The sequence below is a fragment of the Patella vulgata genome, chromosome 1, assembly GCF_932274485.2.
Source record: "Patella vulgata chromosome 1, xgPatVulg1.2, whole genome shotgun sequence".
Classification (NCBI taxonomy): domain Eukaryota; kingdom Metazoa; phylum Mollusca; class Gastropoda; family Patellidae; genus Patella; species Patella vulgata.
Window position 1 is genome coordinate 49,170,463 of NC_065879.2, and position 267,916 is coordinate 49,438,378.

Genomic DNA, 267,916 nt, shown 5'->3' on the forward strand with positions numbered 1-267,916 from the left:
AAAAAACCCAAATTTGGTTAATTTGCGTTGAAGACTTTTTTTAAGATAGAATTCACATATGATGGACCTCAAATTTTGGGTATTGCTTTATACCGGCAGAATTAATCCAACTTCCTAGACTGCTCCTCGATTTGTAGGTATCTAGGGATCTTTATTTATTGTTCGCCGCTAATCCGTACATACGACCTTGTTTTTCATTCAACTTATCATTGTCAGGTTCTCCGATCCGCAAAACAAAGTGAATTCTGGGGATGGAGCACTGGACATCCCATACTCATCCACATTCTTTTTTCTGGCAACAGGGAGCCACGGTAGCTCAGTGGGTAGGACATTGGCTCATTCAACTTGATGTGCCATGTTCAATTCCTGCATTAGCCGAGCAAGTTCATTGTGTTAAACACACCAGCCTCCCCCCAGATGTTCGATGGTTGACCTAGCAAGTGACAAAATAGTCATTCGGACAGAATAAAAAACTGATGTCCCATGTGCGCATAAAAGAAACCTCGACAGATGGAATTCGAAATAAGAGTAGGCTGTTGCGCCGCTGTTTTGGCAAAGTTTCCCCTCATAGCACACTACAATGGCGTGTTCCCCCCTACCCACGCCCTCTTCATTAGCCCTGTAGGAGTAGAACATTAAACCCCATTTCATATTTTGTATCAGATTCCATATGGCTGTCATTTGATCACCAACAAAAGAGAAAGTAATACAAGAGATAATTTTTAAAAAAAATTAATTTTAGGGAAGTGTTATTAGAATCAATAAAATATTGTAACAATACAATTCAAAAGAATTCAAACCGTGCACCAGACTTTATACCCCTAAAAAGTGCACTTGAAAATCGTGCCTCAGAATCAGCCCACTGTTAGCAAATGGGAAACTTGGTTTGACACGTTCACAATAACACGAAAGCTGCTGTGGTCTGCACCCACATCGTTGGAGTTATCTTTTCTTTTCTTCCACATGATTTGTTTTCCCGAGCTCTAGCACTAGTTCCAACGGTTGGTGAATGAAATACAGGTCAATATAACTAGAAAAGGGGTCATTTTATGAGAAAATATGTTTACTTCCAGTGACGAGCGTCGTTTTTGCTTTTTTCTGATAATTTTATTTTTTCAAAATATAAAAAATCAGTCGTAAATACGTGGGGATCCAATAAGTTGAGGACCAGTGGATGTTGTTATGGAGTCTGCTGTGCTGCTCACCAAGTATGATATTGCACTGTCCTTCAAGGTTTTAAGATGTACATTGCTGTATATTGGCATCTGATACTTGAATTTTTCTGAAAAAGAAAGTATTAAGTTACAAAACAAGCATACTGGTATTTAAAGAAATTCCATGTGACACTCCTTGTATTTTTCCACACTTTTTGGGTCATATTTTTAACTGGACGATCACAATAATTACATCACTCCCGAAGAACATTTTCTTATGGGGTGGTTGCCCATGTCATCTGAACACTTACCTGTTGTCGTTAAAATTTGCCATCACAGGCTTTCTTTTTCTGTTTACATTCCCAGGTCTTGAAATTATAATCTGTGAAACAGGGTCTGGTTAAATTTTCGCCACCCTTGGCTGTTGTGGTAAACTCGTCGATGATGGTTGAGAAGGGCCATTTTCTGTCCTATTCTCCATTCTTCAATCTATATTATTATTGCCAACACATGAGCACACTTTCCTCCCATTCTATAAAATACAATGATTTTGCAAGGTTAAAAAGGCTCATATAAATAGGCCTACTACTAGTACTGGGCTTATATGAATATGAAGATAAAAAAAATAGGGCCTAATAGTCTATTCGCGGTCACTAATGTCAGACATATTTTAGACAGGTGATTTAAAAGTTAATCTTTTGATCTTTCAGTCTGATTGGTTTTATTCAGCTGATTTAACATGCTATTATGAGTAGGCTATGAGATTAAAATACAATTTTTGGCTATTCCTTATTAGTTTATTATTAATAAGTAATATTACTATTATTATTAGTGCAAGAGCAAATTGATTACAGTACTAATACTATATCCTAGACTACATGTAGTTAGATGACACAAGATCTGGGTCTTATTATTGTATCAAAATGAATAAAAATCTGTTGCAAGACAAGATAGCCCAACCATATTAAAGGCTCAATACCACTCTTGTTGTAACTGAATAATATGTCCCAATCTTTATTCTGGTCAACAAATTGTACTATTTTTCAATATTCCAATTAATTGATGATACAAATTTCATCTTAACACACCTAATTTAAAAAATTGGAAAAATTCAACTAAATGATTTGAAAAGCCTGACGTAAAGCTTTTCAAATATTTTTGAACCCTCTGGACAAGTAAAATAGGATTTAATGGGTAATTTACACAACAGGTATATAGGACACTAAGACATATCTAGTACTTAGAATAAGGCTATTTTTTTATTTTCTGGAGCTGTCAAGCCAGCAAGAGTTATTGTCCCTTTAATGGTAGAAATTGTCTACGAAAAATCGCAAATTTCAAAAGCCCGCTTGTACTAGGTAGAATAAAACTGAGTTTCAGAAATCGATGCCATATCACTAATCAGTTTCCCTGGAGTGAATGAATGAAAATATTAGAATATCAACTACCGGTATTCAATAATTCAGTCGATTCCAGGCATTTACCTTCTTCTTTCACATCAGAAACGATCGGTGAAAATATAAAATAGATTCATAACTTGTTAATCTTACCTTTTTCCTGGTACTTGTAGGTTCACAAAGTATGTCATGTAGACCTATCCACGGTAACTGCGTTATTACTCAAAGCCCTTCTCTTTCACCCACCGAACAAACCAATTAACCATTGATTTAGAGTTCTCGCTACTCTATACGTAACATACAGTGACAGTACTTCTTCTTTTCAGGTAGTCAACTATGCGGTCATACTTCTTGCTCGTACTTGTACCAGTAAACTGACGGTCACAAAATTCATTAAAATGACTAATACTAACACAGTGATCCGTGGTGAATACTACTACCTGGTAGATTCGTCGTTCGTTCTTGGTGTTTAACGTCTGCTTCCACATAAGTGATATCGCAGACAAGACATAGAGCCGAAGCTGATTCCTGTTTTTTAGAATATGATTTTGCAATCTTTCCATTTGGCCTTCCGTCTTCATTAGCCCAGGTTAGGAGCAGAACAGTAGGACGTTAAACCCCATTTCATTTCATCCATTTGGCCTTAGGCCATGGATTTGGTTTAGTGGGAAGTTCTTCCCTTTATTTAATATAAAACATATCGATTGGTAGATGATTACATCTGCTTCTGGATTGGTAGATGTCATCGTTTTAGTGTTTAGGTGGAGGCCCGTCTTATCGTGGCCTCCCCTTACTCCACTATCCCACTCTCTGGGTTTGGTATCAAGTTTTATTTACGGAATAGTGTTTAGGTGCCGAGTTCGTCTGACCGTAACTCCCCCTTACTCCACTATCCTGCTTGTTTGGTAGATGTCATCTTTGTGGGTTTTGTGTTTAGATGCCGAGTCCGTCTGATCGTGACTCCCCCTTACTCCACTATCCTGCCAGTTTGGTATAAATCCGCTATGTAGTTTAGTGTTTAGATGCCGGGCCCGTCTAACCGTGACCCCCTCTTACGTCACTATTCTACTTAGTTCAACTGTGTCCATTAGGGCGTGGATTTGTTCGAAGATTTGCAGTTTCAGATCTGGTCTCGGGAAGAGTAGGTTCTTAGTGTTGAATGGTATGTTGTTGGTCTCCATTGTTCTCACTAGTTCCCTTCTCTCCTCCTCGTATACCTCGCAGTCTACCGGGCCCGTATCTACAGGGGGGGGGGGGGCATGGCCCCCCCGCGTGAAATGCTCACCCCCCCGCTCAGAAATTGCTAACAATCATTAAAGTATACACAGTTCCTTATATTAACCTAAAAAAAACTACGCTTCCCTAAGCAGGAGGAGGTATAATTCAGGCGACTATGCGCATAATCCCATGGTATCTCATTACTTTATAAACCATTTTTTTGGTACTAATCTAAAATAGTTTTAAATAAATTTAAAAAATCACGATTTTTTTTTGTTTGAATACTTATTTTAAAATGCTTATTAGACGCCTAGGTAACTACATAGCATGATGATTACAACAGTCTGTTAGAATGACCTTTCCGAAAATTTCCTCAAAATGTTCGCCCCCCCCCCTACCGAAAGGTAATGCCCCCCCCCCCCCCCGCTTAATGGTGTCTAGATACGGGCCCGCAGTCTACCAGGACATGGTTGGTGGTACATTCTTCTCCGCACTCACAGATGATGACTTGGTGTTTGTAGTCTCGCAGCCGCTCTTTCACCCTTAGCTTCGATATAAGTCTACAAATATCTCTTCTAGGGTGATTGAGTGTTGTCTTTGTGTAGATCTTGTCATCCAGCCGGAATCTGTATGTGTCAAGTTCAACGAGATTTAATTCCCAGATTGAATTGACCTGTCTTTTGACCATACTGTAGATTTCCGTGGTGCTGTAGTCAATGGTGCGGAGTGGTGCTGTGTCCTTGAGACCTTCATTGGCGAGTCGATCTGCCTCCTCGTTTCCTCTTATGTTGACATGTGATGGAATCCACAGGAGTTCTACTTTGCTTCCCTTCTCTATAACTTTCTGGTACAGCTGCCTGATTTCCAAAATGACTTCTGGTCTTGAGTCCGAGTTGTCATTTTGGATTGAAATCAGACTGCTCAGAGAGTCGCTTGGAATGATGAACTTACTAGTCTTTTGATGGGAAATCCATGATATAGCGTCACGAATGGCCACAAGCTCTGCAGTGTACACCGAACAGTTATTGGGCAGTTTCCTGCTTATTCCCTGTTTCCCGTTTGGCAGGTATATTCCAAACGAGCTGGTGCCCCTTTCAGGATTGCGTGAGCCATCCGTGTACACATGGTCCCAGTCATCAGACAGCCAGTTGTCTTCCAGGTGTTCTAGAGAGAAAGCACGTGCAGCAGTGGGGTTGTTTTTCTTGTCAATTTTCTGTAGTAGATCTAGATTAACCGGCGGTATAGGGAGCGTCCAAGGGGCGATCACTGGGGGGTCGTGTTCATTTATCACGAGCTCCCTCAGTTGCAGTTCCTTGATTGTTTCACTGATACCCTGGTCGAAGCTTTTCTTTCTAGGATCTCTTACATATCTTGTCTTTTGTAGACTGACAAAAGTAGGGGATCTTTCGCCCAGTTGCGAGATCTTGGCCCAATACCTTGTCGCTAGTTCTTTTCTTCTTAGGGATAGGGGCAACTCCCCGGCTTCCTGTAGTAATGCCTCTCTCCTAGTCCCAAGCCCTACGCCGGTCGCAATACACAGAGCTTTGTATTGGATGGTGTCAAGCTTACTTAAGAGTTTTGGCGCACAGTTCATGAAGGCCAAAGAGCCATAGTCTAATACAGAGCGTATTAGAGCACGATACACCATCATAAATGTAACTCTATTGGCACCCCATGTGCTGCCCGTTATTTTCCTCATTAAGTTTAGGATTTTGGTGCATCTATCTACAGTCTCGTCGATGTGCGGTTTCCAGGTCAGCCTTCGGTCAAAGATTACACCAAGGAACTTGGTTTGGTCTTTAAACTCGATGGTTTTCCCGTTCATACACAGAGTCATTCTGTTTATCCCTCTATCCCTGCTTACAAGCATGCCGACTGTTTTCTTCTCCGAGACTTTGAATCCCCAATCGTTTGCCCATGCCATGAATTTGTCTAAGGCCTTCTGCATGTTCTTTTGTAGTTCACAGAAGTTCCTCCCTTTCCTCCATATGGTACTGTCATCAGCAAATTTAGCTAACTCAGTTTTGGCGTCGAGGTAGGAAGATTTCTGTATGTCGTTGATCATGATATTGAAGAGAGTAGGACTGATAACCGACCCCTGAGGCGTGCCATTTTCTAATGTTTGCCCGGCACTCAGGAATCTGCCTACATTCAACTGTATCCTTCTATCGCTCAGAAAGCTTTTGATCCACCGAAACATTATGCCCGTTATACCAATACGTCCTAACTTGAAGAGCAGCCCGTCTAGCCAGACTAAATCGAAAGCCTTAGTTAAATCTACGAACACGACACATAACAGGTTCCCAGAGAGGAGTGCCTGCGACATGACTTGCTGTAGTCTCACCAAGTGGTCCGTTGTTGAATGCCCTTTCCTGAACCCGCTTTGATTTTCGTCGATCAGTCGGTTGCTCTCCAGATAGAACTGTAGTTGTATGTTAACCATTGTTTCCAAGGTTTTGCACAGTGTGGATGTCAAGCTTACTGGTCGATAGGACTCTGCCTTTGTTCTCTCTTTACCTGGTTTTGGAAGAGGGATGACGTTGGCTTTCCGCCATTCTTTGGGTACCTCTCCTGCCAGCCAGGATGTGTTGAAGAAGTTTAGTAGTATTCTTTTGGCATTTCTAGGCAGATGTTTGAGCATCGAGTACTTTACTTTGTCCTCACCAGCCGCACTATCCTTCTTGAGGGAAAGAGCCTTATTTAACTCCTCCTCAGAGAAAGGTAGATTGATTGGTTTAGCCGCTTCATTAGGTTCAATTTCTTATGAAGGGTGCTGTGAATAAAAGATTTCCTTTCTCTTCAGGAACTCTGGTGATTGGTTTTCGTCCCTGCTTGCGTCAGCGAAAGCTTTTGCAAGTAGATCTGCCTTTTCATTGCCGTTGGTAACGTACTCATCTCCATTCTTTAGGTTTGGTATGTTGAATGATCTGCGCTTCCCGTTCATGGCGTTCAGCTTCTTCCAGACGGCACCTGTTTGCGTGTTTTGATTCAACGCATTACAGAATGTCATCCAGTGTTCGCTTTGTGCCTTCCGGATGGTGTCTCTTGCGGCGTATTTCAACTTCAGGTATTTTGGTGATTGACTTCATTGTAGTGGCGTTTCCGTAGGCGTAGTGCCTTCTTTCTTTCGTTAACCGCCTTCTGACATTCTGGTGACCACCAAGGTTTTCTAATCCTTGATTGCCCTCCAGAAGTCTTGGGAATGGAGTCGTCTGCGGCTCCTATAATAGCACTCGTGATGTTGGCTGCGTACACGTCGATGTTGGCATCGATGATGTCTTCTTCTTTCCACCCAAGGCAGCCTACACGGAAGTTAGCCCAATCAGCCTCTTTTATTTTCCAATTGGGTTTCCCGTTATAGACTTCCCTGGTTATTTCACATTGGATGCAGAGTTCTATCAGTAGATGGTCGCTGCCAAGTGTTTCATCTTCGTGTACTTGCCAGTCGCAGCGGTTTGCCATACCAAGCGTACAGAGCGTGAGATCCAGGTGTGAAGGTGGGGCATTTCCTCCAACAGAAGTAGGGCTCTCGTCATTCAGTACGCATAGGTCGTTCTCTTCTATTATTGAGCATAGGCTAATCCCCCGATTGTCATTCCTCGGTGACCCCCACAGGACGTGTTTTGCGTTGAAATCCCCGGAAAACACAAATTCGCCCTGAGGAAGCTGGTCGAGAAGTGACTGGAAGTCAACTGGTTTTCTCGTGACATCTGGGGGTACATAGACATTCACTATTGTCAATTTTGTATTATTGCTCAATGTGATGGCTATGCCCATTGCTTCTAGAGGGTCCTCTACGTCAAGCGAAACAGAAATATAATTTAAGTTATCACTGACGTAGATGGCAAGACCGCCGCCACGTGTCGTGCTGCCTGGTCTGTCCCTTCTCTGACAAGTGTATCCGGGCAATTGGATGTCATTCTTGCGGGTGATGTATTTTCTCAGCTCAGCACATCTGGGAGCCAGTCCATTAACGTTTAGTTGTAGAACTTTTACCTGGCCCGCCATGATGACTGTCCGGATGGATGCCTCTCTGTCTTGTCTATTTATTGGTCAATTGGCGTTTCACATTCCATAGGAGGTACCTCATTAGTGTTCGTCTATGGTATTAAAACCGGCAAGCAACTGGGCATATCGCCAGTACTGTAGTGACGAACATGAGATATTCTTCTACGGAGTGCGAGGTTTGCCGTTTGATCGCCTTTTGTGGTTTCTTCGTCTTCTTCTCTTGATCTTTTTTTTACCGTGTTGATTGAATTAATCATGACACACAGGACATCGGCGTTGACCATGTGTGTCTTTATTTTGCCCAGTAGGCATGCCATCTTGGTAGTTTGGTCCTCATTGGACACGGCCACCCTGAGGAACTCGATCATGAAGTTCATGAAGCCACTTTCCGTTTTAAATTTAGGAATGAAGTGTTCTTCATGAATCTTCGTTTTCGGTTCCTCTTCTTTCTTCTTGGATGGATTTGTCTTCTGTTTGACCTCTACAGGTTTGGTAGATGTTTTCTTCTCTTTCTTCTTCTTGTCTTTACCTTTAGGGGTGGTAGATTATCGCAGTAATCCATTAAATAGCCCGGACAAAGTTCACTTCGCGCGCGCAGATTACTCATCGGATATTAGACGGAGTTTTGCGCATGCGCAGGGGTAATTTGTCCGAGGAGGGTAATCTGCGCTCAACATCTACATGTAACTACAGCAAATATTTTTGACATTCAGTCACATGGTCAACACCGATTATGAGATACTGCTGACTAGAATTAAAAATCTTATTTTCTAAGCACACACGCTAATTATGCAGTGATTTTGAAAATTATTTCACTACAAAGACAATAAGAGGCAGGTCATATATAATATAATATATATTTGCGTCTGACACACTACAATATCTCTAAAAAAATTGTGGGGTAATCAGTGCAAAGTTGGCAATCTGCATGTCAGCTGCATAAGCGCAGATTGCAATCTGCGCGGACGGGGTCCAATCTGCGCGTGCTGAGTGCAATCTGCGCAGGATGACAGTGCAGATTGCAATCTGCGCGAGGGGTGAAGATTGCGCCTAACAAATATATTACCGTTATACCCTAACAATGGCTGAGTTTTGAATTACACACTAAAATCTTAATTCCCTTTGATAATCACGCATATCCGAACATAACTTCCTGGATTATGGCCCCTGATTGGTCGAAAAATCGCATTTTTAAGCTTGTGGATTCTCTAGGGGTCACAATTTTTTTTTCCGATTTTAAAAACCGTTTAGATATATCACCATTACCTCTAGAGGTAACAATTTTTATCTCCGATTTTGATGAAATTTGAAATGTATGCTCATAACCCAAAGATCTCAGTTTGTTTCGATATTCGCGCATATTGGACCATATCTTCCTGGATTATGGCCCCTGATTGTACAACCAGCGGCTGCCAAGCAGGATACGCCCACATTTTCGAGAGATGGATAGAGAACACGCTAAAAAAAGAAAGTGATTTTTCCTACAATCAAGGGCCATAATTCAGGAAATTACAATTCGATATGCACAAATATCGAAAGGAACCAAGATCTTTGGGTTATAAACTTACATTTCAAGTTTCAACAAAATCGGATAAAAATTGTGACCTCTATAGGGACAACAACCTTGATATACCATATTTTTACGCTATTTGAGAACGAGGGGCGGCAATTTTGTCTGTCGGTTTTGGGCCGATTTGCACCAAATTCGAACTCAGACGTCTTTAGGGTGTAACGGTGATATAATAGTACATTTTTTTTTGCAAATCGGATAAAAATTATGACCTCTATAGGGTCCACAAGCTAAAAACTTGATTTTTCGTACAATCAGGGGCCATAATTCAGGAAATAACGGTCCGAAATGCGCGAACATCGAAAGGAACCGAGATCTTTGGGTTATAAACTTACATTTCAAGTTTCATTGAAATCGGATAAAAATTGTGAACTCTATAGGGTTCACAACCTTGATATACCATATTTTTACGCTATTTGAGAACAAGGGGCGGCCATTTTGTCTGTCAATTTTGGGCCGATTTTCACGAAATTCGAACTCAGCCGTCCTTAGGGTGTAACGGTGATATAATAATACGTATTTTTAAATCGGATAAAAATTATTACCTCTATAGGGTTCACAAGCTGAAAACGCGATTTTTCGTACATTCAGGGGCCATAATTCTGGGAGATACATTCCGATATGCGCGAATATCGAAAGGAACCGAGATCTTTGGGTTATAAACTTACATTTCAAGTTTCAACAAAATCGGATAAAATTTGTGACCTCTATAGCGTCCACAACCTTGATATACCATATTTTTACTCTATTTGAGAAGAACGGCGGCCATTTTGTCTGTCAATTTTGGGCCGATTTTCATGAAATTCTAACTCATTCATCCTTAGGGTCTAACGGTGATATATTAATACGTTTTTTTAAATCGGATAAAAATTATGACCTCTATAGGGTCCACAAGCTAAAAACGCGATTTTTCGTACAATCAGGGACCATAATTCCGGAAGTTACGGTCCGATATGCGCGAATATCGAAAGGAACCGAGATCTTTGGGTTATAAACTTACATTTCAAGTTTCAACAAAATCGGATAAAAATTGTGACCTCTATAGGGTCCACAACCTTGATATACCATATCTTTACGCTATTTGAGAACGAACGGCGGCCATTTTGTCTGTCAATTTTGGGCCGATTTTCACAAAATTCGAACTCGGCCATCCTTAAGGTGTAACAGTGATATAATAAAACGTTTTTTTAAATCAGATAAAAATTATGACCTCTATAGGGTCCACAAGCTAAAAACGCGATTTTTCGTACAATCAGGGACCATAATTCCGGAAGTTACGGTCCGATATGTGCGAATATCGAAAGGAACCGAGATCTTTGGGTTATAAACTTACATTTCAAGTTTCAACAAAATCGGATAAAAATTGTGACCTCTATAGGGTCCACAACCTTGATATACCATATATTTACGCTATTTGAGAACAACCGGCGGCCATTTTGTCTGTCAATTTTGGGCCGATTTTCATGAAATTCGAACTCATTCATCCTTAGGGTGTAACGGTGATATAATAATACAGTTTTTCAAATCGGATAAAAATTATTATCTCTATAGGGTCCACAAGCTAAAAACACGATTTTTCGTACAATCAGGGGCCATAATTCAGGAAGTTACGGTCCAATATGCGCGAATATCGAAAGGAACTGAGATCTTTGGGTTATAAATTAACATTTCAAGTTTCAACAAAATCGGATAAAAATTGTGATCTCTATAGGGTCCACAACCTTGATATACCATATTTTTACGCTATTTGAGAACGAACGGGGGCCATTTTGTCTGTCAATTTTTGGCTGATTTTCACAAAATTCGAACTCGGCCATCCTTAAGGTGTAACAGTGATATAATAAAACGTTTTTTTTAAATCGGATAAAAATTTTGACTTCTATAGGGTCCACAAGCTAAAAACGTGATTTTTTGTATAATCAGGGGCCATAATTCAGGAAGTTACGGTCTGATATGCGCGAATATCGAAAGGAAACGAGATCTTTGGGTTATCAACTAACATTTCAAGTTTCAACAAAATCGGATAAAAATTGTGACCTCTATAGTGTCCACAAGCTAAAAACGTGATTTTTCGTACAAACGGGGGCCATAATCCATGAAGTTTCGATCCGATACATGCCAATATCGAAAGCAGCGGAGATATTTTGGGGATAAACCTATATTTCAAGTTTCGTCAAAATCGGATAAGAATTGTGACCTGTAGAGTGTCCACAAACAATTGTGGACGGATGGACGTCCAGACGTCTGGACGGACAGGGGCGACGGCATAATACGTCCACATGAAAATGTGGGCGTATAAAAATACACCAGGCCCCAGTTTCACAAAGCATTTACTCAACTTTCAATCACTGTTCATTATAAATATCTTTGACCCAGAATCACAAGAATTTGCACATAGTTTCTTATTGATGTATTTGATGCATTAAACATATTGCAGGTCTTTCTTTAGGCCTGAAATGTTATCTAAATTATTAATAAGATATTAATAAACTTATTCAGACCATAATCAACTCTCGATGCCATCGCTAGCCTGTGATATTTAGCGGATTGGAATACATTTTTTGAAAAATAATTAAACGTATAAATGGATAATCGAGACTTTGTTTTTTATGTACTGACTTTAGCAATAATAGGTTAAAATTCAAAAGCTAATATCTTTGTTCAAAGTGGAGCAATTTGACTGAAATTTTGAGCATATTCTATTTACGTTATCTATTTTTATACGCCCACATTTTCATGTGGATGTATTATGCTGTCGCCCCTGTCCATCATCAATTGATCCGATTTTGACGAAACTTAAAATGTAGATCTATCTCCCAAAGATCTGTTCCTTTCGATATTGGCATGTATCGGACCATAACTTCATGGATTATGGCCCTAGAGGTCATAATTTTTTTTATCCAATTTTAAAAACTGTTTAAACATCTCACCATTCCAAAATGAAGGTTGAATTCGAATTTCGTGAAAATCGAAACAAAACTGCCCAACAAAATGGCCTCTCTTTGTATGCAAATTGTGTAAAGTATGTAATACGAAGGTTGTGGACCCTCTAGAGGTCACAATTTTTATCCGATTTTGATGAAACTTAAAATATATCTTTATATCCCAAAGATCTCGGTCTCTTTCAATATTTGTGCATTTCAGACCATAACTTTCTGGATTATGGCCCCAATTGTACAAAAAATCGCTTTTGTTTTTAGCTTGTTCTCTATCCATCTCTTGCAAAATGTGGGCGCATCTTGCCTGGCAACAGCTGGTTTAACTATTATAGCGAGAACTGTCAACTCTTTATCTAATCTCCCATAATGCCCCTTTAAAACAACTAAAATTTATATAAAGGGCTATAATTTAGTTGAAATAAGGCAAATAATTTTTAGTAAATTCTAACCAGGCCAGATGTTTGTCTCAAAATCAATTATAGTGTTGAGTCAAGGTTAAACCTTCTCTCCACCCTAATTGGTTTGATATAGTTGTTAATTCCTTTCAATTTTCATACCATCTGCATAAAGGTTATAGAATTTTCTGGCAGCAAAACCTGGTGCACACTAGGCGATATCTTAAAGCTACAATTTCATATTTTTAAGTTATATTTTAAAATTAATTAAAATAAAGCCTTAAAATAGATGGTATCCATAAACCGTCCTACCTTGTTAAAGAATAATCCTATAATTCACTATTGCCAGCTGAGAAATTGGCAAAAATATCATTTTCAACTTCAAATTCCAACATTTGAAGGTAGCTAATGAATGGAGGCAATAGGAAAACAAGTGAGGTAATTGTGTTATTATTTCCTGTGTCAATGATTTTTAAGGGTGGGAAATAATGCCCATGGTCGTATAATAGTGAGATGATAACCTATTGAGCAAAAGACATAGAAATAATTATGTTTTGACTTTCTTAGAAAATATGAAATCATCGCTTTAAGCGACGAGTTTTGCAACAAATATTTTGCTATTTAAGTGGAGTGAGCACACCCATGACGATTTTGCCGATCACACAAAATAACATTTACAGTTCCCACGTTTAATTAGTGCCTAAATTGCAAGCTTAAATTCAATAAGTCAGGCCTACTTTAAAGTACCCAAGCCACTTATATGCAGCAGAAACAAAATCAAGAGAAACCTGTTGCGTGTTTATGTCACATGATTAGTTTAGTAGGTGATTTGATCGCCTTAATTTAATTATTGCTCATCGATTTGTTGCCGACGAAGCGACGACTTAAGCGATCAATCATATCAAACATGTCAGATCGAAAAATCGCCAGCAATTGGGTGCGTAGACTATGCAATTTTTAGATTTTTCATCTTGGGCAACAGAAATCACCTATAAGAATTCTATGGAAGTTATTTTTGAAACATGAAATGGCAAAAATGTGGGTCTCTTGTAAAAAAATAACCTGTTCTTAAGCAAATAACCTATATGTATCTAGTTGTTGATGTGCAATAGTGGTATAAATAACACTGTAAATATTCAATCATAATAAAATATATTATATTGTCTCAAGTCTGGCAGCTTAATTTCAAGTTCACAAGAGTTAAGGTGACAAAACTATAAACCAAAAGAAACTGCTTCCAATACTTCCATACAAAAGTATATCAATTTATTTTTAGCTGTGTGAATATTTCAAATTGGAAGTGGTGTCAAATGGCCACAAACATTCTCAGTGGTTTAAATAAGATAAACTTCTTTGATTTAGGTCATAATAAAGCATTGAATGGGCTAATCTGATGGAGCGAGCTCTACAATAAACTTTTTGTTTTAAAAGAAGAAGCTGAAGTCAGCTTGTTCGTTAATTTTAGTTTAATTTATGGCTTACGCTGTCGACAGTAGAAAGCAAAATCCATTTTATCTCAACATTGACTTTATCAAAGACAAGTTGTCAATTGACCCACAAAAATCAACATACAAAATTGAATGAAATTGATAATTAAATTTTTGACGCAAATCAGAGAGGTTGACCGTTTTTTGTTGTTTTTTTTTTAAACACACAAAAATGCAACATGGCATACGTGATCAAGATTATTTAGTTTTGATGAAATCTGCATGTGCATTAAAAAGGGGAAAATGCTTTTAAAAACAAAATTGCAGTAAGCTTATCCCTAATATTAATTAATTGCACGTTTATCTTTTTCAAAAGCATCAAGCAATCAAACTGATTATCAACTATACAGTAAGTTTCATCACTCTCTATCAGATAGAATCAACCTAACGAACATCAACATCAAGTTTAAACTTTCTACCTCAGAGTTGTTATGTTCCAAAGTCTTGAACAACCCTCAGGAGAAAATGTTCATTATCGAACTTAGTCAAGGTATTCATGTGATGAAACTATACACCAATTTTCATCACTCTTACTTAATTAGAACTGAAGTTATCGTGTACCAAAGCATCAGCCAATCAAATTGCTTATCTCTGCTTACCCTTAGCAGAAAATGCTCATCTTCGAACTCCACCAAGGCATCAACCTAAAAAAAACTACCTACACCAAGTTTGAAAATTCTAGCTCAATTAGAAGGAGAGTTATTGTGTCCCAAAGTCTCGACCAATCAAATTGCTTATCGCTCTGTTTACCATCAGCAGAAAATGTTCATTACCAAACTTAGTCAAGGTATTCAAAAGCTAATATCTTGGTTCAAAGTGGAGCAATTTGACTGAAATTTTCAGCATATTCTATTTACGTTATCTATTTTTATACGCCCACATTTTCATGTGGATGTATTATGCTGTCGCCCCTGTCCATCATCAATTTATCCGATTTTGACGAAACTTAAAATGTAGATCTATCTCCCAAAGATCTGTTCCTTTCGATATTGGCATGTATCGGACCATAACTTCATGGATTATGGCCCTAGAGGTCATAATTTTTTTTATCCGATTTTAAAAACTGTTTAAACATCTCACCATTCCACCATAATGAAGGTTGAATTCGAATTTCGGGAAAATCGAAACAAAACTGCCCAACAAAATGGCCTCTCTTTGTATGCAAATTGTGTAAAGTATGTAATACGAAGGTTGTGGACCCTCTAGAGGTCACAATTTTTATCCAATTTTGATGAAATTTAAAATATATCTTTATATCCCCAAGATCTCGGTCTCTTTCAATATTTGTGCATTTCAGACCATAACTTTCTGGATTATGGCCCCAATTGTACAAAAAATCGCTTTTGTTTTTAGCTTGTTCTCTATCCATCTCTTGCAAAATGTGGGTGCATCTTGCCTGGCAACAGCTGGTTTAACTATTATAGCGAGAACTGTCAACTCTTTATCTAATCTCCCATAATGCCCCTTTAAAACAACTAAAATTTATATAAAGGGCTATAATTTAGTTGAAATAAGGCAAATAATTTTTAGTAAATTCTAACCGGGCCAGATGTTTGTCTCAAAATCAATTATAGTGTTGAGTCAAGGTTAAACCTTCTCTCCACCCTAACTGGTTTGTTATAGTTGTTAATTCCTTTCAATTTTCATACCATCTGCATAAAGGTTATAGAATTTTCTGGCAGCAAAACCTGGTGCACACTAGGCGATATCTTAAAGCTACAATTTCATATTTTTAAGTTATATTTTAAAATTAATTAAAATAAAGCCTTAAAATAGATGGTATCCATAAACCGTCCTACCTTGTTAAAGAATAATCCTATAATTCACTATTGCCAGCTGAGAAATTGGCAAAAATATCATTTTCAACTTCAAATTCAAATTCCAACATTTGAAGGTAGCTAATGAATGGAAGCAATAGGAAAACAAGTGAGGTAATTGTGTTATTATTTCCTGTGTCAATGATTTTTAAGGGTGGGAAATAATGCCCATGGTCGTATAATAGTGAGATGATAACCTATTGAGCAAAAGACATAGAAATAATTATGTTTTGACTTTCTTAGAAAATATGAAATCATCGCTTTAAGCGACGAGTTTTGCAACAGATATTTTGCTATTTAAGTGGAGTGAGCACACCCATGACGATTTTGCCGATCACACAAAATAACATTTACAGTTCCCACGTTTAATTAGTGCCTAAATTGCAAGCTTAAATTCAATAAGTCAGGCCTAATTTAAAGTACCCAAGCCACTTATATGCAGCAGAAACAAAATCAAGAGAAACCTGTTGCGTGTTTATGTCACATGAGAAAAATTACCAAAAGATTAGTTTAGTAGGTGATTTGATCGCCTTAATTTAATTATTGCTCATCGATTTGTTGCCGACGAAGCGACGACTTAAGCAATCAATCATATCAAACATGTCAGATCAAAAAATCGCCAGCAATTGGGTGCGTAGACTATGCAATTTTTAGATTTTTCATCTTGGGCAACAGAAATCACCTATAAGAATTCTATGAAAGTTATTTTTGAAACATGAAATGGCAAAAATGTGGGTCTCTTGTAAAAAAATAACCTGTTCTTAAGCAAATAACCTATATGTATCTAGTTGTTGATGTGCAATAGTGGTATAAAAAACACTGTAAATATTCAATCATAATAAAATATATTATATTGTCTCAAGTCTGGCAGCTTAATTTCAAGTTCACAAGAGTTAAGGTGACAAAAATATAAACCAAAAGAAACTGCTTCCAATACTTCCATACAAAAGTATATCAATTTATTTTTAGCTGTGTGAATATTTCAAATTGGAAGTGGTGTCAAATGGCCACAAACATTCTCAGTGGTTTAAATAAGATAAACTTCTTTGATTTAGGTCATAATAAAGCATTGAATGGGCTAATCTGATGGAGCGAGCTCTACAATAAACTTTTTGTTTTAAAAGAAGAAGCTGAAGTCAGCTTGTTCGTTAATTTTAGTTTAATTTATGGCTTACTCTGTCGACAGTAGAAAGCAAAATCCATTTTATCTCAACATTGACTTTATCAAAGACAAGTTGTCAATTGACCTACAAAAATCAACATACAAAATTGAATGAAATTGATAATTAAATTTTTGACGCAAATCAGAGAGGTTGACCGTTTTTTGTTGTTTTTTTTTAAACACACAAAAATGCAACATGGCATACGTGATAAAGATTATTTAGTTTTGATGAAATCTGCATGTGCATTAAAAAGGGGAAAATGCTTTTAAAAACAAAATTGCAGTAAGCTTATCCCTAATATTAATTAATTGCACGTTTATCTTTCTCAAAAGCATCGAGCAATCAAACTGATTATTAACTATACAGTAAGTTTCATCACTCTCTATCAGATAGAATCAACCTAATGAACATCAACATCAAGTTTAAACTTTCTACCTCAGAGTTGTTATGTTCCAAAGTCTTGAACAACCCTCAGGAGAAAATGTTCATTATCGAACTAAGTCAAGGTATTCATGTGATGAAACTACACACCAATTTTCATCACTCTTACTTAATTAGAAGTGAAGTTATCGTGTACCAAAGCATCAGCCAATCAAATTGCTTATCTCTGCTTACCCTAAGCAGAAAATGTTCATCTTCGAACTCCACCAAGGCATCGACCTAAAAAAACCACCTACACCAAGTTTGAAAATTCTAGCTCAATTAGGAGAGTTATTGTGTCCCAAAGTCTCGACCAATCAAATTGCTTATCGCTCTGCTTACCATCAGCAGAAAATGTTCATTACCAAACTTAGTCAAGGTATTGATGTGATGAAACTATACACCAAGTTTCATCACTCTCACTTAATTAGAACTAAAGTTATCGTGTTCCAAAGCATTAACCAATCAAATTGCTTATCTCTGCTTACCCTAAGCAGAAAATGCTCATCTTCGAACTCCATCAAGGCATCGACCTAATAAACACCTACACCAAGTTTGAAAATTCTAGCTCAATTAGGAGTGTTATTGTGTCCCAAAGACTCGACCAATCAAATTGCTTATTGCACTGCTTATCCTGAGCAGAAAATGTTCATTATCGAACTTAGTCAACGTATTGAAGTGATGAAACTATACACCAAGTTTCATCATTCTCACTAATTATAATTAAAGTTATCGTGTCCCAAAGCATCAACCAATCAAATTACTTATCTCAGCTTACCCTAAGCAGAAAAATTTTAATGCTCATCTTCGAACTCCATCAAGGCATCGACCTAATAAACACCTACACCAAGTTCGAAAATTCTAGGTCAATTAGGAGAGTTATTGTGTCCCAAAGCCTCGACCAATCAAATTGCTTATTGCACTGCTTATCCTGAGCAGAAATTTTCATTATCGAACTTAGTCAACGTATTGATGTGATGAAATTATACACCAAGTTTGATCACTCTCACTTAATTAGAACTAAAGTTATCGTGTCCCAAAGCATCAACCAGTCAAATTGCTTATCTCTGCTTACCCTAAGCTCAAAATGGTCATCTTCGAACTCCATCAAGGTATCAACCTAATAAACACCTACACCAAGTTTGAACATTCTAGCTCAATTAGAAGGAGAGTTAGTTCATCCAGATTTTCCGGCGTGGTTCTCCCTTGTCAGTGATGCAGGACGGAGGGGCTGACGAAAAACCGAGGTCCCGTGTACACATTGGCATGCACGTAAAAGATCCCTTGGCAGTTGGAATTCGATATAAGAGTAGGCCGTAGTGCCGCTGTCCGGGCAAAATTTCCCTCATAGCACACTGTATGGCGTATGCCCGTCTTCATTAGCCCAGGTTAGGAGCAGAACAGTAGGACGTTAAACTCCATTTCATTTCATTTCATTTCAGAAGGAGAGTTACTGGGTCCCAAAAAGTGTGACGGACAGACATATGGACAATTAGTCAATAGTTGTCCTTTTTTTTTTTCAAATACACATGTATGAATTAATATACAAAACATGCAACACTTCTAGAATAAAGCTTTTATTTCATATCAAAACACTCACATGCCATTGCTGTCTGAGAAATAAACTCTTAATAATATTGCAATGTCATCATGAGCTGACTCTGAAACAGCTTGTAATATTGAAACAGTGATATTGGAAATCCAGGCTGCTGATCTTGTGTATACATCTGCTTAAACAGACTTCTTTCAAAGTTTCGGAATGGTCTTTTGACTTTGTTTTAAACATCAGAGGGTAAATTTTGAAAATAAAAAAAAAAATAATAATGGTCTGGTAGAAGCTGGGCAGACAAGGCCGATTACCTACTAATTTATTTAGAGTGGCCTATTTGTATTTTTATGTTCAATTACTCCATACTCCTAGGTGAAGTATAGCCTAATGATTACCTAAAAATAAATATAGTTATATTAATGTATATCCCATGAAACCAATGCAATATAAATATTAAATAGTGAGACCTCAGTTGACATCTTCAATAACTGTTGGTCCATTGCTTAAAATACATGTATGTGCCTATACATATTTTAAAGTAGCTAAGTCTCTAACTCAGTATCATCCAAAGTCTTCGACATCGAAAACACGAATTATTTGTCAATTTAAATCAACATTGGTGTTGTTATCGCATCTTGAAAAGATGGGCTTCTGATATCCAATATTTAAGACAACATAAACATTTTACCATTGGTACACGATTTGTGTACCATAATGGGTTTCAGTGCCATTTGTAATAGGGAACTCGAAGAACGAGGCTAGACATATAATTCCACAAGTCATGTCAATCGGTGAAGCCATATTCTTATCTGGCGAGCACGCGCAATAAATACTATCGGTGTCGACTGGAACAACCAGGCGCTAGAGATAGCCATTCGATTGACACTTCTGGCGTATATTTCGCCGAACATAACTGATTTGAAATTAAGAGTAAAAACGGAAAAGATTGAATGTAAATCAGTTTATATACATTCATATTACATTATTATATGTGTTGCAACCCATTTGTGTCAATTTCTAGGTCCCTAATATTAGCGATTTAGCTCCTTTAAGCGTTTATTCCATGGATTTTAAATCTCGAATTTTCCAGGCACCTATTAAATATCGTAATCTTATTAATAAAATGTCTAGTCCCATTTCTATCCAACTCAATACAGGCACCATCTTTGATCCTTCAATTTCTTCCCATTTTACAGCTACTTCACCGATTGGCACCCTAAAAAACTGAGCCAGATATAATAAATCAACATCAAATGCCCATCGATTAACATGTAAGTTAGAAAATAAAACATCAGCCGCCTGTCTTGATAAAAGCTTAAAGCCACATTGAGTGTCTCTAACCCCACGAACACATAAAAAAGAGACGAGGAAATGAAAACCATGCATTAGGAATGTACGAATAATTGATCGATGTGCAATAGACTCTTCTTCTAAATGAGCTCTTGATCCACAAACAACTGCCAAACCATTTTCACAAATTTTTTTCAATTCTTCTTCTAATTTTTCTACATCCGAGAATTTACTTGCCCCATCTGCATCTGCGAATAAAAGTATTTTACCCCGTCCAACCAACATGCCCTGACGAACTGCTCCTCCTTTTCCACGATTTTTATTAAGTGTCATAACACGGACTTTGTTGGTTCCATATTTTTGTGAATATTTTAAGCCAACTTTAGATGTTGCGTCCTTGCTACCATCATCAACAATGACTATTTCATAGGTAAATTTTGAGGTTTTCTTTCTATTTTCAAGATATTCTAAAGCTTCGTCTAACATAACTGGCAGTCTCTTCTCTTCATTATAAGCTGGAACGACAATTGTGAGGTCCACTGATGATTCATCTTTTAAACTTGGAAATTTGGTGGATGCCTCCTGGTCTGGGGAGTGATAAAAAGTTTTCTCGGTGCTGTGAAATAATAGACTGGGATACCGTTCAGAGTTGAAATAAATGAAAACAATAGAACCTACAACAACAGTTAGTGCTAACACGACTATATAAAGCATTAATTCACATAAACAACAGAGTGCCATATTGTTTAATTCTTTCACAGAAAATTAACCGGTAGATTCGTGTTAAGATGGACAAACACCTCACTACAACTATTGCAGCAGATTTGTTCGTCTTGATCATCATGCCAAACTACATTTGTGAATTCTTTTCCGTAAGAATTTCAGTCTGGACAAAGGATTCTGAAATATTAACTACGTCCTGTAAATCAAGACTATTGTTATGGACACGGTAGTGGTTTTCTCTTTATAGGAAGTGGCGTCACAATAATGATTGTGGGAATTTTGTCTGCACTTCTATTAATATAACCTCTAATGACCCTATCAATACGCATCAATTGACATCTCATTAATTGTACCCATATACTTTCGCTAAAGCGTTTAATTATTCTCGTAAATTACTCTACATTGAGGGCTTTATTCATTCACTGTCTTAGTAAATAAATAAAAACAGAACGAGAAATATTTCCTCTAGCGCATTTGGAATTACTTCTCCGTGATACGGCTTAAGATTTCATGGCGATGAGTTCGTGTTATTAAAAGTAATAATTTGATAACAAAAGATGCCATAACAAAGCCCAAGGCAACATTAAGATTAATTTATCTTTTAAGTCATTAGAAAGATGGTTAATCTTCCACTGTAGTGCATTCGATTAAAGCTGTGAATTTATAATAATAGATAATTAGCGCTGAAGTTGAAGTAATCAAAAGCCAAAATGTCGAGTGGATTAGCGAGATCGTCTCAAACTCGTAAGGATACTAAAATGCGTATACGAGCATTTCCTGTAAGTATATTGAATATCTATTTCAGCTTTATTAGCGAGAGAAATTAACGTTACTGTTTAAACAATAGGTCGGTTAGCACATTTATCTATGAATATGTTGACACATCACGACACTTTAAAGGAGCTAAATCGCTAATATTTTGGATCTAGAAATTGACACAAATGCCCAAATGCCCAAATGGGTCGCAACGTATATAATGTAATGTGAATGTATATAAACTGATTTACATTCTGTTTTTACTGCAATTTCTAATCAGTTATATTCGGCGAAATACGCCAGAAGTCTCAATCCAATGGCAATCTGTAGCGTCTGGTTATTCCACTCTATACCGATCTAGCCTTTTTCTACGAGACCCTTGTTAAAAATGGCGCTGAAATGCACCATGGTACACGATTTGCGTACCAACGGTAAAACGTTTATTTTGTCTTAATTATTGGATATAGAAGCCCATCTCTTCCCCCGTAAGATCACAACATCAATGTTAATTTAAATTAACAAATAATTTGTGTTTTCAATTTCGAAGACTTGGATGATACTGAGTTAGAGACTTAGCTACTTTAAGTTTAAGTAAAAATTGATATGACCCCAACATTGGACTGGATTTCACCCCAAAACAAACTAAAACTTATTTTTTTCGTATCAGACGTCACTGTGTAGAATATCAAATTTAATTATCTATAAGTAAGTTCAGGGCCTAGATCTATGGTGTACTGTATGATTGAGCCAATTCTTCACGTTTAGATTTACTAACTGAAATTTCTGTTCATTTTCCCATTTGAAAACAGTTGATATTATTATTATATAGAGGATATTTGTCGTCTTAGAGTGAATAACATAAATGTTTTCTTGCTTAGAGATGAAATAAAATATGTTATTCACGACAAAACGACAAATGTTCTATTTATTTTATGATTTTACAATCATTTTAGGTAAAAACAACTAGCCAGTGGAATAACACTTTTATTTCACTGATAAAACGCGGTATTCCACTACTGATCATAAAATAAAATCTCCTATTTATAGAACATAGTAGTAGTAGTCCTACACTGAGGTTGTTGGTAGGATATGGACTAAAAAGCATGATATTACAGATTATGGTTATCTAAACCAATATGCAATAAATGTCACCTGATTCTAATGAGATTTTCTCCAAGAAAAATTTGAGAATGTCTCTATTAGAAGAATCATAAAAGAAAATTATTATCTTCCATGAACAGGAACTTTAGCTTAGGAATATAGCCTAATACAAAATCCTGATTTGTGAATAGTCACTCGGCCTAATATGAATTTATTATAATCTTTATAAATTGTATTTTCTTAATCCATACACATGGAAATTGTGCCATGTTAATCCCAGAACAAATTTTGTAATAGCTTACAGCTAGAAGAATTTAATAAGACCATGAATACTAATTTTAGATTTTATGTTTTCTTTTCAGATGACTATGGATGAAAAATATGTAAACAATATTTGGGCTCTATTAAAAAATGCTATTCAAGAAATCCAGAAGAAAAACAACAGTGGTTTGAGTTTTGAGGAGTTATATAGAAATGCTTATACCATGGTTTTACATAAACATGGAGAAAAGCTGTACACAGGTCTTAGAGAGGTCGTTACTGATCATCTTATTAATAAGGTATATCAATATTACCTGTATTTAATTAGTCTCATTTTCTCCTAAGATGTCAGATAAACTGCACGGTGTTGGGTATGGACAGTTTATTATTTTACTAATTTGTATAAATGTATCCGACTTTGTCTTGAAGATAATTAAGTATTTAATTTGGAATTAAGATATCCTTTAAATATTCTTGTAACGTACAGTAATGTACATTTACAATTAATATATTTACAATATATTTATGATTTGATAATTTAAGCAAGAAAATAGGTCATACATGTACACACTGAAAATACAAAGGTAAATTTTTCCACTACAGGGCCCATGGCATGTGTAGGGCAATGTAGGCTACATGTAGTGCTAGGTAGGGTTGTACGATATTGCAAAAAGGGACGATATCGATATTGGCATTTTTTTCAATGATATAGTTAAATATCGCGACATTTAATAATAATCTCACTTTTCTATTAAATAAATTAAATATAAATGCATTAAAGCTGACTACAGTGTGAGTAAGAATTGTGGGTAAGAATTGCTTTATTCATATACTTTAAACTTTGCTTTTTTTATAATATGTATTTATTAAAATGAACAAAACAACATCCTTTTGGATAAAAATTAAATACAACCGCTGGTGTTTAAAAAGCGTCTGCTTGTGACCTTGTGTAAGAAAATTCTCAAATATCACGTGCAGCGGAAGTATGTAGATCCGGTCTTCAAGTCTTGTATTGTAAGTCCAAACAGTTTAACAAATACTAAATGATCCGGACTATCTTCCATTCAAGCATTCGATTGGCTGTGGTATTCCTGGCCTAACGCAGTAACAGTGACAGTAATCTATTTATAGATCGTTTTATTCTTGCTTTCAGAAATTAAGTTTTGTAAAGTTTTCTAAAATATATTCGTTTTTTAAAAATATGACAACCTATTTATAGCCTGGTAATTAGCTGCGGTAGTGGGAAATTACAGGCGTTTAGTAGGCCTAAGTTTTACATGTAGTAACAACTGACAATTTATTGTCAACTAAAAACAAAGTAAAAGTAACGCATACACGATGCAGTGAAAAACAGCTGCGGACACTGCGCAAGTGTTTTCAACATTTAACGATTCTCAAAACATTATAGTTTATTGTCGTTGGCTAATTTCCACTGCTGTATAGTGTATTAATTATCTATTTTTATGATAATATTTTTCGATATTTGAAGTTTTTGGCGATATTTGATAAACCACTATATCGACGATTTTTGGCCAAATGATATCGTAGTTGGGTCTGAAAATACCATATCGTGATAAATGACTATATCGAGAATATCGTATAGCCCTAGTGCTAGGACAAACTGATCTGGACACATGAAAAATACATTGGTTTACTTTTCAAATAGAAATCATGAAAGTTGAATCAGGTTTTTGTCTTTATCTGTTTTCAGGTTCGAGATGACGTACTTGCTGCTCTAAATAATAACTTTCTTCAAACATTAAACAATGCATGGAACGATCATCAAACGTCAATGGTGATGATCCGTGATATATTAATGTACATGGATCGTGTGTATGTACAACAGAATAGTGTAGACAATGTATATAATTTGGGTTTGATCATATTCCGAGATCAAGTAGTACGTAATCCTATCATCCGAGATCATTTAAGGACTACTTTATTAGAAATGGTGGCAAAAGAAAGAAGAGGAGAAGTTGTAGATAGGTTTGTAACCTCTTTAAATATCTATCTTGATTAAAACGGCATTAGGTAAGATTAGATAAAGACCTGACAGTTCTCGTTATAATAGTTAAAAAATAGATAATGAAAAGAGAATATGCTGAACCTTTCAGTCAAATTACTTCACCCTGAGCCTAGATACCGGCAATATAATTATAGCCTAGGCTTGATTGTCATTACTACCATTATTACGATAATAAACTAAGTCTTGATTATCCATTTTTATGGTAACCGCATCGACCACAAAACTTATTTAAAATAGATGTATGAAGTTGAAACCGTAGTAGGGTCATTCCATATCAACTGGACCAATAGTGGGAGCATGACCTCCTCCCAAAAAATTATAAAGAATATATGTATATGGCATGGATGTCATTAGAAGTCGGCAACCGGCAAATTTCGGGGGGGGGGGGCGGGTTGGATGGCTCAATGGTTAGCATGCACGCGCTGTATCATAAAGTCTGTCATTGAGTCAACTGGCGTGGTTTCGAATCCCCGGTTGTACGTGACAAGGAGTAGGGTCGCCTGTCCAACCTCGTGGGTTTTCTCCGGGTCCCCCGGTTTCCTCCCACTGCTAAAGACCCCTAGGCGCAAGCGAATTATTGAAATAAAATTAAACCATATGTTAGTCCCGAAATGACCTAGTTTGTGTCGAGTGGACGTTAAACCCCATTTCTCTCTCTCTCGGCAAATTTCGCCGTTTACATTAGGCCAATTTCCGGCTACTTTTCAGCTAAAAAAGATCAGCAATTTAATTTTAATAAAATAATTTGGCATTATATTAATTGAAACTAATTTAATTCCTAAACGCAAAGCACACAGACGTATCAACTAACCAGTTTTTCTGTGATACTCAAAGATTTACGACCTTTCTCCCGATCTCCCGCACGGAAGACTATTTCTCACGGGAAATGTTCATAATTATGCCAATGCTAGTTTTACTTTCTAAAAGAGAGGTAACCCCCTTACTTCCGTTGTATAAAACAACCTCATGTCTCATGATTCTTATAAGTATATTGTAATCAATAGGTACATGAGCGTACCTAATAAAATAGAGACCTGTACTGACTGTAATAGGTTCGTTCCCTTACTGTCATTTTTCCTCATGGCTAGTAGTAAACGTTTATACGATTTTGACAGTTCTCCCGTGAACAGAAAACGTTTCACACTACGTGACTTGAGTGTGAAATCGGAAGCCATTGGCATTGAGTGATTGACTGAAATTTAGCTGACTTTCAATCTGCGATTTTAGATTACTTTTTCGTTTAAATATATTACTAGCGGTTGTATTATAATGCTTTGATATCGATCTCAATATACGAAAATAGCCGGACTCAAAAGTTATAGAAATATAAGTGCTATTACTGTTTATCTGGGAGGCACTTGCGGGAAAATAAAACTCTGATGTCACGTTTTCATGGATTTTCATTCACGCGATTACACCCATAATTAGAAAACGGGATTTATCGGTTTTGCAGACTGAGATTTGCTAATTCCGAATAAATGCAGCCTGCCTTTTATCTGGTATCATGAAGATTAAAAATATTTTATATATTTTCTAAATTGTTACGATTTTATAAGTTTTAGCAAAACCTAAACTAATATTCACAGATTTCAGTTTTAAAATTGGTAGACGTGCAATTCTATAAATAAGGCTTATCTTAAGACTTTACTCAGATATGACTGAAAAGCACTTATTTGGATTATTAAAGTTTTTTTTGGATAGATTTTTTATGTATATTTTCACCAAATGTTTTAAAAAAAACTTTCTGTCATTTAAAATATTGACCCGAAATGCACCTAACGCCATAACACACTCCCCACCCTTCGGTTTGCCCGCAGATTCAGGCCTGAGGCCCTAAACATTTGCTGCCCCTTACTTCAGCAAAATTTCCTGTTACTTGAAAAGTTAGTGACATCCCTGGTATATGGCCTTAAACTAACAAATACGAAATTTTACCTCCCTTTGAAATTAGGGTGCTGGAACAGATCATAAATTCAGTTACAGTAAACCTCGCATAAGTCGGATCTTCACCTAACTCGGATAAAATCGTTTGGATCCTTTGCATTGATGGGATTTCAAAATTTTTCTTGTCGGACATTTTACCGAAAATAAAGGGGCATAACTCTTATCGTTACTTAAGCAGCGAATTCGTACCACAATTAAAAGTCACATGTCAAAATATTCAAATCCCGTACGTAATAAAAATAGGTGAACCTCGCTATTTTTCATATTTAATTTCCGTACAGTATTCAATTCATACCACAATTAAAAATCACATGTCAACAAAATATTCAAATCCCGTACGTAATAAAAATTGGTGACCTCGCTATTTTTCACACTTAATTCCCGTACGGCATTCAAATTTATGTCAGTAAATGTCCTACAAAATTAAGCATTTTCGTAATATGTTGAATGAAAGCTTGCCGATCCTGCTTCGGCATCAAATTCACAACCATAATATAGAATTACGTGTCTTCGTTTATACGGCAGCAAATGAATGCAGAACCTCTGAAATAGTTAAATCACTTGTAAACAGGCATAGCTAACTTCAGCGAATAACACTCTTTCATAGTCACGACAAAGTGACAGGCATCATAGGCAACACAGCAGAATGATTGACATGCTTCTTAATTCCCGCCTACAAATACGTTAGAATTTCTGCTCATATAGCTATTGGTAGCTCCTCCCCTTTTTGTTATTTTGCTGGGTGCTGTATAGCATCAACCAACTTCAGCGTACGGCGTACTAGTCTCGGTCACCCAGAAACTCCTAGTCTTCAACATATTCGTAGAATATTTTTCTGGATAATAGAGACTAATAGCCTACGTGACTCACATCACACGACTTCATAGTAAGCACTGCCTAATAATATTATGTTAAGCAATATTCGTGCCGCGCTCGAGATCAAGGGAAAGTGCCACTGTGGATGAGAATTTCTATATGGATTCTTAAAAGACGTAAAAGATATCGAAGACAAAATGACTGTCCATTGATTTAGGGTGTTATTTACTCTTACGATATGGCTCACATCAATGCGATTAAGATGCCCGACATTTGAGAAACCACGAGGTAAACAGGTGGATTGAAATTTTAATCATTCTTATTGAATTGATGAATAGTCAGACAAAAGGAAAACAATGACTTCTGTTTAAGATTAGATTGATGAATTGTCCGACAAAGGATTAAGTCAGTCAATCCAGGCAGATTAAGTAGTTTATTAAGGTAGGTTTATAGACGGTATAACACGATAAATACGTTGATCACTTAATTACCTAATAAACCCAGCGTATTATTGACGATAATCGGGTTGAGTGGTAGTTATACACTCAGTAAACTATATTAATTTCAGAATTTTGAATATTATTCACCATGTCTTGATGTCCGATTAGGCATATTCCCGGTCGGACAATCTTGGGTGTTTGGAAAAAAGATTCGGACAAGTCCGGAATATACGGGCAAAATCCCATCACTGATCCTTTGATCCTGCAAGTTTTTCTTATTAAATATCAGCACGTAAGTTGGATTTCCTAAATCAGATCTTTGCTTAACTTGGATCAAAATGTTTGGTCCATTTGATCTAATTCCGGCTTTTTTCCTTTGCCTAAGTCAGATCAGCAGTATGTTCACAACATGCTGTTAAAAATACGACCTGGCTGATGCCATTGAAATCCAAATACAGGGCAGCGCACAAATTTGCGCAACTCGGCCATATAAGATGAAACGAAATTGGAATTTTTGAAAAAATTTGATAGTAATTAGGCTAGGCAAAGCAATAATTGACTGAAGTTTCTCAGCTTTTCAACGATTCTAATTTTTCCCCACATCTAGACCTCAATTTTTAGCAGAAGGGGACAGATATTTAACAGTATGTTGTGTTGCACATACTGACTCTAGCGAGGTAAGCAAGGCCTTATTTTCTCATTAAAATGTTCCTTTACATTGTTCAGGCATTCACAGAGACTGACACACAACCGTTTAGCAGTAAAAAGTTGCCCAGTAAAATTGACTGGGAACCGATTTTATTTCGACAAGGATTCAATAGAACGGTTCCTGAACGTACAGGGCGATAATGAGACCTACGTTCAGAGCTGAACTAGGTCTTTGGCTAACTCGGATCTTCGTGTAACTCGGATAAAATTGATCAGTTCATTTAGGTCCGACTTATGCAAAGTTTACTGTATTTTTTTCAGGTTTTCAGGCGCTTTAAACTCACATTTCTAATACGAGTAGAACTCTGTAATTTTGTAATCTAAGAAGACAGCTTTTGGTGTAGTCCACAAATTTAGCATCACACTCAATGTCCAATGCATACTTTTCAAGCCACTATGTGGCAAAATGTGGAACAAATGAACTATTCACTTTTATTTTCAGGACTTCCACAGCCTCTGGCAAAGTCACTATTGTATACACAAACTCCAAAATTGGCATAGTTAATGTCAGTTTGTCTTTTATCAATTTACAAAAGATTCTGAGTTGAAGGGATATACTTTTCCAAATACATGTATTCAGTCTCGAAATTCAATACACAATGAAAAGGTACAAAATATACCCATTTTCACCTTCAATTTTGGCCATGTGGGACAGATGTTGAAATTCTGCAAAAGATTGATAATGAAATTTCATTTATCCTACTATAACATACATTAAGGTCCATCTTGTGTATTCGATGGCTTATATTTTTAATCGGCACTTGGCTATTATCAGTATTGTTGACTTTGCACGTTGATTTTAAAATAACTTCTAAATGACCTATACGCCTCAAATGTGTCTATTTAGAGTGACTTATTGCGTAGATTAGAAATATGTAACCATTTTGGATGTACATTGTATTGTTCTAATTTTATTTTTGGGGGTCGGATGGTCGAATGGTTAGCACGTGTGCGCTGTATCATAAGGCCTATCATTGAGTCAATTGGCGTAGTTACGAATCCCCGGTTGTACGTGACAAGGAGTAGGATTGCCTGTCCAACCTAGTGGGTTTATTGAAATAAAATTAAACCATATATGTTAGTCCCAAAATGACCTAGTCTGTGTCAAGTGGGCATAAAACCCCATTTCTCTCTAATTTTATTTTGCCTCCAAAATGAGTACAAAATGGTGAATACGCTTCACGAATTGGAATATTGGGCTTTGGCAATCAGATTAAAATTATTTCTGAAAGACTTAGACCGCTCAAATTTGTCATTTTAGATCAACTCTTAACATAGAAAAAGAATAAAGACTCTTGGGATCCAGGGAGTATTGTTTCAATTTAGTTTTGCTTTAAAAACTTGTTTTGTCTGCTTAGAAAGTAAAGGCCTAACTTAAAGGGATATTCCCGGATGGATTTTGGACAATAAAACTGCTTAATTTTGTGAAAAGCCCTTAATAACCTCTAACTTGGATCCAAGCAACTGCCTCAAGCCATGTGATACGTTTTCAAAAAACTTCAAATCGTCGGTATCGCTCCATGTGTGAAGACTTGTCATGTTTGCATTATACAGTAGTGCCTGGATAACACGCGACTATGTGCAGCGCGTGCGCAGTGACATTTCCATGTTACTTTCAGTTTGTTTATTCTAGTCTGATGACAATGAGTCTTAGCAGTTCATGGCTCTGTGTTGATTACGTTTGATCGTTTTTTTTATACTGTATTCGACATTTATGTGCTAAATATGGATATTATAGACATAACCACAACTTAACACCATTTGTATATGCCGTGGAATTATAGGATGGATTGTTGTTGTTATATTTGCGTGTGATCAAATAGATAGGCCTACTATTACTAAATGGCTTGACTTCACCTGACATATTGTATACTAAAATACAGAATGGATTCTTTGTAATTTGGAAGATAGAATGGCTTATAGTGATAGTAACTGTAGCCCCCTATTTATAAAAGGAATGGCTGGTAATTTTTGTCAATTGAAAAACTGTCATTCAAAATGGTTGAGAAGTGTGTAAACTGTACGTAGAGTAGGGCAGTGAAGAACAACCAACAGCAATGGCATGTAGCAAGAGTGATCAGTGGACACGCAGGACTTGTGATACGAGTATGTCTTCATTCTTTATGAAATTTTTTGACCAAACTAAAAACTACCAAATAATAAAGACTATTTTTTGTTGAAAGTAATTATGTACTGCAATGTGTATATTTGTTTTAAACTCAATGAAATAAATCTATGACTAATTTATAAACCAAATGACAATATCCTTAGAATGTTTTTTGTTGATATTTTCATAAGTTTTGAATGTTTTGTTTTCTTCAGAATTGTCTAGAAAAAGCTATGTAGAGTAGGTGACACATCAAGTGATTCACCATCCACTACTCCCCACTCTATCGATATTTTATGCTTTTTATGGGAAGTAGGTGACACATCAAGTGATTCACCATCCAAAATTCCTACACCACTTTCAAGTTCTGATAATATTAAAAGTTTGCCGGATTTGCCAACACCAGAAAAAGCTACGACTGACCCATCTACAAACACTTCCTCTCCATCAAAACGTAGGAAAACTGTGCACAGATGTGTTGTCTCAAGGCATCCAAGAGATGTCACAGAGACCACAGAAAAAAGGGTGGCAAGGTTGAGATCACAGAGAATTGATGGATTGAAGGTATAAATAACAGTAATTTCTTTACTACAACACTTATGCTGTATTATGCTTATTGTAGATGAAGGGTAGTGTAGCTCCTGTTACAAACCCTGAATGATTTTGTTTAGAGTGCCAATGAAGACAAATAGATAACTGACAAGTCATATCATTTACATTTTTTATGGCATGAAAATATGTATAAAAACAAAATCTTTTAAATTCTTTGGCTGTCATGTGAACTTATTTATTATATAATTACCAAAAAAAAATATATTTCATTACATCAAGATTACATTTAATATTTACAAATGTTAATATCACAGCTAGATGATAAAAAAAGAATGGAATTGCTGGTTGTCATAATAGAGAGACAATTTAACCAGGCTTGAAATTTGCTAGAGACACACAAGTCACGTCTACACCACCAGCGACAAAAAAGCTATGTTATAGACTTTTGCCTAAAAATTGCTTATCTCTAAGACCGGTAAGTAGATATCACTATTTCACTATTTCTTTATGCTTACTTGTTATTTGATAACAACCGAATAATTATCACATCAACAACTGTTTACTCAGAGACTCTTAATATTTACATTCAAGACAAACTCTGTTTACAAAATACCCAAAAAAATATTTGACAATAAACAACTAATAGTTATATAAAACTATTATACATTTTTACATATTTTAACATTTTACTTTCAGGAAATTGATCAGTATTGTTTAGATGAGGGGGTTTAGATCGCATTACAAACAAGAGATGACATTTTGTTAGGGTGCCTGATGACAGCGAACAGAAAAGGTTTCGCCATGCTGTCTACCGTCGGTTTTGGAGGCACGGTTGACTTGGAAGAGATAATCACATAAGTTACATCGAACTGTATAGTCTGCAAATCGGCATAGCCATGAATGAAGGAGCACTGTTCAAAAGACCTACCCAAATTATCAAACAAAACATTCTTTTCTATTAGTTAAAGATACATTATGGAAGATTAGATAAAGAGCTAGCAGTTCTAACTATAATAGTTATAACTAGATGATGTAAATGGAATATGCTGAGAATTTCAGTTAAATTGCTTCACTATAAGCCGAGAAAACCTTAGTTTAAAAATGACTGTAGCCTCGATAATAAACAAAGTCTTGATTATCCATTGTTGCGTTTAATCAACAGTCAGTGAACAGCAGATCAGATTCAAATCCAATGAAAATCGGACACCTTAGGTGACATCAAGAGTTGATTATGATAAATGTCTAATTATACATGTAGTTTATTTAACATTTCAGACGTAAAGAAAGACATGCAATAGGCACATTTACTTCTTGCATAATGCATGTTTAATAAACATTGATGCTATTAAACATATTCCTGTTTTATATTGTGTATTTAATTTTGGTCAGGATATATTATATTCTGTAATATTCTTAAAATTTTGTGGTCTGTCTCTTCACAATATCTTCTAGAGTGGGTGGACTTGTGGGAGCAAGGGATCTTTGTATTCTCGTTGGATCAACTGGGTCTGGATATGATTGCCCCAGATTAAAGGTACCAATGACAACGTTGCCGATTTTTTTGAGTATTTTTCTTTTATATCTGAAAAATAAATAAATTAAAAAGGTTAATGGAAATGGGCATATGTCATGCAGTGTTATATGAGGGAAATTGTCCGAACTGCGAAATTTCAATTGTCAAGAGAACTGTATCATGCTGCTAATGGTATACACATTCCCCCCCCCCCCCCCCCTCTTTTATTGCTGATCTTAGAAAACCAGGATTGATAATGTAGAAAAACTTTCTTGGACCCCAAGGTTCGTGAGCCAGCTCCAAAATCACAGTTTGATTGTACCGAAATGAGACACAATAATTTGACGTTTTCTCATATTTTATAAACAAATTTGATCCATGGTTAAAATTGACCAATTAGTTTCTTACATGACTGTGGGACAGGTCATTTATTAGATATTGTTGAATGTTATTACATAAGTAAGGGGAAAACTAACATAATGTTTCTGTCAGCTCCTTTTAGTGGTTCTTGATTTGTATGCAAATTAAAATCAACTGCTACCAACAAACATTTTGCATGGTAAACCAGTGGACTGCAAAATTGTCAAATAAATTATTATTGTTGGTGGGGAACATCTTTCATTAAATTTAAAAGAGTATTTTTTGAAGAAGGAATGTGAATACTGAATAGTGTCTCCTCTGACCCCAGGGAAGTAACTGCTGGTGTTCCACAGGGCTCTGTTCTCGGACCTTTACTCTTTTTAATATATATAAATAAATTATCGAAAATATAGAATCAAATATAAAACTATTGGCCGACGATACGTCACTTTATGTATCAATCGAAGATCCGACCGTATGCGCGCGTGTTTTAAATTCAGATATTGAGAGAATACATGAATGGTCAAAGAAATGGCTGGTATCCTTTAACCCCCTCACAACTTCAGTTAAGACACGGCACAATTTACCTCACCTTTTTATGGGGTTGGTACAAATTAAAGAAGTAAACTAACATAAACATCTTGGTCTTTTCTTACAGTCTAACGGCAAATGGGATTCGCATGTAAATTCAATCAGTAAAAAAGTGTATAAACTCGTTAACTATTTTCGTTCATTGAAATACTGGTTAAAAAGAAAATCACTCAAAACTATCTACACCTCTTTCATATTACCACATTTTGATTATGGAGATATTATATGGGACGGTTGCACACATCACTTGTCCAATCAGCTTGAACATCTGCAGCTTGACGCACTCCGCACTATCTGCGGGGCTGTAAAAGGAACCAGCCATTCAGATCTGTATAGTGAAACAGGTTTCGTTACCCTTCGTGAGAGACGCAGGCGACATAAGCTAATTTTGATGTACAAAATTTTTAATAATTTAACCCCAGACTATCTCTCTGCTCTTATTCCATCTAGATCTATTTCCTATAATCTTCGTAATAACAACATCCCTGAATTCTATTGCTGAACTTTTCTCTTCTATAACTCTTTCTTTCCCTCTGCAGTCAGACTCTGGAATTCTCTACCTGATACGGTTAAACATTTACCCTCCCTTAGTTCTTTCAAAACATATCTCTCTAAATCTGATACTTTACCTCCAAACTATTTTGATCATGGCTCTAGAAAACATCAAATAATTCATTCCAAACTCCGCCTTAATATGAGCGATTTAAACGGTCACAAATTCCTCAGACATGTTCATCAAAATCCTACTGGTAATTGTGGACATCAATTTGAAGACAGCTATCATTACCTACTAGTTTGCCCCTTGTATTTGGATGAACGACGGATAACAATTGAGACTCTCCCAACACAGCAGAGAAACATAAAAATACTACTTTCTGGATCCTCCGAACTTACCAATGCTACCAACTACTCCATATTTTCAATAGTTCATAATTTCATAGAAATTACAAAACGATTTTAATTTTTAATAGGTTTAATATTATTTCTATGTATGTATGTGTGCATATATATGTATGTATCTGTATATATATATTAAAGTAGATAAAGTACAAGTACTTCTTTGTTTACGGTGGATATATGTATATATGTATATAGAAATACATATGTATGTGTGCGCGTGTATGTATATATAATTATTATTGTTATTATTTAAATACCAATATTATTAGCTAACTTTGAATGCATGTGCAATTGACTGATTGATTGAATATAGTTATATTTATGTATTATATTGTAAATAGTGTACATATTTCCTTTGTTTTATTACTTTACATGTTAAAATTTTTGGGAGAGGGATTATATAGGCTTTGCCTGTTTCCTAATCCTAATATTCAATAAAGAGGGTTTAATGTCCACTCAACACAAACTAGGTCTAACTAGGACTTAAAATACATGGTTCAATTTTATTTCAATAATTCGCTTATGCTTAGGTTTTTAGTGCAATCACACAACTGGACTCAATGACAGTCTAATTCAACGCATAGTGCTGCTGCTCAGGCAAAATTTCCCTTATAGCACACTGTATAGTTTCATTACATCAATACCTTGACTAAGTTCGATAATGAGCATTTTCTGCTCAGGGTAAGCAGAGCGATAAGCAATTTGATTGGCTGAGACTTTGGAACACAATAACTCTCCTTCTAATTGAGCTAAAATGTTCAAACTTGGTGTAGGTGTTTATTAGGCCAATGCCTTGATAGAGTGCGAAGATAAGCATTTTCTGCTGATGGTAAGTAGAGATAAGCAATTTGATTGGTTGATGCTCTGGGACACGATAACTTTAGTTCTAATTAAGTGAGAGTGATGAAACTTGGTGTATAGTTTCATTACATCAATACCTTGACTAAGTTTGATGATGAGAATTATCTGCTTAGGCTAAGGAGCAATAAGCATTTTGATTAGTCAAGACATTGGAACATAACTTCTAATTGAGGTAGAATGTTTAAACTTGATGTAGATGTTCATTAGGTGAATGTCTTTTCTGAGTTCAATGATTAACATTTCGATCTAAAGCTAAGTAGAGATAAGCAATTTCCTTGGTCGATGCTTTGGGACAAGATAACTTTGATTCTATCTGATAGAGAGTGATGAAACTTAGTGTATAGTTGATAATCAGTTTGATTGCTCGATACTTTTGAAAAAAATAGATGTACGATTAATTAATATGTGTCATCTATTTATTTGGGGATTTCGGCGGGATACATCAGCCTCACTGTTGGCTTGTTTTTTGTTTTTTTTCTATCGAACAGAGCCAACATAAACTAACAGAATAAAACTATAGATGGCTTTGTTGAAATCATTCCAATTTCCATCTCGCTACTTCTCCGCATAAATACACACATTCGTCTTTTTCTGTGCTGTGTAACCTCGCATGTACTATTTCTTTCTTCTTTTCTGTGCAGTATCTGTAAGGGTTCGTTCTCTTTGACGCTTTCGAGGGTTATCCATGATGAATTGAACGAAACACCAAACTCCCAACTTTCAGTTTGACCCGAGTGAATCACATTATAGACCGATGTTCCAGTAAACTATAGCGATTGGCTGTGTAAAAATAAACATACCATCAGATTTCTCAAATTATAGCTTACCCCCAACAGGGTGAGTAAATCAAAACTCTCTATTCAATTAAGTTAACAATCGGTATAGAATAGTCGCGATTATCAAGTGGCCAACGAAAAAAACGTCATAAAAATGCTAGTGTCCGGATAAGCGATTTTGACATTCACGACTCAATATTTTGAACTGAACTTTTCAGACAAGGTAAAATACACTATTCCTCTATATTTTGGCGTTTAAATTTCATACGTACACAGAATGTTATATCTTAGGCTCTATGAAATTCGGGAATCGCCCTTTAAGTAGGGCTATGAATGCAAAATTGATTTATTAGTGGATTTATTTACAAATATGCCTATTTGATAAAGCTACATTTAAATAGCATAAAACTGTTTACAGATTGAATATATCTTTATTACAGATCTTTATTAGAAGCCAAGATATGAACATTTATCTTCGGTGAATCGGGGTACTTTTTGTCTAAAATTTTATATAGACTCTTATAGAGAAAGTCTCAAGCAATTTAAAATAGACTGAAAGGTCACAGGGGTCAATGGCACAAAATTCAGGAATTAACAATGGATCAGAAGCACATAATAATGCATAATACCTGGACAAAATATCCGATCTTGCTGAAAATTGGCACAACGCACACCCAACGCACAAAGTATGACAGGAAAAAACAAACATAGGTCGACCACGATGTCGGCCATTTTGAATAAATTAAAAACAAAAAATGCGTAATATTGTTGAAATCGTAACTATTTATATTCAAATTCCTCTTACATTTACAAAATAATAAACAATTAATACAACATCTAACCAAATAAGAATCATGGTGATGCAAATATGCAAATTAGGTGATGTCAGCCATATTTGAATCCAAGATGGCCACCATTATATAATCTAGTATGGAGTTTATATGTGTAACAAAAATAAGTGGTTTATTCATTAAAAATTCTTGAATCAAACCTTACTAAAAAAATAATTGGTTGATATTGGCCATTTTGCAATTCAGGATGGCTGCCACAATTCCAAGATGGCTGCCACCAGCGTCTACAAACTATTTTATCGCAAACCAAAAAAGAAAAAACTGAACAAATGTCATCATCCAACATATCAAACTGAAGCAAATCTAAACAGCAATTCAAAAATAACACTTTTGCACTTCTTAAACCATTATAGTAATAACAGACAAGACAAATATAACTTAGGATTAAAAAGAAATTCAAAAAGTATCATGTTTAAATGTATTTTCTGTGATAGAAAAGTCATGCAATGTTGCATTAGCATTTAGGAATCAAAGGGAGGTAATAGGACAGAGTTCAGTCCCCTTAGACCACAAATGTGATTAATCTGAGAAAAAATCTGTAAGATTCTGAATATTTTATACAAAACTGATCATCTTTGGTGGTTGCTCAGTGAACATGCTAAGTAACATTATAATCATTTAAATTCCATTTTTATACGCCCACATTTTCATGTGGACGTATATTGTCGTCGCCCCTGTCCGTCCGTCCGGACATCCGTCCACAATTGTTTGTGAACAGTTTACAGGTCACAATTTTTATCCGATTTCAATGAAACTTGAAATATAGGTTTATCACCCTAACATCTCGGTTCCTTTCGATATTGGCATCTATCGGACCGTAACTTCATGGATTATGGCCCCTGATTGTACGAAAAATCACGTTTTTGGCTTGTGAACACTGTAGAGGTCACAATTTTTATCCGATTTTGTTGAAACTTGAAATGTAAGTTTATAACCCAAAGATCTCAGTTCCTTTCGATATATTCGCGCATATCGGACCGTAACTTCCTGAATTATGGCCCCTGATTGTACGAAAAATCACGTTTTTGGCTTGTGAACACTGTAGAGGTCACAATTTTTATCCGATTTTGTTGGAACTTGAAATGTAAGTTTATAACCCAAAGATCTCAGTTCCTTTCGATATTCGCGCATATCGGACCGTAACTTCCTGAATTATGGCCCCTGATTGTACGTAAAAACGTGTTTTTTGGCTTGTGGACCCTATAGAGGTCATAATTTTTATCCGATTTAAAAAACCGTGTTAATATATCACCATTACACCATAAGAATGGCTGAGTTCGAATTTCGTGAAAATCGGCCCAAAACTGACCGACAAAATGGCCACCATTCGTTCTCAAATAGCGTAAAAATATGGTATATCAAGGTTGTGGACCCTATAGAGGTCACAATTTTTATCCGATTTTGTTGAAACTTGATCTTGATTCCTTTCGATATTCGCGCATATCGGACCGTAACTTCATGAATTATGGCCCCTGATTGTACGCAAAAACGCGTTTTTTGGCTTGTGGACCCTATAGAGGTCATAATTTTTATCTTATTTAAAAAAACGTGTTAATATATCACTGTTACACCCTAAGGACGACTGAGTTCGAATTTCGTGAAAATCGGCCCAAAACTGACAGACAAAATGGCCGCCGTTCGTTCTCAAATAGCGTAAAAATATGGTATATCAAGGTTGTGGACCCTATAGAGGTCACAATTTTTATCCGATTTTGTTGAAACTTGAAACGTAAGTTTATAACCCAAAGATCTCGGTTCCTTTTGATATTCGCGCATATCGGACCTGAATTCCTGAATTATGGTCCCTGATTGTACGAAAAATTGCGTTTTTAGCTTGTGGACCCTATATAGGTCATAATTTTTATCAGATTTAAAAAAAACGTACTATTATTTCACCGTTACACCCTAAGGACGACGGAGTTCGAATTTCGTGAAAATTGGCCCAAAATTGACAGACAAAATGGCCGCCGTTCGTTTTCAAATAGCGTAAAAAATATGGTATATCAAGGTTGTGGACCCTATAGAGGTCACAATTTTGATCCGATTTTGATGAAACTTGAAATACATATTTATAACCCAAAGATCTTGGTTCCTCTCGATATTTGCACATATTGGATCATAACTTTCTGAATTATGGCCCTTTTCTAAATATTATTAAAAAGCAATTTTTTCCTTCAATTTGGCATATTTTGGCTTCTAATTTAGTTAGAAATCGGGCACAAACGGTATAAATAATTTTAGGATTTCCTCTTTTTGATTGGACAGGTAATTTGGTTCTGCGATGCATCCCCATTAGCTACGAAACGACTAAAAATAGCATACAAAAATCGAAAATCGTAAAAATCTGTGTGCCACAAAATTTTACGGCCAGAAAATCCCTCGATAAGCCATATACGCTTTTCAACGGACGATTGCTCGGCAGATAATTAGCGTACCAAAATATAAAAGGCTAATTCAATTCTGATTCATACCATATAAAAGATTATAATTTAAAGTACAGACATCTGCTTACAAATTAGTGTTTTGTAATGCGTGTCCATGTTTTGATATTTAATTTATTACGGATATTTTAGAATCTATATTTGCACACTTCTCAAAGGCGAGGTCATTAGCCTTTCTATTAAATTTAAAACGTAAGTTTGGTACATAATTGATACTTGGCAGAATTCCTGTGTATTCAGATTAGGCTAGAGAATTGCATGAATCTTCGAGTCGCTGAGCCAAAGCTGATCCGTGAACTTGCGAGAATTTTATAGACCTTCTGATGTCGAAGAAATATTCATATGGATCAATATATATGTAAGGACCAAAACAGTTTAAGACTTTTTGTGTACCTATGGATAGATAATGTGTGACGTGATTGGCATGGATAATTGAGAGTGACAGGTTAGTCACTGAAGCGACAACATTTCGAGGCCTTTACTAGTACTACCATAGACCTGCTGGCTGACTAACTAGATTTGAAAGTTAAATTTATGGTCAGCATGCTCAAAAAGTTTTACATAATATAATTATAAAATACTTGAAGAGAAATATTGCCTAATGCAATTACTGTTAGTGCTGAGGGTGACAAAGGGTAACTTTACAGACGTTTGACAAAAACAAATAACATTCTTTCAACCAAACCTGTTTATTGAAATCATTGCCTGGCTCTTCAAATATTATTCAACAATGTGATCTATATCTTTTCAAAAACAAAATGGGACACACAGACCCAAAATTTTTTCCAATGTGTAAGATCAGAAAATAGATGTTACTTACACAACTTTGCCACAGGGGATCCAAAAGCTGTAAGCATGCCCTGTCTTAAGGCACCACACCCTTTAAAACTTAAAGCTTTGGCCTTAGTTATCAGATCAAAATGGGTTATTGCTTCAATGAACTAGCACAGTAATCAGTATAATTGTAGAACAGGATAGTAAATTTTTCTTTGAAGATAATTATGTCTAATTAAATCATATATGTAAATGGATGGCAGATTGCAAATTAATTTTACCAAGTAATAAATTTTTTAATATATCATTTGTAATTTTTTTTTAAATTTTGTATAGGGGTGCTGTGAAGAATGCCTGTCAAATGTTAATGGTATTAGGTATAGACTCTAGAAGTGTGTATGAAGAAGATTTTGAACGTCCTTTCTTAGAACAGTCAGCAGAATTCTATAGAGTAAGTTTTATCCTCATTTGTATCAAAGGGACTTTGTAGGCATACAAGTTACACTTTATAAGAATATTTTGGATCCTTTTAGTTTATTACAACCAATACAACCATATTTAGTACAGTGTACTTAGTAGGTATGTTGCTTGGGTGCTGCTTATTCAGATTTGTTCATCAACCCCATAATACACTGTAGGTGCTGTAAAGGGGGAAATTTTTTACATTTTCTTATGCAAATATACTATTCAAAAAAAGTAGGGGATATTTGATTTTGGGGGCATAATACTAAAATATGCAAATGACTACGAAAAAAGTCACTATAGAACCTAACAGAAGAAACATTTCCAGTTACATGTGATGCCCAAACGCACCAATAGCTACCGCATGGAATGCAGGTGATGCTTGGGATCATCATGGGGGTCCAACCCAAGATTTGCACGACTCTGACTTTGAATGTTACAGTCATTGTGGCATTGAATTCCAGGGAGGAAACATCAGTTTAATTGTTTTAGTGACCAGAAAACAAATTTTGATATGCGTCGGCTTACCCAAAATGAAAGGTTACGTGCCCTTGGCATGCTACAGATCGGCACAACACAGGCGGTTGTGGCGCGGACGATGAATGTTTCTCAGTCTGTCATAAGCAGGCTATGGTCCAGATACCGTGATACACAATCTGTACAGGACAGACCACGCTCAGGTCGACCAAGGGCGACAACTCAAGCCCAGGATCGATTTATCCGTACCTTGGCCTTGAGAAATCGTGTCATCACAGCAAATCAGATCAGCGCTCGTCTTCAAACAGACACTGGTGTGAGAGTGAGTGGCCAGACGATTCGGAATCGACTGCATAGGGGTCACCTTCGCGCCCGACGTCCTCGCGTGATCCCTTGTTTGAGAGATCATCACATTCAGGCAAGACGTCGTTGGTGTAGGGATCGTCAACACTGGGATAATCGACGCTGGAGCAATGTGATGTTTTCAGATGAGTCAAGGTTCACTGTTGATTTTTTGGACAGACGTAGGAGGGTGTGGCGTCGTCGAAACGAGCGCTTCCAAGACGTTAATGTCATCAGACATGATCGATTTGGGGGTGGTTCTGTTATGGTGTGGGGAGGCATCACTGTTGCTGGAAGAACGGCTTTACATGTTGTTGCAGGGCGTGTTACAGGCCAGTACTACCGGGACAACATGTTGGCAGTCCATGTTGTGCCGTTCGCACGACGTCATGGCCGCCGTTTCATCTTCCAGGATGACAACGCAAGATGTCACAGGGCCAGGATCGTTACAGGTTACCTCCAAAAACAGAACATCACCACATTACCTTGGCCAGCACTGAGTCCCGACCTCTCCCCCATCGAGCATGTCTGGGACATGCTTGGACAGAGGTTACGTCAACGTCAACAACGTCCTGCCAATGTCCAAGAACTTGCTGCTGCGTTGCAACAGGAATGGGACAATCTGGACCAAAATGACCTTAGACGTCTCATTAGGAGTATGCCACGTCGGATCAATGCTTGTTTGGCAAACAGAGGAGGATTTACCCGTTACTGACTTGGTTGTGATGCTGTGGTAACTTTGCTGTTTGACCCCGGGTATCATTTTACCCTTATAATGGTCAGTCTGTGCCTTACTTAGTCTAACGATCATTTGGAATAAATCGATGAATGTGAACTTCATTTCATTTTGTCATTTGTTTCTTCGTCAGTTTCATTAGGTGACTTTAATAACACTTAAAAATCAAATATCCCCTACTTTTTTTGAATAGTATATAAAGTTGGCCAAGTGTAAAAATTATCACCGACATGTAGGCAGAGAAATAATACATACATTGCATAGATTAACCCAGCCCACTGATTGTGAAATTTAAAAACCCAAATAGGTTCTTGTTCATGTTTATATCCTATTTTAATTGTCTCCCGCCTTTCACAGAAAGCAGGGAACTATTAAAAAGGGTCCATCAGTCTGTCTGTCCATCAGGCTGACACAATAACTCACCTTCTAATTGATCTAGAATGTTCAAACTTGGTGTAGGTGTTTATAGGTGAATGCCTTGATGGAGTTTGAAGATGGATTGAGCATTTTCTGCTTAGGCTAAGGCCATGTAAAATTGATGATACCTTGTTTCTTCTCGCCCGCGCACTTAGGAATTGGTACACGAAAATCCACCACACAGCTTCTCAACACAAAATAGAAAAAAAACAAATTTTTTTAACCAAATAAGCGATCTCCAAATGTTTACAAGTTCCTATTATGCTGATTCCAGTCTATAGCCATCAAATATACATAGTTAGTGCTTCGGTTGAAATAGATAAATGTAACAATGCCTTTCATAAGTCAGAGACGTGTGTTTTTGATAATATCCTCCAATGAAAATACGAATCTTAAATCAATGACGTCTAAATCATGAAATAAGAATACTTTTATTGGATGAAAGTGACATGAAACGAGTAATCATATCTATATAAACCAATGAAAAACCGACTTTCAGGCAAGTCCCAGCTTGTGAAAAATCAGCATGGCAGGGTCTGGTGCAGGGTATAGTCTGATAGTTTTGCTCAAAATCTGTCGGAAAGCAACAGTATTTCTTGACTGGACAGTCATTGGTGTGCCGTATGTTTACAAGGGATTTGCCAGCAGCCGATTGTTGCCATAAATTTTTCGTAGGAAAATCAAAGAAAGATCATAATATCACTCTAATTGCGTCAAATTTCAATGTTTACCTATGTCACCAAAACATTTGGTTTCAGATTGAGGTAGTACCGGTAGTAAACGACGACGCTAAACTCAAGTCATTACTACAAATGAAAACCGTCCTGAAAACAAAAAAAAATATATTTGATATGCTTCAAAAAGGGTCACAAATGCATGTCTAAGGGAAAATATATATCCAACAAGTTAATACACATATGTACAGTCTGTGGATATGTAAGTCAAAATAAAAGATATAAATTCAGATGTGTTTTACTTTATTAAGTCTTTTATAAATTGTAATAGTTTGCATGAAAAAAAAACCTCATGTGCATGGCAGGGTCTGGTGCAGGGTATAGTCTGATAGTTTTGCTCAAAATCTGTCGGAAAGCAACAGTATTTCTTGACTGGACAGTCATTGGTGTGCCGTATGTTTACAAGGGATTTGCCAGCAGCCGATTGTTGCCATAAATTTTTCGTAGGAAAATCAAAGAAAGATCATAATATCACTCTAATTGCGTCAAATTTCAATGTTTACCTATGTCACCAAAACATTTGGTTTCAGATTGAGGTAGTACCGGTAGTAAACGACGACGCTAAACTCAAGTCATTACTACAAATGAAAACCGTCCTGAAAACAAAAAAAAATATATTTGATATGCTTCAAAAAGGGTCACAAATGCATGTCTAAGGGAAAATATATATCCAACAAGTTAATACACATATGTACAGTCTGTGGATATGTAAGTCAAAATAAAAGATATAAATTCAGATGTGTTTTACTTTATTAAGTCTTTTATAAATTGTAATAGTTTGCATGAAAAAAAAACCTCATGTGCATGTATATCAGATGAATGAGAAAGCATACCAAATTGTGTTGTGTTTACTGCACATCCTCTTAGCTTTACCCAGAGCATGGGGAGAAGAAACAAGGTACATGTATCAGTTTTACACAACCAAAGCAGAGAAAAGCAATTTGATTGTATGATGCTTTGGGATATGATAACTTTGGTTTTATTTAATTAAGTGAGAGTGATGATACTTGGTGTATAGTTTCATTATATCAATACCTCGACTAAGTTCGATAATGAGCATTTTCTGCTCAGAGTAAGCAGATCGATAAGCAATTTGATTGGTTGAGATTTTGATGCCCAATAAATTTGATTCTAATTGAGTGAGTGTGGTGAAACTTTGTGTATAATTTCAATACATCAATACCTTGACTTAAGTTTGATGATGAGCATTTTCTGCTTAGGCAAGTGTATTAGAGACTTCAATATGATTGAGGTACATGTAGAATGTTCAAACTTGGTGTAGGTGAATGTCTTGACAGTGTTCGATCATGTGTATTTTCGGCTAAGCAGAGATTAGCAATTTGATTGGTTAGACTTTGGAACACGATGATTTGGTTCTAATTGGGTGAGAGCAATACCTTGACTAAGTTTGATGATGAGAATTTTCTGCTTAGGCTAAGTAGCGATAAAAAATTTGATTTGTCAAGACTTTGGAACATAACAGCTCTGCTTTTAATTCAGGTAGAATGTTTAAACTGGGTGTAGATCAGTGATGGGATTTTAAAATTTTTCTTGTCTGACATATTTTCCTAAAAATAAAGGGGCATAACTCTTAAAAAATAGATGCACCTGGTTATTTTTGTACCCCGCCTTTCGAAGAAAGCAGGGGACTATTAAAATGGGTTCGTCTGTCTATCTGTCCGTCCGTCCCTCCGTCCGTCACACTTTATGGGACACAATAACTCTCCTTCTAATTGACCTAGAATGTTCAAACTTGGTGTAGGTGTTTATTAGGTCAATGCCTTGATGGAGTTCGAAGATGAGCATTTTCTGCTTAGGGTAAGCAGAGATAAGCAATTTGATTGGTTGATGCTTTGGGACACGATAACTTTAGTTCTAATTAAGTGAGAGTGATGAAACTTGGAGTATAGTTTCATTACATCAATACCTTGACTAAGTTCAATAATGAGCATTTTCTGCTCAGGGTAAGCAGAGCAATAAGCAATTTGATTGGCCGAGACTTTGAAACACAATAACTCATCAACATTTCTTAGTGTGTTTATTTATTTATTTAAAAACATAAACCCCATTCAAAATATGATCATAAATCTAAGAATATGCCATCAAAATAGAATCTTTAGATGTGTTAGATTCGGCACATTTACATTACTTAATTTCACGTGTCTCGTGAGATTTCTACTTTCATTTCAGTTATTGTACTCGTAATTTCACGTGTCTCGTGAGATTTCTACTTTCATTTCAATTATTGTAATTTTATCACCCAATAATACATTCTACAGTAGATATCGCTTGTGTGATATATTTCATAATCTCCTAAGGAGATATCGCTTTACATGAATTTGATTGGTCAGTTGAAAAGGAACTACTTTTTTTTTATTTTCAGAAAACAGTTCATTTCTTATTAAAAGTTACTTTTTTTTAAATTAAAAATGAACTATTGTTATTCAATTGACCTTGATGGAAACACTGGGTCAATATGAAGGACTTTACAATGGTTGAATTGCTGTCAAAAAATGATGTATCACTACGCTGTAATGTTCAGTAAAAGTTAAATCTACAGCAAATAATAATATTTATCTATTTGTGCATGTAAGAAGGGATTGTGTGATAAATAAAATCTGGTAGGAGATTCTCTATATAACCGCCATGTGCGATCAACAAACAGTCTAGTATTTATCGGATATGAGTGTGTGAAATAGCTTTATTTAACTGCGCCTTCCACCGAAGAAATATCAGACAAGTTATCGGATACAATGTATATTGATTTGGGGTGTTATGTAGTATTAGGATATTAATATATATGACTAATTCCTACGTGTTGTCGGTCGACATCAAGGAGATTGAAATGCCCGACAATGGAGAAATCATGATTTAAACATGTAGATTAAAATTAAAATCACTCTTATTGGATTGATGAATAGTCAAACAAAGGGGAAGCAATGGTTTCTGTTTAAGATTAGATTGATGAATTGTCCGACAAAGGATTAAGTCAGTCAATCAAGGCAGATTAGTAGTTAATCAATGTAGGTGTATAGACGGTATAACACGATAAATAGGTTGATCACTTGATTACCTAATCAATCCAGAATATTATCAGCGATAATCAGGTTGAGTGGTAGTATACACTCAGTAAACTATATTAATTTTGGAATTTTGAATATTATTCACCATGTCTTGATATCCAATTGGGCATATTCCCGGTCGGACAATTTTTGGGGTTTGGAAAATAGCGTCGGACAAGTCCGGAATATGCAGACAAAATCCCATCCCTGGTGTAGATGTTCATTAGGTGAATGTCTTGACTGAGTTCAGTGATTAACATTTTCCTCTAAAGATAAGAAGAGTTAAGCAATTTCATTGGTCGGTCGATACTTTGGTACAAGATATCTTTGATTCTAACTGATGGAGAGTGATGAAACTTAGTGTATACTTACCTTACAGGGTACTTCAAAACCTTGACTGACTTCTGTCTTGAATATTTTCTGCTTAGACTAAGTATAGATAATCAGGTTGATAGCTCGATACTTTTCAAATAGATAAATGTGCAATTAATTAGTATGTGTATTTAATGTTGTCTATTTATTTTGGGATTGCTGCGGGGGACATCAGCCCCACTGTTGGTTATCTCTTGATTTATTCTGTTTTTCTACGCCCACATTTTCATGTGGACTTAAAATGTATGGTATGTTTATGTCCCAAAGATTTCCTTTCGCTATTCACTCATATCAGACCATAACTTCCTGGATTATGTATGGCCTCTGATTGTAAAAATTGGAATGCAACTGCCCGAAAAAATGGCCGCTCCTTGTATGCAAATAGTGTAAAAGTATGTGATAATGAGGTTGTGGACCTTCTAGAAGTCACACTTTTTGTCCGATTTTGATGAAATATATCGGACCATAACTTCCTGGATTATTGCCCCTGATTGTTTGAAAAATTGCTTCTTTTTTTGAGCTTATTCTCTGTCTATCTTTTGCAAAATGTTTGCGTATCTTGCATAGCAACCGCTTGCTTCTATTAATTAATCAATAGAATCCATAACAAAGTTTAATACTATTTTAAGAAGTATTAAATGGATTTTCTTTATTTAGATGGAGAGTCAGAAGTTTTTAGGAGAGAATTCTGCATCTGTTTATATAAAGAAGGTTGAAGCTAGAATAAACGAAGAAGCTGAGAGAGCCAGTCATTATTTAGATAAAACTACAGAAGAACCCATTGTTAAGGTTGGTTTTACTTAATTGTTCATTTCATGTGACCCAAAAACAATCTTTGTACCACTCAGAGCATATTCCAAATAGATTTGCTGTGAATTGTCATTTACTTTAGTGACTACAATGACTTAGAGGGATGAGTCAGCAATATTAACTTTATATTCTGTGAAGATATTGCATTTATTAACCCAGATCAGTTACCAGTAATAATACACCCAAGTAAGCAAATCAGTTTATGTTTTATCAGTTGTTTTGACTTCTGTACACTTGGTTTACAACCCGTCATAACCTAGTTTGTTTTTTGATAGTTTGCTTAATACTGATATTATTTCTACATGTACATGTAGCTTGTTCAATAAAACAAAATTTTAATGACCTCAAGGTCACTTCCTCAGTGTAAAAAAGGTTGATATTCTTGAAGCAAAACTTATTCTTCTAGTTTTCATGTAGTTTAACCGATTGGTAGCAATTGTGTGGGGATGGACAAATCATCTTGTAACCAATATTGTTGTTTCATTACACATGACCAGAAGTAGATTCCCTTCAGTCTGTGATTATCTGTTACTGTTAAAGAAAAATGCCAAGCTAAAGAGCAGACTTTAATTAAAGAGACTAAACCTTTTGCTGAATAATTATTTTCCATAATATTCACAATTGATGTTATCTTGCTGTGAAAATATGGGATCCTAATATCCTATATTTAAGACACAATGAACATTTTAAAATCAGTACTAAAATCAGAAAATATGGAATCCTAATTAATATCCAATATTTAAGACACAATAAACATTTTAAAATCAGTACTACTACTACTAAAATCACAAAATATGGAATTCTAATATCCAATATATTTAAGACTCAATGAACATTTTAAAATCAGTACTACTACAGTACTGTTCAAGCGGAAGTATGAAATTAGTCCTTGTGGGCTTTTTTCTGCTCAAAAATCGTGGTGTTTTTCCCATATACACTCCGTGGAATTAGAGAGGTTCTGGGAGGATAAAAGTCCGTGAAAATATAAAATTCCCAGTGGATTATTGTCCGCAAAAATATGAAATTCCCGGCGGATTATGGTCGGTGGAAACATAAAATTCGCAGCGGATTATGGTCCACAGTGATTCAAAATAATCAGAGTAATTTAGTCCATATTGTCACAAGGTTATTAGAAAGAAACAAATATTTAATGGAACAATATCATGAGTATATTATTCATTTTAGTCCACCGGTAATTCATATATTCTTAACACTCTTTTCAAATTGCGTTTTGAAAAATAACTAAAGTGTACCAATGTATTGCATTCATTTCCTAAAATGTCCGTAATGCTGGATTCATTTATAATGTGCATTGGTATTTAATTCGTGAATCGTACCACAAAGCACATACACATAGCAATTTTCGATGTCATTAGTTAATCCGACAAGCAGACAATGAAACCATGTTTCGTTAATTCTGATAACATTGTCTGAAAATGGTGACAAAAAATGACATTTTCACTGTATGAAAATGAATCAAAACTATAGTTAATTAACTGTATTTTCTTTTAAGTAATTTTAAAAAAATTTTAATCAGTCCAAATAGTTTTTCTATAATATATTGTATAATAACTGGTAAATTATTCAGCATGACTCGAAAACAAAATATATATTAGTTTTAAGTAACCATAAAAGATGAGATACTTGAAGGTCATTGTTTGGTTTGTCACTTGTTACCTTGAGATTAAGATTAAAGTGCAGTAATTTTTAAAAAATTTTAATCAGTCCAAATAGTTTTTCTATAATATATTGTATAATAACTGGTAAATTATTCAGCATGACTCGAAAACAAAATATATATTAGTTTTAAGTAACCATAAAAGATAAGATACTTGAAGGTCATTGTTTGGTTTGTCACTTGTTACCTTGAGATTAAGATTTAAGTGCAGTAAGACTATTTTTTGTCTTTTAATCTAACTGACTGACTGATTGATTGATTGATTGACTGACTAAGTGATTGGCTGCAAATTAGTACTAATCTTTGATTACAATATAAATCTTATCAGAAATCCACTTCTTAGTTTACATGTCTAAAAAGGTTCCTACACAAAAAGTAATAAAAGAAAGTGTTTAATGTCTTCTTATTTTTCTTATAATTTGTTAAAACTGATTTAAATCTTTTTTTTAGAATTATAATGAATTGGAATTGTGTCAGATACACTTAATTACTTCTTTGGTGCTATAAAATTTGAGGCTTGCCGTAATGGAAATATTTATATATGCCATAAAATGCAATTGAAATGTAATTGACCATTACGTGATTTTTGGAATGTAATTAATTACATTTCCATTACTCATTACTTTTGAAATCTTCCATTACTCATTACATGGCCATTACTTAAAAAATGTAATGATTACATTCCATTACCATTACCCCAGCCCTGGTGCCGATTCAAAAATTGAATTATCTGTTATATCCACATTTTTTAAATCCCGAGTTTTATCGTAAATAAAATAGAATCCCTTGTAACTTACTGGTAATACATGATGTATATTGTAGGGGATGGGTGTGTGCTATTCGTAATTTAGCCATGACAACGGCACCTATTTTGTGTGAAAATCCAGATTGGTTGCGTCCCCATTGTAATTGTTCTTTAATAATGAGGTTAACTATTTTGGATAATGATTACTTACTGACAATTCAAACTAAAAGTATTGTCTACAAGAATACGACATGGTAACAATTTATTGTTAAAGGGGCTTCTTTCTATTTTATTCAATTATCAATTCCTTTTGATGGCACGTGTGAATTCACGTAATTAATTAGGAATCTTGACTGACAGTATGCAGACTCTTTGGTGCCGAAATGAAAAGGCCATCAAGGTATTATCCACTGATACGTGTTAAGAATGCGTTTGCGTGAGAACCATGCAGGATCCGGCACATGGTGGGTGACCGATTTTCACCATTTTTTTTTATGTATGATGGGTAACCCCTCCAAACCCCACTGCCACAATTTTAGATCAATCGAACCATTTTTAGAGTGTAGAAAAAAATTTGAAATTTTAAGACCGAAAAAAGCCCAAAAATTTCGTACAACTAAACTACGGCGAGTAGATTAATGAAACTTTATAGCGTAGCAGATATGGTTAGTGAGTATACATTCTGAAAGTTTGATGGATTTTCATGGAGCGTTTTTTTGGTAAAGGGACTTATTGCTGCAAGGTACCAAAATAGCTCAATTTAGGTATGTCATTTTATTCTATGTATATCTCACCCACTGCGGGTTTAAGTATTTTTTTGGAATGCTGAGTGAAAAGGCAATGATCTATAGTATTAAGATCAAGAAAAAAAATTGGGTGGTACTCGACCCGTCAAGTAGTAAATAATTTCCATTTTTATACGCCCACATTTTCATGTGGACGTATTATGCCGTTGCCCCTGTCCGTCCACAATTGTTTGTGGACTCTCTACAGGTCACAATTCTTATCTGATTTTGACGAAACTTGAAATATAGGTTTATCTCCAAAAGATCTCAGCTCCTTTCGATATTGGCCTGTATCGGATCGAAACTTCATGGATTATGACCCCTGTTTGTACGAAAAATCCCGTTTTTAGCTTGTGGACACTATAGAGGTCACAATTTTTATCCAATTTTGTTGAAACTTGAAATGTAAGTTGATAACCCAAAGATCTTGGTTCCTTTCGATATTCGCACATATCGGACCGTAACTTCCTGAATTATGGCCCCTGATTGTACAAAAAATCACGTTTTTAGCTTGTGGACCCTATAGAGGTCATAATTTTTATCCGATTTAAAAAATCGGCCCAAAATTGACAGACAAAATGGACGTCGTTCGTTCTCAAATAGCATAAAAATATGGTATATCAAGGTTGTGGACCCTATAGAGGTCACAATTTTTATCCGATTTTGTTGAAACTTGAAATGTAAGTTTATAACCCAAAGATCTCAGTTCCTTTCGATATTCGCGCATATCGGACCGTAACTTCCTGATATATGGCCCCTGATTGTACGAAAAATCGCTTTCTTTTTAGCTTGTTCTCTATCCATCTCTCGAAAATGAGGGCGTATCCTGCCTGGCAGCCGCTGGTTGTACAAAAATAACGATTTTCAACAAAAATGACGAAAAATAAACCGCTTTATTTACACACTGAAAAGTGTAACATGGCACTTGAAACCAAATTAGCGTGGTTTCCAGTTCCATTAAGAGCAAGCCATAATAAAAATAGAAATTACAAATAAATATAAATGCAGATTATATTCTTTCATCAATAAGTATCTAATCACGAAAACTGAGCTCACAATTACACCGTTAAAATTTTCAAACGATGAAGTTTGAAAAGCTTAATTTACTGTAAATGCCAAAAGAGCTGTGTTGTATTTTGTATGAGTAACTTTAACTTGTTAATTAAGTACAATACAGAGCTTGCATTCACTAATCAAGTGAAGCCACTTCCTGTCATGTGTTACTGCTATGATGTCAGTCACAATAATATGAATGAGAGAGTTGGTCTTTTCTTCATCCATTGGAAACGCTAACAATCTTTACCATCCATGCAGAAGTATAACATGGTGTCAGAAGAAACTGATGAAGGAAGAAGTTAAGATATATATTTAAGAACTTGGAGCACAATAAATTGATCAAATAGATCATTGATTATTGGGTGTTGTCAACCTGTATGAAGGTGAATTAAGATGGCCACCATAGCTCCAATCAACACTCCTAAATTTAATTGTTAAAGCAGTGATAGAGAAACAGAATGGAGAAGATTTAAGTTGATGTGCATGGTTTTATTTAATGGACCTCTCAAGGATGAGGATGACGATGTTAAATGTGGGTATTTGATAAATTGGATGGGTCCAGATGGAGCTGAGGTATACAGCACTTTGCAGCTGAAGAATGAAGAGAAATCAGACGTAAATATATACATTTTGAAAAATTTGAAGCCCATCTTGAAGGGACTATCCCGATTTCAACAGAGTCTCAAAAATAAAAGTCGGAGTACGTATGAAATTTAAGTGCCAAAATACAGAGGAATGGTGTATTTACTGTCTCTCAAAATTCCAGCAATATTGAGTCGTTTGGACGTGAACGTCAAAACTGCTTATCCGAACACGTAACCCTTTTAAGATTTCGGGTCAATTTTTTCGTTGGGTGACCTGATAATCTATTTCCGTTCCTTGGGAGGTCTATATTGTGAATGACCCATGTGCTTTACTTGATAACGAAAGGTAAATTTCACCTACACATTATTTTTATCAAATAAAAGTCTGGTTTTATCAAGACACCACATAATATAGCTTGGGACACCGATCTCCATTTCCAGATGAAGACTGACGGGTTTAAGTTGTTTGAAAACTTATCACAAATATTGAGATAGTTGCTCGGCCCTTAGCTAGAGCATTTTAAGGGATTGTACACAAAATTAAGCAGTTTTATTCTCCTAAAAATATCGGGATTAGCCCTTTAAACCACAGACTAATTTTAGACTTGCACGATTCAGATTTCGTCATATGAAGCAAGGCAAAGATCAGAGCATAGAAGCCTTTGTAGCGGAGTTGAAACTGATTATTAAAGAATGCCGATATGAAGAATAGGAGCAACATATAATAGATGCGCTGATATTTGGCAGTAATAATACTCGTGTGCAGGCAAAATTGTTGGAAGATACAGATCCCAATTTAACATTGCAAAAAGCTATTGAGAAAGCCAAATCGATAGAAGCTACACAAAAACAACTGTCTGGAATCACTGGTATAATCAGAACTGATGAAGAACGAGTTAATAGTATAAAAAATCAAGGCCAGAGATGTTCATATTGCGGTACATTCCACAAAAGAGGAGAGTGTCCGGCATATGGTGGTATTTGTAAAAAATGTCATAAGAAAAATCACTGGGCTAAAGTGTGTATAAGTAAAGAGACAGAAGACAGGGACAAAAAGAAAGGAAAAAGAGAAGAAAATTAATTGTGTGAAGGAGAAAACAAGTACAGATGAAGACACAGAGACAATGTATTATTATTCTGTAGATAATCAGTTAAATTCTACTGAAAGTACTTGTAATATAAAAGAAAGCAATAGATAGCAATTGTTGATAAAACTACCTATTTTCTCTAACTCTAAGCATGCTAGAAGGGATATTCAATTTAAAATAGATTCTGGAGCATTTGGTAATCTGTTGCCAATTGATGTTTATAAAAAATTATATCCTAAAGAAAAACTTGATAAATTTGGGCATCCTTGTGGTTTACTTAGAGAAAATGTTAAATTGGTTGCCTATAATGGAAGTCAGATTGAACAGTATGGGAAATGTTTGTTAACTGTCAAAAATCGTAATAAAAATTTAGAAACATATTTCCATATTGTGCCATCTGGAGTTCCAATATTGGGTTTACCTACTAGTGAGGCTTTAGGTTTAATTGCTGTAAATTGTACCATTGATACTATTCCTTCTTTGGGAACTGAGACTAAGATAAGAAATAAAATAGATTTCTTTAATACTGAAAAAGAATGTAAGAATAGTGCTCTTGAAAAACAGAAAATTTTAAGAGAATAATCAGCTGTTTTTGAAGGTGTCAGATGTTTTCAGGGTGAATGTTCGATTAATGTAGATGAATCTATAGCCCCTGCTGTCATGTTGCCTAGACATGTTCCGCATGCACTTAAGTAAAGATAAATTTAAGGAGGAGTTACATAACTTGGTTGATCAGGATATTATAGCAGCTGATGAACATGCAGACTGGTTAAATTCTTTTGTTTGTGCAGCTAAAAAGAAAGGTATTAGATTATGCTTATACCCTGCCAACTTAAATGAAGCAATAATTAGACCCTTTCATTATACTCCTACATTGGATGATATATTACCTAAGTTAAATGGTGCCAAATACCTATCAATATTAGATGCACGTAGTGGATATTGGAACATAAAATTAGATAAGAAGTCTTCATATTATACTACATTTGGCACAGAGCATGGTCGATTTATATTTTTAAGACTTCCCTTTGGGCTAAGCTGTGCAAGTGACATGTTTCAAAAGAAAATAGATGAAACGTACATGTATAGTGACTTTAGGGGCGTTTGTGGAATTGGTGATGATATTATTGTTATAGGTTATAAAGTTGATGGTAGTGATCATGATGAAAATCTGAGAAAGATGTTAGATAGAACTAGAGAAATTGGAATAAGATAAAATGCAGATAAATGTATTATTAAATGTACTAAAATTCCATTCTTTGGTATGATAGTAGGTAAGGATTGACTACAGCCTGATCCAAAGAAAGTGAGTGCAGTTGCAGATATGCATAGTCCAAACACTAAAGCAGATTTACAATCCTTTTTAGGCATGATCAATTATTTAAGTTGTTTTTCACCGAAGATAAGTGAATTGACCGAACCATTAACTCATTGACCCCTAGAGCTAATTATGTTACTGCTTAATCCCCTGAGCCAATTAACCAGACTATAGCCTCTATCCCTAGAGCTAATTAAAGGATTATCCACTATTCTCACATATTTCAGATAACACAACATAAAACAAAAACTATTACTCTGGTCAAAAAATGTTTATATTACCAAATGTAGATATAAAATCAGACTTGACAACGATTTTATTTTTACAAAAAAATACAAAATGACAACAAAATTATGAAACCGATTGTGTATAAAACCCCAGTAAAATGAAAGGTTTATGAAATATGTAGTTACATTTTTAAGATCCATGCATCACACAAGCACACATAAATATCCATATATTTATCAGAATAATCACAAGCACTAGTTAATAAATGTTTAAGACTATATGCTCTAAAGCACAGAACTAACAAATTATAAAGTTACATTTTAAAGATCCATAGTTAGCACAAATGATTGATGTAATCCACAATAAATTTTATATGATTAGGACTGTCAATGATACCCTTATATTTATCACAATAAATACAAGCACTAGTTTTATTAAAAAAAAGTTTTATCACTCAGATTCGTGGTATGCTCTAAAGCATACAACACACAAATGCACAAAACAATTGTCAAACTGAAAGTACGATTCTGCACGTTTTTTTGATTTACAGCACTGTCTACATCTACCATTTTTCGCCACTTTCATTGGCCAATGTCCTCCCGTTGTTGTGGGTATATCAGCTCCAGCTTCAAAACGTTTTAAATAAGTTCATTTTAAATTCTAGCAATGATAGCGGAATAACATTACCATTTTTAGTTTGTTTTTGGTGGTTTTTAGATTCCTTATATAGAATAAATGCATTTGAAATACTAAGGTCAAATAAAAAATAAACAAATACAGCCACCATTTTCTGGACATTCTATAAGTTGGATACTCCATACGCAATTGATCTGACCGATCAACCCCACCCATGTTGGAATTGTACTCTTTTATGGTTACTGGGCACTTCACAGTTTTTATTGAACCATCTTTTTGTTTCCACTGTACATCTACCGTCTCCAAGGGCAAATCTGCAGTAGACATGAAGTTTACAATTCTTTTATCTTTCCACATCCCTGCCGTTAAATTTCCAGTTTGCACTATCTTGAATTCTCCACTTTGCCATTTTTTTATGTCTTTGTCTTTAGGATTGAGTGCTTTGGGCCAATTTTTACAATTTGTCCTGCATGTGCCACGGGCCATTATGCCAACCTTTTCAATTTCAGTGAATAAATGAGCACTGGTATAGTAATTGTTAGTGTTGTCACGATTACAAAATTCTTGAATCAGTTAATCGGCTAGCCAAAAATCGTATCGGTGCCAATTAATTGGTTGCCGTATAAACTCTATAATAATGTAAAATAAATGTTTCTTTCGTTGGCTAATAATGTCATTTATTGTCTGTACTGCGTTACAGGGGTTTTCCTTTGTGATTGTTGATATGCATGGGCACTGAATAGACCGTATATTATTTTAATACATTTCTTTGGGTTTGAGATAAAGAGAGTTTGGAATACATTTTTTAAATTGGCAATAAACAACATGTACCAAGTCATTAGTTTTGATATTTAGTTACACATTGGACTGAGTAAGAGTAGACAATCTCGCGTTCTGACTTACCCCCAAAGCTTTAACTGCTAATTAAAAATCCAATACTGGCAATAGATTACAATTCACTAGTACAACAATTCCCGTACATAATGTTTTAACATATATAGCGATAATCATATTGACGGAAAACAACAAGAGAACCCGCACAAGACGGTACAAATAAAGACCATGTGTCTTTAAAAAAGGCGGCAACATATATCCCGAGGGAGAAGAAAAGAAGAGCCTCCTGACTGGTCATGTTCGGTATGGGCTCTGTTTATTCGCGTCTCGGACACAGTAACGTCACATTCTGATTGTGAATTAAATAACAAAATACAACTGGATTTAAAATTATTTTATACATGAGGAATTTGTGAGGGAATCTTTCGATTATATTGTTGGATAATTGTCTTCTTTCAAAACTATTACTTTATCAAAATTACATTGGTTGTTTATTGCTTGTAACATCGCCAACTTCCCCGTCTCGTGCGGCATGCATTCAGTCCATGTATTATAAAGTTCCGTGATATTATCATGTCTGTTATTGGCGTACGTGGCTGTTGACAGCTATTTCGCGCCAAAATCAACCATTTTACACATTTCGTAGTAAGCCATTCCTAATATGGAAGGCGAAGAATTCCATGAGACATCGAGTTCGTGTCACTGTAAATGGGAATTTCTGTATTGAGCCTTAAAAGACGTAGTTTCAATACGGTTTTAATATGCAGCAATTCAGTAGTGTGTTAAGCAGGCAGTAAAGGTCAAACATTATATGTAATTGTATCAATATAAATTGGATGAAACGACTACCGATTTTTCAAAATGTGAATCGGTTTGAGCTAGAAACCGAATCGACTACGACTAAACCGATTAATCGTGACAACCCTAGTAATTGTCGACATTCACGATCATGTTCTGAAATTGCACTTTGCGTGTTAAGTCCAAAACCACCCGCGAGGTCAGGCCAATTTCTGCAGTCATGTTTTCTTTTCCAGTATAGACTTGAAAGTCATTCACATAACCATTGTTGGGGTCTGCCCTCACCCACACCTTGATACCATATTTCACTGGCTTGGCCGGCATATATTGTTTGAAGCCGATCCTTCCTCTGAATGCCACCATAGCTTCATCAATGGACATATTTTGATGAGGGTTGTATCTTGTAGCACAATTGTCCAAAACATGGTTTAAAATGGGCCTAACATGATGCAGTTTATCGTGATTTATTTCACCTTTCGGGGGGTTCCTAGAATTTTCATTAGCGTGGAAATTTTCGGAGATTTTATCAAGCCTATCCCTAGTCACGATATCAGCAATTTTGTAATTTCCAAAATAATAATCTCTCGACCAATACATGTTTGTCCTGGTCTGCGTCGTAATACTCATAAAGATTCTTATGGCTAGAAAATCACGAATTTCTTCAGCGGTAACATCTCTCCAGTTTTTATCAAACTTCTGTCTGTATTTTTCATCGTGGTATTTATTCATTTTGTCGGCCAACAAGGCGTACAAATTCAATCCAAAGAATAAACTAAAAAAGTCAAATTCGTTTTTCTCACGATCTAAAATGTCTGTCGGCCCACGCTCAGGCCCTAAAAATGACGGGCATGTAACGGAATTCACTTTATCTTTTCAAATAAAATCGTTGTAGCTCGAACTCGAAGATCGCCCGCCATGTTGGTTAACTTCGGCATTGGCCGTTTCGGAGCACTCGTCTTCTTCACTAGAATTATCAGTTATTTCGTCGTCCAGGAAACTATTATTGTTAATTTCTGTTTCTATTATATCTTCTGGTAAAAATCCTTCGAAGTCCGAGTCTGAATCACTATCCATACCAAAAATTATTATTAAAAAACTGAGCGAAAAAATATTGACTAGCATTCAAAATGGCGACCTCTGAAAAGAATTTTCTCAAGAGTTCACGACCTTATAACCCCGAAAACCTGTGTTGTGACGTAGATTTTATGACTTCAATCATTTGTTCAAACTGTATTTTTATTGGTTAATTACTTCTGTAAAGCGAATCGGCTTTTTTATTACTTTATTCCTCAGTAGAACAGGACATAAAAGAGGCCGGCTGCAGTTGTTGATAGGGAAATTTTCTCGTGAGTTTACGACCTTATAACACCTAACACCTTGTTGTGACCTATACATTTTATGATTCCAATCATTAGTTGAAACTATTGTTTTATGGGATTATAGCTTTTGGAAAGTCAAACGGCTTTTGTTTATAACTTTATTGATCAATAAAACTGTACATAAAAGATGCCGACATCAGGCGTCAAGAGGGAGTCTGACTACACACTAGCTCAGTGACAGGTGGCGTAAGCCGGTGGTATTCAGTAGCTAATTATGTCAACACTAGGCGATAGTTGGACCGAATGAGTTAAGAGCATTACTAAAAAAAGATGTCCATTTTGTATGGTTAGAAAATCTTCAAACTGCATTTGAATTACTTAAAAGAGAAATAAGCTCCGATAAGGTATTAAGATATTACGATCCTTAACTTCCCTTAACTTTGGAAGTTGACTCCTCTAAGAAAGGGTTAGGTGTAGCATTACTTCAAAACGGTCAACCAATTAGTTACGCATCCAAAAGCCAACAGAGTGTGAAAAAGGTTACGAAAATATTGAAAGAGAAATGTTAGCTATTGTATATGGATTAGAAAGATTTCATTATTATACCTATGGTAGACTTGTTAATATAATTACTGATCATAAGCCTTTAGTAGCTATAGTTAATGAAAGCTTACGAAATGTAACTCCAAGATTGGTGAGATTATTATTAAGAACAAAAAAAATATGACTTTAAGTTAAGCTATAACCCTGGTAGTAGTTTAAAACTAGCTGATCCTTTATCTAGAATTGATCCCAAAGAGGATAATACCATTGGAAATTTTGATGTTACGATACATGAACTAAAGTCAGAAATCAGTGCTAGTTTGACAAAACTAAGTCTCATAAAAAATGAAACTGAAAAAGATTATCAATTAAGTGGTCTTAAAAAGCTCATAACTGGGGGATGGCCTGAGTTAAGAAGTAATTGTCCTATTCATTTGTTAGATTTCTGGAATTATAGAGATGAGTTAAGTATTATTGATGGGGTAATTGTTAAGGGTACCAGAATCGTTATTCCCGAGACATTAAGGGCTAACGCACTGAAACAAATCCATTATGCACATTTAGGTATTGAAAAATGTAAATTGAGAGCTAAAAGTAGTGTATTTTGGCCCAAGATTACGAAAGACATAGAAGAATTGGTACAAAATTGTGGTGCTTGTCAAAAATATTCAGATAGCAATAAGTGTAACTACCCCGGCCTTAGGTAGTTATGGGGGCTGCTTACAAAAGTGTAACTGAACCTTCTGTTAACAGCTACAAATTAATATAAACAGTAAGGTTAACTCACTCTTCCAATTGTAAGTTTAATATAAGGTCTGGATACTGTACGGAGGGGGATAGGTCGAAGGGCCTTCTATTTCTTACTAATACTAACTCGTCTACCACAGGAATAAACAACTGGATACAGTAGGCCTATACAGTTTAATTACAACATACACAATTGCGATACAGCATACAAAATCGTTGAATTATCAATGACAGATGTGGCGTTGCAAATAAATGAATACTTTTCAATGTCATCTTTTCTTAGTTCTATCGCTTATAATTACAACCTTTCTGCATGACTATGATTCTATTCTATTCCTTGGCTCTTAAAGTACATCTTACATCTATTCTCTTCCCATTCCTTCCCTTCTTCCTTCCGACGCTCGTAAGATATCAGTGGCTGCTTACAGTCTTAGAAAATGGCCGTCTTCCATGTGCTCTTTGAAAGGGAAATAACCTGTAGACTTTTACTTACATTCCCATGATGCAACGTGACCTACTGTAGAAAAGGATTCTGCAGTCTAAGGGAGACTAATACAATAAACATTGGATACAGCCCACTTAATTTTAAGACATATTAATAAAGGGAGAGTTCAACGACCTTTACATGGCTCCCCTGAAATCATCTAGATTTCATATTAAACCAAAGCACTAATAAAATTAAACTTTGAGACAAAAAAGAAATGATTTACAATTTTACAAATCAACCACTACATGATGTGTAAACCTCATTACTAATACTGTTCTACAAATAATTATATTATTCACTATGAATTGAAACATTAATTGTTCATATTTGACACACTTAAGTCTTCTTCTTCACCATTTGGTTTGAATAATAACCTCCAAATTCCAAAATACTGCCATCACTATATTGTGAGTGTGTGAAAAGTCATAAAAGCACATTATTTAAAACATTTAATTATTACTACTTTAAGAACTGTAGAGAAATATAACTTAAGTTAATAAATTTCAGTAAATAATCTTTTATAATTTCACCCACTCTTTACAATATTTCACTGCAGTTTTATCACATGCTTATATTGCCCATTACACAAGATCATATTCTTATGATCTACTTTAACACATATTTGATCACTACTTTCCAAAATTTGAATTCTAATAACCACGTTTCTCTTCAACTTGACATCTTAGGCTTATGAAGGCTTCTTTCAGGCTCATAATGAAGGCTCCTCGACGGGGATTAACCCGGTCTATCATTCTCCGCTTACTAGAATTACCATGCATCACATCTTAACAGTAGAACTAACTTATGAACGGGTCTTTCAAAATATTTATCTGGATGAATCTTCTTCTCTTTTGAATTTAAATTATTATCAGCTAATAATATTGTTACTTTCCTAACTAGATTGTCTTGGTCTGGATCAGCTTTGGTAATTCGACCAATCTGCCAACAATTCCTGGGTAAATTGTCATCTTTGATAATAACAATGTCATTAATACTTAAATTTCTTACTGGCTGGGTCCATTTCTGACGCTCTTGAAGAGATACCACATATTCTTTCTTCCATCTGGACCAAAACTCATCAGCTAAATGTTGTACTCTTCTCCACCTCTTTCTCAAATATTTATCAGCTGACTGGAAAATACCAGGCGGTGGTAGAATGACTTTAGTTTTCATTGTCAGGATTTGTGATGGAGACAATGAAATTAAAGAATCTGGATCAGACATACTCTCCACTGTCAGAGGGCGAGAATTTACAATAGCCTCTGCTTCACATATAAATGTCTGCAAACTTTCTTCATCTAGTTGGGTTCCATTAGCCTCTAATATACCGGATCGGACGGAGCGAATCTGCCTTTCCCAGATTCCCCCCATATGGCTGGCTGAGGGTGGATTCATTTTAAAGCTGAACCAATCACAGTTATCTTCCAGTGTAATGTAGCTTTAATTTTATTCTGATTTAACTCCTTTAAAGCTGCATTTAATTCAGTCTTTGCTCCAATAAAATTGGAACCCTGGTCACTCCGCAGGACTCTTACAGGCCCCCTTCTACATACAAATCTTCTATATGCATTCAGGAATGAGTCGGTATCCATTTTCTCAGCAACTTCTAAATGAACGCTTCTGGAGGCTAAGCAGGTGAAAAGAACACCATAACGTTTTACTTCCTTTCTTCCAATCTTTATGGTGAATGGACCAAAATAGTCGACAGCACTGTGAGTAAAGGGTGGCACTGGCTCTAGTCTGTCACTTGGTAAATTCGCCATCTTCTGTGTTTGTAGATAACCTCTTAATTTTCTACAGGTAATACATTTATAGATACAGCTTTTAACCATATTTATACCATTTAAAATCCAGTAGCCTGAAGATCTTATTTCATTGATAGTGATGCCTCTACCTTGATGGTTGACCTTTTTATGGAAATAATCAATATGATCTCCAAAATGGGCTCTTCCAATTCTTCCACCAACACAAAGTAGTTTTCGGTGATCCAAAAAGACATCTAAATTGTGTAGTGGGCTTTTCTTACTAATCAGGTTACTATTTTCTTCTTATTCTTCGATTAATTTTATTTCTTCCTTAAAGTGCTTACTTTGAACTTCTTTGATGATTAGTACTTCCGCTTCTATTATTTCTTCTACTGTTAATTCTGTTTGATTCGGTACGATTACTTCACCAGTCTGTCTACTGTGCACCTTGTTTCTTAGAATCTTAATGTATTTTCTACACAAGGCTATAGCTCTCCTTGCTCTATGCCACGATGAAAAGTATTCTAAATGTTTCAATAATGATGGAGTTTCTTGAGCATTTATCATTAAACTGGTTGCTGTTATTTTCTTACATTCAGGATCATTAGGTAGGAGTGGATATTCTTTTGATGAAGGGATTATTTCTTTTTCATATAAGAAATCTGGTCCGGTGATCCACTGTGGTTTCTTTATAAAGTCTTGAACTTTTATTCTTCTGGTACCAATATCTGCAGGATTACTCTTCGTATCTATGTAATACCACTTGCTGACATCTGTGTTTTCTTGGATCTCTTGAACTCTATGAGCTACAAAGACATGAAACCTTCTTGTTTCATTTGCAATATTTCCAAGGACAACTTTACTGTCAGTCCAAAAATATTCTTCATAATTCTTATAATCCAGTTCTCTTCTTAATTGCTGACTTATTCGTACAGAGGTAACTGCAGCGGTGAGTTCAAGTCTAGGTATCGTAAGTTGTTTTATTGTCGTAACCCTTGCTTTACCAATAACAAATGAACAGTTAATTCTTCCTTGAGTGTCAGTTAGTCTTAGAATGGAACATTGACCATATGCTTGTGTACTTGCATCTGAGAAGTAATGGATTTGTACATTAGCTAACTGTCCAAATTCCCCATTCTTATAACATCTGGGAACATCAAAATCTTCTATTAGGTGAAGGTCTGTTCTCCATTTTTCCCATCTGATTTTCAGATCTTATGGTATTGGGTCGTCCCAATCGAACTTATCTCGACAAAGCTCTTGTAAGATGATTTTTCCTTCTATAAGTACAGGCGCTAAGAAACCCAAGGGATCAAAGATTGAGCTAATGGTTGACAGGATGCCCCTTCTGGTATATGGTTTGTCTTGAAGTGTTATCTTGAATTGGAAAGCATCATTTTCTATGTTCCATTGAACTCCCAAGGCTCTTTCTAAAGGTAGAAAATCAAAATCTAAGTTAATGTCTTTTATGCTTTCAGCTCTATCTTCTTTCGGAATTTCTTCTAAAACTTCTCTATTATTTGATGTAAATTTATGCAAATTAAATCCTCCCTTCCGACACATCTCTTTAATATTTCTTATTAATTCTACAGCTTCTTCTGAAGTTTCTACTGATTTTAAGCCATCGTCGACATAAAAATCTCGTCTTAACATATTGGCCGCTTCTGTACCATTTTCGTGTTCAAAATCATTGGCTGTGGTTTTCAAGGCAAAGTTACAGATTCCTGGTGAGGAAGTGGCTCCGAAAAGATGAACATTCATTCTATATTCTTCTGGCTTCTTCGTTGTGTCACCATTATGCCACCATAGATATCTTAAGTAATCTTTACAATGGTTAGAACAGCAAACTTGGTAGTACATCGATTCAATGTCACATATCAAACCTATTTTCTCCTTTCTGAAACGATACAGGACACCAGTTAGGTTGTTTATTAGGTCAGGGCCTTGCAGTAGATATTTGTTCAGGGATTCTCCTCTAAATTCAGCCGAACAATCATATACAACTCTGGTCTTAGCTTTCTTAGGATTGTAAATAGCAAAATGTGGAATATACCATACTTTGGATAAATCATTTTCTGGCCTACAGTAAGGTTCAACTTTCTCTGCATACCCTTTCTCCAGCATGGCATTCATGAACTTGACGTAGTCTTCCTTATAACTATTATCTCTTTCAAATTTCTTCTTCAATGATTCCAATCTGTGATAGGCGTATGTAATATCATTTGGCAGTTGAGTGAATGTATCTTTAAAAGGTAATGGCATTGTGTAGTGACCATCACTTCCATGCTTTATTTCCTCATTGACTATTTTCAAAAATTGTCGATCTTCCTGTGACAATGATGTATTGCTATTCTTCCTTTCTGAGAAATCCAGGTCATACATCCTTTGAAGATGTGGTGTCAATACTTCCTTAGACTTAGTTGGTATTACTAGATTAGATGTTTCTTGACTTAAAATTCTATTACAGGTAACATCCATCATATCTTCTTGTACCTCTCTTACAGGACCAACTATGCCCCATCCTAAGGCTGTGCGTACCGCATATGGATCATCTTCCCTTCCACCAATCACTTCTCTTGGTTTAATTGCTTTCGGACAATTACATCCAATCAAAAGTCCAATTTCAATTTCTTCATGATAAGGGTTGATTTTATTCTTAATTCTTCGTAAATGAGGCCACGATTCAGCGATTTCTTTAGTAGGTATTTGATTTCTCCGTGAGGGTATGGATTCTCTTGAGTAGGCTGTTGGTAATTCTATTTTCCACTCGCCATCATATCTTTCTACTACCAGCCCGTTTATCTTTTGAATAGGAATTACTTCTTTTCCGAACATTGTACTCAGTTGCAGATCTACTTCCTTTCCGCTAATATCTAAATCTTGCAATGTTTTATCTGTGACAATGTTCATCTTGTAGTAAATATTTAAGCACCTTCTTATCAGGCTGACTTTCATGATAAACTCTCACTGGTACAATTAATGATGTAGTTAGACTTCCATGTCGAACAGCTGAATTAGATGTGACTTCCTTAGGTTTGGTTTCATCTGACCTATCTTTATTTTCCCCATTATTTTGAAACTTCTTCTCATAGTGAATGGTACTTGGATGAAATTCCTTACATTTGTCGCAACGTTGTCTCTTCCGACATTGTGTTGATCTATGTCCCTTACATAGACATCCAAAGCAGAGTTGCTGATTCTTCACAAAGGTCATTCTGTCGTCATAGGTCTTCTTCTGAAAATCTTTACAGAAATTTAGATTGTGGTTTCCATGACAGAGAGGACAGTTGTAATTAAATGGCCTATCAGTCGATTGCTGGAATCCAGTTGTCGAGAAACTACTTGATCTTTGGGGTCTGATTTTATTTTTGTTGTCGAAATGTTTCTTCCGTTCATTTCGGATGTATTCAGGAGAGAATACAGGATCAGTTGCTAGGTCTGCTTCGTTGCTCAAAGGTTGCCTTTGTACCATGTTTCTTCTTTAATTCAAAGGCATGACGACACCATCGCATAGCCGAGCTATAAGGTAGTGTTGAGGTGACTTTCTTCAATATTTCACTGGAATTAAAGTTTTCTGGGTGATCTACGGTCTCCATGGCAGTTAAACAGGTATCAAGAAAATCTGAAAATGCGAGTAGTCCTTTTCCATCTCCTTCTGAAATATTGGACCAATTCTTCAATTTTTATATATGTGTTCATTTTATTAATTTCATAAACGTAAGTTGAAAAACGTCAATTTCCCGTGTTTTGACGTTTCGCTGAAATTTTTTGTCACGTTTTGAAATGAGGGTACCCCACTTCAAGTGCTCAAGGTAATTGAACGATCTTTTGATCGGTCGGGGGTGCTTTGTCGGCATTTTGAAACACCATGCCTTATTTGTAAATTGAACGCTTCAATTCACGTAATCTTTTTGTGAGGCGATTTGCCAATATAGCACCCCCGACCGATCGAAAGTTCGTTTTATTGTCGTTTTAATGCTATTAAAATCAACAAAATCAGAGCATTTTAAGAACCGCCGCCGAGCATTTGAAAATTGTATACAATGGGCAATTTTGTCAAAAATAAATCGCGTAGTTTTGCCTTGTTATGACGTCATTTCTACACGAGAAGAAAAATCCATTCCAAATTCCTGTGACTCATATTCGCCGTAAATTTAGCTCGAAATGCAACTCAATGTTTATTTATGAAGAAATCGTTATGTTATATGAATAAATGACTTGCCTGAAAATAAATAACGATAGTAATTCCATTTTATTCACGCCTTTCGCAGGGCCGACTGTGTTTACATCACGTGACTCATCTTCGCGCGCTTTTATAACCATGTGACAGGACATAAAAAAATCGAAGGGAAATTTCATCCCAGCGACCACACGTCTCTACTTTTAACACCAAACATTTTTCAAGAATTGAAAAATTCCGTAACATTGATGAATGTTTCAATGCACTGAAATCATAAATTCGCTGTTCACTGAATTATTCAAGCCCTATTTTAAACCATTTCTGTGCACACGAATGGAAATGAAACCAGAAAATATCCACACGGGTCTCGGTGCCGACCGCAGCCATGAGGAAGATAGTATAGTACTACTGATAATTAGTACATCGATTTCTACCCACTTAAAAAGGGAACTTTACCCAAATAAAGTTGGAATAACAAAAGAATTAACGCTAGCTGAAATAGTTTGAAAAATGGCTCAATTTCTGGATTTGCCGTTGGCGATTTACAACATTTCGTTTGAGATGATGGAACCGACATATTATGAATTTCAATTAGGTCAGTCATGTCGACAATATTAAAACTAATAATTACTATCACTCAGTATCGATACGGATACCCAATTTTCCCAAAACGTTTTATTAAATAATTTAGCATTATATAACAGTTGTCATACTACTTATTATAATTTTAATTCTTTGTTTTTTTAGGAAACTATATTTAACACAACGAGTATCACATATTATTTGTTGGCCAGTTAAACAAGTTGAAAGAACCGACAAACGTAAGGCCTTTAGGCCTTGATTTGATATTTATTTACAATACATTGATTAAAATATACAAAAAAGGAAGTTGCTCAATAGGCTACATACCGATTTGAAGGAATAATAGAAATATTCAAAAGTGAAGTAAAAACAACAATTCTTTGAGTTAAATTGTAGCTTTTAGGCCTAGACCTTTATAATATAAACATGACTAGGCCTACCATAGCCTATCAGTAACTGAGTAACCTACTTTTACTCTTTAGTCTTTAGAGAATAATTTTTTATTGGTCAATGTTATCTTCTGAGTAGAAAATAATATGTAAAAGCAGAATTCTAACAATAATGTAAGAAACGAATGCTGAGAACAATGATAATGAAACAACAGTTGTCCGTTTTTTAAAATTATGTGGTTGCTATGACAACCATCCAAAATCCTTAATAATTCACTAAAATTATACAATTCTTAATATTTTATATTACATGCCATGGGCTATAAATATATGCTAAAATGCTTTCTGCTACTATACTTAAAATGTGGTGATCAATTGGTTTGTCAGGGTAAACACCATTGAAAATGGAATAACATTGCCTTTTTTGGGGTGTCTGTTTTCGTTTTGATTGCTATAACAACCAAATATTAAGTAATATACAAGAGTAAAGATAAGTAATTTTAAAAATTCACAAACATAAATACATGGAAACAAAATTTCTCTTCAAGATCTTAATTCCTTCATATTTCATTATGTCTTAATAATGTCCAAAATAGACAATTAGCTGCTGCAGAATGTTCTTCAAGTTAAAAAGGGAACTCCTTTCCAGCTCTTGGGAGAAGACATATAAATATTCTGATTTTATTTATTTTTTAAAATCTTATCCAATAGCTTCTGTTTTTAAAATAATACAGTTATCAATATTGATGTCATGATTATTGGAAAATAATGGTTTTCTGAAAAAAAATAAATGTGGTTGCTATGGTAACCACTCAAACTCCTTAATATTTTGCTCAAACTTATACAATCCATATCATTTGATATTACATGGGTTTCAAATATTTTAAAATGCTTATTTTTAAAAGTGGTGATCACCTTTTGGGTTATGGTAAATAGCGTTGAAAATGGTCAAAAATTGCATTTTTTCCATTTTGGTTGCTATGACAACCAAAATCGATAATATATGGCAGATTGGAAATATGTAATTTTAAAAATTCACAATTTTTTTGACATATTCCCATAATTTCTCTTCCCTATCTCCATTCCTTCTTATTTTACTAAGGTCACCAAAACGCCCCAAAATAGACAAATGTGTGCCACGGACAATTGTTCAAAATTGAACACATATCCAGCCCTTGAGAGAAGGCATATAGATATTTTTACTATTTTTTTTTCTGTTAATCTTACTTGATAGATACTGATTTTAAAATGCATAACAACCAGGTTCAATATTTCAGATATAACATGCACAAGACCATTTTTGATGAAAAAATTGACCAAAATCGCTCTGAGAAAATGGAATTTTTGAGAAAACTTAGGTATTTTCCAGTTCCTGTGGAATTCGGTGTAATTATTACAAAAATGTAAAAATTGAAACATAATTAGCCTTGAAGTTGTATTTCATGAATTTACATCTACATTGTTGATAGTTTTGATATGAAATGAAATATGGCATCACAAAAAAACCCACCAAAAATGACTTTTTCAAAGTGTTGAAAAACCTTTCTTCCGCGAAAAGTAAAAAATCGCAACTTTGAACCTCAATAAAAAAAAAAATTTTCATCCGATTTTGAATCTGTAAAAAGTTTTGTGAGAAGAATGATGAGATCTACATGAAAAGCTAATAAAAACATATGTATAATCATAATCTCAAAATCACCTTTTCCACCTACATAAAGTTAGATAAGTATATTTGAGCTAAGCCATTCACACACTAATACTGAAGATGATTGGCAGCCAATAGATTGATTTCAAAACAGGAGTAATATGAATGTGTTTTGATGATCTGGTAAGAAATCAAGCTGTGGTATTTTGAACAAATTGATTTTTTTTAATATTGGCACTAGATGTTTCTACTAACAAGCTGTTACAGTAGCCAATCCTTGGGAATACCAAAGAACATATAAGTGTAGCAGCTGCTTCCTGGCTAATAAAGTATTTATATGGCCAATGTTCCTGGACCAAAGATAACAGTTTGGACAAATTTCACTAATGTGACTGTCCATGCTCAAATTGTACCCCAAGAGGACACCTAACCTCTTCACAGTGTCCCATGGTACAAATATTGCATCTCGTACAACCACATCATTTGAACTTGTATTTTTCAGATGTGTATTTTGACCACATAAAATACATTCTGATTTACTTAATTCAATTAAATTTAATGTCATGTGTACACAATTTGATGTCAGAATAATTAGGGAATGAAACAATTTTTGAAAGGGAATAACTTGCTATCAGCTGTGTATCATCTGCATAAGAATGTCGTCCTAGAAACCATGATTATCGATTAGTTAGTCACAAATTCTTAGTATACATTACAGAAAGGACAGGTCCAAGGACAGATTCTTGTGGAACTCCCGAATCATCTGTACCGGCCCTACACAGTATTGCTGGAAGGCGGTTACATGGGGCATTATCAGGCCTAATAATCCAGGCAACGAATGATTTTATTGGAAAAATGATGTCAAAAATGACGTCATTTTCTTCAAGTTTGACCATCGAAGTTAATATGAAAGAAATCCGTGCCAGTCATTTTGTCAAAACCAAATATTAGTATTAGTAGTCCTCAACTTCCATTATTAATAGAATTTTCCTCAGCCCCGTAGTGGGTGAGATATAGCATCATGAAATTTATATGTTTTAGCATATAGACGAAGAATCCTATTGATTTTCAGCAATTTCCGATAATTCTTGCCAGAGTTATGGCCCTTGATCACTATGAAAAATCTTGTGGACACTCTAGAGGCTAAAGTTAATATCCGATTGGCTTTAAATTTATACACAGTGTTTAATGGTCACGAGACAAAGAAGCCTATTGATTTTCATCGATTTCCGATAATTACTGCCAGAGTCTTGTGGACGCTCTAGAGGCTAAAGTTAATATCCAATTAAATTTATACACAGTGTTTGAGGCCATGAGATGAAGAATCATATTGATTTTCAACGATTTTGGATAATTACTGCCAAAGTTATGGCCCTTGATCACTTTGAAAAATCTTGTGATGCTCTGGAGGCTAAAGTTATCATCCGATTGACTTCAGATTGATACACAGAGTTTAAGGTCTTGAGACGAACAAGTATATTGATTTTCAATGAATCTTTATGACTTAAACAGCTAAATCCATGATGTTAAAAGTTTCGTACTAAATGTTAGCATGGGGCAGAACTTTATAAAAACCAAACAAATTCTAATGGTTTTCTGATAATTACTTAATGAGTTGTTACTCTTAATCAGATTTTAATGTATTATAAATGTTTCATTCCCGAAAAAAGTAAAAATATGCGACAACTTGTTGACTGCCCGGACGATATAGCTGCTGTGGGCGTAAGTTACGTTGCCTGGCAACCTATCTGTTTTAAATTTTGCATGATTCTCTCGCGAACTCATTTCATATCTACATGTGTTCAGCAAGGTTGACGGTGACTTCTGCCTATGTGTGCTTAAAAACAGGACATGAAGGCATTTAATTCATTTGTGATTTAAACCCGAAGATATATTACTTGTTCAGGTGTGTTTTATCAATTTAAAATGCATTGTGTAACTTATTTGTCAGAATGGAAATGGCTATTTCAATGGACAAAACTTTCGCCCACGGTAAGACCAGCATCTATGTGTGTAAATTTTGAAATTTTCATAATTTGAATGAGTTTGAAATAGTTGATCGATGTAAGTCTTAAAAATGTCGAACATATTGATGAAATAATGTATCGGTACAGTGATAATTCTGTTTATTTTATTATTTAAAAGCCTGTTTGATATTTGTTATTTTTCAATATAAGCCAGTAAAATCTGAGTGTCTAACCGTGTTAAATTAACAATATTTTTTTTTTGCATGCTGTATTAGCTGATATTCGACTACGATATCACTGCCGTGGAATCGCACGATAAATAAATTTTGAGCTTGGCCAGAGCGGATTGATTAAACATGCATTATGCAAGAGCAAGATCTGCTTATTACAAGTCTTTCTTTAGGCCTGAAATGTTATCTAAATTATCAATTAGACATTAATTAACTTATCCAGACCATAATAAACTCTCGATGTCAAGGCTAGCCTTCGATGTTGGCTGGATTAGATTCCTATATGCCGCTAACGGCCGTTGATAATTAAATCAGAAAAAGTGGATAATCGAGACTATGCTGTTTATAAAATGATTTTAGTAATGATGACCGAGACTATGCAAAAATTTCACCTGCTTCTTTCTCAGCTCATAGTGGATCAATTTGACTGAAATTTCAGCAAATTACCGTTACACTATCATGTGGACGTATATTGTCGTCGCCCCTGTCCGTCCGGACGTCCACAATTTGTTTGTGGACACTCTACAGGTCACAATTCTTATCTGATTTTGACGAAACTTGAAATATAGGTTTATCTCCAAAAGATCTCGGCTGCTTTCGATATTGGCATGTATCGGATCGAAACTTCATGGATTATGGCCCCTGTTTGTACGAAAAATCATGTTTTAAGCTTGTGGACACTATAGAGGTCACAATTTTTATCCGATTTTGTTGAAACTTGAAATGTAAGTTGATAACCCAAAGATCTCGGTTCCTTTCGATATTCGCGCATATTGGACTGTAACTTCCTGAATTATGGCCCCTGATTGTACGAAAAATCACGTTTTTAGCTTGTGGACCCTATAGAGGTCATAATTTTTATCCGATTAAAAAAAACCGTATTATTATATCACCGTTACACCCTAAGGACGGCTGAGTTCCAATTTCGTGAAAATCGGCCCAAAATTGACAGACAAAATGGCCGCCGTTCGTTCTCAAATAGCGTAAAAATATGATATATCAAGGTTGTGGACCCTGTAGAGGTCACAATTTTTATCCGATTTTGTTGAAACTTGCAATGTAAGTTTATAACACAAAGATCTTGATTCCTTTCGATATTTGCGCATATAGGACCGTAACTTTATGAATTATGGCCCCTGATTGTACGCAAAAACGCGTTTTTTGGCTTGTGTACCCTATAGAGGTCATAATTTTTATCTGATTTAAATAAACGTGTTAATATATCACTGTTACACCCTAAGGACGGTTGAGTTCGAATTTCGTGCAAATCGGCCCAAAATTGACAGATCTCGGCTGCTTTCGATATTGGCATGTATCGGATCGAAACTTCATGGATTATGGCCCCTGTTTGTACGAAAAATCACGTTTTAAATTTGTGGACACTATAGAGGTCACAATTTTTATCCGATTTTTTTGAAACTTGAAATTTAAGTTGATAACCCAAAGATCTCGGTTCCTTTCGATATTCGCGCATATTGGACCGTAACTTTTTGAATTATGGCCCCTGATTGTACGCAAAAACGCGTTTTTTGGCTTGTGGACCCTATAGAGGTCATAATTTTTATCCGATTTATAAAAACGTGTTAATATATCAATGTTACACCCTAAGGACGGCTGAGTTCAAATTTCGTGAAAATCGGCCCAAAACTGACCGACAAAATGGCCGCCGTTCGTTCTCAAATTGCGTAAAAATATGGTATATCAAGGTTGTGGACCCTATAGAGGTCACAATTTTTATCCAATTTTGTTGAAACTTGAAATGTAAGTTTATAACCCAAAGATCTTGGTTTCCTTTCGATATTCGCGCATATCATCAGACCATAACTTCCTGAATTATGGCCCCTGATTGTACGAAAAATCGCGTTTTTTAGCTTGTGGACCCTATAGAGGTCATAATTTTTATCTGATTTAAAAAAAACGTATTATTATATCACCGATAACACCCTAAGGACGGCGGAGTTCAAATTTCGTGAAAATCGGCCCAAAATTGACAGACAAAATGGCCGCCGTTCGTTCTCAAATAGCGTAAAAATATGGTATATCAAGGTTGTGGACCCTATAGAGGTCACAATTTTTATCCGATTTTGTTGAAACTTGAAATGTAAGTTTATAACCCAAAGATCTCGGTTCCTTTCGATATTTGCGCATATCGGACCGTAACTTCCAGAATTATGGCCTCTGATTGTACGAAAAATCACGTTTTTAGCTTGTGGACCCTATAGAGGTCATAATTTTTATCCGATTTAAAAAAACGTATTATTATATCACTGTTACACCCTATGGACGGCTGAATTCGAATTTCGTGAAAATTGGCCCAAAATTGACAGACAAAATGGCCGCCGTTCGTTCTCAAATAGCGTAAAAATATGGTATATCAAGATTGTGGACCCTATAGAGGTCACAATTTTTATCCGATTTTGTTGAAACTTGAAATGTAAGTTTATAACCCAAAGATCTCGGTTCTTTTCGATATTCGCGCATATCGGACCTTAACTTCCGGAATTATGGCCCCTGATTGTACAAAAAATCGCTTTCTTTTTAGCTTGTTCTCTATCCATGGGCGTATTCTGCCTGGCAGCCGCTGGTTAACTATTATAGCGAGAACTGCCATCTCTTTATCTTGTCTCCCATAATGTATCTTTAACTGACGTCCGCGATTTTTCATTTCCGGCCAGGTCGGACCTCGGTAAAATTTAGTACTTCCGCTAGAATAGTACAGTAGTACTAAAATCAGGAAATCTGGGATCCTAATATCCAATATTTAAGACACACTGAACATTTTAAAATCAGCACCATTTGTAACGAAAAAAGAAAAAACAGACAATGCAGAAGTAATTAGTAATGGCGATACACAAATGACAGATTGATAATTAAAAAAAAAGTGTAGAATGGACAAAGCAGTAGTAAACGACTGCTTTTTAGTTTGAACTGTTCGCAAATATATATATTTCACTGCACATGGTTAATTAAAAATGACAATAAAACTGAATTTAAATTCATTATGTACATTCATATTACGTTATTAATATGTGCTTTTAGACCCATTTTCTTCTATAAATTCAATGTTCCCAAAGAATAGAGCCAAATGCCCTTTAAGCCCACACCTAGGGTGGTTTAAATGTTAGGTATTATTTTGTTTTCATGTTTGTATATTAACAGGTTTTAGAAGAAGAATTAATAAGTAAACATATGAAGACAATTGTTGAGGTAAATAAATGTCTTATTCTTTCATCTATCACTACAAATATGGTATCGTTTAATATGGGTTTTAGCATTGGTTACTATTCATACTGTTTAATTTCAAAACCCCGTTCGATAATTGATAAAAATCGTTGAAGAATAACAAAAATGGTTTAATTAGTACTATGGTTTAGATTTATGGCAATGGCTTTAGTTTCTCTGAGATGCGGTTAAAAATGGACTACCCGTGCACTTATCTATGGCGTTCATTTATTGGACGAGTCGTTGAATTTCCCGAGATGCGTTTAACACACATGCCAACTATTCCGATTTTGTCGGATTCATTCCGATTTTCTGAGTCTAATTCTGAATTCTGATTTTACTCTTTATAATTCCTTTTTTAAAATTTATTGGAAGAAATTTATTATATTTCATTCCTGACCTTTTTGATTGATAAAATCCCTCTCCTTTTATTTTTACATTGACGACTGTCAATTGAAAATTGTGTTTGTTTTAATATGCATATGTTTTCTTTGATTTGAAATAATAAAGTGTTATGTACTTACCTATGGTATTGTTTCATCATAAAGCACATCAAAGAAAAACAATTAACTTGATGTAATAAAGACAAATATTTGCTAATATGTACTTGAGGATATTCTTAAGTTATATATATACTCACCTATAAATTGTTCGCCTCTTTGTATTGTGATTTAATCATTAATAACATATTGTCTGTATTATATTTTTAAAATGAATAAGTCAAGACTTATAATTTAATTTAATTGGTCCGTGTGGTCCTTTGGGTTGGTTCGAATAGCAAAGATAAATATGGGTCCGATATTATGCAATATTGATGCAGGTTTTTTTTTTTTTTTTTTTTTTTCTAACAATATTTATTCAATATTTTCATATTATAAAGATACAATATTTGATTATGGGATCTGAAAACAAGCCGTACAGATATATAAATGCATTGTTTATAATTATAATCACGATTTACATACAATTATAATTACAAAAGCAAATGCAGGTTCAATCAAGAAACTTGCGTGTTCACCGTCTAGTATAACTTTCGAGCTTCTGATATCTAGATTTTAAAGCTTATAGATTGCAGTTACACAGGGTACATGTATATGCAGTAGGAAATCGGGAAGTTGGACGTACAAAAGAATGGAATCATTCAAAAAGTGTACTCAAAATAAGAAAATTATAACAGAGTTTAGGCGAGAATTACATGTAACACATTCCTGGACATTGTATTAATATATGACATGCACATGTAATGTAAACGTATGTGTGTGTGAAATGGCTTTATTCAATATCCGCTTTCACCGAAATGAATTGGGCGACATTTAAAGTAGATGTATATTGTCACAGCGAAGATTTGTCACCGAGTAACACAGAGTAAGAATATAGTCCCAATCTTCTGACCACGTGACTTACCGTGGAGTGATTTGCGGCACTGTGCTCTATGAATGATCGATTTAGATTAACTGAAGCTGCAAGTAATGTGTAAAAGCTCATCGTATGACGTATATAATTTAAAGTTTGGGTTTTATAGCAGCCAATAATTGATGGATTACATCTAAGTTATAGACGAAGATGTAATGATACAATTTAAAAAATTGTAAGTTGTTCATTGTTGCATACATTTTGGCTGACGTTATATGAATGTACAGTGCATTAGAAAAAAATCCTAACCGATACAGAATGCCGATAAATGTTTTCCCGAGATTACCTAACTCATTTTGTTGTTATTCAAACCGGCCTGTACATTATACATGTACACGTTTCCGCGGCAGCATTACTGTATTACAACTCCTTCAATTAATTATAGACAATATTATTTCGACCCTAGCCTCTCGCGAATTACTTGCGGGAAGCATGGCAAAACACGATGTAACGTATCTCGGGAAATTCAACGGCTCGTCTAATAAATGAACGCCCTAGATAATTGAACGGGAAGTCAATTTTTAAACACATCTCGGGAAATTCAACGGCTCGTCCAGTAAATGAACGCCATAGATAAGTGCCTAGGTAGTCCATTTTTAAATGCATCTCGGAGAAACTAAAGCCGTTGCCATTAATCTAAACCATAGTAATAATTAAACCATTTCTGTTATTTTTCAACGATTTTTATCAATTATCGAACGGGGTTTTGAAATTAAACGGTATGAATAGTAACCAACGCTAAAAACCCCATATTAAACGATACCATATTTGTAGTGTATACCTCTGTGCTTTATATGTATTGGAGTCAAAGTTTAGTTTATGTAAAATATACCAATGTACAGGAATGTACAAATGAAAATAAATATTACTCTAAAGTCTTTTCTACCAACATTACATCAAATATTTTTATACGCCCACATTTTCATGTGGAAGTATTTTGTCGTCGCCCCTGTCTGTCCCTCCGTGTGTCCACTCGTCCGTTCACAATTGTTTGTGGACACTCTACAGCAGTGGTGGGATTTCAAAAATTTTCTTGTCGAACATTTTACGGAAAATAAAGGGGCATAACTCTTATCATTATTTAAGCAGAAGAATTCATACCACAATTAAAAATCACACGTCGACAAAATAATCAAATCCCGTACGTAATAAAAATTCATATTTAATTCCCCTACCGGTACGAATTCAATTCATACCACAATTAAAAATCACATGTCAACAAAATATTCAAATCCTGTACGTAATAAAAATAAGTGAACCTCGCTATTTTTCATATTTAATCCCCATACGGCATTCAAATTTATGTCAGTAACATTTCTACAAAATTAAGTATTTTCGTAACACATTGAATGGAAGCTTGCCGATCCTGCTTCGGCATCAAATTCAAAACCATAATATTACTTCAAAATTAGATGTCTTCGTTTATACGGTAGCAAATGAATGCACAAGTTTGCGATGTCAGAATATCATTTTTTATACGCCTACATTTTCATGTGGACGTATTATGCCGTCGCCCCTGTCAGTTTGTTTGTGGACACTCTAGAGGTCACAATTCTTATCCAATTTTGACGAAACTTGAAATATAGGTTTATCTCTAAAAGATCTCGACTACTTTCGATATTGGCATGTATCGGATCGAAACTTCAGGGATTATGGCCCCTGTTTGTACGAAAAATCACGTTTTTAGCTTGTGGACCCTAGAGAGGTCACAATTTTTATCAGATTTTGTTGAAACTTGAAATGTAAGTTTATAACCCACAGATCTCGGTTCCTTTCGATATTCGCGCATATCGGACCGTAACTTCCTGAATTATGGCCCCTGATTGTACAAAAAATCGCGTTTTTAGCTTGTGGACCCTATAGAAGTCATGATTTTTATCTGATTTAAAAACACGTATTATGATATCACTGTTACACCCTAAGGACGACTGAGATCGAATTTCGTGAAAATCGGCCCAAAATTGACAGACAAAATGGCCGCCGTTCGTTCTCAAATAGCGTAAAAATATGGTATATCAAGGTTCTGGACCCTATAGAGGTCACAATTTTTATCTGATTTTGTTGAAACTTGAAATGTAAGTTTATAACCCAAAGATTTCGGTTCCTTTCGATATTCACGCATATCGGACCATAACTTCATGGATTATGGCCCCTGTTTGTACGAAAAATGACCTTTTTAGCTTGTGGACCCTATAGAGGTCATAATTTTTATCCGATTTAAAAAACCATAGTATTATATCACTGTTACACCCTAATGACGGCTGAGTTTGAATTTCGTGAAAATCAGCTCAAAATTGACAGACAAAATGGCCGCTGTTCGTTCTCAAATAACGTAAAAATATGGTATATCAAGGTTGTGGACCCTATAGAGGTCACAATTTTTATCCGATTTTGTTGAAACTTGAAATGTAAGTTTATAACCCAAAGATCTTGGTTCTTTTTGATATTCGCGCATATCGGACTGTAACTTCCTGAATTATGGCCCCTGATTGTACGAAAAATTGCGTTTTTAGCTTGTGGACCCTATAGAGGTCATAATTTTTATCCGATTTAAAAAAAACGTATTATTATATCACCGTTACACCCTAAGGATTGCTGAGTTCGAATTTGGTGAAAATTGGCCCAAAATTGACAGACAAAATGGCCGCCGTTGGTTATCAAATAGTGTAAAAATATGGTATATCAAGGTCGTGGACCCTATAGACGTCACAGTTTTTATCCGATTTTGTTGAAACTTGGAATGTAAGTTTATAACTCAAAGATCTCGGTTCCTTTCGATATTCGCGCATATCGAACCGTAACTTCCTGCATTATGGCCCCTGATTGTACGAAAAATCACGTTTTTAGCTTGTGGACCCTATAGAGGTCATAATTTTTATCCGATTTAAAAAACTGTATTATTATATCACTTACACCCTAAGGACGACTGAATTTGAATTTCATGAAAATCAACCCAAAATTGACAGACAAAATGGCCGTCGTTTGTTCTCAAATAGCGTAAAAATATGGTATATCAAGGTTGTGGACCCTATAGAGGTCACAATTTTTATCCAATTTTGTTGAAACTTGAAATGTAAGTTTATAACACAAAGATCTCAGTTCCTTTCGATATTCGCGCATATTGAATTGTAATTTCCTGAATTATGGCCCTTGATACTAGGAAAAATCACTTTCTTGTTAGCTTGTTCTCTATCCATCTCTCGAAAATGTGGGCGTATCCTGCCTGGCAGCCGCTGGTTCTTTATAAAATGTCAACAAAATATTCCAATCCTTGCATAATAGAATTAGGAACACCTCACTATTTTTCATATTTAATTCCCATATGGTTGTGGTATTAAAATGTATGTCCGTAATATTTCCCTACAAAATTACGTGTTTTCATAATACGATAGAATGAAACTTTGCCAATCCGTACCTGCTACAACCTCAGGCAGTAATATTCCTCCAGAATTACATGTCTTGGTTTATACGGCAGCAAATGAAAGGAAGGGGTCCGAAATAATAATATTTGTGGTGATGACAAAACACCATTACCTTCTTCAGAAGTCAGTAGTTTAAAATTACATTGATGGTTAAATCACTCGTGAAAAGGAATAGCTAACTTCAGGGTATGGCGTACTTGACTCATAGCACATAGCTTTATATAGTAAGCACTGCCTTATATGTTAAGCATTTTTGGTATGGCAATCGAGATCACGTGAAAGTGCCACTCTGGATGAGAATTTCTATATGGAGTCTTAAAAGACGTAAAAGATATCTCAAACAAAATGACTGTCCATTGATTTAGGGTGTTATATACTCTTACGATATGTTACATCTATGACTAGATTATAGATGCTGTCAGCCGACATCAAGGAGATTGAAACGCCCGACAATGGAGAAATCATGAGGTAAAACATGTAGATTAAAATTATAATCACTCTTATTGGATTGATGAAAAGTCGTGACAAAGGGGAAGCAATGACTTCTGTTTAAGATTAGATTGATGAATTGTCCGACAAAGGATTAAGTCAGTCAAACATGGCAGATTAAGTAGTTAATCAAGGTAGGTGTATAGACAATATAACACGCTAAATACGTTGATCACTTAATTACCTAATCTAACCAGCCTATTATCAACGATAATCGGGTTGAGTGGTAATTATACATTCAGTACCAGTGATGGGATTTTACCTGTATATTCCCGACTTGTCCGAATCTTTTTTCGAAACGCCCAAAATTGTCCGACCGGGAATATGCCCAATCGGACATCAAGACATGGTGAATAATATTCAAATTCCAAAATTAATATAGTGTACTGAGTGTATAACTACCGTGCAACCCAATTATCGTTGATAATAGGCTGGATTGATTAGGTAATTAAGTGATTGACTATTTATCGTGTTATATCGTCTACACACCTACCTTGATTAACTAATTATTCTGCCTTGATTGGCTGACTTAATATTTCATCGGACAATTCATCAAATCAATCCTGAACAGAAGTCATTGCTTCTCCTTTGTCAGACGATATATCAATCCAATAAGAGTGATTATAAACTTAATCTAATTAACCCGTGATTTCTCCATTGAATATTGTCTCACGTTTTAATCTCCTTTGTGTCGGACAATAACACGTAGAAATTAGTCATATATGTCACATATCCTGATAGTATATAACACCTCAAATCAACATACATTGTATCCGATAACTTGTCTGTGATATATTTTCGGTGGAAGCCGAAGTTAAATAAAGATATTTCACACACACGCATATGGCGCTTATAAGTTATATAGTTCAGTAATTAAAATGAAAGTACAAATCTCGCGAGACACGTGAAATTAAGAGATGTATACGTGCCGAATGCAATACGCCTGATGTCCAAGAAAAGACTCTATTTTGATGGCATATTGTCGGATTTATGATCATATTTTGAATGGGGTTTATGTCTTTAAATAAAAAAATAAACACGCTAAGAAATGTTGACGAAAATTTCGATTGGAATGACGTAAGTAGTTAATTGTTTTAGACGATAGCACGTGCTACAGTCGAATGCAATTATTTAGCAGTTGGTGTCACTCGCTCGTTGTATTAGAGCGTCGTTAACTACAGTTTATGGCCAAATAAATTTCGGGATGTCATATAAATCGAAACTGAGTATCAGACAAATGTCGGACTTTGCTGAAAAATGTACCGACATATGACTCGAAAAATACGGTAATTTTGGGGGAGTTTGCAGCAGTCGGCACGCTGCCATTCTATAGTGAGAGAGAGAGAGAAATGAGGGTTTAACGTCCACTTGACACAACTAGGTCATTTCGGGACTAAAATATGGTTTAATTTTATTTCAATAATTCGCTTGCGCATAGGGGTCTTTAGCAGTGGGAGGAAACTGGAGGACCCGGAGAAAACCCACGAGGTTGGACAGGCGACCCTACTCCTTGTCACGTACAACCGGGGCCATTCTATAGTATTACGATGTCATGTAATTTTGTTGGAATATTATTGACATAAATTTGAATACCGTACACAGGTTTTAAACATGAAATATAACGAGGTGCACCTATTTTTTTTTTACATATGAATTTTTTATATTTTGTTGACACGTGATTCTTAATTGTGTTTTGAAAACGTCTGCTTAAATTATGATAAGACTTATGCCCCTTTATTTTCGGGAAAAAATGTCCGACAAAATTTTGTTTGAAATCCCATCACTGCTCAGTACACTATATTAATTTTGGAATTTTGAATATTATTCACCATGTCTTGATGTCCGATTGGGCATGTTGCCGGTTGGACAATTAAGGATGTTTGGAAAATAGCGTCGGACAAGTCCGGAATATACGTGCGAAATCCCATCCCTACTGTACAGGTCTCGGTTTTTAACCGATTTTGACAAAAATGGAAATATAGGCCTATCTCCCAAAGATCTTGGGTCCTTTTGATATTGGCATGTATCAGACCATAAGTTCATGGATTATGGCTTGTGAACACTATAGAGGTCAAAATTTTTATCCAATTTGGTTTATCCAATCTTGGTTCCTTTCGACATTCGCGCATATCGGACCATAACTTCCTAAATTATGGCCCCTGATTGTACGAAAAATCACGTTTTTATACGCCCACATGGAAATGTGGTCGTATATATTGCCGTCGCCTCCGTCCATCGTCCACAATTTCTTGTGAACACTCTACAGACTACATTTATCATCTGATTTTTTGGAATTGATATATGTTGTTTGCGTTAGTGAGATGAAGAAACCTATTTAATTTCAATAACTTCCATTAATTTCTTCTGGAGGTATGGCCCTTGTTTCACTTTGTTGCACCTTGTGAACGCTATAACGACAAAAGTTATTATCCGATCTGTATGAAATTTATATGCATCATTTAAATTAGTAAAACAAAGAAGCCTATTGAATTTCAGTAATTTCCGTTAATTACATCTAGAGTTATGGCCCTTGTTTCACTTTGTTGAATCTTGTGAACGCTCTAATGACAACAGTTACCATCCGATCTGTTTGAAATTGATATGCATCATTTAAATTAGTGAAAGGAAGAAGCCTATTGAATTCCAGCAATTTCCATTAATTACTCCGTGAGTTATGGCCCTTGTTACACTTTGTTGTACCTTGTGAATGCTGTAACGGCAAAAGTTATTATCCGATCTGTATGAAATTTATATGCATCATGTAAATTAGTAAAACAAAGAAGCCAATTGAATTTCAGTAATTTCCGTTAATTACATCTAGAGTTATGGCGTTTGTTTCACTTTGTTGAATCTTGTGAACGCTCTAATGACAACAGTTATCATCCGATCTGTTTGAAATTGACATCCGGCATTTAAATAAGTGCAACGAAGAAGCCTATTAAATTTCAGCAATTTCCGTTAATTACACTGTGAGTTATGGCCCTTGTTTCACTTTGTTGTACCTTGTGAATGCTCTAACGACAAAAGTTATTATCCGATCTGTATGAAATTTATATGTATTGTTTAAGTTAGTAAAAGGAACAAGCCTGTTGAGTTTCAGCAAATTTCTATTAATTACATTTAGAGTTATGGCCCTTGTTTAACTTTGTTGAATCTTGAGAATGCTTGAACAACAAAAGTTATCACCTAATCTGTATGAAATTCATATGCATCATTTGAATTAGTAAAATGAAGACGCCTATTGAATGTCAGCAATTTCGGTCAATTTTTTTAGAGTTATGACCCTTGTTTTACTTTGTTGAACGTTCGAACGACAAAAGTTATCATCTGATCTGTATGAAATTTATATGCATTATTTTAATTAGTAAAACGAAAAAGCCTGTCGAATTTCAACAATTTCTGTAGATTACTTCCAGAGTTACGGCCCTTGTTTTAGTTTTTAGAACCTTGTGAACCCTCAAACGACAAAAATTATGATGTCATATGTATGAAATTGTCTATTAAATTCCCCTAATCACCTACAAAAGAATAATTATGCGACAACCCTTGTCGACTGCTCGGACGATTTAGCTGCTGTGGGCGAAGGTTTTGTTGCCTGGCAACCTATCTTTAGCTTATGGACCCTATAGAGGTCATAATTTTTATCCGATTTAAAAACTAACGTATTATTATATCACCGTTACACCCTAAGGATGGCTGAGTTCAAATTTCGTGAAAATCGGTCCAAAACTGACAGACAAAATGGCTGCCCTTCGTTCTCAAATAGCGTAAAAATATGGTATATCAAGGTTGTGGACCATATAGAGATCACAATTTTAATCCTATTTTGATGAAACTTGAAATGTAAGTTTATATGCCAAAGATCTCGGTTCCTTTCAATATTTGCGCATATCGGACGGTAACTTCCTGAATTATGGCCCCTGACTGTACAAAAAATCACGTTTTTAGCTTGTGTACCCTATAGAGGTCAGAATTTTTATCCGATTTGAAAAACTGTATTATTATATCACCGTTACACCCTAACGACGGAGTTCGGAATTTGTGAAAATCGGCTCAAAACTGACCGACAAATGGCCGCCCCTCGTTCTCAAATAGCATAAAAATATGGTATATCAAGGTTGTGGACCCTATAGAGATCACAATTTTAATCCTATTTTGATGAAACTTGAAATGTAAGTTTATATGCCAATGATCTCGGTTCCTTTCAATATTTGCGCATATCGGACGGTAACTTCCTGAATTATGGCCCCTGACTGTACAAAAAATCACGTTTTTAGCTTGTGTACCCTATAGAGGTCAGAATTTTTATCCGATTTGAAAAACTGTATTATTATATCACCGTTACACCCTAACGACTGAGTTCGGAATTTGTGAAAATCGGCCCAAAACTGACCGACAAATGGCCGCCCCTCGTTCTCAAATAGCATAAAAATATGGTATATCAAGGTTGTGGACCCTATAGAAGTCGCAATTTTTTTCCGATTTTTTTTCCTTTCGATATTCTTGCATATCGGACCGTAACTTCCTGAATTATGGCTCCTGATTGTACGAAAAATCTCATTTTTAGCTTGTGGGCCTTGTAGAGGTCACAATTTTTATCTGATTTTAAAAAAATGTGTGAATATATCACCATTACACACTAAGATCATGGATCCTTTTGATAATCGCGGATACCTGAACTTAACTTCCTGGATTATGGCCCCTGCTTGTTCGAAAAATGGCATTTTTAGTTTGCGAATTCTCTAGAGGTCACATTTTTTTTTCCGATTTTAAAAACCGTTTAAATATTGCACCATTCCACCATAATGAAGGTTGAATTCGAATTTCAGAAAAATCGAAATGAAACCGCCCAACAAAATGGTCGCTCTTTGTATGCAAATTGTGTAAAAGTATGGAATACGAAGGCTGTCGACCCTGTAGAGGTCACAATTTTTGTCCGATTCTGATGAAACTTAAATCATACTTTTATATATCCCAAAAATCTCGGTCCCTTTTGATATTTGCGCATTTCAGACCATAACTTTCTGGTTTAATGCCCCTGATTGTACAAAAAATCCTGTTTGTTTTTAGCTTGTTCTCTATCCATCTCTTGCAAAATGTGGGCGTATCCTGTCTGGCAGCCGCTGGTTAATGTATTACCGTTACACCCTAATGATGGTTGAGTTCCAATTTTGTGAAAATCGGACCAAAACCGCCTGACGAAATGGCGTCTCCTTGTACGCAACTAGTGTAAAAGTATGTCATACCAAGGTTGTGGACCCTCTTAGAAGTCATAATTATTGTCAGATTCGGATGAAACTTAAAATATATGTTTATGTCCCATTTGTGCATATCAGTCCGTAACTTCCTGGGTTTTTTTTATGGTCTCTGATTGTACAAAAAATCGTGTTTTTGTCCCCCACCTTTCGAAGAAAGCAGGAGACTATTAAAATGGGTTCATCTGTCTGTCTATCTCTGTCCGTCCGTCTGTTTGTCCGTCACACTTTTTGGGACACAATAACTCTCTTTCTAATTGAGCTATAATGTTCAAAGTTGGTGTAGGTGTTTATTTGGTCAATGCCTTGATAGAGTTCGAAGATGAGCATTTTCTGCTTAGGGTAAGCAGAGATCAGCAATTTGATTGGTTAATGCTTTGGGACACGATAACTTTAATTCTAATTAAGTGAAAGTGATAAAACTTGGTGTATAGTTTCACTACATCATTACCTTGACTAAGTTCGATAATGAGTTTTTTCTGCTCAGGGTAAGCAGAGCGATAAGCAATTTGATTGGTCGAGACTTTGGAACACAAAAACAATAACTCTCATTCTAATTGAGCTAGAATGTCCACACTTGGCGTAGGTGTTTATAAGATGAATTCGAAGATGAGCATTTTTTAATCTTGTGAACGCTCTAATGACAGTTATCATCCGATCTGTTTGAAATTGATATGCATCATTTAAATTAGTGAAATGAAGAAGCCTATTGAATTTCAGCAATTTCTGTTAATTTCTTCTGGAGTGATGGCCCTTGTTTCACTTTGATGCACCCTGTGAACACTCTAACGACAAAAGTTATCAACCAATCTGTATGAAATTTATATGCATCATTTAAATTAGTAAAACAAAGAAGCCTATTGAATTTCAGCAATTTCCGTTTATTACATCTAGAGTTATGGCCCTTGTTTCACTTTTTTTTAATCTTGTGAACGCTCTAATGATAACAGTTATCATCCGATCTGTTTGAAATTGATATGCATCATTTAAATTAGTGAAATGAAGAAACCTATTGAATTTCAGCAATTTCTGTTAATTTCTTCTGGAGTGATGGCCCTTGTTTCACTTTGTTGCACCTTGTGAACACTCTAATGACAAAAGTTATCAACCGATCTGTATGAAATTTATATGCATCATTTAAATTAGTAAAACAAAGAAGCCTATTGAATTTCAGCAATTTCCGTTAATTACATCTTGTTTCGCTTTGTTGAATCTTGTGAACGCTCTAATAACAACAGTTATCATCCGATCTGTTTGAAATTGATAAGATGGATTCGAAGATGAGCATTTTTGAATCTTGTGAACACTCTAATGACAACAGTTATCATCCGATCTGTTTGAAATTGATATGCATCATTTAAATTAATGAAATGAAGAACCCTATTGAATTTCAGCAATTTCTGTTAATTTCTTCTGGAGTGATGGCCCTTGTTTCACTTTGATGCACCCTGTGAACGCTCTAACGACAAAAGTTATCAACCGATCTGTATGAAATTTATATGCATTATTTAAATTAGTAAAACAAAGAAGCCTATTGAATTGCAGCAATTTCTGTTAATTACATCTATAGTTATGGCCCTTGTTTCACTTTTTTGAATCTTGTGAACGCTCTAATAACAACAGTTATCATCCGATCTATTTGAAATTTATATGCATCATTAAAATTAGTGAAACGAAGAAGCCTATTGAATTTCAGCAATTTCCATTAATTACGCCGTGAGTTATGGCCCTTGTTTCACTTTGTTGTACACTATGCTGCTGGAGTTTGGGACTAGAATCGCCGAACACGGCGGAAAAACTCCCTGTTCCGCGGCGGAATCTTGGAGAATCGCTAGCAGACGCGGTGTATTACAGTGTTTCGCAGTGGAACACGGTGAATCACTTCAGTGCCGATATTATCCCGATTTAAGCATGTTGAAAAAAAAAGTAATTTATTTCAGTTGAATACAAGGTATGTTAACCGTTGGCGAGGAATCTGGGGTATACATGCATTACGTGGGGCCAAAATGTATGCAAACTATGAACAACTTACGATTTTCTAAACGTATCATCATTTCATCTTTGTCTATAACTTAGATGTTATCCATCAATTATTGTCTGCTATTGGTGATTTGTTATGAGGTTATGACGTCAAACATCTGGGTCTCTTAAGAGTTGATCTGTGATTGACGTCATGACGTCGCATCATGATGTCGGTAAGTGAGCTTTGCCCCTAAATACAGCCGCGCAGCACAAAACCACATGATTTTAGGAATGGGCTATTGATGATTTAATACAATCAGTGTACATGAAATAACTTACAAGAAAAAACATTTTGGCCGCCGTTACCATGGCAACCAACATGGTTAGATTTTGATGGGCACCTTAATTTTGTGTAATCAAAAATTTTTTTACTAATAATAAGGTAAACTCCTTCCTGCTATGCTATTGGCTTTAAATCCAAAATAAAAGAAGCATGTTTGGAATAGACTATTTTTCCCTGTTTGGCCTTTTTTCTAAAATGTGACTAAAAGTCTGCAATTTGATTTTATTCATTTAGAAAAAGTAAAAAATGCCCCAACCAAGTTGGAACCACGCCTTGGGTGTTGTCTTTGGTTTATACTATCAGAAAATCATGGGTTTAGATATCTAAATTGAAGGTTGCTAAGGATTATTGAGTGAAATTTCTTCTGAAAATGTCCCAAAACTTTGAAGTCCGTTTTCTCATTTTGACGTTTTTCACATTTCGAAACACCCACAAACTGCAAAATATCATAAAATTGTTATCCCTGGTCCTAATTTAAAAAGAGTTACATTTTTGGAAAGCTCAGACTGTAGACTATGCAAATATGCTATCAACTCATTTTTCACAAGAGACTGGTTTTGTGGGAGCAGTTCACATATAAGCATCGCTCGATTGTAAGCAATATAATTTTAGTGAAATTAGTGTCGAGAATTGGTGTGGATTCGGAAAATAAACTAGAGCGTATACAAAGTAAGAAGTTGGACGCTATATTCATATTAAAATTGCATTGACATCGTATAAATAAAATATTCGGAAAATAAGCTAAGGCCTATGCAAAAGAAGGAGTTGGACACTATTCGTGATAAAATTGCATTGGCATGTTGTTATTTGTATTAAAACGATATGGGTGGGAGGGGGTACACTTTGAAGGTCACAAAAGTGACAGCGCCATGTATTTATTATTTTACAAATTATGTATACATATAATACTGTACATTTACATGCATTCAACCAAGGAATATTCTTAAGGGATTTTACGAAGCCGTAGAAAAATCTCTGCCGTGCTGTGACAATACACATCTACTTTATATTGCCCAATTCATTTCAGTGGAAGCGGATATTGAATAAAGCCATTTCACACACACAGACGTGTACATTACAGGCACATGTCATATATTTATACAATGGCCACGAATGTGTTAATTCTCTCCTTCACCCCGTTATAATTTACTTATTCTGAGTACACTTTCTGAATGATTCCATTTATTTGCACGTCCAATTTCCCGATTTCTTACTGCATATATATGTACCCTGTGTAACTACAACCTATAAGCTTATACATATATGTTTACGTTTAAAATCTAGAAGCTTGAAAGTTATACTAGACGGAGTACACGCAAGTTTCGTGATTGAACCTGCATCGATATTGCATAATATCGGACCCATATTATCTTTGCTACTCGGACCAACCCAAAGGACCCCTCGGACCAATAAAATTAAATTATAAGGCTTGACTTGTTCATTTTAAAAATATAATACAGACAATATGTTATTTATAATTAAATTACAATACAAAGAGGCGAATAATTTATAGGTGAGTATATACATAACTTAACAATGTCCGCTACCGGTAAGTACATATTAGCAAATATTTATCGTTATTGCATCAACAATTTAATAGTTTTTCTTTGATGGGCTTCATGATGAAAAAAATACCACGGGTAAGTACATAACACTTTATTATTTCAAAGAAAACTGAGGCATATTAAAACAACAATTAAAACAACACTTTATTATTGGTTTGAGTAGTCTACTACTGATGTCTTCCGTTTTGCTCGAAAATACAGAATAATTGTTTGGTAAGATAAGATTAAGATTTCAGTGTTCCACTCTTCACTTTTTGTAACATTACTTATTTCCATGCAAACTGTGATTATTTTGCAATTGAACCTAATTTTACTTGCCTCGAATAGTTTACCAATTGTAAAGAATTATCACGGCTACAAATATTGCAGCTAGTAACCCGGGCGAGTACAAATACATACGAATTAATCACTATTCAATTATCGCAGTTACAGATGCATATCAAAACAAACACAATTATCAATTTATTCAAAAAAACAATTAAAACAACACTCTATTATTGATTCGAGTAGTCATATTAACACAAACGCAATTATTAACTTATTAAAACAACACTTTATTATGATCCAAGGAGTCTTAACTTATAGTCATATTAACACAAACGCAATTATTAACTTATTAAAACAACACTTTATTATGATCCGAGGAGTCTTTTTGTTTCGTCTGAGTGGTCTATCAGTTGGTCCTAGTCGTCGTCATGGATTCGTACAAAAGAATGGAATCATTCAGAAAGTGTACTCAAAATACGTAAATTAATACGGAGTGAAGGAGAGAATTAACACACTCGTGGCCATTGTATAAATATATGACATGCGCATGTAATGTACACGTCTGTGTGTGTGAAATGGCTTTATTCAATATCAGCTTCCATCGAAATGAATTGGGGAACAGTAGATGTATATTGTCACAGCGGCGATTTTTCTATGGCTGCGCAAAATCCTGTAAGAATATTCCTTTGTTGAATGCATGTAAATATACAGTATTTACTATTATATGTATACACAATTTGTAAAATAACAAATACATGACGCTGTCACTTTTGTGACCTTCACAGTGTATGCCTCCCACCCATATCGTTTTAATGCGTCACAATACATTATTATATAATATGATATACCGATGACAGTCAAGATTTGCTAAATACTTTTCGCCGAGTAACACAGCGTAAGAATATAGTTCCAATCTTTTGGCGCGTTTCCGACCAAGTGAATTACCGTTAAGCGCACCACGGAGTGATTTATGGCGCTGTGCTTTATGGATGGTTGATTTAGATTAACTGAAGCTGCGAGTAATGGAGTAATGGGAAAAAGATCATCGTATATAATTTAAAGTTTGGATTTGATAGCAGACAATTATTGATGTATTACATCTAACACTATACGACTGGTACCGTGGAATCTCAGGTAAATAGCGTTATTATCTAATCTATGTAGAATTATTTATAAATATCATTGAATTTGGCCTTATAGCATTCAATTTGTCCTTGTATACAACTTAAATCTCAACGTGCAATTTTGATTACCAAGCGTTAATTAACTAGTGTTTAGTTTGTCGACACGTGTGTAATTATAAGCGTCCCGCTTAATTTTCACGACTGTTCAATAATTAGTTGGACCGTTCAATTTCCCGAGTTGTGATTAAAATTAGTCAAGGTGTCCAATTACGCCAGGTATTCAATTCTGTTGCCGAACATCCAAATTCACATGCATTGTTCAGATTTTAACGAAATGTTTATATTGAATGAGTTGTAATATAGTAATGCTGCCGTGAAAACGTGTACATGTATAATGTACAGGCCGGTTTGAATAACAACAAAATAAGTTCGGTAATCTCAGGAAAACATTTACCGGCATTCTGTATCAGTTAGGATTTTTTTCTAACGCACTGTACATGCATATAACGTCGGCCAAAATGTATGCAACAATGAACAACTTACAATTTTTTTACAACGTATCATTACATCTTCGTCTATAACTTAGATGTAATCCATCAATTATTGGCTGCTATAAAATCGAAACTTTAAATTATATACCTCATACGATGAGCTTGCAGCTTCAGTTAATCTAAATCAATCATTCATAGAGCACTCGATCCACTCCACGGGGTGCTTAACGGTAAGTCACGTGGTCATAAACGCGCCAAATATTGGTACTATATTCATAGTCTGTCTATGTTAATCTGCGACAAATCTCCGCTGTGACAATATTAAGGATGTAACGGTTCAAAAATTCTTGAACCGGTTAACTGGTCGTTAAAACCCCAACCGTAACCGGTTAACCCATAAAATTTTCTATCAAAATATTTGTTGCACCAAAATAAGACTTGATAATATATTCATAAATTATTAGTATTACAGCTTTTAAGTTAAAATTTGCAGTCAGTACAAATTCCATTCATTCATTCTTGATGTTTCATTTCTCCATCACGTAGGCCCTATAGATAGACAAGTTGAATCATTGAATTGAGATCATGTTGATTTTTTTTTTAAAAAAAAGCTTCACTAATACTTCATAAGATAAGTTATGAAGTCAATATTTGAAAGCATACCTTTGGATTTTTAAATACAAAATAAGTTTGATTATTCAACGTCAGCTAATTCCAAATAATTTACTACACGTGTTTCTATCACAAGCCATGCTGTATCGTATGGTACCAGTAACCTGTATGTCAACTTTGACCCCATTGGCACAGCATCGCGCACTCAAGTGATAATATAAACAATTTTACTATTATATCCTCTCTATTTAGATATTATTTCATCACATTAAACTTGTTTCATTTCGAGACTTTGTTTATGGAGTGATGACATTAATACTGTAAAACAATTAATTTGTCAATCAATTTAGATTTAATACTTGACAGCGAGCGCTAATAAGGTATACATTACAAATGTCAAAACTTTGAGCGGGAATTTTAAAGTCGTTAACTTCCCGAGACTTGTTACAAATGACAAGTGCTATTTGAATTTTTTGAACTGGTTCAACAGTGTGACCGGTTAACCGAGTGACCGTTTACATCCTTAGACAATATACATCTACTTTAAATGTCGCCCAATTCATTTCGGTGGAAGCGGATATTGAATAAAGCCATTTCACACACGTGTACTTTACATGCGCATTTCATATATTTATACAATGTCCACGAGTGTGTTAGGCCTACATGTAATTCTCGCCTTCACTCCGTTATAATTTTTTATTTTGAGTACAATTTCTGAATGATTCCATTCTTTTGTACGTCCAACTTCCCGAATTCCTACTGCATATACATGTACCCTGTGTAACTGCAATCTATAAGTTTATACAAACATGTATGTGTTTACGTTTAAAATCTAGATATCAGAAGCTCGAAAGTTATACTAGACGGTGAACACGCAAGTTCCTTGATTGAACCTGCATTTGCTTTTGTAATTATAACTGTATGTAAATCGTGATTATAATTATAAACAATGCATTTATCTGTACGGATTGTTTTCAGATCCCATAATTGAACATTGTATCTTTATAATATGTAGGGGGGTTGGATGGCTGAATGGTTAGCGCGCTGTATCATAAAGTCTGTCATTGAGTCGACTGGCGTGGTTTCGAATCCCCGGTTGTACGTGGCAAGGAGTAGGGTCGCCTGTCCAACCTTGTGGGTTTTCTCCGGGTCGTCCGGTTTCCTCCCACTGCTAAAGACCCCTACGCGTCTGAGTAGTCTTTTTTGTTTCGTCCGAGTGGTTTTGTTGACATTTGATAATAAACTTCTGTTTCCGGTGGATGGAGTTAAGCATGCGTGACGAAAGCTTCCGTTGCCAGGGATGCGAGCTGTCAGTTGTGTATAGATATGATGAGAAATATGGACGGTAATTGATGAAACGTGATGTTCAATAGTTAGTATATTTGAAAATAAACATTGGTAGCAGAGCGTGAAGAATGGCGAATTATAAATTCCCGCCGCAATTTGGTGAAAAAATGTTGTACGATACGTGGAAAAATGAACTGAAAATTTGGCAGTTAGTAACGGATTTACCAAAAGAAAAACAAGCGTTAGCGGTCACGCTTTCGCTGACGGGGAAGGCCCGGGAAATCGCCATTGAAATTAAATCTGAAGATCTAAACAAAGATAATGGTATGGAAGTTTTGACTGATGCCCTACATAAAGTATTTCAACAGGAAACGAGGGATTCTATTTATGAAGCCTACACTAATTTTGAAGTGTTTTAAAAAACTGATGAAATGACAATGACTAATTTTATAATAGAATTTGAACAAAAGTATCAGAAAATGAAAAGATATGGAATGGAGCTACCTGACACAGTAGGTTGCTTGATAGGGCAAACTTATCAACACATGAGAAACAGATGGCCATAACAAATTCAACTGATTTAACATTTGAGAGTATGAGATCAGCATTGAAGAGAATATTTTGCAGATCTATTGGGGAAGAAACAGCTTCAAGTAATGGAATTCAAGTCAAACAGGAAGTATTTTATGGCAGACAATTCAATAATTACAGACAGCCATACAATGCTAGTGCAAGTAATAATCCGCAATATGGTTCTAGTAATAGTGCTACGTATAATAACAATAACAATTCTCAATATGCTTCTGGCAGTAGTAGTCCTCACGTTTTTAGTCATCAGAATGAGACACTTAATTGTGGTACTAATCCTATTAATAAATATGGGAAGAGGAGTCGATGTGCATTCTGTCAAAGTCTTTTTCACTGGGCTAAAGATTGTCCTGACAAGAAGATGTTTGTGAAAATGACAGAAGATTTGTCAGAGGAGGATAGTGATACAGAATTGTGTAACATTACTCTATTTACTAACTCTACTCAATTGAATAACTTGGATCAACAAATATTTGTGATAGAAGCTTTTGGTTCAGCAGTTTTAGATACAGCATGTACCAAAACAGTTAGTGGGAAAACTTGGCTTAACAATTTTCTGAGCAATATGTCTCCTTCTCAGTTGAAAAAGGTTAAAAGTCGCCCTAGTCGTAGAGCTTTTCGATTTGGGGATGGTAAGATTCTGTATTCCTTCAAATGTGTCACTTTACCTGTTAGAATTGGTCATGTCATTTGTAATATTGAGGTAGAAGTGGGCATTACTGTATTAATGTTTTTGACTTTGAAGAAGAAACCCCTGATAGAAGTGTCTCTAATGAAGTTTATCTAGAAGTGAACTAATAAAGTGTTTAATTAAAATTCATAAGCAATTTGGACATGCTTCTTCAGAAAGACTACAACGACTTTTAAGAAGTGCTGGTACACATGATTCCAAGATTTTAAATTACTGGAAGAGGTTATAAAACAGTGTGATGTTTGTGCTCGATATAAAAATCCTACTCCAAGGCCTGTGGTGGGATGACCTTTAGCCAGTCAATACAATGAGACTGTAGCGGTTGACTTACATCAACTTGGCCCAAATGTTTGGTATCTCCATATGATAGATGAATTTACCAGGTTTAGTGCAGCATGTATTATTCGATCGAAACACAGTTCAGTTTTTGTTAATAGTTTTCTTCTGTTTTGGGTTAGTATACATGGAGCGCCTAGAAAATTATTTTCAGACAATGGTGGTGAATTTTGTAATAAAGAGGTACAGGATATGGCTGAAAATTTAAATATAGAGCTGAAGACTACACCCGGATATAGCCCATGGTCTAATGGTTTAATAGAAAGACATAATAAGATATTAACTGAAATTCTCCAAAAGGTTTGTGCTGATATTAAATGTACTTGGGAAATTGGTTTAGCTTGGGCTCTTATGGCAAAGAACTCTCTGATTTCAGTTCACGGTTTTAGTCCATATCAACTAGTTTTTGGCCAAGCTCCCAATTTACCTTCCATATTGGTTGATTCTTTACCAGCTTTGGAAGGTGTGACGAGAAGTGATGCTGTTGGACAACACATTTCTGCCTTACATTCAGCAAGACAGGTGTTTACAGAAGCTGAGTGTTCTGAAAAAATAAAGACGTGCCTTGAGAAAACAAACTAGGTCATCCGGTGAACCAATAACTTATGGTGAAAAAGTTTATTATAAAAGACCTGATTCAACAGAGTGGAAGGGGCCAGCAACGGTAATTGGACAAGATGGAGTAGTTGTATTTGTAAAACATGGTAGTTCTTATGTTCGAGTTCATCAGTGTAGGCTAACGAAAACTTCAACGTCAACAAACACCGGTACCAATGAAGTTAGTAATTCTTCAACTCAAAATAAACCTGATAAAATGATGATACCACCTATTTGTTTTGATGAAGAGGAAGATAAAGTAAAAGACAATGGTAGTCCGGAGGTATTACCTAATTCTACTGTTAATCAAAATATGTCAACTACAGCTATTGGTGAGAATTTATCCTTTAAACCTGGTCAGATTATAACATTTAGTATAGACGATAATGAGTGTAAAGCTGAAGTGATAAGTCGTGCAGGCAAAGCAACAGGCAAACATAAAAACTGGTATAACATTAAATATTTTAAGTCTAGTAAATGTAGATGGTAAAGAGATTTCTATTAACTTAGAAACTGTTGATAACTTAAAATTACAGATAAATCATAGAGAAGATGATAAAGAAGAAAATGATGACAGTCCAGAAATTGCAGAAAATGTTATGGTTAATGAAGATGTTGACTTTACCCGTGCTAAATTAGATGAATTAGAAAGTTGGAAAAAGAATGGTGTCTATGTTGAGATAAATGATAATGGCAAGAAATCTATTTCCACAAGATGGATATGTACTATGAAACAAAGAGTAGATGGAATCAAACCAAAAGCAAGGTTAGTCATTAGAGGTTTTGAAGAAATTGATCATGAACTAATACCAAAAGATTCTCCTACTTGTTCAACTGAAGCTCTGAGAGTAATTCTGGCTATATTAGCACAAAAAAGATGGATTCCACACTACATGGATATAAAGACGGCGTTCTTGCAGGGATCAGAATTGTCGAGAGATGTTTTCATAAAGCCTCCTATTGAAGCTAATTCTACTCCTGGTAAAATCTGGCAGTTAAAAAAATGTGTATATGGTTTGGGAGATGCGTCACTATACTGGTATAACAGAGTACGAGAAGTTATGATTGTAAATGGTGGTAAAGTCTCGTCAGTTGATCCTGCGGTATTCTACTGGTATTATAATGGTCGGCTGGAAGGTATTCTTGCTAGTCATGTAGATGATTTTGTATGGGGTGGCTCAGTTGAATTTCAGAGTAAAGTTATAAATAAAATTAGGGATACTTTTATGATTGGTTCTGAAGAGGTTAAGGCATTTAGATATTTAGGAATTGAAATTAAATTGTATGAAGGTTGTATTCTTCTAAGACAGGAGGAGTATATTAATAATCTGAAACCAGCTAAAATTGATAAAACTCTAGACAGGTCAAGTAAATTAGATGATGAATATTTAAAGATACATTATGGGAGATTTTTATAGAGAGTTGGCCATTCTTGCTATAACAGTTCAAAAGTAGATGATGAAAGAAGAATATATTGAAAAATTCAGTCAAATTACTTTATTCTGAACATAGTTATCATCGTTGTAATATTTGCCTACAGAGTTGATTTTGGTCTTGTTGTTTGGAGTACATTTGCAGCTGAAACTCTAGCTTTGACAGATGGTTTAGATAATGCTGTGTTCTTATCAACTTTATTTATTGAAATAACAAAAGGACATCATTCAATACAAGGATTGCCAATTACATGTGTAATAGATAATAAATCATTGTATGAAGCTATAAAATCTACAAAGTTTACTGTTGACAAAAGACTAAGACTTGAGATTAGTGTTATAAAAGAACTTATTGAACTTAAACAAATTAAGAAATATTTATTGGTCGTCTTCAAAATTACAACTAGCAGATTGTTTAACTAAAAAGGGTGCTTCTAGTTTCCAGTTGATAAAAAACATAAATAATGGCGTGTGGAAATTAGATAATTTAGAATAAACTTTCATATGTTGGATGTTGTGTAAATACCAAACTGTAAATGTGTTACTGTTTGAAGTTTATTGGTTAAAACTTTAATTTATATATTGGTGATGGTGATACAGAAACTTTGTATATAAGTTTATTTAATGAGGGGAAGATTGTTGACATTTGATAATAAACTTCCGTTTCCGGTGGATGGAGTCACGCATGCGTGACGAAAGCTTCCGTTGCCAGGGACGCGAGCTGTCAGTTGTGTATAGATACGATGAGGAATGTGGACGGTAATTGATGTGTAATTGATGAAACCTGATGTTTAATAGTTAGTATATTTGAAAATAAACAGTTTATTAGTTGGTCCAAATGGTCATGCATTCGTACAAAAGAATGGAATCATTCAGAAAGTGTAGGCTACTCAAAATAACGGAGTGAAGGCGACAATTACATGTAACACATCGTGGACATTATATAAATATATGACATGCGCATGTAATGTACACGTGTGTGAAATGGCTTTATTCAATATCCGCTTCCACCGAAATGAATTGGGCGACATTTAAAGTAGATGTATATTGTCACAGCGGAGATTTGTCGCCGATTGACACCGACAGACTAAGAATATAGTCCCAATATTTGGCGCGTTCCTGACCATGTGACTTACCGTTAAGCGCCCCGTGGAGTGGATCGAGTGCTCTATGAATGATTGATTTAGATTAACTGAAGCTGCAAGCTCATCGTATGACGTATATAATTTAAAGTTTGGATTTTATAGCAGCCAATAATTGATGGATTACATCTAAGTTATAGACGAAGATGTAATGATACGTTGTAAAAAAAATTGTAAGTTGTTCATTGTTGCATACATTTTGGCTGACGTTATATGCATGTACAGGGGGGGTTGGATGGCTGAATCGTTAGCGTGCGTGCGCTGTATCATAAAGTCTGTCATTGAGTCGACTGGCGTGGTTTCAAATCCCCGGTTGTACGTGGCAAGGAGTAGGGTCGCCTGTCCAGTCTCGTGGGTTTTCTCTGGGGCCTCTGGTTTCCTCCCACTGCTAAAGACCCCTACGTGCAAGCGAATTATGTAAATAAAATTAAACCATATGTTAGTCCTGAAATGACCTAGTTTGTGTCGAGTGGACCTTTAAACCCCATTTCTCTCTCTCTCTATGCATGTACAGTGCGTTAGAAAAAAAATCCTAACCGATACGGAATGCCGGTAAATGTTTTCCCGAGATTACCGAACTCATTTTGTTGTTATTCAAACCGGCCTGTACATTATACATGTACACGTTTTCACGGCAACATTACTATATTACAACTCCTTCAATATAAACATTTCGTTAAAATCTGAACAACGCATGTGAAATTGGATGTTCGGCAACAGAATTGAATACCTGGCGTAATTGGACACCTTGACTAATTATTGAACAGTCGTGAAAATTAAGCGGGACGCTTATAATTACACACGTCGACAAACTAAACACTAGTTAATTAACGCTTGGTAATCAAAATTGCATGTTGAGATTTAAGTTGTATACAAGGACAAATTGAATGCTATTAGGCCAAATTCAATGATATTTATGAATAATTCTACATAGATTAGATAATAACGCTATTTACCCGTGATTCCACGGTACCAGTCGTATAGTGTAAGTTATAGACGAAGATGAAATGATACGTTTAAAAAATTGTAAGTTGTTCATAGTTTGCATACATTTTGGCCCCACATAATGCATGTACAGTGCGTTAGAGAAAAATTCTAATCGATACAGAATGCCGGTAAACGTTTTCCCGGGAATACCTAACTCATTTTGTTGTTTTTCAAACCGGCCTGTACATTATGCATGTACACGTTTTCACGGCAGCATTACTATATTACAACTCCTTCAATTTATTATAGACAATATTAGTTCGACCCTATCTTAAGGTAGGCTCGCAAATTCCCGGCGTTAATCATGGCAAAACAAGCTGAATTTCTAGAGAAAAACGGTGTATTCCTACCGAAACACGGTGGATTCCAAGCGAATCTTAGAGAAAAATCGCCGCGGAATCAAGCAAAATTTCACCGCGGAATTTAAGAGAATTCAGAGTGTTTTTTTTCACGGAGCATGTTAAGTGACCTCGCCGGGCATTTAAAAATGGTATACATCGAAAAATGTTTTGGAAAAATAATTAATAACGTAGTTTGGCATGTGATGACGTCATTTGAACACGTGAAGAAAAAAATAATTTCAAGTTCCTAAGACCCATATTCACAGTAAATTACGTCCAAATGCAACTCATTGTTCATTTATGAAATAAGCGTTATGTTACATGAATAAATGACATGCCTGAAAAGACATAATGATAGTTATTTCATTATTTTAATGCCTCTCGACAGGGGTCCACGATGTTTACATCACGTGACTCATATTCACGCTTTTATCGAAGGGAAATTTCCTCTCAGCTACCACACGCCTTTAGGTTTAACACCAAATATTTTTCAACCGTTAAAAAATTGCCAAACATAGACAAGTATTTCAATGTTCTGAATTACTTAATTCTCTGTTGTTCATGCCTAATTTGAAGTATTTAAAGATGGGTTCCCAGAAAAGTATTTATCGGGTGGTTATTTCCAATAAAAGTATGGCAATTTTGGTATATATGGAAAGTAGAGATATCCAATCTTACTAGAAAAATACTGGATTCCCCAAAAAACACTCATGGAGCGTATACAGGACAAAAATGTAAAGGTTCCCCTAATCAACAGCCCGACGATTATGACCTTCTGCACGCACGATGTCAAAGGTCACAAGCGAACATTGAGCGCTTGATGTACAAGTTGATAAACTTTATGAAGAGTTAGACGTACAATACTTTCTGAGATAAAAATGACGGAAAAAGACGCGGGTAGTGGATAATCCAAGAATTTAATTAGGATTCGATATTTGTAATAAATAGCGATTAAAGACAACATCGTCTTATGTATGCAATGATTTCTCCTCTGACTCCCAAGACGTGACGTAAACATGAACTGGTTTGATCGAATTTTAATAGCAGGGCATTCCTTCGCAATTACAATGTTTGAGAAGGATTTGAAGCATAATTATGACAAATTAATTAGTTTGAATATGTTTTTGGTCCATATATACCATTAAATCACCTAGTTTGTACGCGGGAACCCAACTTTAATGTGCACACGAATGAAAATGAAATCGGAAAATATCAACACGGTATGCGAGAGCCATTTCCGGTTGTGAATTGTATTCGTATGAAAGAGCGGACTTACTTACGGATAATAACATGATTTCTGACCATTGTAATACCCAAATAAAGTTGGAATGGCAAAAGAATTAACGCCAATAAAAAATAATTTAAATAATGGCTCAAATTCTGGAATTTCCATTGATGATTTACAACATTAGTGCTGTGGTAAGTCAATAAAATGGCCGTACAGTCCGTCAGTCGGATACCCGATTGTCACAAAGGCAATTTATTCAATATTTTATCATTATATATCGGTTCTCATACTAATTATTTATATGTTTAATTGTCCCCCGCCTTTCGAAGAAAGCAGGGGACTATTAAAATGGGTTCGTCCGTCTGTCTGTCTGTCTGTCTGTCCGTCTGTCTGTCCGTCACACTTTTTGGGACACAATAACTCTCTTCCTAATTGAGCTAGAATGTTCAAACTTGGTGTATGTGTTTATTAGGTCAATGCCTTGATGGAGTTCGAAGATGAGCATTTTCCGCTTAGGGTAAGCAGAGATAAGCAATTTGATTGGTTGATGCTTTGGGACACGATAACTCTCTTCCTAATTGGGCTAGAATGTTCAAACTTGGTGTATGTGTTGATTAGGTCAATGCCTTGATGGAGTTCGAAGATGAGCATTTTCCGCTTAGGGTAAGCAGAGATAAGCAATTTGATTGGTTGATGCTTTGGGACACGATAACTTTTAATTGAGCTAGAATGTTCAAACTTGGTGTATGTGTTTATTAGGTCAATGCCTTGATGGAGTTCGAAGATGAGCATTTTCCGCTTAGGGTAAGCAGAGATAAGCAATTTGATTGGTTGATACTTTGGGGCACGATAACTCTCTTCCTAATTGAGCTAGAATGTTCAAACTTGGTGTATGTGTTGATTAGGTCAATGCCTTGATGGAGTTCGAAGATGAGCATTTTCCGCTTAGGGTAAGCAGAGATAAGCAATTTGATTGGTTGATGCTTTGGGACACGATAACTTTAGTTCTAATTAAGTGAGATTGATGAAACTTGGTGTATAGTTTCATTACAGTAATACCTTGACTAAGTTTGATAATGAGCATTTTCTGCTCAGGGTAAGCAGAGCGATACGCAATTTGATTGGTCGAGACTTTGGAAAACAATAACTCTCCTACTTTGATTGTCGAGACTTTGGAAAACAATAACTCTCCTACTTTGATTGTCCCCCGCCTTTCGAAGAAAGCAGGGAACTATTAAAATGGGTTCGTCCGTCTGTCTGTTTGTCTGTCTGTCCGTTCCGCTTATGGTAAGCAGAGATAAACAATTTGATTGGTTGATCTTCGAATTGAGTAAATGTTCATGCTTATTGTCCCCCGCCTTTCGAAGAAAGCAGGGAACTATTAAAATGGGTTCGTCCGTCTGTCTGTTTGTCTGTCCGTTCCGCTTAGGGTAAGCAGAGATAAACAATTTGATTGGTTGATGCTTTGGGACACTATAACTTTAGTTCTAATTAAGTAGATAAACAATTTGATTGGTTGATGCTTTGGGACACTATAACTTTAGTTCTAATTAAGTGAGAGTGATGAAACTTGGTGTATAGTTTCATTACAGTAATACCTTGACTAAGATCGATAATGAGCATTTTCTGCTCAGATTAAGCAGAGCGATAAGCAATTTGATTTGCTGAGACTTTGGAACACAATAACTCTCCTTCGAATTGAGTTAAAATGTTCATTTTATCCTATTTTGATGAAACTTGAAATATATGTTTATGTCCCGGTACCTTTCGATATTGGCATGTATCGGATAAATATTCCATGGATTATGCCCCCTGATTGTACAAAAGATTATTTTTAGCTAGTGGGCCCTCTCAAGGTCACAATTTTTATACGCCCACGTATAAATGTGGAGGTATATTGTCCACGATTTCTTGTACATGCCCCAACGCCAAAAGTTATGATCCAATTGTTTTGAAATTGATATATGTTTACATTAGTAAGATGAAGGAGTCCAATTAATTTTAATAATTTCCGTTTATTACGTCAAGGGTTACGGCCCTTGTTTCATTTTGTTGAACGCCAAAAGTTATCATCCAATCTTTGTGAAATTTATATGCATTATTTAAATTAGTGAAACGAAGAAGCCCTTTGAATTTCTGTTTATTACGTCTAGAGTTAGAGTTATGGCCCTCTTTTCACTTTATTGTCCCCCGCCTTTCGAAGAAAGCAGGGGACTATTAAAATGGGTTCGTCCGTCTGTCTGTCTGTCACACTTTTTGGGACACAATAACTCTTTCTAATTTACCTAGAATGGTCAAACTTGGTGCAGGTGTTTATTAGGTCAGTGTCTTGATGGAATTCGAAGATGAGCATTTTCTGCTTAGGGGAAGCAATTTGATTGGTTGATGCTTTGGGGCACGATAACTTTAGTTCTAATTAAGTGAGAGTGATGAAACTTGACTAAGTTCGATTATGAGCATTTTCTGCTCAGGGTAAGCAGAGTGATAAGCAATTTGATTGGTTGAGACTTTGGAACACAATAACTCTCCTAATTGAGGTAGAATGTTTAAACTTGGCGTAGGTGAATGTTTAAACTTGATGTAGATGTTCATTAGGAGAATGTTTAAACTTGATGTAGATGTTCATTAGGTGAATGTCTTGACTGAGTTCAATGATAAACATTTCGAGCTGACGCTAGCTAAGCAGAGCTAATTGATTTCATTTGTCGATGGTTTGGGACAAGATAATCTTGATTCTGTCTGGTAGAGAATGATGAAACTTAATGTATGGTTTAAATGCTTGATACTTTTGAAAAAAATAAATGTGCGATTAATTAATATGTGTCATCTTTTTATTTCGGTATTTCGGCGGGGGACATCAGCCTCACTGTTGGCTTGTTCATTGTAATTTTGGGGAAATACATGTATATTTTAACACCTAATTTTATTTGTTAGCCAGTAAAAAACAAATTGAATCCAGGCCGACAAACACAGGGTGAAGGCTTTATTAAATTTATTAGGCCTAGATTTGATGTTGTTGACAAAAATGTACGAATAAAAAAAGGGGAGTTGCTCCACGATAGTCTACTTTTGGAGTAATAATGAAAATGTTCAAATGAAAAGTAGACCTACATTGTAAAAACAAAACAATTCTTCCATTCGAATTCCTAGCATTAGTGCCACCCTAGGCCTACATGTACCTTATAAGCCTACTGTGGTATGGGTACCTACCTAGTCTTCTTTTAAAAGTTTTAGAGAATTATTTAGATGCACCACAAATAATTTGTTTTTATTGGTCAATGTTGTTAGATAATAATGTATCAATGCTATGACAACCAAAATTGATAATATATTGCAGATTAAAAATATGTAATTTTAAAAATTCACAAACTTATTGACATATTCCCATAATTTCAATTGTGTATCTCCATTCCTTTTTATTTTACTAATGTCCCAACAACGCCCAAAAAATAAGCAATTGTGTGCCGCGGAAAATTGATCAAAAATGAACATATATTCAGCTCTTGAGAGAAGGCATATAGATATTGTTACTATTTTTTTTTTCTGTTTATCTTACTTGATAGCTACTGACTTTAAAATGCATAACAACCAGGTTCAATATTTCAGATATAACATGGACAAGACCACTTTTGATGAAAAGATTGACCAAAATCACTTTGACAAAATGGAATTTTTGAGAAAACCTATGTATTTTGGAGTTGCTGGGGAAATCGGAGTAATTGTTACACAAATGTGAAAATCGAAACATAATTAGCCTTAAAGGCTCAATACCAGTACTCTTGTTGTAACTGAATAATATGTCCCAATCTTTATTCTGGTCAACAAATTGTACTATTTTACAATATTCCAATTAATTGATGATACAAATTTCATCTTAACACACCTAATTTAAAAAATTAGAAAAATTCAACTAAATGATTTGAAAAGCCTGACGTAAAGCTTTTCAAATGTGACTTGGATTTAAAAATATTTTTGAACCCTCTGGACAAGTAAAATAGGATTTAATGGATAATTTACACAACAGGTAGGACACTAACACATCTAGTACTTAGAATAAGGCTATTTTTTTTATTTTCTGGAGCTGTCAAGCCAGCAAGAGTGTTATTGTTCCTTTAAAGTTGTATTTCATGAATTTACATCTACATTTTTGATAGTTTTGATATGAAATGAAATATGGCATCACAAAAAACACCAAAAATGACTTTTTCAAGACATTGAAAAACCTTTCTTCCTCGAAAAGTAAAAAATCGCAACTTTGAGCCTCCATAAAAGAATGATGAGATCTACTTGGATAACTAATAAAATCAAATGTACAATCATAATCTCAAAATCACCTTTTATAACAACAAAGTGGCAATGGAAAAGAGATACTGGATGATCGTGACAAAACTCGGTACTTTTATTTTATTCAATCAGTATCAAACAATGTGTCGTTACGCGTCAAAACAATGATCAGGTTAGTCGTTTAATAAAACAAAAGATTAATTAACAGATAATCCCGGGTTGATTGTTAATTTTACATTTCTTTTTACCTGATCAGTGGGGGTCCAGTTAATTAACTACTACTCACGGGATTAGCGGGGGTGTTACAAAGAACGACAAGATGGTATCATTCTCAACAATGGCCGTTGTTTTGTTGAATTTATTAGTAAAAAGTGACCGCTGGCCGCGTTAGAGGAGTGACCGTTGAATAAAGAGATGAAACAACAGCATTTTTACAGGGGAATTTATCGTGACCGCTTACAAGGAGATGTCGCTGAATAGGAGTGGTTGCTCATACAGATGTATAATGAAATGAACTTTTATTTTATAATTTTTAGATGGAGAATTCAGGAGTTGTACATATGTTGGAAAATAACAAAACTGATGGTAGGAATGATTTAATAAAAAAGTTTTATGCTTGAATATAAAAATGTTATATTTTTAAAGTAATTGCAGCGTCTGTCTTTTGATATGAGAAATCATGCTATGAGCAATTTGCATATTAAAATGGCAGTTGCGCCTAGGTCTTTAGCGTCTGTCAAAAAGGATTCTGATTTATCATGATTTCACTATACAGTGACATTGGCATGTTCAAAATAGATTGTATGCAGAATTTGAGATCAGTTGATTAATTTATCCCTGAGATATTGACCATTTAAAAGTCCTAAAGATGTTAAGTGTATTTTTATGTAGATTATTGAAGGTCAGTTAGTTATTGGATTTTTCAATATGTGAGTCTACAGCTATTTTAATAAGATAACTACTCAGAATTAGTTACATTTATTCTCTTAAATGTCTGTCGTCCATCATACTTTATGAAACCCATCAAACTTGATTTTAAATAATAATTTTAAAACTATATATATTTTTTTATTTGTACAGATTTAGCATGTATGTATAAATTATTTGTTCGTGTAACGAAGGGGTTAAAGACGATGTGTGATTGTATTAGTAAATATTTACGTGAACAAGGTAAAGCTTTAGTTATAGAAGAAGGAGAAGAAGCTAAAAATGCCATCACATATATTCAGGTTTGTTCTTATATTTATTGGAAATACTTTTAAAATGTTTAGATCTGTTTGGATTTATGCGCCCACATTGAAATGTGGACGTATATTGCCGTCGCCCCCGTCCGTCCGTCTGTCGGTCGTCCGTCCATCGTCCACAATTTCTTGTGAACGCTCTAATGCCAAAAGTTATCATCCAATTGTTTTAAAATTGATATATGTTGTTTAAATTAGTGAGATGAAGCCTATTTAATTTCAATAATTTCCGTGTATTACGTCTAGAGTTATGGCCCTTGTTTCACTTTATTGAACCTTGTGAACGCTCTAATGCCATAAGTTATCATCCGATCTTTCTGAATTTATATGCAGTATTTAGATTAGTAAATTGAAGAAGCTTATGAAATTTCAGCAATTTCCGTTTATTACGTCTAGAGTTATGGCCCTGTTTCACTTTATTGAACCTTCTGAACGTTCTAATGCCAAAATTTATCACCCGATCTTTGTGAAATTTATATGCACGATTTAAATTAGTGAAACGAAGAAGCCTATTGAATTTCAGCAATTTCCGTCAATTACTTCTAGAGTTATGGCCCCTGTTTCACTTTGCTGTACCATGGGAACGCTCTGCCGATCTGTATGAAATTTACATGTGTCATTTAAATTAGTCAAGAGAAGAATCCTATTGAATTTCAGCAATTTCCGTTTATTACTTCTAGAGTTATGGCCCTTGTGTCACTTTGTTGACGCTCTAACCTCTAAAGTTAACTGCCGATCTGTATGAAATTTATATGTGCCAATTAAGTTAGTAAAAAGAACAATCCTATTGAATTTAAGCAATTTCCGTTTATTACGTCTAGAATTATGGCTCTTTTCACTTTACTGAACCTTGTGAACGCACCAACGCCGAAAGTTATCATCGGATCTTTGTGAAATTTATATGCATTATTTAAATTAGTGAAACCACGAAGCCTATTGAATTTCAGCACTTGACAATAATTACTTCTAGAGTTATGGCCCTTGTTTCACTTTGTTAAACCTTGTTAATGCTCGATTGATGAAAGTTATCATCCAATATGTATGAAATTTATATGCATCATTTAAATTTGTGAAACAAAGGTCTATTGAATTTCAGCAATTTCCATCAATAATTTCTAGAGTTATGGCGATTTTTGAACGTTTGAATGACAAAAGTGATTGTGATCTGTATGAAATTTATATGCATTATTTAAATTAGTAAAACGTAAAAGCCTGTCAAATTTTTGTAGATTACTTCCAGAGTTGAGACCCTTGTTTCAGTTTGTAGAACCTTTTAAACCCTCAAATGAGAAAATTTATAATCTAATCTATATGGAACTGTCTTGTAAAGGCCCCAATTACCTACAAAGGAATAAATATGCGACAACCCTTGTCGACTGCTCGGACGATTTAGCTGCTGTGGGCGTATGTTTCGTTGCCTGACAACCTATTTTTTTTTTTCAGAGTTTATTGGATTTAAAAGATAGATTTGGTCATTTTCTACATGAATCTTTTAGTGATGATAAATTATTTAAACAGATGATATCAGGGGACTTCGAGTATTTTATCAATTTAAACGGCAAATCACCTGAATATTTATCATTATTTATAGATGATAAACTTAAAAAAGGAGTTAAAGGGGTAAGTTTGTAATGAACATTGTGCAGTCTAATATATAGAGAATTGGAGACCGCTGTAAACGTCTTTATATACTGACTTTGTCTTGTCAGTAATTGATCGTATTTACATTTTGAGATGTCAATTGTTTACAGTGCTTTTCAAACTGATTCTGTTCCCGATTAGATTGATTTGTAAATGGGTCATTCCACAAATGAGGGGTCCGATTGAAAATTCATACATATCATTGCTCAAAGCAGCAGAAACACCTATTTACTGATCACCAATTGTTTAAAAAAAGTAATTGATCATGTAATATGTTTATTATTTTATACTTATGTTCTATTAAAACATAGAAAATTGGTTTGAGGTTAAATTTTTCTATGTTGCAATTCGTGGTGTCCCTGAATTTTTGTGTTACGTTTTGGGGACATTTTGTACTCAACATTTTAACAACTGGACCATGTTGAGCACAAGACTTAATATTTCAAAATATTTTCGTGAAACATGCAGCAGAGAATCTAAGATTTTGTTTGCTAATTTTTCATTTCTTAACAAATGGTAAGTAATCTCAGTGGGAGGATTTTTATTCATGTCTCACAACGTAAATTTTTGTGTCCCCAATATTTACGTTGTGTATTGTTAAGTTAGCCACGATGTTTCATCTTAATTCCATTTGGATGACGTTGTAATAAATAACAAATTCCGAAAACATAAGCAGTTGTATTGTGTAAAATTGTCTGTGAAAATTTTATTAGCTTTGTCGATATTGAAAATCGAGTCCCTCAATCAATTTACAAAGTGCTTGTTTATGCCGCTGGTAACAGGGGCGTAAAAAAAATTTTGAATCCACTAGCCCTGGGCCCTTATTCACGTAAACTTAAACTAAGATAAAATCGAAATTTTAAGAAATACTGCAATTCGATTGGCTGACCAGTAAAATCAATTTGCATATATCCATTTGCAGTATTTCTTAAAATTTCGATTTTATCTTAGTTTAAGTTTTTGTGAATAAGGGCCCAGGGCTAGTAGCCTACTGTCAGGCACTAGCCCGGCATTAATATCCACTAGTCCATAGTTTGACAAGGTACAAGATCAAGATTTAATCTTCAATATTTGGCTGTCCAACCTCGTGGGTTTTCTCCGGGTCCTCCGGTTTCCTCCCACTGCTAAAGACCCCTACGTGCAAGCAAATTAATGAAATAAAATTAAACCATATGTTAGTCCCGAAATGACCTATTTTGTGTCGAGTGGACGTTAAACTCCATTTCTCTCTCTCTCTCTCAATATTTGGGCATATGTTTTGTTGCCTGCCAACCTATCATTTTTAATAAAGATTGCAGACTTGATTGCCTAATAATTAAGGATGTATACAGCTACTCGGTTAACTGGTCACGGTTCGGTTGCACTGGTGAAACGGTTCAAAAAACTACAAACCGATATTCGTTTTCATATCATATCTGACCTTCAAAACCAGGAATGGTAGCCACAACAATGTTTTCTTTCACTAAAGACCATATAAATACTTCATATAGCACATGTCATTTATAATATATCACGGTAAATTAATGTCCTTTAATTCCCGTTGGAAGATTTGTATACGTTACGTTATTATTAGCACTTACTGCAAAGTACGAGATAGCCACGACTGATTGACAAATTAATTGTTTTACGGTATTTATTTACCTGGTCACTTTATAAAGAGTCTCAAAATGAAACAAATCAGTTTGATGTGCTGATATAATATTAAAATAGACATAATAGTAAAATTGTTTATATTATCACTCGAGTGCCATCTTGTGTGCCGATAGGGTCAAAGTTGACGACACACGGGTCACTGGAACCATTCATCATGGTGTGTATGTGTGTGTGTAATGAACACGTGTAGTAAATTCCTTGGAAATACCTGAATTGTTAATTAATCAAAATTATCTTGTATTTAAAAATACAAAGGTATGCTTTCAAATATTTATGTCAGAACTAATCTAATATAAAGCATAAGTTAGTCTTTTGTTTTTAAATCAACCTGATTTCAACTGGTTTATACGAGACCTGTCAAAGCGTGCAAGATGGAGAAATGAAATGTCAAGAATGAATGAATAGAAGGCGTACAAAAAATGTCCATAGGGCTCTTAGTTTTACTACAGAAAATCTATTCTTATGATTGAGTTTTGCATGGAATTTGAGAAATAAATGTGGGATGTTTTACAGTTTATTTATCTATTTCGTCACTAGTTTAATTCACAAACCAATGAAAGGGCACTGCCCAGGACTAGTACGGCTAAAAAGATCACTAGCCCGTAAGTTATTTTTGGTAGCCCCGGGCATCGGGCTAGTGGATTTTTACAACCCTGGCTGGTAACGCCCTCTATTAGCTGCGAATTACGTCAGAGAGAGATGTTTAGTTTATGGTCACATGATAGACTTAGCCGAAGCATCCAAAGGCCCGGCGAATGGATATTTTCTGAATGAGTTTGAATCAAAGTTTAGCATCCCTGTATTTACGTTGTTATAGAAATTACGTTGTGATGTGAATTTACCCCCTGCATATGACGCATAGATGCCGAACGTTATAATAACAGTATTCTTTCATAAATGAAAATTATCGCTTCCTTGATATTCGGGGATCACGTGACAGAATGGTCGCGGTGTCAGAATATTATTATGAAAATGGGAAACCAAAACTTTCGTGTTCCTATTATTAACTAGATATTGTATTAGTATACGCGTATGTAACCAATCCTACATTATTTTCTTTGCTTTCTGGTAAACAAGCTAACAATCTTGAAATGTTACCTTGCTCTTTTCAAGTCTTTTGTTTCATTGTTTTGGCTAAAAGGATTAACAACATAAGCTATTTAAAGGGACACAACCAATTCTCAAAGACTGCTACTTATTTTTATTGTTGAAAGTTTCATATTTTCTTTATATTTGAAAGTATATTTATTTTTCAAGTTTTAAAGGAGAAATACTACATAATATTGTTTGATTTAATTATTAGTAGGCAAGTCATCAACATTTGGTGTCCCTTGACACGTGAAACTGCAGTACTCCGAATCACAGTAAACCTTTCCATGTTGATTTTTCATGATAACTGATTTACAAGTAGTTCATATCGATTGTTAATCTTTATTTTATTAAAAATCTACAGAAACTGTTCAGTTGGTATCGGGATTTTGGGAATATCAATGTAATCGACATTGACTGGCTAGAGGTGTTGGCACAAATATACACTATTTCTGCTTAGACTTCTAATAAAGGTGCCTCGTTTCAATAAAAATAATACATCATAAACACATCAGTATATCTTATATTAGGTGGAAAAGGTGATTTTGAGATTATGATTATACATTTGATTTTATTAGCTTTCCAAGTAGATCTCATCATTCTTCTCACAAAACATTTTACAGATTCAAAATCGGATGAAAACTTTTTTTTTTATTGAGGTTCAAAGTTGCGATTTTTGATTTTTCGCGGAAGAAAGGTTTTTCAACACTTTGAAAAAGCCATTTTTGGTGTTTTTTGTGATGCCATATTTCATTTCATATCAAACCTATTAAAAATGAAGATGTAAATTCATGAAATACAACTTTAAGGCTAATTATGCTTCAAGTTTCACATTTTTGTAATAATTACACCGATTTCCACAGTAACTGCAAAATACATAGGTTTTCTCAAAAATTCCATTTTGTCAGAGCGATTTTGGTCAATTTTTTCATCAAAAATGGTCTTGTGCATGTTATATCTGAAATTTTGAACCTGGTTGTTATGCATTTTAAAATCAGTAGCTATCAAGTATGATTAACAAAAAAAAAAAGAGTAAAAATATATATATGCCTTCTCTCAAGAGCTGAATATATGTTCATTTTTTAACAATTTTCCGCGGCACACAATTGCCTATTTTTGGGGCGTTTTTGGGACATTAATAAAATAAGAAGGAATGGAGATACACATGTGAAATTATGGGAAAATGTCAAAAAGTTTGTGAATTTTTAAAATCACTTATTTCCAATCCGCCATATATTATCAATTTTGGTTGTCATAGCAACCAAAATGGAAAAAATGCAATTTTTGACCATTTTCAACGCTACTTACCATAACCCAAAAGGTCATCACCACATTTTAAAGTAAGCAGTTTAAAATATTTGAAACCCATGTAATATTAAATGATATGGATTGTGTAAGTTTGAGAAAAATATGAAGGAGTTTGGGCTGTTACCATAGCAACCACATTTATTTTTTTCCGAAAAGCATTATTTTCCAATAATCATGACATCAATATTGATAATTGTATTATTTTAAAAACAGAAGCTATTGGACAAGATTTTAAAAAATAAATAAAATGAAAATATTTATATGTCTTCTCCCAAGAGTTGGAAAGGGGTTCCCTTTTGAAGAACATTCTGCAGTAGCTAGTTGTCCATTTTGGCCATTATTAAGACATAAATAAAATATAAAAGGAATTAAGATCTTGAAGAGAAATTTTGTTTAAAAGTAAATATGTTTGTGAATTTTTAAAATTACTTATCTTTACTCTTGTACATTACTTAATATTTGGTTTTTATAGCAATCAAAACGAAAACAAACACCCCAAAAAAGGCAATGTTATTCCATTTTCAATGATGTTTACCATGACAAACCAATTGATCGCCACATTTTAATTACAGTAACAGAAAGCTTTTTAGCATATATTTATAGCCCATGGCATGTAATATAAAATATTAAGAATTGTATAATTTTAGTGAATTATTAAGGATTTTGGATGGTTGTCATAGCAACCACATAATTTTAAAAAACGGACAACTGTTGTTGCATTATCATTGTTCTCAGCATTCCTTGCTTACATTATTGTTAGAATTCTGCTTTTACATATTATTTTCTACTCAGAAGATAACATTGACCAATAAAAAATTATTCTCTAAAGACTAAAAGTAGGTTACTCAGTTACTGATAGGCTATGGTAGGCCTAGTCATGTTTATAAAGGCCTAGGCCTAAAAGCTACAATTTAACTCAAAGAATTGTTATGGTTTTACTTCACTTTTGAATATTTATGTTATTCCTTCAAATTGGTATGTAGCCCATTGAGCAGCTTCCTTTTTTGTATATTTTAATCAATGTAAACAAATATCGAATCAAGGCCCAATTAAGGCCTTAGGTTTGTCGGTTCATTCAATTTAACTGGCCAACAAATATGTGATACTCGAGTTGTTAAATATATTTTCCTAAAAAAAAGAATTAAAATTATAATAATTAGTATGACAACTGTTATATAATGCTAAATTATTTAGTAAAAACTAAAACGTTTTGCGAAAATTGGGTATCCGTATCAATACTGAGTGATGATAGTAATTAGTATTGACATGACTGACCTAATTCATAATCTATGTCGGTTCCATCATCTCAAACGAAATGTTGCAAATCGCCAACGGCAAATCCAGAAATTGAGCCATTTTTCAAATTATTTCAGCTAGTTGGTCCAACTTTATATATTTGGGTATAATATCCGTTTAAGTGGATAGAAATCGATGTACTAATTATCAGTAGTACCTATACTATCTTCCTCACGCCTGCTGTCAGTACCAAGACCCGTGTGGATGTTTTCCGGTTTCATTTCCATTCGTGTGCACAGAAATGCTTTAAAATTGGGCTTGAATAATTCAGTGAACAGCGAATTTATGATTTCAGAGCATTGAAACATTCGTCAATTTTACGGAATTGTTCAATTCTTGAAAAATGTTTGGTGTTAAAAGTAAAGACGTGTGGTCGCCGATAGGAAATTTCCATTCGATTTTATATTTATATCCTGTCACATGGTTATAAAAGCGCGCGAATATGAGTCACGTGATGTAAACACAGTCAACCCAGCAAAGCCATAAGGCGTGAAAAAAATGGAATTAACTATCCTTATTTATTTTCAGGCAAGTCCTTTATTCATATAACATAACGCTTACTTCATAAATAAACATCGGAGTTGCCTTTCGACGTAATTTACCGCGAACATGAGTGTAAAGAACATGGAATACATTTTAGTTTTGGTGTTGAAATGACGTCATAACAAGGCTAAACTACGCGATTTATTTTTGACAAAATTTCTCATTGTATACCATTTTCAATTGCTTGGCGGGCGCACTTGCCATGCTCTGATTTTGTTGATTTTAATAGCATCAAAACGACAATAAAACGAACTTTCAATCGGTCGGGGGTGCTATATTGACAAATCGCCTAAAAAAAAGATTGCGTGAATTGAAGCGTTCAACTTGCAAAAAATGCATGGTATTTCGAAATGCCAACAAAGCACCCCCGACCAATTGAAAGATCGTTCATTTATCTTTCTAATGATATTAGAATGAAAAAATAATATTAATAATAAGTGCGCCTGCCGAGCACTTGAAGTGGGGTACCCTCGTTTAAAAACGTGACAAAATTTTTCAGCGTAACGTCAAAACACGGGAAATTAACGTTTTTCAACTTACATTTATGAAATTAATAAAGTGAACACATATATAAAAATTATATCAAGCAAAAGAACAGGATATCGGCTTCCAAAATATTTTAAAATTATTACAAAATATTAAATAGCCACCGTATGACGTTAACCCTTTCACTGCGTATACCCGGTAGTACCGGGTATTATAAAATGTCGGTAAAATGCGCGTACCCGGTATTACCATGTACTCAGTAAAGCCCTCGCTAAAATTAGTACCGTAACTGCAAGTGCCATCTATTGTATTTTCTATACACTAGAACATATTTCCACGTGTTTCAAAGCGGCAAACCGTAAAATGGTGGAGTGCATAGTGACAACGTAGACGATGCACTCTCGGCGAAGTCGTGAATGACGTCTTGCTGACCAACACGTGGACAATTTCGAGGCGGGTGATACACATAATTCATTTCCAGTTACTCGATAATGAAAGTAGTCAGGACAGTGATTGGTATTATGAAGTGTGTGATTTGTTGCGCGACGTTCCGCCCATGGCTAGCTATGTCTCCCGTGCATGATGAACAAGCCCAATGTGAACACGATAGCCCTGTGTCTGCAGTAGATTCCGACAATAATTCTGATGTTGATAATAATGCTGGCCTGATGGATCGTAAAAGACATAGGCAATTCCTGAGTCCCTAACGTGTAGATCTATTGACTGACTATATTGATAATGATATGGGACTTGGGGATGAAAGTGAAAGTAAAAACAAGGTATTGCAATCCGCACGTGGTCATGGCAGCGGGAGACGTGATGCGCATGTTCGTGGCGGCATTGCTCATGGCTGCTATTGATATTTTTGTTCATTTTATATATCTTTATCAAAATCCAGTGAAAAAAACAATATCTTTTAAGTATTTCATGGAGAAAAATTCGTTTTCGTGTTAGCTTTAGTGAGAAATGAGAAATCCAAAATGGCCGCCATGACGTAACGTGACTACATTATTATGCAAATTTCCAAAATTCTATTTTTTCCTCTTAGCCCAACCCCATGCCCATCCCAACAGACAAAAAAATTTTTCATAAAAGCTTCCATAAGTACTGCTTGGCATTCAGTTCCAACCTCCCTTTTTTCCTCAAAAAAGGGTCTAGCACAGGCAGTGGATTTACGTCTAGCATTGAAAGGGTTAAGTTGAAAAAAGGTTACAAATCGGGAAAAAATGACTTTCTTCCAACGCGGGCAATGGAGCTGTGACACCTACTTATATATGCACAGAAATTTAGCATTAACAGTCTAATTTGGTGTCCCTTTACACAAGAAATCTGTACGTAACCTGTCATGTAAAATCGTTCATTTCTTTTCTTTGGAACTTGACAATGAGAAATCACCAACTGTCCCTCAAATGGCACACATTACTCATATTATTTGTATAATTTTATAAGTGATTGAGATAACTTAAAATTTTAGTACCTATGTCACACTTTGGACCCCTCATTTGTGGAATGACCCAAATGTGAGTAAAGCCCAGGATTTCGAAAATTACATTTATGTGTGTGGTTGGGTTGGATGCAGTATATGAATATTGCCTCAATTATCCTGTCAATTGGTCTGGATGAAGCATTTTTATACGCCCACATTTTCATGTGGACGTATATTGTCGTCGCCCCTGTCCGTTCGGACGTCCGTCCGTCCACAATTTGTTTGTGGACATTCTACAGGTCACAATTCTTATCTGATTTTGACGAAACTTGAAATATAGGTTTATCTCTTAAAGATCTCGACTGCTTTTAAATATTGGCATGTATAGGATCGAAACTTCATGGATTATGGCCCCTGTTGTACGATAAATCATGTTTTTAGCTTGTGGACACTATAGAGGTCACAATTTTTATCCGATTTTGTTGAAACTTTAAATGTAAGTTGATAACCCAAAGATCTCGGTTCCTTTCGATATTCGCGCATATCGGACCGTAACTACCTGAATTATGGCCCCTGATTGTACGAAAAATCGCGTTTTTAGATTGTGGACCCTATAGAGGTCATAATTTTTATCCGATTTAAAATATACGTAATATTATATCACCATTACACCCTAAGGATGGCTGAGTTCGAATTTCGGGATTATTGGCCCCATATTGACGGACAAAATGGCCGCCGTTCGTTCTCAAATAGCGTAAAAATATGGTATATCAAGGTTGTGGACCCTATAGAGGTCACAATTTTTATCCGATTTTGTGGAAACTTGAAATGTAAGTTTATAACCCAAAGATCTCAGTTCCTTTTGATATTCGCGCATATTGGATCGTAACTTCCTGAATTTTGGCCCCTGATTGTAGGAAAAATAACTTTCTTTTTAGCTTGTTCTCTATCCATCACTCAAAAATGTTGGCGTATCCTGCCTGGCAGCCGCTGGTTAATATAACCTCTATTATGCTGTCAATTGGTCTGGATAAAGTATTATGAATATAGCCTCAATTATTCTGGCAATTGATCTGGATTGAGTATTATGAATATAGCCTCAATTATGCTGGCAATTGGTCTGGATGAAGTATTAAGAATATAGCCTCAATAATCCTGTCATTCATCTGGATCAGTGATTCTCAACTAGTTTGCCGCGGCAAATAGGTATGCCGCAAGATCTTCCTAAGTGTGCCGCGAAATTTTGAACGGCACACTTAAGAAAATTTCTCACTAAAGAAGCCAGCTATTTGACTGATGAAATTCTATGTGTCTATGACTAGTCTGTGTCTACGGTATGCTGTCTATGACTTGCCTCTCATTTTGCAAAATTCAAATATTTTTATATGCCCACATTTTCATGTGGACGTATATTGTCGTTGCCCCTGTCCGTCCGTCCACAATTTGTTTTTGGACACTCTACAGGTCACAATTCTTATCCGATTTTGACGAAACTTGAAATATAGGTTTATCTCCAAAAGATCTCGGTTCCTTTCGATATTGGCATGTATCGGATCGAAACTTCATGGATTATGGACCGTTTGTACGAAAAATCACGTTTTTAGCTTGTGGACACTATAGAGGTCACAATTTTTATCCGATTTTGTTGAAACTTGAAATATAAGTTGATAATCCAAAGATCTCGGTTCCTTTCGATATTCGTGCATATCGGACCATAACTTCCTGAATTATGGCCCCTGATTGTACGAAAAATCGTGTTTTTATCTTGTGGACCCTATAGAAGTCATAATTTTTATCCGATTTAAAAAAATGTATTATTATTATATCATCGTTACACCCTATGGATGGCTGAGTTCGAATTTTGTGTAAATCGGCCCAAAATTGACAGACAAAATGGCCGCTGTTCGTTCTCAAATAGCGTAAAAATATTGTATATCAAGGTTGTGGACCCTATAGAGGTCACAATTTTTATCCGATTTTGTTGAAACTTGAAATGTAAGTTTATAACACAAAGATCTCGGTTCCTTTCGATATTTGTGCATATCGAATTGTAATTTCCTGAATTATGACCCTTGATTGTAGGAAAAATCACTTTCTTTTTAGCTTGTTCTCTATCCATCTCTCGAAAATGTGGGCGTATCCTGCCTGGCAGCCGCTGGTTCATATATATTTAGCCAGGTGTGCCACCAGTTTTTCATGTGTTCCAAGGTGTACCGTGGGGAAAAAAAGTTTGAGAACCACTGGTCTGGATGAAGTATCATAAATATAGCCTCAGTTATCACTGAGAACTGCTAAAGGGTGAATCTGTGCACAGCCACCATATAAATCTCAGTCATAGTTGTTATTTGTACGTGTATCGAAAGAAAATTAATTTTCCGACTATTACTCAGAATTACCGTGTTAAAACTGTAAATAAGGTGTGTTAATTAACAAGGGTGAAAAAGTGTCTGGGAAGTGAGATAATTAACGCTAGGGGTGAAAAACTGTGCGACAGTGCGTTTTCAGTAGAGGTGTGTTAATTAACCGACCTGTAAAAAATGAATGTCAATGTTGTGTATTGTTTAATTGGCGTGTTTTCTTCCTAGTTGCGATAACTGCATCAAAAGGAGTATAACCAAGGACCAACAGGCTTTATCTCACACGTATGTGTTAAATCAAAATTTGGGAAGTAAAACTGTTTTACCGTGCGATTTATCATTCAACCGTGTGTTTTACGCAGGTCTTTGTATAATTAAAGACAGGCGTGTGTGCTCGCTATGATCTACGTTTCTCTTACGTGTCTTTTGTATTGCGTACCCATATATATAAAGTTTAATATAATGAAATAAAAATACGGACCTTAATCTATCGTATACGGAAAGGCGAATGTAATGTCGTCATTTATAAATACCCAGCAGTCAGCGCCCAATTTGAATATAAACGGGAATATAGAGAGTAAATCCAGCAAAAACAACAGAAATGTATTTCTGTTTTATTACTAAAAAGACGCGCACTCACCGTTTGACATTTATTAAATTTATAAAAACGTGCCACTTTGCGTAAATTGTACATCTTACCTTCAATAGCAATATCCATAAAACAGAAATCTCCATATTGATAAATAATACGGCACAACCAACCGAACAGTGGTAATTTCCTCACAAATGATATATTTAAACTAAATTACTTTAGCTTTTCACTAAATTTAAATGGCATACAATCCAACAATCCTCATTCCAGAACTTGTAATTTATAATAGCCGCTTTTATGCAATTACAGAATTTTACCGTGATCTAACATATCAAAAAAGCACATACGTCCGATATGACACGTAATCATTTTTCAAGACTTTGTAGATTGGACTTCCTTGTTGTGTTTTCTTCGTGATCCTAATATATAAAACTGCAGGTTAAATTATTTCTTCAACTTTATTATTAAGCTGGATTGGCTTCAAAGGTTCCTCGTTCTCAATAAATGATAGCTGCTCGGAATACCTGGGTGAGCTCTGATCAGTCTCACTCAACACCATCTTTTATCACCCCCTAATTTCTGCACGTCCTAGACTGACCTTGACTTTAATTTCCATCCCAAATATGGACCAGGGGGGGGGGGGGGGACATTACCTTATTTGGTCTACCAACCATATGTCATGAACAGATAGAATTTGATGGATATTTTGACAATGGTTAGGATTTTACCAAAATATCACTGTTTTTTGTTTACATTTAAACACTCTATAGAAAGAGTTAACCAACAATTTTTCAAAGACCCAATATTGTCTTAAGGACCAGTCTTACAACTTGTCTTCTATTCTTTCAATTATACCTGGCGTTTATACTGCGTACCATATAGTCACGCTACTTATAAAGTTGCATTTAATAAAATAAAAATATTGACCTTAATCTATCGCACGAAATGCAATGTCGTCATTTATAAATATCGAACAGGTAGGCCCCAATTTAAATATTCCCGTTTATATAGCGAATAAGCCAAATTTGCTGTATGTAAATATACTGATTCTCGTAAATATACTTATTCTCGTAAAAATACTTATTCTAGTAAATATAATTATTCCCGTTTTCCGACAAGTTATTATTTATGTCTTCAAATTTGTACCATTCAAATGTCAACCCAACCATTTCAGACTTCACGTCGAACCATTTCACGCATAGTCCGTGCAGAGCAATAACAACTCCTTGATCAAAGTAACAATTCTATCACATGTAAAGGCGTGCATGAGCTTATTCGCGAGCGTATTGGAAAACTGTTTGGTTGCTTTATTTGAGAAGATACTGATATTACACTACTATAAAATTTGTCAATTTTTTCTTTGAAAATTCTGACAAATTGGTAGCTCTTCGGGAAGGTTGATCGTATCGCTTACCCCGTTTGTGTATTGTACGTTTTTATAATAGCTAGCAAATAATTTATGATATCTGAATACTTTCTGAAAGAACATATAGCTCGTTATTAGATGCTAGTTTTTAATAGGCCATTTTTTTTTTATGATAGTCGGATATCAATCACAGATATCAAATATAAATCACATTAATTAGATGAACAGCCCAACGCAGCTTTAAAATGAAATGAAATGAAATGGGGTTTAACATCCTACTGTTCTGCTCCGAACTTGGCTAATGAAGACGGGCATACGCAATACAGTGTGCTATGAGGGAAATTTTGCCCGGACAGCGGCACTACGGCCTATTCTTATATCGAATACCAACTGCTAAGGGATCTTTACGTGCACGCCAATGTGTACACGGTACCTCGGTTTTTCTCCCCATGCGAACGACTATAACGAGCTATAATTATGTTCTTTCAGAAAGTATTCAAATATCATAAATTATTTGCTAGCTATTATAAAAATGTACAATACACAAACCGGGTAGGCGATATGATCAACGCTTCCCGAAGAGCTACCAATTTATCAGAATTTTTAAAAAAAAAATTGACAAATCTTATAGTTTAATATCAGTATCTTTTCAAATAAAGCAACCGAACAGTTTTCCAATACGTGCAAATAAGCTCGTGCACGCCTTTACATGTATGAATAGAATTGATAGCTGTCCTTGTCAGATCCTCCGTCCTGCATCACTGACAAGGGGGAATCACGCAGGAATACCTGGATGAACTTTCCCGGCCAATGCAGGGATCGAACACCCGACCTCCAGACTAGCGAGCCAGCGTCTTACCCACTTAGCCATCGTGCCCCCAACAAACGCAGCTTTGAAACAAACAGCATTGTAATCTTATATTTGATTAAACTTCACATTTCATTTAGACCATAGACAATTACGTTTCCAACTGGTACGGAGAAGTAATTCAAATTTATTATTATCATCAGAGAGATGTTTGGAAATAAAGGGGACAAAGTAATATTATTACTATAAATCGAAATTTTGTTACTATATATTATTATAGTGCGCCCTTCCATGTAACTTACTTAGGGACACTTTACAAAGTGACAATTTAATCTTGAGAAAATCAAGATTATGGACATGTAGCGTCGGTTAAAAGCCTGTTTAAATAACTGTGTTTTAAATAGTTTTTTTTTTAAAGAATATAGATATGCACAACATCTTAAACTAAATGGTAGATTATTCCATAAAACAGATACGCCTGTATCAAGAGATAGTTTGTTACTGGTTGCAGTAAATTTTACTATACACGTTTGTATGTATTCTTTTTACATGCCATAAAAAGTTTTAACCATAAATTACCTTATTTTTCAGTTTGTACAATTTTTTAAGTTAGCGAAAACAGTCAATTAATAAATCTATAAACAAAATGAACAACAACTTCTAATACACATTTTGGTTGAAATAAATAATACGTGTGTAGCTTGTTAATTAGTTTATTACTTTATGACCCCAATCAAGTATCAAAACACCACATTTGTTACGCAACACCTAGAGGTCAACGTTTTCAAACATTCTGATCAATCAACCATAACAAAAAGATGGCAATACTTTCCCCCAGTTTGACTGTATATACAGGATACTAGTGCTCTAATATTGTATTTTAAAAAACGATTGGAAATGTAGACCGTGTTATTGATGAACTATTTAAATGTTCACATCATATCCCAAGTAATTATATCGTCTAGTTCTATAGGGAGCAAATCCATCGTTCAGTAATAATAAGTTTATGGAACTTTAAAATCTTCGCTGAATCCACGGGACAGATACAATACTATGCTGATTTTTATTTTTCATTTCGGTGCCAACGGCTCGGCCTTCAATGCATACCATCAATCAAAGGTCAATATGTGAACTTGTGCGTTTAATCAAATGAAAATAAACCTGATATTGCTTTCTGATGTGGCTATAGAGTCAAATCCCACGTACTAATAAAAGCGAACGACATGTTTATATATAAAAAAAAACAGTGATATTTTGGTAAAATCCGTACCATTGTCAAAATATCCATCAAATTCTGTCTGTTCATGACATATGGTTGGTAGACCAAATAAGGTAATGTTTCCCCCCCCCCCCCCCACTGGTCCATATTTGGGATGGAAATTAAAGTCAAGGTCAGTCTAGGACGTGCAGAAATTAGGGGGTGATAAAAGATGGTGTTGAATGAGACTGATCAGAGCTCACCCAGGTATTCCGAGCAGCTATCATTTATTGAGAACGAGGGAGCTTTGAAGCCAATCCAGCTTAATAATAAAGTTGAAGAAATAATTTAACCTGCAGTTTTATATATTAGGATCACGAAGAAAAAAAAACACAACAAGGAAGTCCAATCTACAAAGTCTCGAAAAATGATTACGTGTCATATCGGACGTATGTGCTTCTTTGATATGTTAGATCACGGGAAAATTCTGTAATTGCATAAAAGAGGCTATTATAAATAAGTTCTGGAATAAGGATCGTTGGATTGTATGCCATGTAAATTTAGTGAAAAGCTAAAGTAATTTAGTTTAAATATATCATTTGTGAGGAAATTACCACTGTTCGGTTGGTTGTGCCGTATTATTTATCAATATGGAGATTTCTGTTTTATGGATATTGCTATTGAAGGTAAGATGTACAATTTACGCAACGTGGCACGTTTTTATACGCCCATATTTTCATGTGGATGTATTATGCCATCGCCCCTGTCTGTCCGTCCGTCTGTCCGTCCACAATTGTTTGTGGACTCTCTACAGGTCACAATTCTTATCCGATTTCGACGAAACTTGAAATATAGGTTTATCCCCAAAAGATCTCGGCTGCTTTCGATATTGGCATTATCGGATCGAAACTTCATGGATTATGGCCCCTGTTTGTACGAAAAATCACGTTTTTAGCTTGTGGACCCTATAGAGGTCACAATTTTGATCCGATTTTGTTGAAACTTGAAATGTAAGTTTATAACCCAAAGATCTCAGTTCCTTTCGATATTCGCGCAGATCGGACAGTAACTTCCTGAATTATGGCCCCTGATTGTACGAAAAATCACGTTTTTAGCTTGTGGACCCTATAGAAGTCATAATTTTTATCCGATTTAAAAAAAACGTTCTATTATATCACAGTTACACCCTAAGGATGACTGAGTTCGAATTTCGTGAAAATCTGCCCAAAATTGACAGACAAAATGGCCGTCGTTCGTTCCCAAATAGCGTAAGAATATGGTATATCAAGGTTGTGGACCCTATAGGGGTCACAATTTTTATCCGATTTTGTTGAAACTTGAAATGTAAGTTTATAACCCAAAGATCTCGGTTCCTTTCGATATTCGTGCATATCGGACCGTAACTTCCTGAATTATGGCCCATGATTGTACCAAAAATCGCGTTTTTAGCTTGTGGACCCTATAGAGGTCATAATTTTTATCCGATTTAAAAAAACGTATTATTATATTACCGTTACACCCTAAGGTCAGCTGAGTTCGAATTTCGTGAAAATCGGCCCAAAATTGACAGACAAAATGGCCGCTGCTCGTTCTCAATTAGCGTAAAAATATGCTATATCAAGGTTGTGGACCCTATAGAGGTCACAATTTTTATCTGATTTTGTTGAAACTTGAAATGTAAGTTTATAATCCAAAGATCTCGGTTCCTTTCGATATAAGTGCATATCGGACCGTAACTTCCTGAATTATGGCCCCTGATTGTACGAAAAATCGCTTTCTTAGCTTGTTCTCTATCCATCTCTCGAAAATGTGGGCGTATCCTGCCTGGCAGCCGCTGGTTATAAATTTAATAAATGTCAAACGGTGAGTGCGCGTCTTTTTAGTAATAAAACAGAAATATATATCTTGTTTTTGCTAGATTTACTCTCTTTATTACCGTTTATATTCTAATTGGGCGCTGACTGCTGGGTATTTATAAATGACGACATTATTATTATTATTATTATTATTATTGTTCGATTTATATAGCACTTCATTACACGTGAAGTGTTTCTAAGCGCATATCACAAACATATACTTCAAACACACAGAAACAATCAAAATCAGGAGAACATAATTAAACACAGCTGCTTGTTAGGCGCTTTTATTCAATGGTTTATATCCAACAAATCAACCGGCTAATCTCTATATTGAACTCAGTCAAGGTATTACCTGATGAACACCTACACCAAGTAGAGTTCAAAAATAAAAAAAATAAAAACGAATTTTAAAAGAATCAACTTCATTAACAAAAATTAAACAATCAAAAACTAAACAGATAAATCAAATTCAAACGAAACAAATAAAACAAAGAAAATGAAAATAAAATAAAGGAAATCAACTTGTGAAACCAAAGGAATCTGTCTAACAGCTATGTTTTACCATCCCTGGCTAACATATGCACAAATAAACTAAAATAGGTGCAATAAATATGAATTATGGTTAAAAATAGGCCTTGAGGAATAAAAAAAATGCCATATTATTCATATCAGATTATACAAGTATCTATTTATCATTCTAAGAATCAGATTTAGTATGTTATATTGGTGACAGAAATAGCTATTAAAATCAATTTTACTTGGTAATTATGAGTAAACTAATTTATCACAATATATGTAACAAAGGGGTAATCTAGTAAAAAAAAACCCCAAAAACATTATTTTAAAAGATATATAGATTTAGGGAATTCATTCCGAGCAGTAGAATAAATTCCCTCGTTACATTCGCCTTTCCGTATACGATAGATCATAGTGAGCACACACGCCTGTCTAAAGACCTGTCTTTAATTATACAAAGACCTGCGTAAAACAGAAGGGTCGAATGATAAATTGCACGGTAAAACAGTTTTACTTCCCAAATTTTGATTTAAATGTTGGTCCTTGATTATACTCCTTTTGATGCAGTTATCGTAACTAGCGAGAAAACACGCCAATTAAACAATACACAACATTGACATTCATTTTTTACCGGTCGATTAATTAACACACCTCTACTGAAAACTCACTGTTGCACAGTTTTTCATCCCTAGCGTTAATTATCTCACCTCCCAGACAGTTTTTCACCCTTGTTAATTAACACACCTTATTTACAGTTTTAACGCGGTAATACCGAGTAATAGTCGGAAAATTAATTTTCTTTCGATACAGGTACAAATAACAACTATGACTGGCTGTACACAGATTCACCCTTTAGCAGTTCTCAGTGTTTGCTGGCAATTGGTCTGGATGAAGTAGACTGTTATGAATGTATTTATTTTAATGTGGACGTATATTGCCGTACCCCCTGTCTGTGAGTGTGTATGTCTGTGGTTCGCCTTATACCCTAAGGATGATCACTATTGTTTTTGGTGCATGCCTGACTAGTGCTCCTACGGTTAGGACTTTTTGTTATTCGAATAGCCGTAACTATTAACCGGTTAGTAACCGTTAACCGTATGGTATCAATTTTAAACATAAAACAGAGCTTGTCAGGAGCTACGAGTCATTACTCGTGCGCACGCTATACTCGCGTTATAAAAGGCATTACACGCGCAAAAATTTCAGGAATTTTTTCAGACATGTACAATTCTTTAATGAAAATTTAAACTATCTAAGGCCGTAGCTATTTATTTACCTGGTTAACTTGGTTCATTTGAAACATTTTTTTAATTCAATATAACGATAATATACAAAACAATACTCAATTTCCCTTCGTACGTGACAAACGGCGATAATATTACGATTACACAATGTTACTAAGAATAGAATAAAGTAAATTAGAAGGCGTCTATTGATTGGACAATAAAGAAATAATTCCTCGCTTGCAAGTAGAATTTTTATGATTGGTTAATTTAACTGAAAACCAAAGTAGAATTCATTCGAGAAATTACGAGATATGAAACGTGTTCAATGCCGTAACGAATCTAGTATGTCATTTTCTAGCCTTTATGATTATATTTTGAATGGTGGTTACGTTTTGAAGTAAATAATAAAAAAGGTAGAATATAGTTAGAAATGCCGAGAAGTATTTAGATTGGATTAACAATAGCAAAAGTCGAACAAGGTCCGTTGACTTTGCCGTATGACTACGACGAGTGCTATTGATAGTATCATTGTTTAGCAGTCGACATCGTTGAACGACTGTTACATTCTAAAATTTTCAAACGTCAAATACAAAATTACAACGGGCAAGTTTTGTTATAAAGAGGAATATAATCAGACACAACTCTATGTAATGGGGGACATCTCCGAATAACCGTACCGTTGAATTCAAACCGTTTAACCGTCCAGTTCTAACCGTTTACGGCTATCCGACTAGTCGTAGGAGCACTATGCCTGACCCCCAGGGGCAGAGCCATGCTCATTTCTTGTATTTGTTTGTCGACTACAGGCCGCATTTCTTAACGTATCATCTTGAAACATTGCATACTTATTCCTTATGCCCTGAGGAACATTCCTATTGTTTGTGGTGCATGCCGACCCCCAGGGTTAGAGCCACGCCCATTTTCTTTTTGTGTGTTTGTGTCGCCTACCTTCTGCAATTCTTAATCAATTGTCTTGAAAACTTTTCATACTTATTCCTTATGCCCTAAGGATGACCTCTATTATATTTGATGCATGCCCGACCCCCTGGAACAGAGCCACGCCCAATTTTTATGTGTTTCTGTGTTTTGCCTACAAGCCGCAATTCTTTACAGATCCTTTTGAAACTTTGCTTACCTATTCCTTACACCCTAAGGATGATCCCTTTTGTTTTTTGGTGAATGCCTTACCCTCAGGGACAGAGCCACACCCATGTTTTCTTTGTGTGTCTGTGTATTGCCTACAGGCCACAATTCTTAACGGATCATCTTGGAACTGAGCATAAATATTCCTTTATAGCCTAAGGACAGCAACTATTGATTTTGGTGCATGTTCCGACCCTAAGGGGCAGAGCCACGCCCAATTTTTATGTTTATCCTATACAGGCCGCAATTCTGCATGGATCAGCTTGGATCTTGGCATATGTATTCCTTATAGCCGAAGGTTGGCAACTATTGATTTTGGTGCATGTCCCGACTCCCACTGGGAGAGCCACGCCCAATTTGTGTTTAGCGCCCGAAGGCCATAATTCTGAATGGATTATCTTGAAACTTGGTATACTTATTCAGACTTATACCCTAAGGATGGCAACTATTGATTTTGGTGTATGAAACCCCACCCCCCCACCCACCCACCCCCCACACACACTCCCCACACACACTTTTTGTTAATATTTTGTCAGTTGTAAATGATATACAGGCTGAAATTATTAACAGATTTGGATCCAATACAGAATGAGTTATAGCCAGAGTTATAGTCCTTGATCACTTTGAAAAATCTTGTGGACGCTCTAGAGGCTAAAGTTAATATCCGATTGACTTTAAATTTATACACAGTGTTTAAGGTCATGAGACGTGGAAGCCTATTGATTTTGAATGAATTTTTATGACTTGAACAGCTAAATCCATGTTGTTAAAAGTTTCGTATACTAAACGTTAGCATGGGAGAGAGAGAGAAATGGGGTTTAACGTCCACTCGACACAAACTAGGTCATTTCGGGACTAACACATGGTTCAATTTTATTTCAATAATTCGCTTGCGCGTAGGGGTCTTTAGCAGTGGGAGGAAACATGAGGACCCGGACGAAACCCACGAGGTTGGACAGGCGACCCTACTCCTTATCACGTACAACCGGGGAATCGAAATCCAACCAGTTGACTCAATGACAGACCGTATGATACAGCGTGCACGTGCTAACCATTTGGCCATCCAACCCCCCTCGTTAGCATGGGGCAGAACTTTATAAAAACCAAACAAATTCTAATGGTTTTCTGATAATTATTTAATGAGTTGTTACTCTTAATCAGATTTCAATGTATTATAAATGTTTCATTAGCGAAAAAAGTAAAAATATGCGACAGCTCTTGTTGACTGCTCAGACGATATAGCTGCTGTGGGCGTATGTTTTGTTGCCTGGCAACCTATCTTTGTATTTATCTTCTATAGGCTGCAATTCTGAATGGATCGTCTTGGAACTTTGCACATTTATTCTTTATACTGTAAAGACAGCAACTATTTATTTGGGTGCATGCCCTGACCCCCTAGGGCAGTGTCACACTCACTTTTTTTTTTTCATTATTTGGTCTCTAAATTTGGCAAAACAAACCCATAGCCTAGCCTTTTTTGTCTTTTGTCATATTACAGTCATTGCAGCTATTTCATTCTCTTCATTTTTATACGTCCACATGCAGGCCTCGAAATTAACAGCAGCCACCGCGGCCATTGCCGAGGCTGCCCTTTCAATTGGCCGCCGTGCCCTTAAAATCTTCACTTTGTCCATGGCCACTTGTGGCCGTGGTTGCCTGACATCTTAGCAGGGATGCCCCTTTTCTGATCCAGTAAATAAAACGTCTACCTGAGCCACAGATCTGGCCAATTACATCTGCTGGACGCCATATTACGTCATTTTCATCTGTCTCACGTTTTCTGATCGAGAAGAAATTCATCCAGAGATTTACACGTTTTTAATGCCATGTTGAATCCACTCATATATGGAGCCTTCCAGATTTGCAAGGTGCATACACCCAGGTTAGTTCAACTTAAGGCATTTCGAAATTACACCGTTTATCTAAAAATAAATTTTACTTTCGTTTTTGCCCCCATTCACATCGCCATACTAATTAACAATGTATACCAGTATGCTCATCTCGATTTTCGAGTAATTAAACATGTTCAGAAAGTTCTACAATATCGCCGCATGAATAGTCTCGGAGAACTGCATTCGGGCAACCTCGGTGGCCTCCGATACTACATTACATAATAGTGTATGGGGACCAGAATGAGCCAAGGTTGGCCAAATTTGAAGACGTATGTCAAAACGCGTGCGCATTCGCACTACACGCAAAACAAAAATCTACAAGATAAACCTGCGGACAAGACAGAAAATATGCATTGCACCGAATAAACAAATATCAAATCAAGTGAATGGATCCGGTTGATAATACACATGTAGGGGCCCGCATACTATGGAATAAGTTACACTGTATTTGATTGGATGAATTCCGCAAAATGGCGCGTGTAGCAGTCATTTCGGCTAATGAGAAAGCATATTATAATAAACTGTAAGACAGTCGCTAATATTCAACCGCGAACCTGCATAATCAATATTTTCATTGGCTAAAATTATAACACGTCATTATTATTCAAGTATTACCCAATCATATCTTGTGTAATAAATAACGCACGCCTTACAAAATGGTGAGCTATGCAGGGACATAGGTAAACTAGCGTACCGGTCGGACTAATTTATTGATGTTCAAGGAAATAAGTGGTCCTGTTCATTCGTTTCTGGAGTTTAACTAACGAACGGGACCACTATTTATTTCCTTGAACATCAATAAATTAGGCCGACCGGTACGCAAATATCTTATCTCGACTCGACTTTGGTGGGTATTCCCAGCACTTTCACGTTCGATGATATTGTCGAAACCATCTATAACTCAACAAGCTAATCAAATTTCGTCTAACTGGAATGTTTCCATTGTATTGTAACACAAGAATACGGAAAATTTATATTAAAATATGGTTATTTTATTTTTATACGCCCACATTTTCATGTGGACGTATTATGCTGTCGCCCCTGTCCGTCCGGATGTCCATCCACAATTGTTTGTGGACTCTCTACAGGTAACAATTCTTATCCGATTTTGACGAAACTTGAAATATAGATTTATCCCCAAAAGATCTCGGCTGCTTTCGATATTGGCATGTATCGGATCGAAACTTCATGGATTATGGCCCCTGATCGTACGAAAAATCACATTTTTTAGCTTGTGGACCCTATAGAGGTCACAATTTTTATCCGATCTTGTTGAAACTTAAAATGTAAATTTATAACCCAAAGATCTCGGTTCCTTTCGATATTCGCGCATATCGGACCGTAACTTCCTGAATTATGGCCCCTGATTGTACGAAAAATTGCGTTTTTAGCTTGTGGACCCTATAGAAGTCATTTTTTTATCCGATTTAAAAAAACGTATTAATATATGACCGTTACACCCTAAGGATGGTTGAGTTCGAATTTCGTGAAAATCGGCCCAAACTGACAGACAAAATGGCCGCCCTTCGTTCTCAAATAGCGTAAAAATATGGTATATCAAGGTTGTGGACCCTATAGAGGTCATAATTTTTATCCAATTTTGTTGAAACTTGAAATGTAAATTTATAACCCAAATATCTCGATTCCTTTCGATATTCGCGCATATCGGACCGTAACTTATTGAATTATGGCCCGTGATTGTACGAAAAATCGTGTTTCTAGCTTGTGGACCCTATAGAGGTCATAATTTTTATCCGATTTAAAAAATCTTATTATTATATCACCGTTACACCTTAAGGACGGCTGAGTTCGAATTTCGTGGAAATCGGCCCAAAACTGACAGACAAAATGGCCGCCCTTCGCTCTCAAATAGCGTAAAAATATGGTATTTCAAGGTTGTGGACCCTATAGCGGTCATAATTTTTATCCGATTTTGTTGAAACTTGAAATGTAAGTTTATAACCCAAAGATCTCGGTTCCTTTTGATATTCGCACATAACAGACTGTAACTTCCTGAATTATGGCCCCTGATTGTACGAAAAATCGCGTTTTCAGCTTGTGGACCCTATATAGGTCATAATTTTTATCTGATTTAAAAAAATGTATTATTATATGACCGTTACACCCTAAGGATAGCTGAATTCTAATTTTTTGGAAATCGGACCAAAACTGACAGACAAAATGGCCGCCCCTCAGTCGCAAATAGCGTAAAAAATATGGTAAATCAAGGTTGTGGACCCTATAGAGGTCACAATTTTTATCCGATTTTGTTGAAACTTGAAATGTAACTTTATAACCCAAAGATCTGGGTTCGTTTCGATATTTGCGCATATCGAATATTTATTTTCCCATTTAATTAATGTAAAGTTTATTCTAATGATTATGTTGCCAATATTGACAACAAATTGATTGATGAAGAGATATAAGCTTGCACACATTATTATTTTCATTGTATTGAAGATTTTGAAATGTCTCAATGGCACCAACTTTCGTAGTGCTCATTTAAATTATTGTGAAAGTGTGTTTATATTTCAGATGACGGAACAAGAGATAGAAAATGTATTAGATAAAAGTATGGTATTATTTCGATATCTACAAGAAAAAGATGTCTTTGAACGTTACTATAAACATCATTTAGCTAGAAGATTACTATTAAATAAAAGTGTTTCCGATGATTCAGAGAAAAATATGATCTCCAAACTGAAGGTTGGTTTGTTATGTCTTAAAGGAGAATGCTATAGTAAAGTTTAATTTTATCATTTAGTAGTGTTGAAAATCGGATCGAGATTTGTGATCCGTATACTTTTGTTGGCTATCCGAATACTATTCGGATAATTCGGAGACATGAAATTCTTGAACAAAATTACATCAAAAGTTCATATACCAGTACTCATAATTATTTACTTGTTTTAGTGTTTATGAGTGTCTGTGTATGCCGAGTATGAAATCGTACTTTCGATTTGCAAATTGTTTGAGCCGCGAAGAAAAAAAACCTGCCTACCTTTAGTAGTGCTGATATCAAGTATCGATTCATCGCCGATGCATCGATTCGGTTGACGCCGATTCGATTCTCGGTCCTTTTTATACGCCCACATTTTCATGTGGACGTATTATGCCGTCGCCCCTGTCCGTCCGTCCGTCCACAATTGTTTGTGGACTCTCTACAGGTCACAATTCTTATCCGATTACGACGAAACTTGAAATATAGGTTTATCCCCAAAAGATCTCGGCTGCTTTCGATATTGGCATGTATCGGATCGAAACTTCATGGATTATGGCCCCTGTTTGTATGAAAAATCACGTTTTTAGCTTGTGGACCCTATAGAGGTCACAATTTTGATCCGATTTTGTTGAAACCTGAAATGTAAGTTTACAACCCAAAGATCTCAGTTCCTTTCGATATTTGCGCATATCGGACAGTAACTTCCTGAATTATGGCCCCTGAATGTACGAAAAATCACGTTTTTAGTTTGTGAACCCTATAGAAGTCATAATTTTTATCCGATTTATATCACCGTTACACCCTAAGGATGACTGAGTTCAAATTTCGTTAAAATCCGCCCAAAATTGACAGACAAAATGGCCGCCGTTCGTTCCCAAATAGCGTAAGATTATGGTATATCAAGGTTGTGGACCCTAGAGGGGTCACAATTTTTATCCGATTTTGTTGAAACTTGAAATGTAAGTTTATAACCCAAAGATCTCGGTTCCTTTCGATATTCGTGCATATCGGACCGTAACTTCCTGAATTATGGCCCCTGATTGTACAAAAAATCACGTTTGTGGACCCTATAGAAGTCATAATTTTTATCCAATTTAAAAAACCGTTCTATTATATCACCGTTACACCCTAAGGATGATTGAGTTCGAATTTCATGAAAATCGGCCCAAAATTGACAGACAAAATGGCCGCCATTCATTCCCAAATAGCGTAAGAATATGGTATATCAAGGTTGTGGACCCTATAGGGGTCACAATTTTTATCCGATTTTGTTGAAACTTGAAATATAAGTTTTAAAAAAACGTATTATCATATCACCGTTACACCTTAAGGATGGCTGAGTTCGAATTTCGTGAAAATCAACCCAAAATTGACAGACAAAATGGCCGCCGTTCGTTCTCAAATAGCGTAAAAGTATGGTATATCAAGGTTGTGGACCCTATAGAGGTCACAATTTTTATCCGATTTTGCTGAAACTTGAAATGTCAGTTTATAACCCAAAGATCTTGGTACCTTTCGGTATTCGTGCATATCGGACCGTAACTTCCTGAATTATGGCCCCTGATTGTACCAAAAATCGCGTTTTTAGCTTGTGGACCCTATAGAGGTCATAATTTTTATCCGATTTAAAAAAACATATTATTATATCACCGTTACACCCTAAGGATGGCTGAGTTCGAATTTCGTGAAAATCGGCCCCAAATTGACAGACAAAATGGCCGCCGTTCGTTCTCAAATAGCGTAAAAGTATGGTATATCAAGGTTGTGGACACTATAGAGGTCACAATTTTTATCCGATTTTGTTGAAACTTGAAATGTAAGTTTATAACCCAAAGATCTCGATTCCTTTCATTATTCGTGCATATCGGACCGTAACTTCCTGAATTATGGCCCCTGATTGTACCAAAAATCGCGTTTTTAGCTTGTGGACCCTATAGAGGTCATAATTTTTATCCGATTTAAAAAAAACGTATTATTATATCACCGTTACACCCTAAAGACGGCTGAGTTCGATTTTCATGAAATCGACCCAAAATTGACAGACAAAATGGCCTCCGTTCGTTCTCAAATAGCGTAAAAATATGGTATATCAAGGTTGTGGACACTATAGAGGTCACAATTTTTATCCGATTTTGTTGAAACTTGAAATGTAAGTTTATAACCCAAAGATTTCGGTTCCTTTCGATATTTGCGCATCCCGGACCTTAACTTCCTGAATTATGGCCCCTGATTGTACGAAAAATCGCGTTTTTAGCTTGTGGACCCTATAGAGGTTATAATTTTTTTTATCAGATTTAAAAAAACGTTTTATTATATCACCGTTACACCCTAAGGACGACTGAGTTCGAATTTCGTGAAAATCGGCCCAAAAATGACAGACAAAATGGCTGCCGTTCTTTCTCAAATACATGTAGCATAAATATATGGTATATCAAGGTTGTGGACCCTATAGAGGTCACAATTTTTATCCGATTTTGTTGAAACTTGAAATGTAAGTTTATAACCCAAAGATCTCGGTTCCTTTCGATATTCACGCATATCGAATTGTAATTTCCTGAATTATGGCCCTTGATTGTAGGAAAAATCACTTTCTTGTTGGCTTGTTCTCTATCCATCTTTCGAAAATGTGGGCGTATCCTGCCTGGCAGCCGCTGGTTTATTTAGACTACTGTTTTCGTTGCACTGCATTAATAATTTTATTAGTTACTTATAATACGCATAATGTTGACATTTATGCTCAGAGCTGCGTATGTGATCAATTGCATTGGGGAAAATTTCCAAGTAATCAGACGTAAAAATGGCTAAATATAGAGCATACAGAATGTCAGAATATATTGTAACGAATAGTAAACGGATTGTAAAATGATTCGGATAACCCTTATTTTGTATCCGTTAACGAATATCCGAATAGTAGTTTCAACACTATCATTTAGTAAGTTCACTGTGTAACACATTTCAGAATTATTTTTTGTTGCCTGCATGCTTGCAAATGTGGACTTTCGGACAGTTCAGGGAATAAAATAATACTCTTGTGCTTTAAATAAGTACATATTAAAGGAGCTAAATCGCTAACATTTGGGACCTAGAAATAGACACAAGTGGGTTGCAACTCATATAATACTGTAATATGAATGTATATAAACTGATTTACATTCAATCGTTTCCGTTTTTACTCTAGTTTAAAATCAGTTATGTTCCGTGAAATAAGCCAGCAGTCTCAATCGAATGCAAATTCCTAGGGTCTGGTTATTCCAGTCTACATACGCCGTTTGGTTTGGTGCAATATGTCTAGCCTTGTTCCTCGAGTCTCTTGTTAGAACTGGGGCTGAAACACATTATGGTACATGATTCGTGTACCAATGGTAAAATATTTATTTTGTCTTAAATATTGGATATCAGAAGCCCATCTTTTTCCGGTAAGATCACAGCATCAATGTTGTTTTAAATTGACAAATAATTCGTATTTTCAATGTTGAAGATTTGAGATGATATTGAGTTAGAGACTTAGCTACTTTAAATATTTATTTTTAATTAACAAACACATGAACAGAAATATAATATTTGGCTAATAGTTTCTGAATTGGCTAATAAAATTTTGATTTGGCTAACGGTTTTAAGAGTCTAGGGAGGTCACTGGAAGACGCTTCGAAATGGAAATATTCCCTGTGTTGTTTACATTTTGTTGCTATGGTTACTTCATTCATTTCTATTGCTAGACTTTGCAAGCTTGTCAGTTTCACACACTAGAATTTTATGGGCGGGAGGGACAGAAATTGCGTAAAACTTGCACAGTTTTAACATTACTATAGAAAGATAACGTGTTCGAAATATTAATAAAATTGCACTGGTTAATGGTACAAACCTCAGATGCCTATTATTTCATGTAAAGCCTGTCCAATCCCTGATGAAAATAATATTATTATCAGATGGACCAAATTCACTTCTTTATTTTGACCTGAATATTTATAAAGATTTTAATAAGTATGACTGTTAATTTTTTAAATAATTCTTTATAAAATGATTTGATACCAAAATAATAATAAACTAGAACTGCGACGCAGTAATGACAGGTTTCACCGGTGCCCAGTTACCCTTGAACATATGTCACTTCCGGTACCGATGAAACAATTAAACAGGTTTCCATATAAGCATTGCACACATAAAATAAAATGTACGCAGAAACTTCAAAATCCAGCAATATCAATTCATTGTAAACATTTGTTACATGTAAGTGATCCTGACAAAATTACATTACTTCCGGTGATAATGAAAATGTTATGAAATCAGAAATGGCATAAGGCATCTCATGGTGAAAATTTTATGTAAATCGAATAATAATTTCCACTTTCATAGACCAAAAACCTTGAACAGTGACTTGTAGAATATCGTCTATTTCTCTGCAACCGTACAAGTTAGAAACCATTTTTTGGTATCTGTATGATCGTATGGGTTCGATCTATTTGTTGATTGGAATGAAATATCATAATTTTAAAAACATTACAAATCAGACTCATTTGAATAAAACATCCGTTTTAAAGGCTAAAAATACAGTTTTTGCCAAAATAACGTTACTTCCGGTGATAATGAAAATCTTAAATTACTTGAATGGAATCATAAATGGCATTATGTATCACACGGTGAACATTTTATGAAAATCGAATAATAATTGACACTTTTATGGACCAAAAACCTTGAAAAGTTGCCTGTTGAAAATCGTCTATTTCTCCGCAACTGAACAAGGTAGAAACCATTTTGTGATATCTATACTATTCAAAAAAAGTAGGGGATATTTGATTTTTAAGTGTTATTAAAGTCACCTAATGAAACTGACGAAGAAACAAATGACAAAATGAAATGAAGTTCACATTCATCGATTTATTCCAAATGATCGTTAGACTAAGTAAAGCACAGACTGACCATTATAAGGGTAAAATGATACCCGGGGTCAAACAGCAAAGTTACCACAGCATCACAACCAAGTCAGTAACGGGTAAATCCTCCTCTGTTTGCCATACAAGCATTGATCCGACGTGGCATACTCCTAATGAGACGTCTAAGGTCATTTTGGTCCAGATTGTCCCATTCCTGTTGCAACGCAGCAGCAAGTTCTTGGACATTGGCAGGACGTTGTTGACGTTGACGTAACCTCTGTCCAAGCATGTCCCAGACATGCTCGATGGGGGAGAGGTCGGGACTCAGTGCTGGCCAAGGTGATGTTCTGTTGTTGGAGGTAACCTGTAACGATCCTGGCCCTGTGACATCTTGCGTTGTCATCCTGGAAGATGAAACGGCGGCCATGACGTCGTGCGAACGGCACAACATGGACTGCCAAGATGTTGTCCCGGTAGTACTGGCCTGTAACACGCCCTGCAACAACATGTAAAGCCGTTCTTCCAGCAACAGTGATGCCTCCCCACACCATAACAGAACCACCCCCAAATCGATCATGTCTGATGACGTTAACGTCTTGGAAGCGCTCGTTTCGACGACGCCACACCCTCCTACGTCTGTCCAAAAAATCAACAGTGAACCTTGACTCATCTGAAAACATCACATTGCTCCAGCGTCGATTATCCCAGTGTTGACGATCCCTACACCAACGACGTCTTGCCTGAATGTGATGATCTCTCAAACAAGGGATCACGCGAGGACGTCGGGCGCGAAGGTGACCCCTATGCAGTCGATTCCGAATCGTCTGGCCACTCACTCTCACACCAGTGTCTGTTTGAAGACGAGCGCTGATCTGATTTGCTGTGATGACACGATTTCTCAAGGCCAAGGTACCTGAGCTTGGTCTGTCCTGTACAGATTGTGTATCACGGTATCTGGACCATAGCCTGCTTATGACAGACTGAGAAACATTCATCGTCCGCGCCACAACCGCCTGTGTTGTGCCGATCTGTAGCATGCCAAGGGCACGTAACCTTTCATTTTGGGTAAGCCGACGCATATCAAAATTTGTTTTCTGGTCACTAAAACAATTAAACTGATGTTTCCACCCTGGAATTCAATGCCACAATGACTGTAACATTCAAAGTCAGAGTCGTGCAAATCTTGGGTTGGACCCCCATGATGATCCCAAGCATCACCTGCATTCCATGCGGTAGCTATTGGTGCGTTTGGGCGTCACATGTAACTGGAAATGTTTCTTCTGTTAGGTTCTATAGTGACATTTTTCGTAGTCATTTGCATATTTTAGTATTATGCCCCCAAAATCAAATATCCCCTACTTTTTTTGAATAGTATATATGATCGTATGGGTTCATTCTATTAGTTGCTTTGAATCAAATATCAAAATTTTAAACAAATTACAAATACGACTCATTTGAATAAATTATTTGTTTCAAAGGCTATAAATACAGTTTTTGCCCAAATTACGTCATTTCAGGTGACATTAAAAATGTTAAATTGGTTTGACCTAGTTAAAATTGTCATTACGCATCAAATGGTGTCACTTTTATGAAAATCGAATAATAATTGACTCTTACTAGCGTAAATAGTGGCTCATGCAAAATTGCCCATTTCTCGGCAACTGCTCATATTACAAACTAATTTTGAGATAGATTCTCTTCGTATGGATTATTGCTACAAGTTTATGAAAGTTGCGAAGAAATATATCAAAACATGAAAAGCCTGAATGGGTTGTGAATAGCTCATTTTTTCACCTTTAAATCGAAATGACCCAAAAACAAAATCGAAATTAAAAAAAACGAGCCCGATGTTTTCTGCGCCTTTACAGGGCACACCCTTTCAGTCATACCAGATTTGAAAAAAATAATATTTGCTTTCAAAAAGTGGTACCGAACTGTCAAAATTGTAGTTTTTGCTAAATTTACGTCACTTCCGTTGCGAAAGGAAAATGTACCGGTAACAAAAAAAATGCCATTTTGGACCACGGAGCATATGAACTTTGTTTTATACAAATCGAACAATAAATAATTAATCCAGGACTGAAAATCTAATTTAGCCAATGGGGGCCAAGGAAAAATACGGTGACAAAAAATGTTGCCATTTTTGGTCAAATCTTGAACTCTGGGTAAAATACTACATAAAAATATTCATTAATAAAAAAGTTTTTCGTAAAAATTTTAATTTTCAAAATTTGGCGCCTAATATCTCCGAAGATTCGTCGAAAATAAAAAAATCTAAAGAACCGTAGCTATGTGCCTTGTCTCTGGCTATGTCAAAATGTATCCCATGTTAAAATCCAACGATTATTGTTAATATTATGGCAATATTTCAAAAAACAATAACTTCGACGATTTCGGACATTTCGCATTGTCGCAGAACGTTCGAAATAGCTTTTATCTCTAAGTCACACCCACTTTCCCAGTAAAACCGAAGACATCTAATCAATCCGACAAGTAGTTTCTGAGATACAATCAAATTGGAAAAAGAAAAATAATAACTAGACTTGCTTCCAAGACTGAAGGCTCTCACCGTGCCAAGGCGTCACACGATCGCCAGATGCATGACAAAAGACTATCCCCACCTCTCACCCGAATAATTGAAATAAAAAAGAAATAAACGATATGTTAGTCCCGAAATGACCTAGTTTGTGTCAAGTGGACGTTAAACCCCATTCCTCTCTCTCTCTTTCTCTCGAAAAAGACCTCTAAACATGCTCGTACAGCGGCGCTAGTCTTCTTTTATATAGAATTCCAACCGCCAAGGAATCTTTTACGGTCACACCAATGTGTACACGGGACTTCAGAATCGCGTTCATGTCAGCTACTCAAATATGTAACTGGTTCAAAAATTGATTGAATATTCAATGAAATATCGCCAATTTTCTGGTTTCGTGCACGTTAAAGATTTGACGTCACTAATAAAAATTTAATATTAATTACAGATAGAGTCCATGCTCAAACAACGTCATGCCTTTTATTATAGGTGCAATATTTGATAATATTGTCCGATACTACTGCAACAGTTTCATAAATTTGACTTGATTATAAACAGCGCGAGCCGTTGATTTCTGTCCAGATGATTACCGGTATAATAAGATAATTTTGACAAAGAGGCAACAATATTAATTTAAAGACTAATTATTACACACAGCAATCAACTATTTCTGTTACAAGGTCACTAAACCCATATTTTGGATAGAAGAAAACATTCATAGTTGAAATAATTTCAGTTCAAATATGATCAATGATAAAAGCACTCTTGAACAGGCTCTATACGTTGACAAAACGTACAGATTGTATCCCACCTTATGTTTCGCTTAACAATGAAAGGTGCCGTGTTCAATTTTCGATCCCTTTGTTCTCCTACTCCTGAAATTTGGAACTGTTGTACAATGGTTTTATATATAACACTACTGATAGGCCTCTCTGTAGAAGAAGTTCCCAAAAAATATTATGTTGACTTTTCGAGAAATAGATCTCTAAAAATGCTCCAAATCGTAAAAATACGACGTTTTCGATTTTCGATCTCTTTTTTTGGCTACCCCTGACATTTCAAAAAATGATACAGGGGTTTCAAACAACAGGGTACCCATTAGTCTCTCGATTGAGAAAGTTTTAAAAAAAAAATTTGGGGGCGTTTCCGAGAAACATGCGTCGAAAGTTGCTCGGAATCGCAAAATACCTTTTTTTTCAAAGTCACATAACTTTTTTATTTTTTGATAGAAACTTGTCCCAGAAGTACCATCTGATAGACTATTCGATTGGCTATTAAACGATATAAAACTTTAACTAAACAACAAGAACACAATTGATACATCGCATTTTCCGCACAGGCACCCATTTTTCTGAATTTTGTCCAAGTTTGGGCACTTTTTTTACCACTCCCGGTGAATAGAAAATTTTCATTTTTACTTTAATGACTAATTTCATCCTTCGAATTCATATTCCTGAAGTTTCAGAAAAATCCTTTATGTCTTTTTTATAAAAATCCAATAATAATTGACTATTTACAGGCAAAATAACGAAAACGGGGACTTCAACAAAATTGCCCATTTCTAGGCAACTGCTTATATTACAAACTAATTTTAACATACATTTTCTTCGTATGGATTATAGCTACAAGGTTATAAAAGTTACGTAGATATTTGAAAAGCCTGAATGGGTTGTAAAGAGGTTAATTTTAGACCTTTTTTCACCTCTAAATCGAATTTGCTCGAAAATGAAATCGAAATTAAAAAAAACTAAGCTCACCTTTTTTTGCGCTTTTAAAGGGCACACTCTTTTAGCTATATCAGTTTTAAAAAAACTAATATTTGCTTTTGAAAAATGGTACCTAACTGTCAAAATTGTAGTTTTTGGTAAAATTATGCCACTTCCGGTGCCGACAGATAACACTATTGGTAACAAAAAAAATGACAAATGAGACAACAGAGCATATGAACTTTGTTTTATACAAATCGAACAATAAATAATTTCCTCACAGGCACCCATTTTTCACAATTTTGTCAAACTTTGGATACCTTTCTTGACTACTTCCGGTGATTAGAGGATTTTCATTTATAGTTCATGCACTGGTTTGGTCCTTCGACTTCATATATCTGAAGTTTCAGAAAAATCGTTAGAGACGTTTTAAAAAAATAAGAACTCTACGATTTGACCAAAATGTGAAAAATCAAAGTCAACAGTTCAGAACAAAACTTATATTGTTGGAATCAGATTGATGTCAGCTATCCAAAAATATAACTGAAATTTCAAAATTCCCAAAATTAAACATTTTAGAAAATTTTGAAAATTTTCCATTTTTCACCCAAAAAAATGACAGCTACAAAGTTTCTAATTTCCACAGTTTTGAACTGCTATCTGCTCAGAAATATCTCCAGCTATCCAAAAATGTAAATATCTGAAGAATCCATTGAGAATTAAGAGAATAATGGCCGATTTTCAATTTTCGTGCACGTTAAAGATTTGACGCATTTCCGCTGTGAGCACAAATTTCGAAATAGCTTTAAGCAGTAGCTGCACACCACTTTTCTGACAGAAAATCAAATTTCAAACCTCTATCTCTTATAGTTGCTGAGATCTAGCTTCCCCCAATAAAAAAAAAATAATAATAATAATATTAATCTTAGTAATAACAATAGCCTTTCACCGAAGGTGAAAGCCTAATAAGAACTAGATCTGCATAGCAGATATCAAAGCTTTCATATAAACTGCAAAAGGGGTTATTAGAATCTATGAATCAACAACCACTTTGACGGAAGATATTCTCTCGGCTAAAAAATCTTTTTTCTCTCAGCTACGAGAGATATGTAGAATTAAACCGGACCAGAGCCGATCGTGGTGATATGAAGCCGCTTAGTTGACATTGACACATAACCGAAGGTGAATAGGCCTACCCGTCCAGTTAATACAATGGGCAATCTCACATCGGTCCACTAAAGAGAGGCACATACTAGTCGACTCCTACTGCCCCAAGACATTATACTCCAAACCTTGACTCTCATACATATAAACCATTTGGAACTACATGTACATGTATTTCGTACTTATATCATATTAAACCCCTCGGCCGCCATGTTGAATCACACAGTATTTAACGTTCTACATGTATATCCTAACATCTTTATGAAAGCAACGACAAATCTAAACTTGGGCACTACAACCATTTTTATTTTTATATCATTCAGTTTTTTATAAATAAGTAATTCTATCACAAATTATATTGAAGACTGGACCGGATAATGTGTATAGTACTAATAGCAACCACATACGGAAGAGGCGATAAGATCCCTTTGCATTTGGAATTTCAAAATTAATTAAAACCAAATTCCGAAAATCGGTTGGGTTTTTTTTGCTGAAACTCCTTTTTTTTAATGTGATCAAAATGGGGGTAAAGCACAGAGTCCGGGGTGGTAATGGGCGTATTGTGTCCAAATTTCATGATTTTCGGACAATCTGTGCCGGTGTCGCGGCGAAATTCCACTTTTTTCCCCTTATAGAAGACGTGAATTGACTTAGAAAAAAAAAACGAACGGCAGTTGACCTGGAGCCGTGCCAAGAACAAACGACTTGAACGAATGCAGGTATCACCTTGAAATTTTCAGGGTACCTAGGTACCAACGTGAAAAGTTCCTAGCCGGAATTTGGTATTCATCTATTGGTTCCTTTGGTTCGAGCGTAGCGCATGCGCGAAATCAAAACCAGCTAAACTCGAAAACATCCTTGTCGGCACGGAAAACATCAAAGGCCAAATTTGAATTTTTGAAATATTCAAATACCAAACATTCGACCATGATCCAGGCTATCCTGAAATTTGGTACTCATGGTACCTTTGTTTCCAGCGTAGCGCACACGCGAAGTCAAAACCAGCTAAACTCGAAAACAACCTTGTCGGCACGGAAAACATCAAAGGCGAAATTCGAATTTTAGAAATATTCAAATACCAAACATACGACCATGATCCAGGCTATCCTGAAATGTATTAATTTCGGTAATAGGGGACAGATTCTTTAAGCCACGACCAATTGTGTATGTCTTCAAGCCCATTAATGTGGATTTTTCACTGTTTTTCATTTTCAATTCAAAATGGCGTCCATCAGTTGACCTAAATCAAAATTCTGCTCGAACATTGTTTAGACATTTCTTCAAGGATTCGGAAAATATAATTGCCTTGTCTGTAAGTAAAATATCAAAAAAGCCTTAGGGATTTTTCACATTTCAAGATGGTGGCACTTCCGGTTTGGGCCACAAACTCAATTTTTTGTGTACGAATCAGTAGTGTCGTAGCTAGTAAAGAAAAACAATTTCAAGGCAATCGGACCTATATTTCGTCGATTTTTTTGAAAACTTTGATCCTTAATTTCATCAAGGGGAGATAATACAGAAAATTTCTAATGACATTTTTCAAGTTGTATCGGTAAGATCTACTTACATACTTAATTTCATGAAAATCGTGCAACTATTAAAGAAGTTGTCAAGTTGATTTTAACTTCCGGTTCGAAATCACAGCGACGAATTTTCGAAATTCGAAAATCCGAAATTGCAGATTTGAAGTAAATGATTCAAGGTACTCAAAGAATTTTTTTTTTAGTAAAATAGGTCAAATAGTCACAAAGTTACAGCAAAGTAAGTCAAATGGATTTGTTCGTAAAATTCGGTGATTTCGGATGTGTAAAACGTTTTGAAAATATTCCTATTCCAAAGCCACCACCCATTCTTGGGGGGGTAGGTCAAAGTTTCAGAAAGATCCCACGGTTAGATTCTGAGATATAAGATTTGCAGGAAAAACACCAAAAAAAAAATAATAATAATAATCTTAACAGAAACAATAAGCTTTCATATGATATACATATGAAAGCTTAATAATAATAAGAATAATCTTAACGCAGTGTGAAACCCTAATAATTTTAACAAAAACAATAGTGTTTCACACAAGCTACGCAGTGTGAAACCCTAATAAAAATTGTTTTAATTGTGTTTCAGACCGAGTGTGGTTGTCAGTTTACGTCAAAGTTAGAAGGAATGTTTAAAGATATGACTGTATCTAATACTATAAATGATGAATTTAAATCATTTGTACAACAAGCACAGGTAAGGAACCAATTCTATCAATCATTTGATACAGAAAAGTAGGAGGTTAACCCCATTTAATTTTCAATAAATTGGTAGACAATTTTGTTCAAGATAAAAAATGTACAACTGAAATTTGTTGTCTATTTTTGTCCCCCGCCTTTCGAAGAAAGCAGGGGACTATTAAAATGGGTTCGTCTGTCTGTCCGTCCGTCTGTCTGTCCGTCACACTTTTTGGGACACAATAACTCTCTTCCTAATTGAGCTAGAATGTTCAAACTTGGTGTATGTGTTTATTAGGTCAATGCCTTGATGGAGTTCGAAGATGAGCATTTTCCGCTTAGGGTAAGCAGAGATAAGCAATTTGATTGGTTGATGCTTTGGGACACGATAACTCTCTTCCTAATTGGGCTAGAATGTTCAAACTTGGTGTATGTGTTGATTAGGTCAATGCCTTGTTCTAATTGGGCTAGAATGTTCAAACTTGGTGTAGGTGTTTATTAGGTCAATGCCTTGATGGAGTTCGAAGATGAGCATTTTCTGCTTAGGGTAAGCAGCGATAAGCAATTTGATTGGTTGATGCTTTGGGACACGATAACTTGAGTTCTAATTAAGTGAGAGTGATGAAACTTGGTGTATAGTTTTATTACATCAATACCTTGACTAAGTTCGATAATAAGCATTTTCTGCTTATGGGTAAGCAGAGCGATAAGCAATTTGATTGGGTGAGACTTTGGAACACATTAACTCTCCTTCTAATTGAGCTAGAATGTTCAAACTTGGTGTAGGTGTTTATTAGGTGAATGCCTTGATAGAGTTCGAAGATGAGCATTTTCTGCTAAGGGTAAGCAGAGATAAGCAATTTGATTGGTCGATGCTTTGGGACACGATAACTTTAGTTCTAATTAAGTGAGAGTGGGGACACTTAGTGTATAGGTTTATCTCATCAATACCTTGAGTAAGTTCCATAAATAAGCATTTTCTGCTTATGGGTAAGCAGAGCGATAAGCAATTTGATTGGTCGAGACTTTGGAACACAACTCTCCTTCTAATTGAGGAAGAATGTTCATACTTGGTGTAGGCATTCATTAGGTGAATGTCTTGATGGAGTTCGATGATAAAGCTTGTCTGCTTACGGTCAGCAGAGATAAGCAATCTGATTGGTTGATAACTTTGGTTTTAATTAAGTGAGAGTGATGAAACTCTGAGTATAGATTCGTTATATCATTACCTTGACTAAGTTTGTTAATGACAATTTTCTGCTTAGGCTAAGGATCGATAACTTTGATTCTATATGATAGAGAGTGATCAAACTTAGTGTATAGGTGATAATTTGTTTGATTGCTTGATACTTTTGAAAAAAAATAAATGTGCGATTAATGAATATGTGTCATCTATTTATTTTGGGATTTCGGCGGGGGACATCAGCCTCACTGTTGGCTTGTAACTCCTCAAATGTAATTTAGTAAGATATCATTACTATATATGGCTGCTTGATGTTCATAGACTGTTGGATCTTGCATTGTTTAATCCTCTCTCATCTTTCTAAATAACCAATAAATTGATGTTAATGGTCCTGCGGTTTCATTAATAGCATATTACAACAACCTCAAATTAAATCACTTGTCTCTTAAAGTTGCAATTTCATATTTTTAAGTTATATTTTTAAAATGTATCAAAATAAAGCCTTAAAATAGATGGTATCTATAAAAAGTCCTAACTTGATAAAGAATAATTCTATTAATCCTATAATTCACTATTGCCAGTTGAGAAATTAGCAAAAATATCATTTTCAACTTTAAATTCAAACGTTTGAAGATAGCTATTCCATGGGGAGAATAGGAAAACAAGGGAGGTAATTGTGTTATTATTTCCAGGGTCAAAGGATTTTTAAGTTGGAGAATAATACCTATGAACGTATAATAGTGAGTTGACAACCTATTGAGCAAAAGACATAGAAATAATTATGTTTTGACTTTCTTTGAAAATATGAAATTATCACTTTAAAAAAAAAATATATCATAAATAAGCTAAGATAGAAAAAGGAATTGGTCTATTTTGTTTCAATTTGTTCAGTTAAGATTCTAACATTTGCCCATTTCATTATAGTATCTAAAGTTTTTGAATATTATTTTTCTGTATTTCAGGTTAATTTAAGTGGTGTCGATTTAACAGTGAGAGTTTTAACAACTGGATTCTGGCCAACTCAATCTGCTACACCAAGATGCTCCATACCAACTGCTGCTCAGACAGCTTTTGAAGCTTTCCGAAGGTATGATTGAGAAATTTTATCAGGACGATAAGTTTAAATTGTTTAAAGTGACAATATGGGTAGACATATTGTTTATCTGTGGTTAGAAAATGTATTCTTATGTTTATTGACAATAATAAAAACTATATATTTTCTTTATTAATTCCAAAATTTTGCAGATGTCATGTTTATTTCCTGTTGGTCATAGGTGCTATATTTTAAATAATCATCTGAATATGTCTAGAATAGAACTAACTCATAATTCCCTACTTCTACTAGAGCTGGCAGATATTTTGGTTTTTCGATATAAAACCGTCACAGAAATAAACACTGTAAAAAATACTTTCTTCAGAAAAGTATTGAAAAACTGAACATACTGCGATATATTGTGATTTTATTTTTTCTGGATGATATTTAATATAAATATTGAAAAAATGTCTTCCTTTTTATGTTACTTGCAATATTTTATTGTTTAATGACAATCTGGTTAAAACACAGATCCTATTTCATTTCGTTTTTATAGTTCAAAATTTCGTTTTACTTGTCTTTACTACACTTGGATCTGGAAGAGTTGTTATTTAACTCGCGTTCTGAATGGTGTCAGGGATAAACCAATGAAACGGTCTGTTACGGCGAGCTTTAGGCGTGTTTTTCACGGAACCATGGGCGTCACACATTGTTTTTCTGGGGGGTCTGAATATACTTGGACCCCCCCCCCAAAATTTACATAGTAGGCCCAAACTCCTATTTATTTACAACAATTATTAGGATTAGTTAAGATTCTATCTGTATAAAACCTGTACATATCCCAATATGGTTTACATTGCTAAAATAAAACACAGAGATAATCATCCTGGAAACATGTGTGAAGTGAAAAGTACCTGTGTTCCATAAAATTGTGTCTAGTTAGCCTGTCAGTAATATTTTGTTAATTTTTTTCTGCCACTTATCAGAGTGAATCGCATGTATGTAGGTACCCAAAAACATAACCGCCTAAACCAAATATTTATCGCCCATTCAGCCAGCAATGTGACCATAATGCTTTTGCATGCGGTGTCTTGGTAGACAGCATGGCCAAATGGTGTTTGTTTATATTTTTTAGGGGTTTTAAAAAAATGGGTTAGGGTTAGGGTTGCGGACCCCTCCAATATATATTTCACGGCTAGGCCATTGAAAGTATAAAAAAACGAAACGGAATATAGATCTGTATTTTAATCAGATTCAGATTGGTTTAATGAAGAATAAATACTGTCATGAACGATGTTTGCTAATGCCGTTATAGAGCTTTGTTTTACATCATGTGACTTCTTGCTGACTTTTCCACCCGACCGATACCGTTAGAATTATCACTGCTTCTGCTAAATTTCTATGCATCCTAACAAATTGTTTATACCGATATTTTGATTTTACAAAGGAATCATTGATTTTTTGATTGAAATAAATTTTAATAAAGCAGAAGTATAAATGCCAACTTATATTGAGAGTACTGGTAGACTCTTTATATGGATTGTACGAAAAATCACGTTTTAGCTTGTGGACACTCTAGAGGTCACAATTTTTATCCGATTTTGATGAAACTTGAAATGTATGTTTATAACCCAAAGATCTTGGACCCTAACTTCTTGGATTATGGCCCCTGATTGTACAAAAAATTGTGTGTTAACTTGTAGTTGACTAAACACGATTGTCGTGTCGTTTTTTGTTGAAAATTGCCACGATAAATAACTCGGTGTAGCAGTCGCTATCGCGTGACACAATAAGCCTCAGTGTAATTTGATATGTAAAATCAACGATATTTATCAGTCATAAACAATTGATGTCAAAAAGATATACTTCCACGACGTTAACAAACTGCCACGAAATGTTGAATAGTTTCGTCAATAATCCTGACGCGAAGAGCTACGCTGTAAAGAGAGAATGTACATATGCGGTTATATTTCAACGGAGACACGTAAAGCGGCATGTCTAGTGAAGGACACGTATGCATAGCTTTATAGAACGACTACATTACATTTTCAACATTTTATATTGCGTTCGTTTTTTGTTGTTTTTATTTCCATTTTTCGTGTATACACTTTTTTAATGTAATAAAGTATGATGGTTAAAATTTGCTGTAGAATCACGGCACACGATATATTTTTAAATTGCAAACTACAAAACTATTTTGATGATCGATCTTGATGGTAGTATATTCAAGTGCTGTTTCATGTTAGGCACAAGGTCGTACTTACCGCAAAATGAAATGAAATGAACGCATCACAGGTCTACTATCTATTTGAATATTTGTTGATTGGAACTGCTTTCAAATCCACACAAAGATTCTGGGCACTCGTTTTATTTTAGAACAAAAATGTATTTCGATTGAAGGACCTATTCGTCATGAACTTTTTGTTTAAAAATTGTACGTCGAATACATTTATGCGATTCACCAAATGAAGGTAGTATTGGTACATTGTTTATCCAGATCAAAGAATATGTCGTTACAACTCATACCACAAAGGAAAGGAAATCAATTTGATTGAATATCTCAGAATCATAATACTCAGGAATATAATTTTCCGGTGTGATTGACCCTTTTGTGGCGTTTGCTGCATGCGCTAGTGTACATACGTAATTGTACTCAATCAGTGAAATTACTTTTTAACCTTTGTTGATCACCTTGTCTTGTATCTACTGTTCAACTTACTTAATCCATTAAAATCACACCAGTATTCGGTTCATTCTTTGATGTTTTATCGTATTTATTATTTATATTTTCTAATATTGGCTTCTATTGGAAGCCAAACTAACCCGAAACGAATATATAACAAATGTCATTACATCAGGAATCCGCCTATTATGCTAATCAAAATATAAATCGCTTAATAACATGTGATGTGTATTGTTTTTTTTAACATTTTATATACAACAACTTCAACATATTCGCAGGTGGACGTCTGCGATGAGTAATAATGCAGCAGACATTAATACATGATCAAATCCACTGTGTGGTTTATAATAGCGTTGGTTAAACTAAGGCGCCATCGTGGCTGGTTGGGAGACGACATGTCTACGCATCAAAGAACATTGTCTTGAAAGAATCATGCAGCCAGGCTTGTTGGCTATTTTTACATTTGTAATACCAAGAGTTCAAAGAATGATTGGCAACTTACGTTCTTTTGAAGCCAATCACATACAAATTATTTGTGTTGTCTACTAACAACTCTCAGCAATGTAAATTATGTGAGGTGATATTAACCATCGCCAAATATTTTAAATCATGAGATAACATCAATCAACAAACAATACGTGTTTACTTGATTACAAAAACATTGGTGAACTTATCATTATGTCTAAAATCATAAAGCTAATCAACAAACAATACTATTGCTCTTTATTACAAAAACATCGGTGAACTTATCTCGGTCATGATCGGTTTGCCAAGATAATTGATTATTGGGTAAATAAAACAATATAAACAACTACTCCATACAATTAAATTATTAAATATTAGATGTGGACGACATAACCAATACCCCCCTGTGGACGACTTAACTGCGTACGTGTTTGCTTGTGGACGAGTTTACTGACACCCGTTCAATATATGAATGCAACATACAAACCGTATTCATGCAATAGACCATAATTATAGATTTTTATACGCCCACATTTTCATGTGGACGTATATTGTCATCGCCCCTGTCCGTCCACAATTTGTTTGTGGACACTACAGGTAACAATTCTTATCCGATTTTGATGAAACTTGAAATATAGGTTTATCTCCAAAAGATCTCGGTTGCTTTCGATATTAGCATATATTGGATCGAAACTTCATGAACGAAAAATCACGTTTTTAGCTTGTGGACCCTATAGAGGTCACAATTTTTATCCGATTTTGTTGAAACTTGAAATGTAAGTTTATAACCCAAAGATCTCAGTTCCTTTCGATATTCGCACATAACAGACCGTAACTTCCTGAATTATGGCCCCTGATTGTACGAAAAATCCTGTTTTTAGCTTGTGGGCCCTATAGAGGTCATAATTTTTATACGCCCACATTTTCATGTGGATGTATTATGCTGTCGCCCCTGTCCGTCCAGACGTCCACAATTGTTTGTAGACTCTCTACAGGTCACAATTCTTATCCGATTTTGACGAAACTTTAAATATAGGTTTATCCCCAAAAGATCTCGGCTGCTTTCGATATTGGCATGTATCGGATCGAAACTTCATGGATTATGGCCCCTGATTGTACGAAAAATCACTTAGCTTGTGGACCCTATAGAGGTCACAATTTTTATCTGATTTTTTTGAAACTTGAAATGTAAGTTTATAACCCAAAGATCTCAGTTCCTTTCGATATTCGCGCATATCAGACCGTAACTTCCTGAATTATGGCCCCTGATTGTACTAAAAATCACGTTTTTAGCTTGTGGACCCTATAAAGGTCATAATTTTTATCCGATTTAAAAAAACATATTATTATATCACCGTTACACCCTAAGGATGGCTGAGTTTGAATATCGTGATAATCGGTCCAAAATTGACAGAGAAAATGGCCGCCGTTCGTTCTCAAATAGCGTAAAAATATGGTATATCAAGGTTGTGGACCCTATAGAGGTCACAATTTTTATCCGATTTTGTTGAAAATTGAAATGTAAGTTTATAACCCAAAGATTTTGGTTACTTTCGATATTTGCGCATATCGGACCGTAACTTCCTGAATTATGGCCCCTGATTGTATGAAAAATCGCATTTTTAGCTTGTGGACCCTATAGAGGTCATAATTTTTATCCGATTTAAAAAAACGTATTATATCACCGTTACACCCTAAGCACGACTGAGTCCGAATTTCGTGAAAATCGGCCCAAAACTGACAGACAAAATGGCCGCCGTTCGTTCTCAAATAGCGTAAAAATATGGTATATCAAGGTTGTGGATCCTATAGAAGTCACAATTTTTATCCGATTTTGTTGAAACTTGAAATGTAAGTTTATAACACAAAGATCTCGGTTCTTTTCGATATTTGCGCATATCGAATTGTAATTTCCTGAATTATGGCCCTTGATTGTAGGAAAAATCACTTTCTTCTTAGCTTGTTCTCTATCCATCTGTCGAAAATGTGGGCGTATCCTGCCTGGCAGCCACTGGTTATCTGATTTAAAAAAACGTATTATTATATCACCGTTACTTCCTAAGGATGACTGAGTTCGAATTTCGTAAAAATCGGCCCAAAATTGACAGACAAAATGGCCGCCGTTCATTCTCAAATAGCGTAAAAATATGGTATATCAAGGTTGTGGACCCTATAGAGGTCACAATTTTTATACGCCCACATTTTCATGTGGACGTATTATGCCGTCGCCCCTGTCAGTCCGTCCTTCGACAATTGTTTGTGGACTCTCTACAGGTCACAATTCTTATCTGATTTTGACGAAACTTGAAATATAGGTTTATCCCAAAAAAATCTTGGCTGCTTTTGATATTGGCATGTATCGGATCGAAACTTCATGGATTATGGCCCCTGATTGTACGAAAAATCACGTTTTTAGCTTGTGGACATAATTTTTATCCTATTTAAAAAACGTATTATTATATCACTGTTACACCCTAAGGACGGCTGAGTTCGAATTTCGTGAAAATCGGCCCAAAATTGACAGACAAAATGGCCGCCGTTCGTTATCAAATAGCGTAAAAATATGGTATATCAAGGTTGTGGACCCTATAGAGGTCACAATTTTTATCCGATTTTGTTGAAACTTGAAATGTAAGTTTATAACACAAAGATCTCGGTTACTTTCGATATTTGCGCATATCGGACCGTAACTTCCTGAATTATGGCCCCTGATTGTACGAAAAATCACGTTTTTATCTTGTGGACCCTATAGAGGACATAATTTTTATCCGATTTAAAAAAACGTATTATTATATCACCATTACACCATAAGGACGGCTGAGTTCGAATTTCGTGAAAATTGGCCCAAAACTGACAGACAAAATGGCCGCCCCTCGTTCTCAAATAGCGTAAAGATATGGTACATATTGTAGCCGCCCTAGGTATGACCTTGTGTTGACTTTGACTTTAAATAAAAACTGTAAGAGGATATAAATAATAATAATAATAGATTTATTATCTTTACGAACGTTGTTCTATATTTACAGTAATAATACAATAATCGTTGGGTGATTTAGATCCTTCCTCGACTTCTACCGGGGAATAATTCGGCTTTTATATATTTAAGGAACAACGTTTAACCTTAATTATTTTCTCGTTGTACGGCTCCCGTTAGTTGACGAAATGGCATTGAGGCTTTACAAATAATCTTAATCGTCTATTTTTTAGTTAGGGGGGTTTAGTTAAAAGGAATACGATAATTTTTACTAAGTTAAAAATTGCATAAAACGACACAAATTAATATGAAAGCAGTGGGGGAGAGTTATGTACTCTTACTATGCTTACCCTAAGAGCGTCAAAGACAATGCCATTTCTAACGAGTTCACCGCTTTATATAGACTTTGCCAAAGTATCACGTGGGGTCTGTCGACCAATGACATTACGGTATTCCCGCGGCCTCTTGCAACCCCATGCAACCCCATGCAACCCATGCCTAGGAAGGATCTACTTTCACAATTACAAATGTACAATTTAATTAAGCAAAAGTAATATTTTGAAAGGCAGTTTGGTTTATAACTGCCTAAAAACATATTATTTATCATTCAGGGCCAATATTCAGCAATGGGCCCTCGTAATTAATGATTTATAGCCATCTCACCCAATGCAACCGTTCACAACCCGTTGCTAACCCATTGCCATCGCCGATGCAACCTAGCAAGGTGCTTGCTACGCTTGAAATATTCGATTACAATTGTAAAGAGGAGGGATAACATTTCGGTACAGTAGATTATTAGGAGTTTAGTCCTACAGGAATAATGTACAGAAAATTGGTCAGTATGGCCATGAAAACATGCTTAATAGTTCGCACTTAGCGTTTATTTATCAGCAGAACCGCCATCAACACAGTGTAGTAATCTAGACGTCATCTCCCCACTCCATGTATCGTTGTCGTGCTGGTTACCGTAAAACAGTAATCACAATTTCTCGTTACATATTGGTATTACATGTAGGGATGGGGTGGGGCTGTCCAGCCAAATACAAACAACCCCGTGAAACGTTGACGAATAACTTCGTAGTTAGTCATATTGTAAGGGCTAATTGAGAAAATATTTGAATAATAAATACGGGTTATTTTAAAAGACATCTCTTTTGAAAATTTCCCTTACCAAAACGCCCAAATTGATTGACATGCGACAAACCATTGTGACCCTTCTTGAATGCCAACCATTTACATATCAGAATCATATTAACAATTGTGATTGTTTTTTTATACACCCACATTGAAATGTGGTTGTATATTGTTGTCGCCCCTGTCCGTCCGGCGGTCTGGCGTCCACAATTGCTTGTGGACGCTCTATAGGCTAAAGTTAATATCCAATTGACTTTAAATTTATATGCAGTGTTTAAAGTCATGAGATGAAGAAGCCTATTGATTTTCAGCGATTTTCGATAATTACTGCAGGAGTTATGGCCCTTGATCACTTCAAAAAATATTGTGGACGCTCTAAAGGTCAAAGTTAATATCCGATTGACTTTAAATTGATACACAGTGTTTAAGGTCATGAAGTGAAGAAGCCTATTGATTTTCAGCTATTTCTGAAAATAACTGCCAGAGTTATGGCCCTTGATCACTTCAAAAAATCTTGTAGACGCTCTAAAGGCCAAAGTTAATATCCGATTGACTTCAAATTTATACACAGTGTTTAAGGTCATGAGACGAAGAAGCCTATTGATTTTCAGCGATTTCCAATAATTACTGCCAGAGTTATGGCCCTTGATTACTTCAAAAAATCTTGTGGATGCTCTACAGGCCAAAGTTAATATCCGATTGACTTTAAATTTATATACAGTGTTTAAGGTCATGAGACGAAGAAGGATATTGATTTCAGCGATTTCTGATAATTACTGCCAGAGTTATGGCCCTTGACCACTTAAAAAAATCTTGTGGACGCTCTACAGGTCAAAGTTAATATCCGATTGACTTTAAATTTATACACAGTGTTTAAGGTCATGAGGGGATGAAGCCTATTGATTTTCAGCGATTTTAGATAATTACTGCCAGAGTTATGACCCATGATCACTTTGAAAAATCTTGTGGCCTCTCAAGAGGCTAAAGTTAATATCCGATTGACTTTAAATTTATACACAGTGTTTAAGGTCATGAGACAAAGAAGTCTATTCATTTTCAGCGATTTTCGATAATTACTGCCAGAGTTATGGCCCTTGATCACTTCAAAAAATCTTGTGGATGCTCTAAAGGCCAAAGTTAATATCCGATTGACTTTAAATTTATACACAGTGTTTAAGGTCATGAGTTGAAGAAGCCTATTGTTTTTCAGCGATTTCAGATAATTACTGCCAGAGTTATGGCCCTTGATCACTTTGAAAAATGTTGTGGACGCTCTATAGGCTAACACAGTGTTTAAGGTCATGAGATGAAGAAATCCATTCATTTTCAGTGATTTTCGATAATAATTATTCGATAGTGGCCCTTGATCACTTCAAAAAATCTTGTGGACGCTCTAGAGGTCAAAGTTAATACCCGATTGACTTTAAATTTATACAGTGTTTAAGGTCATGAGAGAAAGAAGCCTATTGATTTTCAGCGATTTCCGATAATTACTGCCAGAGTTATGGCCCTTGATCACTTTGAAAAATCTTGTGGACGCTCTAGAGGCTAAAGTTAATATCTGATTGACTTTAAATTTATACACAGTGTTTAAGGTCATGAGACGAAGAATCCTAGTCATTTTCAGCGATTTCCGATAATTTTTGCCAGAGTTATGGCCCTTGATCACTTTGAAAAATCCTGTGATGCTCTAGAGGCTAAACTTATCATCCGATTGACTTCAGATTGATACACAGAGTTTAAGAGCTTAAGACGAACAAGTATATTGATTTTGAATGAATTTTTATGACTTGAACAGCTAAATCCATGATATTAAAAGTTTTGTATACTAAACGTTAGCATGTGGCAGAACTTTATAAAAACCAAACAAATTCTAATGGTTTTCTGATAATTACTTCATGAGTTGTTACTCTTAATCAGATTTTAGTGTATTATAAATGTTTCATTACCGAAAGAAGTAAATATATGCGACAACACTTGTTGACTGCCCGGACGATTTAGTAGGTGTATGTTTCGTTGCCTGGCAACCTATCTTTTTAGCTTGTTGTCCCTCTGGAGGTCACAATTATTTTTCGATTATAACAATTGTTTGATTATATCACCGTTACACCGTAATGAAGGTTGAGTTCAAATTTCGTGAAAATCAGACCAAAATTGCCGGACAAAATGGCCGCCGTTTGTACTCGAATAGTGTAAAAATATGGTAAATCAAGGTTGTGGACCCTGTAGAGGTCGCAATTTTAATTTGATTTTGATGAAACTTGAAATGCATATTTATAACCTAAAGATCTTTGTTCCTTTCGATATTGTCGCATATCGGATCGTAACTTTCTGAATTATGGCCCTGATTATACGAAAAATTGCCTTTTTTAGCTTGTGGTCCATCTGAAGGTCACAGTCATTATCTGATTTTAAAAAACTGTTTGAATATATCACCGTAACACCATAATAAAGGTTGAGTTGAAATTTCCTGAAAATCAAACCAAAACTGTCAGACAAAATGGCCGCCGCTTGTACGCGAAAGGTGTATAAGGGTATATCAAGGTTGTGAGTAGAGGTTACAATTTAATCCGATTTTGATGAAACTTGAAATGCATGTTTATAACCCAAAGATCTTGGTTCCTTTCAATATTTGCGCATATCCGATTGTAACTTCAAGAATTATGGCCCTTGATTGTTGGAAAAATCACTTTCTTTTTAGCTTGTTCTCTATCCATCTCTCAAAAATGTGGGCGTATCCTGCCTGGCAGCCGCTGGTTGGTAATTTTTACTGCTGACAATTTACAATACAAGTCGTACTGTCAAGACAACTACAACAGGGTAACAATTTGTTGTAAAATGGGCGTCTCTTTTCTGTCAGTTGTTTTTTTTTGATGTCACATGCCAATTCACATTATGAAACCTTGATTGACAGTATGCATTCCCCAGACTCTTTGGTGCGGAGATGAAAAAGTCAGCATTATATTATCGCCTTTATCGGACTGATACGTGTCCATGTACATCTATTCAGCAAAGTGTGCTTCATATCAGGTGACGAAGACTTTTAATTCATTTGTGATTTAAACCAGAAAAGATTTTTTAGTTGAAGTGTGATTTACCAATAATGTATGCACCGTTATTTCGCCTGAACAATTAATTAATTATTCATTGTCATTGTTGTAAACGACCCCCAAAATTACTGGCGCGGTGGTTGTACCTTCGTCTAGTGTGTGTGTTTTTAGTTTTAGTGTGTTTTGAATTATATGACTACGATTATTTGACACAAAACATTCCGTTAATTTCATTTTTTATACGAGTATCGATATAAAGAATTGATAATCGATATTTTTCCATAGTCGTTGACGATTATCGGCTATATCGATATTTTTTAACAGCCCTAGTATCTTTAGGCATATTCTGTTTAGGAGAAGAATGAATAATACCCGGGGTTTTCCAACAAAATGTGTTTATTCCTGTTCAGATTTCGAACTAGCCGTCAAATATTCGTAATTAATGGAAAAATGCCAACGTAGTAACTGATCTATAATAATTAAAATGCTACATGTATTTAACCTAAAATAAACGACGAGAGGCATGTTTTAATTAAAACACAGAGTCACACCGTGTGTTCAACACCGAGGCAGTGCTATCGTGTCACTCGATATTCACTCGGTAAATCATGGAATTCCACGATAGAAAACACGGTAATATCGTGTTTGGTCACCATTAGGCATCGAATTTCGTGAAAATTGGAACAAAGCTTCCTGACAAAAATGGACGCTCCTCATCTGCAGATAGTGTAAAAGCAAGGTATATCAAGTTGCCCAATCGGAGCAGAACAGTAGGACAATAAACCTCATTTCATTTCTTGAAATATGAAGAAAAGTAGATGAAAATTCAGCTGTAGGGGGAAAATCCTCCTTCTCACATATCATAGAAATAAATATGACCACATATTGTCTCAATGTTGATGAGAGCCCCATTCTTTTTAACATAGAAGTTAATCTGATAATAATCCAGTCCATTGAATGTTTGATTGGTTAGTCAAACCTTGTAATGGAGACTTTGGATGGCTTCTAGGTAAAATACATTCAAAACACGTTTTGTTAGGTTCCAATTTCCAGATTTAATTCCGTAATATTACAATTAAGAGTTTAGACGACCGCCCGTGCTGTCGCGCCCCATCTCTTCTGAACAGCACGTGATGTCAAGCGTAGATTACCCAGTCTCTCAAAATAAACAATTATTAACTGTCTAAAATATGGACTTGTACTTTAGGATCACAAACACTCCCCCCTATTGACTTTGAAATAATATTATTGACACTTGTATTGACTTTGAAATAAAGTCAATAAAAGTGTCAATAATAGTAAACAATAAACACATTATACAATCAATTAAGAGTTCGTTAATTCAGCTATCCACTGTCTTCTCAGTTGTTCCCCTTCAGTAGCTGCTGTTCGCCTTGGTCGACGATTTGTTCTATCTTGTAACTCTTCCATATTCTTGTCAGATACAATAGTTTCGAGGTTATCAGGATCTGTAGGTTCTGTATCTTCATTTTTCAGACCTTTATCCATTAGATTAGAGCTAACTTCCAGGGGGTATAATAATTTTAGAGGACGTTGAAGAATCATAGGCTTACGATTAAGAGGTTTAATACGAACCATTGCTCCTCTTACTAGTTATGAGACCCTGTATCATTCCGAGTTTCCAGAATCAATGAGGATGATCATCGTGATGTACAAGAACAACATCTTGTACACCCTCAGGTTTTTTTCCATGATTATGACAATGAGAATTTCTTAATTCCATAAGATACTCCTTCCGCCATCTGTTCCAGAATTGGTCCATTACAATTTTAACATGTTTCATACGCTTAGTTGAGGTTTCAGGAGTAGACAGCGGGTCAAATGAATCTGTATCAGACTTATCAGGCAGACTTGCGATTCTGTGGCCACAAATGAGATGAGAAGGTGTAAGAGGTTCTTCAGAGTCTTCCGATGTTATGTAGGAAAGAGGTCTAGAATTCAAGATCATCTCAACTTCTGTAATTGATGTGTGAAGTGTGAAGTTCATCATATGTTAATCTAGCTTGAGCCAAGACTTACTCCAGGCACTCTTTGATAGATCTTACAAGCCGCTCAAAAAATCCTCCCCACCAAGGGGCTTTGGTAGATTATATATCCATCTAATGTGTTCTGTGAAATAATTATTAACAATTTGGTCCTTCAAAATATCTTGAATTTCCTTCGCAGCAGGTTTAAAGGTACTAGCATTATCCGAAACCACTATAGAAGGAATCGATCTCCTTGAAGTAAATCTTATAAAGGATGCTGATGTGAGATCAGGTACTACTTCCAGGTGAATTGCCCTGGTAACGCAGCATGTATACAAACAAATCCATACTTTCAAAGTGTTTCCGGATACAGATTTGATGTACAATGGCCCAATGTTATCCAAACCAATAGAAGAGAAGGCTGGTGATTCCATCACTCTAAATTATGGTAAAGGAGGAGGATCTGGTGATTGATAAGGCTTCGCAGCATACCTTTTACATATAGTACAAGAAAATATCAGCTGTCTGGTAAACTGTCTTCCGCGTATAATCCAGTATTTTGATCTAACTTCTGTGAGGGAAGCCTTCACTCCACCATGAAGTACTCGCTTGTGACTTTCTCAAACAACAAGAGTGGTATACCAATGAGATTTATCTAAAAGTATTGGGTGTTTTGAGGCGTAGCAAAGGCTTGAATTCTGTAATCGTCCACCACATCTGATAACTCCAGATTCATCTTCAAAGGTGTTTAACTGATGGCAAAGTTTATTATAATCTTCTCTTGACCTTAAAGCGTCCTGTACATCCTTCAACCACAAATTCTCTGCTCTATTAATATCTTGTAATGAGATAGATTTTTCAACATTGTTTCTGGTCCTAGATTTTAGTAAATCAATAAATTTCAGAACCCAAGCAGTCACTCGTAATAGTCTATTCTTCTGACTGAAATCTGTACATTTTAGCAGAAATTGAATTCCAGTTCCTTTGTTAGCAGCAACTAAATTGACAGCATCTACCTTCAGATTTCTACGTTGATCTATTTTCATTTCACAAAGACATCCTTCACCAAGTTCTGTATCAGAATCTTCGTTCATTGGGCATTCTTCATTGGGACTGGTCAACCAAACAGGCCCATTCCACCATAATGATGACCTTGCTAACTCATCTGGGTTTATAAATCTGGTAAGAATATCAGCAGGATTGTCTGGTCCAGGACAATGTTTCCAACTAGTCTCACAGTTTGGAATCAGGGTTCTTATTTCATCAACTCTGTTTTGTACAAACTGCTTCCATTCCTTGTCAGGTTGAGTTATCCAATAAAGTGCTATTCTACTGTCAGAAAAGCACAAGGGTTCCAAGAGGTTCATTACAGGTTCCAGTGCAGAACGTAGAACGTTCATTAATCTCGCCAATACCAATGCTGCTAGAAGTTCTAATCGTGGAATTGTTCTGCTTACTAATAGGTGAGACTCTTGTCTTTGAGGCTATAAACTTCGTAAAAATTCCACTACTAGTGGTAAATCTTAAATACACTACTGCTCCATATGCTGCTAAACATGTGTCAGAAAATCCAACAAGTTGGCAGGTAAGTGTGTCTTCTTGACCAAAATAACATCTGGTAAGTATGACTGGTTTCATGTCCTTTAGTCCTTCTATGAGCCTTGTCCATTTTATAGCGAGTTCTCCATTCAGTAACTTAAACTGATAAACTGAAGTATTATTGGCGAAATAACTCCTAAGGGGTTGTAAAATTTTGAGGCAATGCTAATGACATTTCTCTTTGTTGGTTCTAAAGTCGTTGATTCCGCAACAATGTCTGAAAGGTCGAAGATAAATTCATCACTACTGAAATTCCATCTAATACCAAGTATTTTCTGTTCAGTTGAGGAAAGATTTTCTGCAGGATTATTTCCAAGTGATGTTCTGGTATATGTCTCAATTTCTTCACAAACTTTGTTGTCAGTTTTAAATTCGTTGATTTCTGAAATTGAATTTTCATTCTCTTCAATTTTTTTACGTAAATTTGGATGATTTGTAAAGAATTTACGAAGATTGAATCCAGCTTCGGAAAGCCTATGTTTTGATTTTATATATAACTTGTAAGTTTCTTCTTAAGAATTCGATCCAGAGGTTACATCATCGACATAGAGTTCAAGAATTGTTGTACAAATTTGTGGTCTTCTTCAATGTACCTTTCAATATGATGCCTTATCGTTGCATTGAGGAGGAATGGACTTGACGTTACACCAAATACTGCCCGAGTGAATCTTAAAGGAATGACATTCTGATCTTCAGTGTTGTCTATCCAAATAAATCTAAGGACATCTCTGTGTTCCTCTGTTATATGAACCATTAGAAAGGCCTTTTCTATGTCTCCAGTTAGAGCTACTCGAAATGATCGAAATTGTATCATGATATTCATAATCTTCTGAGTCAATGTAGGCCTGGCATGGACACACTCTTTAGTTATGGTCCAATAGATTTTGCTGAGGCGTAGACAATTCGTAATCTAGTGGTTGTTTTATCCTGCCGGGTGATGGGGAATATAATGTATTTCTTCAAAGTCTGATTGTTGAGATGCATTTTTTAGGAACTAACTCAACAATTCCCTTTTCTAATTGGCCCTTTATCACTTTGTCGTATTCCTTGAATATTTCTGGTGTCTGTTGAAGACATTTAAGTAGATTATGAAGACGTTTTAGGCTAAGTTCATAGTTATCCGGTAAGGTAGGATGTGGTGATTTCCAAGGTAAATACACTTTGTAGTATTTCCCGTTGTAGGTTATTTTTTTCAAGAAATTCTTCATATATAGTCTTTGGTTTGATTCCAATTGACTCGATATCCCAAAACTTCTTTAATTCGCCCATCAACTATCCTCGTAGTTAGATACTGTATTGGTGCATTTCAAAACGTGTTGTGATGAGAGTACTGTTGCGAACATCTGAGCAAGGGGGTCCTGCAGTTGGCCCAGATAATATCCATCCAACCTTGGTGTGTATAGCTGTAGGTCCACTCTCCCCCCCGTTCTATTTTACAGTTAAGAGTTTCCAGTATTGGTCGCACCCAATGAGAATATCCACCGTGAGACCATCTTCTCTGTTGACATAATCTGCTAACCAGAGTTTATAAAGATGTGGATACAATTGTTGTGCCTGAATGACATACTGGTGTTGTATAGGGTCACAAATAAACGGCACTGCAAAGGCTGTAAGTTTTATATCTGATCTATCTTCCAGTCTTACACATAACTCGACAATGTCAACTGTTTGTAATATTTCATCTGTAGAATAAAATGTCTTCACCCGAATAGACTGTTGTCCACATACAGGAAGGTTCATCGCTTCCTTTGCCCTTCTAGTGATGTAAGTCCTTTGACTTCCAGTGTCGAAAAGCATTCTCAGTGGTAATCCTAAGTATGGTGAGTTTTTTGAAGGTATAAGCTCTGCCTGTCTGTAGAAGAACTGGAGATGAAGTTGTATTAGTTGCATGTAAACAGGTAAGTGAAGAATTACTTTCTCTAGGTTCTGATCCCTTGACAAAAGCTCTTGAATCATGTCCTCGCTGGTGAGTAGGATGATAAGCAGATTTCATTGAGGGTGTATTCGGGTCCGAGTGTTGCGACCTAGTATCAGTTAATAACGGGCATATGCTGACATGATGAAGACCGTTACACTTCAAACAACTCATCCTTGATGGGCAATTTCTTGCTGTGTGATATCTTCTGAGACAAATGAAACAACGGCCATATTTTCTTAAGATATCCTTTCTGGCTTCTATATTTGTTACAGTCTTGCAACTGGCTGAGGCGTGGTCCCTTCTACAATAAGTACAAGTTGGTCCATGGGAGCTATCATTGGTCAGGAGTGCAGCAGCAGATGGATGTCCTTTGTGGCTATGAGAATGACGTCTTAACTGACTGTAGTGACTGGGAGGTTGTGCAGTCGAATAAGAGTTGCTTGTAAAGTTGTATATGAAAGCGTTCTGTAGATTCGTTCTTTAGCTTCTAATTCATTGAGAAATATTTCAATAATTTGGTCTAAAGTCCATTGATCTGACTTACTTTCACGACTTATTGCTAATTTAACATCATTGGGCAGTTTAGTCATGAGGATGGAAGTAAGGATGCTTCCATAAGTTTCCTGTGAAACACCAAGAGATTTCAAACTTCGCACATTAAATTCTACAGTGTCATATAATTGTTGAAGTCCTCCAAGATTCTGATTAGATGTAACTGGGTTTAGGTTCAACAATAAATTCATGTGTCAGTTTATAATTAATTGTTTATTACCAATAGCATCTTCATAATTCCCAGCAGTAAGGGATAACCCGGATATGGCATCTGCAGCAGCATCCTCTACCAAGGTTAAGAGATAGTTGAATTTATCAATGGTTGAAATACTAGTATTATCATGAATAGATGATTGAAACGAATCCCAAAAAGTTTGCCACTTACTAATATCTCCATCAAATTTTCGTAAATCCAGTTAAGGTAAGTTTATACGTGATGCAGAATAATCTGTATGATTATTTATATTTACTTGCTGTGGGTTACTAATAGTAGGTTGTAGTTCTGGATCATTTTGTACTTCAAGCGATATTTGTTCCTGTTTTTTTACTTGGCTTGACCTTGACTAAGTTAGATTCAAGACGATGAAGCGTTAAAGTTAAAAAGTTCAGAGTATTCATCACTTGTTTCTATCTCTTCAATGATATTATCTTCATCAACAGAGTTCAGAATTCCTTGTCCAATGTTTGTAAAATCTCTGATTTTTGTTGAAGAGTTTCTCTAATCTGGTTCAATTTATCAAATACGTGTTCCAAATTTTCACTTTCAGATGTCAAACTAATCAGAATTTCTTCAGCCTTACTGACAAACCTTTTCACAACTGCCCTGTGTCCTTCTCTAACCTTTAACTTTCTATTTTAAACTCGCGGGCATTGTTTATATTTAACAATAAACGAAAAAAGAAACCCAAAAACTACCTCTTTGTGTACAACGGAAGTTGAAGTTTTCGCACGCTCTATGACGTCGTTTGTTGACAAAACTTTCTTAGCCTATTTCGTTGAGAATTCGTCTTTACATTCCTTTATTATCTTCCAATGCGTCTTGTCGGACCATGTAATGGAGACTTTGGATGGCTTCTAGGTAAAATACATTCAAAACACGTTTTGTTAGGTTCAAATTTCCAGATTTAATTCCGTAATATTACCATTAAGAGTTTAGACGAGTGTCCATGCTGTCGCGCCCGATCTCTTCTGAACAGCACGTGATGTCAAGCGTAGATTACCCAGTCTCTCAAAATAAACAATTATTAACTGTCTAAAATATGGACTTGTACTTTAGGATCACAAACAAACCTAGCTATGTTTTTTATTCTTCCGTATCGAGAGTTATAAATTAAAAAAATGAACATTTAATTATTGAAAAAATTCACTGACAATAGCATTTTATTGTTGTCGTCCCCGTCCGTCCGTCCGGCGTCCACAATATATCAGATTCACTTAAATTTATACACAGTGTTTAAGGTCATGAGACGAAGAAGCCTATTGATTTTCACCTATTTTCGATAATTACTGCCAGTTATTGCCCTTGATCACTTCAAAAAATCTTGTGGACGCTCTAGAGGTCAAAGTTAATATCTGATTGACTTTAAATTAATACACAGTGTTTAAGGTCATGAGACGAAGAAGCCGATTAAGAGCATGTCCGCGAGAAAACCATGCAGAAGGTGCTAAGGCTTCACTCACAGATTTTGACCAAATTTGGTTTATAAGTTGGGATAGTCCCAAAACACATAAATGTGCAATATTAGATAAATCTTTCAATTCCTGTATGAGAAAATTGAAAAAACATTTTTCATATGGTGAAATTGCCAAAATCTGTCTTTTCTCAAATACCAACTTTGGCAAGTCCTTACACCTTTACTATACGTAGCAGAAAGACCAAACTCACACAGTTTATCGATGACTCAGTGCTGTTACCACAATATTAACTTCAGACGATTCTGGCGAACGAGATCTGTATACGGACTGGATATCAAAGTCTGTCTAAATTTTTCGTCACCCAAAGTTTGACACCCTATAACTACTTCTTTCATGGGGTGGGTTTAAAAAATGTATGCTCACATGAACAAGCAACCTCCCAACATTTGATACAAAAAATAAAAATGACCGGAATCGACTTGACAAAAACTAGTTAAAGGAAACAATAACCCATGAAATTAATCTGTAATTTCCCTATTTTGGAGATAATTAACCGTAGTAGATAAAAAAAAAACCTAACAATTTATTTTCCTTTTCATTCATATGGTGTTTACTACCAGCCCTAAAATACATTAGTATCTGTTTTATAAAAATGTCTTGAAAAAAAATACTTTCAAAGGCCTGTAATCGTTCATGGCTCATCTGGCGTCAACGGGAATTGGCTTCCGAGTTGTCCACGACCTTCCATTGGAGTTTCGACGTGCTCAATCTTAACAAACATATCCATTACTCTCAAATAGACATTATTTTAAATAAAATAATCCAACGAAAATGAAAAATTCACCTCAAAGTGAGATTCGAACCACCAACCGCATGACTTCCCCCAACCCACCCTCTCACCGAGTTGCTTGTCCTAGGGCCCTGTTCGGGGGGTTTGCCTAGGGCCTCTCTTATTCTAAATCCGGCCCTGAAGGTGCAGCTGACGGTGCCCGAGAGCTGTAGCTACCATACTACACTGTTCAATGTCACCCACTTCGACGCAATTAGGATTTAAGCTTCCACATTTCTGTATTGTAGAAATCAGTGGATGTGTCCCAAAATGAATAGTGGAAACATGCTCTGAAATTAAACATTTTGTTGCCATTTTCGGTAACCTGTTTGAAAATGAAATCTTAAAGAGACAATACAACAAATATGTTAAAGGGACATAATGACAATACCAAATATACAATAAATACGAATACACACTTATATAGAGTACAACATGGTACAAATAATGGCTATGGATATGATGAAAACGTATAAAAGTCCAAAATTTTATTTCTCTAATTAAATTTGCAAAAAAATGTATCACAAAAGCTTATTTTTAGCACTTTTCAATAAGCTGTATATTTTAAGTATGTTGTATTCCTGTCATTTTTTTTACACCTATGGATACTATGTGCTTAGCACTTCAAAACCATCCAAAGAAATTCTACTTGCGACCATGAAAGAAAAAGTTACAGTATCTTTTTCTGCACTATAAGGACAATGTGAATATGGTACCCTAAAACAAGTCCACACAAAATTAGTATGTACTGATTTTTTTTTTTTCAAATTAGTGCTGGGGTAGAAGTTGACCACCCGCTTTATCAGACAGGGTCAAAATTAGAAGGTTGCTATTCCACCATAGAATGCAGTCTGTTCTTAAAAAGGGTGATAAATACACATGTGAAAACCGCAATTTTACCAATAAAATGAATAATTCCTGTACAGTATTTTAGAGCGACATCAGACTGTAACCACTTCAGCATGTTACCTCTTGCCCCTAGGGGCAAAAACTTCCGACCCCCCCATCTTAGGACTTTTTGCGATTTTTGCATGGTCTTCTCGCAGATACACTCTTAATTTTAATTTTCAGCGATTTCCGATAATTACTGCCAGAGTTATGGCCCTTGATCACTTTGAAAAATCTTGAGGATGCTCTAGAGGCTAAAGTTAATATCCGATTGACTTTAAATTTATACACAGTGTTTACGGTCATGAGACGAAAAAGCCTATTGATTTTCAGCGATTTCCGATAATTACTGCCAGAGTTATGGCCCTTGATCACTTTGAAAAATCTTGTTGATGCTCTAGAGGCTAAAGTTAATATCCGATTGACTTTAAATTTATACACAGTGTTTGAGGCCATGAAAAGAAGAATCATATTGATTTTCAATGATTTTGGATAATTACTGCTAAAGTTATGATTTTCAAAGATTTCGGATAATTACTGCCAGAATTATGGCCCTTGGTCACTTTGAAAATATTGTGGACGTGGACGCTCTAGAGGCTAAAGTTAATATCCGATTGACTTTAAATTTATACACAGTTTTGAGGCCATGAGATGAAGAACCATATTGATTTTCAACAATTTCGGATAATTACTGCCAGAGTTAGGGCCCTTGATCACTTTGAAAAATCTTGTGGACGCTCTAGAGGCTAAAGTTAATATCCGATTGACTTTAAATTTATACACAGTGTTTAAGGTCATGAGACGAAGAAGCCTATTGATTTTCAACAATTTCAGATAATTACTGCCAGAGTTATGGCCCTTGATCACTTTGAAAAATCTTGTTGATGCTCTAGATGCTAAAGTTAATATCCGATTGACTTTAAATTTATACACAGTGTTTGAGGCCATGAGATGAAGAATCATATTGATTTTCAATGATTGATACACAGAGTTTAAGGTCTTGAACAGGTAGATCCATGATGTTAAAAGTTTTGTATACTAAACGTTAGCATGGGGCAGAACTTTATAAAAACTAAACAAATTCTAATGGTTTTCTGATAATTACTTAATGAGTTGTTACTCTTAATCAGATATTAATGTATTATAAATGTTTCATTACCGAAAAAAGTAAAAATATGCGACAACTCTTGTTGACTGCCTGGACGATATAGCTGCTGTGGACATATGTTTCCTTGCCTGGCAACCTATCTTTTATTTATGTCTGTTAGATTTTATTTGGCGAAACACAGCGGTCGTCAGCTGACTTTACAGCCTCAACTTGGTTCAGCCGATCTTCATGCTACCTTTTATGGCCCTAAAAAAGATGATGGAGAAAGTAGCGGGGCCAGTGCCAAGAATCCACGTAAACATATATTACAAGTTTCTACTTATCAGATGTGTATATTGATGTTATTTAATAATAGTAGAGAAAAATGGACATATGAGGTAAATACATTTCTACTTGTTTTTAATTTAGATGGATTTATTACCAGTTGAAAAGGTATCCAGATTATATTGCTATCAAGATATTTTTGAGCAAAATTCTGAAGTTGTTGTTGCAATAATGTGATGAATTGGTTCTTACTCCCGAGATGCTTTGTACGGGAATACATTATTTATCAATTATATATTTTGATATTTACTATAATAAGATTTTCTTTTAAAGTGTACTACAGTCCATTCTGATATTTAAGTTGTGTTATGCTATATTTTAGGAAATAAAAAACCATACGGATGTGCCAGAAAGAGAATTAACTCGAGCCCTTCAATCTTTAGCCGTTGGTAAATTAGCACAAAGAATTTTACATAAAGACCCCAAAACAAAGGATATAGGTAAAATATAGATATCTTTGTCATTATATTTATGGGGTTATGATAGTTGTGCTGTCATGATAGAAGTAGAAAGTCTCAGTTTTGATATTTGAATTGTCAAGTTTTTTAAGGCATGGATTCTGATTGTTACGGGTAATACAGACGTCTGTTCACAAAATAAAGTTTACATCTGAACTTCAGCAATTATGTGGGTTCAATTACATGATTGAATTAACATACATGTACTTGTAGAAGTAGACAGGGCATCTAATCCAGCCTTTTACTTCCTGTGAAAGCTTATGGACTGGTATTTTTCGAGAATCGGATGATGCATGACGTTAGATCTATGCCATAATTCTGTTGACTGTCTGAGGAAGGAATATAATTTAGCAAAGGAATTAATGTTAAACAGTTTTCTGTATAGACATATTATGAGCCTTACTGTATGAAAATCAAACTTTGAATAATCATCTTCATTTGTATGTTTTACAGAAGCTGCTCATGTATTTACAGTTAATGATCAATTTACATCTAAATTATTTAGAGTTAAAATACAAATGGGTAAGTCTTACATCTAAATTAGTTTAGTGTTTCTTCATCTTGACAACAATCTTCATAAGCCTGGTTTGTGCAGAAAATTAGATCGTTAAACTCAATTTCATAGTTACAAATACAGTGAAGATGATGTGCAAAATTTACTATGTAGTAAATTTCCTCTTAATAAGACTGTTAATATTTGTTAAAATACTGGACAAATTAATCAATTTTTTTATCTACTAGAACAAATATAGGTCTTACAAGTGTATGTCTTACACAATCTTGCCCTAGACTCTTTTTCACTGGTTACTTTATTTCTTTATGTGTTGTAGTCCAGGCAAGATAGCATAAGTGCAGGCAGTTGCTGTAATAGAAATGCTGACCACGGTTTATGGTCGGTCTTGACATATATTAATATTATCACCAAAAAAACTCTCAGTTCGAAATCCGTGCCCAAATGCGTCAAATTAGCAAAATCCAAAATGGCCGCTGGTTTTGGCTTGTAAATTCCTATTTCCACCCAATTATCATAATATAATGGAGTTTGGTATCAAAATATACATTTTTGGGGTTACTGAATCTATTTCCATACACACTTTTGTGATAAGTGTTCCCGTTGAGTCAATATTGGGGGTTATTCGAGATGGCGGTCAGTTTTGGCGGGAAAATATACGTTTTCGAGGTAGCTGTATCCCTTTTTATACGCCCACATTGAAATGGGGTCGTATATTGTGTCGCCCCTGTCCGTCCGGCCGGTGTCAACAATTGCTTGTGGACGCTCTATAGGCTGAAGTTAATATCCGATTGACTTTAAATTTATACACAGTGTTTAAGGTCATGAGACAAAGAAGCCTATTGATTTTCAGCAATTTCCGATAATTACTGCCAGAGTTATGGCCCTTGATCACTTTGAAAAATCTTGTGGACGCTCTAGAGGTCAAAGTTAATATCCGATTGACTTTAAATTTATACACAGTGTTTAAGGTCATGAGACAAAGAAGCCTATTGATTTTCAGCGATTTTCGATAATTACTGCCAGAGTTATGGCCCTTGATCACTTTGAAAAACCTTGTGGACGCTCTAGAGGCTAAAGTTAATATCTGATTGACTTTAAATTTATACACAGTGTTTAAGGTCATGAGATGAAGAATCCTAGCCATTTTCAACGATTTTCAATAATTTTTACCAGAGTTATGGCCCTTGATCACTTTGAAAAATCCTGTGATGCTCTAGAGGCTAAACTTATCATCCGATTGACTTCAGATTGATACACAGAGTTTAAGGTCTTGAGTCGAACAAGTATATTGATTTTCAATGAATCTTTATGACTTGAACAGCTAAATCCATGATGTTAAAAGTTTTGTATACTAAACGTTAGCATGGGGCAGAACTTTATAAAAACCAAACAAATTCTAATGGTTTTCTGATAATTACTTTAACTTAATGAGTTGTTACTCTTAATCAGATTTTAATGTATTATAAATGTTTCATTACGGTAAAAATATGCGACAACTCTTGTTGACTGCCCGGACAATATAGCTAGGGCTGTACGATATTTAATAATAATGTCACTTTGCTATTGAATAAATTAAATATAAATGCAGTGTGAGTGAGAATTGCTTTATTCATACACTTTAAACTTTGCTTTTTTTATAATATAAATTTATTAAAATCATGGACCTTATAATACATGGACTGGCAACGGCTTATTAACCTAACGGAAGTTGTTAACGAGTTATGTCCCTTAGCGGTGTCTGTAGTTACCCGACATGCGTACTGCTCCATTATGAGTAGAATGGCTTACAAGACCTATAAAATAAATCAGCGAGCCGTCGGATGTTTATATTTTTTGCTAATATACAATCCAACGCACAATGAACACCGATTATATCCACTGGGATGATTCCGATATGGACTTAGAGGATCTATTAAGAGAATTCACTGGGCATGACAATGAAAGGGTGAGGGATGACACAAGTTCAGACGAATATAATCCTGATCCTCGCCTAGTTGGCGAAGAAGAAAACATACGACCCGTACAAACATATATATGTCCAGTTTGTAGAAAGATTTATAAAACCATTCGTGGTTTTCGTGGACATGTGAATATAACCCATAATATGCCAGACTTGAAAGGTAAATATCAACTTATCTCACCTAACACTAACAAAAGAATTTAAATAATCACTTGTCTTGATAAGTTGATTGACTGGGCAGATGATAATAATAATAAAATATAAGATGTATGCTTTACCATGACAGTATTTGAATTTATTCTTGAGTATACAGTAGACAAAACAATTAACTATAATGATTAATTTATATATTTTTAAAATTATATACCCAGTTCATTGATATAATTGACAATATAATATTTATAAAACAAATAAATAAGTCAAAACTTTTTTTCTATTTCAGCCCACGAAAATAGGACAAACACAGAGCAGTGTACGGACGCTGACAAAAGTGAAAAAGGAGATGGGTCACCACTGAGAATTTTTGAATTTTTTCAAACAATTCTTATAGAAGCTATTGTACTAACCCTAGCTCAGATGACATCCGGTAGGGTACTTTCGGAAAAAAGAAGAAACGTCAATTTAATTGGTGTCACAATCAGTGAATCTTGTGAGGCCAAAAAGAAGATTCAAGTACACCTAGAAAGCCCACTGTTTTCAATATTTTCGAAACTTGGAGTAGGATAGTCAATGGGATCTGACCGAGAACATATGTGTAAAGCTTTTCATGTTTTGCGGCTAGATGATAAATTCTGTTCCGATTTTTCAAGACTGCTAATTTTTGCAAATGCTGATCTGCATATCAGGCATTCATTCATCCAATCTTTCTTACAGAAATTAGTTACAGTTTTACTTCAAACTACTAACAAAAATATTGAAAAATCCTCTGAGGTAGAACCAACAGATATATCATACTCTGACCAAAGTGTGCTGTTTTATATTGCTGGATTTATTGTACATCCTCTCAACAAAATCATTAATAGTACATGTAATGAGGATCAAGAGGTATTAAGTATTAAAGAAATCTCTGTTGTGTTAGCACCTAGGATCAATGTCAGGTTACTTAATCAATTGTCAGTCCCTTAAGTATTTCCTGATTAATTACATCAACCAATAATAGATACATGTCAGGTATTGGAGGTTAAATTTGTAATAGCAACAAAGATTAAAAAGGTCAACAATCAACATACTTGCACTTTTGTATAATTTTAAACACCTTGACCCCAAGATAAAAAACAAAATAGGCTTTTGTATGATCTAACATAATAATATATTAAGGAAAAATAATGATAAAAGGAATAGGGACCGACACAATCATTTATTAACAATGACAGTGCATATAAATCTATTTAATTTATGTATTATTCCTATAAATGTTTTACTGCTGGCTCTTTCTTTTTCTTTTCAGGTAACTTTTATCTGGGAAGAGTCATATCCAAAGAAAACTGCAGACTATAAATGGTTTTTAATTGCTGAAGTTGTGAACCCTTTTAAAGGACTTTTAACTAATGTTTAACTATATGGAAGTAATTGCATGAACAGTTTTTAATATGTAAATAATGTACGGGTCCAGCTATGTGGTTTTTACTGTGAGAACTTCACTTTTCCACATAAGCAAGTGGTTTGTTTTCCCACGTGTTTTTTTTTTCAATCCTGTTTTAACTTATGACAAATGGAGAACTCTTCTCACAACACCAATTTTTGAAAACTGTGTTTTAAAGTGTCTTTTTTTTATACACAACAGCTTTTTTATTATATTTTATTTATTACTTTTTATTAGATCTATATAGTTTGTAGAATTAGACAACTTAGCAGAAAAATAAATGAATTAATACTTATATTTTTGGTCTTCAACTTCTTAACATGGTCATTCATCTGCGGGTAGATGAAGTTAATAACGTTAGCTCAATGTCTCTATACCTAATTTACAAAGCTTCAATAATACATGTAGATACATTAATTTATAAACTCTATAACCTAGGCCTCTTACAGTTCAGTTAGCAGAATGGCACCAAATTGAGTCCTTTTTAGTCATGTGCGTGGACTAAAAAAAAACAAAATAGGGTTTCGATTTATCATGTATTTATTAGGATTTTGAAATTTAACAAAAAATACAACAATTTAAATAGCAAATATTTACAATAAAATTTCAATTGGCTTTAAAATAACAATGCAGTATGATAAAATTATTACATAGTTTTTGTAAAATCAAACAACTTAGCAAAAAAATAAATGGATTAATACTTATGTTTTTGGTTTTCAACTTATTACCATGGTCTGGGGTAGGTGAAGTCAGTAACGTTAGCTACATATCTCTATTACAAAACTTCAATAAAAAAGAATTCAGCAAGAACCATAAAGACCATAATCACAAAAGCAACAGTAGTGGTCATAAACTAGACCGCCAGCAATAATGTGATTGTAGCCTTTACATTCGCAAACTATATACATGTACATATATGAATTTTTAAAACCCTGGTTACCTGTTTTATTTATTATACCATATTGAATAACTCAGCAGGCTGAACCGCCATACTGTCCTACAATGCCAGTTCCATCTTTCGTAACCAGTTAATATGTAGTTCCCTATTACCTCAAAGAACACATGTATGCGGCTGAACCACCATATTTTCCAACAACATTACCTATTTTAATTATTATTTATTATATTAAAACATAACTCAGCAGGCTGAACCACCATGCTGTCCTACAGCGCCAGTTCCCTCTTGTGTAACTAGTTATGTAGTTCCCTATTCCTATACTTATAAAAACAACTGCAAATCTCCTCTCTCCAGGTTACTAAGAAGCGGAAAAGTACATTCCTCATCCACACACCACTATACAAAACTTCCTATAAATGTTTTACTGCTGGCTCTTCCTTTTCTTTTCAGGTAACTTTTATCTGGGAAGAGTCATACGGCCAAAAAAACTTTAATGGACTGCGGAATATAAATGATTTTAAATACTTAACTTGTGAGCCGTTTTAAAAGACAACTAATTTTTATCCTCTATAACCTGGGCCTCTTAGAAATGGGTCTATTGTCTAAGGAAAGCCCCCCTGATTTCCTGCGACCAGTAATATTGCCATGAATTGGGGCAAGTGCAGTGGATCCAATTACACGCATTTGTGACAAATTGTTTTTAATATCATAGATAGTTGGATTGTCGTTAGCTCCACCTTTATGTCTAAAATGTGAAAACTGTTCTTCAAGGGAATCTTGATTAAATCTGCTAGTCAGAACATACTCCACACCAACCCTTAAAAGAAATTTAGAACATTCAACAATTGAATTAACACTTATGCGAAGACCTTTTAAAGTTTGTTTGCTTAACAACATGCCTTGTTTCTGTGACTTGGAATAGGATCCAGGTCTTTCTTCAACTGATTTTTCCCACCTGTTGAAATAAGAAAGGAAATCATAAAGGAGATACGTAAATCTTGGATCATCTACCGAAGTATAGGCGCCTAAGTTTGGATTTCTTGTGCGCTTACACTCAAGTAGATTTCTCGTATTCAAAAAATCGAAGAATTTATTCATGTGTTTTATAAATTCAACAGTACCTAAAACTGAATCGTCATATGCTTCTTCGAGAGCACAGGTTACTGTGTCACTTAAAACTTGTGCTGCAAAGTTCACTTTCATCTTTGAAAATGGAGTTAAATCAATGTGTGCTCTAGTCATTTTATGGGCATGTGAATACAAATTAGTCTCAATAAACTCTTCATATAGGCGAACAATATGCATCCAGTTGATGTCTTTTCCAGCATTCCACAGTTGTCTCTTTTTGTTGTGGGAATGAGAGTTCGAAAAGCAGTTTCGTATTGTTTTTAATAGATGTAGCACATCAGAAATGAAATAAATTTTCCTTTTAGGAAATGAAAATGGATTCCATGTCCAAAAAGAGTATCTTCCACACCCATGTTGTGCAATTCAAAAATCTTCGATTAGCTGAAGCACCGTCACACGTTATAAATACGGGTTTCAGTTCACAGTCATATTCTAGGATTTCTATCGTTTCCCACAAGATTGGATGGAGAAAATCTGCTGTGATGCCTTTTGTGGGGAAACAGGCTATCAGATATTTTAAATTTGAGGTAATGCCTCTTACCATAATAACGAGCATCTAGTGTCATCTAAAATATGCTCTAAGTTAATTAATTCATTGCTGGTTTCATTAAGATCAACAAAACCAACAAGTTCGCCGCTGTTTTTATCATACACTAAACCCTCTGAAACCTTAACTTCATCTTGGAGTATTCCAACATACGACATATGCTTTTCATCATACATTCCCAATTCTCTTGCCTCCTGGATAAGATGATATGTGATATCACTGTTAAAGCCAGTTTTATTGGGAAGTATATGACTATAATCAAACAATGTCCTATCATTTGGAAGAGCTACAAAACCAGTATTTCTGACAGCATCATATGCTTTCCTACTCTTGCTCTTCATGTACAGACACCATTTGATTATCATTGGGTGCCAACGCATACAGGTCTTCTTGTTTAATTTAGCATACTGGCATTACTGCTCCAAAACTGTTTTCCAAACTTAACAATTCAGTATTATTTGTATCATTCAATTTAACCCCCTTGTTCTTTATTTTATCAAAAATAGCTCTTCTTAACTTATTATTTTTTACTTTTAATTTCTCTGATCTTCCTTTTAAACTATCAACTTTCATAATCAATTCTGATTTTTATACGCCCACGTTTTCATGTGGACGTATTATGACGTTGCCCCTGTCCGTCCGGACGTCCGTCCACAATTGTTTGTGGACTCTCTACAGGTGACAATTCTTATCCGATTTTGACAAAACTTGAAATATAGGTTTATCCCCGAAAGATCTTAGCGGCTTTCGATATTGGCATGTATCGGATCGAAACTTCATGGATTATGGCCCCTGATTGTACGAAAATCACGTTTTTAGCTTGTGGACCCTATAGAGGTCACAATTTTTATCCAATTTTGTTGAAACTTGAAATGTAAGATTATAACCCAAAGATCTTGGCTCTGGTTCGATATTCGCGCATATCGGACCGTAACTTCCTGAATTATGGCCCCTGATTGTACGAAAAATCACGTTTTTAGCTTGTGGCCTCTATAGAGGTCATAATTTTTATCCGATTTAAAAAAACGTATTATTATATCACCGTTACACCCTAAGGACGACTGAGTTCGAATTTCGTGAAAATCGGCCCAAAATTGACAGACAAAATGGCCGCCGTTCGTTCTCAAATAGCGTAAAAATATGGTATATCAAGGTTGTGGACCCTATAGAGGTCACAATTTTTATCCGATTTTGTTGAAACTTGAAATGTAAGTTTATAACCGAAAGATCTCGATTCCTTTCGTTATTCGTGCATATCGGACCGTAACTCCCTGAATTATGGCCCCTGATTGTACGAAAAATCACGTTTTTAGCTTGTGGACCCTATAAAGGTCATAATTTTTATCCGATTTAAAAAACCGTATTATTATTATATCACCGTTACACCCTGAGGACGGCTGAGTTCGAATTTCGTGAAAATCGGCCCAAAACTGACAGACAAAATGGCCGCCCCTCGTTCTCAAATAGCGTAAAAATATGGTATATCAAGGCTGTGGACCCTATACACTGAAAACTGCTAAAGGGTGAATCTGTGCACAGCCACCATATAAATCTCAGTCATAGTTGTTATTTGTACGTGTATCGAAAGAAAATTAATTTTCCGACTATTACTTGGTATTACCGCGTTAAAAGTGTAAAGAAGGTGTGTTAATTAACAAGGGTGAAAAACTGTCTGGGAGGTGAGATAATTAACGCTAGGGGTGAAAAACTGTGCGACAGTGCGTTTTCAGTAGAGGTGTGTTAATTAACTGACCGGTAAAAAATAAATGTCAATGTGTATTGTTTAATTGGCGTGTTTTCTCGCTAGTTGCGATAACTGCATCAAAAGGAGTATAATCAAAGACCAACAGGCTTTATCTCACACGTACATGTTAAATCAAAATTTGGGAAGTAAAACTGTTTTACCGTGCGATTTATCATTCGACCGTGTGTTTTACGCAGGTCTTTGTATAATTAAAGACAGGTCTTTAGACAGGCGTGTGTGCTCGCTATGATCTACGTTTCTCTTACGTGTCTTTTGTATTGCGTACCATATATATAAAGTTGAATTTAATGTAATAAAAATACGGACCTTAATCTATCGTATATGGAAAGGCGAATGTAATGTCGTCATTTATAAATACCAAGCAGTCAGTGCCCAATTTGAAAATAAACGGGAATATAGAGAGTAAATCCAGCAAAAACAACAGAAATATATTTCTGTTTTATTACTAAAAAGACGCGCACTCACCGTTTGACATTTATTAAATTTATAAAAACGTGCCACGTTGCGTAAATTGTACAACTTACCTTCAATAGCAATATCCATAAAACAGAAATCTCCATATTGATAAATAATACAGCACAACCAACTGAACAGTGGTAATTTCCTCACAAATGATATATTTAAACTAAATTACTTTAGCTTTTCACTAAATATACATGGCACACAACACAATGATCCTCATTCCAGAACTTGTAATTTATAATAGCCGCTTTTATGCAATTATAGAATTTTCCTGTGATCTAACATATCAAAGAAGCACATACGTTCGATATGACACGTAATCATTTTTCGAGACTTTGTAGATTGTACTTCCTTGTTGTGTTTTCCTCGTGATCCTAATATATAAAACTGCAGGTTAAATTATTTCTTCAACTTTATTATTAAGCTGGATTGGCTTCAAAGTTCCCTCGTTCTCAATAAATGATAGCTGCTCGGAATACCTGGGTGAGCTCTGATCAGTCTCACTCAACACCATCTTTTATCACCCCCTAATTTCTGCATTACCTTATTTGGTCTACCAACCATATGTCATGAACAGATAGAATTTGATGGATATTTTGATAATGGTTAGGATTTTACCAAAATATCACTGTTTTTTGGGGTTTTTTTACATATAAACACTCTATAGAAAGAGTTAACCAACAATTTTTCAAAGACCCAATATTGTCTTAAGGACCAAAGTCTTACAACTTGTCTTCTATTCTTTCAACTATACCTGGCGTTTATACTGCGTACCATATAGTCACGCTACTTATAAAGTTGCATTTAATAAAATAAAAATATTGACCTTAATCTAAATTATGGCCCCTGATTGTACGAAAATCACGTTTTTAGCTTGTGGACCCTATAGAGGCCACAATTTTTATCCAATTTTGTTGAAACTTGAAATGTAAGATTATAACCCAAAGATCTTGGCTCTGGTTCGATATTCGCGCATATCGGACCGTAACTTCCTGAATTATGGCCCCTGATTGTACGAAAAATCACGTTTTTAGCTTGTGGCCTCTATAGAGGTCATAATTTTTATCCGATTTAAAAAAACGTATTATTATATCACCGTTACACCCTAAGGACGACTGAGTTCGAATTTCGTGAAAATCGGCCCAAAATTGACAGACAAAATGGCCGCCGTTCGTTCTCAAATAGCGTAAAAATATGGTATATCAAGGTTGTGGACCCTATAGAGGTCACAATTTTTATCCGATTTTGTTGAAACTTGAAATGTAAGTTTATAACCGAAAGATCTCGATTCCTTTCGTTATTCGTGCATATCGGACCGTAACTCCCTGAATTATGGCCCCTGATTGTACGAAAAATCACGTTTTTAGCTTGTGGACCCTATAAAGGTCATAATTTTTATCCGATTTAAAAAAACCGTATTATTATATCACCGTTACACCCTGAGGACGGCTGAGTTCGAATTTCGTGAAAATCGGCCCAAAACTGACAGACAAAATGGCCGCCCCTCGTTCTCAAATAGCGTAAAAATATGGTATATCAAGGCTGTGGACCCTATACACTGAAAACTGCTAAAGGGTGAATCTGTGCACAGCCACCATATAAATCTCAGTCATAGTTGTTATTTGTACGTGTATCGAAAGAAAATTAATTTTCCGACTATTACTTGGTATTACCGCGTTAAAAGTGTAAAGAAGGTGTGTTAATTAACAAGGGTGAAAAACTGTCTGGGAGGTGAGATAATTAACGCTAGGGGTGAAAAACTGTGCGACAGTGCGTTTTCAGTAGAGGTGTGTTAATTAACTGACCGGTAAAAAATAAATGTCAATGTGTATTGTTTAATTGGCGTGTTTTCTCGCTAGTTGCGATAACTGCATCAAAAGGAGTATAATCAAAGACCAACAGGCTTTATCTCACACGTACATGTTAAATCAAAATTTGGGAAGTAAAACTGTTTTACCGTGCGATTTATCATTCGACCGTGTGTTTTACGCAGGTCTTTGTATAATTAAAGACAGGTCTTTAGACAGGCGTGTGTGCTCACTATGATCTACGTTTTTCTTACGTGTCTTTTGTATTGCGTACCATATATATAAAGTTGAATTTAATGTAATAAAAATACGGACCTTAATCTATCGTATATGGAAAGGCGAATGTAATGTCGTCATTTATAAATACCCAGCAGTCAGCGCCCAATTTGAAAATAAACGGGAATATAGAGAGTAAATCCAGCAAAAACAACAGAAATATATTTCTGTTTTATTACTAAAAAGACGCGCACTCACCGTTTGACATTTATTAAATTTATAAAAACGTGCCACGTTGCGTAAATTGTACAACTTACCTTCAATAGCAATATCCATAAAACAGAAATCTCCATATTGATAAATAATACAGCACAACCAACTGAACAGTGGTAATTTCCTCACAAATGATATATTTAAACTAAATTACTTTAGCTTTTCACTAAATATACATGGCACACAACACAATGATCCTCATTCCAGAACTTGTAATTTATAATAGCCGCTTTTATGCAATTATAGAATTTTCCTGTGATCTAACATATTAAAGAAGCACATACGTTCGATATGACACGTAATCATTTTTCGAGACTTTGTAGATTGTACTTCCTTGTTGTGTTTTCCTCGTGATCCTAATATATAAAACTGCAGGTTAAATTATTTCTTCAACTTTATTATTAAGCTGGATTGGCTTCAAAGGTCCCTCGTTCTCAATAGATGATAGCTGCTCGGAATACCAGGGTGAGCTCTGATCAGTCTCACTCAACACCATCTTTTATCACCCCCTAATTTATGCACGTCCTAGACTGACCTTGACATTAATTTCCATCCCAAATATGGATCAGGGGGAGGGGGAACATTACCTTATTTAGTCTTCCAACCATATGTCATGAACAGATAGAATTTGATGGATATTTTGACAATGGTTAGGATTTTACCAAAATATCACTGTTTTTTTTTTTACATATAAACATGTCGTTCGCGCTTTTATTAGTACGTGGGATTTGACACTACAGAAAGAGTTAACCAACAATTTTTCAAAGATCCAATATTGTGTCTTAAGGACCAAAGTCTTACAACTTGTCTTCTATTATTTCGACTATACCTGGCGTTTATACTGCGTACCATATAGTCACTCTACTTATAAAGTTGCATTTAATAAAATAAAAATATTGACCTTAATCTATTGCACAAAATTTAATGTCGTCATTTATAAATATCGAACAAGTAGACCCCAATTTGAATATCCCCGGGTATATAGCGAATAAGTCAAATTTGCCATATGTAAATTTACATGTACTGTCTTCTTATTTTTACGACTGGCACCTGAAATAACCCAGCCACATCAGAAAGCAATATCAGGTTTATTTTATAATCATTTTAGACATTGTTTCATTTGATTAAACGCGCAAGTTCACATATTGACCTTTAATTGATGGTATGCATTGAAGGCCGAGCCGTTGGCACCGAAATGAAAAATAAAAATCAGCATGGTATTGTATCTGTCCCGTGGATTCAGCGAAGGTTTTAAAGTTCCATAAACTTATATTACTGAATGATGGATTTGCTCCCGATAGAACTAGACGATATAATTACTTGGGATATGATGTGAACATTTAAATAGTTCATCAATAACACCGTCTACATTTCCAATCGTTTTTTTTAAAATACAATATTAGAGCACTAGTATCCTGTATATACAGTCAAACTGGGGGAAAGTATTGCCATCTTTTTGTTATGGTTGATTGATCAGAATGTTTGAAAACGTTGACCTCTAGGTGTTGCGTAAGAAATGTGGTGTTTTTATACTTGATTGGGGTCATAAAGTAATAAACTAATTAACAAGCTACACACGGATTATTTATTTCAACCAAAATGTGTATTAGAAGTTGCTGTCTGAATTACGGTTGTTAATTTTGTTTATAGATTTATTAATTGACTGTTTTCACTAACTTAAAAAATCGTGCAAACTGAAAAATAAGGTAATTTATGGTTAAAACTTTTTATGGCATGTAAAAAGAATACATACAAACGTGTATAGTAAAATTTACTGCAACCAGTAACAAACTATCTCTTGATACAGGCGTATCTGTTTTATGGAATAATCTACCATTTAGTTTAAGATGTTGTACATATATTCTTTTAAAAAAAAACTATTTAAAACACAGTTATTTAAACAGACTTTTAACCGACGCTACATGTCCATAATCTTGATTTTTTTAAGATTAAATTGTCACTTTGTAAAGTGTCCCTAAGTAAGTTACATGGAAGGGCGCACTATAATAATATATAGTAACAAAATTTTGATTTATAGTATTAATATTACTTTGTCCCCTTTATTTCCAAACATCTCTCCGATGATAATAATAAATTTGAATTACTTCTCCGTACCAGTTGGAAACGTAATTGTCTATGGTCTAAATGAAATGTGAAGTTTAATCAAATATAAGATTACAATGCTGTTTGTTTCAAAGCTGCGTTTGTTGGGGGCACGATGGCTAAGTGGGTAAGACGCTGGCTCGCTAGTCCGGAGGTCGGGTGTTCGATCCCTGCATTGGCCGGGAAAGTTCATCCAGGTATTCCTGCGTGATTCCCCCTTTTCAGTGATGCAGGACGGAGGATCTGACAAGGACAGCTATCAATTCTATTTATACATGTAAAGGCGTGCACGAGCTTATTTGCACGTATTGGAACTATATATTAAACTATAAGATTTGTCAATTTTTTTTTGAAAATTCTGATAAATTGGTAGCTCTTCGGGAAGCGTTGATCATATCGCCTACCCGGTTTGTGTACTGTACGTTTTTATAATAGCTAGCAAATAATTTATGATATTTGAATACTTTCTGAAAGAACATAAATATAGCTCGTTATAGTCGTTCGCATTGGCGTGCACGTAAAAGATCCCTTAGCAGTTGGTATTCAATATAAGAATAGGCCGTAGTGCCGCTGTCCGGGCAAAATTTCCCTCATAGCACACTGTATTGCGTATGCCCGTCTTCATTAGCCCAGTTCGGAGCAGAACATTAGGACATTAAACCCCATTTCATTTCATTTCATTTCAAAGCTGCGTTGGACTGTTCATCTAATTGATTTATATTTGATATCTGTGATTGATATCCGACTATCATAAAAAATTGGCCTATTAAAAACTAACATCTAATAACAAGCTATATGTTCTTTCAGAAAGTATTCAGATATCATAAATTATTTGCTAGCTATTATAAAAACGTACAATACACAAACGGGGTAAGCGATATGATCAACCTTCCCGAAGAGCTACCAATTTGTCAGAATTTTCAAAGAAAAAATTGACAAATGTTATAGTAGTGTAATATCAGTATGTTCTCAAATAAAGCAACCGAACAGTTTTCCAATACGCGCGAATAAGCTCGTGCACGCCTTTACATGTGATAGAATTATTACTTTGATCAAGGTGCTGTTATTGCTCTGCATGGACTATGCATGAAATGGTTAGACGTGAAGTCTGAAATGGTTGGGTTGACATTTGAATGGTACAAATTTGGAGAGATATATAATATCTTGTCGGAAGACGAGAATAATTATGAGAATAAGTATATTTACGAGAATCAGTATATTTACATACGGCAAATTTGGCTTATTCACTATATACACGGGGATATTTAAATTGGGGCCTACCTGTTCGATATTTATAAATGACGACGTTGCATTTTGTGCGATAGATTAAGGTCAATATTTTTATTTTATTAAATGCAACTTTATAAGTAGCGTGACTATATGGTACGCAGTATAAACGCCAGGTATAGTTGAAAGAATAGAAGACAAGTTGTAAGACTTTGGTCCTTAAGACAATATTGGGTCTTTGAAAAATTGTTGGTTAACTCTTTCTATAGAGTGTTTATATGTAAAAAAACCCCAAAAAACAGTGATATTTTGGTAAAATCCTAACCATTATCAAAATATCCATCAAATTCTATCTGTTCATGACATATGGTTGGTAGACCAAATAAGGTAATGCAGAAATTAGGGGGTGATAAAAGATGGTGTTGAGTGAGACTGATCAGAGCTCACCCAGGTATTCCGAGCAGCTATCATTTATTGAGAACGAGGGAACTTTGAAGCCAATCCAGCTTAATAATAAAGTTGAAGAAATAATTTAACCTGCAGTTTTATATATTAGGATCACGAAGAAAACACAACAAGGAAGTCCAATCTACGAAGTCTCGAAAAATGATTACGTGTCATATCGGACGTATACATGTGCTTCTTTGATATGTTAGATCACGGGAAAATTCTGTAATTGCATAAAAGCGGCTATTATAAATTACAACTTCTGGAATGAGGATCGTTGGATTGTATGCCATATAAATTTAGTGAAAAGCTAAAGTAATTTAGTTTAAATATATCATTTGTGAGGAAATTACCACTGTTCGGTTGGTTGTGCTGTATTATTTATCAATATGGAGATTTCTGTTTTATGGATATTGCTATTGAAGGTAAGTTGTACAATTTACGCAACGTGGCACGTTTTTATAAATTTAATAAATGTCAAACGGTGAGTGCGCGTCTTTTTAGTAATAAAACAGAAATATATTTCTGTTGTTTTTGCTGGATTTACTCTCTCTATTCCCGTTTATATTCAAATTGGGCGCTGACTGCTGGGTATTTATAAATGACGACATTACATTCGCCTTTCCATATACAATAGATTAAGGTCCATATTATTATTACATTAAATTCAACTTTATATATATGGTACGCAATACAAAAGACACGCAAGAGAAACGTAGATCATAGCGAGCACACACGCCTGTCTAAAGACCTGTCTTTAATTATACAAAGACCTGCGTAAAACACACGATAAATTGCACGGTAAAACAGTTTTACTTCCCAAATTTTGATTTAACACGTACGTGTGAGATAAAGCCTGTTGGTCCTTGATTATACTCCTTTTGATGCAGTTATCGCAACTAGCGAGAAAACACGCCAATTAAACAATACACAACATTGACATTCATTTTTTACCGGTCGGTTAATTAACACACCTCTACTGAAAACGCACTGTCGCACAGTTTTTCACCCCTAGCGTTAATTATCTCACCTCCCACACAGTTTTTCACCCTTGTTAATTGACACACCTTATTTACAGTTTTAACGCGGTAAAACAGAGTAATAGTCGGAAAATTAATTTTCTTTCGATACACGTACAAATAACAACTATGACTGAGATTTATATGGTGGCTGTGCACAGATTCACCCTTTAGAAGTTCTCAGTGATAGAGGTCACAATTTTAATCTGATTTTGTTGAAACTTGAAATGTAAGTTTATAACACAATGATCTTGGTTTCTTTCGATATTTGCGCATATTGAATTGTAATTTCCTGAATTATGGCCCATGATTGTAGGAAAAATCACTTTCTTATTAGCTTGTTCTCTATCCATCTCTCGAAAATGTGGGTGTATCCTGCCTGGCAGCCGCTGGTGACATATCTGCATGTGTTTTTCTAGAGGAAACATTTAATGTTTTGTCAACAGCCATTTTTTTTTCTATGCTTTGTTTTGCGGAGAGTTGATCTGTATATTAAACATTTTTTGCATCTTAATCCACTTGACACAAGAAATTCACATTGGACAGACCGAACAATTGATGTATATTTTATATCACCTTCAAAGGCTCCCATGTCACACTCACGATATGCTGACGTGGATATCATATTAAAGGGCAAAATGTCAATAAGATCACTTTCATAATTGCCCCTACAAACATTCCACTGTTCAAGTTTCCGGAAAAGTTTAGCAATGTCATCAACGGTTTTATAAATATGGGGCAATCCAATCCCAAAAGTACTTTCCTTTGACAAGTCCCTTCAATGGATTTGGACAGTGACATTTAAGGACATGTCAAGTATTAAACAGGCCATGATAGATATGGTGCTGCCATTATAAAAACTCACAAACTTCAAAACAAAGTCATTCTTCATATCATGGACAAGAGTAAATTCTCCAAAATGTTCAAACTGTTGTAAATCTTGGGTAAGCTGATGAAACTGTTCAGCTCTGGATGATATTAAAATATTTTCAACAAAAGCATCTAAATCTTCATTAGGGCTATATTCCTAAACTCGATCTAAGATGACACAGAATGAATTTGCTCGATCTCCATCTGAATCAATAAATTCATTCTTAGGTCTTATTTCTGTCCCCTCATCAAATGTCGAACAAAAACCTTTCTTCATAGCTTCAGGCCAACTTTCAATAAGTCTGAAAAAAAAATTAAATCATTAATCTACAAACAATCTAAATATTAAACTACAAGCACATATCAGTATGTTTATTTTAAACTAATAGTAATATTCCATAATCTAACTATAACCTCTGTTGAGAATGATTGATGCATGTTGCAGTAATCGTGTACATGCAGTTTGTACAGGAAATTTGAAATATATGTGACAATTTGTGCATTTAGATCTGCCGGTTTGGTAGTTAGCCGAAATCTGCATGCATGTGTATTTAGTAAATGATATTTTATGCAAAATAATATAAAAAATAAAGCTTACTCTGTATTATTTTGCATTGGTGTTGGTTTGTCGCATGGGTGTTCTTCATAATCAGGACTTAAAGGTTGATCTTTCTTCCTGTAATGATATTTTTGTTTACGAGCTAAACAAGACTTTTTCCTTCTAGGCATGATCTAGAAAAAAAAAAAAAAGATAAATAACAATGCAAATAAAAATAAAATTATTTTAAACAAAATTTCTCATTTTTATAATTTAATCTTAAAGAAACTGGGACAAATGTAGGGTAATTGGGTGCAATCAAATACAGGTTCATTTATCATTCATGTACCAGTACCCTACTTGAATTCATCAATATACAAAATAATTTTTAATAAGGTTAATATTTTTTCAGAATTAATAATTTTGCTCAGTTGCAGAGATAAGATATTGAAGTTTATGGAGAAAGGGATCAGTAATTCCAAAATATTTATATTCATTCATTGAAAGCAAAAATAAAATCACGTAATTTTTCATAAAATTATGTCTGTTGTCGAAAGTGTTCATTTTCGTTGTTTTTTGGACGTAATTAATTATATTTCACTTCCATAAAAATCAATATTTTTTTTTCCAATGCACCCCTTAGAATTACCTGTATAATATTTATATCAGAAAAATATGAAATAATTAATAGATTTTGATTGAAAGCAACAATCCCAACGTGTCTTTTTACTCGACAATAAATTGTCAGTTGTTACCAGTGATGGGATTTCAAAAAAATTATTGTCGGACATTTTTTCTCGAAAATAAAGGGGCATAACTCTTATCGTAATTTAAGCAGACGTTTTCAAAACACAATTAAGAATCACGTGTCAACAAAATATATTCATATTCAAAAACACAACACAGTTTATATGGAAATACAATCACTGGTTTATTTGTGCTTGATAACGATAAGAGAATACTTGTCGAAACGTCGTGCTATACTTATAAACCAGTGATTGTATTTCCATATAAACTGTGTTGTGTTTTTAATGTGTTCAATCGCTAAATGCCACTCAAGGATTATATATTCAAATTCATATGTAAAAAAAAATAGGTGCACCTCGTTATATTTCATGTTTAAAACCCGTACCGTATTCAAATTTATGTCAATAATATTCCTACAAAATTACATGACATCAATACTATAGAATGGCAGCGTGCCGACTGCTGTCGATCTGTTTCAAACTCCCCCAAAATTACCGTATTTTTCGGATCATACGTCGGTACATTTTTCAGCAAAGTCCGACATTCGTCTGATACTACGTTTCGATTTATATATGGAAGGTAAAAAAAATGACATCCCGAAATTTATTTGGCCGTAAACCGTAGTTAACGACGCTCAAATACAACGAGCGTGTGACACCAACTGCTAAATAATTGCATTCGACTGTAGCACGCGCTATCGTCTAAAACAATTAACTACTTACGTCATTCCAATCGAAATATTCGTCAACATTTCTTAGCGTGTTTATTTATTTATTTAAAGACATAAACCCCATTCAAAATATGATCATAAATCCGACAATATGCCATCAAAATAGAATCTTTTCCCGGACATCAGTCATATTGGATTCGGCACGTATACACCTCTTAATTTCACGTGTCTCGTGAGATTTGTACTTTCATTTTAATTACTGAACTATAGCGCCATATGCGTGTGTGTGAAATATCTTTATTTAACTTCGGCTTCCACCGAAAATATATCCCAGACAAGTTATCGGATACAATGTATGTTGATTTGAGGTGTTATATACTATCAGGATATGTGACATATATGACTAATTTCTACGTGTTATTGTCTGACACAAAGGAGATTAAAACGTGAGACAATGGACAAATCACGGGTTAATCAGATTAAGTTTATAATCACTCTTATTGGATTGATATATCGTCCGACAAAGGAGAAGCAATGACATCTGTTCAGGATTGATTTGATGAATTGTCCGACAAAGGATTAAGTCAGCCAATCAAGGCAGAATAGTAGTTAATCAAGGTAGGTGTGTAGACGACATAACACAATAAATAGTCGATCACTTAATTACCTAATCAATCTAGCCTATTATCAACGATAATCGGGTTGCACGGTAGTTATACACTCAGTACACTATATTAATTTTGGAATTTGAATATTATTCACCATGTCTTGATGTCCGATTGGGCATATTCCCGGTCGGACAATTTTGGGCGTTTCGAAAAAAGATTCAGACAAGTCCGGAATATACGGGTAAAATCCCATCACTGGTTGTTACTATATGTAAAGCTTAGGTCTACTAAACACCTGAAATTTCCCACTACCGCGGCTAATTACCAGGCTATAAATACTGTAACCCAGGTATCATTTAATCTTGTGTTTAAAATCACCATAAATCGTTTAATTTGTGCTTCTGTCTAGTTTAAAGCTGACCATTCAATTTTGATAATGAGTGTCCAATTTACAAGTATTTAATTTCCTGACCACTGTTCAAAAATTAATCATTATACATCAGAAATTAATTGGGTTGTTTATATTTTAAGAGTGATCAAGAAATTAAACACTTGTAAATTGGACACTCATTATCAAAATTGAATGGTCAGCTTACTAGACAGAAGCACAAATTAAACGATTTATGGTGATTTTAAACAGTTTTTACAAATTTTTAAACAAAATGCCATTGATTTTGTAGACTGCGTGTCACAAAATATGTCACACGAAAAAAAATGCGTGTAACATTTTTTCGCTTATTGTTACTGAATAACATGGTTTCTTCTTTTATGCAAAATCAAGACGATAATTATGACAAAAAACGGAAATTCTATAGATTATTTTCCGTTCTAAGTTCCTTGCAAAATGTAAATAAAGCGATGTCTATATCCGGCGTTTTGTGACATCTGCGCATGCGTTTTTTTCCCCCGAACTGATCGGGGTAAAAATCTTATATTTTATCGGCTAGAAGTTTACCCTATTCAATAAAAACAATACACACATATCATAAATGACCTCTTTTAGTGTTCGACTATCTGTCCTTTCATTATTGTCATTATATTCCATCAAACAAATTCCAACATCGGTCAAAAATATATACGTTGCTTTCACGGACACAAACAGTTCATTAATAGTAAAAAAACACGTACCGCCACGGGGATATATCGCGGTTTTGATTTTTCTGGATGATATTTAACACAAATATTGAAAAAATGTTTACCTTTTGATGTTATTTACGACTTTTTATTGCTTAATGATGAATATATACTATAATATAAGGAGCTTTGTTTACGTCACGTGACTTCTTGCTTACTTTTCCCCCCGTTAGCATTATCTGTTTCTTTTCAATTTCTATAAATCTTGACAAATTGTTTATACCGATACTTTGATTTTCTAAAGGAATCATTGATTTTCAGATTGAAATAAATTTTAATAAAGCAGAAATATAAATAATGCCGAGAGTTCCGGTAGACTGATTTAATTATCATTCACTTCAGCGTCGAACGTACGTGTCATGCATAGCTGTCCGTGATCCGAAAAATTGCTTAATCAATGGACACTTTTTGACATAGTACTTATGTTTTATAGTTTAATTTACTATCCTTGTATTATATAATGCATACTCAAGAAGGTATACGCTTGAATGAGAAAAATGAGTTTTCAAGGGTAGCTATAAAAATATGTACGGCCGAATGAACACAAACTTTTTTTTATGTTTTTTCATTAAAGAAAAAAATTGCCCCTTGAATTTCTTCAAAATCCTATTTTTGCTTGTACATTTGAAATCAACAAGCAAAATTTTGCTTGTGTGTTTTCAAATAAAGTTCTATCCTTGGTCCGTCGGTCCGTCCGTCGTCCACAATTCCTTGTGAACACTCTACAGACTACATTTATCATCTGATTGTTTTGAAATTGATATATGTTGTTTGCATTAGTGAGATGAAGAAGCCTATTTAATTTCAATAACTTCTGTTGATTTCGTCTGGAGTTATGGCCCTTGTTTCACTTTGTTGCACCTTGTGAACGCTCTAACGACAAAAGTTATCAACCGATCTGTATGAAATTTATATGCATCATTTAAATTAGTAAAACAAAGAATTTCAGCAATTTCTGTTAATTACATCTATAGTTATGGCCCTTGTTTCACTTTGTTGAATCTTGTGAACACTCTAATGACAACAGTTATCATCCGATCTGTTTGAAATTGATATGCATCATTTAAATTAGTGCAACGAAGATTCCTATTGAATTTAAACAATTTCCATTAATTACACCGTGAGTAATGGCCCTTTTTTCACTTTGTTGTTCCTTGTGAATGCTTTAACGACAAAAGTTATTATCTGATCTGTTTGAAATTTATATGCATCATTTAAATTAGTGAAATGAAGAAGCCTATTGAATTTGAGCAATTTCCGTTAATTACGCCGTGAGTTATGGCCCTTGTTTCACTTTGTTGTACCATGTGAATGCTCTAACGACAAAAGTTATTATCCGATCTGTATGAAATTTATAGGTATCATTTAATTTAGTAAATCGAACAAGCCTATTGAGTTTCAGCAAATTTCCGTTAATTACATCTAGAGTTATGGCCCTTGTTTCACTTTGTTGAATCTTGTGAACGCTTGAACGACAAAAGTTATCACCCAATCTGTATGAAATTCATATGCATCATTTAAATTAGTGAAATGAAGAAGCCTATTGAATGTCAGCAATTTCTGTCGATTACTTCTAGAGTTATGGCCCTTGTTTTACTTTGTTGAACCTTGTGAACATTCGAATGACAAAAGTTATCATCCGATCTGTATGAAATTGATATGTATTATTTGAATTAGTAAAACGAAAAAGTCTGTCGAATTTCAACAATTTCTGTAGATTACTTCCAGAGTTACAGCCCTTGTTTTAGTTTTTAGAACCTTGTGAACCCTCAAACGACGAAAATTATAATGTCATCTGTATGAAATTGTCTATTAAATGCCCCCTAATTACCTACAAAAGAACAAATATACGACAACTCTTGTCGACTGCTCGGACGATTTAGCTGCTGTGGGCGTATGTTTAGTTGCCTGGCAACCTATCTTTGGCCACATGATATGGTAGTTGGGTCTGAAAATACCATATCGCGATAAATGACTATATAGGGAATGTTTCGTTTGTACATTTTAGTGATTAAGTGATTCCCCTGTGTCTATATAGGAGAAATTCCAAATAGGGATTTAGATTACCAATTAGGGATTGGAGATTAATGATACTCCTACCTTCGACCTAATACAATGACATTCATCCAGTATCAACTAAATTTCATTTGGAATGTCTCTGTGCGGTAGCAGCGTAGGGGTATGTCGACTGGGGCCACTCCCAAGTCACTGCGGAAGCTGATAATGCCTATTGAAGCATGTGGCGAATTTAATTCACAAAATGATTCAAATGTTGAGACACGGATGGATACAATATCACCTGTTTGTCAGATATGCAGTAAACCATTTGAAAATGAACAGCCCACATTTATTCCGAAAATAACGGGTATTGGAGGCTTTAATAAGGCGGTTAAGCTGAGAAATTATGGTCGTGAATTTAAGCTCGGTGAAAAAAAACATGTGGAATGTCGCAACTTTCACTATTGCACGGTTCATCCATCTGTGTGTCTGTCCATCACACTTTTTGGGACACAATAACTTTCCTTCTAATTGAGCTAGAATGTTCAAACTTGGTGTAGGTGTTTACAATGTCAATGCCTTGATGGAGTTCCAAGATGAGCATTTTCTGCTTAGGGTAAGCAGAGATAAGCAATTTGATTGGTTGATGCTTTGGGACAAGATAACTTTAGTTCCAATTAAGTGAGAGATATGAAACTTGGTGTATAGTTTCATTACATCATTACCTTGACTAAGTTCGATAATGAGCATTTTCAGCTCAGGGTAAGCAGAGTGATAAACAATTTGATTTGTCGAGATCTTGGAACACAATAGCTTTACTTCTAATTGAGCAACAATGTTCACACTTGGTGTAGGTATTTATTACGTGAATGCCTTGATGGAGTTCGAAGATGAGTATTTTCTGCTAAGGGTAAGCAGAGATAAGCAATTTGATTGGTTGATGCTTTGGGACACAATAACCTTAGTTCTAATTAAGTGAGAGTGATGAAACTTGGTGTTAGTTTCATTACATCAATACCTTGACTAAGTTCGATAATGAGCATTTTCTGCTCAGGGTAAGCAGAGCGATAAGCAACTTGATTGGTCGAGACTTTGGGACACAATAACTCTCCTTCTCATTGAGCTAGAATGTTCACACTTGGTGTAGGTGTTTATTAGGTGAATGCCTTGATGGAGTTCAAAGATGAGAATTTTCTGCTAAGAGTAAGCAGAGATGAGCAATTTGATTGGTTGATGCTTTGGGTCACGATAACGTTAGTTCTAATTAAGTGAGAGTGACGAAACTTGGTATATAGTTTCATCATATCAATACCATGACTAAGTTTGATAATGTACATTTTCTGCTGAGGGTAAGCAGAGCGATAAGCAATTTGATTAGTTGAGACTTTGAAACACAATAACTCTCTTCTAAATGAGGTAGAATGTTCAAACTTGGTGTAGGCGTTCATTAGGTGCATGGAGTTCGACGATGAACATTGTCTGCTTACGGTAAGCAGAGATAACTAATTTGATTGGTTGATGCTTTTGGGAATGATAACTTCGGTTATAATTAAGTGAGAGTGATGAAACTCCAAGTATAGATTCATTATATCATTACCATGACTATTTTTGATGAGAATTTTCTGCTTAGGCTAAGGAGTGATAAGCAATTTGATTGGTCAAGGCTTTGGAATATTACAACTCTGCTTGTAATTGAGGTAGAATCTTTAAACTTGATGTTCATTAGGTGAATGTCTTGACTGAGTTCAATGATTAACATTTCCCGCTAAAGCTAAGGAGAGCTAAGCAATTTCTTTGACTTTGATACTATCTGATAGAGAGTGATGAAACTTAGTGTATAGTCCTGCAGAACTATGGCTGAACCTGGAAATTGTATACAAAGTTTTTTTTATGATCGATTTTAGTAGCCTGGGGTGTCCTCTTTCAGAATCTGCCGGATGAACCTCGGTCACCCTTGAGCGTTTTGAGAAATTCAAGATGGCGTCCAAGACGGCCGCCACATCAAATACCCCCCTATAGCTCCCATAGTATTTATTCTAGGATGATAATTTTGGTGTCTAACCGTATGTTTCTGGGGTCAGGGAATACACTAAAATCATTTATTATGTTGTAGGGTAATTAGATGATAGTACAATCAAACATGCCAGACAATATGGCCCTTTAACTCGTTAGCGGTGGTTGATAGCGATTATTTCATCGAACCAAACTATATCTAGAGACAAACTATATATTTCTGGACATAGGAGCGTATGAGTGATAGGAAACACCACATACATTCCTATCAGGGGCTCCAGGGCCACATGGGTCGGTCCTGAAAAGGGAGACACAAGCTGTTTGTTGAACATTTAAAAAAACTAATTCTACCCGCAAAACGGCAACATAACGTCCACAAAACTAGGCCATATCCAGTTTAATCCTTTAGTCGTGTTTCTGGCTGCAACCTGTGACAGTACAAGCGCAAAATATTGTATATTCTAAGCCATCCCTAGTACAGCTACAAGCACGCATACTACATGAGCTGTCACTCTTGCATCCACATCTGATGAGCCACATGGCAGACTCTGGAGCAAGTTTACCGGTTGTAATGTTTTCAATTTAGTGTCCTTCTCCCAGCAATACAGTTCTGGATCAAGTTTCGGCGGATTCCAATCTTCCAGTGAACGCCACTCAATAGAAATACCGTTAATTTTACATGTAAGATTACACAGAGGCCTATCGTGTCACACGACTATCATGGCACACGATACCGACTGCTACACCAAGTTAATTATTGTGGCAATTTTCAACAAAAAACGACACGATAATCGTGTTTCATCAAAGCGTCGCAGCGGCCGTACTGTAGATGACACTCATTAATTACTTGCACATCTAACATATTTATAAAGCATTTAGTATGGGGAGGGAGCGGGGGTGGCTATGTGCCTTCCCTTCCGAAAATGTGCCCTCAAATTTCGACAGTTACATTAAATACTCAAGGAAATGCCCACCCTAATGAAAACATTGTGTCCCCTTTTTCGGCTGCCCTTCCCTTGTTCCAACAAAATTCAGACATACTAAAAACCAATCGCACTCAATGTACAGAATATGTCCCTGTTTCATGATGATGTAAATTCCCCATTCAGACCCTAATTTCCACGGATGACTTCCAGAATAGATTTCACAACTGGATTAATATTTTCGTAATATTCAGAATCAATTAATTTGTCTTACTTTTATTTATTTATCTGAATGAATTTAGGAAAATTGCAACACAAGCGACCGGATCGTTTTTATACGCCCACATGGAAATGTGGTCGTATATTGCCGTCACCCCCGTCCGTCTGTCCGTCCGTCTGTCGTCCACAATTGCTTGTGAACACTCTACAGACTACATTTATCATCTGATTGTTTTGAAATTGATATATTTTGTTTGCATTAGTGAGATGAAGAAGCCTATTTAATTTCAGCAATTTCCGTTAATTTCTTCTGGAGTTATGGGCCTTGTTTCACTTTGTTGCACCTTGTGAACGCTCTAACGACAAAAGTTATCGACCGATCTGTATGAAATTTATATGCATCATTTAAATTAGTAAAACAAAGAAGCTTATTGAATTTCAGCAATTTCCGTTAATTACATCTAGAGTTATGGCCCTTGTTTCACTTTGTTGAATTTTGTGAACGCTCTAATGACAACAGTTATCATCCGAGCTGTTTGAAGTTGATATGCATCATTTGAATTAGTAAAACGGAAAAGCCTGTCGAATTTCAACAATTTCTGTGATTACTTCCAGAGTTACAGCCCTTGTCTTAGTTTTTAGAACCTTGTGAACCCTCAAACGACGAAAATTATAATGTCATCTGTATGAAATTGTCTATTAAATGCCCCCTGATTACCTACAAAAGAATAAATATATGACCGCCCGGACGATTTAGCTGCTGTGGGTGTATGTTTTGTTGCCTGGCAACCTATCTTTGCTGGTGAGGTTACTCTATTGACATTTTATCTGTCACCAGGAACTTCCTTGGCCTGGCTTAAAGTGTATCTTGATAGTCTCCTCGTTCTTGGGGTTGTCAGTCTACTTTCAATTCTAATCCCCTACCCCTCCCCTCATTAGGGAACAGAATCAAATGAAACGTGACAGGTACCCTTTTTATTTTAATGCTTGTTTTTCTTTACTCACAGGTCGTTTAGTTCTTGATAGCAGCTAACTATGTTCATGTTCAGATCCTTAGGGGTGGCTAAGTGGGTAAGGCGCTGGCTCGCTAGCCTGGAGGTTGGGTGTTCGATCCCTTGTCAGTGATGCAGGATGGAGGGCCTGACAAGGACAGCTGTCTAGTCGTTGGATAGGACGAAAAACCAAGGTCCCGTGTAAACATTGCCGTTCATGTAAAAGATCCCTTGGCAGTTGGAATTCGATATAAGAGTAGGCCGTAGTGCCGCTGCCCGGGCAAAATTTCCCTCATAGCACACTGTATGGCGTATGCCCGTCTTCATTAGCCCAGTTTAGGAGCAGAACAGTAGGACGTTAAACCCCATTTCATTTCATTTCATTTCATAGATCTTTAGGGCTTAATCATAATCCCTTAACCAAGTGTCAATGTATGGTATGTCATGGCTCACATGGACGTCAAATCAATTCTACCATGTGCCACAGAACTCAAATTTTCCTGATCCTGAGAGCTGAGAGTGGCTGGCTCCAAACGTATATTTTGACACCAAATGTGGTCATTTTGTAAAATTCAACTTTTCCTGTCAAAACAGGCCGCCATATGGAATTATTTCCCAATATTTACTCCGCAGTATGACTAATCACCAAAATGTGTATGGAATTGGATTCAGCTACACCAAAAGGATATATTTTGATACCAAACTCGATCATATTGTGATATTGGATAAAAATTGGCATTTTCCAGTCAAAACTGGCAGCCATTTTGGATTTTTGCTGATTTGACACGGATTTCGGACAGGAACATTTTTGTAGTGATAATGTATGTCTTGACCAACCATAAACCGTGGTCAGCATTTCTATTGCAGCAACTGCCCAGAATGGTTGCGAAATTGAGTTAAAATGCCGGGACTATTGTTATACATAATAAATGACTAAATCAGTTAATTACTAATATTTTCAGTTGCAGCCAATAAAGGTGAAGCTGAACCAGAAAGAAAGGAAACGAGGAATAAAGTAGATGAAGATAGAAAACATGAATATCCTTTTAATATCAAAATACATCATGGAATCTGGCCTTCTATCCGTATATATACACCATGTCGTACCAGACAATATATAATAAAAAACGACAGGAATGCAATGCCTGTTGAAAACTCGATCTTACCTGCTCTCGCTTCGGTTCGATTTTATTAAACAATTCGTAATGTCAGGCAACCAAACCTCTGTCAATTCACTCAGATATGTTTTTTCTTCAATCTAGTCGTTTTGATTTGCAAATAGTGTAAAAATATGGTATATCGACCCTATAGAGGTCACAATTTTTATCCAATTTTGTTGAAACTTGAAATTTAAGTTTATAACACAAAGATCTTAGTTCCTTTCGATATTCGCGCATATTGAATTGTAATTTCCTGAATTATGGCCCTTGATAGTAGGAAAAATCACTTTCTTGTTAGCTTGTTCTCTATCCATCTCTCGAAAATGTGGGCGTATCCTGCCTGGCAGCCGCTGGTTTTGTTGCTGATGTTGCTGGATTCTACCGATATTCGCCGAATATGTATAGACGTTTCACTGACGCATGAGACGACCCTACTCCTTATGTGTTAACCATTCGGCCATTTTAGTAGCTTTTCATGTAAGCAATTTTAAAATGGGAGCTAAAGAATAAAATTTGCCTGGCAGCCGCTGGTTTTGTTGCTGATGTTGCTGTATTCTACCGATATTCGCCGAATATGTATAGACGTTTCACTGACGCATGAGACGACCCTACTCCTTATGTGTTAACCATTCGGCCATTTTAGTAGCTTTTCATGTAAGCAATTTTAAAATGGGAGCTAAAGAATAAAATTTGCCTAATTTTTTTAGTACCGTAGCTTTTCATGTAAGCAATTTTAAAATGGGAGCTATAGGATAAAATTTGCCTAATTTTTGTGATTTAAACAATGTTTTTTTTTTTAAAAATCAACTTAATGGGGTTTTGGCAGAGTAACACAAGCTGTGACAGGTCCTGTAATTGAAAAAATATTTATAAATACAATATTATGTGATATATATCAAATAGGCCTACTATTTAAGAAAAAAAAAACAATTATAATAAATAATTTGAACCATTTGTAGTTTGTTGGATTTACCAAACAGCATTTTAAAAGAAAAAAAAAACTTTATATATAGGCCTATATAAAAAAAAATCCTGCACATATTCGAGTATTGACGCTTCATAAATTAAAATTTAAAAAAAATTCCAAAAATAAATTCATCTTATTTTCCACATGATGTTTTAGAAAATATAGTAAATTTAATAGTCGGTTTAGGCTTGTCAAAATGCCGAAGAGCAGTTATGAATTTCAGAAATATTAATTTTAAGGTATTTACCAAAGAACGGTATCAAATATTTTTTCCATAATTGGTGTTTGATGGGACAAAATATACTTCTATAAATAACCCGATGACAGTGAGTTATCCGCCCCTGATAGTGCTTGCTCATAATTTTTGTGAAGTTTAACCAGTGTGAAGTTTTGTATTATGCATAAAAAAATGCAAAACATGCATTTCAATCTATATTGAATTTTATTTGTGGCTAATTTTTATATGTTATGATTTTTAAAATTCACTGCGGATCGTTTTGTGTGACGTCAGCGCATGGCGGCAGTGACAAAATGAAAATGATGTAAATATTGGAAACAAGTGGCTATGATATCGTTTTGTGGGAGTATTTATGCAAATCAAAACGACTAGATCGAAGAAAAAACATATCTGAGTGAATTGACAGAGGTTTGGTTGCCTGACATTACGAATTGTTGAAAAAAAACAAGCCGAAGCGAGAGCAGGTAAGATCGAGTTTTCAACAGGCATTGCATACCTGTTGTTTTTTATACGCCCACATTGAAATGTGGACGTATATTGCCGTCGGTCCGTCTGTCGGTCACAATTTCTTGTGAACGCTCTAACGCCAAAAGTTATCATCCAATTGTTGTCCCCCGCCTTTCGAAGAAAGCAGGGGACTATTAACTATTAAAATGGGTTCGTCCGTCCGTCTGTCTGTCCGTCTGTCTGTCCGTCACACTTTTTGGGACACAATAACTCTCTTCCTAATTGAGCTAGAATGTTCAAACTTGGTGTATGTGTTTATTAGGTCAATGCCTTGATGGAGTTCGAAGATGAGCATTTTCCGCTTAGGGTAAGCAGAGATAAGCAATTTGATTGGTTGATGCTTTGGGACACGATAACTCTCTTCCTAATTGGGCTAGAATGTTCAAACTTGGTGTATGTGTTTATTAGGTCAATGCCTTGATGGAGTTCGAAGATGAGCATTTTCCGCTTAGGGTAAGCAGAGATAAGCAATTTGATTGGTTGATGCTTTGGGACACGATAACTCTCTTCCTAATTGGGCTAGAATGTTCAAACTTGGTGTATGTGTTGATTAGGTCAATGCCTTGATGGAGTTCGAAGATGAGCATTTTCCGCTTAGGGTAAGCAGAGATAAGCAATTTGATTGGTTGATGCTTTGGGACACGATAACTTTTAATTGAGCTAGAATGTTCAAACTTGGTGTATGTGTTTATTAGGTCAATGCCTTGTTAGTAACAACAGTTGGCACTGGAAAGACACGCCGCCTGCGCAATAGTGCATCGATATGAAGGCATACAAATTGTTTACGGCTTTTTATATTACGATATTCAATTATTTCTGATTAAATTATTTTTTATATTTGCGCGAGTACTTAATCACTCACGTAAATTTGGTTTTACGCGAGCGTAGCATGCGCGCGAGTAATTACTCGCGTCTCGTGGCAAGCCCTGAGCTAGAATGTTCAAACTTGGTGTAGGTGTTTATTAGGTCAATGCCTTGATGGAGTGTGAAGATGAGCATTTTCTGCTTAGGATAAGCAAAGATAAGCAATTTGATTGGTTGATGCTTTGGGACACGATAACTTTAGTTCCAATTAAGTGAGAGTGATGAAACTTGGTGTATAGTTTTATCACATCAATAACTTGACTAAGTTCGATAATGAGCATTTTCTGTTTAAGCTAAGGAGTGATAAGCATTTTGATTGGTCAAACTCTTCTTCTAATTGAGGTGGAATGTTTAAACTTGATGTAGATGTTCGTCTTGACTGAGTTCAACAACTCTTCTTCTAATTGAGGTAGAATGTTTAAACTTGATGTAGATGTTTGTCTTGACTGAGTTCAATGATTAACATATTGAGCTAAAGCTAAGCAGAGATAAGCAATTTCCTGCTTTGGGACAAGATAACTTTGATTCTATCTGATAGAGAGTGATGAAACTTAGTGTATAGTTGATAATCAGTTTGATTGCTCGATACTTTGGAAAAAAATAGATGTGCGATTAATTAATATGTGTCATCTATTTATTTGGGGATTTCGGCGGGGGACATCAGCCTCACTGTTGGCTTGTTTTAAAATTGATATATGTTGTTTACATTAGTGAGATGAAGAACCCTATAAAATTTCAATAATTTCCGTTTATTATATCTAGAGTTATGGCCCTTGTTTTACTTTGTTCAACCTTGTGAACGCTCTAATGTCAAAAGTTAACATACGATCTTTGTGAAATTTATATGCAATATTTGAGTTAGTGAAATGAAGAAGCCTATTGAATTTCAACAATTTCTGTTTATTACGTCTAGAGTTATGGCCCTTGTTTCACTTTATTGAACCTTGTGAACGCTCTAATTCCAAAAGTTATCATCTGATCTTTCTGTAATTTACATGCATTATTTAAATTAGTGTAACGAAGAAGCCTATTGAATTTCAGCAATTCCTGTTTATTACGTCTAGAGTTATGGCCCTTGTTTCACTTTATTGATCCTTGTGAATGCTCTAACGTCAAAAGTTATCATTCGATCTTTCTGAAAATTATATGCATTATTTTAATTAGTGAGATGAAGAATCCTATTGAATTTCAGCAATTTCCGTTTATTATGTCTAGAGTTATGGCCCTTGTTTCACTTTATTGATCCTTGTGATCACTCTAACATCAAAAGTTATCATCCGATCTTTCTGAAATTTACATGCATTATTTAAATTAGTGAAACGAAGAAGCCTATTAAATTTCAGCAATTTCCGTTTATTACGTCTAGAGTTATGGCCCTTGTTTCACTTTATTGAACCTTGTGAACGCTCAACGGCAAAAGTTATCATCCGATCTTTCTGAAATTTATATGCATTATTTAGATTACTGAAACGAAGAAGCCTATTGAATTTCGGCAATTTCAGTTTATACGTCTAGAGTTATGGCCTTTGTTTCACTTTATTGATCCTTGTGAACGCTCTCATGTCAAAAGTTATCATCCGATCTTTCTGAAATCTATATGCATCATTTAAATTCGTGAAATGAAGAAGCCTATTGAATTTGAGCAATTTCCGTTAATTACGCCGTGAGTTATGGCCCTTGTTTCCCCTTTTTTGTACCTTGTGAATTCTCTAACGACAAAAGTTATTATCCGATCTGTATGAAATTGATATGCATCATTTAGATTAGTAAAACAAAGAAGCTTATTGAATTTCAGCAATTCCTGTTTATTACATCTAGAGTTATGGCCCTTGTTTCACTTTGTTGCTTCTTTTTTTGTGAATGCTCTTACAACAAAAGTTATCAACCGATCTGTATGAAATTTATATGCATCATTTAAATTAGTAAAACAAAGAAGCCTATTGAATTTCAGCAATTTCCGTTAATTACATCTAGAGTTATGGCCCTTGTTTCACTTTTTTTAATCTTGTGAACGCTCTAATGACAACAGTTATCATCTGATCTGTTTGAAATTGATATGCATCATTTAAATTAGTGAAACGAAGAATCATATTGAATTTCAGCAATTTCCTTTAATTACGCCGTGAGTTATGGCCCTTGTTTCACTTTGTTGTACCTTGTTTATTCTCTAACGACAAAAGTTATTATCCGATCTGTATGAAGTTTATATGCATCATTTAGATTAGTAAAACAAAGAAGCTTATTGAATTTCAGCAATTTCCATTAATTACATCTTGAGTTATGGCCCTTGTTTTCACTTTGTTGAATCTTTTGAATGCTCTAATGACAACAGTTATCATCCGATCTGTTTGAAATTGATATGCATTATTTAAATTAGTGCAACGAAGATGCCTATTGAATTTCAACAATTTCTGTTAATTACACCGTGAGTAATGGCCCTTTTTTCACTTTGTTGTACCTTGCTTAACCGATCTGTATGAAATTTGTAGGTATCGTTTAAATTAGTAAAACGAACAAGCCTATTGAGTTTCAGCAAATTTCCGTTAATTACATCTAGAGTTATGGCCCTTGTTTCACATTGTTGAATCTTGTGAACGCTTGAACGACAAAAGTTATCACCCAATCTGTATGAAATTCATATGCATCATTTAACTTAGTGAAATGAAAAAGCCTATTGAATGTCATCAATTTCTGTCGATTACTTCTAGAGTTATGGCCCTTGTTTTACTTTGTTGAACCTTGTGAACGTTCAAACGACAAAAGTTATCATCCGATCTGTATGAAATTGATATTTATTATTTGAATTAGTAAAACGAAAAAGTCTGTCGAATTTCAACAATTTCTGTAGATTACTTCCAGAGTTACAGCCCTTGTTTTAGTTTTTAGAACCTTGTGAACCCTCAAACAACGTAAATTATAATGTCATCTGTATGTAATTGTCCATTAAATGCCCCCTAATTACCTACAAAAGAAAAAATATACGACAACTTAGCTGCTGTGGGGGTATGTTTAGTTGCCTGGCAACCTATCTTTATTATAATATTGTCTGGTACGACATGGTATATGTATATATATATATATACGGATAGAAGGTCAGATTCTTGTGTATATACCCAGGGATGTGCCGAGAAAAATATTCATGCCGGGCGGTAATCTTCGGCAAAAAATTATCGGGGTATTTTTTCGATCGAAAATGCGCAATTTCATGAGCAGGGTTCAAAATTCACGACGGCACCGCACCGTAGTATTTAGCGAAATTACCGTAGAAAATAAATAAGAACTACGGGCGACATCTTAAGTCGTGGTAATTTATTTAAGAATATGACGATGGCAATTTGCCAATGTTGACACTGAAACCACCGTTGTATACCTGCGTAATCCACGGCATAATCTAAAATAGGAATTTATTAATTATTGTTTTGTTTGTTTCCTGAGTTCTCGTGACGGTATTTTTCTATCGAAAACACAAGTCGGCATTCCTTCAGTCGTACCATGGAACGTATACGGTCCATTGTCATACGCCTACTCAAATGGTTGGAAGTCCGGTAGCACTAGCAGCCAATTTTATAACAATTATGGATTTCACACTGACCATCTACGCATGTTTTCACCTGTTTGTCACTAGGCCTTGTTTATAGCATTATGAAGTATTTATATCTCAATAAATAAAACACGTATTCCCCCCAAGTCATCTGACCTAATTCTAACGTAACGTCACATGCTGGGAATGTAATGGAGATGCACACGGCTCGTTGACTGGTTTATTTAATCATTTAAAAAGTTAAAAACAATTTCCAGAAATAACGGCTATGAATAATTTATTGGAAAATATGATCAAATCAAATAATTGGGTCGGGAAAATATATCATATAAATTAATATAATATAATTTTTAGCGTAAATAAAGACGTGACGTTAGAAAGGAATTCCAGGGGGCGTTACATGTCCGCCGCACGAAGTTCATGTAATATAATGTCATGCACATGTGTGAAATCGTCTTTTGATAATCAAATTAGGCTACAGTATTACGGATATTTTATAATCGGAATTCAACACCTCAACGGCGAAGTATTCATTTAAAACGCAAGTTTGGTACCATGATACTTATATTTGGTGGAATTTACGTGGATATGGATTATAGAATTGCACGAATCTATAAAAATAGTTTAAATAGCGAAAATAGTCGTCTACTAGTGCTATTTTTAAACAATAACGGTGCAGTAGGCTTGTTTAACCAGTCATGCTAGTTACATCGCGCTGATGTGACCAGTTAAAAGAGTCTAAATATCAGATAACTCTGCGCATCAAATAAGAAATCGAAAGTAATATATTTCGTCGAAAACAAACGTTATATTTAGATGTCTATGATACGAGGTCAGTTTGACACGAGTCAAAATAATTTATTCAATTTATGAGGTTAAAAGCAACAAATAAAAATGCTTTTACCAATTTAGATTATCTTTATTTACAAGAAAATGGAGGTGGGCGGAAATCTACTTCAAGATATTTTTGCCGGGCGGATATTATCGCCTGGTAATTGTAATAGTAGGCACATCCCTGTATACCTACAACTAGTCCTGATAAGTCACACAAGTTATAGGGGAGTCTGGGGCCTACATTATGAGTACTGGTCATTATACTTGAAAATGACATAGAATTATGGTGTTAGAGTTCTCTTTGTTTTAATTAGCATTTATTTGAAGTGGATGGACTGTAGTAGAGTCTAACCAGTGATTTTCAGGTTGTACTTAATTGTAGGGGATGGAAAAATTTAAATCCAGGACCTTCTCATTTGAGCAACCCAAAGATTTATTAAAAATATTGATGCTTAAAAGTAATTATTGATATTGATATATGATTTGTCCTTAACCCCACCTTACAATAGAAGCTGCTATAGTAAGAATAATGAAAGCCAGGAAGAAACTACAACATAACGTTCTTATAGCTGAAGTAAGTATTATCCAACTTTACTGAAGATTTATCTGTTGAACAAAAAAAAAACCTTGTTTTTTCATAAAACAAGTTGCATAAAAGGCATGGCTGGTGATTAGTTGAAGTCACATTTTTTTATACACCCACACATAGTTTGGACATATCATGTAGGACTGTTGTACGTTAATGTCTGTCTGCACATGCGCAGAAATGGTATTCTCAAACATTGCATTGATAGAACCAAACTCTCAAACAGTGTGTGAATAAGGATTTAAAAGATAACAGCAATCGGTAAGGATTTTGTACTGTTTATTCTTTCCTTTTTACGAGAGTCTTGTAATACCGGTACGTATAAATAGCAACGTACACTGCAACCGAAATTTTATTTCATATGCTGTGCGAGTGGCTATTTATATAACGGAGACCGGTAAGTTTTTTTTACTGATTATTCTTTCCTTTTTCCGACCCCAATGAGAGTCATGTATTACCGGTACGTCTAAATAGCAAAGCGCACGTGCGTGTGGCTATTTAGTTGCACCGTGTGTCAAGCAAAATAATGATTTGTTCACAACTCAGATAATATTTTAAAGGTAAATACCGAGTCGTTTTGAACAAATATTGGCAACCCCAGTATCGGCAAAATGGCCGTGTATCGGCCGATACTGATTTCTCCCGATAGGCCAGTTATCGGCCAATTATGGATGTTAAAACTGATTACTGGACCATCACTAGTTGCTTGCCACAAATGGAGTGACAAAAGTTTAATTTCTGTCATGCTCTATTAAAGACGTTCAAATTGGAAACTGTCAAATGATGTATGTCTAAAACAGAGTTACCAGTCTAATCTTGTGGGTTTTCTCTTGGGTTATACATTTCCTTTCACTGCAAAAGTTTCCTGTGTGCATGCGAATTAAACATTTGTTGACCCATTTGTGTTGAACCAAGCAAGATTGAATACAGTTTTTTGCCATCAAATAGGCCACCTGTTTTATATTTGTTAATACACACTTTATGTAGTGAGGTTTGTTTTTATTTCAGTGTACTGAAATGTTAAAGCCACGATTCCTGCCTAGTCCAGTTGTTATAAAGAAGAGAATAGAAGGATTAATAGAAAGAGAATATTTGGCTAGATCAACAGAAGATAGGTTGGTATATATACTGGTATTCAATGTATTTTACGAAAACAACTGAAGAAAGGAAATACCACAGAATCTGAACACGGGAGTGTAAAATATTGCAAAAAAAATTTCCCATTGGAGGTTTCTGATACTTTAGTGTTATGAAGCACTTTAATTAAGTCTCTGTAAAATTTGTGTCATGTCCAGTCATTAAAAGTGTGCAATGTGATTTATAGACTATTGTGACATTACATTACAGGATTGATTAGAATTAGAGATACTTTAAATTCTGCAAAAAGGTGTCATTCATGAAAACATGATACTTTGGGGCAACATGGCATATGCAAACTGCATAAAATGCAACCTGGAGCTATCATCATAGCTGAAGTGTGTTATTGTCAGCAATAATAGGATTCAAGTTTGTTTCACTTGATATCAAGCACTCCGCTTTGGGTTTTGAACATGAATTATTCAAGCCTCAGCAATATCAAGCCTGATAAGGATATTTTAATGAGGCCTTGAAATAACCACAAAAGAAATGAAATAAAATGGGGTTTAATGTGCTACTTTTCTGCTCCTATCGGGTTAATGAAGACAGGCATCCGCCATGCAGCGTGCAATAAGGGAGATTTTGCTGTATGGACAGCGGTGCTATGACCTACTTGTATATTGAATTACAACTATCAGGGATTCTTTTATGTGCACGCCACATGTACACAGGACCGTTGTTTTTTGTCCCATCCAAACAACTGGACCCATAGAAGTTTTCTCAGCCAACACTGGTATCAAGCTCAGGACCTCCAGGTTAGTGATCCAGCACCTTACTAAGCCACCATGACCCCTTAGCCCTGAAAGACAGGTTATACAAATTAGGGTCAGGCTATTGCAGGACACATATAACCTAGTCAATCTCATATGAGCTTCTTAACCTGAGAAGTAAAGGTGAAATCATAATCATATTTTGATTAATTTGTCATAAAACTTAACATGATTTATTTATCTATTTTTCAGAAAAGTTTATACATATGTGGCCTAATTGTGATGTTTATTTGTTTAAAAAAAAGATTTAAATAAAACTTGTTGTATATAGGATGTTATATATAGAGAAATTACCCAAGCTGAACCTCGATGATTTTTATGTCAACTGTATGCTGATAAAAAAAAAGCACCCAAGATATACATACATGTATCTATATAAATATAAAGATTATTTCGCGCTGACTAGTAGATGATTGCAACTAATTTTAACATCGGCTTAGATCATGTTATGAAACAAACATGAGAATTGTTGGATGTTAGCAATGGGTAAGACTACAATACAGCCTACTGTTCCTCTATGATGAATTACAAAGTGAATTAGCAAAGGTTGAGTGATGAATTATGGAGTGAAAATGCAAAAAACATTGACTATAGATGCAGTAAAGTTTAGATACAGTGTTTAACCCAAGAAATTACGAAACTGTATCATAATGGTTTGCCTACCACAGGACTAGTTACCAGCAATCTAAATCAACACCCAAAAACATGATGTTTACTTTACTACTTGCTCACGGTTAAGCCTAGAATTGTGTGTGTGTGTGTGTGTGTGTGTGTGTGAATATAAGCTATTCGACCATATAATATAAAAAATTCTTGGATACATGTATTCAAGATTGAGGGTGAACTTTTGTATATATTAAACAGTCACCATTGTTTTCAAATTAAACACCTATCTACTAGATAATAAACTGATATTACATTGCATCCTATTATAGATGAAGAAAATTCCACTTATCTCAATGGGTGATATATACTTAAAGTAGCTAATTTCTAACTCAATATCATCCAAAATCTTCAACATTGAAAACAAGATTTATTTGTCAAATTAAATCAGCATTCATGTTGTGATCTTACCGGGAAAAGATGGGCTTTTGATATCCAATATTTAAGACAAAATAAACATTTTACCATTGGTACACGAATCGTGTACCATCATTTTCCCTTCAGACCCAGTTGTATCAAGAGACTCGAGGGACGAGGCTAGACACATTGCACCAAATCAAACGGCGTATGTAGACTGGAATAACCAGACGCTAGAAATTTGCACTCGCTTGAGACTGCTGGCTTATTTCGCCAAACATAACTGATTTGAAATTGGAGTAAAAACGGAAATCATTGAATGTAAATCAGTTTATATACATTCATATTACAGTATTACATGCGTTGCGACCCACTTTTGTCAATTTCTAGGTCCCAAATGTTAGCGATTTAGCTCCTTTAACTTGGATTGGAACAATAGATCGTATATGACAACAGTCAAGGTTTGATTTTGTGATAGGACTACATCTTTACATTAAAATTTTCAAGCCTTTAGATGAATCCAATTTTGAGATATAAGCAATAGATTACATTTCATATGCAACTGTCAGTTGAAGCTAAAAGTCCCAAAATATGTGTATTTGGCTGAATATGGGGGTTCGAAATTTTAAAGGTACAGATTATGACCTAACAATCAAATAGACATGTTATGCACAATAATCAAGAGATGGTGCCTTGAATAATACTATCCTACTAAGTAGTTATAGGAAGTACCAATTCAAATTATTGTTACATGTATTAATAAATATTTGAAAAAGTTTGAGGCGTTTATAGGAATTTCATGTGAAATTGTACTATATCTAGATATTTATAATCATTTTGTCGATATCTAAATTGTTTTCCCTCGTATAATTGTTGTAAAACTTATGAGAATTGTAGCTTTATTATGGTGGGTTTGTTAGTGGTTGTGATGACCGACTATCTATGTCCCTGGTTGAGTTGTAATTAGTATATGTAAAAAAAGGTAGGGGATATTCAGAAACAATACAAAACTGCAGAAATGCACTGCTGTTTTTATACTCCCACATTTTCATGTGGACGTATATTGTCGTCGCCCCTGTCCGTCCGGCGTCCGTCCATCCATAATTGTTTGTGGACTCTCTACAGGTCACAATTCATATCCGATTTTGACGAAAATTGAAATATAGGTTTATCCCCAAAAGATCTCGGCTGCTTTCGATATTGGCATGTATCGGATCGAAACTTCATGGATTATGGCCCCTGATTGTACGAAAAATCATGTTTTTAGCTTGTGGACCCTGTAAAGGTCACAATTTTAATTCGATTTTAATGAAACTTGAAATACATGTTTATAACCCAAAGATCTTGGTTCCTTTCGATATTTGCGCATATCGGATCGTAACTCCCTGAATTATGGACCCTGGTTGTCCGAAAAATCTCTTTTTTAGCTTGTGGTCCCTCTGGAGGTCACAATTATTATCCGGTTTAAAAAAACCGTTTGATTATATCACCATTACAAAGTAAGGAAGGTCCGTGAAAATCGGACCAAAATTGCCAGACAAAATGGCTGCCACTTGTATGCGAATAGTGTAAAAATATGGTATATCAAGGTTGTGGACCCTGTAGAGGTCACAATTTTAATTCGATTTTGATGAAACTTGAAATGCATGTTTATAACCTGAAGATCTAGGTTCCTTTCGATATTGTCGCATATCGGATCGTAACTTCCTGAATAACTGCCCCTGATTGTACGAAAAATCGCCTTTTTTAGCTTGTGGTTCCTCTGGAGGTCACAATTATTATCCGATTTAAAAAAATGTTGGATTATATCACCCTTACACCGTAATAAAGGTTGAGTTTGGATTTCCTGAAAATCAAACCAAAACTGCCGAACAAAATGGCCACCGCTTGTACGCGAATGGTGTAAAAATAAGGTATATTTAGGAAGTGGACCCTGTAGAGGTCACAATTTTAATCCGATTTTGATGAAACTTGAAATGTATGATTATAATCCAAAGATCTTGGTTCCTTTCGATATTTGCTCATATCGAATTGTAACTTCATGAATTATGGCCTTTGATTGTAGGAAAAATCACTTTCTTATTAGCTTGTTCTCTATCCATTTCTCGAAAATGTGGCCGTATCATGCCTGGCAGCCGCTGGTTATTTGAGGTAACCAGTGTATGTTAATAACAGGCCAATTGCCTACACATGAACATAAACAGTTCATATGGGTGGCTTATCTGACGGCCCCATTTTACTCGCAAAGAGATACACGGTCAAAAGTGAAAATGGACGTTTTTGATTTTTGTCTAAATAATGAGTAACTGCTCCACCAATCCTCAGACATTCAGCAATTCGTCGTGGCATGCTCCTAATCAACCATCCAATCACACGTTTTGGGTCAATCTGACCCACCCCTCTTGCAGTGCCACGGCAAATTCTTGCAGTGTTGTCCGTTGACGTTGACGAACACGCCTCCCGATCAAATTAAACGTAACACACTAAAGCAAAGATAGCTAAACAGTAAATCTTATGCAAGAACCAATAGGAAAGCAAACATGGATAGATAAACCAGCACACGGCAGTTTTCATCAACCCTTCCTTGAAGTGTCAAATTTGACAATGAACCCCTCCCACGTGTATGGCGCTATTGCAGCTCAGTGGTTCTGTTGGGGCGATAAGTTCTTCATCTGTGAACATACTCTCAAAGCATTTCCAGTTTCCATGACTATTTATTATATCACAACCTGCATAGGTATTTGCATTTCAATATCCCCTACTTTTTTTGAAGAGTACATAATACCCTGCTTGAGTTTCGTGAAGGTGTTGTAAAGTCATAGTTTAAAAAGAGTACAGTACTCAAGATTGTGAGCTTATTTACTGTGTAAACCTTAGACAAACTGAATGGGTCGTGGGATCACTGTGGTGGGTTGTAAACATGGACAATTGGTTCTTATGACATTTCAATCGGCACTTAGGGCATTCACAAGCAGTAACAAACACACCATCAGTTTCTTAGATATCATTATCAAATAATGAAAATGAACAAAAGATATTTTCCTATAAAGCCTGGTATTGTTATTTGTGAACGGGCCTGACAATTTTAAACAAACATGGATAATTTCAGAATTTATCCAATTTATTTTTAGTATTTGTACTTTAAACTCTTGTTGGATGTGCAATGGGTATGTCTGATGACAGGAAGTTGTGTTGATTTAATTTATACATGTGTTTTAAATTGCTTAAGCTTATAAAGAAAATATGTTGTATTCGAATATGTACTGTTAAAATTTTAGGATGTATTCAGTTCATTGTGAAACTTAATTTAGAATTATGACATTTGTTAGATTAACGTTTCACGTTCATCAAAAAGTTCAGTATTATATTTATTATAGGTTAGGCATATAGGTACCTATATTGTCATCGCCCCTGTCTGTCCATCTGTCTACAGTTAACCAATTTAGATTAAATTCTCAAAAAATAGTTAGTATTGGCCTAAAAAATAGTAATTGAATTTTAGTATTTTTCACAAAGTAGTTCCAGCGCTGCTGCACTCTGACTAATACATTTGTTGATGGATAGATTCACTCTTTTAAGTACATGTTCTTGCTCTGTATTCAGCTAAAGCTGCTCGTGGCCAAGTGATGTTTCAAAGCTTGTAATTATCAACTGATCTTTTCCTGTAGGAATCATTTTAATTCTGTTAAAGGAAACTTGATAGAAGTAAAGAATGACTGATCAAACTAGACCTATAGGCAAATAAGAATGTACACACATGTGGACAACTCTCATTTCAGAAAATTATTTTTATATGTGGTCAGTGCATATGATTTATATAACAAAATATTTCTAGGTAAAGATATATTCCTCAATTTAAAGCTAAGAATATCCTATTTTGAGAATGAAGCTATACTTTGCAATTGAAGGAATTAAAATATTGGATTATATTTGAAGGGATAATTTGTTTTGTTTTTAGAATCTGCTATTGGTAGATTATATAGTGTTATAAGATAACACCGTGCAGTGTCGTACGGTACGGTATTGTTTATGTTACAATGTGGTACCATATTACGCTATTATATATTTATTTGTTCATTCATTGCTGATCCCTGTAAATTATAAAATAAAATAAATTGAAAAAAAATATTAAAAAATGATCAGAAGTGTTTGTATATGAGACCTCTGTTTTCCTCTGACTGCTAAAGACCCCTAGGCACCCCTAGGCGTAAGCAAATATTAAAATAAAATTGTACCATTATGTTAGTCCCAAAAAGACATAGTTTGTATCGAGTGGACATTAAACCCAATTTTTCTCTGTTGAACCTTGTGAACGTTCGAACGACAAAAATTATCATCTGATCTGTATGAAATTGATATGCATTATTTGAATTAGTAAAACGAAAAAGCCTGTTGAATTTTAACAATTTCTGTAGATTACTTCCAGAGTTACGGCCCTTGTTTTAGTTTTTAGAACCTTGTGAACCCTCAAACGACGAAACTTATAATGTCATCTGTATGAAATTGTCTATTAAATGCCCCTAATTACCTACAAAAGAATAAATATATGACAACTCTTGTCGACCGCTCAGACGATTTAGCTGCTGTGGGCGTATGTTTTGTTACCTGGCAACCTATCTTTGATATAAATCGTTGAAATCTAAAGACAGAACACTGCATTGATTAGGTCAAGGAATTAGAATACCCCTTTAATTAAATTGGAAAAATAAATCCTTCTGATGTAAATAAAGCTAAAACAGCTTTTATTGTGAGCTTAATTTTTATACGCCCACATTGAAATGTGGTTGTATATTGTTGTTGCCCCCATCCGTTGGTTCGGCATACACAAGCAATTTTTGTGACGCTCTAGAGGCTAAAGTTAATATCCGATTGACTTTAAAGTTATATGGGGGCTGTTGGATGGCGGAATGGTTAGCACATGCATGCTGTATCATGAGGCCTGTCATTGAGTTAACTGGCGTGGTTTCGAATCCCCGGTTGTACGTGACAAGGAGTAGGGTTGCCTGTCCAACCTCGTGTGTTTTCTCTGGTTTCCTCCCACTGCTAAAGACCCCTACGCCCAAGCGAATTATTGAAATAAAATTAAACCATATGTTAGTCCCAAAATGACCTAGTTTGTGTCGAGTGGGCGTTAAACCCCATTTCTCTCTCTTTCTTTAAATTTATACACAGTGTTTAAGGTCATGAGACAAAGAAACCTATTGATTTTCAGCGATTTCCGATAATTACTGCCAGAGTTGTGGCTCTTGATCACTTTGAAAAATCTTGTGGTCGCTCTAGATTGATTGACTTTAAATTTTAAATTTAAATTTATACACAGTGTTAAAAGTCATGAGATGAAGAAGCCTATTGGTTTTCAGCAATTTCAGATAATTACTGCCAGAGTTATGACCCTTGATCACTTCAAAAAATCTTGTGGATGCTCTAGAGGCTAAAGTTAATATCCGATTGACTTTAAATTTATGCGCAGTGTTTAAGGTCATGAGACGAAGAAGTCCAGTGAATTTCAATGATTTCTGATAATTACTACTAAAGTTATCATCCGATTGACTTTAGATTGATAAACAGAGTTTAAGGTTTTGAGATGAACAAGTATATTGATTTTCAATGAACTTTTATAACTTGAACAGCTAAATCCATATTAAATGTTTCGTATACTAAATGTTAGCATGGGGCAGAACTAAAAGCCAAACAATTTCTAATGATTTTCGGATAATTACATAATGAGTTGTTACTCTTAATCAGATTTTAGCGTATTATAAATGTTTCATTACCGACAATAGAAAAAATATGCGACAACTCTTGTTGACTGCCCGGACGATTTAGCTGCTGTGGGTGTATGTTTCATTGCCTGGCAACCTATCTTTTGTGAATGCACTAATGCCAAAAGTTATGATCTGATTGTTTTAAAATTGATATATGTTGTTGACATTAGTGAGATGAAGAATCCTATTTAATTTCAATAATTTTCGTTTATTACGTCAGTTATGGCTCTTGTTTCAGTTTGTTGGACTTGTGAACGCTCTAAGGACAAAGTTATCATCCAATCTTTGTGAAATTTTTATGCATTATTTGAATTAGTGAAACGAAGAAGCCTATTGAATTTCAGCAATTTCCCTTAATTACTTCTAGAGTTATGGCCCTTGTGAACGCTCTTACATCTAAAGTTATCTGCCGATCTGTATGAAATTTATATGCGTCATTTAAATTAATAAAAAGAAGAATTCTTTTGAATTTCAGCAATTTTCGTTTATTATTTCTAGAGTTATGGCCCATGTTTCACTTTGTTGAACCTTGTGAACGCTCTAACGCCAAAAAGTTATCATCTGATCTGTATGAAATTTATATGCATCATTTAGATTAGTGAAACCACAAAGCCTATTGAATTTCAGCAATTCCAGATATTTGGAAGCTTACCAATGTTGTTCCCGTTTATAAGAAAGGTGATATACACGACGTGTGCAATTATAGGCCAATTTCACTTCTTAGTTGTCTAGGCAAAGTTTTTGAAAAATGTCTTCATAAATACATGTACTTACGTAATTTTTATACGCCCACATTTTCATGTGGACATATATTGTCGTCGCCCATGTCCATCCATCCACAATTTTTTGTGGACACTCTACAGGTCACAATTCTTATCCGATTTCAACAATTATGGCCCCTGATTGTACGTAAAAATCGCGTTTTTTGCTTGTGGACCCTATAGGTCATAATTTTTATCCGATTTAAAAAAAAACCTGTTTTAGTATATCCTAAGGATGGTTGAGTTCGAATTTCGTGAAAATCAGCCCAAAACTGACAGACAAAATGGCCGTCCCTCGTTCTCAAATAGCGTAAATATAGGAGATAAACACCGACTGTTATTGTCCATTTGATACCGCTTGAATGAAAAATTTAAGCGTCATCAAATGGACAATAACAGTCCGATAAATTCTAAACAGGAGGTGTTTATCGATATTGTAGCCCAAAATATTTAACATTTTTGGTGTAAATACCAAGGAAAACAATTTTGAAATAATGAAAATATCCATGAGGTAGGCTAATAAGATTACACTCATTTCCATTCTATTTGGTTCACAAAGCCACTGGTTAATTGTGTCTGTTTGGAAAGGGAGATCACACTTTGTACACACATCAACCTATTACATTAGTTGTGCCTTTTGCTATTTAGGAATTTCTGGAAACACATAAAATTATCAAATCTGAGAAATTCAAAATAAGAGGATGTAGAACTTACATTATGTGCACCTGTAATACCAATTTTTTTTCAGTTATAGTATATGATTCACTCATTATTTACTTTACGAAAGTCTAACATGATCAACATGTTGTATTTTGTTAAGTTCACTTTTTTGTATAATTGTTACTTGAATATCTATATTTTGCCGCTTCATTGTTATGCTTTCATAAACCATTTTCTCATCAGTTTCTGGACATTCCTAAAGGAGAAGAGATGTTTGTAGTAAATCATTTACTCATAAAACTCATTTAAATACACATTCAACTATTCATCATTAATTTTAAAAACCTTGCTTGTATACATGTACATTTATTACTGTTACAGAGAGGAAGAAAAATGAATAAATGTGAGGATTGTACTAAATCATTTACATGCCAGCGTAAATGTCTGCAGTACAATCGTAATGATACATTGCATAAATTATAGGATATATGATTCCTGTTCTAGGTTATTTGGGTATTTGCAAATGTACTATTCTTTCATTGATTGGCTCAAAAATTTGTAACAATACAAACAGCTACATGTATACATTACCAATAGCATAAAGAAGTTATTTTTCCTTATTTCTTCCAAACAAGTGCAAGGGCGCGGGATGTTGATGACTAGTCATCTTGTTGGTGTAGAATCGAAGAAAAGGGTTTGAAAATACATTTTCTGCCAGGTTTTGGTGAATATTCATAATTTAGATGCGGAAGGATACCAGAGTTAAGAGGTTGGTTAGGTTGAAATGTAGGGCCTAAAATTGCATGTTTACTAGTCTCTACTTCCAGCTTGTGTGTCAAGTTTTTCATGAAGAACCTCATACATGCTTCTGGGCAAGAGAGAGAGAGAGAGAGAAGGGGTTTAACGTCCACTCGACACAAACTAGGTCATTTCGGGACTAACATATGGTTTAATTTTATTTCAATAATTCGCTTGCGCATAGGGGTCTTCAGCAATGGGAGGAAACCGGAGGACCCGGAGAAAACCCACGAAGTTGGATTCTGGGCAAGAGGTTGCCACATGTTGCTCCATCTGTGGTAGAAAGCGTTCTACCAAACGAAAATTTGGGGAAAAGTTAGAGCCGGTCGAAGATACGAGAATTAACATTAAAGTCAATGGGGAAATCTTTAGTGATCTGTGGCCTGTCTGTGTGTGATAATGCTGTGAGTGATATACCTTAGTTTTGAAAATATGAAGATTAAATTCTCAGAAAACATGAATAAAATAGTTTGACTACAGAAAAACTAAAAAAAAGTTGTTTTTTTTTTAAAAAAAAAAGTCAAAGTTTGGAGAAAAATTGTGATTTTACTGCAAATTTCTCAATTTTTGGTTTTTATTTAATTTTTAACAGTAAGTAAAATATTTTAATGCCCAATTGTGGCTTATTCAGCCTCAGAAAGCACAAATAAAGTGAACAGTATTGAAATTTCACCAAATTTTGTCTAAAAAACAGGAATATTCACAAAAAATCGCGAGATTGCCTCCATTTCGATGTAGAAATTAATCCTTTCATGACTACTCAAATGAGTCAAAATGTCTAAAAATGCCCTTATTTTCATTGCTAATAATATAACTTAGATGGGATCTACATGTTTGTCAGGTTTAGAAATAGCTCCAGCTTTCCCACAGAAAATTGAAAATTGGTAACACTGAGTTAATGTACAGCAGATGGATTTGTACAAAATATTCTAAACAGGGGTTGGCTCAATTTTGCCACTATTTTACCCAGAACAAGCATTTTCATACGCCCACATTTTCATGTGGAAGTATATTGTCGTCGCCCCTGTCCGTCCACAATTGTTTGTGGACACTCTACAGGTCACAATATTTATCCGATTTCAACGAAACTTGAAATATAGCTTTATCTCCCTAAGATCTCGGTTCCTTTCGATATTGCCATGTATCGGACCATAACTTTATGGATATTGGTCTCTGATTGTACAAAAAATCACATTTTTAGCTTGTGGACCCAATGGAGGTCACAATTTTTATCCGATTTTGTTGAAACTTGAAATGTAAGTTTATAACCCAAAGATCTTGGTTCCTTTCGATATTCGCGCATATCGGACCGTAACGTCCTGAATTATGGCCCCTGATTGTACACAAAATCGCGTTTTTAGCTTGTGGACACTATAGAGGTCATAATTTTTATCCGATTTTAAAAAAAACGTTTTAGTATATCACCGTTACACACTAAGAATGGTCGAGTTTGAATTTCGTGAAAATCGGCCCAAAACTGACAGACAAAATGGCCGCCCCGCGTTCTCAAATAGTTTAAAAATATGGTATATCAAGGTTGTGGACCCACTAGAGGTCACAATTTTCCTCTGATTTTGATGAAATTTGAAATGCAAGTTTATAACCCAAAGATCTCGGTTCCTTTGATATTCGTGCCTATTTGACCATATCTTCCTGAATTATGGCCCCTGATTGTACGAAAATAGCGTTTTTATACGCCCACATAGATGTGTGGCGGTATATTGCCGTCGCCCCTGTCCGTCCGTCCATAATTTCTTTTGAAGACTCTAACGCCAAAAGTTATCATCCAATTGTTTTTAAATTGATATGTTGTTTACATAAGTGAGATGAAGAATCCTATTTAATTTCAATAATTTCCATTTATAACGTCTAGAGTTATGGCCCTTGTTTCACTTTATTGATCCTTGTGAACGCTATAATGCCAACAGTTAACATCCGATCTTTGTGAAATTTATATGCAATATTTAAATTAGGGAAACGAAGACGTCTATTAAATTTCAGCAATTTCCGTTTATTACTTCTAGAGTTATGGCCCTTGTTTCACTTTGTACAACCTTGTGAACGCTCTAACCCCAAAAGTTATCATCCTATCTTTCTGAAGTTTATATGCATTATTTAAATTAGTGAAACGAAGAAGCCTATTTAATTTCAATAATTTCCGTTTATAATGTCTAGAGTTATGTCCCTTGTTTCACTTTATTGAAGCTTGTGAACGCTCTAACGCCAAAAGTTATCATCTGATCTTTCTGAAATTTATATGCATTATTTAAATAAGTGAAACGAGGAAGCTTATTCACTTTCAGCAATTTCTGTTTAGTACGTCTAGAGTTATGGCCCTTGTTTCACTTTATTGAACTTTGTGAATGCTCTTGCATCAAACGTTATCTGCCGATCTGTATGAAATTTACATGCGTCATTTAAATTAGTAAAGAGAAGAATCCTATTGAATTTCATCAATTTCCGTTTATTACTTCTAGAGTTATTGCCCTTGTTTGTTCAACCTTGTTAATGTTCGATTGATGAAAGTTATCATCCGATATGTATGAAATTTATATGCATCATTTAAATTAGTGAAACGAAAAAGCCTGTCAAATTTCAACAATTTCTGTAGATTACTTCCAGAGTTGAGACCCTTGTTTTAATTTGTAGAACCTTGTGAACCCTCAAACGGCAAAAATTATAATCTGATCTGTATGGAACTGTCTTGTAAAGGCCCCCAATTATCTACAAAGAAATAAATATGCGACAACCCTTGTCGACCGCACGGACGATTTAGCCGCTGTGGGCGTATGTTTCGTTGCCTGGCAACCTATCTTTTGGAATTCCAGTCGGAAGATGAGGTATAGGGAATTGCACTTTGATCGTTGGGGAGTTCACCTTAATGATGCAGGCAATCGTCTTTTTACCGGTTCGATTCGTGCAGCATTTAAGAAGGCTCTTTCTCTATTCAGAATCTAGTTAACTGTTCACTTATTAATTTTATCGTTGACCCTTTTCTTGGTGGGAACATTAATGCACCATAATGAAGGCTACCGATAGCCTTCAAAATCTTGAAAGTTAATTGAACCTTGATGATCAGTGACTTGGTGTGAATGTGGTGTTTGACATGTAAGTTTACATTTTTTTATTGAATATATTACTTGACACAAATTAAGATATCTTCCGATCTTTTCTGTATTAAATTTATATGCATTATTTAAATTTGTAAAATAAAGAAACCAATTGAATTTAATACCAGCTAGATTACCGCATAATGATTAATATCTTACAGAATAGCAACAAGCATTAGTAATTAATTCTGTTTTTATTATACGTCCACTAGTGCCCTTTCACTGCTGATTTTGTTATAGTTTGTGAATTAAACTAGTGACATAGATAAATAAACTGTAAAATATTCCACTTTTACTTCCTCCAATCCAAAGCTAATCCGTCTAACAAACAGCCTAGCGGCTAAAATGGCACTTGCACGCGAGTTCTCGTGGCTTTCTACATCACTAACTAGAATGGTTCTTTTTTGGCGGGAAAAACGAGTCACGTGGACAAATAACAACAACATGGAGATACAGGTGTTGATGCTACGTCGATGTTATTTTAAAATATCATTTTATAAAGAAGACAAACAATGTTTTGACATCACGAACTATGCTTTCATATTCTGCCGTATAAACGAACGATATTTCGATATCACGATCTATGCCCTTATGAAAAAGTCCTATAGAAAAAGTACAGGTTTCTATAGAAGTTTGTGGGATTCTATAGAATGCTGCAGGAAAACAAATTCATTCTGTAGTTTTTTTCACATGACTATAGATTCAAAAACATGTACTATAGTTAGGGTGCCCCGAGCTGAAAAAAATCTCGAAAACTATTTACAGTTACGGCACTATATTTATATAAACAACAACCCTAGATGATACTTTATTATAAACTGCCAAGAAACTGTACCTGCGTGCTATATTTCACAAGATATATCAACTCGACTGCATTGTAAAATACACTGCTTTTGTGCACCATCCGCGGACATATTTGTTTTGGGTTTTCAATGCTGACGGAGTTATGTTCTCTTGGTTATTTCAAATTATTGATTTATTTTCCGATAAGATTGAACCACCACTACCATTCGGGACTATTCGTTTAAATCGTAATTTGCTATCTGATGAAATGTGCTCCATGCTTCGATTGAATTTAAGATTTCCGAGCATGCGCAACGCAGCTCAGTTTGGGATCGGCCATTCCCGTGTGCTTAATTTTGATGTGTGCAGTCCAATTTAAATTTATTTAAGTTTTTGTAGATATATTAGACCAATCTATTTATATTTTCTGTATACCCATAGACACATCGGTCTATTTATATTGGTATTTATATGTGAATGTGCCTTTGTAAATTAATATTTGATGTCCCATTTAAGAAATAATGTTCGGAAAGTATGTATATTGACGAAAAGTTTCATGGAGTAATTAGAGTATTAAATAAATAATGACAGACTATTTTAATCAATCTAAATGAAAAATATGCAATAGCTGATCAAGTTATGTACAGATTTGAGATGTACATTGACATTTTGAAGTTGGGTTTGAATAAGTGAATACAAACGATAAGATACATAATTAAGAACAAATTCAAATTCAGGAGGACGTTCCTTCTTGTATGATAGCATTTACACAAGAATAACTATTCTGATTATTTTAAAATGTATTTCCTATAACTTTATAGGGACTGAAAGCGATCGATAACATTAACAAAAACACATCGCATCGTGACCAACGCCCTCTGAATCAACATGCCTGTATGTTAGATCTTCTTTCATAACGGTATGTCGTCAATTACAACACTCTTACATACATTTATATGTACAGTATAACATCTGTCTTGGCAGATATTTTTTTTTATAAAACAGTCATATTATCTTGTCAGCTATTATACGAAAGAAATACAGGTTTTCCCAAAGATAAATAGGTTAAAAATTAAGGTAATCAGACCAGGTGTACTCACTTTATCAAACCAAGCGTAACTCAAATCTTACCCCAAAACACGATCTGTTACGACAATTCACAAATCGATTGATAATAAATAATACATAGTCATTATTTACCAAACACAGATATGTAATTTAGAACTAATCTGTAATAAACATATATTCCAAATTGTTCCCCTTGGGACAAAATAAAAAGTTAAGTTTTACTTCGTGTATCTCAAAGGCAACTTTTCAAGCACGATATCAAAGCATATCTAGTAGTAGGCGTATTTTATAAAATAAATTGCTATCCGAAAATTAACCGATTGGTTTAAAGAAAACAGTTATTAAATAATGAATTGTTAAAATACTGTGAGAAGTGTCGGAATGTCGGTCTGCTGGGACGTCTGGATTGACAAATAAAATGGTTTTAGAAACGAAGAATGGAGAAATTGTATTTTTTTATAACCGCTAAAAATGGGCGTTGAAAGTTTCTTTCGGTTAGGTAGGATCAGCCAGGTCAATTAATTTTTGTAAATTTTGTTTTAAAACTGAAATCGAGTGTTCCCTATCTGTAAGTTGCAAAAGCCCATTTTCCATACCCTCTTTACTTTTCCAAAGACCCACCCCAACAATTTCTGTTGTTAGGCGCTCTTTTTTCCTAATCTCACGTTTCCCCTTTAGTATTAATTCATTCTTTTTCGCCAAAAGAACCGCTAGCTTTTTTTTTCAATTTCTTCCCGTCTTTGCCTAAATTTAGAAAGTTGATTTTTAGTTATCGTTTGAGCATCCATTAAGACCAGATTACGTTTATCAGGTGAAAGATTTTTTAGCCATTCATCAGATTTATTCATTTTATATAAAATGGACGCTTCGTTGCCAAAAATATTAGACGAGGGCACGATCCTCATTAATCTATCGAGATGACCGAACACGGTTTCCGGTAATTTGTTGTGAGGCATGGCAGAACTCGAACAGGAAGGATTAAAGTCATCTCGATACTCAAGTAAAATTTTTGCAATGTACTTTCTAAACTCGGCAAAGAGGACTTCCAAAACATGGATCAGGGTTGAATTAAAAGTTAAATCAGAATCAAATTTCGTCAGGTTAGCAAGGACCGAATCATTTTCAATTTTGATTAGAGATTCAAATGGGTGTGATTTACCTTCAATAAAGTTTTCAATATTCAGGTTTTCCAAAAAATCATGTAATTTCTGATAAATAGTTTTCATGTCAAGTGCATTAATGCCGCTTTCTAGTATGCGCCACAGTGGAGCTGTAATTAATTTATCTATCAAGCCCTAAGCCTGGCATTCAATATGAAATAACGGAATTTTGATATCTAAAAATATGCTTTGGGTCAATCTATTTTCTGTTCCAAAATCACCAAGAAAATTTTTAATATGCTTGGCCATATAATTTACAATTGCGGCATTGTGGAAAATAATATTAAACCGGTTACCATGAAATGGCGTTAGCGGTAATTTTGAAATCCCAAGGGACTTGAGATACAACTTAAAAGGCAAATAACAACCCGACTTTTCGTCCCCACCCTGTGTAAAGGCTTTACAGATGGTCCGAATCAATCGAACACACCCAGGTTCGTTTGGCAAAAATGAAGAAGCGGTTTTAAACGTTTGGGCCGAATACGTTTTAAAATACATTTCCTCAAATTTCTTCAATTCGGACGCACTTTTATCGGCCAAACCAGTTAGTAGATGAAGACCGCAAAAGAAATGATTTATATTTAGGTGAATATTTCGCTCTGAATCTGATAAATCTGACCAGTTTTCTACTAATTTAGAACAAATATTGCCTCTGTATTGTGTAAATAAAGTGTTAAAAAGCTTTTCGGTGCTGGCTCTGTCTGACATTGTATTTCTAATTTGGAAAATTACAGATTTACTAATGGACCCAGCTATATCATCAAGATCTGCCAAAATTTCATTTAAAGTTGTAAGAGTAGTTTGCGCAGATTTATCAGCCATATTTCGAAGACCAATAATAACTGGCGTATGAGTCGAGTCAGCGGTTATTGCCTATGTACCGAATTTGGAGCCAAATTTTGTAGTTTCGTCCGTATATAAAGTGGTGTTTTTCGCTGACTTTAGGGTTTCCGAAACATGTTTTAAAGATACACCGACGCGCTCACATGATATTCTCTGAACTGTAGATTTTGTTGGAGTATCATTAGATTTGAGTCCCGCGACAGCCAAACATGCGGTTATAATCGCGTCGACGTTCCTATGGCATTCTGGAGTGTATCTTTGATTTTCGACATCATACAAAATTATTTCTTCCCCACGAGGTTGCGACTTACAAACAGTTTTTTTATTTGCCAAAACTTTATTATTATTATTAGCCTTCGCGCGAATCAATTCTTTTGAGGTCTTCCGTGGTCGATTTTTTTAAACGGAAAATTGTTTTTGTATACCTATTGATCCTTCTTAATAAATACTTATTTTTCCTATTTAACTTAGTCATAGTCGCATCGACAGATGTCTGTCCCTCTATTTATTGGAAAGATAGGTTGCCAGGCAACGAAACATACGCCCACAGCAGCTAAATCGTCCGGGCAGTCAACAAGAGTTGTCGCATATTTTTACTTTTTTCGGTAATGAAACATTATACACTAAAACCTGATTAAGAGCAACAACTCAGAAAACCATTAGAATTTGTTTGGTTTTTATAAAGTTCTGCCCCATGCTAACGTTTTGTATACAAAACTTTTAATACTGTATCATGGATTTAGCTGTTCCAAGTCATAAAAATTCATTGAAAATCAATATACTTGTTCGTCTCAAGATCATAAACTCTGTGTATCAATCTGAAGTCAATCGGATATTAACTTTGGCCTCTAGAGCATCCACAAGATTTTTCAAAGTGATCAAGGGCCATAACTTTGGCAGTAATTATCAGAAATCTTTGAAAATCAATAGGATTCTTCGCCTCGTGACCTCAAACACTGTATATAAATTTAAAGTCAATCAGATATTAACTTTAGCCTTTAGAGCATCCACAAGGTTTTTTGAAGCGATCAAGGGCCATAACTCTGGCAGTAATTATCGAAAATCACTGAAAATGAATAGACTTCTTCGTCTCATGATCTTAAACACTGTGTATAAATTTAAAGTCAATCGGATATTAACTTTAGACTCTAGAGCGTCCACAAGATTTTTCAAAGTGATCAAGGGTCATAACTCTGGCAGTAATTATCGTAAATTGCTGAAAATCAATGCCTTTAGAGCATCACAAAGTGTTCAAGGGCCATAACTTTGGCAGTAATTATCGGAAATCTTAGAAAATCAATAGGATTCTTCGTCTCATGACCTTAAGCACTGTGTATAAATTTAAAGTCAATAGGATATTAACTTTGGCCTCTAGAGAGTCCACAAGATTTGTTTGAAGTGATCAAGAGCCATAACTCTGGCAGTAATTATCAGAAATCGCTGAAAATCAATAGGCTTCTTCGTCTCATGACCTTAAACACTGTGTATAAATTTAAAGTCAATCGAATATTAACTTTCGCCTCTAGAGCGTCCACAAGATTTTTTGAATTGATCAAGGGCCATAACTCTGGCAGTAATTATCAGAAATCGCTAAAAATCAATAGGCTTCTTCGTCTCATGACCTTAAACACTGTGTGTAAATTTAACGTAAATCGGATATTAACTTTCGCCTCTAGAGCGTCCACAAGATTTTTTGGAGTGATCAATGGCCATAACTCTGGCAGTAATTATCGGAAATCGCTGAAAATCAATAGGCTTCTTCGTCTCATGACCTTAAACACTGTGTATAAATTTAAAGTCAATCGGATATTAACTTTGGCCTCTAGAGCGCCCACAAGATTTTTTGAAGTGATCAAGGGCCATAACTCTGGCAGTAATTATCGGAAATCGCTGAAAATCAATAGGCTTCTTCATCTCATGGCCTTAAACACTGTATATAAATTTAAAATCAATCGGATATTAACCTAAATCTCTAGAGAGTCCACAAGCAATTGTGGACGACGGACGGTCGGACCAAGGAATTGGGTGTTATGTGACAGCTATTTTATGTGACCCTTTTTTAGAAGTTTATGTGACAGTACAAAGTGTTCTAACGAAATTGTGGTAATGTGACGGTTAACGGACGGACCAACAAATTGGGTATTATGTGACAGCTGTTTTATGTGACCCTTTTTTAGAAGTTTATGTGACAGTACAAAGTGGACTGACGAAATTGTGGTAATGTGACGGTTAATGTACGGACCAACAAATTGGGTATTATGTGACAGCTGTTTTATGTGACCCTTTTTTAGAAGTTTATGTGACAGTACATAACGAAATTGTGGTAATGTGACGCTGACTTTGACTATGGACACTTGTCACATAACTTAAGAAAACGAGTCACATATCTGATATGGTCACATTGGTCACATAAAATATCAAAGTCACCTACTCTGATTATCCCCCCTTTGACCACAAATTGATTTTGCAACAATTTTGTTTGAATGCTGGTAATTTTGAATATGGACACTTGTCACATAAATTATTCCTTTATGGTGACTTAACTTATAACACAGGTCACAAGGGCAGACGGTTATCCCCCCTTTGACCACAAATTGACTTTGCAGCAATTTCCAACCTATTTGTAACTACCTGGCTTTCTCACCAGAACTGTTTTATAGGAATTTCTACCTATTGTATCTATCTGGATTTCTCATTAACTGGTGTGAAAGTGAAGCGAGCTCCACACAGTCCCACCTTCTGGTTTTCAAATAATTTGTGGTGTCCCTCAATACAGCAGAAGAAATTCCTTGCCCTGTACAGGAAGATCATTTCAAATTTTCTGGACACACTGCAGATGCCTGGTTGTCGAGATGTTGAGTATTAGTAATGTCTGAAGGATTATCCATCCATCTATGTCAACCCCACACAGGTATCTTTGAACACCCCCAAGTGATTTTACAGGTTTTTGTAACCGATGGACAAGGTACACTGTTAAAAAAAATATGACGATTTCATAATGAAATGAAATCTAATAGGGTTTAACGTCCAAATCTGCACCGTACCCGGGCTAATGAAGACCGGCATACACCATGCAGCGTGCTACGAGGGAAATTTTGTTCAGACAGCAATGCTATGGCCTATTTTTTTTTCGATATCCAATTGTCAGGGGATCTTTAACGTGCTGCCAGGACCTTTGGTTTTTTTTGGTCCCAACCAAACGACTGGGCTCTTTTCCTTGCCAGGCCTTTTGTACTGCACTACTGACATGGGGAAACCATTAGGAACTTTCTTTGACAAAACTTACAAAGCCAGGATCAAACCCGGGACCTCCTGCTTAGTGAGTAAGCACCATCCTTAGCAAGCCACCACGGCTCCGAAACCCTAATGCTACCAGAAGGATCTAGTTTGACATCTGCAGTCAGATAAGTAGAATATCAGTTTAATGATTGTTTTATTCAAATAAATGTGTACGTACATTACTTTTTGACATGATTCATATTAGAAATTTTTTTAATAATAAGATGGTTATCGCGCATTTGAAGAGTACGACCATCACTTTTGATTTTTTGTTTTATTTTATCCACGAAACTTCTTCAGGGAGTGGTTTTTGTTTTCAAAAAATCCTTGAAATATATTTTAATTTCGTTTATTTCCTTTTCCGACCATCTTTGCCTCTTTTTAGGAGGGGGGGCGGGCTTCTTCTTCATCATTGTTTTCTGTCTCTTCTGGAATATCCATTTCTTCCGGAACAGAACTAACATAAAGATAATTATAACCACAAAATAAATCTTATTAAATGCACTAAATTTGTGTGTTGTTCATAATTCATAAAGAATTCAAGTTGAACAGAAGTCCTCAGACAATCCACAATTAAGTAGCAAATAACAGATTTTTATACAGATTCAAAATGTTAATTCTGTGTGTTCTCCTCAATTGCAGATGAGAGAGAGAGAAATGGGGTTTAACGTCCACTTAACACCAACTAGATCAATTCGGGACTAACATGTGGTTCCATTTTATTTCAATATTCGCTTGCGCGTTGGGGTCTTTAGCAGTGGGAGGAAACCGGAGGGCCCGGAGAAAAACCACGAGATTGGACATGCGACGCTACTCCGTGTCACGTAGAATTGTGGGATCAGAAGGAATGGGGTTTAACGTCTTACTGTTCTGCTCCGACTGGGCTAATGAAGACGGACATACGCCATACAGTGTGCTATGAGGGAAAGTTTGCCCGGACAGCTGAGCTACGGCCTACTCTTATATTGAATTCCAACTGCCAAGGGATCTTTTATGTGCACGCCAATGTGTACACGGGACCTTGGTTTTTCGTCCCATCCGAACGACTAGACGTTGTCCCTTGCCAGGCCCTCGGTCCTGCAACACTGACAAGGAGGAACCATGCCGGAAAATCCCGATGAACTTTCTCGGCCAACGCAGGGATCGAACACGGGACCTTGAATTTAGCGAGCCAATGTCCTACTCGCTGAGCCACCGTTGCTCCCCAGATGCCAATCGGCCACCCTGCCCCCCTCCCTCCCCCAACTGCAGATGAAACAGAAGGGTTTATCAAATAATATAAAGTTGTTAATATTATACTCACAGGTTCTCCGGCAGACTAGTTTCGTCTATATCAACGTATTTTCCCGGAAAGATAATATCTGAAATAACAATTCAGTACAAAAAGTACAAAAAGACCTCTGTTTTTCGTCCCATCCGAACGATTAGACACTGTTCCTTGCCAGGCCCAGCACCACTGACAAGGGGGAATCACATCGAAAATCCTGGGGAACAAAACTGTACAATAAATTACATAGCTATATGGATGTCGATGGCATTGTTTCGACGATAATTTTCCCCATTATTATGAAGCACAATACATTTTTCATTATGTAAAATAACATTGTTCTTAATGTTAACAATAATGTGCTTGACAAGGAGAAGGTCACAAACCCCTGCAAGAGAGCAAATACCAGTAACTGAAATCCGTAAAACGTATTTTATTTAATATGACAATAACTATTTAATCAAGCCTGGAAATAAATGAAAATGGGGTTTAACGCTCTACTTTTCTGCACCATACCCGGGCTAATGACGATGGGCATACGCCATGCAGTGTGCTATGAGGGAAATTTTGACCGGACAGCGACGCTACTCTTATTTCGAATTCCAACTGCCTAGGGTTCTTTTACGTGCACGCCAACGTGTACACAAAACCTCGGTTTTTCGTCCCATCCGAACGACTAGATGCCGATGAACACCGGGATCGAACCCGAGACCTCCTGGTTAGCGAGCCAGCACTTTACTCACTGAGCCACTGCGGCTCCCTGTCACAGGCAATGTCAGGCACAAATTCATGCTTTGTCAGACACAATCCCACTGGTGCCTGTCATGTTCGGTACAGATTTATCTATTTTTCAGTTTTGAAAAAATTTAATACATATCCAGCACAAAGTTTAGGAGTTCCTGACAATTTCTGAAAAGAGAATGTGATAATCCGAAATAAACTGCCTTAATTCTAGAGAATTACCTTCAATATCCATATCTTCAAGATTTTTGCCTTTAAATTTCGATGTAAGGTTTAAGTCTTGTATAAGCAATAGTTTGCTGACTTTGGTTCTCTCAACCAAACCGCTCATCTGTCTGTAGTGTTCCTTATGGACAGATTTCGTATGTCCTAGATGGTTACATACCCATTCCATCTGGTATTTGTCGAGGCTCAACATCTGTAATAAAGGTTTATAAACATACATGCATACGCAAATTTTTAAAAATAGATTTAAATTTTAAAAAATTCTAAAGCTGCATCATGCAAGAGCTACATCTGCCTATTGCAGTTCTTTTTTCTGGCTTCAAATGTTATATAAATTATTAATTAGGCATTTATTCACATGACAAGCCCATAATCAACTCTCAAGACCATCGGATGGCAGAGATATTAAATGGATAATCAAGACTATTTCTCAAAACTTCAAACATTTATAACTTCACTCAGAATAAAGTAATTTAAAATTCTAAATATATTCATTTTTCATTATCTATTTTTGAACTTGGCCAGCTCTTTATCTAACTCTTAAATAATGCATCTTTAAGGATTGTTTGTGAAATTTCATCTAGGAATTTTCAACATTTTAAAAAGAAAGAATGAAATGGGGTTTAACGTCCTACTTTTCTTCACCTACCAGGCTAATGAAGACGGGCATAGGCCATACAGCAGTTTTTCGTCCCGTGCGAACGACTAGGCACTGTCATTGACAGGCTCTCAATCCTGCATCACTGACAAGGGGGAACCACGTTGGAAAATCCTGAGGAAATTTTGCTGCCAACACCAGGATCGAACTTAGGACGCCCAGGTTACCAAGCCAGCAACTTGCTCACTGAGCCACCCCAGCTCCATCAACATTTTAAAAGTATGTCAGAAATGGTATAATTTGAAAGAATAGGCCTTCAAACTTTTGAGAACAACTTATAATTGGCCTTGTATTGACAAGACAAGTCAGCCTAACTTTTTCAAATTCTATTACTTATGATTAACATCTGTGGTAATTATATCTCAACAATGGCAAAAACTGGTAAATGAATTTGAAACATTTTGATGTTTATACAATAAGAATGGCTGGCTCTTCAACAGAGCAATTTGAATTTAGATAATCTTTAGTTATACATGAAATAAAAATAGAATAAATAAAATGATCATTGCAGTGGTTATGCTATGATTGGTTGCTACTTGTGGCGTACAATCTGATTATGATTGGATTCTCAATTTGTTATTACCTACAGGACCAATCAAAGGGCAGGAAGCGTGGGTTTTTACCGACGATGAAGACTTGAAGGCCTCTTTAAACCAAATGACATTTTATGATGGGATAAAAATGGACTTTACAAAAAAGTAAATTCATTTTACACACGAAGGGCAAAATATTTTGTTACCTGCTAAACATCAACATACCTGGGTAAGAGTGGCTGTGTATTTCCTCATAGAAACAGAGGTAATTCTATGAGGCGCTTTAAGGTCAACCTCTAAGCACACCGACTTCAGGGACTCATAGGCCCGTGCATACGAGTTTGCTGAAAGACGAACAAATTTAAGAAATGAATAAGTTGCTCGGTGACACTAGCCATCAAAAGAAACAAACATGCATTCTTTAGGTCTGTCCCGACATAGGTATATTTGTATTAGAACCAGTCCCAACAAATGTTGCTAGTTGTAGTAACTTGGTAAAGCAAATTCTCCACAACTGTAACTGTACTGTGAGCAACTTTCGCAAACCTATAAAAGTAACTTATTTCAGAGAGATAACCACAATTTACAACATATTTGTTCAGTATTTGCCCCTTACAATGTACCTTTACTGACTAATGAACACATTTCAAGTTAAATTTCCTACCTGAATTAGGAAACAGATAAGGGTTTCCATCCATTATTGAGGATTTTTTTCTTTGCTGAATATCAGACAAAAATTGTAAAGGAGCTCGACAATCCTGTGGTATTATAACCGGTACAGGCCTTCCTCTCTAAAAAAAATATCAAAGAGTTTTCATAGCTGACATGAGTCAACAGTGAGCATTTTCAGCTCCTAATGGCTTTTTCCAGAATAGTTCTACGGTTTAGCTGTATCCAGGTGCCTCCTACCGAGAAAAATAACCTAATGTGGCGACATGTGTGAATAAGGCTTGGTCGAAATACTAATCTTTGTATACTTATCCTACATGCATTTGATTGGGGCGGTGAAATTTTAAAAAAATTTAAACTACAAAAGCACCATGTTGGAGACATAACATCAGTATTTCTACCACGCTGCATTCACGTACATAACATATCAGTATTTCTACCATGCTGCATTCACGTACATAACATATAAGTATTTCTACCACGCTGCATTAAACTGTATTAAAGTTCGTCTCAATCCTTGTTTTTTGATGCAGAATTGTTCACATACAATCCTATACAGAAAAATAAGTGTGGAAACCAGTCATAATTTAAATTGCCAAAGACATGATTCTGACCTCAAACTGGTCCCAAGGCAAAGCTGTTCATTATGCCCACCATGTATCTACATGTACTTATTATCTTTATCAATATATTTCCCCCACATTAGGCCACACAAAATAAATGTCTTGTTTCTCGGGCAACTGACAGCTGAAACTGTAGGGAGGGAGGGCAGTTTCTTTTTTTTTTTTACTCATTGATGGTGCAAAATAAAATTTGGCTATTGCTGAAAATTGTTGGGGCGGGAGGGCGGTCTTTCTTTTTTTTTTTTTTTAAATGAGAAAGTCATTACTTGTTTACGTTTTTGCTTTCCGTTATATTCAACTTTATTGTACATACTTAAAACATAAACCCAAAATCAAGTCTACTAAAACACTGAGACTGAACACTGACTGAAAGGAAAATAATTTTCCATATTTAATTCACATAATTGAAATTGGTTTAAAATAAAATTCCATACGACTATGTAATAGCCCTCCATAAAGACAACAATATTTTTAAAAACTAAGCCTCTTTCACCAGGTGTATCAAAAATAATAATCATGGTAAACAGTATTTAAAACTAAATCTAGTATCGCCGGTTTATTTATAATTATTTACCGAATTCCAACCAATGCATGTCACACCGTGTCATCGGTATTGGAGATTGCCGGAAATACTGTTTCTTGGGATATTCGGTGTGTTTCTCAGGATATTCGGTGTTCTATCCGGTGTTTATATTGAATGACTATTTAAATCTAACTAACAACTGGTCAGTAAAACCATCAAATCGGTAATCCAATTATTATTTTCCGGATTATCGAAACTACCGTAAATGTGCTAATAATGACCCAGATTCTAAGGTATGCATTATGACGACTATCGTCATCGTATCGTATTCTTAGCTATAATTAATTAACCTGTTCTACGGTTCATTATTTTATCAATAGGATTTTCCAAACAAGGACCGATTGAAGCCGGCAATAATGAGCCGATTACGATCGAATGATTGAAATATTGTCGCCAATGACTTTTAACACGAATCAAATTCTAGTTTATCAGGGGAGGTAATTAATATCACGTGATACAAAATGGAGGTTCTTTCGATATCAATAAAAAAGGCAAATCTGCCAAACTTCGCCATTGTTCGGATAAAAAAGACAGCATGTTCATCTGAATCAGTTTTAATACATTTGAATAGATATACATGTATGGCGGATGTAGGTACATGCGGGATATTTTTTTTACGACTTGCTTGTCGATGTGCGGGCGGGCGTTACATATTTATTTTTTTTCATCAAGACTAATAAATAGACTGCACGCGCAACCAATTTTGCATGCGGGCGGTGCCCGAGAAACAAGTTATTTTATTTGTGTTGCCTTACCTTGCCTCTTACTTTCATCATGTCCTGAGACACCATTAAATGTTTTTCAATATCATTCAGATCCTTTGCCAGGGATTCATCGATATCAGTCATCCCAGTACTTCTAGAAGCATAGCTGTGTAACCTGTGAATTAATCATTTATTTCATTATGTATCAGATACCAGAAGTGAAAGTAAGCGATTGTTAGAAGCCACTTACAGTCGTTGTTTTTTGTATTTTAGAGGAGAGCCGAAAAAAGCTCCCCTTAATGAACAAATTGAAAAAATCGCTCCCCTAAAAAAGCTCTCCCAGTTTCGATAAGAAGAGTGATTTAGAAATTAAGGAGAATGATCTGATATTAAGGAGAGTGATTAGTTGTTTGTATTGGAAATGGTTCTGAAGATCAACAACTGCGTGTAAGGGTCATTCTTGGTTACATATAAACATAGAACTAGAACACTAACGGGAACGCCCACTCGGTGACGTATAACGGTGATGACATATTTATGTTGTACATCGCATGCGCGAAGTCAATAAGGCACAAGTAACTTCCGGCCGTATGTCAACATGGCAGAAGCGTACGACGTCCTGGAATTTCAAGAACTTGACGGTGTAATAGATGTAAGTTATTCATAATTTTAATGAGTTTTTTTTAAATTAGTTATATAACATACCATCGGGAGTATAAACCATTTATTTTCGGACATTAAATTATCCGAACACACGTTTGTGTATCATTTTCTACTACATATTATAAAATTATTATTAATAAATTATGATGACATTCACATTTTATTTTTTTTATTTATTGTTTGTGTATATTGTTGTTAGCCTTTGGCATGTCCGTGCCAGTTTTGGCTGGTTTCCCAGTGCCCTTTTCTTGTTTATAACAAGGGGTTTTACATAGGCTAAGCCTGTTCCCCAATCCCATTCAGACATCTTGAATAAAAATATTGTTTATAAAAAAAAAAAATGTGTATTCTTTACTACAGCTTTTCTTTGCTAAAGATTTGTTTGAGACATCTCAACCTGTCGTTCCAGTAGCATCCGTAAGTTTTCTACATATACAACATACATGCATATAGTCACATAGTGTTCGTAGCAAATGGGCAAGTTATGAAACTCATTATAGTCTCGACCATGTCTATATATTTTTTTTCTTCTCAAACGATCAAATTGCTTTGGAAATGAAATGAAATGGGGTTTAACGTCCTACTGTTCTGCTCCTATGCTGGGCTAATGAAGACGGGCATACGCCATAAGGTGTGATTTAAGGGAAATTTTGCCCGGGCAGCGGCTCTATCACCTATTCTTATATCGAATTCCAACTGCCACGGGATCTTTTACGTGCATTCCAATGTATACAGGTGACCTCGGGTTTTCGTATCATCCGAAGGATTAGACAGCTGTCCTTGTCAGGCCCTCCGTACTGCATCACTGAAAAGGGGGAACCACGCCGGAAAATCTCGGCCAATGCAGGGATCGAACACCCGACCTCCAGGCTAGCGAGCCAGCGTCTTACCCACTTAGCCACGTGATCCCAAATTGCTTTGGAACAGTTTCTTTTATTTTGTATAATATTTACTTTAAAGGGACAATAACACTCTTGCTGGCTTGAAAGCTCCAGAAAATAAATAATATCTCTATCTAAGTACTAGATGTTTAAGTGTCCCACCTGTTGTGTAAATTATCCATTACATCCTATTTTACTTGTCCAGAGGGTTCGAAAATATTTTTAAATCGAAGTTTCATTTGAAAAGGTTTACGTTAGACGTTTCAAACCATTATGTTGAATTTTTTAAATAAGGTGTGTTAAGATGAAATTTGTATCATCAATTAATTGAAATATTCTAAAATAGCCTTCAAAGGCTAATATCTTCGCTCGCAATAGAGTAATTTGAATGAAATTTTCAAATTAGTCATTTTACATTTTTTATCTTCGAACTATTATAGCAAGAATGGCTAGCTCTTTATCAAAATCTTACATAATGTATATTTAAGAATAATTTAATACATTTATAAAGCTCACACATTACAAGTTGTGCACCTGTATAAAATTTATATAAATTTTGTTATCATTGTTAATATTTTATACTGAGATGCAATAAAAATAATACATCACTTTTATAAATGGATGAATGTAAATCTTGTTTGAAATGAATCCAGGTTTAACGCCCTACTTAGCACTTTTCAGCTCAATTTTGTTTTAAAGATTTGCTTTAATCTTGCAATTAAGGATGTAACAACATCATATTACGATGATAACATGTGAGAATGTTTTGAAGATTGCGTAAACGCACCCCGAACAATTCTCAATCAAAAAAATTAAACCCAACAGAATCAGTATGTTGATTTTTCTGGTACACACGTGGGGTATATAATGCAGCTTTTAAAAAGCTAGGTTTTGTGGAAGGTGCAAAGTTATGCCACGTCATCTCAGAGGTGCTATTTCATTGCGTCTCGATATATTTTGTTTACTATTATCAACCTGGCCCCAAGTTCACAAAGCATTCCCAGACTTAAGAATTTGCTCAACCTTCAATCACTGTTTTTGAGAAATATCTTTGATCCAGAAACACAAAACTTTGCACAGTTTCTTATTGATATATTTACATTAAAACAACAATAGTTAGTAAAGTGCTATATTTGAGTTAAAATAAGACAAACAATTTTGAGTAAAACCTTAACTTAAGACTGAGAATGCTTTGTGAACTTGGGGCCTTGTTTTCTTTTCATTACTTATTAACTACAATACAGTAATAACAAGAAATAAAAAATCTGTAGAACACTGCTGATTAAGTTCTAGATTTAATCCTAGATTCAATCACATTTATATTTTTATACTTCCAATATTGATATTAATTCCAATAGAGCCAGGAAATGTTTAGTTTAATTATACACTTTCTATTTTGTTGTATGAAATTATCTGTATAATCTGTGTTTTTGTTACTTTCATTGTGTGAAATGCTTGCAGCAAAGTGCTGTAAATAAAATACCTGACATCACTGATCACAGTTTAACTCTATAACTTCTCATTTGACCTCAAATCTATGTGGAGTCGAGTCAGTTGGAAGAAATAAATCAAAATGGAGTGAAATCTACATTTTAATCAAATTCATACCACATGATTATATTCTATCACTGTTTGCTCGTTTATATGGCAACTATATATTATTGCTAAGCTATTTTTGAATTGTAAATTACATTTACAAGTATGTAAATATTGATTCTTTGAATTATATATTGTCAATCAAAATCTGAATATGCAATGTGCTATGTAGCCATATATGTGAAATAAACTATTATTATTACTATTTACTTTCTCTGTAAATCTCTGTTAATCTGTCGACAACTTAAACAAATTTCTTTTTGAGTGTCCTCAACAAAACTATTACATACAGAAGCAAGTACACAGCTTTCGTAATTTCTATGTTGACTTATTTGTGTTCATGAAAATATCAACCTGTCTGATATATCTTACAGTTGTAGGCTGACATTGAGAATAAGACTGTAAATGTTTTGATGTTATGCCCCCACATATCTTCATATTCTCAACAGTTCTTATAAGTAAATCTATAGATGTAACTTTAATTTGAACAGGAAACAAAAATTATTATATTGTACTTCACAATTCAAGTCCTTGTCAATGGTTAAATGGTATGTTACACTTTTATCTTCAGTTTTAAACAGATAGATATAATCACTTGAAGACTGACATAGCCACAAAGCAGACATTTGACATAAAAATGATTTCTGCAACATCTGAAAGGTTACTTCGTTCATATGTAAACATTGAGTTTCCTCGGTTTTCCTTGGACTCTGAATAAAATAGACAAATTCATAAAATTCAATTAAAACAAGAAGAATTGGATTCTGATACATGTATTCATAATTTTCTCGGTTTCTGAATAAAATCGAAAAAATTACAAAAGTAAATATAAAGAAGAATCAGATATTCATACAAGTATTTATAAATAAAATTATGGGAGATTACAGAAAGAGCTAGCAGTTCTCATTATAATAGTTAAAAAATAGATAATGTAAAGGGAATTTGCTGAAAATTTCAGTCAAATTCATCCACCCTGAACCAAGTATTTAATGATTAAATTTTGGGCCTAGCCTCGATCAGCATTACTATAGTCGGTACGATAAAAAAAAAACCATGGTCTCGATTATCGATTTTTTGATTTAATCAGAAGTAGCAGACTGGGCTCTAATTCAGTATATATCACAGGCTAGCGATGCCATCGAGCGTTGATTATGGTCTGGATAAGTTAATTAATGTCTAATTAATAATTTAGATAACATTCCAGGCCTAAAGAAAGACCTGCAATTGACAGATTTAGCTCTTGCATAATGTCTGTTTAATATTGATGAATTAAATGTTCATATACTGATCTTTTATAAGGAAACATCGAATGTTCATATTCATAATTAAGTTAACAGAAATTTAAGTTACCGGTGACTTCCTTGGATTCAATTTCTTTGTTGTTACGCTTTTCTGTAGAAGAATTAAGGTTGATAGTCTCCCTAACCCTTCTTTTAATCTTCGATATGTGGACCCAGAATTTTTGTAAACATCTGAAATATTCATAAAATCAAAATAAAAAGGTTCCTACATACAAAACAAAAGGTTCAGATATAATTAATTTTTTTTCCATGCTTGTTGATTATTCATACCGGGAACAAGATTATTTCGGAATTTAAAAGTAAAAGGATTTGACAGGTCAAGGTCAGTCATAAATAAATATACAATTTTAATTTTTATGGAGCTGCTCAGTTAAAACTTTGACCTTTAAAAAAAAATAATAATTAGTAATTCATAAAATTAAAGTAAAAGAAGATTGTTGAGAGAGAATCGTCATGCTGTCACACACTCATCGGGTGTAGTATTCGTCAATTTCATAACAAATTGCAAGTAGACTAGGCCTAGCTACGGCACTAATGTAAACAAACCTATATGCATACAACTTTGATGAGAGAAAGGGTAAAATCTAACGGGCAAACATGAAAATACAGACATTCAGCTAGTATGGGTTTAACTTAACTTCATTGTAGGTTGTCAGGGTGGACTGCCAACTAGAATCTACATAATTAATTTCTTTTGATTTGAGTTTTCACTTACTTTTTCAACGAAATAATCCGGCTCAACGTGTCTTGAACATATTGTCAAGGTCTTGTCATTTATCGGGTCTGATCTGGTAGACTGTATGATACGTAATGATTCTCTCTCCACTCTATGTTGTTTTTGGGTAAGCGATAGAATGATCAACCCCGATTTCTTTTATTGCAGGCGGAACATCCGAACAAAACACAATTCGCGCCAGGCATTTTGTTAGTGCGAGCAGAAACCGGAAGTAAGCTGTGCCCGATATCAGCGTCAGAGGCCCGCCGTCACATAAGGAAGTGACGTCACACGGTGGGCGTTCCCGTTAGTATTCTAGTTCTATGATATAAATGATAATAAACATCGTCTGCTAAATAGCACTCGTGTAGTCGTACAGTCAAGTCAAACTTCTACTGTCGTCTATAACAACAGTACATATGGTATTCCAATAGAAATACTTGTTGACATTTCTAAATATATATAGCTTGTATAAATTTTGTTTAAAAACATACCGTAACCCCTATTCAAAAAATAATCATAAACGCTTGAAAATTCCATTAAAATATAATCTATTTCTTCCGGAATTATTCACGTGCCATTTCTCGTAATTTCTCACGTCTTGCGAGAGTTTTACTTTTCATTTCAGTTAAATTAACCAATGGTGCACAGTCGCCATCTATTTCTAGCAACATATTCATCGGAATTTTATTACCTTGTGCGATCACATTATACTAATCGAATACACCAAATAAATGTTCACAATGACAGCATGGTGGCGCTCGGAATGTGAGTCTTTCACACTCTTTTGAAAAAAAAACCAACAAATATATACATGTCCATGATTTACAAATATGGAGAGCGATTTTCAATTTTAAGGCGAGGGAGAAAAACCTCCCCTCAGTCGACATTCGGGTGCGCGACAGGCGCTCGAGAGCGATTGCGTGCCTCCAAAAACAATGACTGCACTTAAATAATATTCACCTAACAATTTTGATATGTGGATAGTTATTTTTTGTTTTAAAACCGGCCAAGATTTTTACGTCTATATCCCGAATGGCCAGTATTCCGGCCAAGCATGACGCATTGTGAATTCCATCAAGCCTTGTTACAAAGTGTTGTCTGTTGTGAGGGCCTTCCCGTGTCACGGGATATAATTAGAATCTTCCTAAAAATATCATTGTTTTACAGTCAAATACTGGCAACCGGATGTGTCACCTGATGACAAGACTTGGACATTCGTGATTACGGTATTGGTGACTTTCTTAGTAAAAAAAAAATTATAATAATAATGTATATTTATAATGTGCAAATTTCTATCAATGTATGCATGCTCAACTCAGGGTTCAAAGGGTTAAATATCCCCAGTCATATAGGTTTTATACATAAATACATGTAACTTACTTTATAGTTTCAAGTTCTCCAGTTATTAAACATCAATAGTCTCGTCTGCGTGAGAACTGTAATTCTTTTGAAGTTCTCTGGGCTCAGGGTTACATTTTGTAATGCTTGTGTTAGGAATTTGGTCAATCTCTCAATGCTCGTAGGCGATGGTAGTTCCTTAATTTCTTCATACTTTCTTCTATTGAGAACAGCTCTCGCCAAAGTGAGAATCTTTTCTTTGAATTCAACCTCCATTAATTGCAAAAAGGCTCTACATTCCTGAGCTTCAATATTATTTTCATTTCCTCTTGCTTTCACAACAAAAGCCCATTTACTATTAACAAGCCGTCGCAAATCATATTTTAATTTAATTACATTACTTGGGGACAGCAAATCTTCGGTGTCATCTGCATTTGGATATGAACATTTTAATACAAACAGCACAACATCTTCAAAAAACTGTGGGCGTAAGAAATCCCACATGGTGTAAGGACTTTGATTTTTTGAGTTATTTTCAGTCTGTTCCTCTTCATCTAGCCGCATGCAAGTCTCTTGAACGTCATGTTTGGATTTATTAAGCATTCTAAGATTCTGAAGCAACCTTGCACTCAAACGCATGCGTGCACTAGCATAGTATTTTCTTTTTTCCACATTTGATATATTTCTTTTTTCGCAACCAGCTCTCATCCAGGGCCATTATGAGGGTATCCTCTTGAGCAGTCGCAGAGATCTCATCATCGGTCATAATACTTAACACTTCTTTCTGTATTAGTAGAGATTGTTTTGATTGAATATGGCCTGCAAGAATTTGTGCAAGCACTACAAGGTCCTTTTTCCGCTTTTTAGTTGTCAATTTAAGCTTCTTTATACACTGATCATTATGAGACTTCAATCCTTTAAGCTGGACCCATTCTCTACAATCCGGACATGGTCCATACTGTGAAACATCAAACAAGTCTTTTGGACGTCTAGCCAAAATGATTTCCCCTTCCTGTTGTGTTTGTCATCTCCAAGTTTTCTAAGAGCTGTGAAATCTTGTTTGTCAGACTTTAATACAATCTTAACCTCTTCTGTCGTTCTATGAGTTTTTAAATGTTCATTCATGTGCAACACGATTTTATCACAAAAGTAACAGGCATGCGTATTGTCATAAATACGTGTGTCCTTACTTTGTCCACGGAATTCCCTTGGTCTCTTCAATTTGTACTTTTTTATATATATGCCTTTGATGTTGCAGTCTCTGATGAGGTCTGTTTCCTTCCACCCTGAGTGCATCACCTCAGCCTTGTCAACAATCTCTATGTCTAGTTGCGACCTCTGCGTTTCTTCCTCGTCATTTACATTGGTTTTCTCTTTTTGAAGAATCAGACACACTTGTTCTCTTTACTGTTTTCTGAGATTTGATTGGGGGAACTGTTTTATCTGACTTGGACACACTGGTACAGACTCTCTTTACCGCCTTCTCAAATACGATTGGTGGTCTTCATTAGCTCAGTTTAGGAGCAGAACAGTAGGACGTACGTTAAACCCGATTTCATTTCATTTTTCTCGACCAACACGGAAATTGAACCCCTCATTTGCTAGCCAGTATTACTAGAGAGAGAGAGAGAGAAATGGGGTTTAACGTCTACTCGACACAAACTAGGTCATTTCGGGACTAACATATGGTTTAATTTTTATTTACACAATTCGCTTGCGCGTAGGGGTCTTTAGCAGTGGCAGAAAACCGGAGGTTGGACAGGCGACCCTACTCCTTGTCACGTACAACCGTGGATTCGAAACCACGCCAGTCAACTCAATGACAGACTTTATGATACAGCGCCCGTACGCTAACCATTCAGCCATCCAACCCCCCCGTTACTAATTACTAAGTTTGTGAAATGTAGGTTTTTCCTCATGTAGGTTTGTCCTGATGAAATCGGTTTATTGTCCTACTGTTCTGCTCCGACTGGGCTAATGAAGACAGGTACATACCATACAATGTGCTATGAGGGAAATTTTGCCCCAGCAGCGGCACTATGGCCTACTAATATCGAATCCAACTGCCAAGTGATCTTTTCGTGCAAGCAAATGTATACATGGTACCTCGGTTTTTTGTCCCATCTGAGTGACTAGACTACTGTCCTTGTTCCTGCACCTCTGACAAGGGGAAACCATGTCGGGGATCGAACACGTGCCCTCCGGATTACCGAGCCAGCATCTTACGCACTTAGCCATCGTGGCTTTATCAAAATTAGTAATGAAGATGTGCTATGACAGAAATTTTGCCTGGACAGCAGCATTACCGCACTTACTAATGAAGATGTGCTAGGAAAGACATTTTGCCTGGAGAGCAGCATTTCCGCATATAGTCATTACCAATAGTTCTAAGTGCACGCCAACCTGTAAAACAGGTCTTTACACACTTTTCCATCATTACCAATTACTAGTCTGCGGGTTCACTAGTCTGTGGGTGCACTAATCCGTGCATTCACTAGTCCACTAGTCTGACTCTAAAAAATACTATAAATATGAGTATTAAAGAAACGCAGTAGATATGGTGACTGATATCACCCTTCGTAAGGCAATAACCCAACATTACGGCATTTTACCCCGAAATCACAACATTTTAACCATTATAGCATATGCCCTTCTTCATTAGCCCACTTGGAACAAAATAGTAGGATGTTCAAACCCCATTTAAAATTCATTTTCATACTTTTCTGCACCAATCGGACTATTGAAGATAGTCATACGCAATGCAGAGTGCAAGGGATCTGGCAAGGGATAAGGTATAGTTGTTCGGGTCATACGAAAAATCAAGTCCTCATGTACATATTGGCATGCACGTAAAAGACACCCCGACAGTTGTAATTCAATATCAGAGTAGGCCATAGTGCCGCTATCCGTGCAAAGTTTCCGTCATAGTACACTGTATATAGTGTATGCCTGTCTTCATTAGCTCACTCTGAGGAAAACAGTAGGATGTTTAATCTCATTTAATTTTATTTAATTTTCCTACTTTTCTGCACCAATGGGACTATAAAAGAAAGGCTGGCAAGCGGACGAGTGCACCCGTTGACTATTGAGCATCATTTACTTGAAAACGTTGAGAGAACCCTCAACGAAATGTCGCTTTAATTAAAATAGTAATTGTGTTTTTTGTTGTATCATCGAGTCAAGTGAACGTTAAACCCCATTTCTCTCTCTCTCAATTTTGATACCCAAAAATTTGACAAAACAAATAATGATTGATTGTCGGAAACTGTTTCATAAAGCAAAGATGTTCTCTACTAAAAGGTTATCACTGTCCAAATGTTCGGAGTAGTCCACACCTAGGCCGACTATGCATGAAGTGTTTTTATAATTAAATTTATTAAATATAGTACCTTGCACCAGTAAATATAAAATTAATGATCCTTTCACCAGTAAATATAAAATTCATAGGCCGACAATGCATTAAGTGTTTTTATAATTAAAGTTATTAAATGTAGTACCTTGCACCAGTAAATATAAACTTAATGATCCTTGGACCAGTAAATATAATATTCATGATCATTATTTATATACTATTCAAAAAAAGTAGGGGATATTTGATTTTTAAGTGTTATTAAAGTCACCTAATGAAACTGACGAAGAAACAAATGACAAAATGAAATGAAGTTCACATTCATCGATTTATTCCAAATGATCGTTAGACTAAGTAAGGCACAGACTGACCATTATAAGGGTAAAATGATACCCGGGGTCAAACAGCAAAGTTACCACAGCATCACAACCAAGTCAGTAACGGGTAAATCCTCCTCTGTTTGCCAAACAAGCATTGATCCGACGTGGCATACTCCTAATGAGACGTCTAAGGTCATTTTGGTCCAGATTGTCCCATTCCTGTTGCAACGCAGCAGCAAGTTCTTGGACATTGGCAGGACGTTGTTGACGTTGACGTAACCTCTGTCCAAGCATGTCCCAGACATGCTCGATGGGGGAGAGGTCGGGACTCAGTGCTGGCCAAGGTAATGTGGTGATGTTCTGTTGTTGGAGGTAACCTGTAACGATCCTGGCCCTGTGACATCTTGCGTTGTCATCCTGGAAGATGAAACGGCGGCCATGACGTCGTGCGAACGGCACAACATGGACTGCCAAGATGTTGTCCCGGTAGTACTGGCCTGTAACACGCCCTGCAACAACATGTAAAGCCGTTCTTCCAGCAACAGTGATGCCTCCCCACACCATAACAGAACCACCCCCAAATCGATCATGTCTGATGACGTTAACGTCTTGGAAGCGCTCGTTTCGACGACGCCACACCCTCCTACGTCTGTCCAAAAAATCAACAGTGAACCTTGACTCATCTGAAAACATCACATTGCTCCAGCGTCGATTATCCCAGTGTTGACGATCCCTACACCAACGACGTCTTGCCTGAATGTGATGATCTCTCAAACAAGGGATCACGCGAGGACGTCGGGCGCGAAGGTGACCCCTATGCAGTCGATTCCGAATCGTCTGGCCACTCACTCTCACACCAGTGTCTGTTTGAAGACGAGCGCTGATCTGATTTGCTGTGATGACACGATTTCTCAAGGCCAAGGTACGGATAAATCGATCCTGGGCTTGAGTTGTCGCCCTTGGTCGACCTGAGCGTGGTCTGTCCTGTACAGATTGTGTATCACGGTATCTGGACCATAGCCTGCTTATGACAGACTGAGAAACATTCATCGTCCGCGCCACAACCGCCTGTGTTGTGCCGATCTGTAGCATGCCAAGGGCACGTAACCTTTCATTTTGGGTAAGCCGACGCATATCAAAATTTGTTTTCTGGTCACTAAAACAATTAAACTGATGTTTCCACCCTGGAATTCAATGCCACAATGACTGTAACATTCAAAGTCAGAGTCGTGCAAATCTTGGGTTGGACCCCCATGATGATCCCAAGCATCACCTGCATTCCATGCGGTAGCTATTGGTGCGTTTGGGCGTCACATGTAACTGGAAATGTTTCTTCTGTTAGGTTCTATAGTGACTTTTTTCGTAGTCATTTGCATATTTTAGTATTATGCCCCCAAAATCAAATATCCCCTACTTTTTTTGAATAGTATATAAGGCCTTCATCAACCTTGCACCAGTAAATATAAAATTAATGATCCTTGCACCAGTAAATATAAAATTCATGATCATTATTTATATAAGGCCTTCATGTATGTTTGTACAAGTGTACATTCTTGGAATTGTATTACCATTAACAATATGTAGATCAATTATAATAACCTTTGGCCTTGTTCATGAATCCTTAAATTTTTGAAAATTTAGTTCTTAATATGAAACTATCTAAATAAAATATTGCTTAAATCAATGTGTGTTGTTAATGTCATTCAAAATGGCGGCTGTCTACATATACAATATATAAAATAGGTCATGAGTCGATTGTTGCCGTTTTTTTATTTCGAATTTAAAAGTTCAACACTTAATTATATAAGTTGTAAAACCATATAAAAATAAAGGTTGGACCAAGACTAGTTCCATTTTTTTAAGTTATGAATCTGAAAAATAGATAATAATGACCCAGTCAATTAACATAGAGATCTACTCTAGCTATATGAGTCCATATATTTATCGTCTCTCGATAAAAGACCTATCTCTGAAAATTAAAATTCCCCGATTCGATTATTCTTTTAATATAACGTAATTATGTAACCTCATATAAAATATGGTAGAGCGTATACAAACAAATTATATGAATAGATTCATTATCAGAAATATTACAGGCCTTTCAAACGAACAGCCGCCATTTTTAGACCTACATAGATGTACAAATATATTTTTATCCTCTCGGGCAAGGTCAAGGTCACGATCTGTTCACGGTTGATGATTGTTTTTAAATCGGTTTATATCATATTATTTCTATTCACATTACAATATTATTTTTTGTTTGTTCGTTGGACCGGAACGTACGGAATTCTGGGATTTAAAATGGCGGCATAGGTTATTATTTTTCCCAAAGAAGAAATGATGCCGTGATTTAAAGTTAAACAAAGCTATTCCACACATACACACACGATTTTGGATTCAGCAAAGTAAAGTTGAAGGTAAGTGCACTTTTTATGCGAACTTCCGTTGACAGTATACCGATAGATCTAATGTTGATAAAAAAAAATAATCTGGCCGTGGAAAAAGTTTGCACGCAACTTTGTATATCAGACAGTCAGTATTTGTTTTTAACACGATGCAGTTACATTGTCCGTAAACCATACTATTCATAAACAAAATCAACATTGCTTTAAGTTATCGAAAGTAATACTGGTTCCAAAATTGTTTTTAAAAAATCTGGATCCAAAAATTATCAAACAAATAACGAATTTATTAATGATGTAGACTGTTAAAATTCAGGCTGTGCTAATTATAATATAAGTACATGTAGTATTTTGTAAACATTTTTATGGGTGTTTCAGGTTGTTTTTTTTTTGTTATTGTACTGATATTTTTGCAAATTTAATAATGCATAATGCAAGAGCTAAATCTATATATTTTACGTAGGTTAAGTAGGTCTTTTAACCCAATTACGTTTTTTTTGGGGAGTATAAAGTTGCTTTTTATTTATTTATTTTTTTTACAGATCCTACATGTATATTTGAGCACCCTTGGTGGCAGTAATGACAAAGAAGTTCTAAAAAGATTTATATGGGCTTTATAATGAAAGTTAGACAACACTACTACTTGCCAAACACTACTACTTATCACATAATGTAATGATATAAATATATATGTATCTATGGTAGCACAAATATCATCAGAATGTAGGCCAAAGCTTTACAAGTATTGTAGGCCTAAAATACTTTCTGTCTGAACTTTTGACAGTCAATTCTTTGATGACTAGTTAGTTTAGAGCAGATATCCTGTCACAGTATTATATAACAGCTCTTTGGCTTAAAGTTTAAACTGAGTTGTATCAGTGAGTTGAAAATCATCTGTGTTCCTGTTATTGCTCCCTGCTGCAGCCAGTAAATTTACAAGTGAATTAATAACTGTAGCAAAGAGATATATTCCAAATAAATTAGTAACCATTAGACCACGGATATGCCGTGGATGAATAATAGCATAAGGAAGTTAAGTAAATTGAAAAATAAAATCCACAAAAAAGCTAAGAAGTCAGATTTGGCAGACCACTGGGCACTTTTTCGTAAGACAAGAAATCAATATATATCTTTAATTCGGAAATGTAAAAGTGAATATCATGAAAGTTTAGATAATAAAATTAACGATGTCAATAACCTTGGATCAAAGTCCTGGTGGCAGGTAGTCAACCCATTTATAAAAACTACGGGTTCATCGAACCATGACATACCTCCTATAAAAACAAATACTGGCACAGCATTCACACCTATAGAAAAGGCAAATGCACTCAATACTTTTTTTGCTGAGCAATCCAAACTTAATGATCTTAATCACCCACTGCCATTAATTAACCGAAATACCAACAGTATAACTAATATTACTCTACAGCCGAATGAAGTTAAAGACATGCTTGACTCTATCGATACTTCTAAATCCTCTGGCCCTGATCATATTAGCGGAAAATTATTAAAATCTATATCTAAGGAAATTTCTAACCCATTATGTACTCTGTTTAATCATTCCCTTAGGTGTGCTATCTTCCCTTTGATCTGGAAACATGCTAACGTCGTAGCGATATATAAAAAAGGAAATAAGGATATATGTTCCAACTTCCCCCAGGGAAGTGTGCTGGGTCCTTTCCTATTTTTAATTTATTTAAATGATATCTCCGATAATATTACTAACAACATAAGGCTATTCGCCGATGATACTTCACTTTTTACCATTATTCATAATGATCCTCTAAGTAGCGCGAACTCTATGACTGAAGATCTGAATATTATCTCATCGTGGGCTAAACAATGGTGTATAACTTTTAACCCCAATAAAACTAAAGATATTATTTTTACTAGGAAAAATACAATCCATCCAGACGTTATTTTTGAAAATACAAAAGTTGAAAACGTAACTACTCATTGTCATTTGGGAATAACATTTCAGTCTAATGCATTATGGTCAAAACACATTTCAAATATATACCAGAAAGCTTGTGGTCGACTAAATATTTTGCGTATACTGAAATACAAAATTAACAGAATTTCACTTAACAAAATATATCTCGCTTTTATTCGTCCGATTTTAGAATATGCCGATATTGTATGGGATAACTGTTCAAAGAAGGATTCTGATCTATTAGAAAGTGTTCAAACTGAAGCAGGTAGAATAATAACTGGCCTTAGAAGAAATTCATCTAAAAACAATTTATACAAAGAGCTTGGTTGGGAATCATTGTCTAATCGCAGAATAAAACACAAATTAATTTACTTATACAAAATAAAGAATAACCTAAGTCCCACTTATCTATCTGAAGCCTTTAAAAAATTTGAACCGTCTGTATCAAATTATAACCTTCGAAATGAAAATATGAACCTCAATCTACCATTTTGTAAAACGAGTTCATATTCTAATAGTTTCTTTCCCTGCACAATTAAACTTTGGAACAACTTACCTGAAAATATTAAAACTTCACAAACGTTAAGTACATTCAAATTGGGCCTTTCACGCGTGTATCCTTTAATTAGACCACTACTAACTATTCAAAAAAAGTAGGGGATATTTGATTTTGGGGGCATAATACTAAAATATGCAAATGACTACGAAAAAAGTCACTATAGAACCTAACAGAAGAAACATTTCCAGTTACATGTGACGCCCAAACGCACCAATAGCTACCGCATGGAATGCAGGTGATGCTTGGGATCTTCATGGGGGTCCAACCCAAGATTTGCACGACTCTGACTTTGAACGTTACAGTCATTGTGGCATTGAATTCCAGGGTGGAAACATCAGTTTAATTGTTTTAGTGACCAGAAAACAAATTTTGATATGCGTCGGCTTACCCAAAATGAAAGGTTACGTGCCCTTGGCATGCTACAGATCGGCACAACACAGGCGGTTGTGGCGCGGACGATGAATGTTTCTCAGTCTGTCATAAGCAGGCTATGGTCCAGATACCGTGATACACAATCTGTACAGGACAGACCACGCTCAGGTCGACCAAGGGCGACAACTCAAGCCCAGGATCGATTTATCCGTACCTTGGCCTTGAGAAATCGTGTCATCACAGCAAATCAGATCAGCGCTCGTCTTCAAACAGACACTGGTGTGAGAGTGAGTGGCCAGACGATTCGGAATCGACTGCATAGGGGTCACCTTCGCGCCCGACGTCCTCGCGTGATCCCTTGTTTGAGAGATCATCACATTCAGGCAAGACGTCGTTGGTGTAGGTATCGTCAACACTGGGATAATCGACGCTGGAGCAATGTGATGTTTTCAGATGAGTCAAGGTTCACTGTTGATTTTTTGGACAGACGTAGGAGGGTGTGGCGTCGTCGAAACGAGCGCTTCCAAGACGTTAACGTCATCAGACATGATCGATTTGGGGGTGGTTCTGTTATGGTGTGGGGAGGCATCACTGTTGCTGGAAGAACGGCTTTACATGTTGTTGCAGGGCGTGTTACAGGCCAGTACTACCGGGACAACATCTTGGCAGTCCATGTTGTGCCGTTCGCACGACGTCATGGCCGCCGTTTCATCTTCCAGGATGACAACGCAAGATGTCACAGGGCCAGGATCGTTACAGGTTACCTCCAACAACAGAACATCACCACATTACCTTGGCCAGCACTGAGTCCCGACCTCTCCCCCATCGAGCATGTCTGGGACATGCTTGGACAGAGGTTACGTCAACGTCAACAACGTCTTGCCAATGTCCAAGAACTTGCTGCTGCGTTGCAACAGGAATAGGACAATCTGGACCAAAATGACCTTAGACGTCTCATTAGGAGTATGCCACGTCGGATCAATGCTTGTTTGGCAAACAGAGGAGGATTTACCCGTTACTGACTTAGTTGTGATGCTGTGGTAACTTTGCTGTTTGACCCCGGGTATCATTTTACCCTTATAATGGTCAGTCTGTGCCTTACTTAGTCTAACGATCATTTGGAATAAATCGATGAATGTGAACTTCATTTCATTTTGTCATTTGTTTCTTCGTCAGTTTCATTAGGTGACTTTAATAACACTTAAAAATCAAATATCCCCTACTTTTTTTGAATAGTATATATACTACACCAATATTACATGTGTTGCAGAATTGGTTTAACACATTTCAAATATAATTGTAACACAGATATTTGCAATGGTTGATCCATGACAAAAGATTTGAAATATTTTGAAGAGACGCAAAAAGTTACGTCATACAGTGTGATATGTGGGAAATTTTGCCCGGGCAGCAGCGCTATGGCCTACTCTTGTATCGAATTCCAACTGCCAATGTGTACACTGGACCTTGTTTTTTTTTTGTCCCATCCAAACGACTAGACAGCTGTCCTCGTCAGGCCATCCGTCCTGCATCACTGACAATGGGAAACCACACCGGAAAATCAGGACCTCAAGGCTAGCGAGTCAGCGTCTTACCCACTTAGCCACATGATCCCCCCTTGGCCTATGTACATGTAGAGATGAATTTTGAGCTACCTTTATATATATATTTCTATTTTTAAAACCCACGACAAGTATATTTATATCAAGGATGTAACCCTCTATCAGTTAACCCGTCACGGATTGGTTGCATTGGTGAACCGGTTCAAAATATTCGTTTCATATCATACCTGACCTTCAAATCCAGGAATTGTAGCCACAACGGGGATCGCGTTGGTTAAGTCGGTAAGACACTGGTTATCTAGTCTGGAGGTCGGGTGTTCGATCCCTGCATTGGCCGAGAAAGTTACTCCAGATTTTCCGGCGTGGTTCTCCCTTGTCAGTGATGCAGGACGGAGGGACTGACAAGGACAGCTGTCTAGTCATTAAAATGGAACAAAAAAATGAGGTCCCATGTACACATTGGCGTGCACGTACAAGATCCCTTGAAGTTAGAATTCGATATAAGAGAAGGCCGTAGTGCCACTGTCCGGGCAAAATTTCCCACATAGCACACTGTATGACGTATGCCCATCTTCATTAGCCCAGGTTAGGAGCAGAACAGTAGGACGTTAAACCCCATTTCATTTCATTTCATTTCATTTCATTTCTTTCACCAAAGACCACATAAATACTTCATTTAGCACTTGTCATTTGAAACAGTTATAGCCTATGTCTTGTCTGGAAGAGGGGGCATCATCACATTAACATACAGGGTATAAGTCGATGTTGAGTATAAGTCAAATTGCCAAATTTTACATTTTTCCGACCTACATCCATAATTAAGTAGAGGCGGTATATAAGACTAATGTTTTTCAACTCCACGAGTTTCGGGACTGTTATCCTAGTCTAATACCGTGCCGGTGTACGCCGAAGAAAAGTTGGGTCATATAAATAATGAGGGTCTGGGACAGTTGTCAATAACACTTGCATTTATAAACAAACATGAATCGTGATGACGAATTAGGATTCAATTAAAAAAACCAACATAGATATGGCCCATGAAGAGAGAAATTTTACAATAAAAAAAAATTAAGAGTGTTGGATATTGAACTGACAATGCAATCAAATGGATTTTCGGAAATGGCATTCTTATATAAATTTCATGGGCGTCAACATCTTGTTTTAGGACTAGTTACCTCCCTTAGACTTTGTTTATGATAATGTAAAAGACCGGATAATCTAGCCTATGATAATGTAAAAGACCGGATAATCTAGCCTATGACCGATTATTCTCAAATGTTGACAACGCAACCACACTAATATTCGTAGAATATAGAATACTTTTTTCTAGATGATAGAGACTAATAATATGCCAACATTGAAATGTGTGCATAAATATGGTATATACTTAACTACACCAATATTATACCTATGTCATAGAATTTGTTACACACATTACAAATATAATCTTAATAGAGATCTTTGCTATGGTTGATCTATCAGTAAAAATTGGAAGATTTGTAAGGAACGCAAAAGGTTATTGTTTACTGGCTGCAGCAGGGAGCAATAACAGGAACACAGATGATTTTCAACTCACTGATACAACTCAGTTTAAACTTTAAGCCAAAGAGCTGTTTTATAATACTGTGACAGGATATCTGCTCTAAACTTTTTTTTTATATAAACAATATTTATTCAGAAAACTGAGGGGATTGGGGAACAGGCAAAGCCTATATAAACCCCTCTCCCGGTTACAATAAATTACATAATATTACAATATTTTGAAAATAAAGAAGAAAAAAAAATAGATAAAAGGAAATTATATATATATATAATTATGTACACATAACCCAATAAAAATATTTACATGTAAACATAAGTTTGAAATAATTAAAATCAGATATTTTTTAAAATCTAAATCTTTCGGTTTGTTCAATAAAATTATGGACCCCGTTAAATACTGACACGTTTTCGTTGTATGATAGTGTTTCCGATCCATATAGTAGCACTTTAGTGTTTTGTTGTGTATGAGGTAAAGTGTCGATTGTTCTGTGGCGAGCATCTGAATACAAGGAACATACAAGGAGATAGTGATAAGGATCTTCTATTATATTACCACATAAACATTCGGGGGTGTTTGAAATATATCTTGTAAATTTATGAAAATTTAGATTACTGCAGCCTAGTCTTAGTTTAGTATGTATAATTTGATTTTAACGTTTGCCAATATAATAAAAGAGAGGTATTTTCGGATCACGTTTAGAGAGTTCTTGTTTAAATTTTGAGAGTGATAAGACATTTGTTATGGACGGATCTAGGCTGTTCCAGAGTCGGATAGCTGATGGAAAGAATGAATTGTAATAGAGAGATGTTTTGCAGAATATTTCATCTAATTCTGGTTTACTTCTAAGATTATATGGAGATGTTTTTAATTTAATGTGGTTGGATAAATAATTTGGAACCATTCCATTAATAATTTTATATATTGTCTGTAATTTATGTCTTTTTCCTCTTTCATTCAAAGGAATAATACCAGTTTCCAGATAGAGTAAACGGTGGCTAGTTCCCTTTACAGCCCCACAAATAGTGCGTAAGGCGTCAAGTTGAAGGTGTTCTAGTTGGTTCGCTAGGTGATCAGTGCAATTGTCCCAAATAATGTCCGCATAGTCGAAATGCGGTAGTATATAAGAATTGTAAATTATGCAAAGAGATTTTCTATTTAGCCTGTACTTTAGGGATCTTAAACAATTGATTAATTTTGATACTTTATTACAAATATTATACTATTCAAAAAAAGTAGGGGATATTTGATTTTGGGGGCATAATACTAAAATATGCAAATGACTACGAAAAAAGTCACTATAGAACCTAACAGAAGAAAAATTTCCAGTTACATGTGACGCCCAAACGCACCAATAGCTACCGCATGGAATGCAGGTGATGCTTGGGATCATCATGGGGGTCCAACCCAAGATTTGCACGACTCTGACTTTGAATATTACAGTCATTGTGGCATTGAATTCCAGGGTGGAAACATCAGTTTAATTGTTTTAGTGACCAGAAAACAAATTTTTATATGCGTCGGCTTACCCAAAATGAAAGGTTACGTGCCCTTGGCATGCTACAGATCGGCACAACACAGGCGGTTGTGGCGCGGACGATGAATGTTTCTCAGTCTGTCATAAGCAGGCTATGGTCCAGATACCGTGATACACAATCTGTACAGGACAGACCACGCTCAGGTCGACAACTCAAGCCCAGGATCGATTTATCCGTACCTTGGCCTTGAGAAATCGTGTCATCACAGCAAATCAGATCAGCGCTCGTCTTCAAACAGACACTGGTGTGAGAGTGAGTGGCCAGACGATTCGGAATCGACTGCATAGGGGTCACCTTCGCGCCCGACGTCCTCGAGTGATCCCTTGTTTGAGAGATCATCACATTCAGGCAAGACGTCGTTGGTGTAGGGATCGTCAACACTGGGATAATCGACGCTGGAGCAATGTGATGTTTTCAGATGAGTCAAGGTTCACTGTTGATTTTTTGGACAGACGTAGGAGGGTGTGGCGTCGTCGAAACGAGCGCTTCCAAGACGTTAACGTCATCAGACATGATCGATTTGGGGGTGGTTCTGTTATGGTGTGGGGAGGCATCACTGTTGCTGGAAGAACGGCTTTACATGTTGTTGCAGGGCGTGTTACAGGCCAGTACTACCGGGACAACATCTTGGCAGTCCATGTTGTGCCGTTCGCACGACGTCATGGCCGCCGTTTCATCTTCCAGGATGACAACGCAAGATGTCACAGGGCCAGGATCGTTACAGGTTACCTCCAACAACAGAACATCACCACATTACCTTGGCCAGCACTGAGTCCCGACCTCTCCCCCATCGAGCATGTCTGGGACATGCTTGGACAGAGGTTACGTCAACGTCAACAACGTCCTGCCAATGTCCAAGAACTTGCTGCTGCGTTGCAACAGGAATGGGACAATCTGGACCAAAATGACCTTAGACGTCTCATTAGGAGTATGCCACGTCGGATCAATGCTTGTTTGGCAAACAGAGGAGGATTTACCCGTTACTGACTTGGTTGTGATGCTGTGGTAACTTTGCTGTTTGACCCCGGGTATTATTTTACCCTTATAATGGTCAGTCTGTGCCTTACTTAGTCTAACGATCATTTGGAATAAATCGATGAATGTGAACTTCATTTCATTTTGTCATTTGTTTCTTCGTCAGTTTCATTAGGTGACTTTAATAACACTTTAAAATCAAATATCCCCTACTTTTTTTGAATAGTATATTTATGTGGATATCCCATTTAAGTTTGTTTTGGAAGAAAAGACCCAAGTGTTTGTGGTTTTGCACATCATTTATTTTAACAGTATCCATAAAAAGTGGTGGTATGTTATTGTGTGGTTTGATAGATATTGTTAGTGATTCTGTTTTTGTGGGGTTGAAGGAAACCAGCCATTTTTTGGACCAAACGTTGATTTTCTCGATATCCGAATTCATTATTTTCGCACTTTCCGACGGATCTTTTATCAGTAAGTAGAGAGACGTGTCATCAGCCAACAATTTGATATTTGATTGAATATTTTCAATGATGTCATTAATATAAATTAAAAATAGAAGCGGACCGAGAACGGAGCCCTGTGGAACACCGGAAGTGACGAATGATGACTCCGAGGCGACATTGTCCAGAACAACACACTGTGATCGACCAGTTATATAACTTTTAAACCAACTGTACAATGTGCCTCGGACCCCGACAGCATCAAGCTTAAGACAGAGTCCAGCATGCCAAACTCTATCGAATGCTTTGCTGATGTCACAGAACACCGTTCTCGTGTAATAACCCTTATCGATTGCATTACAATAAAAATCATTTAAGTCTAGAAGTTGGTAGATAGTCGAGTCTCCTTTCATAAAACCACTTTGAAATTGTGTAAGTGTATTGTTATCTAGAAGGAAGTTAAAGACATGCTTATAAATACAACGTTCAAGGATCTTACTTATTATCGAGAGTAATGATATCGGGCGATAGTTAGTTTAGTTTAAACAATATTTTATTCAATAAACTGAATTGGATTGAACAACAGGCAAGGCCTATATAAGTTCTCTCCAAACATATAAAATAGTTAAATCTTATGTTTACAATACAGTGGTGACATATGTACAGACAGTGAGTAACAAACATATATACATTTTGAAGTGTAATTTTAAGTTTTAAATGTTAAAGTTTTAAAATCTCTTGCTGTCTTTTATGTATTTTTGCACTATTTCAAATATGTTGGAATTGGTATTATCTGAAAGAGAGGGGTTGCCATATAGGATCAGGTCAATTGTAACATTTTGATTAAGGTGGTGTAGATTATTTTTTAGAATTTTTCTTGGGGCAGAGTAGGCTGGACATATGAAAAAATAATGGTAATTATCTTCGTCTGCAGAATTACACCCAGGGCACATCTTTGTGTCACTAATAAAATGGTAGAATAAGTGATTATTTAAGTTACTAGCTTTATTTCTTAATTGGCAATGGATAATATTCTCTTTCCTATTTCCAGTATTATAAAATAGTAGTGGTCTAATTAAAGGATACACGCGTGAAAGGCCCAATTTGAATGTACTTAACGTTTGTGAAGTTTTAATATTTTCAGGTAAGTTGTTCCAAAGTTTAATTGTGCAGGGAAAGAAACTATTAGAATATGAACTCGTTTTACAAAATGGTAGATTGAGGTTCATATTTTCATTTCGAAGGTTATAATTTGATACAGACGGTTCAAATTTTTTAAAGGCTTCAGATAGATAAGTGGGACTTAGGTTATTCTTTATTTTGTATAAGTAAATTAATTTGTGTTTTATTCTGCGATTAGACAATGATTCCCAACCAAGCTCTTTGTATAAATTGTTTTTAGATGAATTTCTTCTAAGGCCAGTTATTATTCTACCTGCTTCAGTTTGAACACTTTCTAATAGATCAGAATCCTTCTTTGAACAGTTATCCCATACAATATCGGCATATTCTAAAATCGGACGAATAAAAGCGAGATATATTTTGTTAAGTGAAATTCTGTTAATTTTGTATTTCAGTATACGCAAAATATTTAGTCGACCACAAGCTTTCTGGTATATATTTGAAATGTGTTTTGACCATAATGCATTAGACTGAAATGTTATTCCCAAATGACAATGAGTAGTTACGTTTTCAACTTTTGTATTTTCAAAAATAACGTCTGGATGGATTGTATTTTTCCTAGTAAAAATAATATCTTTAGTTTTATTGGGGTTAAAAGTTATACACCATTGTTTAGCCCACGATGAGATAATATTCAGATCTTCAGTCATAGAGTTCGCGCTACTTAGAGGATCATTATGAATAATGGTAAAAAGTGAAGTATCATCGGCGAATAGCCTTATGTTGTTAGTAATATTATCGGAGATATCATTTAAATAAATTAAAAATAGGAAAGGACCCAGCACACTTCCCTGGGGGAAGTTGGAACATATATCCTTATTTCCTTTTTTATATATCGCTACGACGTTAGCATGTTTCCAGATCAAAGGGAAGATAGCACACCTAAGGGAATGATTAAACAGAGTACATAATGGGTTAGAAATTTCCTTAGATATAGATTTTAATAATTTTCCGCTAATATGATCAGGGCCAGAGGATTTAGAAGTATCGATAGAGTCAAGCATGTCTTTAACTTCATTCGGCTGTAGAGTAATATTAGTTATACTGTTGGTATTTCGGTTAATTAATGGCAGTGGGTGATTAAGATCATTAAGTTTGGATTGCTCAGCAAAATAAGTATTGAGTGCATTTGCCTTTTCTATAGGTGTGAATGCTGTGCCAGTATTTGTTTTTATAGGAGGTATGTCATGGTTCGATGAACCCGTAGTTTTTATAAATGAGTTGACTACCTGCCACCAGGACTTTGATCCAAGGTTATTGACATCGTTAATTTTATTATCTAAACTTTCATGATATTCACTTTTACATTTCCGAATTAAAGATATATATTGATTTTTTGTCTTACGAAAAAGTGCCCAGTGGTCTGCCAAATCTGACTTCTTAGCTTTTTTGTGGATTTTATTTTTCAATTTACTTAACTTCCTTATGCTATTATTCATCCACGGCATATCCGTGGTCTAATGGTTACTAATTTATTTGGAATATATCTCTTTGCTACAGTTATTAATTCACTTGTAAATTTACTGGCTGCAGCAGGGAGCAATAACAGGAACACAGATGATTTTCAACTCACTGATACAACTCAGTTTAAACTTTAAGCCAAAGAGCTGTTATATAATACTGTGACAGGATATCTGCTCTAAACTAACTAGTCATCAAAGAATTGACTGTCAAAAGTTCAGACAGAAAGTATTTTAGGCCTACAATACTTGTAAAGCTTTGGCCTACATTCTGATGATATTTGTGCTACCATAGATACATATATATTTATATCATTACATTATGTGATAAGTAGTAGTGTTTGGCAAGTAGTAGTGTTGTCTAACTTTCATTATAAAGCCCATATAAATCTTTTTAGAACTTCTTTGTCATTACTGCCACCAAGGGTGCTCAAATATACATGTAGGATCTGTAAAAAAAATAAATAAATAAAAAGCAACTTTATACTCCCCCAAAAAAACGTAATTGGGTTAAAAGACCTACTTAACCTACGTACAATATATAGATTTAGCTCTTGCATTATGCATTATTAAATTTGCAAAAATATCAGTACAATAACAAAAAAAAAAACAACCTGAAACACCCATAAAAATGTTTACAAAATACTACATGTACTTATATTATAATTAGCACAGCCTGAATTTTAACAGTCTACATCATTAATAAATTCGTTATTTGTTTGATAATTTTTGGATCCAGATTTTTTAAAAACAATTTTGGAACCAGTATTACTTTCGATAACTTAAAGCAATGTTGATTTTGTTTATGAATAGTATGGTTTACGGACAATGTAACTGCATCGTGTTAAAAACAAATACTGACTGTCTGATATACAAAGTTGCGTGCAAACTTTTTCCACGGCCAGATTATTTTTTTTTATCAACATTAGATCTATCGGTATACTGTCAACGGAAGTTCGCATAAAAAGTGCACTTACCTTCAACTTTACTTTGCTGAATCCAAAATCGTGTGTGTATGTGTGGAATAGCTTTGTTTAACTTTAAATCACGGCATCATTTCTTCTTTGGGAAAAATAATAACCTATGCCGCCATTTTAAATCCCAGAATTCCGTACGTTCCGGTCCAACGAACAAACAAAAAATAATATTGTAATGTGAATAGAAATAATATGATATAAACCGATTTAAAAACAATCATCAACCGTGAACAGATCGTGACCTTGACCTTGCCCGAGAGGATAAAAATATATTTGTACATCTATGTAGGTCTAAAAATGGCGGCTGTTCGTTTGAAAGGCCTGTAATATTTCTGATAATGAATCTATTCATATAATTTGTTTGTATACGCTCTACCATATTTTATATGAGGTTACATAATTACGTTATATTAAAAGAATAATCGAATCGGGGAATTTTAATTTTCAGAGATAGGTCTTTTATCGAGAGACGATAAATATATGGACTCATATAGCTAGAGTAGATCTCTATGTTAATTGACTGGGTCATTATTATCTATTTTTCAGATTCATAACTTAAAAAAATGGAACTAGTCTTGGTCCAACCTTTATTTTTATATGGTTTTACAACTTATATAATTAAGTGTTGAACTTTTAAATTCGAAATAAAAAAACGGCAACAATCGACTCATGACCTATTTTATATATTGTATATGTAGACAGCCGCCATTTTGAATGACATTAACAACACACATTGATTTAAGCAATATTTTATTTAGATAGTTTCATATTAAGAACTAAATTTTCAAAAATTTAAGGATTCATGAACAAGGCCAAAGGTTATTATAATTGATCTCCATATTGTTAATGGTAATACAATTCCAAGGATGTACACTTGTACAAACATACATGAAGGCCTTATATAAATAATGATCATGAATTTTATATTTACTGGTGCAAGGATCATTAATTTTATATTTACTGGTGCAAGGTTGATGAAGGCCTTATATACTATTCAAAAAAAGTAGGGGATATTTGATTTTGGGGGCATAATACTAAAATATGCAAATGACTACGAAAAAAGTCACTATAGAACCTAACAGAAGAAACATTTCCAGTTACATGTGACGCCCAAACGCACCAATAGCTACCGCATGGAATGCAGGTGATGCTTGGGATCATCATGGGGGTCCAACCCAAGATTTGCACGACTCTGACTTTGAATGTTACAGTCATTGTGGCATTGAATTCCAGGGTGGAAACATCAGTTTAATTGTTTTAGTGACCAGAAAACAAATTTTGATATGCGTCGGCTTACCCAAAATGAAAGGTTACGTACCCTTGGCATGCTACAGATCGGCACAACACAGGCGGTTGTGGCGCGGACGATGAATGTTTCTCAGTCTGTCATAAGCAGGCTATGGTCCAGATACCGTGATACACAATCTGTACAGGACAGACCACGCTCAGGTCGACCAAGGGCGACACCTCAAGCCCAGGATCGATTTATCCGTACCTTGGCCTTGAGAAATCGTGTCATCACAGCAAATCAGATCAGCGCTCGTCTTCAAACAGACACTGGTGTGAGAGTGAGTGGCCAGACGATTCGGAATCGACTGCATAGGGGTCACCTTCGCGCCCGACGTCCTCGCGTGATCCCTTGTTTGAGAGATCATCACATTCAGGCAAGACGTCGTTGGTGTAGGGATCGTCAACACTGGGATAATCGACGCTGGAGCAATGTGATGTTTTCAGATGAGTCAAGGTTCACTGTTGATTTTTTGGACAGACGTAGGAGGGTGTGGCGTCGTCGAAACGAGCGCTTCCAAGACGTTAACGTCATCAGACATGATCGATTTGGGGGTGGTTCTGTTATGGTGTGGGGAGGCATCACTGTTGCTGGAAGAACGGCTTTACATGTTGTTGCAGGGCGTGTTACAGGCCAGTACTACCGGGACAACATCTTGGCAGTCCATGTTGTGCCGTTCGCACGACGTCATGGCCGCCGTTTCATCTTCCAGGATGACAACGCAAGATGTCACAGGGCCAGGATCGTTACAGGTTACCTCCAACAACAGAACATCACCACATTACCTTGGCCAGCACTGAGTCCCGACCTCTCCCCCATCGAGCATGTCTGGGACATGCTTGGACAGAGGTTACGTCAACGTCAACAACGTCCTGCCAATGTCCAAGAACTTGCTGCTGCGTTGCAACAGGAATGGGACAATCTGGACCAAAATGACCTTAGACGTCTCATTAGGAGTATGCCACGTCGGATCAATGCTTGTTTGGCAAACAGAGGAGGATTTACCCGTTACTGACTTGGTTGTGATGCTGTGGTAACTTTGCTGTTTGACCCCGGGTATCATTTTACCCTTATAATGGTCAGTCTGTGCCTTACTTAGTCTAACGATCATTTGGAATAAATCGATGAATGTGAACTTCATTTCATTTTGTCATTTGTTTCTTCGTCAGTTTCATTAGGTGACTTTAATAACACTTAAAAATCAAATATCCCCTAGTATATAAATAATGATCATGAATATTATATTTACTGGTCCAAGGATCATTAAGTTTATATTTACTGGTGCAAGGTACTACATTTAATAACTTTAATTATAAAAACACTTAATGCATTGTCGGCCTATGAATTTTATATTTACTGGTGAAAGGATCATTAATTTTATATTTACTGGTGCAAGGTACTATATTTAATAAATTTAATTATAAAAACACTTCATGCATAGTCGGCCTAGGTGTGGACTACTCCGAACATTTGGACAGTGATAACCTTTTAGTAGAGAACATCTTTGCTTTATGAAACAGTTTCCGACAATCAATCATTATTTGTTTTGTCAAATTTTTGGGTATCAAAATTGAGAGAGAGAGAAATGGGGTTTAACGTTCACTTGACTCGATGATACAACAAAAAACACAATTACTATTTTAATTAAAGCGACATTTTGTTGAGGGTTCTCTCAACGTTTTCAAGTAAATGATGCTCAATAGTCAACGGGTGCACTCGTCCGCTTGCCAGCCTTTCTTTTATAGTCCCATTGGTGCAGAAAAGTAGGAAAATTAAATAAAATTAAATGAGATTAAACATCCTACTGTTTTGCTCAGAGTGAGCTAATGAAGACAGGCATACACTATATACAGTGTACTATGACGGAAACTTTGCACGGATAGCGGCACTATGGCCTACTCTGATATTGAATTACAACTGTCGGAGTGTCTTTTACGTGCATGCCAATATGTACATGAGGACTTGATTTTTCGTATGACCCGAACAGCTATACCTTATCCCTTGCCAGATCCTCCGCCCTGCCACAGTCCATAGAAAATTTCCGTCATAGCACTCTGCATTGCGTATGACTATCTTCAATAGTCCGATTGGTGCAGAAAAGTATGAAAATGAATTTTAAATGGGGTTTGAACATCCTACTATTTTGTTCCAAGTGGGCTAATGAAGAAGGGCATATGCTATAATGGTTAAAATGTTGTGATTTCGGGGTAAAATGCCGTAATGTTGGGTTATTGCCTTACGAAGGGTGATATCAGTCACCATATCTACTGCGTTTCTTTAATACTCATATTTATAGTATTTTTTAGAGTCAGACTAGTGGACTAGTGAATGCACGGATTAGTGCACCCACAGACTAGTGAACCCGCAGACTAGTAATTGGTAATGATGGAAAAGTGTGTAAAGACCTGTTGGTAATGACTATATGCGGAAATGCTGCTCTCCAGGCAAAATGTCTTTCCTAGCACATCTTCATTAGTAAGTGCGGTAATGCTGCTGTCCAGGCAAAATTTCTGTCATAGCACATCTTCATTACTAATTTTGATAAAGCCACGATGGCTAAGTGCGTAAGATGCTGGCTCGGTAATCCGGAGGGCACGTGTTCGATCCCCGACATGGTTTCCCCTTGTCAGAGGTGCAGGAACAAGGACAGTAGTCTAGTCACTCAGATGGGACAAAAAACCGAGGTACCATGTATACATTTGCTTGCACGAAAAGATCACTTGGCAGTTGGATTCGATATTAGTAGGCCATAGTGCCGCTGCTGGGGCAAAATTTCCCTCATAGCACATTATATGGTATGTACCTGTCTTCATTAGCCCAGTCGGAGCAGAACAGTAGGACAATAAACCGATTTCATCAGGACAAACCTACATGAGGAAAAACCTACATTTCACAAACTTAGTAATTAGTAACGGGGGGGTTGGATGGCTGAATGGTTAGCGTACGGGCGCTGTATCATAAAGTCGATTGGCGTGGTTTCGAATCCCCGGTTGTACGTGACAAGGAGTAGGGTCGCCTGTCCAACCTCCGGTTTTCTCCCACTGCTAAAGACCCCTACGCGCAAGCGAATTATGTAAATAAAAATTAAACCATATGTTAGTCCCGAAATGTCCTAGTTTGTGTCGAGTAGACGTTAAACCCCATTTCTCTCTCTCTCTCTCTAGTAATTAGTAACACACTGGCTAGCAAATGAGGGGTTCAATTTCCGTGTTGGTCGAGAAAAATGAAATGAAATCGGGTTTAACGTACGTCCTACTGTTCTGCTCCTAAACTGAGCTAATGAAGACGAGCATACGCCATACAGTATGCTTTGAAGGAAATTTTGCCCAGGCAGTGGCGCTATATCAAGTTCCAACTACCAAGGGATCTTCCATGTGTACACGTGACCTCAGTTTTTCATCCCTGACTAGACAGCTGTTCTTGTCAGGCCATCCGTCCTGTATCACTGACAAGGGGAAAACACGCAGGAAATTCTGGTTGAACTTTCTCAGCCAATGCAGGGATCGAACACCCGACCTCCAGGCTAGCGAGTCAGCGTCTTATCCACTTAGCCAACGTGATCCCCATGTTGGTCGAGAAAGTTCCCTTTGTTGTTAGTAGTGGTGTAGGACAGAGGGCCTCAAAAAAAAAGTGTCTAGTCCATCACGTGGGTGTGCACGTAAAAGAACCCTTGACATTTGGAATTTGAAATGAGAGTAGATCATTCATTCATTCGTTTTCTCTTTGTGTGTCACCTACAGACTGCAACTGTTAAAGGAGCTAGATCTCTATTCTTGGGCACTTAGAAATGGATACAAAATGTAATGAAATGAAATGGGGTTTAACGTCCAACTGTTCTGCTTCGAACTGGGCTAATGAAGATGGCCATACACCATACAGTGTGTTATGAGGGAAATTTTGCCCCGACAGTGGCACTACGGCCTACTCTTATATCGAATTCCAACTGTCAAGGGATCTTTTACATGCATGCCAATGTGTACACGGGACCTCGGGTTTTTTTTTTATCCCATCTGAACAACTAGACAGCTGTCCTTGTCAGGCTCTCCGTCCTGCATCACTGACAAGGGGAAACCACGCCGGAAATCTGGATGAACTTTCTCGGCCAATGCAGGGATCGAACACCCGACCTCCAGGCTAGCGAGCCAGGGTCTTACCCATTTTAATGACTAGACAGCTGTCTTGTCAGGCCCTTAATTGTTAGTATCATGACATTAAACTGACATTTGTTTTACGTTTTACAACTAATATCAGGTTTATGTTAGAAAACTAACGTTAGATTTATGTTAGAAAACTAAAGTTAGATTTATGTTATAAAATTAACATTAGATTTACGTTAGAAAACTAACGTTAAATTAACGGTTAAAATTATGACATTAGAAAACTTACATTACATTAACGTTAGAAAACTTACATTATATTAACGTTAGAAAACTAACGTTAGATTTACGTCAGAAAACTAACGTTAGATTTACGTCTGAAAACTAACCATAAACTAACGGTTAGAAACCTGATGTAAAATTTACGTTAGATTAACGTTAGAATTATAACCAATAATACATATATAATTATTATGTCTGAATTCCGATTATATATCAATTGTTAGAATGTGCACACACTTGTAATGTTATTTAATTATGACGTAAAAGTAACGTAAATTTAACCAAAGAATTTTACCATTATTGGACGCTAACCAAAATCTAACCATAATGACGTAAACTTTACGTAAATCTAACCATCAATGTTAACTGGGTTGTACTTCAATATCAGAGTAGGCCATAGTGCCGCTATCCGTGCAAAGTTTCCGTCATAGTACACTGTATATAGTGTATGCCTGTCTTCATTAGCTCACTCAGAGCAAAACAGTAGGATGTTTAATCTCATTTAATTTTATTTAATTTTCCTACTTTTCTGCACCAATGGGACTATAAAAGATAGGCTGGCAAGCGGACGAGTGCACCCGTTGACTATTGAGCATCATTTACTTGAAAACGTTGAGAGAACCCTCAACGAAACGTCGCTTTAATTAAAATAGTAATTGTGTTTTTTGTTGTATCATCGAGTCAAGTGAACGTTAAACCCCATTTCTCTCTCTCTCAATTTTGATACCCAAAAATTTTACAAAACAAATAATGATTGATTGTCGGAAACTGTTTGATAAAGCAGAGTTGTTCTCTACTAAAAGGTTATCACTGTCCAAATGTTCGGAGTAGTCCAAACCTAGGCCGACTATGCATGAAGTGTTTTTATAATTAAATTTATTAAATATAGTACCTTGCACCAGTAAATATAAAATTAATGATCCTTTCACCAGTAAATATAAAATTCATAGGCCGACAATGCATTAAGTGTTTTTATAATTAAAGTTATTAAATGTAGTACCTTGCACCAGTAAATATAAACTTAATGATCCTTGGACCAGTAAATATAATATTCATGATCATTATTTATATAAGGCCTTCATCAACCTTTCACCAGTAAATATAAAATTAATGATCCTTGCACCAGTAAATATAAAATTCATGATCATTATTTATATAAGGCCTTCATGTATGTTTGTACAAGTGTACATTCTTGGAATTGTATTACCATTAACAATATGGAGATCAATTATAATAACCTTTGGCCTTGTTCATGAATCCTTAAATTTTTGAAAATTTAGTTCTTAATATGAAACTATCTAAATAAAATATTGCTTAAATCAATGTGTGTTGTTAATGTCATTCAAAATGGCGGCTGTCTACATATACAATATATAAAATAGTTCATGAGTCGATTGTTGCCGTTTTTTTTATTTCGAATTTAAAAGTTCAACACTTAATTATATAACTTGTAAAACCATATAAAAATAAAGGTTGGACCAAGACTAGTTCCATTTTTTAAAGTTATGAATCTGAAAAATATATAATAATGACCCAGTCAATTAACATAGAGATCTACTCTAGCTATATGAGTCCATATATTTATCGTCTCTCGATAAAAGACCTATCTCTGAAAATTAAAATTCCCCGATTCGATTATTCTTTTAATATAACGTAATTATGTAACCTCATATAAAATATGGTAGAGCGTATACAAACAAATTATCAGAAATATTACAGGCCTTTCAAACGAACAGCCGCCATTTTTAGACCTACATAGATGTACAAATATATTTTTATCGTCTCGGGCAAGGTCAAGGTCACGATCTGTTCACGGTTTATATCATATTATTTCTATTCACATTACAATATTATTTTATAGGTTACGGTTATTGTTGTTATTTATCTAAATTGCTTCAATTATTTATTAAATATTTTTTGTTTGTTCGTTGGACCGGAACGTACGGAATTTTGGGATTTAAAATGGCGGCATAGGTTATTATTTTTCCCAAAGAAGAAATGATGCCGTGATTTAAAGTTAAATAAAGCTATTCCACACATACACACACGATTTTGGATTCAGCAAAGTAAAGTTGAAGGTAAGTGCACTTTTTATGCGAACTTCCGTTGACAGTATACCGATAGATCTAATGTTGATAAAAAAAATAATCTGGCCGTGGAAAAAGTTTGCACGCAACTTTGTATATCAGACAGTCAGTATTTGTTTTTAACACGATGCAGTTACATTGTCCGTAAACCATACTATTCATAAACAAAATCAACATTGCTTTAAGTTATAGAAAGTAATACTGGTTCCAAAATTGTTTTTAAAAAATCTGGATCCAAAAATTATCAAACAAATAACGAATTTATTAATGATGTAGACTGTTAATATTCAGGCTGTGCTAATTATAATATAAGTACATATAGTATTTTGTAAACATTTTTATGGGTGTTTCAGGTTGTTTTTTTTTTTTTGTTGTTATTGTACTGATAATTTAATAATGCATAATGCAAGAGCTAAATCTATATATTGTACGTAGGTTAAGTAGGTTTTTCTTGAGACTGTAAATGTTAAATTTTTTTATAAGACATTTTAATGTATTAACTTGCTAAGTCTATAATCAAGTCTCAATGCCATCGGGTGCTCGAGATGTTCACAGATTCAAACACTGGCGGTTAATGTTAATGATTTAATTTAATTGAAAAATGGATAATCAAGACTTTAAGCTTATATACATAGGCCTATTTATATGATATAACATTAAATAACAAGTTTGCCCGTACATACTTGTACAGAAAGGTTTCAGTCCTACTCCCCTGCTTATTTTTTCTTGTGGTGGCCAAGAAAGTTCATCAGGATTTTCTGGCATGGTTCCTCTTTTAACTGGTGCAAGACAGAGGGGCTGGTAAGGGCTAATGTACAGTTGTTCGGATAGGACAAAAAAACCGGTCCAGTCAAAATATCCATCACAGCACACTTTCAAGCATTTGTCCAACTTCTTTAGCCCAGTTTGAGCAGCACAGTATAATGTTGAACCCCATTTCATTACAGATCCACAGTAGGTTGGCTGTCAGCCCAGTTAGAGCTGAACAGTAGGCCGTTTAACCCAATTACGTTTTTTTTTAGGAGTATAAAGTTGTTTTTTATTTATTTTGGTTTTTTTTACAGATCCTACATGTATATTTGAGCACCCTTGGTGGCAGTAATGACAAAGAAGTTCTAAAAAGATTTATATGGGCTTTATAATGGAAGTTAGACAACACTACTACTTGCCAAACACTACTACTTGTCACATAATGTAATGATATAAATATATATGTATCTATGGTAGCACAAATATCATTAGAATGTAGGCCAAAGCTTTACAAGCATTGTAGGCCTAAAATACTTTCTGTCTGAACTTTTGACAGTCAATTCTTTGATGACTAGTTAGTTTAGAGCAGATATCCTGTCACAGTATTATATAACAGCTCTTTGGCTTAAAGTTTAAACTGAGTTGTATCAGTGAGTTGAAAATCATCTGTGTTCCTGTTATTGCTCCCTGCTGCAGCCAGTAAACAATAACCTGTTGCGTTCCTTACAAATCTTCCAGTTTTTACTGATAGATCAACCATAGCAAAGATCTCTATTAAGATTATATTTGTAATGTGTGTAACAAATTCTATGACATAGGTATGATATTGGTGTAGTTAAGTATATACCATATTTATGCACACATTTCAATGTTGGCATATTATTAGTCTCTGTCATCTAGAAAAAAATACTCTATATTCTACGAATATTGGTGTGGTTGCGTTGTCAACATTTGAGAATAATCGGTCATAGGCTAGATTATCCGGTCTTTTACATTATCATGAACAAAGTCTAAGGGAGGTAACTAGTCCTAAAACAAGATGTTGACGCCCATGAAATTTATATAAGAATGCCATTTCCGAAAATCCATTTGATTGCATTGTCAGTTCAATATCCAACACTCTTAATTTTTTTTATTGTAAAATTTCTCTCTTCATGGGCCATATCTATGTTGTTTTTTTTATTGAATCCTAATTCGTCATCACGATTCATGTTTGTTTATAAATGCAAGTGTTATTGACAACTGTCCCAGACCCTCATTATTTATATGGCCCAACTTTTCTTCGGAGTACACCGGCACGGTATTAGACTAGGATAACAGTCCCGAAACTCGTGGAGTTGAAAAACATTAGTCTTATATACCGCCTCTACTTAATTATGGATGTAGGTCGGAAAAATGTAAAATTTGGCAATTTGACTTATACTCAACATCGACTTATACCCTGTATGGTAATGTGATGATGCCCCCTCTTCCAGACAAGACATAGGCTATAACTGTTTCAAATGACAAGTGCTAAATGAAGTATTTATGTGGTCTTTGGTGAAAGAAATGAAATGAAATGAAATGGGGTTTAACGTCCTACTGTTCTGCTCCTAACCTGGGCTAATGAAGACGAGCATATGCCATACAGTGTGCTATGTGGGAAATTTTGCCTGGGCAGCGGGGGCTACGGCCTACTCTTATATCGAATTCCAACTGCCAAGGGATCTTTTACGTGCACGCCAATGTCTACACGGGACCTCGGTTTTTCGTCCCATTTTCGTCTTACCCACTTAGCCACTTGACCCCCCCCCCTCTGGTGAAAGAGAGAGAGAGAGAAATGGGGTTTACTGTCCACTCGACACAAACTAGGTCATTTCGGGACAAACATATGGTTTAATTTTTTATTTACATAATTCGCTTGCGCATAGGGGTCTTTAGCAGTGGGAGGAAACCGGAGGACCCGGAGAAAACCCACGAGGTTGGACAGGCGACCCTACTCCTTGCCACGTACAACCGGGGATTCGAAACCACGCCAGTCGACTCAATGACAGACTTTATGATACAGCGCGCACACGCTAACCATTCAGCCATCCACCCCCCCCCCCCCTTTGGTGAAAGAAAACAGAGCTGTGGATAGTGAAATGAAAGTTTAACGTCCTACTGTTTTGCTCTGAACTGGGCTAATGAAGATGGGCATACGCCATACAGTGTGCTATGTGGGAAATTTTGCCCGGACAGTGGCACTACGGCCTTCTCTTATATCGAATTCTAACTTCAAGGGCTCTTGTACGTGCACGCCAATGTGTACATGGGACCTCATTTTTTTGTCCCATTTGAATGACTAGATAGCTGTCTTGTCTAGCCCTCTGTCCTGCATCACTGACAAGGGAGAACCACGCCGGAAAATCTGGAGTAACTTTCTCGGCCAATGCAGGGATCGAACACCCGACCTCCAGACTAGATAGCCAGTGTCTTACCGACTTAACCAACGTGATCCCCGTTGTGGCTACAATTCCTGGATTTGAAGGTCAGGTATGATATGAAACGAATTTTTTGAACCGGTTCACCAATGCAACCAATTCGTGACGGGTTAACTGATAGAGGGTTACATCCTTGATATAAATATACTTGTCGCGGGTTTTAAAAATAGAAATATATATATAAATTAGCTCAAAATTCATCTCTACATGTACATAGGCCAAGGGGGGATCATGTGGCTAAGTGGGTAAGACGCTGACTCGCTAGCCTTGAGGTCGGGTGTTCGATCCCTGCATTGGCCGAGAAAGTTCATCCTGATTTTCCGGTGTGGTTCCCCATTGTCAGTGATGCAGGACGGAGGGCCTGACGAGGACAGCTGTCTAGTCGTTTGGATGGGACAAAAAAAAACAAGGTCCAGTGTACACATTGGCGTGCACATAAAAAATCCCCTGGCAGTTGGAATTCGATACAAGAGTAGGCCATAGCGCTGCTGCCCGGGCAAAATTTCCCTCATAGCACACTGTATGGCGTAACCTTTTGCGTCTCTTCAAAATATTTCAAATCTTTTGTCATGGATCAACCATTGCAAATATGGGTGTTACAATTATATTTGAAATGTGTTAAACCAATTCTGCAACACATGTAATATTGGTGTAGTATATATCTTTGTTTATACACCCACATATCAATTTTGGCCCTGTTTGTCCGTACACTGGGTGTGAAATGTGAATCATTCCGATTGTGAGAGGACAAGCATTATCAATATACAGCTTTTCAGGACTTTGCCTTCCTTGGTTAATTCTCCTTTTTTCAAATGCAATAGATGCTGTGTTTATTCTTAATTGATCTTTTTCTTATATTCACAGAATACATGTATTTACACAGAGATCAGGTCTTGTGCCCATATACACTGTACAAAATTGAAAGATATATACCAACCAGTAAATAAAAGTACATATAAGAGAAAAACAAACAGTAATTACCTAAGTAAAATGGTTCTAGTAAAATGAATTAGAAATGAAATGGTCTAATGAAGATGGGCATATACGCCATACAGTGTGCTATAATAAAGCAAATTTTGCCTGGGCTATCACAGACTTTATGATCTAAAACCCACGAATATGATTGCAAACCTCTCCACTGTTTTAGTATAAAATACTTATTAGGAACACTTGTCGCTTTTAAAAAGAAGTTATCATAATTGCGTCGTTCGAAGCGTGTTTAGAATTTTCATTGCAAAGTTGTCCTTGTTTGAAGAAAATCGGATAAACTTGAAAGAAAAATAGCTTCAGACTTTGAAATATTTGTATGATCAAACATTCTTCAAAGGCGTCGTCATGGGCAACGCCGTAGGTAAACCGGGAATTTGAAAGTAGCGCCAATGACGGATTTCGTCATACAGTCGAGGCTAGATGTAGGATACTGGAATCTGCCGAGGTTTGCCGAGTGTGTGGAATAGGTGATCAAGCAAAACACTCATTCTGACCTTTCAACCCCGATAATATAAACAACCCAATCGGACCAAGATGGAAGACAACTCATGAGACCAAGGTTAGAAAACAATTATGACTTATGAATTGAAGTATTATTTAATGTTATTATATGAATTGTATAAACACTAGCATTCTCTCATAAATGTTCTATATATTGTAGTCTGAAATGTCCGACCCTTTTTTTGTCT

At 35.5% G+C, this 267,916-nt stretch overlaps 2 protein-coding genes, 3 long non-coding RNA genes and 1 pseudogene across 5 annotated transcripts; 3 read left to right on the plus strand and 3 right to left on the minus strand.

The window, feature by feature from the left end:
• Positions 1-19,125: 19,125 nt before the first annotated feature.
• Positions 19,126-21,276, minus strand: LOC130010874 (dolichyl-phosphate beta-glucosyltransferase-like). The gene has a single exon (XM_056099040.1). The coding sequence runs from the start codon at positions 21,146-21,148 to the stop codon at positions 20,174-20,176; it is 975 nt and encodes a 324-aa protein (XP_055955015.1). The 5' UTR covers positions 21,149-21,276; the 3' UTR covers positions 19,126-20,173.
• A 356-nt stretch (positions 21,277-21,632) lies between these two features.
• Positions 21,633-167,293, plus strand: LOC130010735 (cullin-3-like). The gene is made up of 13 exons (XM_056098723.1): positions 21,633-21,909; positions 23,350-23,547; positions 24,960-25,234; positions 41,245-41,359; positions 48,168-48,299; positions 75,064-75,111; positions 105,520-105,568; positions 106,064-106,212; positions 107,668-107,844; positions 131,159-131,329; positions 143,738-143,845; positions 145,972-146,096; positions 167,026-167,293. The coding sequence occupies exons 1-13, from the start codon at positions 21,841-21,843 to the stop codon at positions 167,291-167,293; spliced, it is 1,884 nt and encodes a 627-aa protein (XP_055954698.1). The 5' UTR covers positions 21,633-21,840.
• A 917-nt stretch (positions 167,294-168,210) lies between these two features.
• On the plus strand, positions 168,211-172,178 carry LOC130013190 (uncharacterized). The gene is made up of 3 exons (XR_008788545.1): positions 168,211-170,281; positions 170,564-171,165; positions 171,569-172,178. It is a non-coding gene; the product is annotated as an uncharacterized LOC130013190 (long non-coding RNA).
• A 52,118-nt stretch (positions 172,179-224,296) lies between these two features.
• Positions 224,297-236,965, minus strand: LOC130012521 (uncharacterized; annotated as a pseudogene).
• On the plus strand, positions 229,048-235,591 carry LOC130012524 (uncharacterized). The gene is made up of 3 exons (XR_008787963.1): positions 229,048-230,814; positions 231,186-231,242; positions 235,487-235,591. It is a non-coding gene; the product is annotated as an uncharacterized LOC130012524 (long non-coding RNA).
• On the minus strand, positions 232,113-235,671 carry LOC130012522 (uncharacterized). Its single transcript, XR_008787960.1, has 3 exons — positions 235,319-235,671; positions 234,653-234,774; positions 232,113-234,012 (listed from the first exon to the last, which is right to left on the minus strand). It is a non-coding gene; the product is annotated as an uncharacterized LOC130012522 (long non-coding RNA).
• Positions 236,966-267,916: the final 30,951 nt, after the last annotated feature.

Coding starts and splice junctions, on each gene's coding strand:
- LOC130010735 (XM_056098723.1), top strand. CDS start 21,841: ATGTCGAGTGGATTAGCGAGATCGTCTCAAACTCGTAAGGATACTAAA. Junction 48,300..75,063: donor CAGAAGAACCCATTGTTAAG/GTTGGTTTTACT, acceptor GTATATTAACAG/GTTTTAGAAGAAGAATTAAT. Junction 75,112..105,519: donor ATATGAAGACAATTGTTGAG/GTAAATAAATGT, acceptor TATAATTTTTAG/ATGGAGAATTCAGGAGTTGT.
- LOC130010874 (XM_056099040.1), bottom strand. CDS start 21,148: ATGGCACTCTGTTGTTTATGTGAATTAATGCTTTATATAGTCGTGTTA.